At 44.0% G+C, this 287542-nt stretch overlaps 13 protein-coding genes across 14 annotated transcripts in view; 6 read left to right on the plus strand and 7 right to left on the minus strand.

Moving 5' to 3' along the window:
- Positions 1-6591: 6591 nt before the first annotated feature.
- On the minus strand, positions 6592-14447 carry wol (Dolichyl-phosphate beta-glucosyltransferase wollknaeuel). The gene is made up of 9 exons (XM_084601250.1): positions 14296-14447; positions 13785-13962; positions 13621-13667; positions 12645-12806; positions 9625-9735; positions 8678-8737; positions 8435-8586; positions 8254-8339; positions 6592-6843 (listed from the first exon to the last, which is right to left on the minus strand). Exons 1-9 carry the CDS (start codon positions 14365-14367, stop codon positions 6725-6727), a joined length of 987 nt encoding a protein of 328 aa, XP_084457376.1. The 5' UTR covers positions 14368-14447; the 3' UTR covers positions 6592-6724.
- Positions 14448-14848: 401 nt separating this feature from the next.
- Positions 14849-46781, plus strand: l(1)G0020 (RNA cytidine acetyltransferase l(1)G0020). The gene is made up of 19 exons (XM_084601251.1): positions 14849-15047; positions 16057-16148; positions 16959-17081; positions 19101-19272; positions 24728-24904; positions 27588-27911; positions 28411-28649; positions 31460-31557; positions 31859-32003; positions 32233-32446; positions 35873-35974; positions 38274-38348; positions 40323-40576; positions 41181-41229; positions 42450-42642; positions 44612-44784; positions 45185-45409; positions 46134-46285; positions 46657-46781. Exons 1-19 carry the CDS (start codon positions 14940-14942, stop codon positions 46721-46723), a joined length of 2982 nt encoding a protein of 993 aa, XP_084457377.1. The 5' UTR covers positions 14849-14939; the 3' UTR covers positions 46724-46781.
- A 7121-nt stretch (positions 46782-53902) lies between these two features.
- On the plus strand, positions 53903-88977 carry LOC146190863 (transmembrane protease serine 9-like). Its single transcript, XM_084600242.1, has 12 exons — positions 53903-53930; positions 59121-59200; positions 64476-64567; positions 73922-74178; positions 76756-76889; positions 78091-78215; positions 79705-79820; positions 81842-81921; positions 84138-84229; positions 86165-86433; positions 86865-86998; positions 88601-88977. The coding sequence occupies exons 1-12, from the start codon at positions 53903-53905 to the stop codon at positions 88772-88774; spliced, it is 1581 nt and encodes a 526-aa protein (XP_084456368.1). The 3' UTR covers positions 88775-88977.
- Positions 88978-91819: 2842 nt separating this feature from the next.
- On the plus strand, positions 91820-112276 carry LOC146190864 (nuclear receptor-interacting protein 3-like). The gene is made up of 7 exons (XM_084601253.1): positions 91820-91982; positions 94078-94080; positions 97173-97307; positions 99604-99686; positions 100993-101141; positions 102765-102820; positions 111654-112276. The coding sequence occupies exons 1-7, from the start codon at positions 91884-91886 to the stop codon at positions 111780-111782; spliced, it is 654 nt and encodes a 217-aa protein (XP_084457379.1). The 5' UTR covers positions 91820-91883; the 3' UTR covers positions 111783-112276.
- Positions 112277-112431: 155 nt separating this feature from the next.
- On the minus strand, positions 112432-119965 carry Pi4KIIIalpha (phosphatidylinositol 4-kinase III alpha). Its single transcript, XM_084601252.1, has one exon. It carries the CDS (start codon positions 119569-119571, stop codon positions 113296-113298), a length of 6276 nt encoding a protein of 2091 aa, XP_084457378.1. The 5' UTR covers positions 119572-119965; the 3' UTR covers positions 112432-113295.
- A 250-nt stretch (positions 119966-120215) lies between these two features.
- On the plus strand, positions 120216-167227 carry LOC146190866 (C2 domain-containing protein 5). The gene is made up of 31 exons (XM_084601254.1): positions 120216-120383; positions 120726-120797; positions 120915-121020; positions 121177-121263; positions 125937-125977; positions 127299-127429; positions 127700-127795; positions 128021-128176; positions 128591-128651; positions 129103-129228; positions 135549-135691; positions 140427-140512; positions 140942-141050; positions 141418-141532; positions 141945-142121; positions 144189-144293; positions 144845-144934; positions 146140-146197; positions 148273-148326; positions 148494-148568; positions 152752-152826; positions 153112-153228; positions 153372-153488; positions 155428-155514; positions 157391-157480; positions 157631-157712; positions 160396-160476; positions 160981-161027; positions 163790-163915; positions 165779-165925; positions 167085-167227. Exons 3-31 carry the CDS (start codon positions 120931-120933, stop codon positions 167184-167186), a joined length of 2871 nt encoding a protein of 956 aa, XP_084457380.1. The 5' UTR covers positions 120216-120383; positions 120726-120797; positions 120915-120930; the 3' UTR covers positions 167187-167227.
- A 2826-nt stretch (positions 167228-170053) lies between these two features.
- LOC146190867 (uncharacterized) lies at positions 170054-175947 on the plus strand. Its single transcript, XM_084601255.1, has 2 exons — positions 170054-171286; positions 171869-175947. Exons 1-2 carry the CDS (start codon positions 171166-171168, stop codon positions 172075-172077), a joined length of 330 nt encoding a protein of 109 aa, XP_084457381.1. The 5' UTR covers positions 170054-171165; the 3' UTR covers positions 172078-175947.
- Positions 175948-178279: 2332 nt separating this feature from the next.
- On the plus strand, positions 178280-219227 carry LOC146190868 (uncharacterized). Of its 2 annotated transcripts, XM_084601256.1 has the most exons (21): positions 178281-178463; positions 178807-178844; positions 178928-178973; positions 179483-179538; positions 179853-179901; positions 183381-183427; positions 183500-183545; positions 185521-185608; positions 187298-187460; positions 188082-188492; positions 190888-191011; positions 192577-192608; positions 193497-193673; positions 196982-197157; positions 198240-198430; positions 199265-199287; positions 200491-200751; positions 204266-204449; positions 207096-207286; positions 209122-209399; positions 218744-219227. In XM_084601256.1, exons 1-21 carry the CDS (start codon positions 178385-178387, stop codon positions 219063-219065), a joined length of 2982 nt encoding a protein of 993 aa, XP_084457382.1. In that variant the 5' UTR covers positions 178281-178384; the 3' UTR covers positions 219066-219227. The 2 variants fall into 2 exon arrangements, with proteins under 2 accessions (XP_084457383.1, XP_084457382.1); XM_084601257.1 differs by lacking the exon at positions 209122-209399 and having other exon boundaries at positions 178280-178463; positions 218744-218960.
- Positions 219228-225519: 6292 nt separating this feature from the next.
- LOC146190869 (cell adhesion molecule 3-like) lies at positions 225520-237559 on the minus strand. Its single transcript, XM_084601258.1, has 4 exons — positions 237300-237559; positions 235808-236022; positions 232109-232244; positions 225520-227287 (listed from the first exon to the last, which is right to left on the minus strand). The coding sequence occupies exons 1-4, from the start codon at positions 237520-237522 to the stop codon at positions 226851-226853; spliced, it is 1011 nt and encodes a 336-aa protein (XP_084457384.1). The 5' UTR covers positions 237523-237559; the 3' UTR covers positions 225520-226850.
- A 10541-nt stretch (positions 237560-248100) lies between these two features.
- On the minus strand, positions 248101-254000 carry LOC146190870 (uncharacterized). The gene is made up of 6 exons (XM_084599855.1): positions 253775-254000; positions 253000-253217; positions 251747-251882; positions 251086-251279; positions 249383-249518; positions 248101-248684 (listed from the first exon to the last, which is right to left on the minus strand). The coding sequence occupies exons 1-6, from the start codon at positions 253839-253841 to the stop codon at positions 248206-248208; spliced, it is 1230 nt and encodes a 409-aa protein (XP_084455981.1). The 5' UTR covers positions 253842-254000; the 3' UTR covers positions 248101-248205.
- A 2977-nt stretch (positions 254001-256977) lies between these two features.
- On the minus strand, positions 256978-266075 carry LOC146190871 (uncharacterized). Its single transcript, XM_084601259.1, has 6 exons — positions 265958-266075; positions 265195-265415; positions 263825-263960; positions 259930-260123; positions 258335-258470; positions 256978-257563 (listed from the first exon to the last, which is right to left on the minus strand). The coding sequence occupies exons 1-6, from the start codon at positions 266022-266024 to the stop codon at positions 257085-257087; spliced, it is 1233 nt and encodes a 410-aa protein (XP_084457385.1). The 5' UTR covers positions 266025-266075; the 3' UTR covers positions 256978-257084.
- A 4685-nt stretch (positions 266076-270760) lies between these two features.
- Positions 270761-278148, minus strand: LOC146190872 (uncharacterized). Its single transcript, XM_084600243.1, has 4 exons — positions 278118-278148; positions 276893-277086; positions 271263-271323; positions 270761-271173 (listed from the first exon to the last, which is right to left on the minus strand). Exons 1-4 carry the CDS (start codon positions 278146-278148, stop codon positions 270761-270763), a joined length of 699 nt encoding a protein of 232 aa, XP_084456369.1.
- Positions 278149-282527: 4379 nt separating this feature from the next.
- LOC146190873 (cell adhesion molecule DSCAML1-like) overlaps positions 282528-287542 on the minus strand; it is a 16054-nt gene continuing 11039 nt past the window's right edge. The window contains exons 7-10 of the mRNA XM_084600244.1: positions 287130-287420; positions 285515-285708; positions 285158-285293; positions 282528-283952 (exon numbers count right to left, since the gene is read on the minus strand). Of these exons, the coding sequence (XP_084456370.1) occupies positions 283495-283952; positions 285158-285293; positions 285515-285708; positions 287130-287420 (1079 nt within the window). The 3' untranslated portion in view covers positions 282528-283494. The remainder of the gene's footprint in view (positions 283953-285157; positions 285294-285514; positions 285709-287129; positions 287421-287542) is intronic.

Genomic DNA, 287542 nt, shown 5'->3' on the forward strand with positions numbered 1-287542 from the left:
CATTGAGCCCGAATCCTTTTCGGCGCAGTGCAAATTTTGTGGCCAGAAGGCAAACTTATACCATATATGGTACGTATGGGCTTGTCAACAAAATACCAGTATTGATTATAATCAGCCAACGTGGGAGGGCTGGGAGGCGGCCCTGTCCATGTCGGACCTCGAGGAACAACGAGCCCTCGTCGAAAGAACGCGGGCGGCGGCTTTTACCAACGGTGTCCCAGACTATAGGGACCCGACCAGCCATCTCTTAATCTTGCCAATGTCAATAAATGTTTTCATTATCATCATGAACTGATTAGTTAGTTTCAAGCTCGAGCAGACAAAAATTTTTATACATGTATGCCTTCAAATCCTGGGTGGTCGGAAAGCCGGAGTTAAGAGTATTACCGGAGTCTTTTACTGCTGTCGTCTTCCACAGTCTTCGTGCCAGACGCTGACGGCTTCTAGACGCTCGTAGTAATTACTTATACTTTCCTCGTGTGCGCGACAGCACGTCTGTGCATGTGGAAGTCTGAGCTTCTCTTCCACCGCGGTAAAGAAATGCCGGGTAGTTGGCACGCGCGTGGAATGTACGTACACGCGGAGACCTGCTCTCGCTTGAATCGTTTTAGGGCCGAGCGATGAATTCAGGGTCGGATTTATGGGTCGCTCTTTGGAGCGGAGGGTTGAGCAAGCGCATTTTAGAGTTTTGCTTCACTTTGTACGCTTTACCTATCCAGGCCGAGGTCAAACCATGCAAGCACACGTACACCTCCAAGATTATGTACGACTGTGTCACGACCGTGTATGAGGGCGATGATCGAGTCCCTCGCTCATAGTGACTGTGGCGCCAGCTGTTGACGTCGAGCCATCGAAGCGGCGATGTGACAGCGGCAGCTCAACTGAATTTTGTCGTCAAATGGCTGGCCCAAGCTCGGCAGCCGGTATTCTCGCCACCCAGCGCCGGCCCAAAGGTGCAATGTATGGTCCTAGTAATAAAAAAAAAACACACAAAAAAAAACAATTATTGGAGCCAACTGAAATTTCAAGTGGTACCACATGGATTGAATAGGTTCCAGTTGGAATTTTCTTTCCAAATAGGCAGTCTAATTGGATTCTCGAATTTGTTCCAGTAGGAATTCACATTCCATTATAGAACCCATTGGAAAGTCCATTTGGAAGTCACAATACAATTGTGGATAGTCAACTTGGTTCCATTTGGAATTCTCGAATATTTTCCAACTGGTTAGCCCAATTGGTCAAAGGTCAAAGCCATTGCATCCAATGGCCGGGTCTTACCATACTGAGTCCAATTGGTCTGTCCAACTGCACTAAGTGTATTTATGTGAACATTCACATATTTCACAAAGAAGGCACACATATAATATTCGATTAATAATAACAACTATTAGTAGTTTAACCTGCAAAACCAAATTCATTTGCATTATTGCTGTAAACAAAATTAAATGAAATAATGTACTCGAATAGCAAGAGTAACTGGTAGAAGTCATGACGGTAGAATGAGTTATAATATAATTAGCAGAAGCAGAACTCTGCTGGGTGTATGTAATCATGTTGTTACTGTGCAACTTTATATTGTGTTGCTTGTGGGAGATGTATGCTTGCCTGTACTCATCCATTTCCATCAGGCACATAATTATCAGTTTCCACGTGGTAAACATGCAAATTGTCAGCCAGTCTTCCTTTTGTCCCAATTGGTATGACCTATTGGACCCGTCTCACCCATTGGCTGTGATGGGTCAAGTGTCCAAAACACATTGGTTTTAGGTGGAAAATCAAATGGTTCCAATTAGTTCCAATGGTCATTTTTGACTAGGCTGGTTTGCTGCCAACTACGCTCGTAAATAGTTGGCCAAAGACTTTCAGCCAATTATTATAATCAGCAAATAGTAGAAAATTAGTCGGCAATGCTCAGCAACCAAAAATATGGCCAAAAATAGGGCTGTGCTTGAATGCCCAGGTTCACCTTGCAAGTATTTTGATCTAAAGCCTTCCACGACGTTTTCCGCAAAAAGCGCTAGCGAACAATAGAGGGGCTTTACTTTGATCTAGCTACGAGTCACGTGAAATAGGTGAACTGAAATTTGCAACAAAACTACACTAATATGAAGCACCTCACTGGTAAAGCGCATACACTCAATGCTTTTTATACAAGCTCCGTAGCGAGGCGCAGCTGCGAAGCACCTGTGGAAAGGCACAGCTGGTGCCATGGTAGCGGTGCATGCTCGGTGGTGAGATGTCACGCTTCAGCAAAGCGGCCGAACACTCGCTCAGCAGCGCAGCTGGTTGCCATGGTGATGGCGCATGCACTGTTTTGGCTACGGCTGACCACGCGAAACTCTGCTGACTAGCATAGGGTAGCTCTAACTACAAAGCAAGGGCTTGATTGTGCCACACAGTGTAAATTCCCTTCCCTTGGCACGTGAATTCATTGCAGTGCTTTTGCAAGTCTGAGATTAGATGGTATACTACTCCTGTCACGTGGCGCTCCTTGGTGTGCGTTCATTGCAGTGTTGGGATTGACGGTAGAGTCGCATCTGTTGCGTGGCGCTCTCATATATCCATGTAACATTCTTTGCAACTTGACTGCCAAGTGACCTTGCATATCTTTTCATGCAATTTAACTGTCACACAATACTCAAAGTAATGCGACATTTGTGACCCAATATGACTCAGCACTGCTTGTAACCCCACAAGTCATCGCTGACTGATGGCTTTCGTATGACAACAGAAACCCTTAACCTGTCTTTAGTCATGACAAACTACAATGAACCACATGTCATACACATTGACATGATTACTATAATTCCACTTCATGCATTACATTTTGCTTCCACTTTGCAGACATGTTTATGCCAACATAGCCAAGTAAGGCTTTTGCCTTAATCTTTTAAGGTCACTGGCTTTAAAATGGAGGCCTCATGTGGGGATATATATAAGCTCGTTGCTTTTATGCGTGCGGGCAGCACGGTATGTAGCGTTGTTTTGTACCGTTTCCTTGCCGTTTCTTTGATGCTGTTTCTTGCACAATTAACATGTTGGACCTGGTTGGTAGGGAAATATTTGTGTTGGTAGGGAAATACCAAACTGACAAACAGCCTTGGCCATATGCTGGTGCAAAGTTTACAGACACCTTTGTGTAATAGGTCAACAAGGTGCGGCTAAGGCTGAGATGGGTTACTGGCCTCACAAGGACTGAAATTCAGTTCCCGACATAGGGCCAAGGCTAACCTCGCAGACACTGCCCACACATAGAAAGCAAAACGTCTAAAGTGTTGAAAATCAGTTTGTTATAGTGCTAACATCACTTTTTTGATCACCTGGAAGCATACACGACAAGGTCACTGTCCACAAAAAGTTTGTACGATGTTTGGGTAACATATGACATTAGCCTGATGTTTAATTGACAAGAATTAAACAAAATAATGATGATGCTTAATTTGTGTCAACATTGGGTAAGATGCGCACATTCTACATGAAAAATTTGGCGACCCTCAGAAAGATATAAAGGCAACATTTTACTTTGCTCGAGTGGACAGCATGGAGGAAGAAAACATTTTCCATCCGGCCTTAGCTCTATGTCGGCAGCCGAAGGTCACCCGATGTGGGCCAACAATCATTCCCAACCTCGTGAACCTAGTGTGGCCAATGTTAGCCAGGGTGTCGGTGGATGTTGGACGAACATAAGACCAATGTCGATTTTCCATTTGAATTCACAGCATATACTTCTCTGCAAGGGCCCTTCCCCCATCTCCTCTGGAGCACAATGGCACAATTTCCTCTCATCACTAACGAACCTTCATGTGGAGCTAGATTTTTTTTTATCCTTTGTATCAAAATTGTGATGCAACCATTCCTCGTGTTGCAGTGGGTGATGTCACACTTTTTTGTTGCCTAACTGGCATCCGTCTAGTTAGCGATGGCAATTCAAACCGTTGATTTTTATGCCTTCATCCTCAATATGCCATGTAACCAAGAGCAGCAGCTCCTGTGCTTGTATTTTTAATGCAACAGCATTAAAATTCCCATTCCGCAAAAATCCGGCATCGACGTTAGCGAAAAATTATGGGCATAGCTCTGGCAGGTCGTAGTTTGTGGCTGGCATAGCTTGGCACCGGTTGGACGTACAGTGTTGTGTGACATCACATGATTACACGACTAATTTTGCAGCAACTGTCAAATCGGCCTCTCCTTTCAGATAGCAGGAAGATCAGAATTAGCATTGCAGGGCCCTTGTATTCGGAGTCAGATACGCTACGCCTGGGACATGCAGGCACATTCCTCAAAAAGCATCCAACATTAGAATAATGTTACAAGTGTGCAATTCGCTTTAGATTACTTAGCGTTGGTGTGACATAAAAAAAAAAGTATAATATTAAAAATAAAGATCATATTAATGCTGACTCTAGAACCTTATAACATCATGTCTTATGTTGTATTAAAATCATCATTTTAATGTTACAAAGGAACACTGTTTGAATATAATCTACATGTTAAAATAACATCTGAATTGTAATTATGAAACATAGCATAGCATATATATAGTACCAGAGCTCTTGCCCCTTTTTCTTCAAGTAAAAATGTTTTCAATAACCCCTCCTTGGAACTAAACCTTTGAAATGCTGCCTGCCATAGAATGCATGCACAGCCCTATTATTTTGTTAGAAAGTTTTGCTTATTACCCATTTTCCACTATCACTCATGGATATAAAAGCTTGATTTTATGCTGTTTATTTATGTGTATAGAGTTTAATTGTACTGTACTACAAAGCTAAAGTGCCAGCCTAATACTTCTTTGCAAAGCATTCATGTATTTGGTTTGGTTTATGAGATTGCCCCAAAGAAACTCAAGGTTACATGATAGCAATGTGGCCATATGATAGCATTTCGCACCCTTCGTGCTACACATAGAAAATTCTGGACTTTTACATCACACTCGGGTCCTAAACACAGACTAACTGCTGCAGGCCCTCAACACTTTTCTACAAATTTTACAAGCACACTATCTTAAGGTGTTGTGTTAAGAAGGCACTTATAAGTCCGAAAGAGTGGGGAATCCAAGTTCTCTTGAGCTGTAGGATTCTGCATGCTGGCTTCATTTCAATACTTTTTATGTAAAATTTCTAAAAGGAAGTATTTGAGCAATATGTGCAGACAGGATGCATTTGACATGCATATGCTCTCAAGGCTTATCTTTTACAAATAATGGAAGGTATAGCACGGTTACAGCATGGTTATGATATGGTATGGTGTCATTTTATGTGGGGTATATATATATCAATGTAATGTACAACGCTACACGTGGGCTATGGGAGAGATGCAGTAGTGGAGGGTTCAGGATTAATTACAACCAGCTGAGAGTTTTCAATGCACACTGACATCACACAACAGAAGGGTTTTTCAACATTTCTCATCTGTCGCACTATGCAATCATACAAGTAGTAGAGGATAGACTCGAAAAGCTAGCCCATGAGAAACCTTCATGCGAACATATATAGGTATGTGGGATTACAATGATTTCCAAGCCTGAACAAAATAATTGCACCTTACCATTCGGCTCATGAGCCAAAGCAGTGTACTGCCGAAAGCTGTGAAGGTAGCGTCATTTCATATAAGCCACATATCAAGCTGAAATGCAGAAACATCTGCTTGCAGGGACCATAATTTGCAACATTTCGTTTGAACTTGCTTTCCAGTAGTCCTCACTGGCCGCAGCTTTTTGTTGGCGTACAGCAACTAGACAGTGGTGAACAAAAATGACAGAGGAACAGAAAAGTTCCCTACATTTGTTTTCCGAGTGAAAGAAGCCAACAGTCAGTGAGGCATTCAAAATGGAACGAGCCCAGGACAGAAAAACAATTTTTTAAAAGAAAGATGATGAGAAAATTGCATTTTAAGACAATGACAACTGTGGGCCTGGTGCATTCAGGTTAAAAAGAGCTTAGGCACTGAAATAATTTGATTTTTGATATATGTGCTGAATGATGACCGCAAACCACAATATTACTCGCATGAAAGTACTGAGGATCGGTTTTACTGTTCTGTTACTGCAATGGTTCATTTTTTTTTTTCAAGGCATTTGTAAGCTTAATGTGTCTTAAAAGCAAGCATCACTGATTGCTAGAAGCTCAAGTATTGGTTACAAACCTACTACTGCTACTACCCAACTATATTTGCTCCTTACAGAGCAAGAATTTCATGTGTGTGTGACTAATACCTCTGTGACTCTGTCACACAAACGCTTTCGATCCTAATCAGACTCAATCTACATTCAATTCAACGCAGACTGAGGTTCTCCCATGGCAACTTTCAAATGCAATCGAGCCCAAGCCTGCTTGGCTCGAAGCCGCTTCCTCAAGCGCTTTGAGTTTTCAAGCACACTCGAGAGTGGGAGTCGCCACCCTTGACGTCACCTAACGCACACGAAGGAAGCTTCTTAACGGTCATTCAAAAGAGCCGTGAAGCACCAGATGTTTTAATCCTTGAAAACCTCAATGCAGATCGAGTTCAATGAGGATCGAAAGCATTCGTGTGACAGTGGTATAAAGCTGCCCCAGAAAACTTCATGACACATTTGTTATAGTGACAAAGTTCTTATTTCAAAAAGGCGTTTATTTATCAGCGCAGCTCATGTTCCAGCAGGCTGCGCTTCATGAATATACAAGATACCAGCATGTAAAAAAAGAGATGCATAAAAATGAAGCGAATCACAGACTAGAGATGCTCAGTTGAGCTTTTTTGGCTGTGCTGCAATGGACCACGCACCAATCCTGTACCGTAACCAGATGAGGAACAGGTCCCTACCCATCTCCAACCACGTCCAGAAAGGAACGACTTTTGAACCTGCAAGGCAACAGCAGTGTGAACAGTAGTAGCATTGCACCTATATATGCTGCACAGATTGATACATACTGCATAGCATTTATACACACTGCACAGCAATACTAGGCAACTAAAATTCTGAACTAGTAGTCACCGTACTGCGGAAATGGAGCATTGGACAGAAAAGGGAAATAAACATGCATACTGTTGCATGTACTGATTCAATGTGTATGCACTCACTAAGAGTTAGTGCAGCAGACACACACACTTGATAATCCAAAACACGTGATGGTGCTTTGAGACTCTGGAAACAGGGAGTAAGGGAAAGGGCTCAAACTCTTAAAAAACTCTGTTGTCAGAAAAATGGTCGTGTAGAAAGGAGGTTTCATGCATTCTTTTAGTTTTCCTACAGAACTGATATGCACTGCAGACGATGACAGCAGTCATGATTATTATCTACTATTATGTGCAATTGTGTGTATGTGCCTGACTTGTGGACACTAATTACTATTGACGTGGTTTGCAGTGGAGCAATTGCTGGCAGAACCCACAAGGCTGACTTCACCTGTAGCCATCAACAACCTCAACATGCTTCAACAGGGGTGCTAGAACAAACCATTTCTGACTGGTCTTTTTGATCTTCTACGCTTTTCCATCTACTGCCTTTTTTTCCCATGCAGAGTGAGAAGCACTGTCATTAACACCCTTTCATGAACATATAGCAAAGGTAAATAAAAATACACTTTATTGTACATACTTTCACAGAATTACTTGGCATACTGTTTTAAATGCACCTGCCCTCAGGTTTTAGGATCCTATAGTGAGTTTAATAAAACCCAGAAATACTTGCCTATACAGAAATGCCTCTTGGAGCATTAGGCCATGCCTCTAATACCCTTAAGGCATTCCAGTAGTAGAAATATGGAGGAAACACTCCCTTATTTGCAGTACAGAAGTGACTGCTCTGCATCCAATAGCCCTGATATGCACTTCTGAATGTTGATGTCCAAAGCAGTGCAGAAAATTACCTGGTATCATTCAGTAGCAGTTTGTGAAATTCTACTTCTCGGTGCTTCTTGCCAACAGAGACATCACAATTTTTGTTCTTCTCCGAAAGCATGACATCCATGTGAATGGAAAAAACAAATCTGCTACAGGTCAATACTAAGACTCATACTATGACACAGTTACACTGAGATTTTTGGTCCTGAGCCCTATCCTGGTTGCAGACCAGAGTGCACTAGACAGGTAAACCTTTTACATGTTCCCATTTCATCCTGGTTGTTAACAAGTTGGGCTCACACATACTAGGTGGTGCTGTGCACACCCACAAGTTTTTAATATCCTGGGAGCAAATGAGTCTATTAGCAGACTCAAACAAAGGAAGCTAGCAAAGGCAGCAAAGAGAGAAAGATGCCCAGAACAACAAACCTTCTATCTCAGTCCAGTGAACAGCAACTTCAGCAATCGGGAATTTGAGCGCTTGAGCTATGTACAGGATTTCGACATCAAAGGCCCTGAAAAAAATTAAGAATAATTAAATTTGGATGTTCAATTTCAATATGTCATTTAATGCAATAAATTTCTGTTAATGAGCGATGCCATCACTCACCACCTCTCCACATGTAGCGAGGTGAATAGACGTGCTGCTGCTTCTCTACTGAAGAGCTTGAAACCACACTGTGTGTCTGAAATGCCTCTCACAGTAAACAGCCAAACAAGAAAATGGAATCCATGCATTAGGAATGTCCTGAAAAACGACCGCTGTAATGAAGAATAAAAAACTGTGATGAATGCATGTCACCAACAGGATATAGGCTATACTCAATGCAGGCATCGTAAGATTGCAACTAACCTCAGCAATGCTTTCCTTTTCCAAGTGAGAGCGTGAGCCAACCACGACCACTGTAGGGCTCTGGAAATATGAATAATGCTTTCAGGAGAGAGAGGTATGCTTCTGCACTCATACAGAGTACTAAGGATCAAAAGACCTACACAGTTTATTGATGACATTATTTCTTAAATTCCTCCGACTTCTGGAATTGTACAATGCTCAGAGAGAGTTTGATGCTGCCAAATTGATAGCCTGTATTGTTTAGTGCAAGTGAGACACAACTGACATTGTGACCATTTAGACACTCTTTCCGCACATAACTTACGATTTGTTCATTTTCACTGGTTTAGCAGACAAAGCACAACGCCATAGGAGCAGTCTATTTCAGGCAAAGTGCAGTAAAGAATTTATCCTCCTAATAGCTGCTTTCCACACTTTCTAAGGCAACCGTGAGCTCACGGGAGCAGGGAGCTGGTGTGTCACTAAATATATCCTGTCTCATCAGCATGAAAGGCCATCATTAAAATGAGAGAGGTTCAAGAAGCTACATGCAACTGTATTAAAAATGCAGGAAAGATAAAGTTCACTTCAGAGGAGAAGTTAAGTAACTTTCACCGTGGAACTCTGTGATATGCAAAAAAAAAACAAAAACAAAAAACAACAACTTCCCTGCATTATAATTCTTTCGTGTGAGACACTGCTAAAAACAGTGCCTCCACATGTCAGTTCTTTAACTGGACATACAAGCACCTAGATCAATTATGCTTGCAATTTGATTGAAGAACAAAGAGTTGTACAAGAGAATTCCTCTTCAATGTTATTATTTTTTACTACATTTGCACTGGTAATTCCCTCGAACAAGATGTGGTCACCTGTTTAACAGTGAGAATATTTTTACACGGCAACCATAAGAATAAGAGCAGCAAGATTACACACACAGAGTCCTAAAGCAAATGAGAAAAACTTGCCTTCTTGAGCAGCCTGTCTGCTTCTTCTTCTAGCTTATCCAGGTCAGAGAATTTGGTCGCCCCATCAGCATCAGCAAACAGTAGCCACTTTCCTCTCGCACTTAGCATTCCCTGGACAGACACAGAGAGAGAACAGTTGTCTTTTCTGGATAGGGCAATGATTACTGAATGATGATTCTGCTATCCTAAACACAAAAGAAGTCTGCAATATTTGTTATTACATGTTAAGCTAAAAAATGCACCCAATTACTGAGTGAATTAGAGCTTGTTAGACTACCTGGGAACAACCTGTCAGTCTTGATGCTGGTACATTAACAAGGCAGCTGTCAAATGAATGAAATACAAAGCATTTGTGCCAAGTATATACACCAAGCATAAAAATTCAGCGAAGGAGTGTAGTTATGCTGAAATGAGTTTGCACTGAAACACCAGCTTTTCAGAGGAAGAAATAATGAAATAACTTTATCCCAATTTTGAGTGACACTTATTGGGGATAAATGGAAAAGAAGGAAAAAAAAGACACCTGTCACACTATACTTACTTAAATACCTTCTTTTTTTTATATCACACACGAATTTATTGAGCACATGTTTGGTAAGAACATAAGAGATCAGTATACAAATGAGGGTCCCAAAAGCAAGCGACTTACAAAAGCTCAGTAGGTTAATACTAAGTTAAATAAGAAGCAGTAAGATGGACAAGTACTTAAGCAATAATAACAATGGCAATATTCATAAAGAAACTTTACTGATGGTAATGAAACGAGATTATTCGGGCAATAAACAAATGAGCAAATATGCAGAGAAAATAACTAGTTATGATTTGCATTAAAAAACACAAAAAAGAAATACAGCACAGTGAAAACAATCTAAACATGAAGTAAAATGCATCTACACAAGGTACACCTGGCCAATTCTTTACCAGTACCGCACGACCATCGACTGTCCGGTGCAGCGGTGCCGAGGCGAAGCAAAGCAGAAATCGGGAGTGGGAACGAGCGCGGGGAACGAGCATGCAGCTCGAGCAAGTGCCATCTGCTGTTCTGCTCTTTCAGAAGCAACCCTTTGAATCAAATTTCATGTCCCTGTTCCACGAGCACTTGTTATATCCGCTGTGTGCTTGTGGCTTTGAGTGGTGCAAACTCTTAATGCTTCAATTAATACATTGTCCTTGGATTCATTTGCAGATACTGTCTCGAGAAGGTTTCTTTTAAAACAAACGAACGTGCTGACATTTAATGTCAGCACAATTATTTCGACAATTATTTGTACCGAAAGTAACAATTGCAAATAGTTATTGGGCATTGCTTATTGAGAATGCGTGCTCATTATAAATTTTATTCGTACTACAGGCAGCGGAAAAAAAAAACAAGCAGTGGCAGCTTGTTGGGGCGGCGATGAAAGACAGCCGATTATGGAAGGGGATGCTTCGCACTGTCAGCAGATGACGCGCACTGCAGCAGCAGGAATCGTGGGCATACCCTTGTCCTCGCTCTCCATGTCATCTGCTAATTTTTCCGGTGCAGCAGTGCCGGGCATTCGACGGTCGCGCAGTACTGTTAAAGCCAGGTGAGCAAGAATACAATATAAGAATATAAGAGAAGAATTTATGGGTACACTGATTAAGCCATATAATAAAAAAGGCAAAATTTCCTGCAAACAATTAATGATAATGATAAATCAACCCTGTGTATGGCGTAGATAGTCATAGTTGCTTATGCACTACAAAACCCCATATATTTAACTAATTAATGATAAAAATCCCTGTCACTTCTTTATTTTCAAATATTTAGAACTTTTCAGCACATTTTTAACATTTTCATAGTTACCCTAGACACTATTCTGAACTCTGAAAGTTGTTTGAGTTTAGGTGGCATTCTCGTGCTTCCAATGCATTGTCACACAGTGCATAAACAGTGCTGTTCAGTGTTGTGGCTTGTTTAGGCCAAGATTTTACTCTGCTCAGTATGGGTGCATGAAGTTTCACATGCCCCCGCTCTCTCTCTGACATAATATTCCCATCTTTAGCCACACCAGCCCGAACTTCACTTCGACTTCAGGCAACGACATTCAGTTTTTGTTTTCGGTATAAAATGATTCCACAGCTCTTCCTAACTACACCAATGTTTTTTGAGTAGCAAGAGATGCATTTAATACTAAGAAACCAAGATTTAATAATTCTCCCACCAATAAATTCAACGTCGTAGTTTCAAGACCAAAATACGGATGTGAATGGTGGCATGTCGTAACTTCGGGGTTTCACTGGTAAAACTGTCTAGAGATGACCATGGCTACTTTGCGAATACCACCAGCAGCTGCAATACCTGTAAAATGTTTCACCTTTTTGTTTGGTTTAGTTTATGGGTCTTAACGTTTCAAAGTGACAGAGGCATTGAGGGACGACGTAGTGGAGGGATCCGGAAATTTCGACCACCTGGGGTTTTTTAACATGTACAGACAGCAAACAGCACATGGGTGTTTTACTTTTCACCTCCATCCCATAGCCGGGATTCAATCCCATGTCCTCAGGTTCAGTAGTCGATTGCCCTAATCACTGAGCTACAGGACGGGCTTTCTATCATTTCTATTCTATAAGTCTCCGTTCGCTAAGGAAGTGTCTTCTTTGTCCTAATAATGCAGTAATCTATTAATGGTTTGATGCCTTAAAGCGAGCCAGGCTAGGAGGGCGCCGTTGTGGATGATTTTGACCACCTGTGGTTCTCTAACATGCTTTAACATCAAAGGGCACGCAGGTGCCTAACATTTCGATGCAGGTGAAATGCGGATGAGATTGAAACCGGCTCAGTAGATGAGCATACTAACCACTGAGCTGCCGTGACAGGTCAAAGCAGATAAAAAATGTACCCAATTTATGTGGAGATGGAGCAACAGGAGCATTTTAGGGCTGTGGATGTTGACAGAGTGAAAAAATAATTTTGAATAAACCAGTGATTTGAACTAATAAGAATCCACTACACAATACACACGAACCTGTTTCAATATAAAGACACCACTACAAACCATTCGCACGGCACCACCCTTTCCGCGGTTCTTGGCTAGTGTCAGGACTCGAACATTCTCAGTTCCATACTTGAGGCTGTACTGCATGCCAACTGATGTCGTTCGATCCCTGCTCCCATCATCAACAATGATCACTTCATAGGTGAAGTTCGTATCTTTCTTCTGCAAGAAGCAAATCATGAATAGTGTCAAATGTGAGCAAATATTACAGAATTAAGATAATGCGGTATCAAAACAAACAAAGAAAACGTTCAAAGTACTTTTTTTACTTTGAGAGGTCACTACTCACCAAATATCATCCCCGTTTACTATCAGTTTTACAAGCACACTGGGCAATGTCAAATGAATTATGTTTTTTGTACAAGAGAATGTAACACCATGTGGGAACATTTAGCAAGGATGCCAAGGATTACTTTTCTATGAGTTCCAGTTCCAAGGTGTGTATGCAATTCCCAGTTCAAAGAAGCCACCAGTCGCCATGCTTATTGTATACAATTTCACAATTTCACAAACAAAGGGGTGAAGGGCACTGCCATATTGGGCACTGCAGCACAGGAAAAAGTTGACGACTTAGATGGCCTGCACATTAAGCCAATGTAGCAAGTGAATTTAGGGAAGGCTTAAAGTTTATAATGCCTGGGCGACTTCCACACATTTGTAAAAAGAGGTCATGACAGCCTTAGTCTTGTGGTACATTGCTGTGCACATGACCTAAAACAGCAGGTGGCAGAGTTTGTGGCCTTGCTTAGTAAGTAAAAATTCAAAATGCACAACATTAATAGGATATATTAAGATGTAAAGGCAGCATATGTATTAATTAAGCTTGTCAGCCCTCGTATGCAGTCAACGCTGTGAAACTGCTGTGTTCTATTATGACCATCGCCGCCAGCCGAGTGGCAAAGAGGATGGATACACCGCAAATCATGTGCGATTCCTAGGCTGCAAACCAGAGATTGCAATATACAAGTTAGCCTACCTGTTTTGCCTGCAAATATTCCAGGCACTCATCAAGCATAGGGGGAACTGAAAAAGAGGTATCAGCATATATGAAAGAAGTGGCACTGTGTTTCTGCTTGTTCACATGGCCATATATTTCGTGAAAAAGAGTAATATTAATAATAATAAACCAGAAAAACTTACGGCGTTTCTCTTCTTCGTAAGCAGGAACAATGACAGAAAGCTCAATACTTGGCTCATCGTGTAGATGAGGGTACTGGAAGCTCCGGCCGGGTTGGGAAGGATCTTTGAAACTGAATTCTTCTGAGTACCGTACAATCAAGGGAAGTCTCGATGAGGTGGCATAGAGATAGATGCATAGCTAGAAGCACGCGTACACAATATAGTTACGTTCAAGAGTGAAACAAGATAATCTATAAAACTGGTTCTATTATATACAGAGCAGAACTCATCATGGATGACAAACCCCACGCCCAATCTGAATACTTTGCTTAGCATTTAAAAAGCCCATATAAATAGAAGCAAACTCGGGGCGTCAGGGCGCTTTTAAACGAGCAACGCAAGCGGTTCCTAGCAATTGACAGCGAAGTTGTTCGTTCATGCTTGTCATGCGCGCAATTTTTACATAATTAAACTCGGTATAAATGATGAAATCAGGAATAAGAAGAATGCAGAAATCTTCTTTCGTGCTTACCGCTAAAAATGTAAGTACCGCGAACAATACCAAGGACCCAAACGCGGACCACCAGTCCACGTAGTCCCACATTGCACTGCAAATCCCGCACGGTAAACAGGAACTGAGGAAACCGAAAGAAGCCGAAGAAAAAGAAAACGGAAGCTTGCAGTAGACATATGTACAAAGTGAAGTGGTGAAGGGGTGAAGGCACAACTGGATAGGCATAGAGTTAATACAAATGTATTAACTCTATTAGCTCTATGCTCATAGGTAAAGCAGGTAAAGCAGGTAAAGGACTCTAGGCATCTAAGTGTGTTTACATCATAGAGTTAATACAAAGACTTTGTATTAACTCTATGGTTTACATATCCGCCGCATGTCCGCCGTCTGTTAAACTCACAATAATAGTTTATATAATTGAATGTTATAAAATAAACAACGTCTTAAACTTGATTTTGTTACTGTGTAACTTTTTAAATAATTAATTGTGTAAAATTATTTTAAAATTTTTTATAATAATTTGCGCTAAATTTGGGGGCAATGCAAGTGAGTTCGTCACTGGTAACTATCATGGCGCCGTCCATCAGCATGTGTGTTTTGCTGTGCTTGTGTGGTGCACGTGTGGTGTAATGTGTACTTGCGTACTCTAAACATCAACAATCATGACACGCAAGAAAATAGATAACCGGATTCGTGTGCTCATTGAAAATGGAGTTCACACTGGTCATCGGACAATGTTTGTTGTTGTTGGCGAAAAAGGCCGCGATCAGGTAAATGAGCTTACTGCCAGTTGCTGCTTCATTATGTAAGGCAAACAAAAACAGCACTGAACAGTAGCCTAATAATCGAACTGATTCAGTTTCCATGTACTTTTTTTATTATCCTTAAACTGCAAAATGCAACGGATTATGTAATATTCCGCCCTGACGAACGATGTGACTATTGCTGAAGTTCCGTACAAGCGCAGCATACATATACTGGCACTGCAGTTCCGGCCATGTCAAATGTTTCATGATTTGACTAGCTTCAGTACATACCAGCACAGAATTTAATATGGTGCATTTTCGCATGGTTTGTTTTGAAACCCATTGCACCTCGGGCACTTAGGTTTGAATTTAGGCTGACTGTTGGTTTAGTTGCTTTACTGTCACCATCTAGCTAACTAAGGTCCCACTGAAAATGCTTATAGAAGTTTACCCCCCCCCCCCCCCCCCCCCCCCCCCCCCCCCCCCACACACACACACACAGAAAGAGAGCTCGTGGTAACTGTTCACTCTGGGCATGGCCATCAGGCCGGTTCAGATTCTATTATTATTATTATTTTTTCAGAATGCATTGCGTTACACTCAAGTGGAACAATATTACTGCTTATAAACTTTATGTCATAAAGTATGGTTCATAGTGGTTAGGGGCCTTAAGCGACAGTCGCCGTTCTTTGTGGACATAGCAGGAAACAGTTTTTATAATGTCTAAATGAGAGCAGCAGCTGTTTTTCTGTGTGCATGAAAATCTACTCACATTTGAAATGCAAAGGCGTCCATATGCTGAGGTCATCCGAAATTTTGTTTTGAACTTTCAGTGCAGTGTTCATAATTGGTGATGTTTTGCTATGACACTTTGGATGTGGATAATTCCGGCTGCGCCTTAAAATAAGCTTCATAACCTTGCTGTCTGTAAGATTCTAGTGTTGTTTATAAATTGTAGCTATGCATGAAGTGACTGCAAACTGCAGTAGGGATACCATCCTTAAGCTAATTTATGCTGGTCTCTGGTGCATAGGTTGTTATCCTTCACCACATGCTCTCCAAGACGACGGTAAAGGCTCGACCATCAGTGCTGTGGTGCTACAAGAAGGAGCTGGGATTTAGCTCGTAAGTTACCCTGTTTTGGATAAGTCTGGACCCACGCAGTGTGGTGAAAATTTCTGTAAGTTTCAAGTACGGAGATGTGAAATCGAGCTGTGTCTGCTTGAAGGATTATTGGCCGGGATCCTTTTATGCAAATAGTTCAAATTGGACGCCCTCACTTAACACCTCTGTCTACTGCTGTTACAGCCATGAGTACAGTTCCTTATTCTGCCTCTGCTGGCGAGCCACTGTTTTATAGTAATGTTCACCTGCACTTTGAAATCATCATCATCCTTATGTGTGAGGCAACAAGCTGGCAGTATGGCTATGAATCATTTTCACATGCCTTTTATTGCTGAAAGCTTGCCATTACACAAAGTGCCCAAAGCTACAAGATTATGCTGGTTGCATCAGGTGGCATGCAATCCTTCCCTTCTATAAAGCCTAAAAGGCCTATAAGACTGTGTCTATTGCATTCCATAAAAAACTGGGCCCCAAATATAACTGTTCAGTGGATGACGTTTATAACATAAATAACCACTTGAGGGCACCTTTGTTGGCTCTGTAGAAGTAGATCCACACAATGGCCCAAATCACTGTTCCAGTTTGCTGACTTTGCTCATTTAATTTGGTCACTGTAAATTTTATCGTAAGCGGAGACACTGTCATACTATAAGTGGCCAGCTAAAATTAAAAATTAGTAGGCCCGGTCTTTTATATCCAGCACCAGTATTTTCTGCTGTCATTCATATCCAGTCTATGCATAAGCAGTACGATGCTTTTGTAATAACCATGTGGTGACAATCTTATTAACCATTTCCACTTTGTTTGCAGACATAGAAAAAAGCGTATGAAGGTGCTGCAGAAGAAAATCAAGAGTGGCAAGTTGGATGTTAACGAGGAAGACCCATTTGAGTTGTTCATTGCAGCCACAAACATCCGTTACTGTTATTATCAGTAAGTCAGTCACTCATTACTCCTTTTTAATTATTACTAAATGAACATAAACTTGGATTTTAGTGGGCGTGTTTCTATTGCTTTCTTTTCGAGCCTTCATTTTTGTGCCGAAGTGTACTTTAAGCGATTTAAAGTGTGATGAGACTGTTTTGTAAAAAGGAAAAAAAAAAAAAGTGTCTTTTGGATTTCTCAGCTTTCTGGCAGAGCATTTTTTTAGTGTTCAGAAAATATACTGTATTTGACTTTTTCTGACTTTTGAAATGCTTTTCTCGACAATTTTGGTCATATAGAGTGAAAGGATATAATTTCCCTGTTTGAAATTTTTTCACCCCATGAAAAAGATCAGTTTCTAAACTTGAAATTTTCTAGTAGACCATCTTTTTTTATCTTTCAGAAAATTTAATGCACTTGAGTATTCATAACTCCAAAATACTGTTTTTTTCCTTTTTTCGTGGTTTGTGAAGCAGGGAGGTGAAAATTTTCGAAGACTTCATCCTCATTTTTTTCAACACAGCATCTTTAGAGGTTTATGTACCTTTTTCTTGAGAACCACAAAGAGCAAGCAAACAAAATTTTTTACAGATTTCAGTCAATGCATTTTACACAATTGGAACTAGCATCAATAGCCCAAGTCAGTATTTTTATGACTGGGATAAAAAATACATTGAAGTCAGTTTTATAACATCAACAAAAAGAAACATTTTTTTTTTTTTTTCAGGTGCATTATGGCAGTCAAGGTTGCATAGAATAACTGTTTCTGCTCTCATACAATTTGCCAGGGGTCTGCATCCAGTAGATTTTAAGACGAGGGACATTAGTGAAAATAAAAAAATTATGAAATAATCTTATTCCAAGTTTTCTTGTCTAATTGAAGCTGCATTCATTTAGAAAATTGGTAGCAAATTTTATGGCCATAGCTTTTATTATGAAAACTGTGTCCATCTTTTAAAGTCATTTTCATGTCTCATCCCATCTCAACTGTAGAGGTTGCTGCGAATGATCGCACCAATCACATATAAATTGATCCCATCAACATTTCATGCTGCTGTCCGAGTGAAATTTGAACATCAAAACGTTACCATCAATCTGAAATAATGAAACGACCATGTCAGAGGTTCTTGTTACATAACAGTAAATGAAGAAAATTGATATCTGTGCTTTGCGAACATGTTCGCTGCATGCCTTGTAAAGTGCAGCCTGTTTTGGTAACGCCTATAATCATTTTGGGTCATTAGTCTTAGCTTTGAATTAGTTGCATTTACATGCTTCCCTGTGCTCTTTTGCACATATTTAGCATACCGATGAAATAGTTCACGATAGGTGTCTTGAATATGCTGTGTAGATTTGTTTGGTTTCGAGGGTCCACTGCACATGGTGGGAATGAAGGTGCAATTTCTGTTGTTGCTAGCCAACTTCTAAAAAGCTGCAGCCATCTCATGACATTTTTGACTTCTGCAAATTATTCTGATATTTCAGCAGGGATTGAAATTTTTTAAATAAAGGACCTTACTCAGTTTTGGACGGACACTTCGTCCTGAAATGTATGCTTGCTTTGGTGTACGTAAACCAACGTGTGCACAGCTTGGAGTGCAGGTCTATTTTATATTTAATGTGACAAAATGACACTTTGTAACCACATGCATAAAAGTTTGTGAACTCATGTGCGACACGTGGTGGCACTCGCGAATCTTACTGTTGGTTTTACGTCCGGGTAACTGAATTCTCCTTGTGTGTCCATTTGGTAAGGTTTTCTTTAGGTTCAGAGAATGTTGAAATTTCAGACCATGTAGTGTGATTATCTAATGCTTCAATTTTCCACTCTTCACAGTGAAAATGTTGTTTCTTACCCTCCACCCCCTGAAGGTGGCATGTCATTGTATTTGCAACACTTCATTTTTCTATGCACAGTAGGCTGGAGCGCCATCCTAATGTACTTGGGAAATTGTTTAGTGTTAGTAATATGCAAGATGTGTGAAAACTGGTTTGCAATATTTGTTCTTTTTATTATTTTTTTTTCAGTGAGACACACAAAATACTTGGAAATACTTATGGGATGTTGGTCCTTCAAGACTTTGAGGCAATGACCCCCAACATTTTAGCTCGAACAATCGAAACCATCGAAGGAGGTGGCCTGGTTGTACTTCTGCTCCAGTCGATCACATCACTTAGGCAGTTGTACACACTGACTATGGTGAGCCTCTCTTCAATAGCTGCTGGCTTGTGCTAAAGAGGAAAAAGAAAGAGACAGTTGAGAAAGATTTGATGTGGCAAGGAAACTGTGTGCAGCCTCAGCAGAGTTCAATAGAGATAAAGTTCCCACATATATTTATTTGCACAGTGCATGTTGTGCACTAACTATTAGCATTAACTGTGATAGTGAACGTGCATTGCTTGCCGCACTCTTGTCAAGATTTGGTACTGCTCAATCATTTTGTCGATGAAGCAAGTCATCACTAAGCTGTGTATAGTAAACTGTCTTTAATACAGCCTTCAAGGGACTAGAAAAAATGTTCAAATTAACCGAAAGTTTGAAGAATTGAATGGGCCTGAAAAAATTGTCGTTAGCTGTTTGCATCACAGTAATTTTATCTAATGAACACTTGTATGATGCTTGTCTACACTGGAGGTTAAACGAAAGGGAGAACGACCATTTTTCTCAGTACCCTCAAGTGCTTTCCTTTGTGCACACTGTGGAGAATGTTGAAGTGCTCCGAAAATCTGAAAGTCCTCTTTCTATAGGGAACCAAGCTCAAGTTTCGCCGCGCGACGGCAGCGCCGCATTCCTGGCGTGGTGGCGAAATGTGAAATGATGGGGCTTCGCCGGAGCAGACGCTCCGCTAGCTTCCTGTGCACACGCGGCGATCGCGTTGTGCCTGGCGGTTATTTGACGATACAAAAATGCTTCCGCTGATGCGAAACAGATGTACTAAGTAGCATTGTGCCGTGGGAAGCCACAACAGTAGGCGAAGCACCAAAGACGAGGCTCACATGTGAAACTTTGCAGATTCCTTTGGAAGCGTGTCCGCAAGACCTGTTTTTCAACCGCATGACAGCATTCTGAGAAGTCTAGCGTTCTTTGTGGAAAGAATTACCCTTTCCCCTTTCTTTCCCAATTTCCCCTTTCTTCGTAAACTCAGAAATGTTGACAGTTGACAAAGACGGCTTGGAGAGGCATAAAAAAAATACAGTGATTTAACACTATGCATAAAAAGTGAAGACCATGGAAGATTAACCTGCTCTTCGCTCCCCGCGTGTCTAGTTTTGCTGATTTTCTGTGCTCTCTCCCTGCTTTGTGAGTGCTCTGAAAGCAACCAAATCAACAGATGCGACGTTCACAATCGAGACTGATGTGTGAATGTGCCCTAAGTGTCCACAGCTGCCTTTTCATATTTAGATTGACCAAGAAAAGATCTAGGAACGAGGCCGTTTTTTTTTCGGGGATGGGGGCGGCGTTGGAAAACATGCCTTGCTGAGACACTTCTACAGATTTTCGCAAATTGGCCAATAAGTGAACCAAATATTATTATTATTAATAACGGTGATATGTCGGAAGTGCAGTACAAAAGTGATCCTAGCTATGGCTCGACTGACACCACTCGCACGGAGCACCCCATTCATGTCACAGGGTTCGTGAGTGCACACCAAATATTATCATAAATGAAGCACAACCATTTAATAAGAACTGAAATAAAACACTATGTAGTACAAGCTTGGATTTCACCTGCTTTCCGAGCCAGCGAGCCGGTTATGTCGCGTGCAGCGCACGACGCACGCATGTGCTTATGAGATTGCTAGCGTTCTTGTCTTTGAAGAAACACCTCCTTCGGACTATATACTTCTTCTTCTACTACAAGATTTCCTTTGGTAACATTGTAATAATAAAAAACAAATTCGTATATAGATCGCATGTTACAGGCCAAAACGATGGTCAATGAGCGGGCCACTTTATTTCACAGTACTGATGATACTTTAGCATTTTTTAAACATATTATATACGACAATATAGTTACATAGCGGACATACCTCGAGATGCACTTCCTACGTTTTTGCTAACGTGGGATGCATTCGCAATCAATATTTACTCATCCCTGTCTGTTGTCTGCTCTACAGTGCAGACGTGAATAAAAAGTTTCCCACCTATAATTAAGTATACTTCATGAAAATACGCGTCAGGTAGCCCAATCAAGACGGAATGCAGGTGACATGTCGCGGTGCGCCTGCGGGGGCGCTTCAAGGCGCGTGCTTGTGCGAGAGAAAGTGCACGGTGCACGCCGTGAAGGCAGCGAGCTGAGCCGGCGGCGTCCAGCATGTGCTTTTCTGTCCGCGTGAAAGCAGCGCGAGACGTCTGCACGTGCGCGAAAGCGAGTGAGCTAAAAGAGAAAACTTGCACGGGATGCCTAGGTGGTGCCGCCGCGTGTATCCCCAGTTTCTATATTTCTGTCAGAGATGGCGCTCCCTATCAGGAGCAGCAGCGCCGCTCGATGGTGCTTTGGAAGTCTATGCTTCTACATGGTCTTTTCTTTGAGTTTGATTACAGCAGCTACAGTTGGCATCGAATATTATTTCTGTTCCTCATACAGATGCAGCAGAGTACCCATGCCAAATGCTGTTTACCATAACTACTTCTTTGTGAAACGTGTCTTAGTTATAAATGGCAAAAAAAAAAAAAAAGGTTGTATATGGAAGGTAAAATGCATTGCAGTTTCAGTTCACCCTGCTTGCTTTTGCGCGAGTTTATTATAACATTTTTCTACTGTAGCGCAATGTATTTTCATGTGGATAACACGGGATAGGAAATTCGTTTTTTACTGTAGCCTAATTTCATAGACTGCATGCGGTGTACGATTAATGTGCCTCTGATTAGACATGTGCTTAAATTTTTATGCGATAAGACGTGCAAACTATAATTATTTGATATCAAGGTACCTATCAGCAGTTGTAAAAGCAGTCGGCTCTGTAATGGTGACAGAAATGCAGCGCACATATTGCTATAAAAGCATTGTGACAGTGAGAATCGTGTGGTATAAGATGCAAGATAGTATAAGATAAGATGGTAAAGCCTGAAAGGAAGAATATTGCATTTTCCACCTTTAAAGGGCCCGAAAAGTGGAAAGTTTGACTTTTAGACACATTATTTGCACACTGTATCCCTGGAAAGGCTGTATACTTTCAACCATGCTTTGCAGCGGGGTCCACTCAAGCAGTATACTTAACTGAATACCCTACAAGCCTTTGAGAAATCAGCCGGGAAAATTATTTGTAAATGCCTAAACGTCTTCTCGCCTTTTCATTTAATGGTATGCTCATGTCATCATCAGTTGTCCAGGAATAGCTGCCCTTACCAGGGCGTGCCTATCATGAACATTATTTCTTGCCGTCTTTCTTGGGCTCATGTTGAAAGCAGTAACACTAACTTTGTGCAAGCAGCAGTTATTTTTTAAGTAGTTATTCTGGAAAATGAAGTTTTTGCACGTGAATTGCTACTTAAATGATATTGTGCCTTTTTTGATTGGAACATGATAAAAATTTACTGAGTTTTCACTGAAGCAAGTGCATTCATTGTCTTTAGTATTTACACTGGAACACTCATGTGGCACTGTAAGTTCACTCGTAAACCAGTATTTTGAAAACTGATATATTGTGATGCTTTCCTATATCCCAAAGAACACCATTAACCATTAGCAACCGTGTTTCTGCAGAATTTAAGCTATTAGCTGATAACCACAAAGTGCTAATGATTGGCTTTGAGTCAACGTGGAAACAAACTTCAAAATCAGGAGATTAGTCGTAGGTTCATTTTATATAATTTAGCTTGTGTCCACCTAGAGAGAATGATTTTAATTGTCGTAGTCAATATTCATTAGGGCATTATGGCTTAGTAGCGGCAGCATTGCTCACCAGAACTCCTGGCACCTACATTCTTATACCAAAAGGTTATGAAAGTAACTTGTAACATGAACAGAGCATTAAATCTCATTTGTTCTGTTACTTGCTGCATAGAAGCAGTAAACGAGCACAAATGCTGGCTCACTCATGGGTTCCAGTGTATGCTTAGGGCCAAGGAGTGTGCCTGGCCTTCAAAGCATGCCATGCACAGCACGTGCACAAAGCAGGCGAGGAGAAGCAGGCACGAAGGAGAGTTGCTCCTTTCAGCATCGAGGACTTTACCCACCGTGTAAGGCATGGGCAGGGTAACTGTTGCTGCTGAGAAAAATGGAAGAAGACGGAGAGGAAAGGCCCAACGGCGCAAGCTCCTTTGCATTGTGGCTAACAGTATCGTCTGAGCCTCAGCAGCTTCTGCCGCTGTTCTGTTATCATCATGATTATGCGCTCAGTCTCGTGAGCTCATTAGTGCATTCTTCTTTGCAGGTACTCTTCATGGGAGCGAAGGGCATGTTAATAACATGAATAGCAACTTCAAGAACTGCCGAGTCTAGCCAAGCCAGTCAGTCTAAATTAATCTGTTCAATACGGCACCTTTCATGGCAGCAAAGTTGACTAGTTGTCTCAGCGATGCTCACTCAGCTTTTCGTCAAGTTGAAAAATCCAACTTCTGCACTTCACTGAGCCTTGCTGGGGCCTATTTTAATCTGAAAAAAAAGAACTTTTGGACTGGAAAATTTGTCGCAGAACTGTTCAGTTCAGTCCAGTCGTTCAGTCGTGTCCGACTCTTCGTGACCCTATGTACCATGTCACGCCACGCTTTCCGGTCTCTCACTATCTTCCTAACATCACATAACTTCATCTGCAGTGCCTCGAGGATGCCATCTAACCATCGCTTTCGCTGCCTACCCCTTCTCCGGCGACCCTCAGCCTTTCCTGACATCAAATCTTTCTCCAGCGACTCCTCTCTTCTCATCAGATGACCAAAGTAGCTGAGCTTTAACTTTAGAATTTGACCCTCCAATGAGCAGTCAGGGTTTATGGTCGACAATATCGACTGATTTGACCTTCTGGCAGTCCAAGGAACTCTCAAGAGTCTTCATGTACTGTGCATGTTCCTATTGGGTACACGGCAATCCCTCAGTGGAGCTTGGAGTTTCATGAAAGTCTGAATTATTTGAGTCCAAAAAACTGGCCGGGCAGTGTATTGAGAGCTATGCTGCAAATGCAGATGTGTATGAATGTAAGCTTGAACATGAATGCGCGACTACAGGGGTGCAAAATATGGCATTTTGCATAATGTTAGCTTCCCTTAGCGAGTAATAACCTTTTATTTTTTTAAAGCTTAAAAAAACCATCGCTCATGTTATGTTCATACTTGCGTTGTGCATATAGGTGACATTGTCATGCGTGCGTAATACTTATGATGTAGTCAAAAGCATAATGCCCTGTGCATTTAATTGGGCTTCTGCTTGAATTTAGTTCCTGCTTGGTATTTATTTCCTTAATAAATTTGCTGACATCACTGTGCAGGGCGCAGCAGGGCGCAGGACTGCTAAATCCATCAGTAATAATTCTTTGTGAGGAGCGTCAAGGTCGGTGCACAGAAAGAACAAATGTGTAATGGCAAAATTTGATAGCTTGATAACTTTTATTCTCGTCATACTGCGTAGGCCTTGCTCACTGTTTTTATGTGGGCTTTGCTCGGATGATTTAAAATATATGTAAAAAACATTTAATTTGTCTGGTTTCATTTTATGCAGGACGTTCATGCACGATATCGCACAGAAGCACACCAAGACATTGTGGGTCGCTTCAATGAGCGCTTCATTCTCTCATTAAGTTCCTGCAAGTCTTGCCTGGTGGTCGATGATCAGCTCAACATTTTGCCAGTGTCATCATTTGCTGCTAGCATCACTCCAGTGTCTCGAGCAGCTGAGGTAAGCACTTTTTCTGTGTTTTAGAAGGAAGTACCGCCATGGACACTTGTGTTATACTCTACATGTGGTACAAGATACAGTAAACTCTCATTAATTTTGCCTTCAAGGGACTAGGCAAAATGATTGAAATAACTGAAAGTTGGAGTTTTCGAATGAGCGCGAAAAAACTGCTGAACACGATTCGCATCACAGTAAATATTTACCTGATGAACATCTGCATAATAGTTGTCTGCATTTGACGGGAAACCCATGTGAGAATGATGGTTTTTTCTTCAAGTGCTTTGTTTTACGCACACTATGGTAACATTGAAGAATTGCTCTAAAATCCTAAAGGTTATCACTGCCCCTTTTGCAGTGCGATGCAATATCATAAAGCGGCTCCATTGCATTTTGAGGATGTTTCATTGCTCTGTTCGCATGGGGAAGCATTAAGGTGATTGTGCAGTGCAGTGGAACTACACGTGACAGCGCGCAGCTTCAGCCTACTGGAGGTAGTACGGGGATGCACGCAAGGGATTTAGCATGCGTGTGCACCAGAACAGTGTAACACCATCCCAAAATTTTAAAAAATCCCCCCCTCCCCCCCCAAAAAAATGGTGATGCGCCCGGCAGCATACGAAACAGCGTGACCGGACGATGCAACAAAGGTGTTACCGATGCGTGCACCTGGTCGCAGCCGTGAGATGGCAGGTTGAGGAAGGCGAAGCCGAAACTATGTGACGGAGCTTTATTAGTTAAGTAGGGAACTTCCAATGGTTGTCGTGCCTACTATAATGCCAAAAAAATGTGTGTGCCTTGCTGTTTTATGCAGTTCAAGTTCAAGAATGTGTATTTCGGTGGTCGCTGGCTGTGTGGGTCGTGTCTCGACACGATTTTCCATTAAAAAAATACCGGAACAAGGCCATCACGTGTCCAAACAAACGAGTGTCTGAGGCCATAAACTTGCATTGGCGTCGGCCATGGCCACAATCCTAATTATTTGAATTAGCCAAATTTCTGAATTAACAGGGCTTAAATTAATGAGATTTTACTGTACTTTCCTGCAAAGTGCTGCTTTGTGGTGACGTACACTAGCATTAGGAAAGACAGCAAATGTTTGCAAATGAGAATTGAACATTTGCCTTGGACATTGCACATTTTTAAACTTGCTGAGCAGTATGAAACATGCTTTTAGTTACACCTACTACGGTCACACATGAATAAAGGATGGCAGGTGCAGTCTCTAGTTGCGTCCTTTTCCTTGGTGCCGATCGCAGTGAAGTGCCTTGCACATACCTTTAATTATTATTTGTATAACTTGTCAGTAGGGGTGTGCGAATACTCAAAAATTTTCGTATTCATATTCGAAAAGTTGGTATTCGGAATATTGGAAAATTACTGAATACACTGAAAATTTCAGTGCAGTGTTTGCTTCACCGCAATGCTTGATGCTGTGTTAACTATACAGTGAAGCATCCTCAAAGTGCACAAAGCGAAGCACTTTGTCAGAGCCGCTGAAAAAACGTTCCAATTTGGTTTAATCTCAAAATCAGACAACCATCATGCGGGTGTTCATCAGATAGTTATTGTGATGCAGATGGTTTTTCGACAGTTTCTTCAGGTCAGTTCAATGACTCGAAATTTCAGCTAAATCGAACATCTTTTCCTGGCCCCTTAGAAGGCCAAATTCAGGAGAGTTTATTGTATTCAGCAGCGACATGACAGCTCTACCCAGTTTAATGCACATTCTTCCTGTAAAAATAACTGGCATATGGAATCGTGTTTAAGATTTATTCTGAATTTTTCAGTCGGCTGTACACTTCTGTACAATTCTAGTTTAATTCTATTTACAAATACCATGCTATGAATTCTATAATAAACATGAAGAATTTTTGCAATATTTTCGTTTTCAGTTTTTTTTTTATTCGATTTGATATTTGATGGCATCTTTTTCCCCACATTCATATTCGATTCATACTTGAAAATTTTTATATTTGCACACTCCTACTTGGGAGGTCAACGTCATGAAGTGACTACATGGGTTTTGAGGGAACGCCATAATGGGGACCTCCGGATTAACTTGGACCACCTGTAGTTCTTAAAGTATGTTGACATCACGTAGTACTATAGTATAAGTGCCTTTTGCATTTAGCCCTCCTTTGAAATGCGGCAGCCATAGCTGGTTTTAGTTAGCTCGGACCTTTTGTCTCAGTATCTGAGCACCCTTAAACCATAGTGGCGGGTTGTTATTGGGCACAGAATCTATTAACATAAGCTGAAGATGCACATTTTGGTTAAATTTTGTGTTCATTGTTCTTTTACTATCAACGTCCGAAGTTCTTCTTCGGGGTATTGTTTTTGTAATTTTCTTTCCACCCCACTCGTCACCCCAGGGGGGTGGAAAGGAGATGATAAAAACAGGAAGGAAAGGAAAGGAAATCCCGTCCTCGGCAGCCACTTTTCGATACAGGCAAAAAGTTAGGCATTCGTGCGATGTCGGTGCACAAAAACCCCAGGTGGTCAAAATTTCCGGAGCCCTCCGTTACGGCCTCTCTACGGTCATAGCTTGAGTCACTTTGGGGATGTTAAACACCATAAACCGAACCAATAGTTTCCTTTCCTTCACTGTGTGGGAAGGTCACCTTTTAGCCTGAATGGCCTTGCAGCTTGTGAAAAGTGTTCCTTACAACCTCATGTCTTGCAGGACCCAGAGGCACAGGAGCTGTCGGAGCTGAAGACCTCCCTGCAGGACACACAGCCTCTCGGAGTGCTCATTGGCTGCTGCAGCACATGTGATCAGGCCCAGGCAGTGTTGAAGTTTGTCGATGCTATCACTGAGAAAACATTTCGAACCACAGTGGCAGTCACGGCAGCCAGAGGCCGGGGAAAGTCGGCCGCACTGGGCCTAGCCGTGGCGGCAGCTGTGGCCTTTGGCTACTCCAACATCTTTGTCACTGCGCCAAGCCCAGAGAACTTGAAGACGCTCTTCGAATTTGTCCTAAAGGGTTTTGATGCACTCAAGTATGAGGTGAGTTCTGGAAAGCATTCTCAAGGCATGTAGATAATAACTCCTATGAAATAACCTGTAGTACGTCTCACTTCTTCAGGGCTCTTTCTTTCTAAATTTGAACAATTCATTTCCAGCTCTCCAACATACATATGGAGACCTTTTCACATTTTTCGAGCATTGCATTCAGAATATTGTAAATAGCCACAGTTTTTCGTACGAGTGCTTTTTGTGAGGAAAAAAATATTCTTCGCGAATCAAGTCCTCAGAGTGCTATGTACACTCATATTTTTATGTAGATATGTACTACATTGAATTAAACTACTAACCCTTCTGCTTTATTAAATCAGAAAAATTAATAAGATATGGTTTGGATGCAGGCGCTCCTTTTTATTTCTGTACCGGCTGCATATAACACTCCCTGAAAATTACTTCTGGCTTTGCCACTGTCAAGCGTGGTCTTTATTATGCTGAGCTTCTACAACCACTCACTATGTCCGCTGTGTACGTTGTGGCTCAGGAGCACCAAGACTATGAAGTGGTCCAGTCAACTAATCCCGAACTGAACAAGGCAGTGGTGCGTGTGACGGTGTCCCACGAGGACCACCGGCAAGTGGTCCAATATGTGCACCCATCGGATGCACACCTGCTGGGACAAGCTGAGCTTCTGGTGGTCGACGAGGCAGCTGCCATCCCCCTTCCCGTGGTGCAGAAGCTGCTTGGGCCCTACCTGGTTTTCCTGTCGTCAACTATTAATGGGTAGGCTGCTGCATCCAATGTCTTTTTCAGGATCAGAAGTCTTTGTTGGAAGTGGGCATCAGCAGATATTTGACGTTCTTGCACGCTCAAGTACAGGGACTGATGTTTAATGGTTTTTCCTTTTGGTGCGCATATTAACACACTTGCATTGTAATAGCTTCGTTTTGCAAAAAAAAGGGTAGCTGCAAGAAATTAGGACTTTTGTGCCTGTCACTTGCTGTTTTAAAAACTCATGTTCGGAGCTCTGCCCTCTGTTTCTCTTTTGTTGTTGTCGCGGGTTCGTCATTCGGCCAGTTCATCAAATGTTTAAAAACTTCATGAATAGCCTCACATTACCAAGTAAGGCTCCCACAGTATCGAAAACAACTCGTCTAACATAAAACTTATAAAGCAGCCATCACATATAGAAGATGTGGCCATTTCAGTATGACAGGAGGCTGTGTGTGTTTTTCTTTTCGTATTAGTTTTGGATGCTACAGACACACATTGTGGTTTCATTATTTAGAAAGAGGCAGATTATCATGCAAAACTATCAAAATCTCTAGCAATCAATTCCAGGTGTGTTGGATTATTGTTTAAATGAACAGTCAGAAGATCCTCTTGAAAGTAGTAAGGTTGAAAGTTGGGCGAGTTGAATCTGGTTCATTTTGAAGATAGCGAGAAAAACGAGGACCAAGAGTAGAAGGACACAACACGAGCGCTCGTGTTGTGTCCTCGTTTTTCGTGCTACCTTCAAAATGATCCTCTTGAAAGCTCCATTTTAAAATAGCACCGTCCATGTTTTTCGAACTTTGTTCGCTGGCAGATTGAATATTGGCATGGGGGAAAAAATTAGGAAGGGGTGTCACGGAGCATTATTGAAGCCTGGTCATAAAAAATGTAGTGGAAAGATTCGAAGAAATTTGCCATCACATGACACGGAAAGTGGTAGACAGTAGAGTAGCTCTTGTTTGCTTTCATTTTCTCACGCTCCACAACACAGAGTCACTAAAAACACCCGGTATCATGGTAGTTTTTGATTCTGGCAACTATATTGGCTAGTAAATTCCAAAGATTCAGCGCACTCAATGGTCCCAAGAGAGACAAAGCAGCGGCGTGAAAGAAGGCTGGTTTGCGGAGGCTGCGCTTGTGATGACGGGCTCCCTCCTAATTATTTTTCCTCCATGAATATTGGCAATTTTCAAGAACTATAGGTGTCGCTGCAGTCTAGCCAAAATGGCACCCGTAAGAAGGTCATTGTCTGTATTCAGCCTGGGAAGAATAACCAGATTAAAAATCTACAGTTTTTTTTCACCCAAAGTTGCATTCTCTTTGGGCTTCTGGCAGCGCCTTTAGAAAGGCATGCACCAATGCTGCTGAGCTTTATTTTTACCACGATGCTCCCAGGAGAACATTCTAAATTGTTTCTTTAGCAACAACAGCAGCGGAAACTTGCCTTGTCACATTGTGGCATTGATGGCGTGAAAATCACTAATATTTTCGTAGGAAAATTATGACAAAAACATCTGAGTGCACGATAAAGCGCTCATAAAGAAGCCATCAACTGGTTCTTGGAATAGTTTCCTTCTTGGAATAGTTTGTGGCACCACTCTATCTTCGGTGTCGATTTTGTGAAAATTGCCAAGATTGAATATCATGGCGCCCCTTCAAGTGGCACCACTGCTCTTAACGGCAGGAAGGTAGGCTTGGTTTCGTACTCACTTTCCATGGAGCACTGCTGTCATCAGAAAAATGCAGCTTTCGGTGCACACCTTGTCGTGGTGTAGCCATCAAAACTGACAGAAGCCTTGTGGTGGCCTTCGCGTGGCTTGCCTTTCTGCCAAAGGCGGCGCAGAAACCAGCTGTACCTTGCTTCAATGAAAGTTTATTCTATTTATGCCATACTGACAATAGGATTATACATCTTACATTGGCTGTGACTAGTTCTGAAGCACTTCTCCACTGTGGATTGATGCAAAGCAGACTAGGCCCTAGTGACAGCTAGCTAGTTGTGAGTAATTAGCACACTTGCTACGCTGCTTTAGGAAGAACTTCACTAGCGTTTATTTGCGCAGTGCATTCTGGCTTCTAGGTTGCAGATAAGCTTACTGTTGATATTCGCCTATTATCAACATAATTAGTGTGATGTTGTCGCAGCAGGAACTGTGCATTCTTCAGTTCATTATAATGAACTTCTCTGATTGGTCGAGATGGGTCACAGATCTTGTGATGCCACCATGCTCTCAACTAATCAGCGACTAGGTAACCGAGTGACGTGACTTGGGGCGCTGATTTATTTGTGAGATTTGTTACGCCATGAGACCACGTGATGTGATCAAGTTTGCAGGTGCCGAGAGCGGTGGCAGTAGATTGGCTCCATATCCTCCTATCAGGGCTAAAAAAAAGCACGATACAAAAAAGGCAACAGTGATCACATCAACCTGCAATAAAAGAAATCATTAGCAACTACATTGCTGCTATGCCTTTAATGCTATTGCATTCCACTCTTAAGGTGGCTTATGTGTTCCCACAAATTAGCTACATATATATTGCTTTTTTTAATGACTCCCTTTGAGTTCAGTATATCCAGGATAAACTGTTCACACAAGGCAGGTATGTTCTGCAGACAAGCTTCGTAGGACTCAGTTATTTTTGAAACAAAGTACATTCACAACCAACTTTTACTATCTACATTTGCTTTGCAATCAGAACTTGATAGTTGCACACCTCTAATTTTAAAAGGCTTAAAAGGGAGCTGCCTGAAAGATTTGTAGTTGCCTTGTTGCTCTTTGCTTGTTGACCTGATTATTGATTGATATTTTCTTTATCAGGTATGAAGGCACTGGAAGATCCTTGTCCCTGAAGTTAATTCAGCAGCTTCGGCAACAGTCTGCCATTGCATCAGATGAAAAAAGCAAGTCCGTAGGAGGTAAGCACAAGATATCCTGTAATCCCAGATTTTCACTTTTAGACTTTTTTTTTCAGGAAGAAGGCATTAACTGCTGAACTATTTCTGTTGCAAGGACTCCGCTTATTTTTGTTGTAAATGCTTGATGCTGCTGCACTTATATTTTGCATTTTTTCTTTTTATTCAAAGTGCACTACTATTTTTAGGGCATGGAATGAGATGTAACAGTTCTGCAGCAGCATTTGCTTAAAGAAAAAAAAAATGTCATGGAAATGTTATTGCAATTCCAGTGTCATTGAATCTCTGGGAAATGTCACTGCAGGACGAACTCTGCATGAGGTGTCACTCAGTGAGTCAATCAGATACAAGCCTGGGGACCCTGTTGAGAGATGGCTGAACCAACTGCTGTGCCTGGATGCCTCTGTGCCGCCAGCTTCAGGCTGCCCTCCACCACAAGACTGCCAGCTATATCCTTTTCAGCATGTCTTTTCAGCTTTGAGATTTGCATTAACTGCTGAGCACGTTTGCAGCATACATCAAAATCACTTCGCTTGCAACCCAAGAAGCTGTGCTGAGAGAATTTTAGTACTAATGACTGTTATCTGCAATCTTTTCTCTTAGCTTATTTCCTAATTTTGGCGTGGCAGCTCATTCTGATTTCATTGCTGTTCGTTGCTGGCCTTGACTTGTGAGCACGTTCTACGTCAATAGGGACACCCTGTTCAGCTACCACAAGGCCTCCGAGGCCTTCCTGCAGCAGGTGGTGTCGTTGTATGTGGCTTCGCACTACAAGAACTCGCCAAATGATCTGCAGATGCTCTCTGATGCGCCTGCTCACCACCTCTTCGTGCTGCTGGCACCCGTCGACCCAAACTCCAAGGCCCTCCCACAAGTTCTCTGCGTACTGCAGGTACTGCCACTGTTCTGTGGGGTGCACACTGAAACATCTCCCGTCCTGTCTGTGTAACATTGCAGGTCATGTGGATTACAGCCCCATGACAGGTGTGCGCTGCGAGAACGTGGCAGCATGAAATCCTGATGTTATTGACGTGGCTGATGCGAGTTTCAAGGTGTCACCTGTTCCTTAAGTTCACTGGCTGAAATGTGTTTGGTGTGAAGCGTGCAAGATTCCCCTATGCCACTATAAATGACACAGGACGAGAGCTGCAAACTGCTGGCAGTAGCACTGAGTCAAGGCCAAAACAGATTTAGGATTTTAGCAGTAGCAGGCGCCAAGCTCTGACTGGTATAGTCGGGAATAGTGGGATTGCATTAGGATGTCACGTGTTCTACAATGACCACAGCCAGGCTACTACAGTTGAATCCCGCTATAACGAAATTCACGGTGCACGAAAAAAAATTCGTTCTCGCGGAACTTCGTTATGCAAAAATTTGACGTGAAACGCAGAAAGAATTGCCCAAGCAGCAGCAAAGGCGTTTAATGCCAAAAATCTGTAAGCTTGGTTTGCTTACGCTTCACGGCGAGCAACGCCGTCACGCGATTTTCGCACTCGGTCAGCAAACCCATTGCAACATCGTCGTCTCGGACAGCAACGAAATTCCTGATGACATCAAAAGCGTCCATCACCTGTACGGCGGTTGCCGCAGCCGGCGCTTCCTGTACGTCGTCGTCTTCTTCATCGGAAGAGTCCTTATCATTCCGGGCAGCTTTTATGATCTGCTCATCACTCACATCTTCGTGAACAACAACACAAGCGTCAGCGCCGATGTATTCGTCGAGCTGGAGATTAGGCGGCACGGTTCCTATTTCTCCCAGCGTTTTCCAGGCGGCCGCGATCCCTGGAGCCGGTGACGCCTCTTCGTCGTCGTCTGTAACGCCTGGTGTTAGGCCAGCAGAGTGTACGGGTCGACCTTCGGCAAATCCGGCGTGCCTGAAACAGTTCACAATTACTGAGCGCCCCAGTGTGCTCCAGGCAGCAGACATAATCTGCAGTGCCACGTACAAGTCCACCTTCGTGTCTCGGCCGGTTTCAGTGTTAAAAAGCAGCCGCTGAATTAACCTCCCGCGGTAAGCGCGCTTCAGGCTAAGAATCACGCCCTGATCGAGAGGCTGTAAGACAGACGTGCAATTGGGAGGGAAAAACCTCAGCTCCGTGTTAGTGAGCTTGACTTCGTCGGAGTGATGCGCTGAACAATTGTCCAAAAGCAAGCAAACTTTACGGCCCTGCCGCTTCATGTCGCGGTCGAATGCCATCATCCACTCGGTGAAAATAGCGCGGGTCATCCATGACTTGTTGTTCGCCTTGTACTGCACAGGTAGGCTACGAGTTCCCTTAAAACAGCGCGGCTTGGCACTTTTGCCTATGACTAACGGCGGACGCTTGTCCGAGCCATCCATGTTTGTGCAAAGCAGCACTGTGATGCGTTTTTTGCTGTGTTTGCCGCCGTGACAGCGCTGCCCCTTGAAGTCGAGCGTCCTAGCCGGCAACATCTCGTAGAATAGCCCGGTCTCGTCGGCGTTGTAAATGTCTGCAGGCGCGAAGTTGCTTAAAATTCCGGCCATGTTACTCGCCTTCCAAGCAGCTGCTCCGTCCACGTCTGCTGACATTGACTCGCCGCACAACACTTTTCCAACGATGTTATGGCGGGCCTTGAAACGGTTTAGCCAGCCAATGCTGGCTTTAAAATCATCAATGCCAAGTAGGCATGCATAGTTCAAGGCTTTCTGCTGGACGATGCTTCCGGACAGGGGGACGTTGCTGGCTCGTGCTTCCACAAACCACGCATGCACTGCTTTGTCCAACTCTTCATGGAGGGGCCGCGTCACCTTTTTGTGCTTCGAGGATGTGCCTGAAGCAAGTGCCATTCTCACGCTGTCCTTATTGCCTAGAATCGTTGACAGCGAACTTGCAGGAATTCCGAAGTCTTCAGCAATTGCCGCTTTCTTCCTTCCGCTTTCTGCTTGGGCGATTATTTGAGCTTTTTGCTCAAGTGAAACAGTTTTGCGTTTTTTCACTTGCGTTGCCATCGTGTCCTGCGGATGAAAACTCGTCGTTGTCGAAGAGAAAGGCAGCGAGTGAACAACGCGACCACGACACAAAGCCAAAATGGCGGAACTGCAATCACGTGATTTCATGCTTAATGTGGCTTTGGATTTGACTTGGACTTCTCGCCAATAAAACTAGTTTCGGTTTCGATTTTGAACGCGAAAATTTCGTTGAAGCGGAAACGCTCTGCAAAAATGGTTCGTTGTGCAGAGAAATTTAGGCCATTAATTCTTATAGGATACTCGCGGGGAATAAAAAATTATTCGTTGTGGCGGTATTCGTTGTGGCGGGATTCAACTGTAATGGCACACCACCAATGCTGCATTCGCCAGTCTCGTTGTTGCAGCCTTCAGAACTGAGCAGTGAAATTTCTGGGTAGGTGCAAAGTTGTTCAACTTCGCAATTGTTGTGAATGTTTGGAAGTCCATATCATTAACATATTACAGCCTTCAGGATTCCTGTCAGCTGTGAAGAAATTCGTGTGAAGGCAATGTTCGTGCACCAGCTTACAGATTTTGTTATACTTTAAGAAATAAATTTGAGGTTAGATAAATAGGTTTCTTGATGCCGTGAGATTCGTATCGCCAATTTTGTACAGTGGTGACTTATTTCAGAAAATGAGCTATAACTTTCCTATGCAAGTAGGTAGCTGGTCTGTGGATACGAGAAAAGCTTTGATATAGCCTAAAAGTTTGCTTTCGGAAAGCTGGCTACACATAAAGTCAGTTCAACCAGCTTTGTCAGTGTCCTATAGTGGAAGTTGTTAATGAGGCTCAGACTGTGCTTCTTTTGCAGTTTTGCACTCTATGTTTTAACTAGACAACTTCATTTTTCTTTTCTTTTCTCTCAGTACGTATCAAAATGTAGTTTCTTTTATTTGCAGAAATGTGCCAGCTACTTCCCATACCTGAATAACCATGTGGAGTCTTCTCATAGCTGATGTTGCCTTTGTGTGAACTCTGCGATAACATTTCATACCTTGAGGCTCTGTGTGGGGCAGGAACAAGGGGTCAGTGATCTCCGCTTAAAGAAATAACATCACTGCAGACAATTGCCTTCCATTTTTATAACCACTTTGAACCTTATTAACTCGGTATGTTACTATTTGGTTCTGGTTCTATTTCCTCCACTATTGTTGACAGTTGGCCCATTAGTATTCCTCTGCGGCAAGGAATACACCACAGTATATGACAGTGCATACAAATTCTTTAATGAATACAAATAGAAAACCTACAGGATTTGATTAAAGTTCTAAATCTTGAATATTTGCATGTCTGTGCTTACAAGTATGTAGATTTCCTTCTTTGTGTATACTTTTCCCCTACTAGGTTTGCTTTGAAGGTGGCATATCCAAGTCCAGTGTCTCCGACAGCTTTTCTCGTGGAAGGAGGGCTCATGGTGACCTTATCCCTTGGACTGTGTCACAGCAGGTATGTCAGGATGTTATTTTGTGTGTGTGTGCGTGCGTGCATGTACATGCATGTGCGTGAGCATTATGCAGCTGCTTTCATTTGTACTGCATGTTCATTTCCTTTGCCTTTTCACTGTAGTATTGGCTACTTGTAGTACATCACGCTGTAACAGTGATAGTACTACCATTCAGCCAAATGTGTAAAACTGTGTCAAGCCAGATAAACTGTGCCATCCTGATAAAAATGGGGAAAGCTGTGCCAAACTGCTCCAAACTGAATTTTCTAGAGTTTCCTGGCTGGCTGGGTAGGCAGCCTTGGTTGTCACTTTTGTTTTTAAACATACTGCAAAATTCCGAGCAAGTGCCCCCTCTCCTCAAGAGCCGAAATTATAGGAAAACTGGAGGGGCGCGCTTTCCCGGAATGGCACTGAAATTCAAAATGGCGACAGAAAATTTTTTTCCGCCAGGAAAAAAATAAATAAGCATAGTGCATATGGATTTAAAGTTTCATTTTTCTCTGATCGTGTCGAACGGGCGTAGAAGTGTGCACTGGGACATCGGCGAGCTACCACCGAGTGTTCTCGCTACGCTACCGCTGATCTATTCTAGGTACTATAGCCGACGCAAACTCGGAACCCACCTACGTTTCCTCTCGGCGTGCTATTTAAGTATGTTTCTGGTTGTCATTTCTTTCGGTGCCCGCTTCTTTGGTTGCTCGCATCGGATGTCTCCCTCGCGATGGTTATCCAACGTCAGCCGTCAACCTTTGGACATGTGCACATCCAGTGCCGTGCTAGTGACATTTTTGTTTGTGATGTTTCTAAGAGCTGAGGTTGGATTGGATTATTGGACCGGATAGGGTTGGCAGTGTTTCCTGAGTGAGGAGTGGAGTGCGTGCTAAGGGTAGGGAGCGTTAAAAAGGGGGGGGGGGGGGGGGGAGGCTTTCCTGGAACGGCATGGAAATGTGAAATTAGTAGTGAAGTTAGAGAGGGCGCTTGCACGGGTAGGGGTGCATGCTCGGAATTTTACGGTAGATGTTCGTTGGAGCCAACTTATGTAGGGTTGTGTGGATGGTACTTATTCCCAAACTTAATCGAGTACAAATAGCGTACCACCCCTGTCAAATAGAATGCGTATTTAGCTTCCCTACCAAATCAAATACGAGTACAGTTGTGGTAGCTCCTAATCAAATACATATTAAATAAGAATTGAATTGTGAGAACACTGAATCGAAAAAGAATGGAATATCTGGTCTAATACTTGCTACATTTTTGCTAATAATCCTACAAAACGAGCCACAGTGTGGAACATTGAAGCGCTGGTGCCGGGGTCATGGTAGATGCCAACTTGTAGAGTTAAAGCTATAGCTTTTGAAAGATGCAGCACTAATCCCATTTGATGGTTTGCATTGTGAATATAGCACGTTAAATCTATGAGAGTCAAGCTATAGGTGCAGAAAAATGATCTTTAATGATTGATGGTGAAACAATAAACTTGAGCCGCACCTCAATGCATGAGATGGGCAGTAGCACGTATAAGCTATGGCCTAGATTGGGCATCCAAGGCAAGGCTTCTAAACTTGCCTAAGCCTTGTTGCATCGTCTGGCCTTGTATATGATCATTACGAACGTTGCCGCACAAATGCACTGTACTGAACTTTTCATCCCGTGCACACTGGTTGCTGCTGGATGATACGAAGCTTTAGTGTGGGCCCTATTTTCTGAGTAGTCATCCAAGAAAAATAATACCATAGGTCTTATTGGAACCTCGTGCCAATTATTCCATAACATGTTTTTATTCTGTCGGAGTAATTCCCAAAATACGCTATTTGATTCATTCCGATAATTAAGTATGCAGATATTTGCCTGTTAAAATCTCCTAGGCAGCGACAGGCAGCATGGCTGATAGTGAAAATGGCTATAGCTAAGCATGCATACACGCATGGTCATGTTATGCTAATTAGCCGTTGCAGTTGTGCTGGTATTGCTAGTCTTTTTTTCAGCCGTTTGTTGGCTCTACCCTAGAAATGGAGCTTGGTATTATAATAGCAGCTTGTTTGTGGCCGTTTGGTAGTGTAGGTGATAAGCCTATGGCACTAGTGTGAATAGAGTGCCTTGAAATAAGGGGACCACACAGCTAGAGCATTAATTTTCCCTAGATTTCATTTTAATATTTAGTCTAGAACAGAGCGGAGAGTTTGGTCTACTTATCTATAAATGGCTGTAGGCTACTCTTTATGAGAAATTGTAGTCCTAATCTTCCATACCTACTTGTGCAACAGGTTCAAGTGTCATTATTGTTGCATTTCCATTCTGCAGTTTCAAGATGAAGAATTTGCTGGCCTAGCTGGTGCTCGCGTTGTGAGGATCGCAACTCACCCAGAGTACCAAAGGGTGAGTTCTTGCTTTTTGTTTATGCCTACAAGTTTAAGTTACAGCGTATGTGTTCCAGTCATCGAAGCAATGTGAACTATTTTCAGACTTACAGATTGAGAGATTACAAGCAGATAAATCAAGTTTTAGGCGGACGAAAGAGACCTCACCTTTGTTGCAAATATTTGTTAATCAAGCAGTATTCGAAGTATATTGAAAGGCTGTAGAAAAATCTACATTGTGAAGCAAGTCCGTGCTAAATTCTACCTCGTAAACTTATAGTGCAACAAAGACGACACAATAGACGAGAAGAACAGGACAGTACAAGTCTATAAGTCTCCAGTTTTGGTGGTCATTCTATATATTGTACGGCGTTTCGTTCTACTGCAAGTGGCACTCTGCTAACAGGGGTTTTCTGCCACTTTGCTCGCTGAAAAGGCGGGTCGACTGTGCAGCCTTGTTCACCTTCAGATAGTGCTAGTGCTGTGAAGCCACATGATTAGGTGATTGTGTGGTGTGCTTGAGGGTTGCGTTTGGTTTGTTGTGCTTATGCTTTGCGCCACATCGTTGTCGTGCAGTGCAACCTACCACATGTACACAATTGCAAGCCGACTCAAATGAAAGTCGACCCCCTAAAATTACATATCCCGAAAAAAAAAAAAACATACCGGCAGATGCTTTTCACAACGAAAATTATTTCCTGGCTGGACTACGCCTCCACTTCAAATCACATATTTCAGTGACACAGTTGAACCCGGATGTATCGAACCTGGATAATTTGAATTTTGGTTATATCGAACTCACGGAATATCTCCTTAAAAATCCCATGTAAAAGTATAGGAAAGCTGCGTCGTATATTGAACTGCAATTTCACTCGTCGTTCAATATATCGAACTCACACCACACACTGGAAGGTGCGCCTTCCCCAAAGACGATCGCTTCACCCTCGTCTGTTTGCCGCGTGACGCTTTCAAGCCACGCAAATGAAGCTCTATTGAAATTAATCAACATGTCCTCCTTGACATGTCATTTGTTAAGGCTCTTGGGCTGTGTTCTGTGGTATTCATTTTTAAATTACTAGCTGACTTTTATAGTGGAAATAGGGCAGGAAGATGGAATTCTTGGAGAACACCACGCAAAATGAACAAGGGCTGACAGGAAGCCTCAGTGCATTAGCCAGCATTTCGGCAACTTAAAAAACTAAGACGAGTTCTCTTGTCGAAAATGTGGATGGCGCTCCGGCAGTTCCCTTCAACCCTTGTTCACTTTGCTTGGTGAGGTATGCCAGTCTTGCAGGAAAGACGTCGAAGGAGTAGCGGCACTAAAATTTTTAACGCGTGCTTTTTTTTTTTTCTTTGGAATAGTGCATAGTGCGGAAGGCAATAATGTACATGAACCACGGTGCGGAATTCACTGACACCAGCTGAGTAATTTATAATAGAATTTTTCTTCGTGCGGTTTTATAGCCACTGAGCGCCGGGTGTGAAGTCATGGATGCTCTTTGCTCATGGGAGTGATGAAAACAAGATATAATCCTTGTTTGTTCATTTTTCATGATTTTAATTTTTGAGCAGACTTGCATAAGCATTCGTGTGAGTTAAGAACAAAGCAGTGATAAATAATACGGCTTTTGAGTGTCACATGACCTCAGCTTGTCTGTGACATTACAGCCTTTTCTTGGCAGTCGGAACCGAGACTGCTTGGGAGAAAAAAAAATTACATTATAAATTATTTACTCCTTTTTCATGCAATCTACGTGGCTAGTCATGCCTGGTAGCGTGCGGCGCACCGTTTCATAGACAGAATATGCAGCAAAAATTTGGTGTCTGTACTGTTTAAAATTTAAAACCTGTATTTATGACATGCTTATGATGATTGCAAGTGAGTTGTGCCTGCTGCTGTGCCTTTTTTTTTATATGATGTGAACATTATGTGGTTGCTACTAAAAGGGGCTTGGTTTAACGACTGAATGAGTGAGGTTCGGCACACGTGCAGATGGGCTATGGCCTGCGTGCCCTGGAGTTGCTGACTGAGTACTTTCTGGGCCATGTCCCGAGCCTGGAAGAGAAGCCAGAAGCGGAGCTGGGCAATGTTCCCTTGGCCAGTGAGGAGAACGGGGAGGGAGAGGGCACCGAGCGCTTGGAGCCCCGCAGAGCCTTGCCGCCACTACTGCTCAAGCTGAGTGAAAAGCGCCCCGAGCAGCTCGATTACCTAGGCGTGTCATATGGTCTGACGGCAGACCTGCTAAAGTGAGTGCCGCAGCGGCATGGACTGGAGCCTTCCTTTGCACATTCCTCCTTGCTTTCTGAATTATGAGCACTTGCGTAGCCTGTTTCCTCTTTGAATCAGTACTGGTGACACGAAGAACATGTCACCATGTTCAGGCAGTGCATGCGAATTGAAGACGCATGCTATTAACCCGTTTTATTGCCTTTAAGTGTCGGATGTGCAGTGGCATTAATGTGAAAGTGGCTTTTCCTGCTACATAATAGTCTTAGCTTTGCAGTGCAGTGGAGATATTTCGGAAACAATCAAGAATGCTAGGACATTTTTGCTGCGATGGAACCTTCACAGTCGGGGATGGCTGTGTTGGCAAATGTAGAGACAGGCATTTGTTGACAAGATCAACGTTTCAAAAGAAATTCAGACGGGCATTCTGTATTTCTGGTTCTTTTCTTCATATTATGTGAGGTCACAGGTTCTTGCTCTTTCCTCAGCTGTGTTGCTTGTTGATTGAATGGTTGTTGAGTATTTGTTTCAACATTTTGTAGTGCAATGATATCGCACATTACACACTGATGTGGGTGTTGTGGTATGGAAGCACTGATTGTTAGTCTGATCTCCATTTTTCAGGTTTTGGAAAAAAGCAGGGTACATTCCAGTATACCTCAGACAAACCCCTGTAAGTAATGTAAACAAAAGAAAGCATGAATTTGTTTCAGGATTGTGTTGCAAGTAAAATTAATTTTCTTTTTTAGCAATTGTATGCATAGTAGCTTAGAAAGCAGTTGAAATCGGTGTTCAGTGCATTATTATTATCCCAATTCTTTGTCATTTGAGTTTGAGTCTCATGAACCAAATAATACCCGTGTCACACACAAACACTTTCGATCTTCATTGAACTGTATTTGCTTTGAGGTTTTCAAGAAAGATTGAAGCATCCTGTGCTACACGGGCATTTTGAATGGCCATTGAGAAGTTTCCTTCGTGTCCATTAGGTGGCGTCAATCGTGTCAAGATTATAAAACTATCTTAATATATAAACAAACAAAATGCTATAACAATATGCTATGAGTATCATGCCTTTCAATGCATTCCGAGTTAATATTTGAAGTTTTATTGCATTAATTCACCTTTGTTTTACCTTTGTTTTTAGAGCTCGGTGATGAGGGTGTTGACGCTCTCTCTTGAATGTGTTTGAAAACACAAGAGTGCTTAAGGAAGCAGCTTCGAGCCAAACAGGCCTGGGATTGATTGCACTTGAAAGTTGCTGTGTGACAAACTCAATCTGCATTGAGTTAAATGCAAATTGTGTTCAGTGAGGACTGATGTGTTCGCATGACAGATGTATAACTTTCAGATGGAACCAACAGCAGATAATTGACATTATTATTTAACCTTTGTTGCATGTACTACAAAAATGTTTATTATGCTCCTAGAAACAAACACAGAGGGAAATATAGCAACAATTAGCCCTTGCAGTTGTTTTATGTGCCATCATCGAGGACTGAACAATGTCCAGCACTCTGCGAGCCTAACAGTGCCATTATTTATAGATGGAGTACCATCAACGATTATAGTTGTACTAGTTGTATAATTGCTATATATAACCAATAATATATTTATTTTGTATATGAGGTGTTTATATCTCTACCCACCCCTTATGTAATACCCCAAGATTGGGGGTCTTTAAGATAATAAGGTGAAGTGAAGTGGTACATTAAACTTAGGCTTCATGTCCCTTTATCATGTCACCTTGCTGCAGGCTTGGGTTTGGTCTGCGCCCCTTTGTGAACTCATTAAATCTAGTTTCTGGAGGTCAGTATTAATATCAGTGCATGACAGACTATGTCTTTCCCGACTTATTTTTTCTTTGTCTCCCCAACCCACTTTGATGATCAGAATGACCTGACTGGGGAGCACTCATGCATCATGCTCAAGTGTCTCCAAGAGGGCGCCCAGTGGCTGCCTGAGCTCTGGAAGGACTTCAAGCGCCGCTTCCTCTTCCTTCTTGGCTACCAGTTCCGCGAGCTGGCCCCGGCCACTGCTCTGAGTGTGCTGCGGAATCCCATTGATGACAGTATTCAGCCGACTGGTAGGTCTTCTTGCAGTACATCATGGTCTGTGCTTTTCTCGAGATTTAATGAAGTGCCCATCAGGAGTGCTGAAGCTTACGTATAGTAGTTATGTTTATGTGTGTAGTGATGTAGTGAAATGCAGTCCACTTGTCAGAAATGAGAACTTGTTGAAATGAGAACATCCTAGTGATTACTAGAAATGCTCCGAAATGTCAAGAGCCTCTGCAGCATCCTTCACAGTGCAAGGCAGTAGCAGTGGAGCCTCCTAACGAGTGGCTTTGCCATATAGCCTTCTGTTTACTTGTGACAGCACCTGTACACCGCTTATTGTTGTACACAAAGGCTTCAAAGCATTGGCTGCACAGACTGTTGCAGACACATTCATAGTAAAGGGAAGTGACCAATATGGGAAGTACTTTATGCACATGTCTGTAAACTGAAGCCTTGCAAGGCATTGCTATATTTTTTTGTCTAGGAAGTACAGTGAAACTTCATTATAACGAACAGCTAAAAAAATCGGAAAATAGTTCGCTCTATCCATAATTCGTAATATAAATTTTTGTAGAAAATACATGCAAGAGCAGCCAAATTCAATCAGAGAAGGCACAGCAATTCGGAGGGTGCCTACTTGGGTCACGTCCATTTATTCACGCGCAAAGAACTGCGTTATCGCGGCCTGCTTTTTTGTGTTGATCGCGTTCTGTATCATTTCACAGTTTGCAAACACTCAACAAGGGCAAACCCACTGCTCTCAATAGCACTGCAGTGGCGGCGGAGTAAATCCAATGCAGCAAGCGCTTCTTGTGAAGTCGGAATGTTCTCATAGTCTGCAGGGTCAGCCTGAGCTGCGTCTGCGAGATGTTCAGAAGCCTCCACAGCGATTTCGGCGTCTGTCAGCACAGCCGTGGTCGCCGTGATGTCGCCGCTACAAAGTCCTCTACAGTCATTGTTGCGGGCATGTCACCAACATAACGCGAAAAATTGTTCCAGGCTCATCGAGCTCGCGGAGCTCTGCTTCTGCTTCGTTGGGATCGTTCCCATCGTAACTTGATGCACGGGCCTCTGCTGGAACAAAACCTGCGTGCCGAAAGCAGTTGGCAATCGTTTCGCCTTTCACGCTGTCCCATGCTCCCAGCAAGTCGATCTTCAAGTCCTGCTTCATAAGAAACTTCACGAGAAGAGTGTCAGTCTCCTCTTGTAAACTGCCTTGAAGGCCCTGATTTTATCTTGAGCTTGGTCTTTAACGTCAGTGCTGCTCTTTTTTTCACGTTCACCGCCATCACAGCACTATGCACACCCGCGCACCACACTCGACATGACGACCGACGCAGCCTCCACCAAACGCTATGACGGCCATGCCGCGACGCCGCTGCTAACACTAAAACCAAAAAACGCAAAAGACGCAAAAACCAAAAAGGCAAAGGCAGTGGCTATTTCAACACAAAATTTCAACGCAAAAGCAACATTCGATCGCGCTGCAGCCGCTGCTGCTGAAGCGGCGCTGTCAGCGATTGTGAGATGCGAACGATTTCTTATCGCCTTCGAGATCACCTCCGCGCGCACAAACAGGCGCGCGGGGGTGATCTCGGAGGCCATAGATTTCTTTGGCTGTCAACTCCCAATGCCGTCGGGGCATCTGTGGCGCTGTTGCGCCTGCGAGGTAGTCCTGAACGTTTGCTGCGCCGCACAACACACATGTAGTGCAACGAAGCCTGCCTCCTGCTATTAAAGTGAGGTAGTGCTTGGCGTCGCGAAGTTCGTAATATCCGTTTTATGCCGAACTGCACTCGCTATGGGAAGGTAAAAATACATGTGTTTGATAAAAATATTTCGGAAGAGTTCGATATATTCAATAATTCGTTATATGCGTGTTCATTATATCGAGGCTTGACTGTACAATCACGAGCTATCAATTTTTACGTCATCCAAGGAGCTGTATAGGATGGCTTGGGAGTATTCTTTTTTTCTTCGTTTGACCTGCGTTAGCACTCACTCTGGAGGAAGTGGAACGCCTTTTCTCCATCTATGACATCAAACGACTGGAGCTGTATGCCCAGAACTTGGTGGACCACCACCTCATCACGGACCTGCTGCCATCTCTGGCCCAGCAGTACTTCCTCAAGAACCTTGGAGACATGCACCTTTCGGCTGTGCAATCTGTGAGCTCACATTTCCTCCTTCACCACCAATCGGCAGTCATTGCGGGCAGGGCACTTTAATTTTTTTATATTTCTTTCTGTAGCTCGCTCTAACACTTGTCCCTTTGCCGATATGGGGGACATACAGCTAGCTGTAGAAATGTGGTTAGTGGCTACAAGACGTTCTGTGTTTAAAAAAAAACAAAAACATGTTAATTTGTTGATTTTCTGCTGCAGTGTGTGGTTGGCTGGAGAAAATAGTGTGGCGTTCTGGTTGGGAAGTGAAATTTGGGATCCCTCTGTTGGAAGAGAAGGCTGTCTGTCCGAGGAAGTTTCACACAACCAGCTTTACAGTGTCTGTCTGTTTCTAACCTGGTGGCAGCATCTTACCCCTCGTATGCATGCCTATGTCAACTTGCAGGCCATCTTGCTGAGCTTGGGCCTCCAGCACAGCACTGCGGATGCCCTGGCCAAGGTGCTGGACTTGCCGTGCACCCAGCTGCTGGGTCTGTTCAACAGGGTGGTGCGCAAGTGCTCCCAGTTCCTGCGTGGGGTGCTCGAGAAGACGCTCGATGAGGCACTGCCACGGTCCACTGGCGCTGCTGCCAAACTCACTCCTGTGCTGCAGTCACTCAACGAAGAACTTGTGAGTGCTTGCGAGTTGTGGGAAGAGGGATGCGAGTCGAGTGCAGTAGTCCACTGTTTAGATGCTGTGCTTTCAGTAACAGTGTCTTCCTGCTAATGGCCAACTACTACCCATTCCACTGGGCCAAATCTGTCTTCCTTGTAAGATACCAAATGAGAGCTGATGAAAATGTTGCATGTTTGGAGTAGTGCGACAGTTTGAGTGTCCAGGTTAAAAAAATATTTAAAAAAGAAAAAAAGACTAACACTGAAACGACCGGTCCATTTTGGCACTGCATGTGTGGAAGGAAACAAAATTTAGTATATGTGTGCTTCTTGTGAAATTCTCATGTGTGCATGTGTGTGCATGTGTGTGCACGTGGCTCGGGTGTGAGTATTTCTCATTTCATTCTTACAATCCTTTCAGATGTATTACCGTGCTGACATCTTCAGTTTTCATTAAAGAGTGCTTCTTCTGCCCCTTTACCCATTTTGTCCAAAGTAGACTACATGCTTTATCGCTTACTGCAGTCGATTGTGTGAAGTTGAGATATTGAATGGCTTTGGTCTAAATTCATGTAAACTGTTCATGATGCTTTGCCTACTTGCTGGCTCAATATGATATTTCTTTTTCTTGAACGTCGTTCGTCTTAACGCAAAAAAGTTACCATGTGTGTTAATTATTTTAATTTCTTGTTTCAAATGTTTTCACCATTCCGCTTTCCTGTGTCTGTGTTTATTGACAGGCTGGTGCAGCCAGAGAGATAGAGGATAAGCAGAAAAGGGAATTGAAGAAGTTGCAACAGATGGATCTGAGTCAGTACAGCATCAAGGGTTCCGAGTCTGAGTGGAAGAATGCCTTGGAACAGCCTGGCAAGCAGCTTGTCAGCATCAAGACGTGCGTGTTCCCCCGCCTTACAGGCATATTCTTCCTTTTTTGGCTCCTTAGAACCCATCAAGCGATGGTTGTCATGTTTGGTTGTGTGTTGATGTTCCTTGTGTGTCTGGGTTGAGTTTCATGGAATACAACCCTTAGACATAACTATCAGAGAGACTTGGAGAGAGCAGTTGTATTTGAACAGTACATATCTGAGACTTTTTTTATAATAAGAAAAGAGGGTTTTTCATGGCTTTTTCACTCAAAAGTTTTGGATAAAATACAGAACTCGTTGCGTTTATTTCGAGTTTGACTATTTCCTCTTTGTCTCTCATGGTCTTGCATTTGTGTGTTAACAAGGGGAATGATGTCTGGTCTCTCTCACTTTTCAGCATCAACAAGCGTGCCCAAGAAGCAGAAACAACACAAGAAAAGGCGCACAAAAAGAAGAAAAAATGAATGTCATCATTAGAGCTGGTGTATTCAATTCAGTGTACAGTAAAAACACATTAAATCAGCGGTGTGTTCTAGTGCTTGCTGCACTGATTGTATGCTGCATGCCTGCTCACACATGCTAATTTTTACTTATATATTTCTTAATACTGTCAGCCATAAGGCGGTGCAAATGGAGAAGACTACAATTTAATAGCGAAATACAGTCACAACTATATGCACTAAAGTCTTGCTGATACGAATTTTGAAGGTTGCAAAAAATGTTTGTACGATCCAAGATTCATATGTTCCAAAACAGACAAAATACGTATCCAGAAGCACAAGAAAAACATTGACACAAATGTGTATGGCTGACAGGTTTCATTTACAGCTGCGGAGTCACCACTCGTGGTGCATACCATACAACTTATAAAAGCAACATTAGTGACGTGCAAGCCACACTCAGCTGTTTGCTGCTTGTGGTACATACCGTGTGACTGGTGATCGTGACATTGGCAGTGTGCAGGCCATGGGTCATTGCACACTGCTTGCTGTGCGCACTGCATGATCCATGATGGCGGTTCGCACGTTCATATCATTGTAGTGCAGGGGAGAGTGTTTGGGACATCCAGAGTTCTGCATATTGTATGCAGTTCCTTACAGCCAGGGAATTTTATGGATTTGAGTCATCTAAACATTTGTATCATAGAGATTGTGCTGTATACAAACCAATAATAATCTGCTCGAGACTAACAAAGCACCAGAATATAGTTGTCCTGCTCTGTTTTTACAGCCATCAAGTTCGAAACTTTAAGCAGATTTTTACAGGCCAGTATTCATAATATGTTTTGGAATTCAAGCCACTGAAAACCAGCACAACAGGGAAAGGACATTGGGATAACTAAAACCTGAGGAGCATTTCTGTTTGCATAGGAAACGAGGCAAAAAATGTTCAAATTGATGCAGATTTTCTGCTTGTCAAAACGCCTGAGCAAGGAGTTCCAGTTACTTAACGTACCTTAATAGGTATAATAATTGCAGTTTAGTACTGTTGGTATGCTATAAAGTGATCAAACAGAAAACATGTAAATAACAGTGCTTTGCTTGTAGAAAAGCATATTCCCATGCCGTTACTACACTCTCCTTGGGCTGGGACATCGTTGCTATGGTTGCTTAGAGTATGTTCTTTTCATGCACTATGTTGTGACAGCTGTTCAGAAGCATTCAGATGTCAAGATGTAAAAAGTGTCTCTGGACAGTAGTAAACATAGACTGGGATTAGCTCCTGTGCATGTGTTGCTCCTCCTTTAGTGGCTTTAGTACCTTGAGCCTGGAATCTTTTCCTTTCACCTTTACAAATATCTCGCTGTCGTAAGGTAGTCACAATGTGGCTGAGTAGTTTGTTTTCAGTTTTTCTCACCTTGATAACACTCTGCAGACTGGCCGGTAAGTAATGTACTTTTTAACTAAATTTTATTGTGAATTGAGGTGGTGTGCACTACATAATGTATGAAGAGGATTTGAAATATGTGCATCACTAAAGTTTGAGCAACAATGTGTAGCCACATTATACACAGTTGTATGAAAATCAAGTCCTGAAAAGAGATCATGACCATGTCTGTGTTCTGCGTTTGCTTTCACTGAAAATTGAGCCTAGTAAAGGTACACTGGCTATTTTTTCCAGCCAGCCAAGCTACTTCAAGACAGTTTTTTCATGTGTATCAGAGAACCGTTTACTTACTGGGCATTTCTTCGATTTGGTATAGAGAAATTTTTTATAGCTGAAATAGTATCATATTAGTCTGAGACGAAATATTATTTTTCAAACCCTTTTTTCGTGATATGCTCTTTGACTGTCTTTTAATAAAGGGAAGTTGAGAACTAGAAGTTGGCTTGTATTGATAGAATACCTCAGTATAATGACAGAGGGACTATACTTTAATTGAAAACTGGTCCTTTAATGCAGGATCAAATCCTGGCCATGGTGGCTGCTTTTTGATGGAGGCAAAAAGCAAGCTGCCCATGTACTGTGTGATGTCTGTGCACGTTGAAGAATCTCGGGTAGTCGAAATTAATCCGTAGCCTTCTACCACGGCTTTCTTCATAGCCAGAGTCACTTTGGGATGTTAAACCTTGGAAAACAAACCAAGGTAGTAAAGGCAGAACAAATACAAGTGTAGGATGTTTTTGCCAGCCAATGGGGGCACTTCAAGACAGGTTTTTTGCATGCCAATCACTAAGGCACAGTGCTGTTCACTTCCAAATGGTGGTCACATACTCTGTTTTGTTTGGATGCCACTGGGTTTGGGGTGAGTGAAGAAAAATTTAAAAATGAGCAAGAAATGCACCTTTGGCTGCCAGACAAACTTTGGCATAGCCGGAAAACATGCACGGAAGTCAGCGCACCTGTGCAGTCCGGCAGCACATCATCTTGCTGCCAACTATGCAGTCATACACACCCAATTGTGTTCTTCATTTTCTGTCCATCTTAATAGTACTGGCTGTTTAGCCAGAGTTGCCCGAGATTATATGTTTGTCATAGAGCATTTTTGTGCATGTCTGTAGTAACGTAACAAATAAGGCCAACATGCCAATGACAGTGGGTCAGGTGGCCCTACAGTTGTAATTACTGCTAATTGTCAACTGATCATTCGGTCTTTTTAACTGCAGGTGAGAGCTTTGATTTGCATTTTGGTTGCTTATTGGCATGTGCATTACTGTAGTATTTTGCAGCTAAAGTTTTCAACTCCTGGCATGTCTCTCCACCCCCTATAACCATAAGTGTTGCTGAAACTCTTGTGTTATATGAACTTAATACCTTTTGTTTTCAACTCATTTGCATCGATGTGCTCGTTGGCCAGGAGTGGGTCAACTGGGCCAACAGTGACAGTTCACTTCCGGTGATGCAGAACAAGTCTAAAAAGCTGCTTAGTGAAGAGGCGCACATTAAATAATTACAATGGTGTTAATTTTGGTAGGTTGGTTAATATAAGAGCATGCCACTTTTCCTCAGTGACGTGTGAAATAATTTGTGTGTGTGGGGGGGAAGGGGGTTGCAAAGGACAAATGATTTGAGATTGTGAATGCATGCAAAATAATGAGCTGTTCTTGCAGGTTGCATAAAAGAACCGGCATTTCACCAAAACTGCAGTAAGGACATACCTTTTCTTTTACTTTTCCTCATTTGGTATTGTATCGTGTATATGGGATGCGGTTCGTAAAGCACGGGAAGCAGACATTTCAACTATTATTTGCTTTGGAATGGCTAGAGCTAGTTTCGTGAAGTCAGTGATGCTGGCTACATCAGATTCTAGCTGGACAGAATAGAAAGGTATTTGCGGCCCAATGAGAAATTTGCCTTTACAAACACCAAATTTTAGTGCCATTTTTCTTGTTAATGAGGCTTCAGACATTCCTGTATATGGATCACCACACGGTTTTCACCTACAGCCGCTAAATAATTTTTAATTGCATTTTCTTTTTTCACCAGTTTTGGTTTCAGCACATGGGAGATGAAGATGGCTATGACATCACAATCAAGTCTAGGTCACGAAAGATTAAGTAGAACAAGCACGGGTCGGTTGAACAGTCTTAATGGGCAGCCGAAAAAAGCAGCTGACTCAAATTGCGAAATTTCCAATTGGTACCAATTGGAAAATCTCCAGTTGTAAATTAGTGCACAATTGGACCAATTGAAAGTCACCCTTTTCCAGCCATAAGGTTTCTGAAGGTATTAGTACCCAGTAGATGATCACAAGATGTACTTCTACATTAAGGTGTACAAAGCGCTTGATACTAGCGATATTAAGGTGCAAGAAGAAAGCCTGATTGGCGTACATGGACAGCACTCAACCTTACTGTGCCGTTTTACGAAGGAAATCATGCCAACTGCTTGCTTTCACATGAATCAAGACAATCAAACATCACATTCAAAGGACATCAATATCATACACTGCTAACCATTCCCTCCTAGAAACTGATACTAACACATATATTTGCCAAGTATGGCTCTCTTAGTGGTCTGGTCAGAGCAATAAGATTTGAGTGACGACCTGTGCAAACAATGAAGATTCTGTCTACTCCCCTTTACCCCCATCCATGGCCATGAGTCTTCCCATTCAATAAAGGACATTCAATCAATCAACATGAGGAGGAGGAGGAATAACTTTATTTAACTGCTAACACAACACAAAAACATTCAAATATAGCACACATTTCTTGTGGCTGTAGGAAGAAGGAAAAGAAAATGCACGGGCCTGCTACTGGCTCTAGCTGGGCCACCTCCGCTGCCTCGTGCGGACATATATTATGTTGAGGCATGAAAAGGAAAGAAAAATAAAGAGCCTCTGCCCGTGCAGAAGTGAAAATAGAGAAGAAAGGAAAAAGAGAAAGACGCGCGCCGCAACAACAGCCGTCGTCCAGCACCGAAGCAGTGGCGGGTGCAATGACGGCTTACAACAAATAAAATTCGGTGGCTGGCTAGCCTCCGCCGCAAGCGGCGTTGACCTACCGTCCCAGCCCCCTAGGGCCAGGAACTGCCACCCTTCACCACCTCCCATAGCACACATTTGCTCCCACTTATATATACCATATATTTAGCTCTCATTCTGGGACTGGTTATGCCTGTTAGTTCAGCATAGTTATTTCATTTATTTTCAACTGCAGAAATGTGCAAATGATATGTGCACAGTTCTGCAGATTAAGGTCTTGAAAGCTATAAATACTCTACCGAGAAGAGGGTGAGAAAGACTCGCAACAAAGCCGTCGTCCACCACCGAAGCAGTGGCGGGTGCAATGACGGACTGCAACAGATAAAATTCGGTGGCTGGCTGACTACCGTCCCAGCCTCGTAGGGCCAGGAGCTGCCACTCTTCACCACCTCCCATATAGCACACATATAGAACCTCCCGAGTGGCTCTCAAGGCCTTTGTTGTGTACGCGTGAATTTTAGTGTGTCATATGTAAATAGCATTTGAGTGATTTTTGTTGATTTTGTTCCCGTGAAATGCAATGTGTCAAGGCCAGGCAATAAAGGAAAAAAAAGCGCGAGACAAGATGTGATTTCGCATTGAGAGCCCCGCTTTTAGGTTTCCAGTTGCTGAGTTTCCTGACTTACGCTTTTGTGAGCATGCATGTCCCTTTCAAGCTTGCTTCCATACATACTATTCGGACTAGGTTGTTACACCGCAACTGTGGCAACGCGCATTCCCGCATGCTACGTGCGTCGCGAACATAACTTTGCGGAAATGGTTCTAATAGGCCACTATCAAATTAACGGCGATCTTTTCTAATTCAACAGCCCGTGCCGGAGTTTTGACTGCCTACTTTTAGCGCGCGCAGAACACTGACGCCAGACCGGATGTAGCGAGGTCATCGACACTTGGCCGCCACCATGTTCGACGGCTTCAAGCGTGTTGCACTCACTCTGGCACGAAAGGACGCGCCCGCAAGTGCCGTGCCCCAAAGTTAACACATAACATATCGACCCTACAACATTATGGGCAATGATATAGTTTCGTCATGATCGCTGGCGCAGATCTATCGCCATTGTAGTCTGAGCGCGAAAAATACTGCTAAAACGAAACTATACCGTGCCAGACGCCGTACGGCAGTACTGTGCAAGATACAGATGATAAAATTTTACAGTTGCGCGGGTTAGCTTCTAGGCATGTTTGTGTTATCCGAGTTTACCTTCTCGCCCTAATTTTAGAAACGGAGTTTCTAGCACTGAGAAATGTACAGGATAAAAGCTGCTGCCGCGAAAACAGCGCAGAGGCACGCGCGGGTTTCAAATTTTCGCCCGCTCTATGCGGACTCCTAGTAGAAACACTAAATATTAGTTGCGTGTTCTGTCCTTGGAATTACGCAAACAGAATAAAACATGAGCGCCACGTTGACTGCACGAAACGATGAAAAATAATTTGTAATCGATTTTTTCCTCTCTCATAGGCTGCTTCGATTTCAATCCCCGACTTCACAGAGGAGTATAGATTACTCGTGGTTTGGTCGCTGCTTTTTTCATATTAATCAGCACCAGCCGGTTCACACACACACACACACACACACACACACACACACACACACACACACACACACACACACACACACACACACACACACACACACACACACACGCACGCACGCACGCACGCACGCACGCACGCACGCACGCACGCACGCACGCACGCACGCACGCACGCACGCACGCACGCACGCACGCACGCACGCACGCACGCACGCACGCACGCACGCACGCACGCACGCACGCACGCACGCACGCACACACACACACACACACACACACACACACACACACACACACACACACACACACACACACACACACACACACACACACACACACACACACACACACACACACACACACACACACACACACACACACACACACACACACACACACACACACACACACACACACACACACACACACACACACACACACACACACACACACACACACACACACTGAATGAACAGTGATTAGGCTATGTTGTATTCGTTTGGTTTCTGTATTGGCCTGAGTTGTTACTTATTGTCCATCAACCTTGTCAATACGCGACAGTATATAACCGCGGTTCTTGACAATAAACATTGATGTTCACTGCCTACCATCGTTCATGTTGCTGTGCAATTCGCGCTGGCGTTACTACAGTTTACAAGGCAGTTTTTGTGCCTCTCACAACTACGATTTGTCAGGAACATCGCAGCCGTCGTCCGGTGGCGTTGAAACAGTTAAATAACTGCACAAGTTGAAACCGAACCCGCACAAGAAAAAAAAAAATTCTAGAATTTTTGAGGGCGAATTTTACACCGTGACTCAGGCACGATATTGTCCTGCGAACTATTCCAGAAAAACAAACAAACAAAAAAAAAAAAACATTGGTGCCATTTTACAATTGCAATTATAAACAGCAAAAATGGTATCCCTTTTTTCAGACGAGCTTCAAGGCTACTACATTTCCCGGCTAGGTCATTCTTTTTTTTTTTTTTTTTTTTTTAGCGCTAACTTGAAACTGTAACCGCGGGCTTCTACTTAAATATGGATGTCGTGAGCTTTCACTTCTTTTTTATCTGACGCAGGGCACTATATGATAGCTAATTAGTTTTTGTTGCAAGAAGAGCTTCGGATGATAAATAAAACATACATAAAATAGTGTATACGTGCATGTGTTTGATAAACGGATGAGGCTGCGAATTCGCGAGCGTGCAGGTATGTGGCATGAACAAAATTCGTAGCTGTAGCAACCTACCGGATGGTTTCCCTGGAAACCAACCTCAGGTAATGACTACTGCTGCTACTACATGACGCAAAACTAAGGAAATTGTGCGTTAATTGACGACTGTCTTTATACATGGTCACAATATTCATTTTGATAGCCCAGCCATACAAATCCACTACTAGCACTTATAACGATCCTTGGCATAAGTGAAGGTGATCTTAGAATACGGTGAGTGAATTAGAGATGAGAAATGATGCTATGCTGTAAAATGGCAAATAAAGTGGTTATATATGTGATTTTATGCTCAAACAGCCCTTCAATTTAATCGAGGAGGAGGAAGATGAGGAGGAAAGGCAGGGAAGTTAACCCGTAAAAGAGACCGGTTTGCTACCCTGCACTGGGGGAAAGGGGTGAGTGGATATAAAATTTGTTAGAGAGGGATGGGTGAAGTTAGTACAGTCACATCACAGACATGTCACATCACATCACGTCACAGTCATATCACGTAACATAACAGCTAAATAATAGTCTTTCGATTAGGCCTGTGCTTTTCATAAAGCGGAGCAGTGCCTGGGAGGCCTTTACCGCAGACGATCGCCGTGGCCAATTTAATCGAAAATACAACCAAACTATTCGTGCACGAAATGTGCGCTGCAGGTCCTTGTGCTTTTTGCGCCCTGATTTCATATATGCCAAACTGTATGTAATTATGATCACGGCCGGTCTCGAGGGAGAGCGCGTTTCTCTCTTCTCTTACGGCCTCTCCAATGGGGTCTGTTTCCACCGCCCGCCGCGCCTCGGTGGGGTCGCCACCGCCCCACTGCTGCTCCTCCGCTACAGCCGTTCACGCGCTAGGGAAACGCGCGCTCGCTCTTCGCTCCGCCAGCATCGGTTACAACCGGCAGGTCCTGATATTTCACCCCTTATGGCTAATAGGAAGAAGCCGTAATCAGCATCTGATTTATCGTGTATGAGCAATAAAATAGTCAATAATATGCGTGCGCGCGCCTTCTTCAGTGCTGTCGCGCACGGTCGAATGAAGTTTCGGGTGCACTTGCATCAACACTTTTTGCCCCTAAATTTTTCACAAAACTATATGTACCATTTTATGCAGTGTGCCTTTGAAAGCTGTAAGCAGGTATAGCGCGACCTGACGCTAGTGCATGGCAAACTGTTCAGTGGATATTCTGTCAACCGCTGCCGTTTTCGTTTAGAGCAAAAGAGGCGCTGACGAAAATTCATAGCACGTCTCAGATTCAGAGTAAGGAACAAAATTTTACGTATACAGTTAAAATTTCAGTTGTCTAGTGATGTGGACTGTTCTAGCTTCGTTTAAAACAAATCAGTAGGTTGAAAGACAGCAGATGTATACGTAATCTCGCGACTGACGCACACGTAGACAGTCGTAGTCAGATTAATACAGTGATAAAAAAACAACAACATTTAATCAAGGAAATGGGCATAAACAGATATGCATAATTGAAAAGAGCAGCAAGCAATAAAAAAAAAATGTCCTTCAAAGTTAACACATTGCACTCATTCATCAAAACGGTACATCCGGCTAGAAAATTAAAGTCTCAAAATCTTTCTGGACGGTTTGTGCACATAAGGAGCTGGCATTTCGTTCCTGTCTGTCACCTTCTTAGCATAATTGACAAGAAGGATTCTGAGAAATTTCTCACATATTAAAGAAGCGGACCTTATAGCATGGCTATTGTCAATGCCTTCCAGGCAACTCAGCAAAGATGAGTTCTCAAGTGCTGGCTGGATTAAGATTTGAAGGACTTCAAGGACATTTGTGTGTGGTAGGTGCACGACAGCTTTTTCAAAAAAAGACACAACCTTGTCCAAGAGGGCTACAAACTCTAGTTTTGGATAATGCAGTCCGCTAGAATCTTGTCCTCGCAGAATAGTGTACATGGGGCTGCTTCTTTCGCTGGTTTCAAGAAGGATAGCACAAGCGTCACACCCGAATGCCACTGATTAACTTCACAATTAATGTACCCAGCGACGTAAACTAAACCAGAATACGTGACAGTGGGTAATGGGATGACAGGAGATACCATCACTTTTTTCAGTTCCTCGGTTACTGATTGCAGCAGAGCTGAAATGATTTCGTCGGTGTCGACACTAGGTGCCTAGGCGCGCAATACAGCGCGACATACAACTCCTATAGTCACCTCGATCTGAATAAATAGCACAGAGAAAAGCTTTTATATTCATTATTGAGGAGTGTCCCTTGAGTAACAGTGGCGAATGTGTATTAAGAAAAGCATTCTACCAAAATAATGGGGCAGCGATTGCTCTCTAAGGCAGGCATTACTGCACAGATAGTTACAAGGAACTATTAGTTCAAAAACATACTAGAAAAGGAAAGAAAATATTGCTAATTAGGGCTTGAAATAGATTTCCCGTTTTTTCATGAAATAATCATGATATCATGTAAACATTTCATTAAACCAACGTTTATTTGCAAAATTAAAATAATTTTATAATACAACATAAAACATTTGCTGGTCTATAAATTATAGCAAAATTGAAAACAAAACTTAAAAGCGTTTACTCTGACGTTATACTAATACTTTATGTCATGTAAGCATTGTGCAACTTACATTACATTTCTATAAAATTATTTTCATCTTCGCTGTTACCTCGATGGTTTCTCATCTAGCGCTGAAAGACGGTTTTGCCATTGTTGCTGTTATGTTTGCCTTGAATTAAGAAGCTTCGATGCGATCACTGCTCATTCACTTTTTTTATTCATCTTCTTGTACAGGCTTGGGAAAAAATTCAGATTAAAATGAACAAAAGTAGATACCATGCCGCAATACATGTCATATGCTTGTCGAGCGTTTGCTGAGCGACAGTGCTTTTTAATATAAAGACTCCATTCACGTGTGTAGCACGCTGACAGGATGCCGCTGCAGCATCTACCTTCTGTAATCGTTCATTTAGGGGCTGCACTCACCACGAAACCCGCGGGCAACAGCGCGAAACCAGGCAAATGCCACCCGCCGCCACTGAAGCAGATGCGGAGCGAACAGTGAGCAGGTCGCGCCCCTTGCGGCGGCGGAGAGCTTGACTCAAGGAGAAAAGTTCCCATTGTTCACGCGGCGATTGAGAAGGCCGTAAGAAAGAGCGCGCGCTCTCTCCCACGAGACCGGCCGTGTTATGATTCATTCTTTTGATTTCCAGTAAATATATGTTTACAATTATGTCACACCATGAGTATTTAGGCCACGAAACTTTTAGCTCGATAATGTGCCGGAAATTCATTTAGAGCTCGCATACGTTTAACTGCAATATATACAATACGCACTGCAAGAATGGACGTTAATTTTATTGTTGCAGGTATGTACAATTTCGGTAGTAAAATAGATGCCTGTTGGATGTGTCAAATATCCACTGTAAATATTTAACGCTCACGTTTTTATACAAAATTAAATTGAGATACAACTTTTTTATGGTTTGCGGGGCACGTTGGGTGGACCCGGATACGTCGGGAAGATCCAGTCTATAGTGCTCAGTTAGTGCTTTAGCACGAAGTGCTTCGCTAGCAAGACAGCCGTCTTGTCCGGGGATGAAGACTCCGGGGCGCGAATAAACTAAAATAAAATGCTTTTCGGTCGCGAGTGAAATTTGTACCCGTGGTAGCGAGGACAGATCCGCTTCTCTGACCTCTGCATTAGACCAGAGCGCAATAGTCGCAGCCGAACATTCTAGCTTTTTAACCACCAGTATCTCGCTCTTTGCATTTGCATGTTGTCTTTATGAACTTAGACCGATGCGAACCCGAAGTGAAAAACAAAGTGCTTGAGCACCGAATTCGCATCTTAGCCAAGTGTGTCTCGCTAGTGAAAAAAATGGTATGGTTTTAACGCATTTAGAGTAGGACGCGCTTAAGTTTTGGTGCGCAGATATAGGTCGACGGAGACGATGACTTGCAATGAATAGCGCGAGAAAGTGTTGCAATATGCAGGCGGGGCGATCGGCTGCGGCAATAGTTACGACGTTTTGCGCTCACTTCCAACGAGAAATTCCTGGGTTCGAAACTGTTTCAACGGTTTGTCTTTTTACTGTGAAAGCACTGCAAGTAGACACACAAACAAACGTCTAACGATTTTGCTAGGCTCTGTCTGGGATTTAGCAGGGTTAGACGGACGATATCACGCGAAACCATTGTTTGGATTACTCGAACATAACACGTGGACTGTGGAGTCACAGTCTGGCGGGCCAATCAGGAGTGAACCGCAAGCAAGTCGTTGCTCGGCTCTGACAATTGTATGAGCGTCTTGGCACTAAAAACTTTCTTTTCTGGGGATTAAACATCAGAGCAATAGATAGAGACGCCCGTCACCTGCCACGGTTGGCAGGTGGCTAAATCTCCCCTTTCGTCTTTTATGGCAGAGACGAAAGATACGGATATAACAAAAACACGGATGTAACGAAAGTCTTTAGTGTCCTCGCCATTACTACTTAAGCGGAGTCGGAAGGGCGTGTGCTTTCGCATATATTACACACGAATCAAATGAATTGCCGTAAATTTCACCCCGATTTAATCCCGTCGGCACAATGCACAAAGTTAAGCAAATTGATTGCTAGCGTTCTTATGTCTCATTTAGTTTAACGAAGTCCGATGTATCTCGCAAAACTCAGTGGTAAGTTTGGTGTCATAGCTAAGAGATAACGTGGTCCTGGCCAGTACTCATCGCAACTAAGGGCAAGTCAACACGATTGATATACTAACTGAGTGCTTGGCCAAACTTTAAATGCTGCTCTATAAATAGAGTGACCGCTGCAGAAACTACACATATGGAATGCGAAGCACCTTCGCTTAACCTTTGAGGGGCACAGTAAAAATGCTTTGTTTCCGCGGGGGTTAGAGAAGGCGGTATGTTTGGTCAAGTTCTTAATTACTAGTTTTCTATATGACAGATGATCATAAGATCCTTCTTAAATAATAGTTTAATGTAATTCTGAATGTTTAAGTTTGCGTAGTGAAACTTTAGAGTACCATGTTATTCTGATTTGCAAACATGCAGCAATGTAAATTTGTGTTTGAACTTGGGTTACGGTCGTTTTCTCGAGTATCGTGCAGCCCTCGAAAATGCTTCTGAAGCTGTATGCAGGTGGTGATTATAGGCGCCTGTAAAAACAGTCACCCCATTTCTTTCCTCAAGGTTGCGGCGTAGAGAACAGGGTGCAGTCGAGAATACTGGGTGGAGAAGAGACCGCGCCCCCTCATCGCTTTCCCTGGATGGTGAGTGAAGCGGATCAGCTGCGTGAGAAATGGTTCACCTGTCTTCTGTAGCAGAGACTGCTGCCTGCTGCACTCACAATAACTAGCTCCCATTCGTATATATTCACATCACATCCCCTGAAAACATCGCGTAAGAAAAGAAAGACAGACGTTGCATGGTTCGTTCAACAGGGTACAGTTTAACGCGCTTGTGCTTCAGGTTCGGAATTAAGTGCGTATGTTTTAATCTTCGAGACAAAATATTTCGTGAGTCCTCCACTACGGCGTCTCTCATAGCCTGAGTTGCTTTGGAACGTTAAACCGCACAAACCAACCAACCAAATCAAAACAATGTTTTTAATTTTAGTTCCTTAGCAAAACGCGCACTGGCTCGACTGGGCCGTTCAAATGCAGCATGCCTTTCGCTCATTCTTCACCATTCTCCAGGGTATTCGCTGAAGGCTTCGGCTACTGCGACGTCAAAAAGTACTTAAAGCCACGGCGGCTAGGTTTCTGTTGCTGAGAGAAAAGAGGGCGGAACAGTTTGACAACGCACCAGTCTGCTGGCGGCGTTTAATCGTGTCACTCGTGAAGTCTATTCGGAATCTGCTCCCTCTGCACACGCCCATAAATCTACAGAATGACTTTTTGTAATGTTTTGAGCTTTTTCCTATACTAGCACCCTTTGCGCGAAGACACGGCAAACTGTGTGAGTGAAAACTGCATTTGAGAACTCATCACAAATTCATTTGCATTCTTGCTGGTTTCCAAGAACGTCGCACGATTACATCAGTGCTGTAAGGGAACAATTACTGAACAACATTCGCCATGGCGCAGCCATATGAATACAAATATATATATATATATATATATATATATATATATATATATATATATATATATATATATATATATATATATATATATATATATATATATATATATATATATATATATATATATATATATATATATATATATATATATATATATATATATATACTAGAATATTTGTATATAAACAGTTATGGGGGGACACTCAAGCTACGAGGTAGCATTAATGGCTTCCTTTTGCGGTGCCTCGCTCGCGTATATGTAGTCTCTGCTCGCTTTTAATTACGAATCCCTAAACGAACGTCCCTATACCTCTCACATTAGCATACAGTGCTAAGCGACCTCATTATCCAGCTATGTATAATTCCCCGCTTTAACCGAGCCGTACTTACCTACCGGCATGGCCCAGTAGTATTGTGCTCGACTCGGCATAGGAGAGCACTGTAAGGAGTATTTCTATCCGCCCTCCCTCTCACCACATATGGGCACCCCGAGTTGGCAGTTCCTCCAAGCTTTGTGGCAGCATGTGGTATTGTTACGTCACACAACCAATCGAAGAATCTTTGCTCGGCCATGTTACGTATGCCGACTACCAGCTGCCGTAGCCATGCCCGCAATTTTTCGCTCACGACGTCTAAGTGTCGTTGACGCCGAAGCCTGATTTTAACGCTTTCACGTTAAAAGCTAACAAAGATACGCCGATGCGGCCTTCGTTAGTGGTTTGTATAATAATGCGCTTGTACTTCTCAATAATTGAAGAATTAATAAAATGAACTAATTAAACTCTTGTTTTTGGTTTTAGAGGAGTCAGGATATGTTTTATGTAATTGAAGGCTATCAGCATGCTAGGTGAACCCAGCTTTTTTCTTTTTTTTTTTAATTTTCTTAATCGGCAGCTCAATTCGAAATATCGAACGTTCGTATTTGAAAGCTCGATCGTTGATACGGCTTTACCGTGCTTGAAAAATGACGTCACTCACTTTTTATGCATTAATTATTGACTCAATTTGCGTATTTGTTGATGTAGAAGTTTACTTTATTTTGGCGGCAATACCACGCACAGCAACGCCAAATTATAACGATTCCAAGTGGAAAAAAGCCAAGATTCTTTCAAATGCTTATTTTTTGCGTTATATATTGGGTCATATTCCACGCCAAGTGGCTCGAGCTGTGCGCTAAGCAACCTTCGATTCATTAAAAAATTAGCAGGGTTAATTGCGCTACTGTGTAAAATATTCTAACTGGTTCCCTGCGAAACAGTTTTTATTTCCGCGGCCGCCATCTTTTGTTGGCCAAGATAGCAAGACCTAATGTAACAAAATGTATCTGTAAAACTAAAATGTATTTTGTGTAAGTATAAATTTCTTTCCATGTGAATTAAAGGCGTTATGCTTACGTGCGTAATAGTTCGAACTCAATTTTTTATCAGTACAAAACACGGAAAAAAAAAAAAAAACAAAACCATCGTCTTTTGACATTTTTTATCAAATTTTATGTTGTGTTCTCACAATATAACTATCTGGTCAAGTTGTGAGTAAGGCAAATAATATAATACGATAAAATATTTTAACCCTTTGGGGACCGGTAAAAAAATCTGGCGATTGTGAGGGGTCTTTAAAAAAACTTTTTAATAAATGCAGTATTTAAACAACCCTTTAATATGCACCAAACTGTAGCTATTTAAATGCTTTTTCATACGCATGTATAATATTTACCTTATGTTGTACACATTATATGCGAAATTTCGGGAAAAATTTACATAGATGTTTAAAAAGCATGGATATAAATAACAATCGGTCATAAATAATTACAGAATATACAGAATTTGGGAAAATGCCTATCCTTCTTAGTATTGAAAATATGGCTTGCACCTGTTTCAGTTTTTTTGTTTTAGTGCTATTTACCTACCAGGCAACGCTAACGTATCAGAATGTATCAGAAAAAAAAAAAAAATTAACGGCGAGGGAAGTTGCAATTTTACCTTAAATTTAGCTGTCAATTGCGTAATAATATAGTCCTGATAAAGTATAATAGGTAGTAAGTTTAGCAGTTCCGTTCCATGGCATTTATTAAAATGAGTTTGTTCGCAGCACATTTTCTACGCCTATGTACGCTGGAGTCGGCTCCAGCAGTGCTGCACTGAGGTCCAAGTATATGCTCCTGATGTTCAGATAAAGCCCGGTTGGTGTGTTAATCTACGTTTTGATCACTTCAATCTCTCGCGTCCCTGATTACGAAGTAGGTTCAGAATGTACAGTTGAGACAGATGAAGGCTTGATGTGATGAAGCGCCCGTGCTCCGATCAAGGGTAGCGCACTTTCAGACCGCTCGGTGGACTAAACTTCTTTATCTCGATTAAGTTATTTTCACCCTCAGAATTGCGACACGCTGGTAGTATTGTCTGCCGATGTGAATAGATTACAGGCGGTCAGTTTTATCTCTTGTGTGACCCCTTAAGACAGGTTGTTACAACCAATTAGGCGCCTACTTGTTCACAAGATGGCGACGTAGAATGACCATCTCATTCTCCTTCACTTATTTCTGCCATGGACGCTGCACAGTAACGATAAACACGCGATCACACAACATGGCACGATCTCTCTGGGTGGTTTATTATAAACCGCAAACAGCGCTTCCTGACAAAAGGGCAGCTCACTGCTGTTTACGTGGTGGGACACTATAGCAAATCTGCTCGTGTTCTGACTGAAAGCGGCGCCTGCACTTGATAGCACTGCAAAGGGATGAGGAGACATACGTGGGCCGCTGTCGTTATAGTACGTATCTGCAGTTACCACGTGGGGCAATCTGATGCTCCCGCTAGGCGATCGCTTCGTTTTTAGTTTTGTAGCAGTGCCCTTGGGCAGTTTCATGTATTGGGAAAACTGGACTCTCCGTTTTTATTGCGACAACGTACCCTATCGGACTTCTGTATTACCGAAGCTGGCGGCGTCCATACTTACCGTCGCGTTCGGGTATTCGGTTGCTTCAGTGCGCACTCACTTTCACCACTAAATGTAACATCGTCGCAGTAGCTGTGCAAAGAACTTTGAAGGAAAGTAATAAAAACTATTATTTATACCTATTTTCTAAGTGCAATCGCAGCGCTGAATTCTGAAGATTCAATAGAGCCTATAATAAAATATATACCAATACACCATGTAATAGCATGTAATAACAAGTATAGGTAATAGAGATATTTTGCGTCCCTACCTGCGTGGAAATTAACAGGAGTGAGAAAGAGGATGAAAGTGCTGAAAGCGCCTGTAACGCCATTACAACATACATAAACATGCCCTGAAATTATTGCATGAAGCTTAGCAGAGTAAATTGAAAACTAAATAGCAGCCTTCATAGGATAATGAAGTAAACATCCATCCTAGCCTACTTTAGGAGAAAGTGCCTTTGGTGAATAATCATGTTATATTTAAAAGAAGTAAACCTTGTAGACAAACTGCGTTTTTTCTGCACAAAAAGAGATATCCTTGTGCAAGAACAACCTTATGTTTGGCATATAATAACCAATTTTTTAGTTACTTACGCGCCATAAGCCTTAATCTAACACACCGCAGCGCACCGGTGCGCATTGTACCACACTACAGCGCACCACACCACATTACATTTCATCACACCACGCCACATCACCATACCATACCATACCATACCATACCATACCATACCATACCATACCATACCATACCATACCATACCATACCATACCATACCATACCATACCATACCATACCATACCATACCATACCATACCATACCATACCATACCATACCCCCTCCCCCACACCATACCATACCATACCATACCATACCATACCATACCATACCATACCATACCATACCATACCATACCATACCATACCATGCCATGCCATACCATACCATACAATGTCATGCCATGCCATACTACACCGAACCGCACCACGCAACGCCACGCCACGCCACACCACCATGTTTTAAACCATGACAGTGAATCATAATTTGTTAAACGAAATCAAAGATGATTAGTGCAAAGTTTAGGTCGGTTGGTTTGAAATTACCTTACTGTGGAGACTGCCGACTGAGAAAATTTAAATGTGGATTCAACTTTGATGCTGACGGCCTTATATAGATTCATCAATGTAACTTTTCCCTTAAGATGAAAACTTTGATTACAGAATTATTATTGTCTATCACAGAATGTCCGCCTAGCCGTGCGATCCGCCTGCATATAGGCCGCACAAAGTAACTCTCACGGGTTTTGAAATAAACACTTGTAAAGGTTAAAAAATGAACGCCTGGTAAATCTGTTCTGGTCCTTTCTTTTATGGAATTCTTGCAAGCGCTTAAATACAGCACGGGCATGAAAGACTTGGCTGTTGACAGCCAGCACTCGCATTGCCTACTTTGCGTGTTATTTCAGTCATGGGTCACCATGACGGCACTGTTAGTTTTTTTTGTTGTTGCGACGCAGGTGGCCCTCGTGGACGAAGAAGAGAAACTGGTCGGAGGAGGATCCCTCATCGGGAGTCGACATGTTCTCACGGCTGCCCACTGCTGCTCCGAGTGAGGCCTGCGCTCGGTCTTTCAAGCTCCCACGACACCAACAGATTCCTGACAAAAAACCCCACCCCACTCCCCGCGCGCGCGCGCGCGCGCGCACGCACGCACGCACGCACGCACGCACGCACGCACGCACGCACGCACGCACGCACGCACGCACGCACACACACACACACACACACACACACACACACACACACACACACACACACACACACAACGGGAGTTAAATTTATTCCAACCTCTCAAGCTCTATCAAACTGTCTCTCGTATCTCGTCATTCGCATTAATGTCATTGTATGGCACGGATGGAGGCGAGTAGCTTGACCACTTCTATGATTATTTCCCAATCGTCCAAAGGGGAACTTTAACTTCATCTCCTCAAAGTCCAATGGGAAGTCATCTCTGAAACCAAGCAGGTGCAGCCATGTTATTTTTGTTCGTTTGTCTACAGAGAATTTGAGATTGAACATCTGTTGCATTTGTGGGTAACGAGCAAAACTATGTCTAAATACCCAAAGATGAAAAGCTGTGCTTTGATTAGCGTGCAAGAAAGCCCCTCTTTATTTCGTGTGCTTGTCATGTGACATAAGATAAGACAGTAAATAAAGTGAGTAAGTGGTGGAGGCTACGGGACAGCTACCGGCTCTTTGCGCTGTCCGTCAGCCGGCGAGGACAGGTATTCTCTTGCAGTCGTTTGACCAACCCCCTGTAATCATGTTGTTCTTGATGCCTGATTTCTTGGACACTACATGACCCCTATCTGGGGTGATTCCTTATAGACAAGCGTCAGCCCGTGACATCAGTGGAGATGCGGCGGCGCTGGCGACAGCAGTGACTTTCGTGGTGTAGGCAAAAGCGCGAGCCGTCTGCATTGGATGCGCGGCGCTTGCCGTGTTTTCGGGCATAATTCCCAATATTTCTGCAAACTGTGGTGCGGTTTACTGCGCCTCGAGGCACAAAAAATAAAATGGCAATTGTTTTAACATGTTTCTTGCGGTCGGATTAAGATGAGAGCTAAGGGCAGCGGCATTGAGCGCGACAAGTAGACTCTTCGGTGACGGATTGCCTTCGCGGCTAACGTGCGTTGCACTTCTGCACTGAAACTAGATCACTTTGTTTGCAACCCTTAATTGTCATGATTGCTTTTCAGCTGCACGATGAGTAGCGCAAGAACAAACGCCTGCAGCTCGTGCCCGTTTTGATATACTATCAAGTCAAGAAGTTTAGACGCGATATTCCGTGTGCATATATGACCCCGCTGGGAAGCCGCACTGTGAGTTACATTCACCTGCAGTACTGCCCGAGTATATTTTCACACAGAAAAGGACACAAAAGCTGCTGCGAAGGTAATTGCAATTGCAACGATCTTCATCACCGGTTTTATAGTAAACATGTCCCGCAGCGTTATTTCTCATATTTTTTAAATTTATTTTTGGAGGTCATTATAAGATCGTGACAAACGAATTAAATATCCACGTACAACCTAGCTCTGATCGAGTAGAATATTTAAGTATATAGGGTACATGGAGGTTAATGTCCCAAAGTGGAATCGGCTATGGGGTACAAAATCAGTAGAATAAGATGACGCGCATTTGAATAAAACATTTCCAAGTGTATTAAAAAAGCTCAGCAGATCGCGCAAATTTCGATGCAAGCGATCGTGAAGGAACATATTGCATCTGCACTCATGCGTCTCTCCTATAAAGCAAAGAGAACAAAATGAGAGCATTCTTACGGGCATGTACATATTAACCTGTGAACGATCTTGGCTACGTCTGTAAGATGAGACAGACGTCAAACGTCTTTTTTATCGAGCAGGCGAAAACAAGTTGGCAGAGGCGAACATGTTACAAGAACTAAACGATTGAGTTCTTCTTATTAAATGTAAAATTATATTACTTAAGTTGCTGGTAAAGAGAGCTAGAAATGTGATTTCTTTTTCACTATATATATAGTTGCCGATAATTTCTTTAGTGTGAAATTGCTTGAAGCAGCAGAAAGCGAGTCAAAAGAGATGGTCATATAAAAAACACAATTCAGTCATTCATATTGTCGTCCTCCTTGCATGCGCCAGGAATAGGCCCGGGAGTTTAACAGTGTTCACTATTAGTCTCTCTTATACATTGCGCTTTCTCGTTTTTATTTAACTTAATCACTCACAGCAGTCGCCTACGTACCGTAGCTACGCGCTGTTGAGGCCACGGAGAAGGAAGCCAATGCAGCGCTCTTTTCCAAGTAATTCTAGCAGTAATCGACTGATAACGTGCTGAAACACTCTCCAAGCATAAACCAAACTATTTCTACGCACAAGCGAAGCTTACGTTTCAGGATATTCGCACGCGCAAACTGGTTTCGAAGGCAGCGTCGCTTGGCGCAGTGTAGGCACGCTGCGCTTTTGCCTACACCCCTTGTCGCTGCCGATCGCAGCGCCACCTTTGTTTACTAACATGACGCTTGTCTATAGACTATTAAACAACTAAAAAAAACAAACTTTGTAATCATCATCATATGCCAGACTATACCCACTGCAAGGCGAAGGCCTCTCCCATATTTCTGTAATTAACCCGGTCCTGTGCTAGCAGCATCTACTTGACCCCTGCGAACTTAACTTCATCCGCTCACTCAACTTTCTGTCGCCCCCGCTACGCTTTCCTTCCCGTGGAATCTACCCTTGTTGGTTCTCAGCGCGCTAAGACCCACTAACAGATAAAGAAACGTGAAAACAGACAGGACGAACAGAGCGCGAACTCACAACTATTTAATGAAAATGCAACACTTGTTTTTATACATATTTTTTTTTTTCAAGCATGATTTATCATGGGATTATCACAAATAAGCACATGTTGCCGCACCTCTATACTTTCTTGATAAACTCAATTTCGGTTTTTGTCAATGTGATGGAAGTGTCACTCTCTTTCAATTCTCTCGCCTGCATGCCCGATTATTCTTGTTGCAGCATGTGCTTATTTGGCACCGTGAGCCAGTAAAAGAAAGATCGACAGCGCGCGAAACCATTTGGCGGCTACTTTAGTGGAGCATTCAGCCGTTTTCATAATTTCTTTTATGAAAAATTGGGGAGACACACAAGCTCCGCCTATAAGAGTATGACGCGATAGCTTTATTTCTTCCGTCTGCTGCTCCTGCGGCAGATTCTCGTTCGCGTATATCCACTTTGCTGCATGCTTAAACTCTGATTCCTCAGTTTGTGCCTCTACTACCTCGCACATTTTAATTAACTTACAAACGCAATATACCCAGTTATGTTAAAGATCACAAGACATCGATACTTATAAAGCCCCGCTATAAACAAGCTGTCTGAGCGTGACTGCATTAACTGCATGTCCTGAGTGTGGCGCGCCGTACTCATCGCTCAAGGATCCTGTAGGGAGCTTGCTTGAAGTGATGCATGCTGGGTAATCCGCCATGTTGTCGTCGGCAGCAGACGACGCGCCGCGCAGCCTTATCGTTTTCGAAGGTCCACCACGCAAATACATGGGCTGTTCATTGGCTGCCCTTACGTGTCTGCAAGATGTCGGCAGATTCCCGAGGAGCGTATGCGTCGACGCTGTGCCCGGAAGATCGGGCGCGCAATGAAGAAAATGTAAAGCAGTGCGGCGCGGACCTTTTGAAGCTACGCGCGAACGTCTGCACTATGGGTCTGGACTTGTGGCTGCCAGTCGACATCCCAGACATACCCGACATCCCCGAATGCCCGGATTGGCGTCGATCTCGCGTCTGTTGACCAGTGCAAGCCATTCGCGTAGGCGTTGCTCAGAGAGCTTTTTGCCTTCTAGCACTCCTGCAGGCGTATACGTTTTGGAATCTTGAATCCGCCGTCGGCCTGTCCTATCGCGCCAACATCGTCTGCGCGCAGTACGCGACCATGTAAACGGGCTGTGCTGCAGTCCGGTGCTGCATCGTTTGCTGCCAGCGACGACGACACGACGGATTACCTAGCATGCTTCGCTTCATAAAACCTCCCTAAAAGGTTTGATTCCCATCTCAGCCACCTTTCTAAGAGGAGAATCCTGAGTTGATAGATCCTGCCGTATCATATTATCGCGCCCGTAACGTGACCTCTGGCAGGTTTGACAGGCGATCGGTTCACATAGCCAGCGGACAGCGGCATAAGTACCACAAGACAAGGCCCAATGGAACGCACACACGTCGATTTCCTCTTCTTCCTGCCTTTCCCTGGCTCTCTTTCAGACTTATTCATCTCCGTAACAATATGATCTCGTGACGTCGAATACCCGCCGAGAAACCAGTGCCCTCCATGTCAGCTCTAAACGAATACATGGCAGAGCAACGCTCGTGAGTGATTTTTCCCTCACAACATCGACAACGCCGGATATTCTGCACGACGGTACTTTTTACACTATTGGATTGGATTGCATTTGTACTGAGGCTTCCTTTTTTTACCAGGTGGACCATAAAGATCCTAGCTAAATCAATTCCCTACTGTGACGGTGTCTGTCCCGTCGTGGCGCAACGCCATCAGTATCATTTATCTAGTCAGCTTTATCCAGTTCTCAAGGCGTCGTTTGGTTGTCGCCACAGCCACAGCCCTCTTATCCCGCTGTGTAGCATCACTGTCCACTATTGTGTTAAAATATTGGTGATGACGATGATGGTGGTAATGTTGCTCAGATCATTGACGCCACTTAGCGGCCGGCGTCTCGACGGAGAACTCGCAAAACATGCTGCCAGAAGCCCAAGAAGAAGCTAGGTTTGAGAGTTGAAACCACAGACTGAGATTTCAGTCACAATATTGATGGTCGTGCTCTCGCGGAATTTTGAGAGAGACAGCCTTGTCAAGATTCCATGCCATTATAGCTTTGCTCCGTTTTTTTTTTAATCGTGGCTCGAAGATTTAATTGTGGCCTCGATACCACCGTAACTCTCGGAAAAATTGTACCTCGTCTTAACCGAAGCTTTTATTTTCTTCCCTAGCGGTGATAGACTAGCGCACTTGAGAATGTGAGAGCTAGCGGCCTGGAAACAAAATGGCAAAGCAGGTCGACCCAACTTGTCGCTGAAGGGTAGCTCTGTACACTGGACCCCATCGGAAAACTGGCTTCACCCATTCCGCGCCTAGAGATTGTATTAATGGCAAGTGAAAACGGGAAGACAAGTCCGCATTTACTGCTGGCGCCGTTGCACATACAAGGGTTGCGACCCGAGTTCATGTTTCAAAGTACAGACTTGAACTTGCTTGCCTCGAAGATTTTGAGCCGTCTTCTGGAGAGCAAACGAAGCAAAATTTAGCACCAGGTGATGGGCTTACCGGTGTGTGCTCGCGCCGAAGAGATATTGAATAGAAATAAAACGAGAGCAAGGACCGAGCATGCTGCTCTAAACACAGCGCGCTAGAATTCGTTCCGTAGCACATGGCTTCAGAAACCTAAGCAAGTCTGCTCACAAATGTACTACATACATGGACGTTGCTTGCTGTACAGAAGCGGTAGCCATAGGTCAATGGTAATGGAGTTTGGCATCAGCATTGAAATCGAAGCAGATTACACTCGAAAATGAAACATTTGCAAACAGTCGCCATCTTGGCTCCGCTGCTGCGATACCTATAATTATAGAAAATTTCAGATATCACGAAATAATCTGCATGCCTGTTACGTATGCAGGAAAAGCGATAGACAAAAAGCTATTCTGACAAAAAGAAAGTCACAGAGAAAAACATGCGTGGCTTTCCCACATCATGAGACTAAGTGCGGCGATGCAGCCTTTACAGGAGCTAGAAGACCGAGGGAGATAGGGGCGTGAAAATGGGACAGAGAGAGGAGCCCGCCCAGAACAAACAAACAAACAAACAAGCAAAAAGTCAAAACAAGATAAAAATGCTGATTTAGCGTGGTTAAGCCAAATGCGAGTTAGGTGCGTTAGCAGTTCGGGTTTCACATACTCATGAGCATGTAGTCGTAATCTACTATGTACTCTTATGACATAGATATCCGACATAGATAAGTCCCATTTAACCAAGCCGCAATAGCGTGCCTGTATGGCTTAAGAACAGTGTTTCAGACTCGGGATCCAAGGATCCTAGTAGGTTTATACCCATCTCAGAAGTGCCAACCAAGTTAGAAGTTCCTGGCCAATTCGGTCATAGCATGGGGTCTGTTGCGTCAAACAACCCGCTACCAATTCAGTGTTTGCCAATGTCCCCTGCCATTTATCAACTGTCATACGCGTGCTTGTGGGAAAGGGCGAGTAAACAAATATCGGCGAAATGCGGGAGGGGGTTTGCTAGTAACAGTGAACTAAACACAAAAAGAGAAAGACAAACAAACCAACTCAAGTAAAGTAAAAAAAAAGCGAAAAAATACACCGCATTTAGGAATTCGTGAGTACCGGGTCAACATAACAGTTATCCAAGTCTATGCACCGACCACTACTGCTGAAGAAGCTGACGTTGAGAGATTTTATGCGGACCTACAATGCCTTTTAGACCGCACCCCATCATCAGACGTCGTTTTTCTCATAGGAGACTGGAATGCTAAGGTAGGGAGTGAAGAAATATCCGGAATTACAGGCAAGTTCGGTCTTGGTGAGCCAAATGAAGCTGGGCAGAGGCTAGTAGAGTTTTGTCAAGAAAACAACCTGACCATAGCGAATACTCATTTTCAACAGCACAAGAGGCGCCTGTACACATGGACTTCACCGGACGGTCTGTACAGGAATCAGATCGATTATATCATTTGCCGACAGAGATGGAGAAGCGCTATACAAGCAGTAAAAACAAGGCCTGGGGCCGATTGTGGCACCGATCATCAGCTTCTTGTTGCCAAGATTAAGCTTCGATTGAGGAAAACGCAGAAAACTAGAAGGCCTTTCAGGTATAATCTGGATCAAGTTCCATTAGAATATGCTGTGGAAGTGAGGAATCGATTTCAAGAATTAGATCTAGAAGACAAAGAGCCCGAAGAGATGTGGACTGATGCTCGTGATATAATACAAGAAGTTGCTACTAAGGTAGTTCCAAAGCAAAAGAAATGCAAGAAAGCAAACTGGTTATCTGAAGAGGCTTTGCAAATAGCTGAAGAAAGGAGGATGGCAAAATTTATGGGGGAAAGAGAAAGATACAAGGTTCTCAATGAGGATTTTCAGAAAATAGCAAGGAGAGATAAGAATACCTTCCTGAACATACTGTGCCAAGCAGTTGAGGACAACAGCCAATTAAGGAACACAAGAGCTCTGTATAAGACAATCAAAGATATCAAAGGAAGCTTCTGTGCTAAGATGGGCGTGATAAAGGACAAACGAGGCAAGGACCTCACTGAAGCCGCAGAGATAAAGAAGAGGTGGCAGGAATACACAGAAGAACTGTACAAGAAGGACCCGAATGTGCAAACCCAACATAAGACGGTTGTGGTCACTGATCTCGAGCCGGGCATCCTGAAGAGTGAAGTTGAATGGGCCTTAGCCAGCCTTGCTAAGAACAAAGCTAGCGGAATTAATAGCATTCCAGCTGAGCTGCTTTAAAACCTCAACCATGACGCTGTTAACATTCTGCATACATTATGTCAGAAGATTTGGACAACCCTGCAGTGGCCACAGGATTGGAGGAGGTCAGTTTACATCCCCATTCCAAAGAAAGGCAGTGCCAAAGATTGTTCCAACTACCGCACGATCGCGCTTATTTCGCATGCTAGCAAGGTGATGTTGAAAATCCTCCAAGGTAGGCTGCAGCAGTATGTGGATCGGGAGCTTCCGGACGTGCAAGCTGGGTTTCGCAAGGGCAGATGAACTAGAGACCAAGTTGCCAACCTTCGCTGGATCATGGAAAAAGCAAGAGAGTTCCAGAAACCCATCTACTTCTGCTTTATTGATTATGCGAAAGCGTTTGACTGCGTAGATCACAGCAGATTGTGGCAAGCTGTCCAAGAGATGGGAGTTCCGATTCACCTCATCTGTCTCCTCAGGACCCTGTATGAAGGGCAAGAGGCCACAGTCAGAACTGGGCATGGTCTTACTGATTGGTTTCCGATTGAAAAAGGAGTGAGGCAAGGCTGCATACTGTCGCCCTGCCTATTTAACCTATATGCAGAGTGCATCATGAGGAAGGCTGGGCTGGACGAGTCTTCAGCTGGAGTGAAGATTGCTGGAAAACGTATCAACAACCTTAGATATGCGGATGATACCACTTTAATGGCAGAAAGTGAAGCGGAACTCAAGAGACTTCTGATGCGCGTACAAGAAGAGAGTGAGAAGTTTGGGTTTAAACCGAACATTAAAAAGACAAAGATCATGGCGTCTTTCCCTATCAAGTCCTGGAGCATCAAGGGACAAGAAGTGGAAGCTGTGACAGATTTTCTCTTCTTGGGCTCCAAGATTACCTTGGAAGGAGACTGCAGCCATGAAATTAGGAGACGCCTGCTTCTGGGAAAGAGAGCAGTGGTTAGCCTTGACCGCCTAGTAAAGAGCAGAGACATTATTCTGCCAACCAAGATCCGTATAACTCGTGCTATGGTCTTTCCAGTTGTGATGTATGGATGCGAAAGTTGGACTGTGAAAAAGGCTGACCGCCGAAGAATTGACGCGTTTGAATTGTGGTGCTGGCGAAGACTCTTGAGAGTTCCTTGGACTGCCAGAAGATCAAATCAGTCGATATTGTCGACCATAAACCCTGACTGCTCATTGGAGGGTCAAATTCTAAAGTTAAAGCTCAGCTACTTTGGTCATCTGATGAGAAGAGAGGAGTCGCTGGAGAAAGATTTGATGTTGGGAAAGGTTGAGGGTCGCCGGAGAAGGGGTAGGCAGCGAACGCGATGGTTAGATGGCATCCTCGAGGCACTGCAGATGAAGTTTTGTGATGTTAGGAAGATAGTGAGAGACCGGAAAGCGTGGCGTGACATGGTCAATAGGGTCACGAAGAGTCGGACACGACTGAACGACTGAACTGAACTGAACTGAGTACCGGGTGCTGTGATGCGTCTAGGAAATTCCCTGGTACCATATTCATAACATTCTTATTCAGGGCTATAACGAGGGACCACTGATTGGCGACACTTTTGATATAGTCAATGTGTAAAATAGGCGGGTTACTACTGCAGTGAGTAGTGTGTGTTAGGGGTTACAGTGATCTAATTTTTAATACGGCTTGTTGGTAATAAAGGCTTCCTCCAATAACAGTTAACGAGGAAAATTTTTCCCAGATTAGAATCTTGCCCACTGTATCTGCAGTCTTCTCACGGTATCCAACGTTCCAAACGATGATTTGCGCACGAAACTGTTCATATCCGCACACCAACAGCGTTCTGTGGTAACCACAGATCCAGGTTTCTGTAAACACGTTTTCGATTATGACTTGCGTTCGGCTGTCTCTGATCGTGAATGGCGCAGGCGCAAGGAGCAGAAGTTGCGCGTGGTGCTGGGCGGCCACCGCATATCGTCGACGCCGCTGCCGGTGGCAGTGAGCGCGTGCGTGATTCACCCGCATTATCGAGGCGTCGCGTACGTGCACGACATCGCCCTGCTGGTTCTGGCCGAGCCCGTAGTTTTCCACGACTTTGTCTCACCCCTGTGCGTCGAGACGGAGGACACGCCGCTCAAAGACCGACAGCTCTTCACCGTCATCGGCTGGGGACGCGTGGCCGAAGGTACGCGCATAATATATGCACGCGGGTGCCCGATGAGCGAGTTATGTGCGCGCTTAACCTGTGTTAACCGTCGGTGACGTGTATACAAAAGATGGAAAGTATAAATTATGTGATTTTTAGTGTCAAAAATCGGAATCGTGCTTTTACAGCAGCAAGCCAATAAAGGTGCCTTTAGGAGTTTTCTGAAAGCTTTTGCAGCGGCAGACACAAGGTCTTTATATTTCAGTGGCAAGAGAACGGTGCGAATTTAGAACAGAGTTGAAACTATACATGTTTCGTCAATAAAAAAAAAAAAGAAATTCTGGGAAACACAAACGGATGAACAGTTTTAACGGATTTTCTTCAAGGGGAACGTATTGAAAATGCAGTCAGCGGTACCCTTCAGTTTTTGTAAAGCGCAGTTATGTAATGACAAAGAATCTTCGCACAAATGAATGACCACAGCAAGTGTGACTGAGCATTGACAAATTAATGTTGATACCCTCAGAAAACAAAACCAGGTGTAGATTCAAAGATAGGCACAGTTGCTTTTAAACGAAAAAAAAAAAAAAACGAGGAGAAAAAAAGTCGCGAATGATTTATGCGATTCATGAGGCGGTATGCTCAGTAGCATGAAACTAAAGTGAGTTGCAGCGCGAGAACAACACGAACACAGAAATAGCGCTGCGTGTGTCTTAATTGTGTTTGTGTTCGCGTTGTTCTCGCGCTGTAACTTACCTCGGTATGGTCAGACCAATCGCCTGCACCTTTATCCTTGTTTGCATTGCAGTCTGCCTGCTGTTTACGTCTCCTGCACACAGCTTCAGCTGACGAACGATACATTTGCGTCTCTTTATTTGTTTTCACCATGGCTTTGTGATCGGGAGGCCTCTGGTGGCGTTTGAGTCTATTGTTTGAAGTTTGAAGTTTGAAGTTTCGTTTATTGTACTTAAAGGTTAACAAAACACGAATACAGAAGGAGGTCCCAAAGTCAAGGACTGTGGACGGGACCTCCTATAATGATTATTGTAAAAAATATATATTGAGCAGTTGCAAAATTTATACAATATTTCGCATCAGTGGGTTGGGGTGAACGAAACGTGAATTTATTACAAGCACTATTGTTGTAATGAAAACGGTTACACACCTAATCACATAATAAAAACACAAGAAACAATTCTTAAAAAGATATAAAGGATAACATTGGAACAGTTTACCTTGAAAAATACGATTAGTGTGATAACAAAAACTGACGAAGAGCGGATTTGAAAGTATAAATAGTTAATGATTGTTTGATAGTTACTGGTAAATAATTCCAAAGAGTGGTACCAGAGAATCGGACTGTTTGTTTCCCGTAATTAGTGTTTGGTTTAGGCAGCAAGAAGTTATTGTTGTTGGCGAAACGTGTGTCGGTACGACGTGGTATTTGATCATTGGTGGCTAGAGAAAATAAAAGTAGCTCTCTAACAGATTTATACATTAGGATACATAAACTATAGTCGATTATTTTGTTCACAGAAAGAATACTGTGTGATTGGAGCAAACGAAGGGCATTTTCTGAGCGGTGCGTATAGCTTGATTTTGAATAATTTGCAGGGAAGATAAATGCGAAGGGTACGTGTTTCCCTAAGATGAAATACAATGCTGAATGTGAGTGTGGATGAACGAGTAATATAGAGAAATGAGCGTGGGAATTTTACGGGCGAACTTTAATTAGTACTCTAATGCCATAAGCCATTTTGCGAGAAATAGATGTGATGTGAGTCCGAAATTTTCGATGTTTATCAAGTTCCACACCTAAAAATGACACATGATCAGAAGCAATGATAGAGTTTGAGCCGATGTTAACAAACGGGGTTTCGCAGATAATTTTATGAGGTGAGCTGAAAACTATAAAACTAGATTTGGATGCATTAATGGACAGCATATTATCCCGGCACCAGCTGAATACAATGTCTGCATCAGCATTCAGTTTTTCTACCACCTTGTTTATGTGTGATGCCGAGGTTAAGATGGCCGTGTCATCTGCATAAAGAAGACAGAATTATTAAGGCACATAGGGAGGCCCTTTATGTATAATAAAAATAAGAGAGGACCAAGAAGTGAACCTTGTGAGCTGGAGTCTTCTGGAGGTATAGATGGAGATGGGTGGATGATATTGGAGAATGGAGGTAAGTATCCGGGTGATGGAATGCACTCTTACTTGACAGATGCACCTTTTGTATCTTGAGGGTGCCCGATAGGTGGTGACTTCAAGCGTCTATGTCACCGCCGGACGCTTTTTCGATAATGAGTGTTTTAACGCCAACACACTGAAACGGTTGACTTACCCCTTTCAGGTGCAAACTGCTATCCCCAGTGGAGAAAATGTTAAAATTTACATAACAAATACTTCAAAGCGAGAGTTCCCCATCATCCCAGATCTCATTAGATCCCAGCTTTAACTGCGGATTTTTATCGAGACCACTTATGTGCACATCATGACTCAACACTCGCTTCAAGCTCTCAACAAAAAGCATGGCCCACATGGAGAAATTTACAACTGTAGTATGCGATTGAATCGCACCCTGATTGTGCATGTGCCGCTGAGGCGTGCAGTGAGCCAAACGAGCGACGTGCTGAAACTGGCCAAGATTCCGCTCATGAGCCTGGCGCTGTGCAAGGAGAAGCTGGGCGAGGACATCCTTGACACCAACCTGTGCGCCGGCGGAAGCAGAGAGGACACCTGCCAGGTAAGCGCGCCCCTGACTCATCTTCGCATTGACCATCAGTCACTCATCTATTTCTCTCCCTTTCCTGTCACAGAGAAGCATTCAAAGAGCGCTTGTTCCCTATCATTGTCGGATTATTTTGTGAGGATTCCTTTTCTGGAAATCTATTCCTGTGATGTTCATTTCGTCATTGTTCATTAGGTTCGAGAGCCGCTGTGCCGTGGTTATCAATGGGATGGGCCAACCTGAGTAATTCGTGATTTGCGTAGTTAACACGTGAACCATAATAAAAAAAATTAAGAACGATTACGACGCTCCTTAATGAAAAATTTGAGCCTTGTTATTTAAGTGTTTTTGTGATATATTGAGGCACATAATTTTAGAGATGCTTCCCAGTTGAAAAAAAAAAAAATCAACTACAGAACCGTGCCAAAAATACGACAGAATATTCTGTAGTTTTGACGTTTACGACAAATTTTCTGTTAAACATCATAATTTTCTGTACTTCTGTAGTACTCATCACTAGTACTGGATACTTTTTCTGTAGTACGTTTCTGCAGGCTGTAGTTCTGTAGTACTTTTCTATTGTAACTACACAAAATTCTGATGTTACTACGAAAGCGCCAGGCGCAATCTTTGTGGATAGAAAGGTAGCAAGGGCAACAACGCCTTCGAAAACGACAAAAGAGAGCTTTGAATCTCAAAGAGCAACGCAGACAAGAGCGCATTCAGGCTTCAGAAGCAACGAGTGTAAGCGCCTACCTCAGATGTAGACGGTCAACGAAATCTGTATATATTTTTTATGGAAACAGAACATGGGTCAACACGCATGCATTCATGAAGTGGAAAAATCTAGACAATTAGATCTCCATTTTTTTTTCTTTTTGTGAGCGCGCGACTTACAGGTCGTAAAATACATTAGACTCTATCTAACATACTTATTGACGAAAATCGAAAGGCTTTGGTTTTAGGAGGCCTTGTTTTTCTTTTTTCGAATCGAATGCCATCTGCAGGCATCCAGCACAGAAATGCACCCGTTGAGTAGTGGTTACTCATCGAGCGAAGCGAATGTGCATCGAAATGTTTCTGCAGAATCTTCAATGCTTTACAGAAAAAAAAAAAAAAAAAAAAAAAAACTACCGTTGGAATTTTACTGAAGCCGAACTCTGTTCTGAGAACGGCATAGCGACTCTCTTGCGCGTCCTCTGTGCTTGGCCTGCAGGGCGACAGCGGTGGTCCGCTGATGCTGAGGCGGCCTGACGGCCGCTGGCTTCAGGTTGGCGTGGTTTCCTGGGGCATCGGCTGCGGGAGGCCGGGATACCCGGGAATCTACACGCGCGTGTCCAGGTCTGTGACGCTTTTTTTTTTTTTCTTTAGTAGCTCAGCTCGTATTCTTCTGTACATGGGGTAAGCGGCACTTCGTGTATTTACGAGCATAGTTGTATACTGCTCCATAGTCTGTGCATGGCCAGTCGTTATCATATTGCAGCCAGTTCATAGCATGACACGAGTTCAAGGACAAACCACCTAGTGGATCCACCACTGAAGATTTCAGTCTGTTCCAATACAAGAAAAAGATAAGATACATTAACTACACCCTCCCATTAAAAGTAATAGTGGGGCAAGAGCTGGCGTTTTGTAGCGAGGCAGGACAAATCATGCCCTTAATGCCGATCTGGCGATTCTCCGTCTTCTTCTTCAGTCCTCTTCATTCTTTTCTTTTTTACTAACGGTGGTGAGTGCTTCCATATTCACAAGACCGTGGTCTAACACAAGATCATTTTATAACAGGTCCGTTAATGTGCAGTGGCATCGCACAGCGCACGGGCGCCTTGCGTTTCGCTTTCATTATAACGAGTCCATGCGGGCCGGGATCGATCTCGGGTCACCTGGCTCAGCAGTCAAGCGTCCTAAAAACTGAGCCGCCGCGGCGGGGCGGGCAGAAGGAACCCCCCAAAAGGTTTTTGAAATGCGTTTGGGTTGTGAAGGCAGGCCGGAAATTGGGGCTAGTAGGTGGTAATGAAAGAATTCAGTTAGCTGATATGTATAAAAATGCTTATAAGCATATACAAGCGAAATGTTTTATTTCTTCCCTTTGACGTAAAAAACAGTTAATTAACTCCATGAATTTAGTTCCTTCACATTTTTGCTAATAATTCCCACAAGAATATAAGTGGCTGATATTCGTTCACAAAATTACTGATATTCATAACACTTTAAGCACCTGTCTTCTGTCTGCTTCAGTGCGCTGTTGTCCTCGCTGAAATAAGGCCCACTCTCCCTGCAAGATATCGAAGGCATAGCTATCATGACCGGCGGTCGCTCTCCGAGCAATGTGGTTTGCTGTAAACACAAATGAGCATTTCTGTATGGATGCTCTCTACACTTGTTTAGTGCCGCATACGCGGTTCAACACTGACCGCGGTGGCCACGCTTCGATTGTGGGGAAACGCAAAAGTCGCCCATGTGCTGTCGATATCAGTTCCCGTCGAATATCTATAGGTGATCAAAATTATTTCTCGATACCATTTTATCTCATCCCCCCCTCCCTCCCTCCCCCCTTCCCTCCCTCCCTCCCTCCCTCCCTCCCTCCCTCCTCCCCCCCCCCTCTCTCTCTCTCTCTCTCTCTCTTTCACTCTCTGTCAACTTAGTCGCTTTCCTCATCGCTGGGCGACTTCGGTGTACACAGAGAAATGAGACGGTTACGGCGCCCTTTCTTTGTTCACCAAATATTTTCAATTTTTCGTATGCGAGCCTGCTATGAAACGCAACCTGCTAAGTGGTTACTGCTTACGAGCTGAATATGCGCGCGCTTTCCCCGATGCCTACACGACAGGTATACGCACTTCATTCGGAACGTGACCAAGGGCAAGCTCTGCAGTCAAGCGGACGACACCCGCACCATGGAGTTGGACAACGCCATCAGGCCGCTCAAGAAGCCCAACCTCAGCTGTAAGCCTCACTGTTCCGAGCGCTCGGACAAATTTTAATCTGTGCTAATACCACGTGTTTATCAATTGAACAAGAGATAAGTATTTTTTCTTTGCCAACCGCAGCGGCTGCATTACAGTTAGTTTTAAACGCTCCCTTCCCGCAAGCGCACGTAAGAATGCAAAAATATATAATCGAGTACTGCAAAATAAACTCTTCTTGGTGCCCTCCGTGTCGTGCAACGAAATGTGCAGGTATTAAAATATGTCCGCGTGCTCATAAATTCATAGTCTCATGTTCTATGCATTGAGTTGTTTTGTGCACTTAATGCCATTTGGGCTACAGGCTTTCAACCGTAGGAGGTTTTCCTTGGAATGAGGAGCAGCCTCAGAAAAGGTGCGCTTTTTGAGTGCTTTTATTCAGTCTGGCTCCATCGGAGCGGGGTCTCTAGAGATTCGAGCCGAGGTGGACAGAGAAATAGAGGGAGAGAGAAAGCGGCTGCAGGTCTGCCTTGTACGTCGTTCAATACAGCGAAAAATGTCGTTTGCTCAATTTACAGTGCACACACATGAGAAAAATGATTCTCGCGCTATGCCAGTGTGCTCGACTATACATGGCGTAAAGCAACTCACATTGAAAAAAAGTGTCGGAACTTGTAACGTATGTAATATTTTTTCGTGAAACCTCTATTCTTTTTTTTCATTATCTCTATTTTTACAACAGGGACAACAGTAATGTTTTTGAACAGTCCTGACGAGTTGGTAAGACGCGAATGTTGTAAAATAAATTAATGTTTGGGAATGAATGTGCTTTAAATACACATTACTGAAACAGCGTGAGTTCTATGTGATATAAATGCATTCTGCAGAAAAGCGCGAGATTTACTGCACATTAAACATAAAATCACGAAAGTGGGGAAAATATAAACAATAATTATTGATCTGCAGTTGAACGGACCGTAAAAAGGAAATAACAAGAAGAATAAGATTGGGATGGAGCGCATTTGGCAAGCACTCGCAGATTATGACTAGCAGCTTACCGGTATCGCTCAAGAGGAAAGCATACAACAGTTGCATCTTACCTGTACTTACCTATGGGGCTGAAACATGGAGGCTAACCAAGAGAGTTCTACTTAAGTTGAAGACAACACAGAGAGCTATGGAACGAAAAATGGTAGGGGTAACATTAAGAGATAGAAAGCGTGCAGAGTGGGTCAGAGAAATAACTCAAGTTACCGACATTCTAGTGGAAATTAAGAAGAAGAAATGGACATGGGCAGGACATGTAGTGCGAAGAGAGGATAACCGATGGTCGCTGAGGGTAACAAACTGGATTCCAAGGGAAGGAAAGCGTAGCAGGGGGCGGCAGAAAGTTAGGTGGGCGGATGAGGTTAAGAAGTTCGCAGGGGTCATATGGATGCAGCTAGCACAGAACCGGGCTAAGTGGAGAAATTTGGGAGAGGCCTTCGCCCTGCAGTGGGTATAGTCAGGCTGATGATGATGATGATGATGATGATGATGATGATGATGAGTTGAACGAAACGAAAATTAACACCAAATTTCTTAGAACAGCAATGTTGGTCTGTTTGACAGGCGACGAGTGCAGCCTCTCAGTAATATGGCGCGAGCATATCGGCAATTCGCACAGTTAGCGCCAAAAACATGGTGCGAACTGACGAAATTATAGAGACAGCACATGCGTAGAATGCACCAGTTGCAGCCTTTGCGTAGAACGATCGACATATAATTTTTTTTTTCCGTCACGGGTTTCAGAAAATTCAGATTCTTACTAAAACTAAGTAATGATTCTTAGTAAAACTCACTGCGAAATTTTTTGAAACGATAGAGAAAATATGTTCCAACCCCAACTGACAAGAATAAATAATGGTTGCCTGCTTCGTATTGATACAGTCCCTTATACGTTCGAGCACGGGGGGCCTGGACCCCTCTAAAAAACTAGTACGGTAGAGTGGTCTCAGACTTTCCGAGACCACCCTGAAGCCCTGCTTTTATTCCTCGTTTGCTTTTCCTCCGTTCCCGAAGCGTGCGGCGTGGCCGGCCGCTACGGACATGGCCGCGTTGTCGGTGGGTCGCAGGTCTTCGCCCATAAGTTTCCTTGGCTGGTGAGTAAATCTTCACCTGTCTGATTTTCACTGCCAGTGTCGCTCATTGTCACAGAATATTATTAATACGAAGGCATTTCTTGGCCTACAAATGGCTGGGACAGGAATTGTGGACAGAGCTCGTCCACGCGAACTGTCAAGAGAGAGAGAGAGAAAAGAGATTGCCGCGACTGGTATTTAAACCCGTGCCAGAACGAGCAGATCAGCTTGGCTGCCCCTTTTCCTCTAACCTCAGTGCCCTCCCTTCTCCCCCTAGACATTTCAACCGAGAAATGCGCCACATTCAATATTCAGGGGCAGAAGCAGAGCCCGATCATTGCACGGACACTATAGGGGCGCTTCAAGTTCAACGCAAGCACGGACTATGAGATTTTACGTACTGCCTTTATTTGTCCAATACTTTTAGGAGTACGCCAGATATGTTCATATAGAATAGAAGCAACACAACTTCCTTCTCTAATAACAGAGCTAGTTGCCATTTCCGAAGGTTTATCCTGAAACAATTTTTTTTTTATCTAGAAACTTCTACAACATTGACACAACCAAGTAATTAGTTTTACGAGAAATAAGGAATCTACGAAGAAGTCATGATTATATACCACACTCCACAATCACACATTAATGCATACGCCTACTCTTTTTTTTTCCATGGACTATAGCTGAGTGGAATTTTTTACCGGCTGCTATTTCAGAGTCAGACACGTTATCTTCCCGTGAAAATTTAATTAACCTCTGAAATGCATCTTGCAAATGCACTGTGACTTTTATTCATGTTTCTGTTTGTTGCGTTGTTCATTTCTACAAATATTTACTTTTTTTTATGAAAAGTGTATTATCTGCCCCCACCTTGTAACGGTCTTCACCGGTCAATAGTATTGGAAAATAAAAATAAATAAATAGATGCCATACACACATGCCATCTCTGGCCGAGTGCGGCCGAGGTCCGCTAGTGTAGTGTCGGGTGAATCCGCCAGGCGGCATGGGAGAACTCGCCATGCTTTCGTATTTACATCTAAGCAGACTTTAATGCTCCCCTGAAATTTTTGAATACCGAACGGTTGTTTATCGAAGGTTGACCGTCAAGACAGAGTAGAAGGTAGAACCGCTATTTTTGCATGTCGCATCATCATTCCTCCTATTTTCAAGAAGCAGACGAATGATGTTTAGGCCTTCTACCTAGGTGACTAGTTGAGATCCGCTGCTCTGCCACAAGCCGAAATGCAGACATCATCGTCTTATAGTGCGCACTGTAAAGCGGGAGAGCTTTCGCGTTAAAACCCCTAGGTATGGTATGGTACATTCTAAAGCTACTCCAGCTATATGGAACGGAGTAGTGGAGGGTCGCGGCTAATTCTGACCACATAGAGTCGAAATGGATGCGCTCTCAAACAGCGCAGCACGTAGGTGACTTGCTTTTTGCCAACATCGAAACGCGGCTGTAGCGGCTGGGATTGAACCTGCGTCCCCAGGATCAGCAACCGAGCGTTTTAACCACTGAGCCATCGTGCCGGGATGGGGTAAGATCCTGGTTTTTATTCCTCCCTCGGAGGTAAAAGGGCGACATTGTTATAGTAGTACAGCCACTTTAGCCCAACATCTTTCATATTTTTTTTCGTGCCCTGTATTTGGACAACAGCCATTGAATGCGCGTAGCATATTCTCGAGAGTGCACGCTCCTTTCGACAAAATTGGCTACACTTGGCTAGCACGTAAATCCAGTTAAAGGCTTCACGCATTATTATTGGTCTAAAACAGCCGAATGTGAAACAACATCCAGTCGCATGCTGCTGTTAGTAAATAATATTATTTCATCCTCCTTACTCATCTCGATGCTTAATCACTGCGGAAACACCAATTAAAAACAAAGAAAGAGGACGGGGTTGTTCTCATTGCGGCCAAAAATGGGATAAGATGCGACGCGAGGTGTGCGACAGTTAATTTTTGCAACCGGACTTTCGATGCCATCCAGAATGGGGCGTCGGATGGCTCTGCATATGATAGAAGGTTCATCTTGTCTGGCCGCACTGCAGTCTCGACCAAGCGTCAAGATCTTTTCACGCTGAATTTTTCTGGTTTGCACATCCTCTTCATACTATCCATTCTTGCGATTAGACTGTTTGCATAACTGACATGCACACTCGTAAAACAATTTTTTGTTAGTAAGAGCAGCAAGACGTTTTGCTTGCGGTGAGAAATTGATTGCGGCTCTTTTGCAGGCCGCCGTCCGCTTCCGAGGCAACCTGTCCGGATCCGCATTCTACATCGGAAACGGCTACGTCCTGACTGCGGCGGGAGTGATCGGACAAGAGTAAGCGCGATATAAGCACCCTGTTCACATTTGCATTGTTATGCTAGTCTGTGGCGTGTAGTTCACAATGTGCTCATGCGATGCGCGTCGGTAGATCAATAACTGATTAACGAATTGGAAGTTCACTACGCTTCGTTGCTAATTTGCGAGTAGTTTGCAGGAAATTTTAGTGTCTACACTGGATGGCTCACTAACGAATAAGCCGTTATGCGTCGTAGCAGCAACGTCACGAGGTGCACCACGCTAGTGTGTGTGTTGAAACAGAAGTTCAGCGCCGACCGCTTCGCGGTGCTGTCGTCGTTCTTCTGCCGTCTAGGTCGAAAATATAAAATCGAAGTGGACGAGAAAGATGAGGACGACGATTTCGCGCCAGCTGTAGCTAATGGGAGTGAGTTGATTTCAGGCGCGAGCTACAGGTCATCTACAGCCGGTAGAGGGAGAACGTGTGTCGGCCACTCTCTATCAAAAATAAACAAAGCTAAATTAAGCTAGAGAAGTCTAAAAAAGGAAACGTGCTAGCGCACGTAATTCGCACGTAATTCGCATTTCTGGTAAATCGGGAGCCAAGTTTTTCTGTTGCGACGGCCGTTCTTTATTAGGCAGATACAATTTGAAGTTTAAATTGTCTTCTTTTTTTTTTTTTTTCCCCGGCATTCCCAGTCAGCGGCGATACACTTTCGCTTCCGGCGCATTACAGTCTCTGCGTGACAGCCTATCGCTGGGAGAATGAGGCCGGCTATTTTCTCCCTGACACTTTGGATAACCTTGATTTAACATAATCGGGTTTTTGGCGATTTCGCTAGATTAAGGAAAACCCGAAGGGCAAGCAAGCATGCTCTGCGTACGAGTAAAAAGGTCGGCTTGAAATTAGCAGTTCTGTTCTTCGACTTCTGTTCATCGATTCCTTCCAAGCCCATGCTCGTATTCGGTATTTATGTTCAAATTTGACTGAAGATGAAGCGCACGGGAAGACGCATGCGTCTTCCCGTGCGCTTCATCTTCAGTCAAATTACAATGCACCATCTAGCCCAACTTCAAGTTTTGTTAAATTATGTTCAAATGTATGTTAAAATGTGAAATTTTTCAATTTTGTCGCCAAATCAAAAGAATAATCTTACTGAATACCTTTTATACATCACGCGACAATGCCATTTTTTTTTTTTTTTTCACCGTGGTCACAAGGCTGAACTGCAGAGGATCGAACTCTCGCAGTGGCCGCGCTCAGTCAATACGGCGAAAGAAAATTCTGGCCTAATTCGATCTCGATAACCTCCACTTGAATCTGATTCTCGTGTATGCTCGTGATAGATAGGTAAGGTAAGTTGGTAGATGCATGAGTGGGCAGGTAAATTGGTGCACTGTGGGTGGGTGCTTTCAGAATAGCTCGTGGGCTGCAGTGCAAGCGCGTGGCGGAAACGTCTTCGCGACGGTGGCACAACCTTATAAAAGCCGCACGTTGATAACGCAAATCACTGATAGAGAAGAGACGGAGATTAGCGCAAGGACAGAACAGCGGAGATGATTAACCAAGTACGCTGCATTATACTTCGTTATTGCCTTCATATATCAGCTTGTCAAAGTGATCCAGGTGCAATTACAGAGTTACAAACTGCATCATTAGACAGAGATAATTTTACGGAGACATCGTGATTAAAACTAGAGCGAAAAAGGACAAAGCAACTAGCTCAATTTCATGCAAACCAACTATCCCAGCTTCATGTGCTGATAGTGATACCAATTACGCCTTCGTGTGGGGGCAATATGAAGACACTTCTGAAAAAAAAAAAAAAAAAAAGCATGCTCGTAACCTGCGGGCAAGAAACTTCGGCAAGGAGTTGTGCATGTAGCACTGAAAGTGGGGGCGTTTATCGCCGCCGCCGTTTGTCCTTTCGGCAGGGCGCGTGCGTGAAGAGGCTGACTGGTTCGTTTCCCCAGGGCGCTGTCGCACCCCGAGCGGCTGCAGGTTCTGCTGGGCGTTCACGACCTGAGCCGTCCGCAGCAGCACAGCGTGGCGCATAACGTGAGTCGCGTGCTGGTGCACCCGGGATACCGACACCCGTACTACGACGCCGCGCTGCTGCTTCTGAGGGGGCCGCCCCCGACCGACGCCGACCACGTGCGGCCCATCTGCCTGCCGCAGTCGGCCGACCGATACATGCCCGGAACCAAGACGCTCGTCGCCGGATGGGGACGCGTGCATACCTGTGAGTTCCAGACTATGCGTCCGCCTGTGCGCAGAACGGCAGGTTGTCTTCTCTATTCTTTTTATGACCTCCCTGAATAAAAAAAAAAGTAAAAATAAAACAGCTGACGGATGAAGTATATCTCGTGTGAGACACGCTATGACTGGTTTAAACATCAATTTCTGAATTTGAAGTTTTTTATTCTATGGGGATCGGATGCGGCCATTATTTTGGCTCTGGATGGATTTCAGGGATGGGTATGCGCAAAAGTTACTCCAGACAACCTGTGTCGATATAGCTTTATCTGGAAGTAACAATGGAGCTGCAGAGCATGCCGTTGTGGTGCGAATGAACCACAGCGGTTGGTCTAGAAACGGGCCCTTGTTGCGGAATGCGAACTTCTCTCATCTTATTGTTGGTCTCTTTCCCATCCAATCACCCCTTTCCCTCAGATGGGCCGTTCAGTTCGACGCCCAACGAGGTATACCTGAACGTGGTGCGCAACGAGGAGTGCAGTCGCCGCTACAACGGCAGCTCGGTCCAGGGGCTCATCTGTGCCGGCGCCAAAGGCAGGGACATATGCGACGTGAGTTCCACGTACACGTCTGTACACAGCTGCGTCTTGCAGCGCTTTAGAAACGAACAGTCGGGCTTGCTTGCGTCGCCTGTGCGGTTTTCAGGCCGTTGTGAGCGAAAAATCACGAGCATGACATGCAGTCATGTCTCCATGTTGTCATCAAAAACGCATCATTGAAGTTAATTTATGGCGCCTCCGCATCGGACACACACACTTAACACATACCTACATTCTCAAGAAAGAAGACAAACCTCTATGTGAGGGATGCGGAGAGGAATTAACAATAAATCACATATTACTTTCATGCACTAAGCTTGAGAAATTAAGGAAAAATATTTTAAATATTTTTACAATGAACAAATCTCATTTTATCCTAGCCTGCTTTTGGGAGAAGATGCACTGGTAGAAACTTCTCATGTTTTTAAATTCCTAAAAGAGGCAAAGCTCCTAGGCAAACTTTCAAAGTTCTCATATACAAAATACAAACACCTTGCTCTTGGCGCATGATAGCCTGAGTTGCTTATGCGCCAAAAAACCCAACACAACACAGCAAGTCATGCAGTCAAGTTCATACAGATCTTTTAGAGCGAAACTTTACACGTGGGCTGGTAGCCTACACTATATCCCCAATAATTTTTTATGCAGAAATGCATTCTTAGGTAGGCTACATACTGCGCTTCTAGAGACAGAATATGTGGCTCCGGTATATGGGAGGTGACGTTCTAACCATGAGGTCAGCAATATTTATAGACTGCGTCCTCGCATAATCGGACTCACTCTTAGAGTGGCCCTGTACGTAAGTTTCATTCCATATTTCAGCAACAATATGCATGTGCTTCGCAAGATGCAGGATGAATTGCATAAAATTGAGAAAAAGGTGTAAACTTAAGTGCTTTATATAGCTCTTTGTAGGCTTGTGTTTTCTTCTTTTTTTTTTCTTTCCATTCGGAGTCGTCACCGGTTGAGGACAATTCAAGAGAAGTACGACGCGCTCGTCTAGCTGCATCTTGAGCGCGTTGAGCGAGACGCTGTTCCCGTTCTTCATCTGTCTCTGTAGCCCGCTGTCGTTTCCTGCCTTCATCGAGGCGGCGTGACTTTTCTTTCTGTTTACCAAGATGCATAGCAAGTGCTTCAGCTGAGCAAGCGCGAGCATCTATATACCCATCGTTTTCCTCCTCCTCCTCTCAACTGCGAGAGAAGAGGTGACAGCAACTCCTCCACTTGGTAGCAGCGCGGCTCCAGCTGCAGCGCCTACCGCCGCCACCCGACGACTCGACTTGGTAGCCCATCTCTCGCAGCTGGTATGACGTCACAGCCATCTGGGGTCATTAAAGGTCAAACGTGCCTACCGACTGTGGCTACGCGAAGGGCTGAAAATGGGAGTAGTATTGTTTTCGCAATAAAAATTGCAGTTTTACTTCAGCGGTTGCAAATTACGGGATAAAGTACAGACACAAGCCAGTATCAGTAAGGCTTAGTTCACTTTCCTCCCCTCTCCCTTTTTGTTTTGTTTGCTCTACAACCTAATATTAGAGCTGACATGTCTAAGACAAAGGCCGTGAATGGCGAGCTGCTTGCTGTGCGCTGACCTCGTGAACACTCTCCCTGCAGGGCGACGCCGGCGGGCCGCTGATGCAGTTCTACGCGGGACGCTACTACGCGGCGGCTATCGCCGGCTCGGGTCTGGCGGGCGGCTGCGCGCTGGAAGGGGTACCGGCAGTCTTCACGCGCGTCGGAACGCTGCTCCGGTGGATACACAAGACCACGGGCCTGCAGACACTCTGACCGCTGTCAGCCGCATCTGCTATGGCACGAGGACTGAGCTACCCATGTCATTCTGCCCGACTTTAAATTTACGCGCTGACCACGCTCTCAACGAGGTGTTATCCCTTCGATATGCTGTACGATACACACGGGTGCCCGACGCTACGTGAGAAATTCATTCCGTCGGCATTGCTGCTTCTTACTATTTTTTTTTCTGACGGTGAACGGGGGAAAAGAAAAAGGGTGGGAATGGGGGTGGGGAGTGGGGGGGGGAGGGGGGGGGGGGCAGAATGCAAGAATCCTACTTTCCGGGAGAAGAAATACGAAACTTGCAGAGAAGAGAAAAACATCCTGCTATTGTCACAATATTGAAACTGTTGAAATTCATTCTCCTTTCTGTGATGAGTTCTAGATTTCGGAATAAAACGTGCCAGTGCACCTACGTTGCACCTACGTTTTTATTTTTCAATATTTTCTCTTTTTTTTCTATTCACTATATTTTAAAGTGACATGCGCACGCGTGTTAGGCCCATACAGTATAACCTGTAACGGGATTTCAGGCGCACTGTGGTCGTAATTCAGTGCTGACAATTTTCGAAATTTAGTTATTTCATAGCTTATATCGCGTGCGAAAATCCGACAATTCTCAGAGGAGAGCGCGGAATTTATCAGAAATTGTCTACCATTTTTTTACAGTCAAATTTACATCAGTGAAGGCGAGGCGAGCGTACGAGAGTACCTATAAGAGGCATGTAAAGAACGATCTAAGGATGAGTGCAACATCGGGCCAGCACATGGTGTAAAAAAAGAAAGAAAACACGCGTCCGAAATAAGCTACAAGTACTGAACTGCGTATTATTATTATAACGCGTACAGGGAGGATACATCGCAGAAAAGAAAACGCGAAAAGTAGAAGATAAAAAAAGTTATTCCAAAAAGTCCGCTCCGCATTCCCCGGGTGACGAAAATGGGCTTCTTCCTTATACTCAAGACACGTGCAGTGGTGCACGCTTTACAGGACTCTTTTGGAAAGGATGAACGAATGGACAATTCAACGGGCAGACTGGGTGTGTTACGACCGTGTCAAATTGACTGTGGTGGCCATGAATATCGATAAAAAAATACACAACTTGCGGCAGAAATAAATTGACGTGCATAAATATATCTTTATCATTATAATTACACCTTCGTCTACAGCAGGCCATCCCACGTCAGCTGTGATCACCGTTACCCGAAAACTTCGTAGTATTTATTACCTATCCGTCTGATTTCCTGCTGCTCCCCTGCTAGGTTCAAATCTTCCTAGAATTATCTCATCACACAGAGACTATGCGCTCACGCATTCATAAAAAGTATCAATATGAATGCAGCGAATTTTACTTTTGTACGCCAAAGTTGAACTCTAAAGGCAAGGAAATGAGACACAGCCAACACGTTTCACGAAACTGATTTGCTATGGATGAACAGCAACCTCTGAGACAAAGAACATTGATAACTTGGCTCTTTCTTGTACCTTCTCTGAGTTCAAGTTCAAGGGAAATTCATTGTTAAAATCAGTCAGAGTATATTCGTATTTAATGTCTCGCGTAAGTTAATTGCCTCAATTACATAAACATGAGAGAAAATTGACCCGATGGAGCGCAGTGAGGTACGACATAGAATTAGGCCTCGCAAAAAAAAGCTAGATGCATTCAATTATTCATCTCCTTATCCCCCTTCCTTACCGCCCCTTATCCTTATCTCCCATGTAGTAGCAGTAGTGCTAATAACAACATTACTACAACTTCTACTTCCTCTCCTCGTCCTTGTTGTTGTTATAATTGTTATGCGCATTCAGTTGTATTTTTATCCAGAGGGTGATGAAGTAGTCTTTGCATTGTTACCGGGTTTTTTGGCGACACCGAAACAAAAAGGCACTGCAAATAGAACGAAATCGCCTCTGAATATATTATTCGAAGTCAGCCATTCAGTGTCGCGGCAGCGTGCGCCGGCACGAATCGACTGCGTCGCTCTACACCGCCGGTCTTGGCCCGCTTCCATTAGCTGGCCGTCCGGCGCGCCGAATGACACGGCTCGAGAGAGGGATCGAAGAGGACGACTTGCACGGCAGCCACAGCCGGACGTCGGCGCAGCAACAAGCGCGCATGCTGCCAACGCGCGCTGTTTCACGTACGGTCGATCGCGAGTTATGAAAACAAGCACGCGTGATTGCTATCGCCCTGGCGCGTCACCGTGTTTGAGAGACGGCCAGCGCACACGGTCACGACCGCCCTCTTCTCTCTCTCTCTTTCCACTTCTGTTTCTCCACTCTGGTGACGTTCCCTTGACGACCAGCAGAGCGAATCGCCCTCGTCGGCGCCTTGCTCCAAGGAAAGAGAAGCAGGTACGCGTTTTTCTTTATATATCCTTCATGTTTTATGCACCTCTCGTTCCATTCTTCATACTACACCTGCAAACTTGCTGGTCTATGGATCTGAAGGCAGCAAGAAAGCACCTCGAACGGCGTCTATTGCCAACCTACTCACTTCTTTAATGCCGTGTTAACGTATATATTGAGTGCATGAAACATAGATAGGATGTCCGATATGAAAGACCGCTTCTTGACGTTCGTGTTTGGCTTTCAAGAATCATTTTTCTGAGCTACCAGGAGTGTTTGACGACTAAAAGGTGTGCACTCATAGTGCAAGTAGGGCTCGAAGAAAACACAGTGATAACACAGCCGATGCAATCGAATGCATGTGAGTAGCGAACCGTACTTTCTGGCTCCACATGACTGAGATCCCGATCAACAGGTGATGCTGTCCATCAAAATATATCCTAGAAAGAGCCCCGAATGGAGCTTTTGTGTGTTCATTTAAGCGTGCTGCATTTAATGTGGAACAGTAGCTTCGTCTTTCCAGTTATGCTTCAAAACACAGTGTACTAGGACTTTCAGCGTAGCGATAGCTTCGATTGAGCAGCCAGTGCTAATAACTGCGGCTGGCGCGATTAAAGTCAACTGGTTGTCGGTGCCAGCGGATGAAAACGTTCTGATGTTCCTTCTTCTCTGCGCAGCTTTCAATTCGCTCCTCGGATTTTCTCTCTTCTGTACGTGAAATATGGAAAGCATAGCAAAGGATAGCGATGCAGGATGACCAGCGAGGACGATGACTTCGACATATGCCTGGCCGCATACAAACGACAACGCGTTCGCGCTCAACGCAAGGCGTCCGCAGCCTTACAATCTCTGGTTTGTATACCTACAGCTGCCAACTCTTACTTTTTCAGCTTCTGTTATGCTGTCTGCTGGGCTGCTTGTTTCACGCGTTGGCGTTTTACTTGAATATGACCATGCTCTGCCGATTAGGGTTTGTTTTGCTCTCGCGTCCATATTTCGTTTAGCAAATGAAATGAGGCTACTACGAGGCTACTTGCTACGCACTTCAACACGAAACGAACGCAACGTAAAAAACAGTTTTTCGCCGTAACCTTTATTCTCAATATTAAACTGCGCAGGTGGTTTCACAGTGATTTTCGTGGTGGCGGGCAAACAGCACTGAAGAAAACGGAGACAAAGGAGAGACACGTGCATCCTGCTCCTCCCGCGCTGTTTATACTCGTCATGATAGTCATGAACTGTTACCAACACGCCATACCTTTCGTCCTACTTAAGTGTTTACTAATTGAAGTGCCGCGTGCACCAACTAAACTAGCCTTGGGAGCCACCTCGGGGAAGTTTTAATACATAGCTCGGGATGTTGCAAAACGTGGCACAATTTCATATTACTCTTCCCATTCGAATCAAGAGCTGCGCTATAGAAGTTACTGTCGCTAGTGTGCATATAGACCAGTCTTATTATGCTAACTTTATCTTACATAATTCTCTTTCTCCCTCTCTCTCTAAAACACTCAAAGAGTGCATCAATATGTACATATAATAATGTACATATTGGTATGCACATGCCTTTAGGAGTCGTGGTTAAGAGAAGCGTAATTCCATGCACCGTGTTTCATAAATGCATGTCTTACAAAAATGCGTAATGAGTTTCTGAGTTATGTTTCTGACGCATTTGCATATAGGCCGGTCTTAATGTGCTAACATTTCATTACATAATTTCTTTCTCTCTCTCAAATGTTCGAAGAGTGCCTGTTCAACCGTATAATAATGTAAATGTTGATATGTACATTCTTCTAGAAGGTGCCGTTAATAGGAGCGCAGTTCCATGCACTGTGTTTTAAAATAGCAGATCTTACAAAAATGTGCGATGGGTTTCTGAGTTACGTTTCTGACGTATTTCAGGTTAAACTGACCACCATTTTCTGATTAGTACGTAATGTGTGTTTTTCTTGCTGACATAATCATTAGTTTTTCAAGGCGAAAGATTTACTTGGTTCAAGAGGGGCGCGGACAGGAACTGTCCACAGCGAACGGCTCAAAAATCTCCTCGTGTCTCGCTGGTTGCTATAGCAACTGTGGCGCCAGCCGTTGACGAGCTATCGAAGCGCCGAGTGGGACTACGGTATGCGTGTGTCCTAGAGCAGCGGGCGTCTTCAGAGGAGAAGCAGCGGACGCCGCCAGTGCAGCAGAAGGAGTACAGAGGGTATCGCGCTACAGGTCGCGTGGTGGCGCGCCACAGGAGGAAGTCAGGGGTTTTAGGAAGCGTGACATTCAGGCGTCGCAGGAGCGCATTGCGTGAGCGAGCTTTCGCCTTCATATACATACACGGACCTGTCTCTGAAGAATTATTGATGTAAACATGTGAACTTAATGATGCACTTACACAAGGACTTTAATCTGAAACAGTTTCTGGTGAAACAAACGTCGAATGCCAATTTTAACGTCTTTTTCACATCATGAAAAAAAAAGAAGCTGACGTAAGTAATTCTCTCCCAAACGTCAGGTAGATATTCAATAAACAATTGTAAATGCAACTTGTGCTAAAACGTAAAACTGCCTAGGACCTGACCGGCCAGTCATTAGAGAAGACAACCTTCACTCACCCTCTGAAAGGAACAAGTAATAAAATCGAGCACGTGGTATCACTATGCTGGTCAAATACATGCTACGCCGATAAGCTCACCTGATAGCAACTTTATATTTCCCGCTCTGATTCAAAAGGCCTCCCAACAGGTTTTAGTCTAGAAGAAGTGAAAACAGAATTTCCTAAATAATTTTGGTGACATTTCATGTAAATCAAAGTGGGCTACGAAGTGGAGCCTCCTGTCATTTCGGTGTGTGCAGATAAGCCCATGCTGCCTCAATGTGGGTTCTACAATAGAGGCCTACATCGACCTTTGTGGGCTGACGACAACACCCCTATCGGACTAATCTGGAACATATGTAGCAGGTTGCGCCGGCTGCCCAATATCGGCCCGCATTGCCTAGTGTAGGCAGCTCACCGAGATTACCCGTCGGTCCCTCTTCGGATAGTTGTGGGTAGCCCCAGGTGATGAAGTTTTTTTTTTTTTTTTGTTTACCTCATATTACCCCCATCCGCCCGATGCGCGTACTTTATAAGCAGCCCCCGTTCCAGTTGCACCAATGACTGGATTCTCACGGCCCAACAGCATGCACTGTGCCTACACGACGTTTTCTTGTAAGTATTTGGACAATGTGTGAACTGCCCACATTCAGCTCACATTGAGCCTAGGCTATAAGCAAGCGGTAAAGTGGCCAGCATTTACTGCTCCGGATAATTTGGTCATTTTGCGAAACTTACGTGAGTGATCGAGTACGGGCGCTTAAAAATATTATATAAACCTTCTGAATTGTGGCCACGTATGATACAAACTAGTGATCGAACTGAAGGGATTCAGCTCCGCCACGGTGGTGTAGTCGTTAAGATGCCTGACTATACTGTGCCAGAGTACCCGGTTCGATCCCGACCGCCGGCGGCTGCGTTTCAATGGAGGCAAAACGGAGTGACGTCCGTGTGTCGTGCGATGTCAGTGAACGGTAAAGAACCGCCGGTGGTCGAAATTTCCACAGTCCTCCACTACGGCGTCTCTCATAGCCTGAGTCGCTTTGGGACGTTAAACCCTACCAGCCAGCGTAACTGCAGAGTTCTGTTATTTGATGTGCATCATTATTGCGCGAGAAACTGAAAAAAGGAGTGCCTGGGGCAGTGCTAGAAGGCGCTACTGTTCTGACGTGCCCATGCGTGATGACATACATGCTAAAAAGCTGTATTTCTTCACCAGAAAAAGTTAATGCAAACACTAACCGAGAATTTATGTCAGATTGATGCCAAAACGCTATTGCGAAAATTCATGAAGACTTCATGAAGCCACTTTGTTGCAACAAAACTCAAACGGGTTTAACGTGGCTAAACCTAGCATAACGTGCGAAATCACTGGTTTTGCGTAGTTTATCATGGTATGCGGCTGGTGTATTTGACGTTGTCGCTGTCTTCTCGTCATCACCTAACCAGCTGTCCGCTCGTGAGGGTACCATGACGTATGTTGCCCAAGTGCTAGGAACCACATGGATATAAATCCCCGCTTTAAACACACCGTAAGAACGTTCCTGCGTGCCCTGAGGGCAGTATTTTTGACTTGGCATCCAAAGGTTCAGGAAGGCTGGATTCCGAACACACCGTAAGAACGTTCCTGCGTGCCCTGAGGGCAGTATTTTTGACTTGGCATCCAAAGGTTCAGGAAGGCTGGATTCCGTTCACACCCTCCCACCTTAACAGCGAAGCCCGAGTAGGCGCTCTCAACCCGGGCCAGTTTGGCGACGTACGGAATCAGTGATCCGGTTAGACCTCGTGAATGAGTGCTTTCGCACTAAAAGGTTCATGCAAAAACCCACTGAAATTTATGATGTCCCTATGATGTAAGAAAGAAGCCAACTCGACAAGCTGTTGAAATGGTATTTGTGACATTCGTTATTTAGAACTAAATTGCCATTAAAAAAATTAAAACTGGAGTCACATTCGACGTTGGCGGCCTTTAATTCTGTTATAATCTATCACCTAAATTCAAAAATATAAAGTTGATTTGTAAAGTTTGGTTAATTAATCGCTTATTTAGTGAAGTCTATCTGGTATGTAACGTCCAGAGTAGTGTACAATCCAATTACACAAACCGCATTGTCGCATCCTACATAGCTATTTAAAGAAAAACCTGCACTGTTTAATAAAACTATGCCCGTTAAGTCTACTTGCACACCAATTGACGCGATTGCTTGAATGGCTAGAGATTTTGATGTGCAGGTATAGTACGCACTGAGCAGGTAGACTACCCTTTATTTGTCATTAAAAAAAAAAAAAGCAGAAACCGCTGACTGTGCCATGATGTGAATTGGAAAGCAGTTTTCGCGTACTTAGATAAAATGTCATCTAGTAATTTGATATAAACTTAATGCACGCACCACCGCTACGTTCGCAGCAGATGAAATATTTGAAGATTAAGTCCATAGTCGTTATACTAGTATAGGGGCGGTTGCTGTCTGTATTACATGGTGCTTCAGAATTTAATATCACAATGGATTGCCTCTAGATTTGATTTATGAGAGAGATGCAAATTTAGCGCGAAAGATTCTTAGATTGCGGCGGTAGACCTTTCTGTTGGCTAGCATTCCTTCCACATGACCCCACCTTCCACATTACGGCTGTTCCACTTAGCTTTCTGCCTTGATTATAACTTCGCATATGATTTGTATATGTATGTTTCAACCATACGCTGGATACGAATACATTTCTGAACAGTGATATATGCGCATAAAACTGTACCTAATTGCTCATTTGCAATTTTATTTTGTTTGACTTTCCCGGAAGACTTAATTTATTTAGCATTTTTTATCCATGCGCATCCATGCGCCGAAAAGATTCAGGGGCGCACTTAAGTCTGCGTAGGTGCAGTAATGCGAAACATTGCGAGTTCTGTAACGCCGCCTGGTGGATTCGCCCGACACTACGCTAGCGGATCTCGGCCGCACTTGGCAAGATGGCCTATGTGCACGGTGTACTGGGTTAAATGGAGGAGCGGCTTATATAGAACTTAGTGAAGACGGCGGTGTTTACTTCAAGGCGCGAGAGTGTGTTGCAGTTTTGCACGAGGCGTGATCGGCTGCAGCGATAATACAGTGCCCTCGTGCCTGGCCAGGGAAGCTGATCGTTCTGGCGCGGGTTCTACCTGTCAACGCCACTCATGAGACAAGACATTAATAACTTGTGCATCACATAGTATTTTTGCTGTACTGTAGCGTTTTTTTTACATATTATATGCACTTCCTTGACAATCTTTGGGTAGACAAAGGTCATCTGTTTTGTTCAACTTAATCGATCTCAAATGCCTTGCAATCATTTGAAAAAAAAATTGTTACCCCACAGTGCAACATTTCAGAGCACCCATGCAGAGCGCACTATACTCATTACTATACCAAGGCGCTACTCTCTAATGAAAGTGCCTGGTTATCACCATGGCATTCGCTTTCCAGGACAGAGCAGCGAGCGACCTCCGAGGCCAAATCAAAGGTTTTCCCACGAGGTTAATAAACAGCGTCAGTGGACCCTCGCTCGATGAGAGTGCATCCCTCAAGAGGATGCACGTGCCGCCAATGGTGAACTGTGAGGCAAGTCGTTGACGCATAGTTAACACGCTCAGACAACACATTTCAGAATGTAGGAGAAAATGGTGGAGGTGTAAGCATGGCTTGTTGTTGTGTTGGGTTTTTTGGCACATAGGAAACTAAGGCATCATGGCTTGAAGCATGGCTTGAACCTATAGTTATACAAGTTAAAGCTCTTCTAAACACGGTTTTGCTTAGTTTAGCAAAGTTCTACGTGGTTTGAATTAGGGGACGCTCATGCTTCGCCTTGCGAGTAGACGCAATAACGTCTATAACGCAAGCTTTTCGCCCCGCAATTTTTTAACATTTTTGTTGTAAATTTGTTTATAGGAAAGGAAAGGCGCCGTATATGGAACATTTCTGGGTGAACACTCAGACTGCGCCGTAAGGAAAGCGAAGGGGTTTGAGGTCAAATGTATAGGTCGCTTGTGTAACGGCCAACAAACTATGAAGTTTCACCCGAGTAGTACAGCTTTCTGCTCTAATATGAGAGAACGCTGTTGTTGTTTTGTTTTTTTGTTTTTCGAATGCCCGAATCAACTGTGCGCATGCTCTGGGACCGACTTATATTTTCATCTGCAACCTCATTTTGTATCCCATTCGCCATTAAAGAGAGCAAGCGCCCTACCGGTTGTATCGTGCCGATAGAGTGCCGTAAAACGAATAAATGACTGTCTTATTTTTATATGCTCTCATGAAACTGACAAGAATTACCCCGATGGACTTCTCCTGTACGGAAAATAAGTAATAAAGGGAAAGTAATAATGGTAAATGGGAACTTATCCGAAGTAGGAACAAAATATTTCTATAAAACTCTGGGCGGCACCGTTGCACAAATGTAATCTCACCCATTGGGCTTGCGATTGGTAATGACGAATTTAGTTTATTCTTGCGTCCTCTGTCTTATCTCTGCTATTTATGTTCTTGGAGCTCCCATACATGCCAATGTTCTTCAAAGTTAGCTGCTTTTTTTTTTTTTTTTTTACCTAGTCCGCTACTGCTTGTTTTCATTGAGCTTCCTCATTTTCCAAGCTGACCCAGAGCCGCCTCGCGGAACCTCAGCGGTTATGGTGTTCGAATCCTGAGGTAGGGAATCAGGGTTCGATACCGGCGCGGCAGCCGCGTCTAAATGAAGGCGGAACATGAGGGCTTGTGTATACTGTGCGATTCCAGAACCAGCTAGAGGCTTGCACAGGAATTGAAATGAGGTGATGATATAAATTTTTTGGGGCAGGAGCGGGGGCTCTGATGATAGAGGAGAAGCGGCAGCCATTTTGGTAGTCATCACCATTCAAAAATCCGGAGCGAATTAAAGGGATGTCTTAAAAAAAAAAGAACAAGAGGGAAGCTTTACACTTCTTTGGGGGTGTGTAAGGAAATCACTGGTCAGAGCACTTTAAAGAACCGCAGGTGGTTTAAATTATCCTGGTGCTGAGCTCTCCACGCGCAATACGTCGTCGGGCACAGTCTGAGTCAATTTGGGACATTAACTGTTTGCTTAGCGAGCGCATTAAAATCGCTCAGTTTGAACGATGATGCAAAATGCTCATATCCTAGCCATACGGGCCACTTCCACACAGGTGATGCATCTATACAGCAACGCAAAGAGACTGTACTTTAGTTTTAGAGTCGGTTCTCTGGTCGTCTGTATGAGAGAGTGTCTCCGAACTTCGCATGAAGCCTCTCAAGACAGAGCAATCACGGAAAACGTGGCCCACGCCCGTGACGGCGTTCTATAATCTCGCACTGATGATGATCAGCAACGACGGTGTTTTCGCGATTTCTCAGCATCGCCACTTGACTTACTAGGCACAAATTACAGGTTTGAAGGAAACGATTAGGACCACTCGTCTTATTTTATTTCCGACAGAGAACATAGCTCCGCCTAGCCTGAACTATAGAGACAGGCGTCCTATAACTATCATTTACGCCTGAAATTTCCTCCTTTCAAGCGCTAGGTGAAGCGTTAAATCTTGTAAACCATAAATGAAACCAAGCTGACTTAGATATTCACCGGCCGGCGCATTGCGCGTTGCAGTGACGTTACGCACGACGTTAGGGCAGCGGGCCACGCTGAACTGTTATCAAAGTAACCGAGCCCCCTTGTACCCCTGTAGCTGTTATCAATGTGGGCGCCATGTAATGACGCGAAACGTCCCTGAAAATTGTGGCGAACAATTAATATGTCTCAATTGTAAATCCAAAACAGTTGCTTCTTTTTCATTCTGCAGTCGTTCTTTCTATGCACCGTGCACCCTGCTGTCCTGCGTGTCTTACGCAGTGCCCCTGTTGATTGCAGTGTAACGGCATAAGCGTGTGCGCTCTCCTGAACACGTCCTGTGCATTCTCCACGATGTCCGAGCACACGGTGCGCCGCCTGAGGTAAGTACTCCCATCGCAGCTTCTGCCTCTCCCCATGCCTCTCCTGGCACAGTGCGCTGAGGATGCTTACGCAGTGAATGCGCGTAATTTTTCTCCAAGAGGGACTTTAGCGACTAAATTAGTGAAAGGCGAAAGCCTGAGGGCCGCATTCTGCTAAGCAGTTGACACTAATTACTAATAATTGATTAGTTAACCAAAAATTACTTACTTAATAATTGGTCATCAATTAGTTAATTAAAATTACTTGATTAGTTATTCATTAGTAATTGATCATTGATTGCCATATGGCCATATAAGGCACGCATTCGCGCATACTGTGGTGGTGCTGTGTGATTAGTCGAGATCTCTATGACGTCATTCCGCCTCGGCCAATCAGACCCGCAGCAAAAGCGGGACACATTTTGTCCGCGACAGCATGAGCCATTAAAGGCTTTCGCCTTAATAGTAGTCACGGTCCCTGCATTACTGTGTATACTTGGCGTAATTATACTTGATCACAGATATGTGTACGTCATTCCCTTCCGCTTCCACCGCATCGCATATAGCGCCATAGCCTTATGAAAAATTAATGAGCCTGGCCTTTGTTTGCATGTTTGCAAGGATGTTTGTCATGAAATTTGAGCTGCAGAGCACTGTTAAAATCCTACTTTTTCTTTTGCTAGGCTACATTTCTCTTAGTGAGACGTGAAGGCACGATACTTAAGGGACGAAACGCCAGTAAGAAAAATATCTGACCAAACTAGTCTACCATGTTAAGTTGTATACGTTATATTACCTGGATATTGCTGCGTTACTGCAGCCTTCAAGAAGATGTGAATGGGACTTGATCCTTACCTGTTTTGCGCATAGGAATTACAGTCTGGCCGACGCGGAGTTCGTCTGCTGGCACCGTTTGTCTGCGTTGCTGTAGTTTTATCTGTAGTTGTTACGTATGCATCGCGTGCATGATGTCCGGAGATAACCTATGTACGCAGTGCACTAGTGGCAGAATCCACACGTGATCTGAAGCCTGATATATCCCAGCGATAAAGCGATGACAATGATTAATTCGCTGGTGCCCAGCGCGCATTCAGCTATGAGCAGCGCCATGGGTCAATGCCATGCATATATCCTGCAGTAATTGTCATTGCTAATCGCAGCTAGTTTGGGAGCACAGGGCTGTCACGGCAGTCGCAGAATTTCGCGGATTTTTTTTCCAGGCAATCAAAACGTTCATAACTGCGCTGTAGAAGATGTGCGGACGCGCAGACAGCCGCACAGGCCAGCACTGTCTGACCGAGATTACTTTTTGATTATCGCTTCGAAGGCTAAGCGACCAGATCGTGACTTGGAAGCAGGTTCCAGCCGAGTCCGGATATCAGCGCCTGCTCATTCCCAGGGGTTCCATCAGGGGCTGCGTCAAATACGTGGACCTGACATTCGGTTCCTGGAAGCAGGTCTACGAGTTTGCAGTTGGTCAGTGTTACTCTTATACGTCTATTCGTCATTCACTTTACGCTAAGCACTGATAGACAATATTAATAGTCGTACGAAGTGCTTGAACTACATACTTAGCCTACGCGGTCAAAGAGCACTGCGGTTTCTTTACTCATCTCTATCCTTTATTTTATGCACAGAGACAAAATGTCTAACTTATCTCAGCAGGTGTATCTTCCTTTCACTCACAGCGTCTTGCCTTCTTTTTGTTGCCATAGCGACAAAGAATAGGTGAATGAATGTTCTGCACCACGCGAAACGGAACATTTCTGAGAGGTAAAAGTAAAAATGAAATGTCCGCGCAGAAGCCATAGTCTGGTGTAAAAAGTGATATGCTGTTGGAGGGACATGCCATTCATTATTAAGTGTTACGATTACCACGTCATATTGTGGCATTTAAAACAAAGTTCAACCCATCGTTTCTTCCTTAAAGTATTTTTGTATTCGTTTGAAAGGTAGTGTCACTTTAAGCGTTGCACTAAAGTGACATCGCCTATGAAGGGCCTCCATTTGAAGAAGGAGGAGGAGGAAGAAGATGAGGAGGAAAGGCAGGGAGGTTAACCCGTAACAGCAACCGGTTTTCTACCCCCATTTGAAAAGGAGCTCCGGAAATCTCGGTCACATTGGGTTCTTTACCGTGCGTTGATGTCATACACACAACCACTCTTCATCTTGCCCCTAACGGAACGCCACAGCTGCGGCCGGGATCGAACCCGCGTTGTCAGGATGTGCAGTCGAGCGCCCTATAGGGCCGTTTGAAAGAAATGCGTTCTGAAATGCTTAGCTTTCAGAGCAGCTATTTCCCATTCACAGCGCGTGATGCCCGCGCACAGCCATGAAAACTGCATGGTATGAAATTAAATCTGACATCCCAACACCTCACTGCTTCAAATGTGAAGGTGCCAGAAAACCAGCGCAGTAGATTACCGACTGAAGAGCAAGATGTATATGAACTGCCAAGCGAACTCAATATGTTTGTACCAAGCGTAAAAAAAAAAAAAAATGAAAATTGCGTGCCAAACCTTAATTTTTTTTTTTTTTATTTGACAGGGCCGCGTCGATATGCGCCACTTTTTTTTCTGGGGGGGGGGGGGGGGGGGGGGGGGGACGTAGTAAAATGTTATCTTGCGTCCAGAACTTTTTCGCAATCCCAGCTTTTACACGTGACGATTCGCCAGAGAATAGCTCAATATAAATAAACACTATCGTAACACCTGAGAAATGCACTGTCAGCAAAACATTCCGGCCTTCTTTTACTATTGTCATCAATACATTTAATTTCGCGCAAGACCTTACTTAAGGTTTCGCCTCTTAGTTGTTCTGACGGTTTGGTTTGGTTTATGGGGTTTAACGTCTCCAAGCGACTCAGGCTTTGGAGACGCCGTAGTGGGGGCTCCGGAAATTTCGAGCACGTGGGGTTCTATAACGTGCACTAACATCGCACAGCATACGGGCGCCTAGCTTTTCACCTCCTTGGAAAAGCGGCCGCCGTGGTCGGGACTCGATCCGGCTTCCTTGATTTGAGCGCCATAACCACGGCACCACCGCGGCGGGCTGAACATATATCGCGTTTTCATCTTTTCTTTTTTTTTTTTTTTCCAGTGGAGGAATGCTTCCCTGAAGTCAGCCTTGGAATAGATTTCCTCAGGAGATCACAGGTGGGTAAAATGCACAAATATGCCTCGCCTGCGCGCACAATCGACGTGGTGCCGGCGTACACAGTGCCAGTTCTGTACATACTGAGCCGGTCGGTCATAACAATACGGAGCGCGCCTCGTCAATAAAAAAAATACTCTTGTCACGTGTTATGTAGCGAATATTACGGTGTAGTGCATTATACATAATTCAGCACTTGCCCTTGGTGCGCTCGCATATGGACCCTGGCAACCATCACGTCTTCTCTGCGGTATACGTGAGAACATTTCAACCATCATGCAGAAACGTACTCCATTGTTTTAGCCGCAGCTGTAGCTAAAAGCAAGCGTTGGTTGGTTGGTTCATAGGAAGGGAAAGGCGCAGTATCTGTCACACTTGCTCTGTGGACACCTGAACCGCGCCGTAAGGGAAGGGATGAAGGTGGGAGAGAAAGTGGATAGAGAGAAAGGGGAGCCGTAGTGGAGGGCTACGGAGTAATTTCGACCACCTGGGGATCTTTAACGTGCGCTGACATCGCACAGCACACGGACGCCACTTCGTTTCGCCTCCATCGAAACGCAGCCGCCGAGGCCGGGATTCGATCCCGGGAGCTCCGGCACAGTAGTCGGGCGTCTTACCACTGCACCACCCCGGCGGGGCGTCTGATTTTGCGGTTATTAAGAAATAAAAAAATGTCACAATATGCGACCTAAAGGGGAGCGCGTGATAGGGAATTCGGGATAGCTATAAATGTGGTTAGAATTTTAAGGCGAAAGCCTTTAATGGCTCAAACAAAATGTGTCCCGCTTTTGCGGCGGCTCTGATTGGCCGAGGCGGGATGACGTCATAGAGGTCTCGGCCAATCACAGAGCACCCCCACAGTATGCCCGAATGCGTGCCTTATATGGCCATATGTCAATCAATGATGAATTAAATAGTTACTAATTGATGGCTAATTAAGTAATTTATTAAGTCATTATTTAATTATTATTAATAAACCGTCTACTTAATGACTAAATAATTCATTAACTGATGCCTAATTAATTACTAATCAGGCCAGTTGCTTAGCAGAATGCGGCACTCAGGCTTTCGCCTTTCACTACTTCAGTCGCTAAAGTCCCTCGTAATTTTTTTCTTATACTTCCGAGCGTCAGTTTTTAGAAATACGTGGGACAAAACATAAGGGGAAGTTCGTACGTTAATCTTCAAGTGCGACCAGATTTCGAACCGCTCTCAATGGAAACCATCTCAAAGAGCTCCGAGTGCTTCGCTTCTATTGGTCGTCCTATCACCAGTGTAGGATTACCGATTTACCAATAGGAGCAAGCCATTGTGAGTGTTTTGAGGCTGGTTTTGTATTGAGAGCGGTACGTAATCTTGCCCGCGTTTCTCTGAAGAAACCAACAATTTATGCACATCCCCACCACAGTAGGAAGTAATGCGAGAGAAACCATACGCACTAAATAAAAGGTTAATGTGGACGCAATTTATCAGTGAATGATGAAGGCAGGAATTTCGTGACTGATAGGCGATTGGGGTAGAGTATACGAACAGGTCACGGAGCAAAAAGTCTCCATTGGACAGATGCGCTTGGGAAAGAAGCTAAATGAGCGGATATTGACTGACGTTTGCTTATCAGCCAGAATCCGATAAACGATATACTCTATTGCAGCTTGCCGCCGTTCTGTCGAGCAAACTTGTTTGCTTTTTGATCTACTCGTTGTGCACTCAGGAGAGGCGAACGACATTTCACAATGGATATCTCTAACCGGGTGCTTGTTGAAGACAAATAGAAAAAAAATAGAGACAAATGAGAAATGGATGAAGATTGCAGTCAGTTACAACAGTACATGCTGTCTTAAGTTTCTAAACTTTTGTTTTTTTCAACCTGGCTTACTCAAAAAAGCTTGAGCTGCCCTTTATGGCCAGAACCCTGTTGCGAATACACGACAGGCGCCTATATATGCTGCATATTTTATTCTTAATACGTTGAAAATAAAAGCAAACAAAAAATAAGTGATCCTCTGGAAGATATAAGTGCTAAGCGTTTTGTTTGTTCTATTTCTTTATCGTGATTGTCACGCAGGATCTGACCGGAGTGTCCAGGATTTATCATGTTCGTGCGTATAAGCTCCTCTGCGATGTTCAACATTGTCGTCCATACATGAAGCGCCTTATCTCAAAATTTCGCTGCCGTCTTTATGCGATGACCATTGCTGACCTTCCATCTCCGCCGTGGGCACTCGATCGACTCCGCTGACTTGTTCTTTTTTTTTTTCTTTTTATATGTGAGGCACAGTATCGCGCAGCAAATCATCTGGCCTCATATCACCCCATTTTTGTGTCGTCTGCCACCGCGTTTTACGCCGCAGTAGAGGAACCAAAAAAAAAAAAATATGGAGATAATTTTAGCTGAAATGATACTACCTCGTGGAAGCAGTATTTCACTGGTTTTGCTCTTTTGTCACCCAGCTTTGTGTAGTTGGCTGAAATGAGACATACATTTCCCACCAATTAAAATTCCTGCTTTTACAGACTGGCTGCGCGACTGCAGCTTGCGGGATTTGTCGTTGCCTCGGCGACGGCGCTGGCACCGGAGGCGATTTCGGTCTGTCACTGCCAAGACTTGGTCGGACCATGTCTGAACCTGGTCATGACACAGTATCCATGACTATGCTTGGCTAACTGTTCAAGCGTTGCTATGAAGCTTCCCCTTATGCAAGCAAGGAAAAATTTTGCTCGGGAAAGTGGCCTCCGATTAGCACTTTCGTACTAAAAACGCAAGGGTGATGCGATAGCATTGCCTTATGGACATTATGCATTGATGCTAAGTGATGGTCAGCTTATAAAGTTTAACTTCTTCAAAGCAACTGGGGCTATTAGGGACGCCACAGTTCAAGGCTCCGTAACCTCCACTAATACCCATTAGCACACAAACGCCTTGCTTTTCGCCTGCACCTATAAAGCAGCCGCCGGGGTCGTACCTGTCCCCTTGGGATCAGCAGTCGAGAGCCGTAACCACACAGCCACTGCTGCGTGGCTGAGCCACATGCGGTGAGACTCGTTGTCGTCAGCAAAAGTATCACGCTTTTGCGGCGGCTCTGATTGGTCGAGACGGGATGACGTCATGGAGGTCTCGACCAATCACAGAGCACCACCACAGTATGCGCGAATGCGTGCCTTATATGGCCATATGTCAATCAATGATCAATTACTATTTAATAACTAGTTATATAATTACTAATTACTAATTTACGACTAATTATTCATTAATAACTACTTAACTAACAATTACTGATTAGTGACGCTTATGTAATTAATTAATTACTAATTCCGCGCACCTGGTAAAATCAACCACACAGCAATAAACGTAGAACAACTGCGAAGATACAAGGAGCGCGATCTGGTCGCTGCCAAGCAGAATTCACTGAATAAATGCACTCGCAGAATGTGAAAGAGTAGTCGCTCGCTTTACTCGTAGCAGCATTCCTCGCTACATGCGCAACAGTCGCGTAGCAGAATGCAGCACTCAGGCTTTCGTATTTAATCACTCTAGTCGCCAAAATGTCCTTGAATTTTTAGTTGCTGATCAGTATTCCTCTCTAATTAGTTACACTAAGTAGCGATGCTAAGTAGTGGTTCTATTTAAGAAGACTACAATAGCAGTGCTGCTTAGTGGTCTTAATTTCGATTAATTGTTGTAATACAATGTGTTGCTGCTATCTACGGTATAAAGAAGACGCATAAGGCCTCTATACTATAGCAGTGAACGCAAGTTACTCTGTAGTATAGAGGTCACGCCCAGCGCATGCCCTAAAGGACATCGGTTCGATTCCACTTTACTACCGTCTTCTCTCTTCAGGGAAAGCACTTTTTTTTCGGAGGCATTTTGCAATGCTGTTCTGCTGAGGTTGCAACTCTATGCGTGATGTCACAACTCTACAGATCCTCCTTGCAAAGCACCTGCCAATTAAGCCATGTCACCTGGTCTTATGAAGCCGCGCGCACCGCCGACCAACAGCGCTCGGCCAAGTCACCTGCCGATTCCATCGGTTATAAGAAATTCGCTCATTGATTAGAGGTTGCGTAAATCCCAAAGCCACGTGTCCTGACTGAGTGCTGATCAGTCATTGGGACGTTTGATGTCGTCAGAACACGCGATTTTCTCGACCAATCGGGAGTTTCACCCCGCCGTGGTGGTGCAGTGGTTAGGGCGCTTGAACACTGTGCCCAAGGATGCGGGATCGAATCCTGGTCGTGGCGCCCCGCTGTTCAATGGAAGCGAAAAGTAAGGCGCCCGTGTGCTGTGCGATGTCAGTGCGCATTAAAGAACACCAGGTGGTCGAAATGTCCGGAGCCCTCACTACGGCGTCTCTTATAGCCTGACTCGCTTTGGGACGTTAAACCCCACAAACCAAACCATATACCAATCAGGGGTTTCCGCGACAGACGCAGGACGCCACCCGGCCTTTCTGGGGAATTTGGACTGTGAATGCTATCGCATTACTATGCAGGACTTCAATGTGAGGGCTCTCCCCAGGACCATTTTCATCACCACCAGCCTGACTGCATCCACGGAAGGACAAAAACCACTCCCAGGCTTCTCTAAATAATTCGTTCATGTGCCAGCTGCAGTCACCTTATCCTCCCAAGCTTCCTAATATCATCCGTCTACCTAATTTTCTTCCACCGCTACGCCTGTCTTCTTTTGGAATTCAGTCTGTAACCGTTAACAACTCTCCCCTATCTTACATTCATTACATGTTCTGCGCATCCCCATTTGTGTGTGTGTGTGTGCGTGTGTGTGTGTGCGTGTGTGTGTGTGCGTGTGTGTGTGTGTGTGTGTGTGTGTGTGTGTGTGTGTGTGTGTGTGTGTGTGTGTGTGTGTGTGTGTGTGTGTGTGTGTGTGTGTGTGTGTGTGTGTGTGTGTGTGTGTGTGTGTGTGTGAGAGAGAGAGATTTCGGCTAGAATATCATGAAGCCGCGATTTTCTTTGATACACTTTGCTCTCTTTCCGTTTCTTAAAATTACACCTACCATATTTAACACGATAGCGTTAAACGCCGCGTTGTGCTAAGAATCCGGAGTTGTCGGCTTTGCTTTGGCCACGCACACCCATATCGATTGACTTTGTGTAGCCCGTCGGTGCATTCTTCGCCGACAGATAACTGCAGCACTATAGTTCTGCCCGTACTGCCATTTTAAGAGCGCAGTGCGCCCGTTCGGCGGTTAAGCTGCGTCGCCACCGCGGTGCCGTTGCCGGTATAACCGTGCGAAAGAGAATCACGAGCCACCAGAGGGTCACGAACCAAATATAATTTCTGAGAAGAGAAAGGAGAGCCGGGAGCTCAGCTAGAGTGTACTTGTGCCGCCCGCTCATTGGACATCAGCGACAGCCCACCGGTTAGAGTGTGGGCCTCACCGGCCGGTATCAACAGCGCCGCTAGACGCTCTCTCTCTGGGCCCCCGCTACCGCGATCTCCTTTCACGTCCTCACCCTCGCGTCCTCTTTCGTTTTGTGAAAAAAAAAAAAGAAAAAAGCAATAAAACTCCGCTTAAATTTCGCATTAGAATGTTTATAATCTTTTTATCCGATGTTTTTTAATGGGAAAAGGGAAAGGAGGGGGGGGGGGGGGAGGAACAAAACATGGGAGGCTCGCCTTTTGTAATTTAGAAGGCGAGTTCACACCTCTTCTAGTCCACGTATTCCATGCGGCCATAGTTGTTCTTTGAGACGTGCAATTGATGCCAGCACCGCTTACATTCGTAATACGCGAATGTTCGTTATAACTGTGGATATTATATGTGGGCTCGACTCAAGGGCGGATTTTAAAGGTGTGATGGGGCGGAGTAATCAATCCGTTCAACGCTCCCACCCCCAGGCGAGAAATTTTATATAAGGAAATCATACTGTCCCAATTCTTTTACAGAAAAAAAAAATAGCAGTGCATGGTTCAGCTCGGCTAAACCTAGTTATGCAGAGCGGTAGCTCAGTTAAGCAAGGTTATAGACACGTTTGTAGTGCTTGGTTTAGGTTTTATTGCACATCTATGGTTCCGCGAGGCGAGCGAGCGCGCCGCCGGCTCCGTGAGTCGCACCTTGGCACCTGAAGTGCCTGAAGTGGAGAGGCGCACCGAGTCGCGCGTGATGCAACCGCGAGGTGACCAAGCGCAGCAAGCGACACACGTCGCACCAGCAGCGGCCGTGGGCATGGGGAGTCGCAGTGTCGCAGTCGCGTAGTGTGACGTCACGGACACACTTCTGCTGAGCCGCTTGGAAGCCAAATGTTCGGCGCCAGGTGACCTTCAGGTTTGGCATCTGCCGCTCTAAAGGTCTAAAACATGCAAACGCATATTTGAAATCGGACCTCCACTCCTTCCCGGCTCAGCTTCCCCCTACAAGAGTTACTCATAAATCCGGCCCTGGATCGAATGTACAATTCACTTTTTTTATTATTAAATGTATAGCTACGCGCCTGGTTGCAATTAGAGGCATGTAGCTAGCGCTTAGTTATAGCCATTTCAGGTTCTAGAATTTATAAAACTCGATGCACGCCAGGCGCTGTGAATGGGAAGGAATGGAATGGAAAAAATTATAGGACCACACTTCTGCAAGTCTGCTTAAAATGTCGAAAGCCACTTTACAGGACAGCTCTCACTAACTGCGTTGCCATTGCTACTATCATCGTTATAATTGTCACTGATTGCATCGGCGTTGCCATCACTACTATTATGCATTATGCAGCCCGGTGATTTGAGGAATTAGCTGTTTTAGTTTCTCTTCCCCGGAAGTATCCTCATGCAATAAGGGAAAAAAAGAAGAAAAAAAAAAAAAAGCCCGGCGTGGCGTAGTAGTTGTGCGCTCAGCTACGGATGGGAGGGATTCCCGCTGGAGACAGATTACTTTTTTTTTTTTTTTAAATGAACTGTTACGAACATTTCCTGCGGACATTTCTTGCGAACGTTTCCGCAGTGCTTAGAAAGGCTTTCGCCCAAAAGGTTTCCGACAGAAAATGGCTGGTCCCCCCTGACCCTTTGTAGCTCGTAGGCCTACGAGGCAAGGAGGATAGGAAGGGTGCCGCTGCCATTTCAGATGCTGGCCGGGAGGTCTTGTGTCTCGGTGGCCTTTCCCGCCAGTCGGATGGAATTAAGAACTGGAACTCAGGGTCCAAGTTACGCAGCAAGGTCTCCCAGGTTTCTCTACTTGCGCCCCTCGGGAAGTGCGGACATTCTCAAATTATGCATGATCGCACAGTTTTGCTTCTATAGAAGGTCACTGGCCTCACGAAACATGAACGTGGTTCGTCCATAACCGAGTGCCGGTACGTGCAGGTTTTCAATTGTCTGCCTGTTGTTTAGTTTTGCGCCTGGTGGGGAGGGCCAGTCTGCGATTACTGCGTGATTTCTCCATATTTTAGCAAGCGCTCTCCGCTCCCTCGGTCATCAAAGTACCTCTTAGTACTTCGGTAGTAGAGATCTCGTGCCAACTCGTGGAGTCGTGGGCCGCTACGTTCCCACTGACGGCTGCATGCGCCGCGGTGTCCAAATATTCCTGTTCAATTTCCCTTGGCCTAGTATGTTTAGCCGCAGCGGCAGAGATTTTACCTTTGCTAAAATTTGGGATGACAGTTTTGCTGTCGCTTATTATTACTAGTACGTTTTGCTTCCGTTCCACGCAAGCCAATTCTACCGCAAATTCTTCGGCAGCTATACAGATTCTGTACTCCGCTCGCGCAGGGTGGCGGTTGGCACGGTACGTGTTACCTCGGTCCTAGATGACCGCTGCCACCGTGATGCCGCCGCCACCTACCCCGCCTTCCGACATTTTTTTTTTTTTCAGAGCGATCGGCCTTTTTTGCCTTCGATCTTTGTTCCGGATGCGTGTTTTGGCAGGAGTGGAGAGGTGACTCTTCGACATTTTCTCTGACGTCCCTGACGGGTAAAGAATATTGAGGATCCCGTGCGCCATTCGAGAGGTGCGTGGCTGTGAAAAGGTCCAGACAAAAGCCCAATAGTACACGTGCACTCGGCTGCACTTTTATCACCCGATTTACAGCTACAGTGAACTAGAATTATTCTAGTTCTCTGCACTACTGCTCAATGCGCCCCAAAGCCACACACTTTTCGAATGGACGGTTAGGGGCCCCACGCAAAAGGCGCCGTGAAACTACAAATTTCGCCCATCCCGCACGCGCCATTCGAAAAGCGCGCGCTTTTGGGGCGCACGTAGCAGTTGTACGGGTAGGACAAGACCACGTGACAAATATGCGGCCGAGTGCAGCCACGCACCTCTCAAACGGCGCGTGGAACTACCAAAATTAATTCATTGCCCCACAGCGCCTAGCGTTTCAGAAATTCTAAAACCTGACAATGGCAGTTATAACTAGTTAACATGCGAGATCGACTTCTGCATAGCAAGCATCGTCACTGCTCGTGAGCAGAGATATCTCCCGGGCTCGCTCCGACGTCGACCTTCCATTTATTCCATATGCCAGAGACGTCGCTGTGTACAGACGGCGCATACAACCCCGATTCTGATTCGCTCGCCACAGGAGCATCCGATGGAGACTTACGTGCGCCATTACCCTGGGTTAAGAAAAAAATAAGGTGCTATGAGCGCGCCAAGCTGCGTGCAAAAAAATTTTCCTAAGAAATGTGTACGTCCATCTTCCGAATCCGCCTTGAAGGCAGGACAATGGGCATTCCAAATCGTGCCAGGCAAATGTACACACCACTTTATTTTTATTTTTTTCAGCAGATCGAGAGCTTTATAATAAATGCTTCAAACAAAATTAAACCCCTATGTCCAGGTCACTTTGCTTCATTATTTTATTTTATTTTTTTTTCTGGCTGCTCAGTGCCTGATCAACTTTGAAGCTGCAGTGCTGCTGGTTGGAGGCGCCAGGGGCGAGAAAGTGCAACTTCTCAGCGCCAAGGAAATATCTTCTCAAAGCATGGCAGCGTTACCAAGGGCCAGCGCTTTGTAGTGTTCCTGTCCTTGATAGGTTTCTTAATTGCACCTGGCGGTGCCAAGGCTTTAATTTGTAACAAATTCCCTTTTGATGCCATTATTTTTAAATAAACGACTGTCCATCTACAAAATGATTGATGGCAAGTCATGTTCAAATACTGATGTCAATCACCAGTATCTACTGATGTACAGTCATGGAAGGTTACAAGTCACGCTTGCCTCAGGCAAAAATTTGTGTGTTGAAGATTGCATTGGTATATCAGTGGTGAAATAAATATTTTTTTGTCTAGCTGGTGCTCAACTTCGAACTTTTGCAGTGCCTCTCTAGTAGACTTTCAGCATGCATAATGTGTACCGCTGCTCGCTTTTCAGTTTACGGATGTGCATCTCATCAGAATGTTGTCATTTCACTCTTATGGACCACGTACACACCAGGAAGGGTGCCTGAATGTACTGAAGGCTATCAATAAAAATGACACAAATAAAAGAACAGGAAAAGAAGGAAATTTAACTGACAACTGCGCCTTTCACCATATATTTTGAATACACAGAGATCTCCCAACACTAGTCGTAGCCTCATCTGTACTTGCTTTGCAGTCTAATACTTTTCTGGATGTGTCTGGACACAGCAACAACCGACAAGTAGTGAAAATTGAAGCCACGCCTGGAGCTAAGTGAAGGATTTATTTAACATCAAAATATCGATATAACACTCATAACAATGCGGAAAAGAGTGCCACGTTGCAAGCAAGCAGTGGCTGCTAAAAGCCAGAAACGAATTATCACAGCTCTCATATTAATGCCAGGCTGTTAGTATTAAATACAAATGCATACACTTGTTCAATTCAGCAATGTTTCAGAGCATCTTATGCCAAACATCTGCACATTTCCAACTATGACCCTTGGATTCACGACACAGAGGAACACCATAATTGTCACAATAGATAACCTAATACACATTCATAATTCTTGAAACAAAACATGCACTAAGCTATACAACTGTCTGCTTCTCATGCAGAAGGAACTTCAGTGCTTAAAGGTAGCACAGCAATGGAATAATAATTCTGCAGTACATATGACACAAACTATTCCACTGCTATTAGTCATATCTAACTAGAAAAGGTCACGGACTGTACATTGGAGAGTTGGATACCATGCAACTTGCTTTGCCTACTCTTTGTTCATTCATATAGTAGAACCTCGTGAACCCAATCAAAATGGCGTATAATAAAAGCAAACAAATTACGCATATACAAACAAGCACCAAGCATGCATGCACCACATCAAGTGCTGCCAAAACAAAAGTAGTAGTCACATCATTGGTCCTGCAGAACACAGGAAAAAGATGGACATATTGCTTAAAACAACATGAAACTTGCCATGTGCACAGCCCATTACTCAACATCAATGTGCACTGTATGCACCTACGCCAAAAAGTGCTGCCAAGAAACAGTTGTGCAATTAAGCTAAGATGTGTGCTTTTCCCACGGAAAATGTACCTAACGTTCTCTTGCACAATGAACACTATCTCAGTATGGAATTTGGTTCTGATAGTACTGAATCATGTCGTAGGTGCGTGTCCTGAAGTTAAGGAACGAGTCCCTAATAATTTTTTGCATGTACGCTGCTGCTTCCTTCTCAGCAGCAAGTGGTGCAAACCTCGACCTTAAAAGTTTGATCGTCTGCCCTCTAAAGCAAGGCAGACCGGTGTCAAGCATTAGCGAGACTAGAGTGACAATGTCTTCGCGATATGGCCGCACTGCCAAATAAGCCCGCACGCAAAGTTCCATGAACCAGCGGAACGGGGCTGCCTCCATTTTGCCACCCATGATCATGACCATTTCGTCAGTAAGTTTGATGTCCGGCTCAAAGCCAAGATTTCCGCCTGGTGAGCTCTCAAACATAAAGCCAAAGTCAATGTGGATGATGTGGCCATCTGTATCCAGCATAATGTTTCCATTGTGACGATCTTTGATCTGTAGAAGGAATCCAATGACACTGTAGGCAGCCATGCTTTTGATGAAGTTTCGACGGGCCTCCCTGAATGCTGTCGTCGATTCATCACCATACTTTTTGATGAAATACTCGTACATGCCAATGTCCGTTTGTCGGCCCAGCTGATCACGAGATTTTGCATTTGGGACACATTCAATCACTCCGCAGCCAGGAGCTGTGGCAACAACCCTATATGGAAACAGGTACAGGTCTAATCCAACTTGATTAAATATGTTTTTGAACAGACCAATCACCTGAAGGGCTAGCATGTCTTGGCGTACATCGTCGCCAACTTTGAAGATAGCAGCTTGCCAGTACTCATTGCCTGTGCTTAGTTGCTGCATGCCTGACTGCGAAACGCTCATTGCCTTAGACTCCAGCTCCTTGATTCCGCAACGACAAACTTTGAAGCGTGCCAAGAATGGAGCTTTTGCAGCACTCTGCATTGGAGTACCGGACTTGTAGTCGATGTCTATAACAACAGCCTCTGGGTTTGAAGGTAAATAGCAGCCAGGCTGAACAACTATCTTCGAGAGTTCATTGAGGCATGCTTTTTTTCGTTCTGCGCCTTTTGGGAACACTCTTATCTCACCAGATATTGCAGTAATCTTTTGAAAGAAGTCGAATTCCCTCTCATAGAACTGTTTTGCAGGCCCTGAGAGCAGGCTAATAATGTGACGCATAATGTGGTCAAAGTTCTCATACAAGTCTGGATCCTGCTGCATGCCTTCTTCATCCAGATACATGTTTGTCTTCATGTTCCAGATCATCTGGTGTGCCAGAAGCTGAGATTTGTTGGCAGCTGCCTTTATGAACTCGGTAACATACCCCATGGCATCATAGCGAACTGCTTGCATTATCTGAGGTATGTAGAACAGTACTGTATCTGGAGGAAAGGATGACAGTGTACAAACCGCATACTGGGCTGTTATGGGGTGAGGGGGGAACTGCCTTGAAAAGTATGCAAGAGCCTTGATGGGGGAGACTCGTGCCCATGTTAGCATGTGGTTGAGGTCCAGAAGGTCACCAAGCACACTCTCTGGTGTTGTGAGGTATTGCAGTGCTTCGGGAAGATGGCAGACTGCCGTTGGGTTCTGCTGCACGAGGCGGGACACTTCTGCACGAATGGTGTCTGAAGTCTTGAACCGACAAGGGACATAAATGGCCAAGCATGGAGATGTTTCCCAAGACAACCTAGCCACTTCTTTCATGCTTCGATCAATAACAGGTTGGCTTCGCCATGTGGCAATAGCGTCTTCCCCAGTGATGTTTCGTTCCCAAGTGGACAGGGGGTTGTACCATGTGATAAGAAATTCTATTTCAACAGCCAGCAGTCCAAGGATCAGATTTCGTTTTTTCAGGTAGTCTCTGACAAAGATTTCTGTTGATGCATCTTTCATGGCTGAGCCCCTGCCGGCTGATGACCTCCTTGATATTGTTGACATGTTGCTGCTGAGAGGCACGGTGTTAATCCAACCTGTTGGTGTGGATCGAGACTGGAGCACTTCGGTACTTCCACGGAGATCCGGGTTCATGATCACAGAAAGGTTACTCTGTGTGCTTGTCTCCCAAATGTCAGAGATTGTAGTGGCCTTCAGGTACTTCTTGTCAGCGTGAACTGCCAGCCAGAATTTCACAAGAACATTGATGTCATCCCGCAAGTCAGCACCCTGTTGAGTAGGGCACATTTGTGGCCCACAGAAGTAGTCTAGGGCTGCCGAGTAGATACGCTCTCGGAGAACGCTCTTCCCTATACCGTGTGGTAGAACATCACCTTGGAGCAAAGAGAGGCCTGCAGTCAACAATCGGAACTGAGTACCCACTGCGGCAACATGTCGGCAGCAGTGGTTCTTGTCCTGGCCTATATTTACTGAGAAAGAACGGTGCAAAATATGAGCAAAGATTTCAACTTGGTCAAGGCTGCTGTATTTGGCTGTCTCGATGCGTTCAGCGAGGAAACGCACCCAGATAGTGTGTGGTTGCACAAACGGTGGTTTTGGCTCAAGCACAATCCCTTCGTGAGCAGCAGACGGATCTGTCTGGGGTGGGTCTTCTGAAAACAGTCCCATCTTTTTGTCTACGGTCATGTGCCAAGCAGCAGACATCTCTTGAAGGAACTGGAGCTCCAGGTCTGGCCTTGCAGCAAGAAGCCATTGCCAACATGACACTGTGCCTCTCACGGCCTCTTCAGTGAAAAGTTCTACAGGAGACCAACACAGTGCATGAAGCAAGCCTCTGTCTGTACCAGAAAAGTGAATCAGTAATGCACATACCCGAAAGATGCATTCCTTGTGCATGCGCTCATCTTTCTTCTCCCAGCTTTGCTTTAACTGGGACAGAAGTCGTGCGGATAGCTCCTTATGCACTGTTTCAATGTTTTCAGCATCCATGAGCAGGCCTGTGATTTCACCAGCAAATCTGCATCGCAAGCCCATAGAGCAAACAAATTCCGAGCAGTTGTTTTTCACACAGCTAGGCCATTTGTCTAAGGTTGACAAAGGCAATGGTGCTGAGTAGTTGTTCAGTCCCGCAAACTGTAGAACACTTTCAATTGCCAAAGCAACTCCACTATGCTGAGTGAGACCGTCTGCAGTGTACGAATAGCAGGCTAGGTACTCTTCAAGGTGTGATCTTGTTATGATAGGGGCCCACTTGACAGCTTCTTGAACGATGCCTTGGCACCGTGCGGCAAAGTCTTGAACAATGCTTTCTCTAGCTTCTATGGTGTCTGTAAGTGTCAGAACATAAGAAGTGCCTGGGACTGGCAGCTCTGATATCAGTTCGTTTGGATCTAGCTCAAGTGACTTAGCTAGAACATGAAGGATGTTCAGCATTGTCCACAGTACCTTTCCACTCCAAAGCAGATGTGGGAACGTATCTACAAGTGCGGAAAGGTACTTGTCGGCAACACGTCTGATTTGTTTCTGGGGGTGATTGAATTTTAGGAGCAGGAATGTAGCATGTTTCTCCAGCTCTTCGTCTCGCTCTTTTTTTCTGGGCTTGTTAGACATTACATCCAAGAGCACCATAAAAACCTTGTCGGCCACAGCCATGATGCACTGCCACATTCCCGCTTTGTCTTTCTGTATAGTTGAAAACTCCATGTATTTCATCATGTTCTGGAAGCTGTTTTCTCCATGCAGGTTTTGCACTCGTAATGTTTCCAGCCTAAGCACAGAAAGCAAGTACGTACATTGAGAAAAATTCAGCTTGTTCACGACAGTGCTAACATCCTGCGAATGCTCAGTCTTGAGCTGCTTCAAGATTTGGTTTTTCAGCTCTTGCAGTTCACCAAGAGAGACAGTGTCATTACGGATGGCAGAGTTGTACTGCAGTACTGAACGCAGGTGCTCCTTGGAGACCAAAAGAGGAGATTTGGCAGCAATCTCACGAACCCCATCGTACCATTCTCGTGGCCACAAACCTGACTCTGAAGTGAAACCCATCACAACACTGTACAGCCAAAAGTCCCAAAACAATTTGTGAAGCCTAGGTTTGGGATCAATGACGGGGGGAAGGCGCCGAATGAGCACTGCGATCACTGGAATTAGGACTCCTAGGTTTCCAGCACTGCTGGAGGCCTTAAGTGCCGCCTGTTTCTCACTGGCCCTGCGGCCCTCCAACCCCAACTGTACAAACAATTCCAGTAAAGTCCCCAGAAGTTCCAGCTGATCCTCTTCACCTTGCAAACTGGCTGCTACATTGGCCAGAGCATTTATCACTGCCAAGGAGACATGACGATAGCCTTGCTTTCTGTCCTCGACACTACCCACGTTGTACGCAGAGCTGGACTCCACAGTGATCATAGTAAACATTTTCATTATTTCTTCATAGACGGTGTGGTCGACCTTGGCAATCACCATGCAGCCCAACTGATCGATGATGAGAGAGTCGAGAGGCGATGCAGGCTGGCAGAACTTTTGTTGGAAGAACTGAAGAATTGACTTTGTGGTCTTTGGAGTATCCTTTAGTGTTACAGCGACATGACCGAGAGCCAGGATTGTGTTGGTGGCTACGAGACTAGGCTCAAAGTCCTTGCTCTCTGCTTGATACAACCGAATGGACACAGATGCAAGAAAGGCTTGAACACACTCGGAATCTTGCTGCAAGCCCACCCGCAGGGCTCTGCACAAGTTCTCAATGGCTGTGTCCCGAAGCTTCTCATATGCTGCCATAGATGTGGTCAGTGTCCCCGACTTATGGCTGGCTTGCGAAGACTCTGCGATGCCTATGCCGGCGGCTCCTGCTCCCCCAGTTCTGGATGCAGAGTTGCTGCCCTGGAAGTGGAGCTTTGTCAGAATAGGAGATGAGTTGACCAAGAAATCCCGCAATGCAGATATGCTCGTCTGAGCAATATTTGGGAACTTCTCGGCTAGCTTGCCAAATCCCTCCAGACAAACGAGCAATAAGGGCATGTGTCCCAGAGCCAGCTTGACATTGCACGAGGAGTTGATCTTGTCATACAGAAATCCACAAAGGGTCTCGGCACCATTTTCGTCAGTAGTAGCCCACACGAGCAGGTCAACACAAGCTGCATTGGCCTGCACATTTAGCTTGAATCGATTTGCAGTAGCATAGTTAGATTCTCTATCTTCTTTCTCACAGGCATCATGATTCTTGCTTTGCAGTTCTGTTTGGCCATTCAGAAAGAGGACTTTTACAAATTCCTGAACATCTTTAGTGAAGGGGGCTGGATGACCGGTCTGATGGCACAGCAGTTCTTGCAGTAACATCAACATCACCAAGTTCAGTACTTCATTAAATGACTTGTAAGGAAACAGCCTCAACTGTCCCGTACTGTACACCTCCACAGCTTGGTTATCCAAAAACTGCAGAAGGTCTTTGGAGAGGATCTTCTTTGCAAGGCCAAGAATAGTTTGCAGCTTGCTGATGGAAAGCATTAATGGGTTCTGAATCCGCGGCGTACCATGCATTTGCGAGTAGCTGGATCCGTGCTTACTGAAGAAATACGTGGTAGGATCGTAAGCAACAGACGACTGGCTCTGAAGTGACGACCTCCGTGAAAGTTCGTCGTCTGCTTCGTCGCGGCACGACTTGTTTGTGGCGTGAGTCAGCTGACTCAGCTCCGACAATGATCGTGGAATTATGGGCCTGAAGTTATTAAAAGTGCGACGCTTAGGCAGCGTGTTCCCTGCATTGCTGTTACTTCGGTGTCGCGGTGCGTCTTCGCTTGACGGGACTACCTTGGCAGGCGGCGGGAAGATCTCGCAGAATAGCGGTGGCGAGGATGCCTTCGCTCGGCCAAGTGCCCGAGCCGTGCCGATGAGCAGTGGTACAATGGCACGGCATAAGGTTACCTTTCCTGTGCTTCCACGCGGCGTCTGCGCGTCGGCGAAGCTCTTGCAAATGTTCACAAGGACGGCGAGAAAGTCAATCTGCGCCGTAATTATCTCTTCGCGCAGGTCTTCGCAAAGGTAAGCGATATCACTCAGAAGCGTTCCAAGGCAAAACGCGAAACGTTCACAGACAGGGATACGTTCTTGATCACTCAACTTAATTTCATCCAGCCACACAGCTTTGCCAAGGCCGCGAAGCAGCTTGAGGAAGTACGGTACGATTTTGTCCTTGTACTGGAAGCCCGATTCAAGAAAGTAAATACCCGTAGCGATGACAGCTTCCTGTCCCCGCTGATCAATTCGAAATGTTCCCTGCGGTGAGGATTCTTGCGGGCACAGACGCAGCAAATTATCAAGCTTCTCGGGGGGCGTCGGTCTTGTGCGTGCCAGCGATCGCGCTAGGTGCTGAACAGCGGTGAAGAAAAACTTACGGTCGCTGTATGAAACCGCCATCGCTTCTAGCTTGGTGCACAAAGTGCGGCTGCGATTGACTCTGCTCTCTTACGCCGTCGTCACACCATTGTAACGGAATGCCTGTCAACAGGTTCGCTCCTTCTACCAGTACATGAGAAGTTTTGGTCGAAGGTTTCGGTCTTTATCCAAAACGCCGGTTGCAGTGTTTCTCGAAGTCACTGAATGCCTCTTGCCTTCATCGGTTGGCATTTTCACGACGTCAAATGTTTCGTTGCACACAATGCATCGATGAAAGGGTAAAACAAACAGCGAAGAGTTCGTTAGGGCGACACGGAATGATATCAGAAAGCACCGCGGCACACCTACAGAGCCTACAGCTATGGTGGCTACTACAGCTACAGCAGTTGCCGCATATGCGGAAGCGAAGGAAGGGGCGAAGGCTAGCGCAGCAGCGGTGGCCGTGCAAGCGGATATTCGATCGCCGAGACCACTTCCTCTCGCCCCTTTTAAAGTGGCGCACCAATTAAGACTGCAATTTAACGCAATACATATTTACCGTCGAACTGCTGTCGTCAAGAAAAAGCTTTTAATAATGTCGCATAAGGTGAGGTAATACTTTTGAAACACATTCAACTTTTATAACTTTTAAAAGGAAAAAAAAAAAAAAAAAACTCTTGCTTTCGCTTACCTCGCACAACGTTCAGTCGTTCAGTCCAGCCAGATTCTCTGAGAGATTCATGGAGCTGTTTCCCTCGCCTTCGTTCGCATTGTGCTCGCCTTTATACTTACCAAATATGATGCAGATTCAAAGCATACCAGCTTTCAAAGCCTGACATATTATGATATCTAGGGTGAGTCTCGTGCATGTTGTAATAGGTCTCGTGCAACTTGCAAGTCGTGCAGCGCGCGTGCCAATTGCCCTGCCTTGCCTTGAAAATCCGCATGCTGCGAGCGTGCGTCTGGTGGGAGGTGTCCGGCCTGTGAATAAACAGAAACTGCGTACTTCACCCATTTGGGCTTTTACGTAACGATTGCAATGCGATGGTTAAGAATAGCTCAGTCGCATCGCGCGGGAACATCAAATTGCACGACGTATTACGAGCGTTGCCTTGCTGTCAAAACAGTGGTCAGCTGATTGCTTACGCGCAGCCGACTGGCCTCCCGTAATGAGAATGCGTTCCGTTTGCTTTTAGGCCGTCGTGGTGTGAAGAGACATTGAATCCACTACGATGATCTCCATGCCCTGTTGAAGCTGCGTGTATTAAGTACGTACCGTTTTCTCGTCATGTAAGCTTAGGTGGTGCTGCTACCACACGCTTACTGCAGTCTTGCGTAAATCGAGTTATACACAGTACTAATTTGTGCAGTGTTCTTGTTTGCAGATAGTTTAGAGCCAAGATGCCTGGCAAGGTGCGGGTAAAGCTACTGGCTGCTAGGAACCTTCCAATTATGGATAGGGCGAGTGAAGCTTGTGATGCTTTCGGAGAAGTGAGTGCACATGTGCTAACAACCTGATCGGTCGTTATGCTTTTTGCTTGCTACAGAAAGCACTGGGCATAACGACATAGTGAGAATTAATGCAAATGCTGCATTGTTTTTGTCATTTTCTGTAATGACTGGGTGCGGTTTTCTTATGTTTTGTAGGTTAAACTAGGCAATACGTGCTTCAAGACAGAAATATGCAAAAAATCCCTTAACCCTCAGTGGAACTCGGACTGGTTTCGTTTTGAGGTGAGTTCGTGTGTTCGTGCATTCTGTACAAGATCAATAAATATTGGGCTACTGTAACCTGCTCATAATGAAGGCAATAAGTATGCATGCATGGATTAACTAATCAATATTCGGCTTCGACAGTCTGAAAAAATAAATAAATAAATAAAGAGGTATGCATTGAAAATTGCAAATTTGTGAACTCTGTAAAGCAGGAGTTGCCTACTTTTCGGAATATGCTTTCACTAAGACACTGCCATAAGGGTTACTGCATGAAAAATTAGCAGATGTGTCCTCTAGCAGTAATGTGGAGTATGCTTTGATAACACCCTTCAAAGCATTTAAAAAGCAACGCCTCATATAGGACTAATGTAGGATTTTTTGAAAATCTGCCTGATCTTTTCCAATGGTTATTTCACAATGCAAGAATTTCTTTTTTCAATTAATAACATCTTGGAAAAATGAATTATTTACTTTTTCCGGTGATTTATTGTGGAAGTCCTATGGGGTCAGAAGTTGCTTAGTCAATTTCAGCATCTTTTGTCAGCTAGGACGATTTGTTCACAGCAAGCAATCAATATGCAAATAAATGGCAATATTTGGAGGAGTTGTTGTTGTCAAAGAAAAATTTGTATTTTTTAAAAGGCTTTACAAATTAAATGGGACAGATGGCACACAAAAGTAGTAGTGTAAGGTTACTTTCAAAATCTAAATTGTCAGGATGTTGTGTTGTTGCGCTTCATATAGTGAAAAGGCAGGCCAGCTTGTGGTTTGCTTGCTGATATCAGCAGTTGAATTTCTGCTCAGTCGTTGCGCTAGTAGAACACGACGCTTTCTTGTGATTCCCATGCATGGTTTCATGTGAGTGTTCTATGCAGAGCTTATAAACCTACTTAACTACTCTAAGCAGGTAATGTTAGGTGAACAGTGTGTAGTTAGCAGATGGTGAGAAGGTGCTACTTTCCAATCTTCACAGGCATGCAGTGCTATGACTCAAATTGCACAACTACGTTGCTTATTGAACAATACCATTTTCCCATCATGCCTTTGACTTAGTCAATTTTTGAAAATTGACTAAGCAACTTGTACACAACAGCTGGCTAGCTGTGTGTGCATGCCAAGAACACCAACTTTTCTCAGTTAAAACCAAATTACGAAAACTAAATTTGGTATACTTTTATTGTTATTATTATTATTAATTAATTAATTTATTTATTTGGTTTAAACACCAAAGTTCAACCCCCTACATAAGACACATGACAAGCACATTTCTAGTGGTAACCACTTCCCTGTGTCAGTTTCTGTGATTTGACATGCTCATGCATCAGTGTTATAGATTGTTCTTAGCCCCATACTATGTTCTGAAGAACTTTGGAATTTTAATTTTAACTGATTGTGCCCATGGCAAATTGCAGAAAAAGACAAAGTGCCACGAGTGAGCTTGTTCGAGCAAAGTGAATGAAAGCTCAAAGCGGTAACTGCATGAGGCGACAGCCCCTAGCGATCCGTTGCGCGCCGCCGCCAACGCCTGCCGCTGTCGCTGGTGCATACCACACGGAGCGATGGGGCTCAGCGACAGAGAGGCGCGTTTTCAGCGTTGCTCTGTTACCGCCGCCTCGTCATTCGGTCAAGGGGAGTGCAATTATGCTATATCCCATTTCTAACATTAAACTGCATGAAGTACGACAAAACACTGATGAAATTTCTTGTAATGCATCGCATTTTAAAGGGTCACAGCGCAGCAGTGCGCTACTACACTGCAATGCCACTTGTATTGCGAGCAGTGACTTTCTCCTGCTCCTTTCGAAAATTAACGATATCTAGCCACACTAGCCTTTTTTTTTTTCTTTTACTGCCCTTCCATGCTTTTACTGAATTGTCTCGATGCACTTGTATATACACGGATCAGACAAAGTGAGCGTGTGCAGACACCAGGTTCTCCGCCCAAACCGGACTAGGAAAACAAACTTCACATGCAAAAGCAAAACAAAAAAAAAGCCAGAACGGAAGTTGAGCGCGCCAAAGCCTTCTGCGATTGGCTGCCTCGTGAGCCACTTCCGGGTGACACGCAAAGGTTTCTAAAAACCAAGAAACTGAGCAACAGCGACGAGTGGCAATGCTTTGGCGGCCCTCAGCCCGTCGCGCGATGGCGTTGCACAGCATGTCGCCGCGAATTGTCGCCTCATGCGGTTAGCGCTTAACTGAAGGTCATATTAACCTTTGAAAGCAGCAGTTTGTGCTCTGCATTAAATTTTATTATGCAACCAGCAGTGTTATTGTGCTTCCAGCTGGCAGGCCACTTTCAGACAAGTTTTGCTATATTATATCTGGTTGTCAACCCGGGCAATCGGCTTGATTTGTTGATTGAAAGGTAGCTTAAGCGAAGGCACCATGCTTTCTGTTTGCAAAATAGAATCTTTAGCTTCCATGGATGCGGAGTATACTGCTAACATTACCTTTAAAGAGGTGGCATGTTGTTTCCAAGGAAGTTGCTACTAATTGCTGCATTTGGAACTCTGTTAGAATATTATTTCTAGTTGAGCGTTAGAGTGGTCAGGAACTGCTTTATTGACCCACATTATTATGACAGGCAGGTCAAAGATATAAATTGGAACATTGTTATTCCTTAGCACTACTGTTTCTATAAGAAAAAAAAATAGATAAACAACCTGTAAGAATATTTGCTAAATATGGACCTCTCGTACGAGAAATTCTCTAATTGAAAAGTAACCCCACTTGTCATAAGCATGGCACTAGTACAGAGGTTCAAGACGGTGAACAACTGTTTCCTATAATAATGTCTCTACAACTGCTACTGCACTACGCTGCCGTAGAAAGCTTATTTGATGGAGTAACAACGAATAATTGCATCATTTGATTTTGCTGTTCAGAGAGACGTTAAAAGTAATAGTACTAATAAAATAGCAATAGCATTAGTAGCAATGTAATTGAAGTTTTATTTATGAAATAGCACAAATGATGCAGACAAGTAGTTATTGCAAAAAAGTTTCAAATTTGCCAAAAAGATTTGAAGGATTTGTTTATACAATTTGTTTATACTTTTATTTTAATTTTCACACAACTGGCACTTCTGGGTGCGCCCTCTCATGGGAGCTCTCGTTTACATGGGCAGGATGGGGTGTGGTGAGGCATCATCGTGACTGTTTTTTTTTTCTTTTTATTTGTTCTTGTGCACTGGCATAGATTGAGTTGAGGGAGGAGAAAGGGAGCACATTTTCTTATCGCTGATATCTTCAATGCTAGTAAAGCTAGCTTAAATATTTTTGCATTACTGACAGGGTTGATGAAAGGCCGATTGTTTGTGTGCATTTTCTGGTCTTTTCATGGTCTCTCTAAATATTGGAATAGATGTGATACTGCGGAACCTTGAATATACAACTTTTTTGGGACTGCGTAAAACCATCGTGTAATCCTGGCATTCTATGGTGAGGAATCTCGCAAATCTGATGTATTCGTATTATGAATGCACTCAGTACTGTTGCTGCCAACATTAATTGAGATTCATCCCCTGTGTGTTACGAGAGCACCCGTTTTTGTTCTGTGAGAGCTGATGCATTTACTCGTTTATTTTGGGCACTACTTTCTTCAAATTAAGGTGTTTAAAGGAGGGTGCACAAATTACACTATTTCGTAAACACGTCCTAAAACCTCTGCACGTGTCGAAGTGCACAATATATACCATGCATTGCGGCATAGGTGTCGATCCCCAAACTGGTACCCCTTTAGTGAGAAAGTTAGTGAGATAGCTCTGAATACAATCAAAAACAAGCAATTAAGGTTTACTTGTGAAAGCTTTAGCAAAGCCATTTATGGGGAGCTTTATTGAAGGCCTCTTCATAATTCAGAAACAAGGCGTCAAAGGAATGATAAGGTCAGTGCTGAATTTAAGTCTTTGATGCACAGTGTTAATTAAGTGCCACTGGATAAACTGTTTAGGAAACCATATTGACTAGGATAAAAAGAATAGACAGATTCCAGGAATTTCATAATATGAGAAATGATTACTTGCTCCATTAACTTTGAAGGAATGCTAGTGATTTATCTCTGTGGGCCAATAATTATGATGAGAAAGTAAAGAACCGTACAACATCTGATGAAAAAAGATTTTAGTTCCACTTCTGTAGCATAAATTGCCTTTCAGCACAGCTGATTTCAGTGCCATCTTTAAAATCACTTTTGTGAAAATGGCACAGATATGTTGAAAACAAAATTAAACGTAAGTTCTTGTTATCATTGTGTTAATCATCATTTGGGCTTTGTTTCGTTAATGTTGCTTTTATTACATTATTGCTACCAAGCATTTTATTATAACTACTTCTAAATTGTCACCACATCATGGTCAAGTAATGCTAAATATTACTATTTAGAATGCAGTACATATAATTGCCTGCAGTGGTCAGAACACAGAGTTCGTATATGTTCCAAGCGCAAATATGCAATCTTTATTATTACTGCTCTGTCGATACCCTTGTAACTAACCACATTTGATGAGGGATGAGTCATCCCGCAGAAGTACGCTGGATTTTGTTTTTACTGGCTATCATTTCTTGATCGACCAATTTTTTTCAGTTGTCACGCATAAAAAGGATGGAGGAAGAAATCTGTGTGCCAGTTCTTTCATATTTTGTTAACTGGCTTTCTGTTAAGCCACTTTATGCTTTTTGTTTTTGCAGGTTGATGATGAAGAGCTTCAAGATGAACCATTGCAAATACGGTAACTACATATTAAAGCACCATGCTGGTTATATTGAACACTATTTAAATGATTAGAATTTGCATATATCCAGTTTCCCTGGTGTCGTATACTGGGCCTGTTTGATGTACCACCAGTGCCATATTTACTGTGCCCCAGTTTGCTTGTGGAATTTTAGCCTTATCAGAATACTGGAATTTTTGGGTACCTTCTGCAATGGTAGGGTCATTTTAAACAGTCTATACAACATAATGTAAAGTGATTTAAAATTTGTGCTAAATTGTGAATTTTACCAAAAACAATTCATTGTTAAAAGCAAAATGCCACAAATGTCAAATAACCACACTAAACACTGCTTGATAACTGAACTCACTTAATTTTACAATGTAAAACTTGACTTGCTCTGCCTTAGAAAATTACATCAGGAATGACAGCAGTCAGGGTAACAGAAAAAGGCACGTCTTGTAAAAAGATACAGTCACTACTGCCAAGATGAATCTCAGGTGAATTCTCAGATAAAATAAACAGTGTGTGAGACCAATGTTGATCTCTGAAAGATTTAACGTAAAAAAAAAAAAAAAAAATGTTCCGCTTAAGATTTACTGCTTTGTATGCACTTCTGTCAAGATGAACTTTCACATCTACCGCAGACTACGGCGACTGCATGCAATGGCGCTCACGCCGCATGTAAAAAAAAAAATGTAAAATGCTTCTGTACAAGAAATTGCACCTGCGCAACATGGCTTCCACTACATACTTTCGCACAATACGGCAGGAAAGCCGACTTGCAGGAGAGGGCTTTTTTAGGAAGAAGTGGCTGTATGCTGAATGGGCAGCCAGTTGACCTGATGCTCTCACTGAGATGGGACATGCCCAAAGGCCAGAGATCCCACTGTTGTGCTAATGGATAACCAGTGTGTGAAAGGCAATCTTGGCTAACATATGGTTCCAAAAGCTTTACAAAGTGTGCTGTGAACGGTCTGTGCGGATCGGAAGGTAGTGACATCTGACAGCATCGAAAAAGCCTTTGAATACGGCAGTAGCAACTGTAATCAATAAGATGATGCGAGCATTCCAGCGAGTTTCTTAGTTTACTTCCCCAATTTTTTTGTTGTGACAACAAAATGATCATTGTATACGCACTTATAAAGTAGCTAGTCCTGCTTACTTCAGGTAACACTGTGGGCTATGGAGTTTTTTTATTTTTTATTGTGGGGTCAAAATCAGGGGTGCAAGAGTGGGTTGAGCATATGAAAATATAGTATTACAGACAGTTTTCCTATTTTTATGCTTATATTTCTCTTTTGAGCGGCTGACAAGGATGACTCCTTGTTCTCTTTAGGATAATGGATTATGACACTTATAGTGCCAATGATGCCATTGGGAAAGTGTACATTGACTTGAACCCTTTGCTTGGGAAAGATGTTGGATCCACTTTGTCTGGGTGGCTTCCCATTTACGACACTATGCATGGTGAGTAAAACAATCTTTGCTTTGAAGAAATGTGTCAGAGAGGAACGAAAGAAAAACAATAATATGCCCTGTTTTAATTTTAAAAATGTTTTAAATCAGTGAATGGAACAACATATGATATAACAGCTAATCACAAGCTGAATTAATGCTTATGGCCTTATCTTGCTTGTTTCTTAATCAATGGCTGGCATTTTATTTGTTGTTACTTTGACAGCTTTTAACATTTGTGTTTGGCAGCAAGTTTTTTTTTTCCATTGCTCTTTTTTTCAGGTATTCGAGGGGAAGTTAATCTGGTGGTCCGAATTGAGCTGTTCAGCGATTCTAATCGTTATCGGGAGTCATCATGTGGAGTACGCTTCTTCTACAGTGAGTGACATTTCATTGCATAGCTTTGCATTGCAGTGTCATTGTTGGGTCTGTCTTTTCCTTGTCTTCTTCCCAATTGTACACTGCCTGTTTCTTCGGAATGAACCTGCACTAACACGAGCAGCTCTCTTGCTTGGAGAACAGTGTTGATTTACCTGTGCAGAGTGGTTTTTCGCAGCTTGGTGTCATAGCTGAAGCAGTCTTTGACATTGTGCATGTTTGCAGGTAGTGGCATCCCTCAAGGTTACCATGCCCATGCCATCCTGGGCTTTGTGGAGGAGTTGGTCGTCAACGATGATCCCGAGTACAAGTGGATCGACAAGATTCGCACCCCTCGGGCATCCAATGAAGCACGACAAACCCTGTTCTCAAAACTCTCAGGTTTGGTCACATGCACACACCTTCTTAAGTGTATTCGTTATTGCTTCAGAAACTATGTGATGCTGACATATTTTGGCACTAGGGGTGGTGGCCGCTATGAAGATTTTTTTTCCTGTTGACATATGCTTCTTGGCCAGCAGAAGCATGGTCCATTGAAGGGCTCAGTGTAATTTTCATCTCTCTACTGCTCCCTTATCACACAGATGGGCATGTTTCTGTGATGTGTTCATTTCTGTCATCTTAATTTACTGGAAGCAGATCAATCTGTGCTAAAGTGCTTGTTTTCACCTTGATTTCTTTTACTATTAGGCAGCAACACTTTGTTGTTATGTAACGTGTGTACGTATTGATGCCTTATGTTTGGTGCGGTGCAGTGCTAAGGTATAAGTGATTAATGCATTGCTCTCATTTTAGGTGAGGTTCAGCGACGAATTGGGCACAAAGCTTTGGAACTGGGTGGAAATACTGTTGTAGCGTAAGTATTGTCAATCCATACTCGACCTCAACGTTGCATACAGTTGCATGTTTTGCATCTTTTACCAGGTCAGCTTTGCCAAGTAATGCAACTGCCATGATAGTTTTAGTTAGATTACTCTCACATTGCGTATTTCATATTTTGCTGATGTCTGAAGATAAAGAGGAAAAAAACAACTATTTTGGGGAGAGTGCTATTTTTGTGGGTTTCAAACTGCTGCTTCGGTACATACATGTCCAAGAAGATGTGCTGGTTGCAGAAAAAGTTAACGCAGGAGCCATTAAAACGGACAGGCTATCACGAGCCAATGCCATCAGGTTTTGCAGATGGTGTTATCGGAGGCACCTATGACTGCAGGTTGTAGCATTGTGCAAATGACATTTGCACACATTGAGTCTTGTTAATGAAGCACCAGCAGCCCAGCTTCTGTGATCGTGTTTGTTGCACGCAGGTATCGCCAGTGTTTTGACCTGGAAGGGGAATCGGGCGTGGTGGTTCGAGGCATTGGCACTGCCGTCACCCTTGTCAGGATTGGTCATCCGCTCACCTTGTCGCCTCTGAAAGAAGCGCTAAAAGAGTAAGTGCACTGGTGCCTGCTGTTGAGACCAGGGCATCTAAGTTGTGGGAGAAAACCTTCTGGAAGTGTAATGCACTGATCTTTACTTGCTCAATGAGCGCAGGTTTTTGCATTCCAAAACTACAAGCTCAAGGGAAGAGCCAGCTCACGGAGACAGCTTCATGGTTCGATGGTTTTGTGCATTTGTTTCATCCCACCCTTGCTGTAGCTGTTCAAATGTTCAATCATTGTACCAATGAGAAACACTGTTATCATGAATTACTTGTGTAGCTTCATGTTTTGTCATTTACATTTAGTTGCGTAACTCAGAAGGCATTCTCGTCTTGCATTACTACTGCGTTGTCACCCTTCTGCAAAGCAACTCTGTTAGCTGCAAATATAGTTTTAACACCATGATTTGTTTCAGTGTTCTGCCCTGAGAGCATGGTCATGCTTGGTGCGACCTGCAGCTTGCTAATTGGAGTCACAGTCATAGTAATGAGGCTGGGAAGTGTAGTGACTTTTACTCTTGTTTAATGGCAGCGATGGGGGGGGGGGGGCATCTGCAACTACTGTACTTCATGGAAACATTTTTTTTTTTGGCAGTGGAGTGGGAGCGAGAGAGCTAGAATACACTTTTCTTCCTGCACAGCGCACTATAGTCCCCGCTTGCAGTTATTAGTGCTGGAATATTCTTTATTCAAGACATATTTCTAATACAGCTGCCAATTTTCAACACCGAAAGTTAATAAAAAAACAATTTTCTTAATGAGAACAATTTTAAGAAACTTAACAGATGGCACCAGCTGCTCCAGCAATGGACTGACTACTGTGGGGAGAGCAGTGTGGGAGATTACCAGGTGTCCTGACCTGTGGCTGAACTATCTACTGCTAATGGCACAGCTATGGGCACTTCACCCTTGTAGCCCTCCTCTCAGTGCCAAGGAAAATGGTTGCCAAGCACAGTTCACATCACGCTGCTGCAGAGAGGGCAGAACAAATTTGTGTCATGGCACACAGCGCCAGTAAGTGTGCTGGAACTGAGAATGGGAATGTAAAGAACTTTAACTGCTTGGTAAAAAAGGCTGGGGCAGAGGTGGATTATTTTATCAATAAAGAAAGCAGGCTCTGCATCTGTGTAGAAAATAGGAAAGGCAAATCAAGAAGAAATTCAATGATAATTCGAGAGGCTGTTTGATTCTAGAGGCGAATGTGTGAGAATGTGAAGTTGCTAAAAGAAATTTAACCAAATTTATGGCTCATGTGCTGTGAATTGTGAATTTGTAACAATATTTGAACATATTTTACTAGAATGTGGCAGTGTCCATCTAGAAGGAGAGGGATGCTTGAAATGTTGCTTTGGAGCAGAGGCTTGAGAGTTGCTTTTATTTAAGTACCTGGTTATTTTGTGGAGGTGTGTCTCTCTGCTAGATTCTTCCTCTCTGCCAACCCATTCACCACCCTCACACCTGCTTCTGTCTTCCCTTCTTGCACAAATGCTGCTTTTGCTCGTTGCTTGTGTGTGGTTTGTTGTGACGAATAGCATGGCTGCTTGTCCCAAGTGGAGTAGTCCTGTCTGTGTGCAGTGTGTTACATAGAAGCACCTTCCCATTTCTGTTTTTTAATTACATACTTCTGCAGAGGTTAGCTCATGTTTCCCAAATGAAGAAGGGGAGGAATTTTGAGTTTCAGGCAGGATCCAGAAGGGCTTGGACAAAGGTGGAGCCTTCACCTCCTTTTCTTAATGGTTTGTTGTAACAGGATCCTTATATTTCATTGTCAATTTTATGTTTATATTTAGTACTGTTGGGAGCAAAAGTGGGATGTACCGCTTCAGAGCTAGGCAAAAATGCGTTACCGTGCCATGTTCCAGCTGCATCCGGGATCATAACAGGTGACGGGGGCCCATTCTTTATCTTCACACACATCACTTGCCTCATTTCAATGTGCCGTGCTTCCGGTCAGTCCTGTGCCGAATGGTGCCGCAGCAAGAATGAATTTGTGGCACATTTTTTAATTTTATTTGCTATTTTGTTTGTGCAGTTGAGATATGAAGGGAGAGCTGTTGCAGGCAGGACCATTTCGTTGGCAATTTCGTGCAGGTTCTTCTGTCACATCTCAGCGGTGCTGAGAAAAAGGAATGATGGAATTAAAATGGTACCACAGAATCTCCTCCCCCCCCCCCCCCCCCCCTTGCTGTTCAGCATTTGGCACCCAAGTAACATGTCTGTCTCTATCTCAGATGCTACGGGCAATATAGCACGGGGACAATATACTTTGCATTGCTCTGCCAGCCACTCTCTACTTTTGCTCCCAACAATGCATTAAATATGCTTACTTAAAAAAAAAAGAAGTAAAGGGGGAGCTTCAGCACCCCATTGTCCCCTGCTACCTACTGATGCAGAAAGCGTAGAATGCTAGCAGTGGAACAAGGGAGTGGACTGTGAACTGAGTTCTGGTTGTGCACTTGTTTGTGGGTGCTGTTCCTTCACTTGTGCTTGCATTCCTGAAGCCATTAAACACAGTTTGCACACATACACTTTAAGGTCAGCCATCATTTTCACGTGTTAGATACAGTCCGTTACGAGCTGATAGTTTACCTGTTGTAGTTGTATTATAGGATTGTAGGACATGAGAGGTAGTCTCTTGGCTATGAAAGGGGCTTTTCTGGGAGGAAGACAGTTTGTTGGGACAGTGCAAACAGGAAGACTGCATGGGCATGGAAACCTTCCTGGGGAAGGTTCAGTGGTGGTTGAGTCTAGTGAATGTGCTTTCATGCACTCTTCGACTGACAGCCTCCTGTGCCACCACTAGCCAGTACGCAGGGTGTGAATGGGGAACTATACTCAAGAAGAAGGGAATGAACACGTTTCGTAGTGCCACTTGGCTTTTGAGTAGATAAACGTAGAGATGTTAGGGCCTCAATATGACACTCATTTGAAGGAAGTCGACTGTCATTGCGGTCAGGGAAAGCTTAGGGCAATGCTCTGTTCTTAAAATTTGGTGTGTTGGTCAGTGGGAAATGAGTAGTGTAATTTTTACCTGATAGATATTGATTAGAAAGTAGAAGAAAAAAGTAACTTCATGCCACCAGTGAGATCTGAATCCACTGTTCGGTTCCATTGGTAGCATGTTTTTTTCTTCTATTTACTAATCGGTTATGAAAAAAAAATGGTTATGCTGCTTATTTTCCTTGGATCAAGATTACAGATTGAAAAAGAAAAAAAAAATGTAAATACATCCTCTGTTTCATTTGGTTTTGATGACCATTGGCTTTGTTTATTCGCTTTCGAGGTTATCTGTATGCAGGCAGTTAGTTCGCAGTACATAATTATTTGTGTAAGGAAATACAGAAGCAGCATAAAGGAGTGCTATATGCTGCATGGCTTGAGAACAAATAAAATATGTTTTGACGAGTACATGGTTGATCACAAGAAATGCATGTTTCATCCCTTTTGCACGATTTTGTGAAGGTATGGAGGGGAAATTATTGTTTTAGATTGACATTGTGCATCATTAAGAATAGTGCAGATTTTAGCAATGTTTTTTACCAGCATCTTCTATTGGCAGATGTTTAACTTTGATCTGCCATATATCATTAATGTAAAACCAACCTGGTTGAAACGAAATTTTGTTTTGTTATCTTTTTTTGTGTGTGTGGATTGCGTAGAGGAGGGGGGCAGCAGCTTCTTTCTTTCTATGAGGTCTCGATTGGCGTGCTTTTTTTTTGTTATTGTGGTGTTGCCTGGTGTTCCATCACTCACCACACTAATATAAAACTAACTTGGCATTTGATGCTTACTGTGTCTGTATCTCTTTCTCAGTTCTTGTTCTTTAGCTGTGGTTAATGCATCTATCTCAATTTAAGAGTCCATTAAAATTCACTAGTTGTGAGGATGGAACAAGTTCCGACCTTGTTTATGAGCATTAAAATACCAAACTCCACTTGCAGTTCTTGCTGCAATTTATTTTACATCTATTTTAGATTCTTAGACCACTCTTCTACTCTTTGACTTAAAGGTTCACTCAATCACTTTTATCTAAAGTTAAAGGGACTGTCTACTGCCCGAGACAAGTGTAAATATATTGGCATATTCTGCTAGATCGTATCACTTGGTACCACTACTGAGGGAAGAACTCGCAGTAACCAGGAATTTATATATTAAATTGATCAGAAAAGTCTAGTTTTAGCAGATGGCATCGCCATACTGTGTCCTTTCATTGCTACTAACGTCTGTTCGGAGCATCGGAAGTGAATATACTATGTTTTATGACTATGCCGCAGCGTCATATAGACAGTTGTTCGTGTTCATATTAAATTAAGGCAGCCTACTTTTTCTGTTTCAGTAAATTACAGCTACTTTTATTCTTTAATCGTGATTGATTCACTTTTAAAGTGCGTTCAAAACAGAAACCCACTCAACCAAGGACTCCGCCATACTTGTAGTGGCCCTGTCATCGGCAGCATTGCTATAGGCACGAACGGTTGTTGGTATCTGTGGTAGACGTCACCAGGTTTACTTAGTTTATTTATTTCTTTCATTCTGTTTCAAGCTATTTTGGTACTCGCAATTATAGCTTGAACAAAATTTGTGTTGCTGTCGCTGTGTTCCTAGAGCTGCTTAGGGTTACTGTACTAAATGTATATTGTGTCCACAACGTCACTGTTTGCAGACGCAGACTACCAGTGAAGAAAACGAGACTACCATATGGAAAAATTAAGTTTAAAATGATTCTGTCGTGTTTATCAGCTCCACAGGCGGGTATTCATTAATTTGGGGATGGAGCTTTCCAGTGAAGTGAGAAGAAAATTGTTGAAAAAGTTAGTAGACCGCCCCTTTAAAACTGGACTGCACAGAAATGCCTGCAGATATATAGGGTCCGCGGAAGAATCATTTTGGCTGTGTGGACAAATAACGCTCATACTTGACAAGTTGAAATTAGTGGCTGTTTTCTTTGCTTTGAGCTTATATGAAGGTGCTTAGCTGCAAAGAGATATTGTGCATGGATGTTGAGAACTTGCTAAAACAGGTCATTTGGCTCATTTGCGGTTGATGCAACCTTATTCGTATCTGTGGTAGCTTCAAATCTCTGTGGAATGCTTGTAGTGTGCAAGAAGAATTGATGTTGTGTTTACAGACATCCATCACCATTTGGCAAACCAATCTCAGAAAAGATGTCTGTACTTGTTTCTATTTTATTATGTTCACATTTTAATGTAGATTGATTTCTGTGTGGTCTTGTCATAATTTTATGCATATTTTGAAACATTGTAGTATATAATTCACACGTTCAGTTTACAGTATGACTGCATTGCTGAGTGCAACACAGAATCAAAGAAGCATAAAAGACTAATAACAGCTGGGCATTGGCTTTGCCTTGCATGCACTCTGCTAATCGAAGCAATGGTGGTGGTTGTGTTGCTGGCAGTCTAATGCCTGACTGAAGTCGCAATTTGTAAAAGGAAGGTGGTGGCATACATTGGCTATTCCTGCCTGCACCCTGCACAATGCACTGTTGTTTTCAGGGATGCTGTTGTCTAGCACGCTATAAAAATAGCAGTGTTTAAATCATGTAATATGTGACTAAAAGGCAGCTTGGATGACCTGATCATTCCTGATCGTGATACCATTTTGACAAGGTGCAGGAAGCAAGTGCTTTGTACTACCCTGCTGCTCTTGAGCTCCCTTGTCATTGCTTGTACACCTTTGCTCTCAGAGACAATGTTCACAGGCTAGTGCAGTCCGAATTCAAGATGTGCATTTTAACAAATACTTGCCCAAATTGACTATTCAGCGTCAATAAATTGCAGTACTTTCCGTTGCCCTTTAAGTTTTATGTCATTTGCCACACTTTCCTGCAACTCTTGCCACTTCACTGTCTGTTCTTGGCCAACTGTCTGTTCTCTGCACTGCCAGCCAGCACCGAGAAAAGGGATGTGGCAGCAGTTGTATGTACGTGGCATGCTCTCTGTCTGACAGTGTCCTCTGTCTCTACCGCTCTCTCTCTTTCTTTCTCTCTCTCGTCCCCCTTGCTAGAGAGCAGCCCCTGCCCTCTCCGCCCCTGCTCCCTCTGTCCTTGCAGAGGCCCCCCCTTTCCCCCGTCGCTCGCTGTCACACCCGCATGCCCTCTTCCCCTGCTATGTTGTGCACGGCCATGCCACGGGTGCGGGTCAGCCCTGGCTCCCCTCTTGGCGGCGGCCGGCGCGGGACGTCCTCGCGGGGGGGCCTCCTGGCGTCGGCCCAGTGCCTGCTGCTGCAGGGGGCGGCGGCCCTTTTGCCCTCCACCCCTGCGACGCCCCTGCGCAGGAACCGCTCGGACACACTCTGCCCTCCGCCCAGGTCCCCTTCTGAGGAGTCGCCCCCTCACCCCCTTCCCTCACCCCCGAGGATGACTCCAGTTGCCGCGCTTGCCAGCATCCCACTCCAGAGGGCCTCGGACCCTGACCTGCACACGGGAGGAGGACCCGCTGCTACGGCTCTAAGTATGTCCTTGCTCCCAACTTCTGGCCAGGAAGCAAGTAGCTGATTACAGTAACAATGAAAAATAACTGCATAGCACAAATATGCACAGATGAGAGTGAGCTGGTGTGTTGCAGTATACATGTTAGTCATTTCAGCTTTAGTTGTCTTTGGAAGTTTCTTTGGCATTTTTCTCATGTTCACTTGTGATGTGTTAATTTGTGAACGCATCAGTAGTGTCACTGAAGGGTATGTCAGTATACGCACCTGAAGGAAGTGCATTGCTTTAACATATGAACACCTTGCAACCCACCTGGAAGTCAAGCAATACGCTTTGATTCACTGTTGTTTACATTAAACATTAAATCGTGCTGTCATGGTGAAGTGCAAAATTTGAAGTATGGAAAAAGGAGATAGTCAAATGCAGGCAGCGCTGGCTTACATGTGCTGACTGAAAATTTATGCCTTTGACTCTTAGAATGTGCTTTATTATTCGGACTTATTCTAGGCACCTCAACCTACTCCATAGAACTGATGCGTATGAGCACGGGAAAGAAATGCTCCAAAATCATCAGTGGCTTCGTGGCCCCTATCGCTGTGCGACACAGTAGCAGTGGTCCTTTTCACAAATGGTCCCGCCACACTTTGAGGATGCTTCACTGCATGGACTGTGAGGACTGTGCAGTGAAGTGTCTTCAAGATGGAACGATTCAGAGAATTTGCCATGGCAGGTTCTATTTCGCGTCTGCACTTTGTCTAAGCCCATACGTTTGCTCGCCACATGTAGACGCCAGTACAGCTATCGAATGCCAGTTGCCGCCCGCCTTATGGGTAAACACTGCGCAGCGAGTTCGCCAAGCATCAGAATGGGCACAAAACTGCTAAACCCATTTCTCCACTGTGTACCAATCAGAATTATGCTTATGTGAAGTGATTTTACAAAATTTGATTTTTCGGACGTTTTCGCGATCCCTAGAGAGTCCGAAAAATTGGTCGTCGACTATGGGCAAATTGATTTATTGCTGCTAGAAGAAGTGGTCCAGTGTTCTCTGAATACGTTTTCTGAGTGCTGACTTCAGGATTGCGGCCTCCACGTTGTTGAAATGCGAAGCCAAGTTTTGCTCTGAAGTCTCGAGGAAGTAGTAGTATGTGGTTATTTTTATTATATATGCTATCTGATATCTGAAGCACCTGAACTGGGGCGGCGGAAATAAAGAGATAGTGAGGAATCAGTAGACAGGGTAGGACCCGAGGAACATCCTTTCTATTTTTTTTTTATTTATTCATACCTCTAAGGCCCCTGTGTAGGGGTTTTGCATGAGGGTTAAAACCGTAGACCATCAGCTGCTGCGATGGTCAACAGCTAGCGAAACTCGACGTAGCCGAGAAATCAAAGATCAACAGGGGCTGCTAGCCAAGCTATGCAGTGAAGCAACCTTTCGCTTCACGGAAGTGTAGACGACTCTGCACACGCGGCCGTCAGCCAGGTTTCGCTCCTATTTTCGCGCAGAAATTCGTCTGAAAGCTGTAAAAATGTTCCAAAATCTCTTCACTATATTTGCAGATGCATTTGTTTACTTCATTAAAACCATACCAAAATTGTATTGGAAATGCAAAAATGGGACTGGGAAATTGAAATCTCTTTGTTATAACCACTATTTCATCTCAAGTAGCTTTGCTATAACTGGGCTATACTGTAATCGATTAGTAAATAAAGTAATTAGATTACCGATAGCTTTGCACCTTGCAGAAAGCAATCAGTTGATCACAAGGTTAGAAGCAAATGTAATTTGTTACAAGTGATATTGTAATGCACCATGACATGCAATAATGACCTCTTCTCATTGAAAGGGGAGCGTAATGTAGTTGAGCAACTACAGAGCCAACTAGGAGAGCTATTTACATTGATTTCCCTATGACTGTATGTAGAACTAATGGCACCATTTATGCACAGAGTTGCTCAATATGAAAATCAAGTTTGAGCATTCAATAAATAATTACTCTAATTAAGCGCGACTAGCACGCTGTTTTCTAGCTAGCATTCCTCTTGGCTTATAATATCCAAAAGTTGTTTTTTACTTTAGTGGAGATATAACAAGTAAATTTGTCTTTTTGTGCAAACTGTTCGTCCTCTTTCATGTTTAGAACCAGTGTGCAATGTTTGCATTTAGTATATGCTAAGGTCACCACAGCATGATAAAAATTACGAGGGACTGTAGTGACTGAGGTATTGAAAGGCGAAATCCTGAGAAGCCTCATCTTGTTTAGCGTTCCTGCCATCTGCAATCTTCATCTGCAAAAGCCATCTTCTAAGCCATCTTCTAAGCCATCTTCTAAGCCATCTGCTAAGCCATCTGCAACCTGCCATCTGCAAAAGCGAGACACTCTTTGTCCACAACAGTATGAGCCATTAAAGGCTTTCGCCTTAATAAAGAACCTCCTACATGCCTAGGCATCTTCCGACAGTACTACTGCAGCTTCATTTCTGCAAAACTTAATACTTTCTTTTAAGTGCTTAGCTCGCATCATGTTCCAAGCGCTTAAATTCATTTCTTTGGAGAGGTTGGCTGCTACAGGTCATTGGACAATGTGTTAATTTTGCACTTCTGAAAATTTCAGTAAAATTTGCTGAGTATAACCTCAGTTACATGTCTATTTTTGACCCATCCGGCACCTCGTTCTGACATTTGCAGAGCAAAATGCTTTGCCCTTTCTGGTGTGAACACTGAGTACACAAGATGAGTGAGCATTGCTTAGTCACTATGTGTCTGCGATTCCAAGCTGAGTACAGCATGCGGGACATCATGGTTGTAACGATTTTTACACGACCAAAATTATCCACTCATGAGGCAGATTTTTTTTGCTCACATTTTTTTTTTTTTTTAATTACTGGCCGCCAAGTTGGTGTTGCGGCCAGGGTTGTCCCTTGCATAAGTGTATATGGTATCTTCTGATCTTTAACATTTTTCCTACCACACCCACTAAAGCATCGTTAGTTCGCTAACTATAACTTCGCATAATGATTTTGGAGCCTTCTGTATTGCTTATGGACATGCTGTGTCATTTGGCATATAATCAGAGAATAGAACGTTAATTTTCAGTGTAGTTTTCTTGTTTTACGGCACCATTTTCTGAACGAGCCACAAAGGCACAGTGCATGTATTAGCCCGTTAACAGTGACTTCCATGCCTATTTCAGAGCCTTCCGCATTGCTTATGGACACACTGCGATATCTGGCATGTAATCCAACAACCGAAGTTTTGTTTTCAGTGTAGTTTTCTTTTTTCTCAAGGCATGATTTCTTTTTTTAATACATTCCAATAGTGTGGTAGTGTTTAAGCCGAAAACAAGAATGGCCAGCGCATAAACGTTGCAAATCTCGCGACTTCGCCTTGTCTGTGGTTGATTTTATCGACACCCCAAAGAGCAGCGAGTCTGAACATGCTGCCTTTACTCTCAGTATTCAGTTGTGACAGCAGCAACTTAAGAAACCAGGCTGGAGCATCGGCGTCCGTGAACTGCATAGTTTCATTCTCGTTATTGGTCTTGTGTTGCGTGTCCAGTTATCTTGTACCAAGAATGCCATTCAACTTAGAATTTTCATTTCTTTATAGATAGTGGCAAATAGGAAGCCAAACATTTTGGATATTCTAGGAAAATAAAAAAATGTATGTTTTTTTTCTTTTCAAGGACAAATGTATTTTTACTAGTTTTTTTCAATTTTTTTCATAAAATCTTGTTTTTAGCGATAAAATTTTCTGTTGCAAGGCTTATCTTATTGTGCAAACTTAAATGCCTTAAAAGAACTTATATTTAGCTTCCGTTTCATGCGTTACATAAAATATATAATCTAATGGTACACACACAGACACGCACGCGCGCGATTGCCGTAATCTACAAAAAACGGTCCATTTTCCCCACGGTAGGGAAAGAGGGAAAGAGCAAAGATCTGATCAGGGATGACCAACATAAACTACGATTATTTTAGGTGCCTTTCAAAGACTCGAGACATTAAGGCATACATTAAAGCACTTTCCCTCAAAGACAAAACTATAGTAGCCTACACATTCCTTTTATGTCCATTACTTGAGTAAACTAATGTCTTTTGGCATTCACACACTAAAAATTAGATCTGTCATATTGAGGGAATGCAAAAAAAAAAAAAAAAAAAGAAAGAAAAACGGCTCTTGGATTTCTCGAGTCCACAGCTTCAACATCATCACATGACACACTGCTCAAAGATGTTGTTTGATTTAATTTAATTAACAGTACCAGATTAGATTTGAATGCCTGCATGCAGTTTAATACCATGTGACATACTCAAGGAGAGCATAGCAGAACGATTTGAACGTCTCAGTGCAGAAGAAATATGCGCCAACATTATTTCCTTTCTTTCTGAAAACCTATTTTTTAATGGAATGGTCTGCCTTTCTAGCTGGCAAACTCTGCATCCATCAAAACATTTCTGTCTACTTTGCTTTCTTGTTTGTGGTTGCAGTGTACGTGATCTCGCTTTTCAGGTTCGCAAATCTTGGCAGCAATCCTTTATCTCCTTTGGGAGTCGCACAAGAGTTTATAGATGTACCATTCCTTCCAGTGTATATTTTTTGCACTACAGTTTTGTACAGATTGCGCGTGCGCTATTTGCATATGCTCTCAGTACTCCGTTCACACCTGCATTGGTTGTTAAAAGGTGGCTTGTAGTATTTTAAAGTACGGAAATAAAATTTAAATTTCCTGTCACACCTTTCTCAACAGGCGCAAGCTCTGGAAGCAGTGCTGGTGGTGGGCCAAGGCAGTTCATCAACAGGCCGGCACTGGCGCGGGAGAGTCTCGAAATGCTGGTAAGTTCTCCATCTTTGTGCAGGGATTTTTTAAATAAGTGTATTCACGGATGCGTCAGGGTATGGGGCTGCGCTTGAGGACCACATCATAAGGAGGAGAATATGAGTCAAATTATAGATTATGGGGTTTCTAAAAGGTCATTCTACTAACCATTAAGCATATTCAGTCTTGCAAGTCACCCTTAAATGGTGTGAAAACTTTTTTATGTTGTGGTTAAATTTTTTGCAGTATGTTGATATTGTGGTGAAGTTCAGAGTGATTTTCCATGATTGTTTGTTTAGTGCAACAACATATGGGATTGAATGCACAGCGCAAGCTTGTTTACTGGCACCTGCCTCATCTACATGCCTAATGTTGTATTTGTGAGAGCCTTGCTACTCTCGATGCATTTGTGTCTAACTGTCGGATTGTTCGGCATCCGAATGCAGGAGTACCCATTCATCACCATGAAGCAGTTTCCACAGGGATTCATTCAGAGTATTGGAGGTGTGGTGTCTGCAAGATCTGTGAAACTTTTAGACCAAATCAACAATCCAGGTAGGTAGTATTTCTTCCCCTGCTTTATGTCTATCTGTGCCATTATATACTAATTTTCTGGATGAGAATGCTGTCACATTAGAAGTAATCATTTGTGATCACATGTGTGTTTTTATATTACAATCTGTCAGGTTTAACACCGAGAGAAACATATATGTTGGAGGAACACTGATAATCGGAGGTGTGTATAGGGAACATTCTCATGCTGGTTTGCCAATGACACTAGTACTACATAAATCCAGCTGATATTGTCTCTCAGAACGCGCATTGACATACTGACTAAAGCAAGCACTCCTACGCATATTGCTGTTAATCTGTTGTGCATCGCTGACATTCAGTGCTCTCCGCTTGCACCAACCATTGGCAGATGAGCCGGAAACTCGTGATGCCTGGTGGACAGAGCTGAGGAAAGAGATTCGCTCCCACACCCGCTCCCTTGGCTGCAACGTTGTGCTAGGCTACAATGAAACCACAAACATTTGGTGAGAATGGCTTGTCCCTACAGAGTTGATCTGAATGCAGCGGTGATAACATAATCAAGTTTTAAACCTGATTCCGTTTGTGGATTTCACTCGGCACTGTGCTTTTCTTTATGCCAAGGACTGTGGCTTTGTGCATTTCCTTTTCTTTATTGCTCACTACTTGGATCGCGTGACAGCAACCTTGACTTATCCCGAATGAATGATGGCAGTTCTGTATTTTTCAGTGCTAACTCTATACTTTCACGGTTTGTTTGCTTTTCTCATTGTTTCACTTCTGCGCTTTCTTGGTTGTCGTCTATGGATACATGTATGTAGTACTACTAGGTCAGTTTAGTTCTGCGACACTGTGCCGTGTGCGTTTTACGTATTGGCATGCCTTACATGACAAGTGTTCTGTTGTTGCTGCGTGCAGTGATGAGGTGGTGATTTTGTCCGCAAGTGGAACAGCTGTGCTGCTGAACCCGTTAGTGGATCGAGAAATCAGCACTGCTTCAACGGCAAGGCATACCGTTGTTCCGGCGCCTTCGAACACGGATAAAGAAAAGACAGGGCGCTCAACTGAATCAAGCGCAAAAGCTACTGGTGACAGGTGGGCAGCCTTGCTCAACCATTTAAATGAAAAGTTGCTTTTGTTATGCTTCTGTTTATGGAAGTGTCAAGAATGCATCTCTTACCCCAGACTAGGACAAATCCACTTCAGTTGTGAAACCTGCTTTAAAAAGCCAAGCTGATTTCTCTTGTCGCCATTGTTTATTTGGAAAGTAAGTTTGGAAATTTCTGTACTTTGTCGATTCTTGGAAGATTAATAAGCAGCTTACTGCTCATGTCCGGCATATTTTAACATGGGCAATCAGTAAGCACCTTTATTCATCTGTGGGGCCAAATTATGTGAGAATAAACTGAAATTGCTCCGTTTCTATGTTTACTGCTTTATTTTATGCAGGCATAGTAATTTCAATGACATTTGCCACTTGAAAAAACAGTTCGATTGAAATTTATATGCCAGAAAGGTAAATTGTATGATATGAAATTTCTGTCTCTGGTAAGTTAATGAGAAACAGCAAAAGCCACTGAGTGTAGCATTAGTTAAGGCATAATTGTTTGTAGTTTTTCTTGTAGATGAATCACTAGCTGCATTCCTGGAATTCGCTGAGGTTTGTGTGAAGGTTCTGAGCGACTGAGTATAGCACTTAAGTGGAGAAATATATAGCGACACTCTGGCATGGTTATGCTAAGGCTAGTCAAGATTAGCTTAAATTAAAACTAATTAAAATCAACCATGAAAATCATGAATGGGCACTCCTAGTTAAGTGTCTTCGGCTGAGGTGCACTGCCTCCATGCCACTGTGCAGGAAGTGGCGTCAAGTGTCAAATGTGACAGGAGTAGGGCATTCATATGTGACTGAGCCGAACGTGCGAAACATTTGCGCAGTGCTGTCACTCTTTCTGCATCCCATTCTGCGTGGCCTCAGAGACCCTTGAAGATCTCGAAAGCCACCATGTGCTCGTACAAATGGTGTGCAATGAGTAATAACGAGGGGTGTGGGTTTTGGTGAGTGCTTGTGAAACTTTCTAATACAGCTGCGTTGATAGTGTTGTTTGTTTGCGGCATCTGTTAGTAAGCACTGCTTGACAGGATTGCACCACAGTTCACTGTCTGTCCCCACGGTGGCACGGTGCCAAACACTGGTGTCGTGCGCGTCCCAGCTGAATGTGTGGTACTGCACGAGTGGCAGCCAGCCGAACATATGGCAGTACATGAATGTGAAGAAAACTCCATGAGTGCGATCAGCCAAAGACACCATATATACAGTGCATGAGTACTTAATTTAGCTATTGGTTTTTCGGGTGGGTGCACTCAGTGACCAGAACATTCTTGCAGGCTAGTTGGTGCATGGATTTGCTGGAGGCTAAGCGCGGGAAGACAGGACAACAGAAACACTGAAAACAAGAAAGAGCACAGCGCTATTAACAACTGAGATTTTGTTGCAGGAATTACCCGTTTAAATAAAGAAATTTTCCAACAATAGAAAGAAAAAGATATGCCACAAGAAAGCATAGCACCCAGCACCCACTCAGTGAGTGGTTGCATTCAGCAAGCCCCGATGACATCATCGGGAAGGGAGCGAGTAGGAAGGTGTTACCTAACCGGTTTTGGGAGCTCACGACGAGCACTTTTCAAAAATTATTTATAAATTATAGGCTCCACGCACAGCTTCTAAATTTGACTTGAATACTTGCAAAGACCACCTTTCTGGATTTTGTGCATTAGAATATTACCGCAAATACCATTTCAGGGGCCTTTTAATTCTGACCTTTCCCTTGACTTTGCTGTCAGCCTTTTACTGCAGACATGATAATAAACTACGCAATGTTTCTTAACAAGTCTAAGCAACTGTACATTGCTTAATGATACTAAACTGCTTAACTTTACTGTGCAAAACTAATGCTTCTGGATTTCTAACCATGATTAGCTGAGCTAAACCTCCTATCATTCTTTGTATGCCCGTTTTATGTTACTGTTGAAGAGGACAAGCTCTCTCTTGTCTAAGTTGAAGATGTGGTGAAACCCGTGCTACACCTGAAAGCAACATGATGGAAAATCACATTTTTATGTCCTGTGCTGCTGGTTGCCTAGTGTACTCATTTGTTTCAGTGTTGATGACTCGGGAGGCAAGCTGGATTGCAAGCTGTGCCACATTCCTTACAATGAAGCAAGTGTTCCTTTTCAAGCCCAGCTAGTTAAGTGTGGTGTTTGCAGGTAAGCTTATATCTCATTTACTTGAGAACATGCATCAAGCCCAGTTTTGTACTTTATTTATTTTTTTTTTTTTTACCCTGCACTGCACCATGTTCATACAGCATCAGCACTGTGCATGGTTTCTACTCGTCAGTTTGTATCTATATGGCACAGTGAGTAATTGGTTTTTAACAGGCCGGATAGCTTTGTGTACATACTGATTTTTTGGTGCTTGCAAAAGCTGATTTTTTAGTTGTAATTTTTATTATTTGCTTGAATGCTTTCTTGTGCATGTCTTTAAATTAAAGAAAAGGCTTTTATTGAACGAAGGGAGGAAACCAGGATAGGCAATGGAGGCTGTAATACTTCAGCATTGATTCGTCAAACTTACTTTTTCTGACTTCATTTGTGTGTTAATAGCTTTAATTCAGAGATAAAACTGCTTTTGTCCCTAGTGGTTGTTTCAGAGCATTGAATGGAAATCGGAGTGTTTGAAGCTAAGTGTAGTGTGCAGTAGCAGTGCTAGTTTTTATTCTGTTTAATGTAGGCCTTTCTGTTTTCTTTTCGCATAGGCGTGCCAAGGTGCCTGATGTCCTGTTTATGACAATTGAGCCCCCTGCGGGCATGCCCATTGTGGGCAAAAGCTGCCTCATTCAGGCCAGGTAAGTTTTTCTCCCCTGACTGGAGTTGATTAGCAGACTTTGACTTAACTGTCACTAGCAGTTGAAAGCACAAGACAGAGTCCTTATTAACCCTTCGTATGACATTGAAGCATGAGGCTGACAAAAGGACAGCAGTGCACCTGTGTTTGAAATTTTTGCATGTTGAGTGCCACTGAACTGTCAAACAAATTATGTAACATGTTTCTGGATTTTACTACTAGGCCTGTTTGATGTTCTGTATGTTATTACAAGTGAAGGCCATTTGACTAGAAAAATAAAATGAAAAAAAAAAGTTTTCAAGCTTAGAGCCTGTTCTGTCATTAAAGTTCCTCCTGATATTTGAAGCAGTTTTCAATTCGAATGCAAGTTTTCTTGTAGTACATTGATCTGACTGCTGGGTAGATAGATACCTAATGTTGGGTCTTTTTGTGAAATCATTGGTAGAAATTTGCACCCTGTTTTTCTACAAACGCAGGGGTTGAAATGGCTTGCAAATGATGTCGTTGGAATTTATAAAGCCATTCAAAGTGTAATTTTGGCCCTTAGCATGCATGTGAGACTGTACTTGCATCTTGCACTTATAAAGAGTTAAAGGAAATCTTTGCATTGCTTTATTTAGTCTAAAAGTTGCACACATTTATGTGTGTGCGTTGCCTGTTGGGATGGCATTGGGATGATTTGTAAAACCCTCTTAGATGTCATTCGCAATATTTCAAAACGGAAAAGGAATTAATTCTTAGTATAATAATTCTTGGGAAAGTGAACTTTGATTTTTACCTCGGGAATAAAGTGTAAACCTAATTGTGAAAGGTCATTGCAGGTTTACATACTCTGTAATAAAATATCATCAATCCAGCAATACTTATACCATTATTTTACTTTGAAGTACTTGTGCAGCCAGTTAAGGATAGTCCGCCTGTTTACGCATTCTACTATTCAAGTTTGTTAACACCTCCTTTTTGTCTTTGCTGTATGGGTTTGCTACTTTATGCACTAGGTGCGTTGCCCAGAATATACTAGGCACTTATGCTATCACAGAATTGTTTTTGGGAATGTTTTGGTTATACGCTGTGGTTATAGCTGTAGCACTGATCAGGCTTGAAAGGAGCGAGATTCTTGTTCAGTTTCCCTGGTCTTTATTTTACATCCAAGTGTTCCTGTCTTTATTTTTTTTTCTTTTATATGTTCTTGCTTCATAATTGCAGAGTATGCAAGAACAAGAAAGATCTGAAAGGAGAGCAGAATGCCAGAGAGATTAGTGATGTGAGTAGGACATTTCTAGTCCGTGAGTGCAAATAATCTTAGCAGTACTGTCGACGCTAATAATATATATTGCTGCTTACCGTCTGATGCTGCATTTATGCTTTGAACTACCTTTCATGTGGAATTTGCTGTGAAAGCTTAACTATGTCTGCTGAGCCATGACGATATGATCCAAGGGCTCCCACTGTCACCATCGTCTTGCCCGTCGCTGTTCTCATTGTCGAGCATGGTGGTACTCTGCATCATACAATCCGAAATATGCCAGGCTAGCCTCCATGCTAGCCTGAGAAAGCAAGCATGGTCTATTCAGACGTGTGTAGGCAAACCTGTGCAGGCTACACTGTGATGTGGGCTTACTCGAGACAGCTATCAATAGAGCCAGGAAACAGTGTTTGTAGAGCAAACTTGCATTCTAGACGGCAATGTTGTCCTCTTTGTGCGTCACTGTGAGGCCACGTGTCAAAAGACAGCCACACATTCAAAATGAACACCACCCATTCAGATCCTTAATGCAACTTTTGTCAGAGGAGGTGAGGACGACGACATCTGAAGCATGAAAGATTGGCAGGTCAAAAAGTGAATAAATGGCTACCAAGATGGCGCAGTGGTTCAACACAGTGGTCAGTGAGGCTGATGTGTTTGCTTCGGCCTGGATTTGAAACCCACATGGTGCCGAAGAGTTTTTTTTTTTCTTTGGCATTTTAAAAGTGGAAGGTCAAGTCTGCTTCGGACACATCACATCACATCTTCACATCACATCACTTTATTTTCCTTAAAGACCCCTTGCGGGGTGTTACATAAGGGGTGGGTTTTTATGAAGTACAGGTGTTCAATGCAGTCATGAATGTTCCAGGGCAGGTAATGGCAGCGATATCGTGGGGAAGGCCGTTCCAGTCAGCTGCTACTCGGCAAAAAAATGAATTAGAGAAAACAGTGGTACGGGCACGTGGGCGCAAAACTTGAAGAGGGTGACTGATGCGATGGGATCTGCGCAGCGGGGGTGCGCAGATGTAGGGTTCTTGTCTGAGTGGCGAATAAAAAACTTGTGAAATAAGACGAGACTGGCAGTGTGACGGCGAGCAGAAAGATTAGATAGACCTGATTGCAATTTTAGAGATGATATGCTAACGTCGTATGAATATGAGGAATGAATGAATCTGGTGGCCCTGTTCTGCACAGCTTTGAGGGCGTTTGTTAGATATGCTTGGTGAGGGTTCCAGATGGCCGATGCGAATTCCAGTTTAGTTCTGATGAGTGAAATGTATGCTTGTAGTCTTACATGTTGAGTGGCATCCCGCAGGTGACGTTTCAAGAAGCCGAGTGTTTTATTAGCTGATGATATCAGGTTAGTCACATGTAGGACACACACACATGTATGCACTCTTTGCAAGAATTAGGGGTAGAAGTGCAACTGCACAAATAAAAAAAAAAAAAAAAGATGGTGATTGACCTGAGCTAGACAAAGAAAAAGGAATGTGCGTGCATACCTCTTGACTCTAAACTATTAGATCTAACAGTTGCTTATATGTACTTTATATGAATACTAGCTTGTTAAAACTGTTGGACTGGTTTTTGGCATTATTTATCATGCTCTTTTTGTCGAAAGGTCTCATTAAAGAAGTGTTCTTGAGTATAAATTTGTTGCAAATATGAACCCATAATAAAAAGCAGGCGATATAATGTTATTTTCTTTTTTTTTTTTTTACGCTTTGCCAATGTTTTGCATGTCTCTGTCAAATGTATCGTTCCACACTGGATTTTTTTTCTTGTTGTTCATTTGGAAGTTATACTTAATGTCCCTCAAAAACTTGGGCATCTGGTATCATGTTGTTTTGTGGGTTGTGTCATCACGTTGTCACTGCGAAGAGTGGAATATTGAGCCGGAATGGTAGCAGGCATGGTAATCCATGCCAGCCTACATCATGAACAAGAAAAAAGTTTAACAGGAATGTGAAATTTGTGTACAACAGCCATTGCTTAGATTGGGCCTTGATGTGCTTCCTGGTGTATGATGCGTTATTGATGTATGTGATGACACACTATGCTTATGCCACTCTTGTTTCTTTCTTTTCCAGAGTCTTCCATTCCTTGAGATTGAATTGCATCGCCAAATACAAAGTAAGCTTAAGGTGAGTTGGGGCACAGAGGAACATTATATTATCTTGTCGCGCTAGCTGCGCTTGGTCAGTTTGACCTTTTAAAGCATTTTCTTTTTTCTTTGATAGTACCCTGTTACTTTGGTTGTTTGTGGAACTTGTTTAATTAGTTGTGCTAAGTCTGACTTGTGTTCCTGCAGCTCAAGAACATGAATGGCATTTTTGGCCTGAGGGTGCAAGTTTCTATTGGAGAGCACCTGATTGCCGGAATTGCAGTGAGTAGGTTTTCATGTGTTTCGCAGCAACAGTTCTCACTCCATGGTGGGTGCACAAGGAGGCTTTCAGTTTATGTTGTGTGGTGCTTTTGTTTGCACGTAAGAAGAAAGTGAACCTTATTTACTCTGGTGCATCTTAAGTTTGTGATGGTGTGACTGCAGTGTACTTTGATATCTTTGTGGGTAAATGACATCTTTGTGGGTATGGGACTCTCGCACCTTGGAATGCATAACAAAACATTCCAATGCCATCTGAAGCAGACACTAAAGCCTGCAGCAACACGGGCAGCTGAAGCTGCCTTGAGCCAGTAAGCGCCAAAAGTGGAGGCACTGTATGAGGACTTGTGCTTTGGACGCAAAGGTAATATTGCCATGTGCTACTATGGCACGTGGATGACGCTAGGCCATTCTTCCCGTATAGGTGTGGGGGCTGTCATGGAGCTTTTCATAGGATATGAGCTAGACTACGTTGTTCTGTCGAACTTTTTCTTGGGATGCAAAAATGGCCCGAAATCAGACAGTGCTATGCGCAGTGGAAAGACAACCACCAGTGCCCCAAAAACAGTGAATCTAAAGCTGGAAAAATGGAAGTTGAAGCTGGCCTGATTCTCTTCGAAAGGTCACTCCAACGGCATAACATGAGCTACACGACCATTCTGTGTGACGGCAATAGCCGCACATTCAATGCTATACAGGAAGCAAGAGTTTATGGCTTTGTTGAGGTGGAGACGGACTGCGTCAATTAAAGCCCCTCAATAAACTAAACAGCCTCGGGAAGGAACAGCAGTTTACATTAGGTAGCGAAATACTGGAAGTAGTAGGCGAATATGTCTACTTAGGACAGGTAGTAACCGCAGATCCGGACCATGAAAAGGAAATAACAAGAAGAATAAGATTGGGATGGAGCGCATTTGGCAAGCACTCGCAGATTATGACTAGCAGCTTACCGGTATCGCTCAAGAGGAAAGTATACAACAGTTGCATCTTGCCTGTACTCACCTATGGGGCTGAAATGTGGAGGCTAACCAAGAGAGTACTACTTAAGTTGAGGACAACCCAGAGGGCTATGGAACGAAAAATGGTAGGGATAACATTAAGAGATAGAAAGCGTGCAGAGTGGGTCAGAGAAATAACTCAAGTTACCGACATTCTAGTGGAAATTAAGAAGAAGAAATGGACATGGGCAGGACATGTAGTGCGAAGAGAGGATAACCGATGGTCGCTGAGGGTAACTAACTGGATTCCAAGGGAAGGAAAGCGTAGCAGGGGGCGGCAGAAGGTTAGGTGGGCGGATGAGATTAAGAAGTTCGCAGGGGTCAAGTGGATGCAGCTAGCACAGAACCGGGTTAAGTGGAGAAATATGGGAGAGGCCTTCGCCCTGCAGTGGGTATAATCAGGCTGATGATGATGATGATGAATAAACTAAACGTAGCGCCAACTTGTGATAATTTCTGCCCGCCTCCTCTCCGGTGCTCTCCTTTGGTGTTCGGCCTTTCCATTGGCCGAGCGCTGTTACATGTATTCGCGCGCTTTTTTCTTGCTTGTTGTGTTGGCTGCCTTCTTTCCATCGGTGCAAAACGACGCGCGCTCGGCGCATATCGTCGTGTGTTTTGCTACGGCTCGCACCTCTTTCACGCTGTTTTTTAGTTGCGTCGTTCAAAATGCCATGTTGCGCTTTCTGGTGCAGCACGCTTGGGCATGATGATAAATGGTTGTTTATAATGCCGTCCGCGAATCGAGATGTGGCGCGGAGCAAGGTTTCGCTGCACCCAATCGGCCGGGCGGACTCTAACTCAATGTGCTGCGGTCGCGGTTCTCTGAGTTAAGTGAGCAATTGCTCATCCCTAAACTAATATGCCACCACACACTCTGTACGGATTTGCTCATTTTTTTCGCCTTGCCAAGTGCCACATGCCCGCGCGTCATATCTTTTTTTACATTTTTCGCGTTATACATCTAAGTATAGAATAAAGTCCTTGGTTTTTAGCTACTCAGCCATGCTTTCTGAGGTGTCTTTGTCGTGAATGTAAGCTAACGACATGTTTTCAGTGTGTTGACGAATTTAACGAAACAGTGACGGCTCTTAGGCGACCGGATAAACTCGCATATTTCGTGTTTTGCTTTCGTTTTGTGTGCTAGTTCTCGATTTTGCATGCCATGCATGCAAGCGCTGATACATCTGCAGCTGAAGTTGAAAATACATGGATGACAACTGCTTCCACGCTTCTCAAGTTTATGAGCAGCTCGCAAACCAGTCAAAGCTGCAAAGAAATTATACACAGGCTGTTGATAAATTGTTCCCATCAGCCGCCTAGTTACAATTTTTTAAAATCATGCAGCTCACTTTGGCCAACAGGTGATGAACTACGGGTGCACGGAGGAGAAGGCGAGTTGAACCAAAGCCGAAATCGCGTGCATGTGGTGTAAGACACTGACAGCTGGAACTATTTTGGCGGGAAATCCCCATCAACATTCGGTATTGATGTTTCAGCAGTGAGTAATATTTTGACCTAAACACATTGCGACAAAATGGAAGCTGAAATGATGAGACCCGGCGCCAGCGCTTTTACTGGTGCACGGCCGCCTCGATCAACGCGTGCTAGCCGTGTACCGCGTAGGTGAAGCCATGGTCGAAATGCGAGTGGAGGAGCGGCGGCGCCGGAGGAGGAGAGAGGAGATGGCGCTACTTTTAGTTTATTGAGGGGCTTTAACCTCAATCACATTCAGAAAAGAATGGGGACAGCGCTCCGCAATTTAGTTAAAAAATACAAGGTAGACGGAAAACACTGCCTTGGCAGAAAAGGCAGAGCTGCGGAGCTCATCACCCACCTCGGCACATACTATGGCCGTGCCTTGAAGTCGCATGAGAGTGATGTAGATGCCATGCAACAGGCAGTGATGGCAACATACTATCATATAACCTCAACTGATAGCTGCCCAAATAACAACCTTTGTCCGACTGGTGAGAGTTCTTGGTGCCGCCACAATGCTGCCAAGGCAATGGGTAAACCTCAGTCTAAGCGCCTGTACAACTTGCCTGAGGATGTTGGAGAAGCTTTGCTGCCTATCTGTGAACGCCTGGCCAAGAAGAACCTGCTTCAGAGATGCCAACGGTGCAAAACACAAAACTCTAATGAAAGCTTGCACTCAGTGATCTGGAGCTTTGTGTCCAAGGAAAAGCATTCTCCACTGTTTGCAGTGCAAGCAGCTGTTGCTGAAATAGCGCTCAGATTCAGCACCGGCAACGAGTACACCACAACCGCAATTTTGGATGAGCTGGACATGAACACCAGCAGCACTGCCTCAAAAAGAGCTAAAGAGATAGACTTGCGCCGCAGCTCCAGCTCCACCAAGAAGCGAGAGTCATCACTCAGCATCGCCAAGATAGCCAAAAGGCGGCACAGAGGTGCAATGCACCTTGGTTATGCCTATGAGTCTGAAGTTACTCCTTGTGCAAAAAAATGATTTGACATGTTTTTTCGCATTTTCTCAAAATCACAGTTTGGACACATTCGCAGTAGTGCAGGGAAAATATCTTGGGTTCTAGATTGGCTAGCTTTTCTTTTTTGTTAGAAAGATAAACTTTTGGTGTGTGCATTAAGACTAAAAAAAGATCAATCACTATTTAGTACAATTTTAAAACAATACATTTTTTCCGAGCCTTCATATCGACTTTTTTCTTAGTAAAGTTTAACATGCTCTAACTTCCGCTCAAATGGGCCTAAAACGTTCATTTTCGTCTTATTGCATCCCGTGGGAATTTAGGTCATTTCTATGTGCTAAGCTTTACTGTGGCTTTTGTTGTTAATTAAATTACCTGCATGTTTCAAACAATGATTTTGTAATATTGCGAAAATGGCTTGTTTCACAGAAAAAGTAAAAACTTAAATGAAATCACATTTAAATACATAAGCTAGGAAAGTTTCATAAATATCTATCAAGAAATAAAAAGATAGCTCTAAGAGAGGTGTTGCCTCTTAATAAACCAGTAATCACAGATCTGAAACCAGATTTGAAAACAAAGAATTGCATTCTTTCAGCTATGCAGTTTATTTATTGTATTGTATGAAAACGAGGAACGTCTTGTTGAAATCATGCATGCCTGTGCATAGATATTCTATGTGCATGCATATGTTTCTGGATTAGTATTGATTTCAATGTGAACATTTTTTTTGCATTTCAGACTGGAACTGGTGCTTGTCTCATAGCAATACCACTGCCTTCTTTACCCATTCCAAAGCTCCTTAGTCGTCGACAGGTACGTTGTTATCCGTGCAGCCTGACTCCATTCAGAGCTGAGAGTTGGTTTGTAATCTCTGAGCAGAGTTTGCTGTAGCAGTAAAGCTGTTGTGTGTCTGTCCTCATCCTGTGCACATCGCTTTCACTGACATTAAGACATATGGGACTGAAAATGCTAGTGCTCTGATTTGGTGCCATGCCTGATGCCTTTTGTGATGCCTTTCGTGGTGGTTTGTGGTTGTGGTTTTGTGGTTTTATCATTTTATGCTTTAGTGTTCTTCTTACTTGCTCTCTGTTTAACTAGGATCATGCAGCATTGAAGCAGAATGGAAAATCCACGGGCGATTCTGATACTAGTGATGATGAACGAGTTACTAGTGACAGAAGCCGCTGCTCGAAATCTGACGCTTGTGTAGTGGAGGTGAGGATTTTCCCTCCATGGCTGAATTTTTTAGCGTAGGAGTTTTTAAAATTTTTAGTGTAGGACTTTTCACACAGCTGTGTCAGATATGTCAGTAACATGATCCGTTTTTGTACTTACAAGAGTCCTTTGTGCATGCACAGCTGGATGATGCAGAGGACGCTGTGAGCATTCTGAGAGAGCCCCACATGCCCGATGGATTTGCCATGTGCAACACTGATGTCATGCCTGGCATGGATGGCTTCTGCTGTAACTTGCAAGTGAGCACTTTTCCCGAGGGCATCTTTACAGTCTTGACAAAAAGAAACGGCTTTGACTTCTGCATCGTTACTCATCAAGAGTTCAAGTAGTCATTTTCGTCCTTTTTTATTAGCCCTTGCTTCCATATATACAAATGTCATCTGTGGGAGTTTCATCACAGTTTGCAGTTACCTAATTTTGTTTGCACAAAGCGTTTCGGCTCATTGCTAGCATTCCCGGCTGCGATACAAAGTTCAACAAATATTCCACCCAAAAAGAGGAGGAACGACGGGACGTTCGCTACTTGCAACACGTTACTGAATCCAGAAATAGCTAATTATATAGTCAGGAGAGGAGAGTGAAGGAAATAGAGAAGGGAGCAAGTGAATGAGCACATGTAAGATTACAAAAAACAAAGGAAGGAACACAAGGGATTCAAGGAAATCTAGAAACTTGCATTCATTTTTATAAACCATGAGTGATGAGATACTAACGCAGGTGCACCCCATCTGTTCATGCACAACTGTATCATTACTCTTGCTGACAATACTGGCACTTTGAAGCATTGCTTCACGTCTCATATTGATCCTTCCCACACCCCATGCAATGAAGCGGCACTTTTGAGCCTGTTCCTTATTTTAGCAACAGTTTGTTCTCTCGTAACTTTTGTTAATACAATGGCCTGTTTGGCCAGTGTAAATTTTCCCACACGTCAGCAGGATACTGCGTGCAACTCGTATCATAGCAGCTATGCAGCATTCCCAGAATTCCCATATAATAGCAGCTAATCAGCATTCCCAGAATTCCTATAAATAGCAGCTATGCAGTGTTCACAGAATTCCCATATTATTCCCATATCATAGCAGCGGTGCAGCGTTCCCAGGATTCCCATATTCCCATATCAGCAGCTATGCAGCATTCTCAGAATTCCTGTATTAGGGTATTCCCATATCATAGCAGCTATGTGGCATTTTCAGAATTCTCTAATTATTGCCACGCAGCATTCCCAGAATTTCCATATTATTGCCATATCAGCAGCTATGCAGAATTCCCAGAATTCCTATATTATTCTCAAATCATAGCAGCTATGCAGCATTCCCAGGATAACCATATAATAGCAGGTATGCAGCATTACCAGAATTCTCATATTATTCCCATATCATAGCAGGTATGCAGCGTTCTCAGGATTCCCATATTGTTCCCATATCATAGCAGCTATGCAGCATTCCCATCATTCTCTTATTATTCCCATATCATAGCAGCTATGCAGCATTCTCATCATTCTCCGATTATTCCCATATAGCAACTATGAAGCATTCCCAGAGTTCCCTTATTATTTCCATATCATAGCAGTTATGCAGCATTCCCAGAATTCCCTAATTATTGCCATATCAGCTGCAGCATTCCAAGGATTCCCATATTGCCATATCATAGCAGCTATGCAGCATTCCCAGAAATCCCGTATTATTCCCACATCATAGCAGCTATGCAGCATTCCCAGAATTCCCATATTGTTCCCATATCATAGCAGCTATGCAGCATTCCCAGAATTCTCATGTTATTCCCATATAATAGCAGCTATGCAGCCCGCTACGTGTTTTACTGTAGCGCTGCCATCCATAGAACAACTGGTTTTGAGTAAATGCGAAGTTCTTCAATGGTTGATGCTTGTCTAAACATAATGAAATAGGTCTGAGTTGAAAGTTTTAAAAACTTGGAAACTGCAATGTCTTTTGGTGTTTTATCACATCCACATGAGTGCACATATATTAACATATAAGAGGGTTTTCAATATGCTGTAGGGTCAGAGTAAATAATACTATTTACCGTGAACGGTGAAGAGTATTACTTATATTTTCAACACTATTCAAGTACTTGCTTGAACATGTAAATGCATCAACTCATTTTGCTGCAGTATGACAGTGTTGTATAACATCATAATCATTTTTCTTTGTGCAGCTATTTATGCAAATGTATAGAGCTAAGCTGTTTCCTGGTGTTCATCCAAGCCGAATATTGTCCCAGCACTTCGACCACATAATTCAAGTGAGCAACCTGTTTTTTTCAGGAGGGCTTTCTTTCTAATGCTGGGTGTATTTTCTGCCTTGACAAAATGGCAAAATTTAAACAGATTGCTTTCAGTGTGTAAAGTCATGGACGTGTAAATGGCTGATAATTGTTTTTGTACTAATGTGACATTTGTAAGTTTCGCTTCTTTTGTCACTGTAACTTTCCAGTGACAAATGAATGCCTGTTGACACAGAATGTGGCCAGAATAGGCATACACCACAAAAGTAGTCTCTCTCTATCTGGACGTCACATTTATGATCAAAATTGCCTGATAAAGACATTTCCAAAAGCTGACCGTACCTTTTGTATCATTGTGGTTATCATACTTACACTATTGTAAGTCGACTCGAACGGAAATCAATTTCTCCAAGCTACATTCTGCATGACAGGAAGGGGGAAGGGGAGGGAGTGGGCATACTAGTAGGCACATTCCACAACAAAAATTTATTAGTGTCTGAATTTCTCGTTCACACTTGTGCCATTGTCCTTACTAGTGCTGCCATTGTCACCCACTACTAGTGCAAACCCCCAGCACGTTGTTGTTCAGGGGAATTTTTTATCTTCTGTTATGCCTATCACGAATAGTGCACTCATCCTTAGTGATAAAAAACACCAAGTCAAACTGCTGGTCAAATGTGCCAAAATAAAATGGTTTGATTTGGTTTGGTTTGTGGGGTTTAACGTCCCAAAGCGACTCAGGCTATGAGAGACGCCGTAGTGGAGGACTCTGGAAATTCCGACTACCTGAGGTTCTTTAACGTTCACTTACATCGCACAGCACACGGGCGCCTTGCTTTTCGCCTCCATCGAAAAGCGGTCGCAGAGGCCGAGATTCGATCCCGCGTCCTTGGGAGCAGTAGTCGAGCGCCGTAACCACTGCGCCACCCCGGCGGGGCCATTTTCAGGTGTAATGTTCCGTGAGCTAGAGTTGCTCCTGATTGTATGATAGGCTCCATAGCAAAGTATATATCTTTGTGTAAAAAAAAAAATGGGGTCGGCTGTTGTGTCAACTATCAATAATCCCCAGCAGCCAGTGGTGCTTCTTCCATCAACTGTGGACACTCCCGTGAGCACCACTTGTACAGTAAAATTTTAAAAGGAAAGGAAACATCCTTTTGAACAAGTGCGTAGAGTAGCTCAGTGCTACAGGAGAGGCACAGAGCAAGCGTAAAATTGTAACCTTGCCGTAGCATTCCCAGTATCTTGCTTGTCTCGCCTTTATTAGTGGTACCATGCTTTGGTTTTGACTTCGAGGAGACCCCCATTTCAGGTTTTCAAAGGAAAAAAAGAAAGGAAAAGATTGACGTACAGTCATGCAAATACAGTCTTTTATGTTTATGTTCAGCAAGGTACAAAAATAATCTCTGTGACAATTTGTCCTTTCTTATAATGTGGAGTGACATTGAGCACTAGGTGGCTGTTGCAGAAATGCTGCGTGGCATTTTTGCAACAAACATACTCCTCTTTTTCTATTGGATATTTACAGGCATATCACCTAAAGTTGGGCACAACCCAAGTCTGGCCTTGACCACCGCTCAGAATTCCTCTGTGGCAAAAAATAGTCCACTGTTAAACCACTAGAGAAGATTATAAGATGAAGAATTTTGATGCCTCAGGCTTGTTTAATATAGTCAAGCATCACAAATCTGATTTTGTTTACTGTCATAATTTTTTGGCAGGGTGATTACCAACTGTTTTTTTTTCTATTTATTTATTTTTGTTGTATCCAACAGCAGGCTTGCACATGTAATGCTAGGCATAATAAGAAGCTTTCGGAGATTATCCAAACTGATATCTGCTTAAGCTCTGTCGTTGATAGTTAATTTATTATAAGGTTTGGTTTTCTTTCCAGAGTCTTTTTGTAAAGCTTCGCAAATTGGTTCCATGTTGCTTGGCAAGTCTGAGTTTTCATATTGAGCTTCCTGACCAGGATGAACTGCAGGTGAGCTGTGTCTGTGATTTTCCAGTGGCATTGTTCATTCTTTTTTTATCTTTTGATTGAACTGCTGACTGCATATATTGCCCTTATCACATTTTATGCCTGTTTTCGGTGCTCATACATTTGTCTGCTGTGGCCCTGTGTGTCTGTCAGGTCGCTGTTGTGGGGACTGCTGTCAGCTTGGATGACCATGCTATGGAGGCTCAGACTAGCATCAGGCTCAAGCCCATCTCAGGTGTGTGTTCGACACGTGTGTCTGTGCTCATTTTGACAAGCTGAGGCTCAGGCTGGTGGAAGCTGGCACTCATTGCTTGCCCAATTGTCTTGTGCGACAGTGGCGCCGCTAATCTTGTGCAGAAATAACAGCGGCCCTTATGCCTTACTTTTTGTGAGTCCACATTTCATGCAGTGTCCTCATAAGGTCTTTACTTAAAGCAAAAGCTGAGTAGTTGCTTTTAGATGTAGACAGGCTGCAAGGGTATGAATGTATGAAGCTTGAATATACAGATTGAAAGGCCACACCTTTCACAGGATGTGTTGATGAGCAATTGTCTTGCCTGATGAGCTTGTGTAGAACCACAGCTCATACAAAAAATACGCCAGTTTATTCCGGACAGACACAAGCTTCTAAACAGCACAACAGCATGAGACGCAGAGTGGAACAGGGCATCATTCCACCAGAAATTATGATTCTGTGGCCAAGTTGTTGAAGTCCGCGCTTGGGCGATGCCAGAGACATGGCTGGAACCTTGGACAGCACCGGTGTATCAAGAACACAAGCTAAAGTTTGGCTGTGTTACAGCAGCGCCGCATTTCTCGTGTGGTGGTAAACCTTGGAGCACTGGGGAGCCGACGGAGCAGACGCTTGGCTAGCTTCCAGTGCACATGTGACAACGGAGTTGCCTGAGGTTGATTGTTACAATGGTAAAAGTAGTCCTGTAGGAAGTAAATCGAGGTATAAATTGCTTTTGCATCTTGGGCTGCCACAGCAGTACACGAAACAATGAGGGACGAGATTCGCTTGTGCAACTGTACCAATTTCTGCATCATCATCTCCGCAAGGCTGCTAAACAAAAAGTCTCAATTTGTCGCATTCTTTGTAGAAATGGAAAGAGCTAAGTTTCCCCTTCTGCGTAAAATCAGATATGTTGCCAGTTGACAAAGATGGCCTTACAGATGGTGTACAGTGGTTTAATACTTAGCCTAGAAAATGAAAAGGACAGAGGAGTGTCCTGCGCCTCACTCCTCACAGGCTAGTTTTAGTGGATTTGTTACGCTCCCTCCCTGCTTCTTTAGTGGTCTGAAACCAACCTAATCGACTGAAAACCGAGCATGCGATGTCTGCGTCTTGCAACTGTCAGTGTGCCCTAATGGACACCTACCTGACTCTCCATTTTTACAACGACCAAGAAAATGTTGGGGAATAAGACCTCTTGGTTGGGAAACAAGTTGTGCTAATGGGAGGACTTTCTTTTGAAGATACAATTGCCATCTTCTTTCGTGGCTTCTTCGAGGGTACCAATCAAAACACACAACCAGACCGATTAAGCTAGCAACAAATATTTTTATCCACACACATTGACAGGACGAGAGTGCAAGTAGGACTAGGACTGACACAAATTTTCAAAAGAGAGGAGCGGGTGCAGACGCTTCTGGTCGGGTGGACAGAGTCAGCGAGGTATGCAAGGCCACTGGAAGGGGCCCAGTAGAGGCAAGTAGCTGTTCAGCGGCAAATGCGTCAAGCTTCCTGGTGCACTCGAGCCCAGCACGATGCTGAATGCACGTGCCGGCGATGAGCTGCAGTCAGGGAACAAATTGGCCACTCCCAGGTCCAGTCACCTGGGACAGCAATAGGGCTGGGGCAAGAGGCAGCAGGCAGGCCCCATGTCTGGTCATTCGGGTCGTAGGCCTGGTGGAACATGAACTACCCGAGCTCCGCAGACACCCATTCAACAGTCCCGCTGCTCCCTTCTCTTCTGCCCGTGCCTTGCGCCGTTCGATCCGGCCTGCACATTCTCCTGTTCCTTCTTCTCTTTTATGAACATGGCTTTTTCTCTTCTTTCCTGATGGTTCCTTAATTTCTCACACACACACACACACACAGGTGCTTCACAGCTGAGAAGCTTACTTACACATTTCCTCGGATTGGTGAATTACAAAAACATGTCACATGTGCCAATGCTTCTGTTGGAAACTGCACAGGAATTTGAGTGAGGCCTCATTTTTGCTTTGTATTCTGTCACAAAGCTCATCTTTTGTGTGGATGACATTGTCAGGTAACAAGAACTTGTCTCAGAAATGCTGTAAAAGAATCTTGCTTTGTTGTGGATGGCTGCTGTGTACGTCTCCATGTTGTGGCGGAACCTACTAACACTACTGGAGGTATGCGCACGTGAGCAAGGCAGTCTGAAATCGTTCTTTCCTTCTGATAGTCTTCTGTTACGTGAAGGGAATTACAGCTAGATTTCTTTCTGGCGTACCCGCCACATTGGCTTGGCACAGACAAACTTAGCTGCAGCTTATGATTGCTTTACAAAGGTGCCTGAAGCCGGAATAAAGGAAGAGGAAAGATGTGCTTCTTCACTATATGCAAGTGCAGTAGGTGGAAATGCATTTCTGCAGCAATTTCATCGACAGTTTTACGGCTGTATCTTCTTAGAATGTTTTGCTTCATCATGTTGGTTGCTCTACCATGTTGTAACATTATGGGGCACATACTTTCTCCTCTCTCTCTTGCTCGAGCTTGCTTGCTTGTGAAATCAATATTATTAACAGCTGGCACTTTTAAATTTCTGTCGTCACGTGGTCTTTTGAATGCTCAAAAGTTTCTTTAAGGCCAAGGTGTTGGAGGGAGACTGACCACTGCTGACCAAGAAGCATAACTGCACTGTCCCATCTCCACTTTGTTTTGCTGACAGGTGCAGCCTCCACAGAAACAGATCAGGAGCTGATTTTTCGAATGGACGAAGAGAAGCACACTGATCAGGTACCTTCAATTGGTGAGCACCTTTGTACTAATGTATGGATCACTGCGAGCTCATTTTCTAGCCAGTGTGCAGTATACTGTGCAAAGCTATATATGACCTCCTTGGCATGCACAACAACTGTAGGTGTGCACTATGCTGATCGCGTGCTTGTTGCAGAATATTTATCTCGAGAGACCACACTGGGTGGCCAGTACATCTCGGCTATGCTTATTGAAAAAGTGCTGATTCATCGAAGGAGCTTTTTGATATGTATCTACATCTGAGTAACCCTTTCCGTGCACGTGAGATTGCCAGGGAACTTTTCAACGGCTGCATAGTTTTATGACAGTGTGTAGTTGGAACAGTTAATGCAGGTTTGACAACACCGCAGGAAAGCAATTCCATGATGCAGGACGCCACAAGATGTTTCCTGTGTTCTGTGTTTGTTCTAGCGTCCTGTGTCATGGCATGGCTTTCACATGTGTATCTTTCATTTTTATGGATTTGTTGAAATCTGAAAAACGCTTCACTTCACAGGTCAGAAGTTACCAAGGGTTCCCAGGATCCCCAATTTAAAGTATCAGGTGAGAAACTTCGCAAAATTTGACGCTGATGTGGTAACTGGAAAGTAAAGAAAGAGACAGAGAGAGTAAACATTAGAGTTAGTGGTGCTGTCATTTGGAAACGAACGAGAACCATCTTTAGAGTCAATGCAAAAGATCATGGGTCAATCTTCTGCTACCATTGCTACTACTTTTTACACTCTCCCACTGTCCACTTGTTTCATTACAGTCACTTTGTTGATATAGCTAATTCTACTGATTTATTGGCATGCAAGGTCACTGATTGCATTGCATTATTGCATGACCAACGAAGCATCAACTGTACTCTACTTCGGGATGTTTCCTCCCACAAAATTCAAGTTGCATTGTGGTGAGGTGCGCAGTACATTTAGTGGCTAGTAGCCTTTATATGCTGTGAGGGAAACATCTGTCTATCAACTGTGCAGTTTTCACAGCACTTGGGCATGCAGCAAAAAAATTAAATTATGGTGGATACATAAACTCTGCCCTTAAGGGATATGATGCGATAGCATAGGTGACCATCTGATATATATAAAGCCCCGCAACATGCCTGCATAGCCTACGTCTAGCGTGCCTAACTTAGCATCCAAGAACAATAAAAAGTTGATTCTTATTCCGCCTTCCCACCTCAAGTTAACAATCCGAGATGGCAGCTCCTCTCGACTTTCTATTATTATTTGGTCTCAAGTTGCACAAGCCATCAAAGAATCGGTGCTCGGCTATGTCAGCTGCGAGGTACAACCTGCCTGCGCCATGCCCATGATTTTTCACTTACAGCGCCAGTGCCGGATTCTCTGCGTAATGTGCCCTTTAAAGCTGTTGCATTAAAAGACAATGAATACAAAACTATTGTTGCATTAAACTCGTTCAAATTCCCCTGAAACTGGCTCCAGCACACAACTGCAACAGCCAGCCTATACCAGCATTTTTACCATGACTGTCACCATTTTACCATGACTGTGACCATTTCCTCTTGGAATTGTCTATTTCTGTGTTCTCGTCATGAACACATTTGGCACACACAGGTCTTGTGACAGCTCCGTGTAATCAGTGGTGCACAGCACAAATACATTGGCGGCTAAACGATGTCAGCACATGTGACTGCTATGAAACAGACAAGCAGTGGTAGAAAATTAGAGCCAGGGGCCAAGTTATGTAACAATCACAAAAGAAGTCACAAACTGATCCATTAGCTCTGCTCCTATTGGTCGATATGTCCGTCAATCAGGACCTATCAATAGTAATGGGGGCTGATGGATCGGTTTTGCTACTGGTTTTATGATTAGGTCAAGCTGTAGTTCGTAGCAGACAGTTTCGCCGTAATTTGTTGTATTTCCTGGGAAACAAATCTCACCCTATTATGAAAAGTGCTGTCATGTTTGTTTAGCTAAATGTTCGATGTAAAGAGTGCTTTATTTCTGGCTGTTATCCTTACTATGACTCTACTGGGAACTTCAATGGTTAAGTTCGGTGGGTATCATGATGTGTTGCAGCTGAAAGTGCTCACTTTCACTTGCTGGTCATTGAAATTCTTGTTAAGGTGTGCCTTGCAGTTCCTATTCTCATGAGGCAGGAGAGAGACTTCTATGATCATATTCCTGGAGGAGGACAAAAATATACATTTTTTCATGTGTGGCCAATAAAGATAGACAGTATTGTTCAACCTCATAATGATTTCTTTGGGCTTTTATAGGAACTCTTCTGAGCATTTTCCTAAGGGTTGGAGCTTTTTGAATCGATTATATTGGCAATAAATTATAGTTATCAGTTTTCATGCACAGCATTTTCTTTTTACACAAAATCTTGTAAAGAGCAGAAAACCTTGTTTTCTTTATCAAATTTTAAAAGCGCCTTTGCCTTTATGAAGAAATTTTCGGAATATGCATTCCACTCTTTGGAATATGTTCCCTGATATCCTGAACCTATACCGGCTTAGAGAATTTCCTCTCATAGGTCCAGGTTGCATGTGCAGACAGTGCAGTTTAGTACGAGCCAGAACAGGTGGTGGGATGCTGATTGATACAGCAAATTTTTCTCCTTATCTGTCTTTCTAAGAAAATTGTTTCAGGTGGTTTATCGTAAAAGAGCTTTGTATAACTGAGCAAGTGAGTAAGAAAGCTTTTCAAGCATTCTCGAATGGCCAGTATTTCCTGATTTCGCTACGCCATCTACATTAAAATCCATGACATGGTGCCTTTTTGTGTCAAGTTCTTTGCAGTTTCAAGGTGACTATTTTTTTATAGCTGAGCTAATTTTGGCTTGGTTTAATTGCTATTTCTCCTTAAAAAATTGTACTGACCTAAAATTCTGAATTTTTAGGGAACAATAAGCGGCAGCGTTGATCTTGTTTTGAATGAATCATGTTCGGGTTTTAATTTTATCAAGAAGTTTGATTCTCTTTCATCAAGTATATGAAATGAAGATTTTCTTTGTGTGTGGTGTACAAGAGAGAGAGAGAGGAAGGAGGGAGGGAAGTGAACTTTAATTCTCGCTTTTAAAGTGGCTGCTGCTGATACTTGACTATAATGCACTTTACTTATTATAGGCATAAAAGTAGTAGTATTCTTTGTTTTCTTGTTCTTTGATTTTTGTAGTTGCGAAAGGGTGAAAGGTGAACTCGCCAGCTAATTGGCACTAAGTGTGGTAAGAGAACCTAGTAAGAGAGAAGAAACAGTTTCATTTGAAGGTGAAGGAGAAGCATCTTGTTTCAAAACATTGATACTTTTTTTTACTCATTGATTTACGCTCTTACCCTCTGGCAGGAACTCTGTTGTGGGAGGCATGGTGTTGACCTGACATCTCTGGATCACATACCAGGAGGAAAGATTGAGAAGTACCTGGGCAACCTCGATTTTTTTTTCATCCGTGAGGGCACTAGCATACGAGAGGTATGGAGGCAGCTTCAACGAAGGGGCTTACCATCTGCTTCTGCATGATTTGCAGAATTTGCCTTTTATATGCCTTTGTTGGTAACTGCTTTCCTTGCATGTTGTTAGGTGGAAACCAATGTATCCAGTTTTGGTACAGCGACAGCTTGACATAATTGATACCACTGCACTTACTCTAGAACACTTTAAAATATGTTAGCTACTCTTACTAAAAGCAGAGTTAATTCTGAAACTGCATAAGAAACTGCTGGGGGACTTTGGCCGAAAATATTTGTTACAGAAACACACGCATAGAGTGTTTGAAGTATATTCAGTTGTGATAGGAATGTTCGAGGTAGAAAGCTGTGATGCAGCAACTTCATTTTGGTTGTTATTTGCTGACAAATATCTGTATTCCGGTTCACTGTTACACAAGCATGCCTCAGAATTCATCTGCTGTGGCAGCATTTGGTGGCTAGCCATAATTTGATGCATAATTTCCACATCCAGTGCATCACTGTGACATGAGTGCAGTGACATAATGGTTTCCAGGCCATGGAAGTTGCAGTATTGTATTTAGTGGGCTTTAAACCCAAAGAAGTTCATTGCATAGGAAAACAAATGTTGCTGTGGCCTGTAGCAGACCTGGCAATGGGTAGCACTGTCTCAAGATTTTGGAGGAAGCAATTGCTGCACTGGTGCTGAATGCAGAAAGTGTTCTTACTGCACGTCAGGGAACCCTTCATCACATGCAAATTTCCCTGTTTACGAATACTTTTAGCACCTTTTTGGTAAATTTCGCTTTAAGTCCCACTGTGCTGCTGTTGCTTCTGCCACAGCAGGCTATCCTAAATGGTGCAGCTTTTGTAGATACTTAAAAATAAATGGCTGTAGGTGGAAACCCTGATTTTAGAGGTGCAATTAATTTAAAAAGTGGCATGATGATGGTGGTGGGGCAGTGAGGACTGCATGCACTATGTCCGCCCCAGGAAGAATACTATCGGCATCAAATGAAATTCGAACAGCAGGGCACGTGGAAAAAGGTCCAGCTGAGGCAGTCAATGTGTCGTCATCAGAGATAGGTGACTGTTTTGCAAAACAGTCCCAAAGCAGAAGAGTGCACCTGTATCCAATAATAACAGACAGTCTGCCTCAGCTGGACTTTTTTTCAGAGGATTACAATAAAATGGACCCCAGGCCACGAATCGGTGTCTGGAAACGAAGCCGCTCACGCGTTCGCCCGAGATATCTACCACCGGACGAACCTCGAGCAGGTCGACAACCCAGAACCCGAGGAGAGGTTAAACACCTACCACAAGATCTGTAAATACTACAAACTCAACAAAAAAACATTCTCCCCTCCACATAAAGAGCTACACAATGAAGAGGCCAAATGTCTTCGCAGACTACAGGCCGGAAATTACCCCAACTCAGTATGGCTGCACCACTTAAAAATAGAGGACAGGCAACACGAAAACTGTAAACACTGCGGGCAGAGAAGTGCACTAGACCACATAATCTGGCGATGCCCCTTTTCGCCTGGGGCAATGGCCAACGTTCAAGACATGGAAGCTTGAGAGTCCCTTCTACAAAACGAAAACCGTGAGACCCCAAAAAAAAAGTCATCCACCTGGCGGCCGAGGCCGCGAAGAATCAGTGTATTCTTGTGCACTTCTAGTCGCAGAGTCCCAACCCCCTATTCGGGTCTGTGTACTTGAGTGGGGCAGTAAAGGAACCTCCTATATTGGTGGTAGTAAAGTTTTCTGTCAATCAATCCTCGCGCTCCACTCTTAGGATTTCATTTGATGCCGATGGTACATGCACAGCTAGGGTGGTAAATTAGCTGAATAAATATTGCTTCATGTGTGGCTGTTCCACTTGCAGGAAGGCGGCTTGAATGGGTTTGTGCAAGGTTTTATGACCGAAGTGCTGGCCATAGTGCGAGCACATGTGGCTTCATTGGGTGGCAATGCAGTGGTGGCTTTCCAGATGACTCAGTGCATCCTGCTTCACAACCCTCACAAGAATCAGGTCTGCTGTGTTTCATGATGTCTGTGTTGTGCTTATTCTCACCTTGTTATATGGAGCAAATAGCTTCAAGAGTGGCTACATCTAGTAGCTACTCGCACTGAGTTAAATGGTAGGATCTCAGTGATACACCTTGCCGTAGCGGCTCAGTGGTTATGGTGTCTGACTGCTAACCCCAAGGATGCGGGTTAAGTTCCAACCGTGATGGCCAAGTTCCGATGGAGGCGAAACGCAAAGGGCTTGTGTACTGCACAGTGTCCGGACGCATTAAAGAACCCCAGGTGCTGAAAATTAACCAAAGCCCTCCACTACGACACCTTTCTTAGCCATGGGTTGTTGAGCCCTATAAACCAAGCCAAACCAAACAGATCTCTTGTTTCGTCACTAAATAAAAAAAAAACCGTGTCTGAAGCACGAAAAATGCATTTGCACAGCTTTGTTTTACGGTTGACGAAATTTATTTATGGCCGCATGTTACCAGTCTGTGTTTCTGGTGCAAACTACTCGGCTAAAGTTGTGCACCACCACTCGGTGCTTATGGTGCATACCGTGTAACTGGCATTCGGGACGGTGGCATTGTATGAGCAGCGCACAACGCTTACAATTACGGTCATGGTGTTTGCATTTATATGATGCATAGGGGCATTAGGGAGAGTGTTCAGAACGCCCCCTGCACGTTGTGCGTACTGTGCTTTGGCCGGGGAATTTTGCAAATCATGTCATACTGAATACATTCGTATCAGCTGTAATCGTACAATTGAGATTTTACTGCAGTTTGGCGTTTCAGGGAAAACACTTCTGATACGATGCCTTGTTTTTTTCATTCTTTTGCAAAACCGACATTCCACCGTGACCATGTTCTTGCATAGTAAGCAATTACAAGCCAGTATTTATGTTGTTTGTTTATAACACCAAATCTCAAAAACTACTAATTTGTATCGATGGCTTGATGCAAAAATAAACATTAATGAAACAAATTACTCCAAAATTTGTTAAAATGGCTATTTCAGGAGGTATAGTACATCAACCGATGCTGGGAAGAGAGAAAGAATGTCATACTTTAGAGGTTTGCTCTAGGGGTTGAGGTATTTCTACCTGAATGAGCACTGCCATTTTGCTTCATTGTTTTTGTATTGTTGATGCAATTTCCTTTTTCTTGCAGGGACAGTGCTTAATAAATGTGGCTGGTGATGCTGTGCTTATCCACTACCACTCACAACTACCTGATGCAGAGCTGTCTGAAAACTCATTGTCACCTTGTTGAAATAATAAAACATCCAACCAATTCGTTTGTGCATTGTGTTAAGTGCCAATAAGTAGAAGACACTGAGACAAATTTACTGCCTGACCTGGAGTATAAATATGGTAAAATGAGTGTGTGAGAATATATATACTCACTGGTAGATTTTGTTCTCGAGGTCAGTAATGCGTACTGGTGCAACAGCTCACAGGTGGCTACCGGTGTTACTGATAAGGCTGCTTTGGATTGTAGGAACAGGCTAGATTAGACATGTACAAAGGGTTCCACGCTATGGCTCTCACGTTTAAACCACAGCAGCATAGTATCACGTGCAGGTAGCGACATGTTTGAGATGGCCACTTGTGTACAAGAATAAAGATATTAGAGAACTGATGAACGTGGTCAATGTTTGGCAGCCTTGCATATATACCAATACTGCCTGCCCTTTCAGGGTTTGTTGAAAGTAATCGCAACTTATTCAGTTGTTATGTCTTCCATCTGTATACTTGTAAATATTTCATTTTTCTTTGCAGTTATAGTGGGGAGCTGTAAAGAAAACTGGACACAAAAATTGCATATAAGAAAACTTGCGCATAATGCAAAATTGTGTGTAAAGGAATCAGCATGGTATGTTTCAAAAGATGACTGTGTGTGTTTTTATATTTTTTCACACTGTATTGGCAAGTTGAGTGTGCTTGGCAATAATTATAGGAAAGAAGGAAAATTTCAACACACTCGTTTGTTTGTGGAGTTAGTAGTGTTATTGAAAAAATGTTCCAGCATGATTGCTAAATTTTAAAGGGTTGTGTGATTAACATAGAATGACAACCATAGATATGTGGATGATACCACTTTAATGGCAGAAAGTGAAGTGGAACTCGAGACTTCTGATGCCCGTGAAAGAAGAGAGTGAGAAGTTTGGGCTTAAACTGAACATTAAAAAGACAAAGATCATGACGTCTTGCTCTATCAAGGGAACATACACGGACGAGAAGTGGAAGCCGTGACAGATTTTCTCTTCTTGGGCTCCAAGATTACCCCAGAAGGTGACTGCAGCCATGAAATTAGGAGACGCCTGCATCTGAGAAAGAGCCATGACTAGCCTTGACCGCCTAGTAAAGAGCAGAGGCATCAGACTGCCAACCAAGATCCGTATAACTTGTGCTATGGTCTTTCTAGTTGTGATGTATGGATGCGAGAGTTGGACTATGAAGAAGGCTGACCGCTGAAGAATTGATGCTTTTGAATTGTGATGCTGGCGGAGACTCTTGAGAGTTCCTTGGACTGCCAGAAGATCAAATCAGTCGATATTGTCGACCTCAAACCCTGACTGCTCATCAGAAAGTCAAATTCTAAAGTTAAAGCTCAGCTACTTTGGTCATCTGACGAGAAGAGAGGAGTTGCTGGAGAAAAATTTGGTGCTGGGAAAGATTGAGGGTCACAGGAGAAGGGGTAGGCAGCGAATGTAATGGTTGGATGGCATCCTCGAGGCACTGCAGATGAAGCTATGTGATATTAGGAAGACTGGGAGACTGGAAAGCTTGGCGTGATATGGTCCATAGGGTAACGAAGAGTCGGACATGACTGATCAACTGAGCTGAACTGAACTGACAAGCCGGAAGAAATTTAAGAAATGCAGTTAAGCTCAGCTACTTTGGTCATCTGATGAGAAGAGAGGAGTCGCTGGGGAAAGATTTGATGCTGGGAAAGATTGAGGGTCACAGGAGAAGGGGTAAGCAGCGAATGCAATGGTTGGATGGCATCCTCGAGGCGCTGCAGATGACGCTATGTAATATTAGGAAGACTGGGAGACCGGAAAGCTTGGCGTGATATGGTCCATAGGGTAACGAAGAGTCGGACACGACTGAACAACTGAGCTGAACTGAACTGACAAGCCGAAAGAAATTTAAGACAGTCAGTTAATCTAAAAGGGTACCTAAAGAAAAAATAAAGAATATCTGCATACTCTGATGGAATAAACTTTGTGAACCTAAATATATTGATGCAAAAGTTTCTTGTTTCATGAATGGCATCACCAGTGTATGTCGGCAGTGTGTATGAACAGAGCATGTCTGCATGAATTGTCATAATTCATTACATGGAATTAATATAGTAATTAAGCAAATGTGATTAGTAGCAATAATCAAATAATTAAAATGTTTATTTAAATGATTAATTCACTAATTGAAAGGATTACTAGAATTGGTTATTAGACATTCATGGGTCATTCCACCATTCAGGTGAATTGGTTAATATTATTCAGCAAATAATTTTATTTGTTGAATAATTTCATTATTCTTTATTCATACAATACCCGCAGTGCCACTAGGGCATTACAGCGGGGGGCCCAAAACATCATAAAACAAATCCAGTTTTGCGGCAAACTACATCCTCTGGCAATGCGTTCCAATCATTTATGGTACGCGGAAAAAATGAATACTTAAACAAATCAGTACGGCATTGGTATGCTTGAAGCTTCAATTTATGGTCATTTCGAGAAGAAACATAATGTGGTTGCTGTAAATAATTTGAAACAGTGATTCCAATTTTATTGTGAAAAATGCAAATTTTTTTCGCCGTTCATTTAAAGGGCACCAGCCCTTTAAATGAACTGAAATGAAATGAATATAATTAGTCAATACTTTGAAATAATAGGTCATTATTTGGGTAAATTAGATTATTTAGTCAAATTATAAGAGATTGGTTAATAATTGAATTTGTCAATTAGAAATTGATGGGTCATATTATTTAGGTGAATTAGATGATTACTTGTTTAGTAAATTATTAAGCAACATGATTGGCCACAGTAAGAGAAATGCTTTCACATTAATGCACTTTAGTACAACCCTGGGATTTTGGTTGGATAAGCTGGGGCCCGATCCTCGATATTCGCCTTCCCCTGGCGGCGCCATATTGTCTTTCTGATTGGCTCTGAAAAGAGTCACGTGCTTCAAACTTGTGGCGCGAAACCATCAGTTGAGGCAAGCACTTTTAGCGGTTACGTCAAAATGACGTAGCCGTGAAAATTGATTTCAACCGGAGCTATCCTTGTTGCCTGGATGACAAATACGAATGATTTTGGAGTGGAAGCAAAGTTACTGATGGTGGTTTGGAGAACACTTACGCTCGATTAACCAATGTGATGAAAATAATGGCATACTGGGAAGGAGCGGATGCTCAAATTTGATTGGCTGGAGCTATGTCACGTGAAACACGTGATACGCAGGCATATTTAGATTACGTCAAATTGACGCGTCATGACGTAACTGATGTGCCGCCATTACCGAAAATGCTGACGTTTGGCCGCCATAATTTCGCCGAGTGGCGAGGTGCCCGAATTATGCTAATGAGACTATGGCGACAGGCAAGCTGATTTATGCAGCCGTTAGCCTACCGTAGTTTCTTAGCTTGTTATTAAAAGTAAAAGGATAACTTTATATACACCTTGCATGGCTTTTAAACGCAATAGAAAGGCAAATAATGAGCGCGTATGAAATAAAGGACGCTTGAGACAATCTGTAATGGGGGCAGAAGCTTGCGGCCGCGTGACGGCGCTAACTGCTTTCTTATTTCAAACCCTTTCTTCCCATGGTAAGAAATCATTGGTCTGTGCGGTTATGATAACCCAGCAATGGCGGCGGCCATGGAGGGAGGCATGAAGGGAGGTACGCTTTCATTATAGTGAACTAGAATATATATTCTAGTTCACTATAGCTTACATGGAGGAAAGAAAGAACTTGTACGCTTATGAGTGGTCTTCGTGCCGTTCGTCGTCTGCAAGTAGTGATCGAGGATTTGCTGCAGCACAGCAATGCTGTCAAATTGTCTTGAAAGATAGCTCGTCAGTACAGTCAGATCAATCATCTGACGAGGAGTGTAGTGTGGCGGCTTTGCAAGCTCCGAGGCGAGAATTGTCCTGCGCTCGGAATGTTGAACTGTTGAGCTACTGGTGCTTCGGGTGTGATCGCCAGTGGTGAACGCCTCTGATGTTGGATGGCACGAAATGTATTCGTTCGGCCGAGCGACAAGCTCCCGGAATGTGTCGGGCTTCTCGATGGGTGTCGACCAGCAGGGCAACGCAGTCAATCTGCTGGAAATGGTACAGCACGTCGAGCATCACAGAGGTAAGTGCAATAAGAAAACCTGTAAAGGTGACTGTTCATACAGCGTCATTCGCATTCAAGTTGTACGCAGGCGGGAAATGACTGAAGATTAAAGGAATACTCACAGGACGCATGCGGCGAATCCGATATTTTTAATCAGCACTTTGCGTTGCTTTTAGCTGCATATTTCTACGACGCATTATAATTTTCTTCAACTTCTCTACACTGCACGAACTTAAAAAAAAAAAAAAAAAAAAAAAAAAAAAAAAAAAACTGAGTGTGCTTGTAGTTGTCAAGATTTCTTGGTTAATGGTTTCGACGACCGAGGAAGGAAAAACAAGTGAAATCGCCTGATATAAGTCGTTCCCTTAATTGCAAAAAAAGAAAGAAAAAGTTAGCCACAATACAATTTCCGCCACCAAGCCGTCTTTACCTGTTACGGAAATGGTTCACTTAGGTTTAGGTTTTGCACTGACCATTTCTTGCATTCATAGATTACACTTTACCGCAGCCTAGCTTGTAGCTTTGATGATTTTGAATGTTCCTGTGCCATGCGTGTTTGATATTTTATTTGCATATAATTTAGGCACTAAACATTTGCAGGTGATCGTGTGGACCTTGTGCAGCCGTTGCAGCACTTCCAATCCGAGTCATCATGTGGTCGAGAAGTCCTGGGGCCATATTCAACATCATTAACCTCTCTGCTAGGCTTGTATAATCTGGGAGGCCACGCCTTGTCCCTGGACGGCCACATCAGATGTGAAGTGCTATGCAGATGGACAGCTCTTTTTGAAGATCGTTACAGCTTGTAGTGTGTGCAGATCACATGACATTGACGCCACCTGCAAATGGTAATCGCAGCAGGAACATCAACAAGTACAAGGAAGAGGACGTGCAACATTTATATTAACTCGGACAGGAACAACTTGATCACCTGCACTTGAGATTTTCACTCGCTGTCATGATTTTGATATATGCCACAAGTGATCAATGTGCACATTCTTACTGCTTCATGTTCGATAGCATACTGCTGAAAAGCCGTCCAAGTCTTAATTTTTTCTGTGGTTTTGAGATATAACCATCTCTTTGGTGTACATTTTGTTGATAGCATGTGCAAGAACCAAGTTCAGCTTTGGGGTGGCGCAGTGGTTACGGCGCTCGACTATTGTTCCCAAAGACGCGGGATCGAATCCCGGCCTCGGCGGCCGCTTTTCGATGGAGGTGAAAAGCAAGGCGCCCATGTGCTGTGCGATGTTAGTGCACATTAGTGCGATGTTAGAACCCCAGGTGGTCGAAATTTCCGGAGCCCTCCACTACGACGTCTCTCATAGTCTGAGTCGCTTTGGGACGTTAAACCCCACAAACCAAACCAAACCTTTCCTTGGTGCTATAATTTTTTGTCTACCATCTGTAGACATACTGAGTGTATTCTACAAGTGCTGTGGCCCTTGCTGAGAGCTGTCATTCTTTGTTGTATACTTTGCTTTTTTGTGTTCTGCTTAAACTCAGTGTGCATTTTATTAAGTGCTTCATGTCAATGAAACACAGGAAGGTACAAAAACGTTCTCCTTCTACCTCCAGAAGTGCCATTCTGAGTAGGACATGCGGGCAGCAACAGTTCACAATTCACTTTGGTGTTTGTGGCAAGCAGGCAGCCTGCGATGTACTACTTCAGTGAGAATATTTGACATACGTGCACCCTGGTGGATGTGTCTGCAGTCGTTTACCATAGCAGAGTCCATTTCGTTACACCTATCTTGTGTGCTACTAGGGTGAAATGTGAGGTGCCCACTGTGTTTTTCCACAAACTGCAGAGTGAAGCGAGCTGTGCTTCTTTGTATTTGGTTGCCTTTATGCTTGTTTTCTATTGCTTCCTTCATATGCTGAATGTAGATGAACAGCAATCAACTAGTTTTCCCAAGGATAATTTGTGCATCTATTTGGTGGTCATTGTCTTTCATTGTTGTATGCACGGAAAATGAGGCCCCCGCCAACTTGTCAACCCATTTTGGCAATTTTAGATTCCACTTTTGCAAAATTTGCCAGTTTCATTTTGCACTGCAATTACTGATGCTTTGTAGTGATGTTAATCAAGATCCCAGATAACCTGTTTAACCTCTGCATCATTTGTGTGGCTCGGCGATCAATGAACATTTTTGTATTCTTCAGTTTTTTCACAAAGGCAACTATTGACTTCTCTGTTTTGTAACTAGGTGATATTGATGTGCATGTGCACCCACTGGCAAAAGTTCTTGAAGGTGGCTTCGCAGGGGAAAGAATGCATTCATTTGTGTACGGGATAAATTGCTTGACATTTCATGTTTCACTATATAACTCATAGTCACAATAATGATGCACAAGCGCAGGAGTGAAATAAAAACTTTTTGATAAGATTGTCCTTCATAAATTTTTGACTGCAGCTCTACAAAATGCTTTGCTCCTTTTGTGCATTGCTACATATCTTGTTCCATAAAATACCTCCCTCCATGATAGCGCTGTATGTAGTCCTTCCATACCTCTATTATGAGGCTGCTATCTGGGCCATTTGCTTCTTGACACATTCTTGCTGCTGCCACATGCCCTCCGGCACTCACATATGTTAAAAGAGGGTTGGTAAAGCTCACATATTCATGCTCTAAGCCACTGGAGACTGGCTTCATCACTCGAGATGTTTATCGAATGATTGCAGCTGTGTATAACTGCTTCATTACTTTTTTTCTGTTAGTTGCTTTTGTAGCCTTCATTGTTCTTTGTGAGCTTTAAATTGAGAATTTTAAGGAAGGGGCACAAATTTTATGCCAATCACTTTCATTTCATTTATGTAGAAGCACTTTCAAGGAAACTTGTGTTTCATCATCACTTTTCAACATTTTGTACCATTGTGCTAGTACTGAGTTGTATAACTTTTTGCTCTCATAAGTGACAGCTGCGCTAGTTTCACTTACACCTATCCTATTGTCGCATGTGTTTTCTATGTTATCTAGTATCCCTATGCTTTCCTATTATATCAGCTTCAGCAATCCTCTCTGCATTTAACCCTCAGAATGTGCTGCATATTTTGCACGTCTGCTATGTGTACAGCCTAAATTGAACACCACAATATATTCTTAAGATTGCATTCAAAAGATAACTTCCTGAAGGTACAATCCTATTGAACACAGTAGACGTCATACTATCCATAAGTGAGCCATTCTTTTTCGTGATGTATTGAAGAATTTGTGAACAAAGCGATTTCATTTTATCTTGACCACATTCATCTGTTGTTTCTGTGGTACAGCCTCTGCCACAGCTGCATCTATAACTCGGCTGTTGACACTGTGGTCAAATGTCTTGCGAGCCAGCAGAGTCTAATGTAGCGTTGATGTTCAGCTATTGGCTTCTTGCTTTTTTTTTTTTTTGATGCAGCAACGTTAAAGCCTCTTTTCTGCACAAAACGCGACGTTGTGAGTGGAAAATCTTGGGCACATTTCAGACAGGTGACATGGCCGAGTACTCAGTGTGATGTCTCTGGCTTCACCTTTGAGATGAATGTGTGAGGTGATAAACCTTGCAGGATCTTTGGGTAATAAGACAGGCAACCCTTAGGCCATGGAAACGCATCCGTACAGCTTGGTTAGAGTGGGCTTTATAGGTATCTAGACAAGTGGTCTTCCACATAATTGGATAACTTACAGGTATATGCTACTGATATGTATCATAGAATAAATACTAGATGTTAGCAGTAGCAAAGTCGATTCACACGAATGAGAGTCTGCAGACAGGAGCCATAAAAGCTGTTGTGTCATAGGGGTAAATGCTGAGCTTGCGTGTCCCCACAATTGTTTTTAGAGCATGAAGTTTTCAAGTGCTGTGCTGGTTTGCCTGATAGCCGTCACACTGAGTGACTTGCTGAAATAATGCTTAAGGCTTGTCTTCCTGAGCCAAACATTTCTCCTTTTTGGTAGACTGCATAAAGGGAACATTCTAGGTGTGGCAGGCATTTATGCACAGATAAAATCATTCTTACACACACTATAACTACCTTTGCCCTGTCCATAACAGAATCAGGGAATACTTGCTCTGTCCCAGGTGCCGACTACCATTTAAATGACGTTGAGTTCCATAATCTTTGATACTGGTAATACTGCGGAACGCATAGCATCCCTTGACTGCAGTTGCAGCCTAGTGGTTTGAGCATTTGGGGACCAATCCTCAGTGGTGTTGGGTACTCATTGGTAAAACAGTGGGTGCTTGCTTTGCTGGTGCTATCTTGGGCCAAACACTTGGAGAATGGGCTTTTGACCCTATCTTGTGTTCCCTTGCTTTGTATAACTAATTTCTCTTCTTTGGTCTCCAAGGCCGTGCCACCTTTCAGATATGGCGATGAGCTGTACAAGTACAACAATACTGTAATTACTTGAATGTGTGACAGCCTTTCATTTTAGGCTGTGTATTGTAGAGTGTGCAGTGCTGTAAATAAATTTTGTATTGTTTTGTATATTGTAATTTTCAGTTTTCTTATAAGCAAGGCTTCATGTCAGGTGCATGTAAAAAAAAATGCCAAAAAGTACCGAAAGCAAATGATACACCAATTGTTAGTCAACGACGAGCTGTTTAAAGCTACAGGGAATGTGTTACGTGAGTAGCAGGTCTCTTAAAGTGTGCATGTTTTACCAAAATAAAGGACAGAAGCTATACTGCAACCTGTTGGAAGAACCATGCATACAAGACGCACTAGCTGCAAATCATACGCTCATTTAAATCACGTTTAGTTTTCCAATGATATGCAATCAGAATGTCGAAAAAGTAAATTTCATGCTTTATTCCCATATTTATGCCCGTATTCAGGTGAGGTTCATTTGAGCATGTTTTTGAGTCAGAGTGTAGAGAGTGGATGTTAGACAGTTGCACGTTGGACATTATGCATTGCTGGAAGAGCACACAGGGGATGGCACAGCCAATACAAATCATACAGTATTATCACCTGGCATTAATGAACCTTTGCCAAAAAATCCAGAACACCACCCTGATGTGCTGCAGGCCACATTGCTGCAGGCCTTGCAATTCATGCCTCTTTTTGTCGAATATTGTTCCTGTGCATGCTTCTGTTTTTCTTTTTTGTTGCTGTTACTTTTTTACTTACGGTGTCTTTAAAGTCACGCTTGCTTTCCCCTTTGGCTCCCTTGCTTCACTCAGAAACAGGTTCGGGCTTTGTGTATATAGCATGTGCACTGGTTAATGTGTGCATGAATGCTACATTCAATTGACAATTGCTTCAAGAAAATGGTTTCCGTACTGCATCTAGCTCATTGTAATTAGGCATCATATATCATATTCACTCTTCATGTCTGTTCCTTCACTTCCTGATCGTCAAATAGTATATGTGAAGGCATATCTCTAGCCGACCTCATCACCCTTCTCTCCTCTGAGGAATCATGCTGCACTGAAAGAAAGTGCCGGATGCTATTGCAAGTGCAAAACTGGTAAACAGTAGCAAAGGAACTAGGCTGTACCTGACAAATTTTGTTTCTCTTGTGACATTGTGGTGTGATGTGCACCTGCATCAGACGAGCAGTGTTGCTACTTTTATAAAATGTTTTTATGCAACATGCTCAGAAACCAAGCAGAATAATACCGACAGCTTTTTTTTTTTTATTATTATTATTTTAACGAGGCATCTGCCACAACAGAGTGACACACTCTGCATGCGGTGAAATGTGCATACAGCGTGCTATGTCTAATTCAGGGCACATTAAATGCCATCAGCGTGAAAGCTAACCTGTTGCTGCCAGTGGGCATCTGGATACACTTTTCATTGCATTTTCATTGCTGCCAGAAAATCTTATCTGCTTATTTTTGCGGCTGCGTGAAAACGTCCCCGCCTCGATGGCTCAGTAATGATTATAGACGCTCGGCTCTCTGACCCGCAATATGTGCGTAGCCCAGCTACGACGATCGCATTTCGATGGAATTAACACGCTAAAGGTGGTCCGATGTCAGCGCATGCTAAGATCGCCAGATATATGGCCTAATCGAGCTCTCCACTATGCGTGTTTTCACTACGCCGCTCCAGTCGGGCCGATATCCGCACGCTACGCCACAGAAGCCGACACGTATACCCGGCCGTAGCAGACTTGCTAACATGATGGAAACGGTGGGCTGCCGCAGGCAGTTTCCAACGACAGTGATACCCTGAGAAGGCCAGCGTTGTCGTCGGATAGGTGCGTCTCTTCTCTAGAGGCAACTGCAGCCCGAAAATCTGTTGGGCGCTTCCAATTCTCAGTCGTAAACAAATTCTTTAATCCTGATACTCGCCGATTTCTCTGCGCGACTAAGTCCATAAATGAAACACGGACAGCTAGCAACATGCAGGCATCTCAAGTGAGGCATCGCTCACACTTGACGACCGGCTGTTTGTGGGGTTTGCGTCGAGTACCGCCGTTCGCTCAGCCTAGCTGCTGGTGGACGTCCGACAGCGTGTGTACTATGATGCACTGTGGTCGCAACTACCGTTACTATAATAGTACAGTACAGCCGCAATGTATACGTAAGTATCTCACTATCTCCTCAGCCTTGCCCTGCCGCGCGACGCGTGTATGCAGCGTAAACACTGTTCGCACCGACCCTTCAGCTTCTTGGCATCGCAGCGTTGGCATTTTTGTAATCGGCGCCAAGTAGCAGACGACGGCGTTATTTTTTGTAACTTTTTTTCTTGTTTTTTAAATTTCGTCATCAATTTCTGTTTATACGCGTTTTAGCGCCGCCCCAATATTTACGTCACGGGTACGTCACAACATGGCCGAAAAGGCGAATATCGAGGATCGGGCCCCTGGTCGTCCATCATAAAGGAAGAATATATGCAAAACAAGAAGTTTGATGAGAATATCAGAAGAAAATTTTTGCAATTGAATGAGTTGCTAACCTGTGTCTGATCTGCTTACTTTCTTGTTCATGTGTTTTTTTTTTATGCCACTTATTATTTAACGATGCTTGTATTCAGTTCGAAAGAAAAGAGATTAGAGGCGCCCCTCGTGGTTGCTTTGGCAAATGCTACCATCTCGCTTTTGGCGCTCCTCGTTGTGCTCGCATCCGAGCTCGTAGTTGGCCATCGGAAAATGGCTTTAAACAGCTGATGAGAATATGACAGCTAAGATATTCATTGATCTTGCAACGCAACCTTTCGTCGCTGACTTGGTATTCCCAAATGGAATACCCAAAGGTAAATTTTTGGGCCAGCGTACGCACTGTTTGTGGTTGATCCCCGCTCCTGTAGGCCTACTCAGTCCCAAAGTCGTAAGTCGAAACCATTCAGCCACCGTGGTTGAAGCACAGCGCTAACGTCGCTGGGTCGCTGTGATATGCTCCCGACGTTAACACGAGAGGCGCAATTTCCAAAATTCTGTTTGTCTCGACATCTCGTGGTATGTGTTTATGAATGGTTGAGAGCACTGGGGCATAGCTGCGCATTGCTCATGCACTTGCATGAAGTTGCATGCGTTGCTTGTTTTGCAGTGTGCTCGATTAAAGTGTACACGATCACTAAGCAAACAAAATTATTTCAGGTGGTTATGTGACGCTTTTCGTTGGATGCTGCCAAAGGGTGAGGCAATTCATATAATGTTTGGTGCAGCATGAGCTTTAAGAGCAATTTTTATTTTGCACTATATATTCTTTCTGCTGCAGACTCCACAGCCCGGAAACCAAGTTGACTTCGTAGCACTGCAGAAAGGTAACTGCCCGCTCTTTGCTTACGAGCATGCGAAAGTGTATACAAGTGAAGGAGCTGTACCGTCGAGAGTTGTGTTCATATGGGAGGGTGAGATCAGAAGCCATCCTTCCAGGACTTTTTAATTTTGAGTCGGACACTCTATCCCTGTGCCATGCGGGTACGTTCGTACAATGTGGTTGACCGGGGCTTTATATTGATGTTGGGTGGCCTCTCACATAATGTGGTTGCTTACGACTGTATGCTAAAGTGTGTGTGTGAGATATTAGAGGAGCAAATTAAGGAATTAATAATTAGACGAGTAACAAAGACCTTGTACACAAACGAGGAGTCACAAGAAGAGCTAGTTAACAGGGGCCATTTAGTACCTGCCATGGGAATGTCGTCAGCATATCTGTTAACGGAATTCTCATTGAGGTCATGCGTGTTACTTATCGGTCATAGGCTTATTGCTGCAGGTGATTCTTCCGATGAATGTTCACTCGATTGCTGTTTCTCATTTCTCGGTACAGATTCCAGTTCAGCCATACCAGTCGTGAGAAAGACATGTCACAACCAGACCTACACTGTTAGTACATGCACAGCATCTTTTTTGTATGTACGGTATGGTATTGGGATAACAAGCTACCTAAATAAGTAAATAAAAGCTTAAAAATAACTTGGTTTGTTGGTGTTTGTTGAATAGCTTTGGCTTTTACTAGCAAATAACACAAAAGATGATGAGAGTTTTCAGTGGTCAAATTGCTAAATTTAACTTTTGTAGTATGTAGAGCTGTGTCCTGTCAAAACTGTTTTCCTTGTACTTTTTTTTTATTGTAGTTGCCATGTGGAAAATGTTTTGTGTCTGTATGAAAGAGTGCCTTTGCCTCTTGTGTGCTTCAGGAATTCTGTGATGGCAAGATCTATGTGCGAAATGGACCTTCTGGCAATGGTGAGCTATTGATGTTGCTTCACTTATACAGGGGTGGAAATGCTGCTCCATTCTGCTCCAAACTGCTTTCCCTGCTCCATCCTGCTCCAAGAAGCAATATTGCTCCAGAATTGCACCAAACTGGCTGCCTCCATGTGCTGCCATCAAATTTAGCACAACGCGGGAACATTTCACCGCATCGGGGGCAAAGATATCACTCTTCTTGCACTGGGTTTAATAGAAATAAAATTTTTGTAAGCAAGGGGAGCATAGAGCATAATAAATTTTTGTTCGCAAGTAAATTTAGTATGAGCCACAATTGATTGACGGGAATTAATTGCGAAAAAAATGCACTGTGCATGTGGCATATAGCACCACCTCTCAGCCTTTTGAATCGTTGCTGAAGAGAGAAGCAAGAGCAGCAAGCGAAGCAGACAGCGCAATCTACTGTGAGCCATTATGAAACTTGTCCGACTGCAAAAACTGCATGAGTTATTCTAATGCTTTCACTGTGAAAACAAGCAGGTACTTCACCATTGAGCCTCTTTGTCAGTGGCAAGCATGTCAGGCCTGTGGCAGACAAAATCATACTTGAAGCGTAACGGGTTGGTACGCCAAAGGTGTCAGTCACTAGGAAGCTTCCCAAGAGTGTTGGAAAGCCACACAGGGCCTATCACCAAGATGTTAGAAATGAGCTCCAGCATTGCTCATGCAAAATAATGATGAAAGAATGATGGCAGGAGGCACTGACGTAAAGAGGCTGAAGAATGAAAAGGCTACCTTTCAGTGCTATCTATCTTTCCTGAATGCACTACTAACTATTTTCCAGGAATTTATCAGCACAGGATAGTATGAAAAAGGATATGCACGAGATAAGAAATCAGAAATGTGCCCATTAATCTGAACTCCAAATCTGTGGCGCTGCTTGAGGGTATCAAAGTGGTAGACTCGACAGATTTCTCAACATTTAAATTTATCAAGTCAAAATAGGTAAACGGTTTAGGTTAGGTTGCTAGTCTGTTCCAAGTTGTTGCAGGTCAGGCTGTGTTATATTATACATCTTCACATGGTTTGACCGTGTGTCTTGTCACAGGTGAGTGCGAAGATGGAAAAACATCTAACTTGCATAAAAGAATCAGGTGGGGAATTGTGTATGTCAGAAAGAGAAATCCACAATAATCAGGCGTTTGACCTTAGTAATGTGCTCCAAAACATCATTCAAATGCTCAAAAACTCTAGTTTTGTCGCCCCAAAGCTGCTCCAAAAAGGCATTAATACTGCTCCCTGGGCTGCACCAAAATGCCTGAGCCTGCTTCCACCCCTGCTCATAACAGTTAAAGTGAAAAGCCAGCCAAAATGTATAGATCTGAGTCCTTGAACTGCCAAAAATTGTGGAAAAAGCAAGTCTGGAAAGATACACAAAACGTGAAAAAAACTACTTGACAACTGATTCAAGGTAAGTAATCTACTTTTGTTAAGTTAATGGATGCTTCGCTAACACACTTATCCCCTCCTTTCGTGATATGATATGCCTCTATAATTTCTTTTGCGTGTTGATTGCACGATGTGCCAAGCACGACAGTTTTATCAAAAATGGGGTGGCATTTACATTTCGAGCAATGTTTAGGCAAATTGTCTTGTGCTGTTGGGGTTAAAGAATTCCTATGTTCAAAGAGGCGGACATTCAAACAACGGCCAGTCTGCCCTATGTAGTATTTTTTACAAGGAGAATATTGTGAATTACCTGCGTTCTGCACTGTACATACCTAGATTTATGGTTAACATAGCAGCAGTGCTCACTTTTTAACACGTCTGCCTTTCTTCTAACCAAACGCGTTTTGTGTATCTTTCCAGACTTGCTTTTTCCACAATTTTTGTCAATTCACCTCCTTTATTTCCAGTCTTTGATAATTTTTTTGTTTTGCACACTATATATTCTGTTAGCATTTCCAATAAAAAATCCTTGAACTGCATTGCAGTAGCTTATTATTGTTGTGCATGCTGTACAGTGTTCGTCAATCCAAGGCCAACTGTTCACGTGTCAGCCACCATTACTGGCCAGTGTTGCTTTTTAAAGCGATAGCGTGAAGGGCCCCATTTGGTAGGAAATCTGCCGTTGTAGGCATTGTGAGTGAAAAATTGCAGGCATGGCTCTGGCAGGTGACATGGTCGAGCACTGACTCTTCGGCGGGTTGTGTTACTTGACAAGACTACTGGATATCACAAAGTTGTGAGGAGCTGTGAACTTGTGTTCCTCGTTTGAGATGAGAGGATTAGATACAACCTTCCAGGGCTATTGGATGTAGAGTCAACCATGCTACTCCTAAGCCACGCAGGTACATTAGTACAGCTTGATTATAGTGGGGCTTTATACCAATCTCGAGTGGTCACTTATGACTGGAAAGCATGGTAGCTTAGGACTGAATGCTAATAAGAATATGTGAGATGAGAGAAGCACAAGCTAAGGGATTGGTATTAAAGAGAGCAGAGATGTGAGCTAGGAACCGCAAGAATTTTTTTCCTGTTGCTTTTTATATATATATTGATGGTGACCATCCCTATTCAGAGGGATGCTGACGACAAATTCAGGTTTGCTTTATTGCAGTTAGTGACAGAAAAACTGGTAAATTTCATAACCTGTGAAAGGTAAAGAAATAAAATGCAAATAATACCATCAGTTTATTTCACAAGCAAACTGTGGTGATGTCAAGTACTTTTTTGTTTGCAGATCTCAATTCCTATGCCTTTTAATAAGCCTTGCGCTTCTGGTCAGTGATGACAGCAGTAATAAATATTTTGATGTCATCATTCTCCAAATCGACTTCAGTGGCAAGAAAAAAATATTCAATTTTCTGCTGCAGATTTGTCTGTACTAATAGATACTTGTTTTGCTATTAAGTGGGTGTTAACAGACTCATAAAAAGTGAAGCAATTAAATTTGTCATAGGGCAAACATTAGATGCAGTTGTCCTCGATGTCCATTTAATGCACCAGTGACTTTCAGGAAGTGATGTGAGTTTGTAGGGGGAGATGCTACTACACTGTGTGTTAAAGGGGAGAGCTCATAATATCCCAGTGTGCTCCCTGTAGAGTGTGGACCTACTTGCTTGAATTCCATGCACAGTATTGCATGAGCACTGTAAAAGGCTCTACCGCGGTGGTGCAGCGGTCATTTGACTTCTGCGCCCAAGGATGCGGAATCGAATATTGGCCGCAACGGCTGCTTTTCAATGGAGACAAAAAGCAAGGCGCCCGTGTGCTGTGCGATGTCAATGCGTTTTAAAAAAACTCATGTGGTCGAAATTTCTGGTGCCCTCCACTATGGTGTCTTTCATAGCCTGACATTAATTAATACCCCATGCTTTGTGACATTAAACCCCATAAACCAAACCGAACTATTTAAAAGCCTGTTTCTGAGGTTCTTTGTTGTTGTCTGTTGTGTATATATGTGATATGATATGATTCCTACTTCATTTTCCACTATTGCCATTTATTTACAGGTGGTGCTAACTACCCTTGCAATCTTAGGCATTCCTTCGAACCTGGTGTAAGTTAGAACTTTTTGTTTGCTGCCATTTTCTCGAAGAAAAAGAAATTACGGAGAAAACACTGTTTGCAGATACTGACCGAGAAGGAACACAGCAGGCTTCACATTCAGAGAGAAGGTAGGCAGTAAGTTACTGAACACTTTAGTGCTGCATATGGGTTGTCTATAGGTGCCTTGCACACGACATCATGAGTGCTATGATGACAAGCCATGCATAGCTTCCACAGTGCATGTTAGGCATAGGCTTTTCCTTAGCTCTAGGCTCACCATTTGGTGGCAGCTACGATACTGGTGCAAGTCATCTGTCGCTACGTAGTATGCAGAGGACCAAATTTAGTGCCCTTGGACCATTTTTTGTGCTGAAAAAGTGGCTCTACATTGCTGTTATCATTGCATAACCAGTTTTTCAGATAAGCTCTTTTGTATGTTGAAGAGTAAAACAAGAAATTGGTCACAAGCTGACCATCCTGACAGCTGTAGTTGCTTTATGATGAAAACTGTCAGATGTTAATGTAAGTTCTGGGACCAGTTTTGTTATAGCGTTTGTAACTTCTTCGTCTACTTCACTAACAAGTATAATGGCACTTGAAAGTGACTGCGGCGAATTCGTACAGATGCGTCTGTGTTGCTGGACACGGAGAGGAAGGGGCGTACCATATTTGCGTGAATGTAACACGAACTTTTTTTTTTCTTACTTCATCGGTTTCAGAATGCATTTTACGCTGCAATTGCAACCTAGATACGAAATATAGGGAATTTTTTTTTTTTCCGCTGCTCAAGACAGTTACAGTGACCTTCATCTCGGGACTAGAGAGTCACTAGGGGACGACAACTTTTCTATGACATCGGAGTTGCATAGTGCATGAGTGAGTGTACATGCGCAAAGGAGAGGGTGGTTGGAAATATGGAAAAGCTGCACAGTTGTTGAGCAAAGGAAGGCCCTTTGTTAGCGTTGAATGAGTTTAGGTTAGTAGAGAAAGGAAAGAGGGGGGATGTAGTACCAGGATTAGGCAGACAGAACTTGTAGGGGGGGCAGCACAGCAATGATGCAGGTCCCTGCTGTGTGGGAGACTGTGTGCGTTTGTGCTTCTGAGTCTGCTGTTGTCGATGATGTGCACATTTATGAGCTGTTCCCTCTCAAATAATATTGACATATTTGTTGCTTTGATATTTTTGCATACCATGTCTTGTTTTCGTCTGAGCCGTTGGCAGTAGTTGACTTTAACAAGATAGTCTACTTTAACAAGCTTTGACCTTTTTGCAATTGTAATTTGCATGGTTAAACCTGTTGTAACAAAACTGAAAAAAAGTAATTTTTTTTTTATATGCAGTTTTCCTGTGAAAACTCAAAAGGACTATGCAGAATGAAAACCAAAATTAAGGAATTCGTGTAGGCAAAATCACTATGAAAATATGTCTGAGTAAACTCCCAAATCTTGTGAAGTCTTAAATGAGAAGAACAGTTTCGCAATTGCACAGACTGCCACCATTTCCGTCAGTGTTCGCACAATGTGGATATACGCGGGGGAGGCGGGTAAGTCTGGGGCACTGAGCAAGCAGAGTGCATGTGATAATGCCATCACCACTGCCTCTTGAGCTTGACTGGCCACAAAGGCACCCGCGTCTTCACGTTTTCAGTTTGTCCGCCACCGTTGAATAAGAAGGGGCTCGTTGCCTTCTGTCGCCAGCACTTTTCCGTCCCTACTCCTGAATATCGCAAGCAACTGTGCAGCAGTGATGGACGCGCACTGCTTACACCGTGTCTTTTTTTTTTTTATGCTCTATTATTTTTTTGCTCCTTTTGAGCATGAGCTGTTGTAGTACCATAATTTTGTGGCATTCTAAATATGAAAGTAGTACCAGCGATTGCTGCATTTGCCATGTAGATGAACTGATAGTGCTGGAGCATGGTGCGTTGGGCTGCCCGTGGTTGCCCGTTGCGATTGTATATGTTTCTCTCATGCTTGTATTTTATTGTCATGAAATTTTCTTATGGTGTGGCCAAATTTCTGGTAAGAAAGTTTGCTACATCAAGGTCAACTGCCAAAACACATTCATAAGTGCTGTACCATGATTGAAACTGCCTTTTCTAGTTCCTGAACTCTGTGGAGACATTAAACCGATCCTGAAGTCTGAAGGCAGTTGTGACTGCTTTTACTGCGGCTTTGGAGGCTCTTCCAGGTAGGCTCAATTTGCACCAAGAAAGCAATGCTAACATGCTGTAGTTTGATAACTCTGGGCTTTTGCAGGTGCTCAACTTGCATGTGGCTTGGAGGAAGCTTTAGCTTAACCCCACCTTCCATTCTTTTATTTCACTGCATGGTGAATGCAGACATGCTTTCATTGCTTAAGCAGCTTTGATTTGAGTAAAGTCTTTCTCTGAAAAGGACGAAGTCGATGGAGGCGAAATGAAAAGCACCTGTGTTGCAGGGCTATGGCAGTGCCTATTAAAAGAATCCAGGTGATTTGAATTACCTGGATGCCTCCGCTTTGGCGTCCCTCACAGCTCGAGTCACATTGGGACGGTAACATACCCAAAACTAAAAAATTAGTTGTGGTTTAGCTCTGGTTAACCTTAGTTGAATTCCAAAAGCAACGGCGGAAGCTTCTTCTGCCTGCTACATTATTCCCCTATCATGCCCTATCGGTGTAAGATGCTACATTATTGGGGACACTTAAGCTCATCCTTTTAGGGTATGACGCGAGAGCATAAGCTACCAGCCCACTTATAAAGTCACGCTTCGGCCTAGCCGTATGGATGTGCCTGCATGTTGTAGGGGTAACGAGAATGCAAACGGTTCTGGCAGGCTGATTCTGATATCAACCCTCCCATATGAAAGGAGTGACCCGAGTTGGCAGCTCTTGCCCGTGGCATAGGGGTAACGTGAATTCAAATGTCATGGCAAGCTGATCGAGGAGGTCAAGAAGCAGGGGGGCCACGTACCACGCGACTAGCGGTTAGACCTGGCGTAGTATTGCTTTCGCAATAAAATCAAAAGGACAAAATTAGAATTGAATGGCTGATGTGAGCTGAGTATTGGTTGAAAGGTGTTTCATGATAATTGCAGAGGTTGAATGTAATTACTTGCCAGTGTCTGTGCATGATTACTAACTTTTACCAGTATGGACTAGGCCCCTTTTATTTTCCCTTCACCCCCAGTGAGGTTCCTTCAGGGCAAAAATACTTGCATTGCACCTGAGCTTATGAAGTGTGAAAAGTTCATTTGCGATGCATTCGCCTTTGGTACCTCTAGTGACATTGTGGCAGGCTAGGCATAGTGTTTGGGATGGTTTCGGTAATGTGGGAACTGCACGGCATTTTTATTTTGTGCAAGTGACTTTTGATATTAGCTGTCATCTTGAACTCAGTTCAAACTTTATTAAAAAAATTACTACAATGTTGTGCCATCACATACTTTACCTGTACATTGATACCCATTTGTTTCTTGCTTGTCACTCCTGTGTTCTGTGATTTCAGACCTTTTATGAATAGAGCCGTTGCTGCTCCAGCTATTAAAAACATGTATGAAAGATTTTTTTAATAATATGCAGGAAATCATCACTATATGTCATGCGGAACATTGCTTCCAGCCACGTAGTGAAATTTGACTTTTGGCCTGCTCTTGCTTGCTGTTTGTTGTAATTTTTCACTCTGTACTTTGGGATTGATTTGTCATGGTGAAAAGAGAGGATGGTTAGGAATATAATGGGACTGTCAGTTCTATGCTCAGAAAATTTCTTGAATAAGCTTAATCTTCAGAAATTTTTGGGGGGGGGTAGGTGTTTTTGGCACTTTTCTCTTGCTTAGAGGTGTAGCAACCACGGTCATCTCAATCCCTTTTCACCTTTGATGAAACCATTTCTCTGCAGAGATGAGACATTGCGTCATGAAATCTATCATGGAGGACTGGTGCAGTCGTGCATCGTATGCCAGCGTCGCTTCAAAAATGAGAGCACTCTCAGTCAGCACTTGTGCAATCATGTTCGGAATGGATTCCACTGCAGTGTCTGCAGCAAGGCCTTTCTGTCAAAGGTAATCTGGAGCACTTCCTTTTTTTTCTGTTAGCAATGCATGTAGCATGCCGATGTGTTGGCATCATGGATCGACTTCACTTGGCCTTTTTTCGGACCATGTCTGTATACATGTGTGTTCTGGGCTTTATTGGAAAAGAAGGCTAACATGTCATGATATAAAAAGCGATCTAATGTAAAGAAAATTGTGTTCTAGATTTTATTTCGTGCTTCTTAGTTGAATCTTAGTGTTTCAAGTATAAAAGCACGGGCAAAAAGCCACAGTTTCTCTTTAAATGTTTACTAGCGTTACTTGTGTAATTGTGAGACATCAAACTGTGCTTTCTAGGGGTTTGTGTGTGGTCATTACCAGGAGCATTGTGACAAGGATTCTGTTGTGCCCCCGAGACTGTGAACATGATAAAACGAGTAAACCAGCTTTTCTCATTGTTTGAAGCCTGTGTAGGGCTAGCCATGGCAAGAAAGCCTACCGGCTGGCACAGCAGCTGTTTTGGTCACGTATGTAGTGATCTGAAAACATTCAGATAATATGTACAGGAGCAGTATACAGTGTACAGTGCCATCTGCTTTGTGCCTGCCATCTAATACTGCCATTTTTCACTCGCCATTTTTCCGATGCTAGGAGTTGCATGCCAGGCATGTCCGAAGGAATTCTTGTAGCCCGGCTCCCAAGGCAGAACCATTACGACAACTCGAAGTGCCCCCACCTCGCCCGGCAACAGTTGTCGAACCGGTTGTGGTGCCGCCTCCCAAGCCTCCTTGTCGTACAAAAGGTCGTGCACGAGTTCATGCTACCAGTGCTGCGATCCACCGTGACAGTTCTGTGACTCCCACTGTGGCCGACGGCCCTCCCAGTGCGGATGACTGTCCTCCGGATGCGGCTGACTGTTCTGTGGAGGTGGCTGTCAGCCCTGCCAATGTGCCTTCTCCTTCTGCTGCCGTCGGTGTTGCCACTACTGACGACCTGCTGGCAGCCTATAGTCGGCGACCTCGTATGAGCTGTCCCTACTGCCCGCGTTTCTGCTTTTCAACGGTACGTCTTGGTGTTGCACTTCCACTCATCTTCAATGTTTTGAACTCCACCTGGTCAGACAGCTTTCACTTGCCGCAGGTCTTAATAATTGATAGGCACTATGTGTGGTCCACACTACCAGCATGTTGCCATGTCTTTTCGTGCAGTTATTTTTATTTTTCAGCTTAAAAGCCACCTGCAGTGAAATTTTACTTTGTCTGCAGTGCCTCTCAATGTCCTCAGTGTGTCCTAAAACTATTCCTGCGGAGGTTTCATGCTCCTTAGATAAGTATTTATGATGTTGCAAGCATTTTAAAAGCCGTATAACAGAGGACACGGGCACATGGTGGCATGTCGCAGAGTTAGGAAACTTACCAGGAACAGGCACTCAAGAGATGTCCTCCAGCCGGGCCCATTGTGGGTGAATCGACTACAGATGGCATGCAGCTGGAGTCTGAAACTTGGCTTTACACTTCTAGGCCTCAGTGATGCAGTTTCCACTATTTCAGGCATGATTACCATGGCGAAATGCTGTGTGGCTGTCAGGGGCATGAACGCGCACGACGTAGAAGAACGCTGCATGTCACATATTTGCGAAGTATGGAAAACATAAGGGCAGAACAACCTGTAGCCCATATTGCCAGTTGGCTTTCGTTCGTAGTGCTGTAACATACTTGCCAACCCTCCCAATTTGCCGCGGAGACACGATTTTTGACTGAACTTTCTGATTTTGCGATCACTGCCCTAAATCTCCCGATAAGTAGCCTCTGCCTGCTTTAGAATGGTTTTTGCAAAACTGGCACTTACTGCCAGTTACTGCTAAACTTCGAAAACACTTACTGCGAAACTGGTAGCATTACCATCAGTGGCTGCATTAGCACCTTTGTTATCATCAGCTAAGCCGCCAATTAAGGATTAGCTGCGGCCGACTGCATAAAAGAAAGAGGTGTGGGGCATGCCAGTTTTTACTGGCAGTGTCGTTTTCAGTGCAGCTCAGGATATTCAGCGGCGGCGGCCGGGCAGAGTACCTCAACTTTGAATGCAGCCTCTCCCCTTGTTGGCTCGACCAAAAATCTTCCGATATTTTATCCCACCAGGTTAGCAGGTGTGCTGTAACTTCATATGACCGACGTTCGTGTCGGCCACTCTGCACAATTGAATGCATGCCCATTCACTGATTTTGCTACAAGCAGCATTAAGCTGTCGTAATGCCACAACTACAGTTCCCAAGAGTTTGATTGTGCCCATTTCTGTGTCATTTCCAGATATATAGGATGGCTGTCATTTTTTCAGTTTTGGTTTGAAAAATCACAGCTTTTGAGATTGATTTCTGATACACTTGGATCCCTTATGAATGCCTTATTTTGGTTTTAGTGCTCTCTCTTGACACACTATTATTACTATTATAAGAAAAGCTTCGTTCTAAGGAGCAAAATATTTTATTGAAGTTGGCCTTTAATTAAATACCAGTGTGCTTTTTATGCATGTTAAAAGGGCAACTTTGAGGTTTTCTTTTTGAGAATTTTGTGTTTATAATCACATCACATTCCAGACAGTCCCCTTTGCCTGGTACAAAAGAGATGTTTCTCAAAATATTTAGTAGAAGCATTTCAGATGAGCAAAAACAGAAAACCGAATCTGAAAGTAGGTTATGCCCAACCTGTGGTGTTGCAACAGGCTAACCTGTGACATTTCGAACGTGACCACAAAAGCTATCATTTGCACATACATAAGCTAGACTGGCAATCATAAGTTACAAGTTGTAGCTGCAGTCACTACTCCTCTGAAATTACCATAAGCAAGCTCAAACTCCTTTTCTGCAGCAAACGCAGACTGAGTATAGATGGCCTTACATCCAGGGATGTCACATGCTCAGGGCTGCCCATAGAAATTTTCTCGATTTCCGCCATGAAACGGAAATTGTAAAACTCATTTGCGCTGCAACAAAATCTTGAACTGCTGTGAAATTTTATATATATAGCCAGCAAATTGTGAAGAATGTACAGTTTAATCTGAGGAGATTGAAGAAACACCGAAGTTGCCTTTTAACAGCAGGTAGTCTGGACTGATTTGGAGCCCATCACAGCCCATTTGTCGCTTTGGAACTTTAAACACCTCATCATTTACAGTTGGCAAATATTTGTATAATAGATTAAAGGGCTGCAATTTTTGTGTGTCCATAAGTGTTTTAAATATTAAAAATTCAGTCTCTTTGTCTATTCACTAAAATTGTAAATCTTTGCTGCCTCTGTGCTGGATATCTTGAGCACTGCTGAGAAATGTTGCAGGAGTCTACTGTCTGGTGTGAGCCAATATTTGTCAGGGCTGGGTCTTACTGCACTTGATTGTACCTGTGTGCTGTCTTCTGTCATCTTAGACCATGTAGTGAAAAGTAAAATGAGGGCATGAATTACAGGCAGCTCTTCAGGTCCACCTGAGGCGAAAGCACATTGCAAATGCACCACTCAAGTGCCCTCATTGTCCCAGGCGGTTTTTCGTGGACACACTTTTCTACAAACATCGCTCCATCTGCACTCGCAGTAAGTGGTCTCTGTGGCCTCCTTCCTTGGCCAGCTATTTTCTGCAGTTGTGCGAAATTTCATTCCAAGATGACATCTTTTGTAGAGTTTTAATTCTGAATGGTATTGGTGACCTCTGAAGAACGTCCTTTTATCCAAGTTGCACCATGCTGAAAAATTGCAGTGCTTGCTTGTTCGTGTTTTATTTCAGTGTTTGTTAATTAGGTGCTACGGACCTGCTGCAGTATTTGGTGAGGAAGCACCATATAGGTAATTTTTAAACACGGTATGCAAGGCTTATTTAATAACTCCGACTGTGTGTAACAGTTTGAATAATTTCAGCTCATGCTTGTTGTTAGTTGACTACTTGCATCATAGGACTGCCACTGCAAATAATGCAACATTCGTTCTATTAGCTGGCCTGGTATTTTCTGGTCCTAATAAAGGGCTTTAAACTGTTCATTGCAGGTGAAAGTTTATATACTCGGTAGTTTGTGAGGCGCCGTTATGGTGAACACATTACAGCAAGAATTTTGTCAAAAGACTTATAAGAAGCAGATTTGCAACCGTTAAAAGCTAGCAGATTTGCTTCCATCTACTCACCTGTATGCCCTTTCTAGATGGTCTCCTCCACACACCAACCCGCCGCGGTGGTGCAGTGGTTAGGGTGCTTGACTTATGTGCCTGCAGGATCGAATCTCAGCCGCTGCGGCCACTTTTCGATGGAGGCAAAAAACAAGGCGCCTGTGTGCTGTGGTTTGTTAGAGAACCCCAGGTGGTCGAAATTTCCGGAGCCCTCCTCTACAGCATCTCTCACAGCCTTAGTTGCCTCAGGACTTTAAACCCCATAAACCAAACTAAACCATCCTTCACACACTGGTATCTAGCATCTGCAAGCGACACTGTTCCATATAACTTCTCCTTGCAGTAGTGTGTTTCAGAAGATTGTCAGACACCATGCTCTTCAATGTGTTCTTTTTCTTTATTTATTTGTGATGTCTGTTATCTAGTGGCAATTTCGTGTGCTTTGCGCAAGCTAGCCCCTCACTCCAAGTCCAACTTAATTTGTTTCGTTCACATGCTAGCCTGCTACTGGTCTCGACATACATGTATGATTAGAGGGGGACAAGCCTGAGGAATGGCATTGTATGATGTGTGTACATGTATTATTGGGAGTGCTGATGGTTTTAATTTAGTCCATAATACTTAGATTGGTGAGCGCTGGCATTCAGGACCTCAGTTAATTTGCAGATACCACTGTTAAGTTACTGCAGATGGTGCTGACAATTTTACCTATTCAAGCAAGTTTTAGTTTCAAATTACTGGTGTTGCATGCAGTACACATTGCTCTATTGCTTTGCAAAGAGCAGCCCAATATGTGGACTGTGTTTTGTTTATGTATGTGCAGTGCACAAACCTGGCATATGTCTTCGAAAAACCTTTGAGCGGACTAAAGGCAACCGTAATGAGTAGTTTCGCAGTCACTGTCATTGCATCCAATTATTGTCACTGAGAAGACTTCCGGTGTTTTGCAGTATACCTGTGACGGACTTTTTCAGGTCTTGCTTTTTTTTATTCTTTTTCAGAAAGAAAGGATGTCAAAACTCCCATCATAGAGGTATATCTGTTCTACATTATTTTTTGTCACTAGTATGTTAAGGTGATTGCTTGCACGCTATAATGATTTTTGCAGTTTAATCTAGCAATACTTGCATGATGTGGTCAACATTTTTTTGCCATCATGATCATGGCCATAGACATTGATGAAACAAGCATTGGGTACCTTGCTCACTCATTGGCAGTTATGAAGAAAAGCTTGTTCTATATATTTTGTGTTCTATTTTCTCACCTTTTCTTTGATAAGCAATGACCTTGTGTAGCAAACCCTAGTGAACTTGATCACTGTGCATGTGGCATTGAAACTCTCTTCATATTTCTTGCTTTAAATGTAAGCCAATGTTTGAATTTCGTGTTTGAATGTTTGAACATTCACTAAAGGAGGGTGCGCCGTTCTTAAGGTATCCTCACTGAGGTGAGGAGCCTTCTAAAATTTGGCCCTAGGTGTTACACTTTTAGTGTGCTTTTAGTGCACCTTCATATTCAAGCTCTCGCACAATCACAGTTTTGTTCCCTTCGTGCTATAACTACAATTTTAAACAATGGTGCAATATCTTTTCTTCTAAAAAAAAATAAATCTGTTACTGCATTTTATATAGCCCCTTATATACGTGTATTCTGCAATGTCTTGTGTAGCGAAAGTAGAGAGGCCACGCAAAGTATAAAAAGATGGGCCAGACAGAATTGCTGGGGCAAGGTGGCAAATATATTTAGGATGGTACCTATGCATATCTCAGAAGTAACCACTTAATTGTCTGAAAAAACTGGTGGGCAGTTTTCTCGAAGCACTTGGTCTGTCCACTTTTGCTCACGACTGTACATATTTGTTTTATTGTTAGTGAATGGGCTTCCAATAATGGCCTGTACTTTTTTTTTTTTGGTTCTGCAGCCGAAGAAGAATAGATGGACCAGGTTGCACTGCGAGTATTGCGACTTCCGTACCCAAGTTTACGAGCAGTTGACTGACCACTATGCTGAAAATCACAAGGAGCATGCTCTGAACACTTGCCAAACATGCAGTGCTCGCTTCGCCCATCATGCTTACATGCTTGTGCATCAAGTTCAGGTAGGCAATCCTGTTGGTGCTTTTCTACTGAGGAGTAATATATGCATGAGTTGCTTCGTGTTATTGGTCACAGAGATAGTAAAGTAACAATTCAAGTCACTGAAAGACTTGCCATTTTCAGTACTAAAGGCTCGTTCACACTTGCAAGTCATTAAGGGTATGTGATCGCCTAGTATTACTAGCAACCAGTCAGCAGCTCACCGGTTACTTTTCTGTGTTGATAGCATTTGAAACGAGGGTTACCAATATTGACTGTTGCCAGCAACAAGAAGCCGAATATGGCATGAGCTACCATACACTTCTGTGGGGCCCCTGTTTGGTTAGTGGTTTACAACTCGCAATCGCAAAACTAGAAAATCGAGCAGCATGCAACTGGCCTGTTACTGTCACTTAAAGATCAATGCGGCCATTTGCGATAACTTGATCAAAGTGATCCCGCGACCCCTGCTAATCGCAGGTGTGAAGGGGCCTTAAGTGCGAAATGAAATAAGCTGCAATTCTCTGCTCCGGTCTCAAAATCTAGCCAGTTGTAAAAGCTGAAATTCGCAGCTAGTGAAGGTGTACCTTTTGCATGTCCGTTTGGTCATGAACTGTCATTTTTGTTACAGGCCATGCGAGTGCTGCATAGGAAACTGTCCAAGTGCTGTCATATGCTTTGTTAGACCTGATGCCTTTTGATTTGAACTTCAGACCCAGATACACATTATATGGCTGTTTTTTCTTGTAACTTTCACAGTTCTTTTAAGTTTATAGAACTTATTAGCTATGTTAAAGGGCAAGTGCATCACTTTTTGGTACTTTGAGATTCAAGTATTGAAATCCATATAGGTTGTTGGTAAAGCATTCAAAATTATTATTTGGCTGGCATTGAAGTTGATGATGTAATCGATGTCTAAAGCTCAGGCTTCTTCTCATGTCCCATGGCATCAAAAAAGTGCGGAGAAGATCGGTGATGTCACAAATGGTAATAGTTCTAATTTTTGCAGTCTTAGCCCACACCCTACTTTTTGTCATCAAAGGCTGCCGAATAGTGGTTTGAGGGTTTTGCTTTCAGTAACATTTTTTTTTTACTCCTTAAAAGCAAGTGCTTTTACTGCTGGAAATGCATTGGCACCATCCATGACATCGCCATCTGGCCCTGACCATCCGCTGTACGCTGTCTGACTTTCATTCTGAGGAATCATCCTGACCTGAAATCTTAAGCATGATTGAACATTCGAATCAGCATGATACAGTAATCATAATTGATTCAAGGTACTATCTTGAAAGGTCAAGGTACTATCTTGAAAAATCATTCGTAACATTTTCTGCTAGCATCGATGTTAAGAGTATGTGGGGTTGTGTCACATTGTTACAGTCCTAAAATTCTTTGTCTCTGTGAAGCTGGAATGAGGCCTCCTCAAGCTTGTGTATGTGAAGTGCAGTGCTTGGGTGTGAGCTGAATTCATAGCTAGTGGGAAAAATGCAAGAAAATATGACATCTGTCTTGATAGATTTTCATTTTGGTATGATTGTTTGGAATGTTTCTTGAATGCTGTATAGGTATTCTTCTCATGATTGTTTACAGTTATGGTGGAATTTTATTATTTTTAATTTTGGGTAATTTGAACTGACAAATTTCGTGCTATCGAAATTGCATATATAGGACTATTTTATTGAGAGAAAGTAACCAGTGATTTGAACTTGTGAATTTTTGTAATGAGTAACTGAGTAGGCCTTGCTGCCCAATGTGCCCTGACCGGGAAGCATGGTGCTGCAGCTGTGCACCACTCTTCATCTATTCCTTGTTCCAACCACACCCACATTATTTCAAATTGCCTGTTATGTGAGCAGATTATCAATAAGAGAGACCAATATTTTACCGCATATATTCTGTGTATGGCACAATAGCTGGCATAATATAGTTTGCTATAAAAAGGGTCAGTAAAAGATCGCACTTGCATGCAGTGGTTGTAGCGACTTCTAGAGTGGACGTTAGGGCGATTATACAGTAAAATCTCATTAATTCAAACCTCGATAATTTGAATTTTTGAATAATTTGAACTAAACTACTTGGTCCGGCCAAGCTCCCTAGAGATCTGTGTACAAAGCGCCCGGATAATTCTAACTATGTGCCGCCGCGTGTGGGCGGCTTGGCACGCAGCATGTGGCCAAAAAAACACCCCCTTGAAAGAGTGGCATAGTTAGAGGCTGTGCACGTCCAAAACAGGGGCAGAAGATGAAACCAGGTGAAGCCATGGAAGAGTGGGTAAAATCTAAATGGTGCCATGACTGGTGCGGCGGCGCTGGAGGGTAGGGGTTGGCGGCTACAGCGGCGGCTGCCTGCTCTCTCTTCCGCGCAACTTCCGAAACTCGCAAATAAATACTCGTTATTTCAAGCCGTGTTAATTCGAAAATACAGGTAAGTACTGTTAGCACTGTCCCAGACAATGTCAGTGAAAGGCTATGACTTCGGATGGCCGCTATGAATTACGCGGGACAAACCTTTTTTTTTTTTGTGAGAGCCGTCCTTCCCTCCACCCATCAGTCGTCAACGGAAGTATATGCGGTTAGCCGAGATCATGACGTCTGCTTTCAGTATCGTTCGCTTCAGAAGGCCTTTTACTGCTGTTGCGCGTTCCAATGATTGAGGGGCAGTAGACGGCGCCCACCCCAATTGCCTTTGGCATAATAAAGCGAGCATATTGAAAACGAGGTTTGCACAACTGGACAAGTGCTGGCACTCTGCCAAGTTCCCTTCCCCTACTTACTAAAGCTAACGCCAAAACGTAAACACACCCTGAAGTTATCGCTGCGCAGCATCTTGGTGCACTGGCAAGAAATGCGTTGTGGACCATGACGACGTGAAACGGAGAGATGCAGTAACGACTGACACTTTTTTTTCCAAATTCTTGGCAAAAATCGGGGCTTGGTGGGTTCATTATGCGATAGAGCTCATTTTGAGAGTAAATATGGTAAATTTACCGTAATGAAAATGGTTCTTGTCAGTTTTTTCAAGGCCATTTGATAATTCGAACATTAAGTAATTGAAACTTTTTTCCCAGTCTCATGATGTTCGAATTAACGAGCTTTTACTGTACTAACTTTTTTTTCCTAGTCCTGCACTTCTAAGGCTCCAATTTCTGTGCGCACCAGCACTCATAATATATATTTGTGCGTAAATTCCGGTTACATTCTAAAGGCCTGCCTGGCTGTATCATTAGTATGGCTTTTACGCATGCTTTACGTCTGCCTACTGAATTACAATAATCAAAACCTGTGCTTGTCACAAGCTGTGTCATCACTTGGGCGTGTTGCTTGGACAACAGGTTCATCGCCTCTCGGAAGATGATCAGCCACAGACATGCAGCCTTTGTGACCTGTCATTGGACAATATGAATTCACTGAGGGACCACCTCCTGGAGGTTCATGCCCCAGCCCCCATTTATCGGTGCTTTGAATGCCTTGAGCGCTTCTCGACGGCTGCCAGCGCATTAAGCCACAGGCAAGTCCTACTGGGGTTTGTTTTTTGGGGGCTGGGCACAGAGTTTGCTGCATTTTAAAAGTTGCAATTGATAGGATATTTTTTCATGAATGTGTGCACAAAATGTAAAGGTGGACATCTAATGCTGCGAGCTATATTTTAAATGCAAGAATGCATTTAACACCTATGTTTTTTGTTGTCCATGTTCATCTTCCTATCCACTCACAAAAAATTGTTTTGGCTGAGCATTGCGAGGACGAGGTGGTTATTGAAGAGTGAAAGGATGCACTAGCACTTGGGCACTCTAGTTCACTCATGGTTAGCATTGTGGGGAGAGAATGGTTAAAAGAAGGAAAACGTTAAAAGGCCTCTTCGATTTGGCTTGCACTGGCTGCACTAGTTCTGAAAAGCGCTGCAACGGTGCCAAGTGGTCACGTGAGTGTGCAGTGCCAGTTCCGACACTGGCGTGCGATGGCAGCTGCCAAAACAAGTATGCAAGCGTAGGACTCTGCAACCGATCAAGCGCCAACGTGCGTGCAATACATGGCAATGTATCATTTGCCATAACACGATCACTATGGCCAATTTCGAAGCTGTCGTAGACCTACTGCCCTCGGAAAGTGATGACGACTATTGCAATCGTGATGCTGATTACGACCAACTCGCCAATGTACGCACAGCTACAGAATTGTTATATTGGCCTGCAAAGGGGTCATACATGTATCTGGGTATGAGAGAACATAGTAGGCAGTTGCCACGGGTATTACCTTAATTCCAGACTGCCAGCGAGGCATTCCACTAGTTCAGCGGTAATAAACCCGGGGTTCCTGTCTTCGGTTCAAAAACACCACTGCTGAAAAGATGCACATGCCTCATTGCGCGGTGTCACATTGACTCACAAATGTCTGTGTTCTGTGCTCCATGGGCGACAAGTTTGATGTCAGAGAGTCGCTGTGCACGCTTGTGACTCGGGTCTTTCACATCACTCAGTGGCCAAGTCATGCTGGCACGTACGGCAGTGCGGAAATGACTCGATCGCAACTGCTTTCAGTTCGCAGTTGCCCGTCTTCTTAGGTAACTGTGTGTTTTGTTTACTTTCAAAGGGATGAGAAACACAACCCCAATTCTGTCGACTGTCCGGAATGTCCAAAGAAGTTCAAGAACGCCCTTGCCTGTCGCCGGCACATAGTGTACACGCACTACAGTGCGCGCCTGGTTCACTCCTGTAAATTTTGCTACAGACGCTACAAGAACCTTCTCACACTTCGTTATCACCTGGCACTGTCTCACATAAGTAAGTCTCTAAACTTGGTTGCAGTCATGAAAATGATCTGAGTAATGCAATGCGATATTGGAAAGGTATCCTCACAAAAGTGTGTTGCTAGTTTTCGATATACGCTCCCTTCTCTGGCCATGTTTTAGCCATAATGCTGTTTGTTTGCTTTTTTAGAGGCTTCATGTTGTGTGTGTGAGCTAATTGAAGCATATCATCAAATGATATTCTTATTACAATAAACGCTATTTCAGGCGAACTTGAAAGGCCACCGCTTTGGTGGCCTTGTAGAAGAGCATCTGCCTCGCATTCGGGAGGTACCAGGTTCGATCCCTGGTGCTGCCGGGTACCCAGCAGTTTTCAATGGGTACAACTTTCCCCCGGCCTGGTGCAAAGGGGTGATAGGTCCCAAATAGTTGCGCCGTTCGGACAGTGATCCGTTCCGCCAATGGACAACAAGCCAGCCTTGCTTGGCAAAAGCCCATTATATGGCCCTTTTTTTCTACTGGAGAGTCACTAGTTGCCCACAGGTGACGGGAATTTTAGGCATAGACTTTTCTTTCCCAGAAGGTGCACCCCTGAAGAGCCAGGCACTTGGCCGGGGGACCCCTGTACCCATTTGACCGGCTGGGTAGACCGGCGGCAGCAGGAATCGAACCCACAGCCTCCCGCAGCCGAAGCAGGCACTCAAGCGCGAAGCCACGGCGGCCTAGTTTACTTTATGTAGTAGTACCTTATTTCAGTTACTTTTCAAGAAAGGATTTTGTTTTGATATACCGTTTTCACTGCATTCTCAATTGTAATATTTATATTGTGAGTGCTGCAATAATCTGCTGCTTCTTCTCTCCTTTCTAGATGAGCTGACGGAAGAAGAGAGGGTGAGAGCTCACTGGATTTTTAGTATTGTATGCAGAGCTAAGTGGGGCATTTCACTTGGTATCGTGGTTACTGCTCAGAGGCTCCATGATTACCAAGGCTCCAAGACTTATCCAGTGAGGACATGATTGCTGTTAGTGTGTTGCCTGGAGGGTGAGCAAGTATGGCCTAGCTTTTTCTGCTCATTTACAGGGTAATGCACGAATTTCTCAGCTTCCTTTCTTTCTTTGTTTCTTTCTTTTTTTTTTTGTAATGAGAAGGCATAAGCAGTTTGCTGGTACTGTGAGATGAACAGAGACTAAGTGGTGGTAGGCGCATTTTTTCCCAAAGCGGCAAGCATTGATTGTCGCTTTTATAATTTAAGCTCTTTGCGGCAGCGTCATCTGCTGACCTGATTTACTTTCTGCTAAAAAAAAAAAAAAAAGGTAATTCTGCATTTTAAAGCTGCTTGACAAAGTTCTTTTATGAGAAAGGCTTACCAGTCTTGAGAGGTAGCAAAGGACGGGGCGGTTTCACCCTTGCTTATGTGTTTTGCCCACTGAGGGCACGCGGTACCAAGTTCAGAATGGGAAGTTGTAGCGATACTTTGTTCCAAGGGAGCATTTTTGGAAGCTCTTTGTCATGTGATGTAAATCTGAGGAAACAGAACTGAAAACAAGGACATGACAGTGCTTGTGTAGTTTTTTTCGCACCCTTGTTTTTTTCGCCGTTTACCTTGCCTAACCTCCTGCATTGTGCCGTACACTTCAGACCGGCTTTGAGCTCCCTGATCTGCTGTACTGCACTTTTGTCTCCTAGGTGCTGTCTCTTAGCATTGTTGCTTCCAGCTGTTATCCTCTACTTGCACTGACCCAGTCGTGCAGGTCAACTTGTTCTCTGGGTTTGCGCTGGCATATTTTCTCGGAGCGCACATGGTGAAGGCTACCTTTGTAGCGTAAAGCTACCCTACGCGGGTCAGAGCTGAGTTTCGCGTGAGTGTGCGCCACCCGTTATGCGCATGCGCGACCGCCGCATGACGTCATGAGAAGCGCAGGTGTGTCGCCTCCTTGCCAGAGCCGGTGCGCGCTCCTCTCCGACGCGTGACCTTTAGCCAGCGCCGTGTTTACAACAGTTGCACCGGGCGCTATTGCGCATGCTTTACGCTACGTATATCCAGGCAAAGCAGAGCTAAGCCACTGCCAATTTTTTTTCCGTCCGGTTGGCAGGCCTCTTTGGAGCCCCTGAAGAAGCACTGCAAGCAGTGTGACTATGTGACGTTCAACCGGCGCAGCATGGTGGGCCACTTGCGTCGCAAGCACGGGGGCATGCTCCAGTGTCCCCATTGTCCGAGCCAATTTGCCCAGGTGGCCGAGCTCACACGTCACCAGCGGCTGAGGCATGGCACCGTTGGTCGCCAGCAGTGCCCGCACTGCCCGAGGGGCTTCGTCTGTCCCAAGTCTTATGAAATACACCTCAAGATGCACGAGGTACTCTCTTTGGTGCGACTCGGGGGTAGTATAAGCTGTGCAAGGTCATTTAATTGAGACGTTTTACACTTAACCTTTTCAGTGTCGATGTGTACCCATACGCACTTTGCTCTGCGTTCAAATATGCATGCGAAAATGCAACGCTGTTTCCTTTGGGATGGTGCCACCATTTGTAGTACATTTCTAGAAGCTTGTATTATCATCGCTTCGCAGGGTTTGTCATTTGAAAGCTGCGGATTGTAGAGGAACAGCCCTAGCCTCTCTCTTCTGTTCGGGTGCGGTACGAATGGTTTGATGTCCAGTTCGAACTTGGATCCCATATCCCAAATATAAATTATGATGTCTCCGAGAGTTGTAAGCTTTCTTATGGGGTAAAGACTGCAAAGAAGCAGTAAATTATGAAAACTGCTAGGAAAAAAATTAGAATGAACATTTTGTATTCTGCTTCAAATGCTTTTGAAGGTGAGTGCTCCTGTGTAAATAGGTATCAAGGAGGCAGTGTAGAAAAACAATTAAGCTATTATTTAGCTTGTCTAAGCATGAATATACTACACGCCGAAGCATTATTTAGCCCCTGTTTAGCCATGTTTCTGCTTCATTTTGTTTTGCTTTGCCACGTCTTGGTTATTTAGCTGAGTAATTTCATGGGCTCTTTAGGTTCTTAGAAAAGTTTGAATTATCCGATGTTCGAATTATCGAATTGCCTTGATGAAACTGACAAGAACCATTTACATTGCGGTAAATTTACCCATTTACTCGCATAATCAACCCACCCACCCCCAATTTTTGCCTAAGAATTAAAAAAAAAAAAAAAAGGCGTCAGTCATTAGTGCGTCCCTCCGTTTTATGCTGTCACCGTCCACAGCGCATTTCTTGACAGTGCGCCAAGATTCCCAGCGATAATGATGTGTTTACCTTTTGACCTTGGCTCTAGCAAGAAGGGGGTGGGGGGAGCGATTTTGGTAGAGTGCCAGCGCATGTCTGGTTGTGCAAGCCTTGTTTTCAGTATGTTCGCTTTATCATGCCGTGGCCGATCGGGGCCGGCACCGTCTACTGGTCTACTGCCACTGAATTATTAGAACGCGCGATAGCAGCAAATGCCTTTTGAAGTGAACGATGCTAAAAGCTGGCGTCATGATCGCGAGTATAACGAGTATTTAGTTGCGAGTTTCGGAGATTACACGGAAGAGAGAGCAGGCAGTTGCCGCCGCCAACCCCTACCTACCCTCTGGCGGCGCTGCGCCTGTCATGGTGCCATTTAGGCTTTACCGACTTTTTCATGGTCTTACTCAGTTTCATCTGTCCCCGTTTTGGACGTGCGCAGCCTCTAACAATGCCGCTCTTTCGCTGAGGGCATTTTGTTTTTTCTTTTCCCACGTGCTGTGCGCCAAGTCACCGAGACGTGGTGGCACATAATTCGAATTATCTGTGGTGGAACTGACTCGCGTTCGAATTAACAGGCTTTTTTGTACACAGATCTCTATAAAGCTTGGCCAGATCAGGTAGTGTAGTTCAAATTTTCTGAAAACTCTAATTATTCAGCTTGAAATTAACGAGCTTTTACTGTATTTATGGAGGAGGCCTAATTATGGTCTTTAGAGCATTATTGTCAGAGCATATGATGACAATGATATCCGAAGTGCAGCTTGAGGGACGCCTGGGTTCAAAACTTGCTTTTTCGAACAGTTACTCAAAAATGATTTTTGAGCCACTCCAGCGAAATCAAAGAATGCAGTTAGTAACGGTTTTACATTAAAGTAAAAATACTAATCGAACCGTCTTGGCCAAAAGAAGAGAGAAACGGGATAGAAGACAGGATGGAGAGAATCGATGGTACTTTTTAGTTTTATTAAACTCAAAGGTATCAGTTTTCTAGAAAACATTGGTTGCTCCTTTTGTTATGTTACCCCGCCGGGGTGGCGCAGTGGTTACGGCGCTCGACTACTGTTCCCAAGGACGCGGGATCGAATCCCGGCCTCGGCGGCCGCTTTTCGGTGGAGGCGAAAAGCAAGGCGCCCGTGTGCTGTGCGATGTCAGTGCACGTTAAAGAACCCCAGGTGGTCGAAATTTCCGGAGTCCTCCACTACGGCGTCTCTCATAGCCTGAGTTGCTTTGGGACGTTAAACCCCACAAACCAACCAACCAACCTTTTGTTATGTTAGTAGTTACTCCTGCTCTGTTTGCAATGCATATGTGGAACAATAGCAGTGCACAGCTGTGGGCTGCCCTAGCAAAACAGTGATTTCATGCAAGCCTGTTCTGTGTGTGCACAGAGTACATTTGTGATCAGTGGCAACCACTCTCATCGCTCTACTAGTCTAACCAGTTTCATTTTGTCTGATCATATTACTTTGAATTTTTTTAGTCGAATAACTTTCGTTTATACACTGATTTCAGTTAATCTTCTTGCAGTGGTGATTGAAATGGATGAGGATTCTCTTTTAATCGCAATAATTTTGCAGTGAAAAGAATATAGCATTGTTGCAAAATGTTGCAAAGAATGTGGCATGATGCACTGGGAGTTGGGCTCCAAAAATTTCTCCTATTGTGAATGTGCTAAGCTGCCCCAGCATAGGGACTCATTGACTTCAACACACCTCGGTATGCCTTTCAAAAAGTAGCCTTTTGTGGTTTACATATGCTATAGCGGAAATTTTTTTTTCAAGTTTGGTAATTTGGACATGTACGGCAATTCCGGCTTCATTGGGGAACCACCACACACCTTATAGGAACATGTACAGACGTCCAGAGAAGTTTTTGGAAAAAATTACAACAAAGCCTAGTTTCTGTGTAGTGTAAGCACAGAGGCGCGAATTAAGGGCACGCTTGCACATCCCTGTGTGCCCTGCAGAATGCGCCCTTCAGTTCATATCTGCACCTCTAGGAAGTGAGGGAATTGTGGTTTCTCACGATTTCGGTGTTTCGAAAACTTATGGTGGCACCTGTACATATTCACGTCTGATCTTTCTGGTTTGGTAAAGCCTGAAAGTTGATTTGTGAGAGTAAAAGCGTCACAAGCGGGCTTTGCTGCTGCTGCAATACTATTTGCAGGCCGTGCAAATGGTATTGGTAACATCTGATAGGGAAAAAGGTGTGAGGAAAACGAAAAACTTGACCAATGCTATTCTGAACTGGAATAATATGACTTCATTTCATGGCTTCATTGTTGAGTTGACTTCATGCATTCCCACTCTGTGAGTTCATTTTATTTATTGTTTTTTTGTAACACATATCTGGACATACATAGCATGCTCACATATCTTTTTACGGGCACTACTTATAAGAGGTGCAAATTATCTAGCCGTTTAAGGTTGTTCTTAAAAGGAGTTGTCTCTGTGTTCTACCACTGCGATGTCTTAGACAGTATCATGCTTGCCATTCTGAGGCAATAATTAGGGATTTAATTAGGGCAAATGAATAAGAGATTTCAGTGTATCTGTTCCATTGAACATTTTGCCCTTTCTCTGTACTTTCGTGGACTCGTGCAGCTCATACTGTTTGACTTTGTGTGCAGGAAGGACGTGGCCATGAGTGCACTGTTTGCCAACGCCTGTTTGAGAGCGAGGCTATTCTGAGGCACCATGGGGATTCGCACGATGCGCGCAAGAACCGCAACAGCCGTCGCTGCAAGACATGCCTGCGTGTGTTTGCAAGTGTGCACTACCTCTCCAAGCACCAGGAGAGGTACAGGGCAGAAGGTGAGTGTTGCTTGCCTCCCGTTGGGGCCGTGCGTTGGGGCTGTTTTCCTGAATGCTATTCAAGCCTGAATTAGTTTTACGAAAGAGGCTTTCTTTCTTTATGTCATCGCTACTGTTTTTCTTGCTGTGAAAGCTTGAATAATACATTGAAACTAGGTAGAAAAAAAGCAGAAATATGCAGGCGGCACCGTGGGGCTCATCATGCGTTGCGCTGCCGCCTGTGATCAGTCAAGACGTCGCGTGACAATATTCTGAAGGCCGAGAAAGCTGCTGATGCAGCTGCAGTGTTGCGTTGCATGCTGATTGCAGCTTTTCGCGACATTGTGAAAGAGATCATCGCACACTATTTCTACTCTGGTTACCATCAGGGGTTTCGCCGTACGCATCCGTACCAAATGCGTCCACAAACTACTCAGCATCTCTGTTGTGGAGAGCAGAGGTCAACTGTCAACGTGTACCAGCTTCGCTTGAAAACTTGCTGTGGTACAGAGTAGAGCATTTTGAAAAGCATTGCATGCCACTATTAGCAGAAACTACATGGCCGGCCCTGAGCGAAATCTTGGCGCGTATGTTCATGGAAAAGAAAAGCAGCGAACAATGCAAAAGCCGATTACCACTGTCACATGCCTCCTGCCCTGCCCGAGAGATCATTGTTCTGAAAAAAAAGGGCCCAAAGTGAGGTGTACCAAAATCCGCGCTCCTAGTGCTCGGCACTGTACACTGGGGAAACAAAGAATATTATGGAAAGGATGAAGCATTAGAAATCTGCTATCAGATAAATCAGCAGTGAGCAAAGTGCAGTGATGCTGAGAGGGGATCCAAAGTACTCCCGTGCCTCACAGAGGAGGACTTGCATGTGTCACAGGGACAGCATGGCCTGTGCCTGCACCCTGCAGATATTGCGAAACCTCATGCAGCGTGATGAAGTAGCAGTGGTGCCTCCTCACAAAACAGCTCCATTGCGTTTTGAGGAGGCTTCACCTGCGGAGTCAAGAGTACATGCGATGAAGCATTGCGGTGAAGCACACAGTGCAGTAAAATTGTGCGTGACCAGCTCTGCAATTTTATTGTACCACAAGTAGCATGTGGACGCACACGTTAGAAGAGCAGGATGCCGTTCCAAAATAAAAACTGAAAGAGACGTGCCAAACTGCATCTAAACTGGTGCAACTGGCCGATGCGTGCACATGGTCGCAGCCACAGAATGGTGTGAAGTTACGAAAAAAAACTATGCATCTAAGATATATTTCAGGATTGGGGACTTCCAATCTCTGTCGTGCCTGCCATAGCATGCTGAAGTGCATGGGCACCAACGTTCCATGCAGTTGAGGTTTTGGGAGGTCTTATTTTGGCGATAGCTGGTTGTGCAGGTTGTTCAGGGTCATCCACTTAGAGCTGAAACCTGGTCACTGTCTTTAAAGCATCATTGCAGGATGATGCAAACATACAGCAACCTGGCGGGGGTAAATCATCTAGCCTGGCATTTAGCTTGAACGCAACTGCTAGGTCTGACGCTGTGGCGCTTTGGAGACAGCAACTGTGTTTCAGCTAGGAGTGGATGACCCTGTACCTCGAAGTTATCCCTCCTCCGAATCGCACAGGGCAAGCCTGCCTATGTTCAACTTAACAGGCATTCTACATCATAAACCTACTTGAACATTGGCTGGGACTGTGCTCTTAGTTCGAGTTATCTGAATTTCTGAATTAACGAGGGTCAAATTAAAGAGATTTTATTGTGTACCATGTAATCCACTTATAATTGCAGAAATAACAATATATAGCTTATATTGACCAAATTATTTAGATGCATTAGTTTTTTAATTGCCCCTATGTAAAAATAAACTATATCGTAACGATACAATTATTGGTGACATATTGGATGCAAGGATAGAATTTTGACTGTGCAGAAGATTTTTACTACGAAAATTAGCCTGAATGTTTGATAAAAAGTAAAGCACTTTGAAAAGAATGATGCGGAAACTCTGCATAAGTGCTGCAAACAGACCTTCATGAAGAAATCCACAAGGAAGTGTCGTCTGTGGCCATATGAAAGAGGCACCATCATCAGGCAAAAATTGTAGATTTGTACTGCTTTGTAGACAGTGTAAATTTTGAGCTTTAGACAATTTGGCTTGATTTTCTGGGTTTGCCACAGTTTGATTTATGAAAGTCTGCACAATAATCGATGGCTGTCGAATATTGTATCAGAAAATTTTAGGTTATCGACATATCGAATTGAATTTGAGCCAAATAAACACACTATTCACTCCTTATTTGAAGTTTCTTAAGTTTGCATCCAAGTTTGCATCCCTGTAGTATTTGTAGCCTATGACTGAGTCCCTTGTCCTGAATCCATCTGCTATATTTGCTTGCAGATTGTTGCTTCCTAACAAAATCAGCCATAATTAGGCATGGGTAATTCTGCAGTGTATATATGTGGCTTTTACCAACCTCCCCGACGGAATTCGAATAAAGAAAGCAAATGCCATCAAGTAATTAGTTTGACAATGACATTGGATGCTGTCATGCACATTATTTTCTGGGTGCATTGGTGTCCTCATCTCTGCATTTGTACGAGTGACGAAAGTGGTTAGTATGCGTCGTATTGTGGACATGCTGGGATTGAATGCAGACATATTTTTTCAGCTGCTGATGGCTCAGTGGTGTTGACATGCACAGCTGCCAAAGGCGGCCCCGTACGGCAGAGGGACCGGCGATCATTCACACTCACCTGTGACGAGTGCCATCTGCGCTTCAAGTATCAGAGCAGCTTGTCTGCGCACAAGATGGCACTGCACGGAAACAGCTCCAAAGACGGAAAGTCATTCACTTGCGATGTGAGTCTCACAGTGGCCCCAGTTTCCTGTAGAAACAGCTTAGAATAATTTGCCTCGTAATAATTTCCTTCGTGCATGCAACAGTTTTCTTTTTCTAAAATCTGGCACATAAACAGTCCTCTGCACATTATGCACGCTAAGCCTTATATACATTTATGTGAAAGAAGCGCCCTTTTTAAAAAGCTAACTTCGCTTGTGGCGGAATAGTTCTGCTCTGATGCAGTCAGATCTCATTCAACTTGCTTCTTTGGCGAGATCGTAAAGTTCATCTTTTGTTGAGAACACTGTGTTGATTGCCCATTTATAGGACGCACCCACTTTTATTGTTTATGGAAGCAAAATGGTGGAAAATTTATCGCAAAATATGAACATTGATTTCTGTATCTGCATTAGGAGTTTTTAGTCTCGGACAAATCCTTTTCACTGTCTAATACACCAGTACATCATTCTCTGTTCCTTTCATCGCATTTTATTTGCCACATGTCATCTTTGATACCTCACTGGCCCCGCCGTGGTGGTGCAGTGGTTAGGGCGCTCGACTACTGTGCCCGAGGATGCGGGATCGAATCTCAGCCGCGGCGGCCGCCTTTCGACGGAGGCGAAAAGCAAGGCGCCCATGTGTTGTGCGATGTTGGTGCACGTTAAAGAACCCCATGTGGTTGAAATCTCCGGAGCCCTCCACTACGGCATCTCTAATAGTCTCAGTCGCTTTGGGACGTTAAACCCCCAAAACCAAACTCAAACCGATACCTCACTGAACCATGGCGGATGGGACAGCGCCCTTGCACCTTGGCCTACCGTGCCTTTTGCACTGATATATGCGCTTGAGCCTATTGCTTAGTATGGTTGTATGTGAGCCATTAATCGACCTATCGCTGCTAAACATACAAATGCCATCTTTCTTTCCCTCGTTGAGGCGCACTTGCTGCATGGACGTTATGCCACTGGGTATCGCAGCTACATCGATAATGCATACAACAGGCTTTCCTTGGATGCTCTAGCCAAGGTGACAGCAGAACACATTGAATGGATGTTTTTTTTTAGTGTGTGCTTTGTGTTTACTTGAGATGAATGTGTCATTTTCTGGCTTAATTTTTATGAAGAAAGGGTGGGAATTCATACTGAGTAAATGCAACACGTGTTTGCTTTGTTCCATGTCTGGTGCACAACCAAGTTTTGTTGCTTGCTCATTGTCATTCTGCTTTGTTTTTGTATTTTGCTGTTGTATACCATGGAAATAGCAGTTTACGTCTCTATCCGGCATTCTTTTTAGAAACCCAGCACTGGCAGCCAATTGTATAATCTCTAAGACAGGCATAGAGTGACAATGCAGTAAAGAACAATAATATGTGATGAACTATGTTATGGTGTTGACATGATTGTGTTAGTGTTCAACTTTTAGTAAATATTTGATAGGTTGCTGATATTTTTTTTTTTTGTATTCCATGTTTGCATCATAGCACAGCAGCCTTCTTTAGGGCTCTCCACGAAACATATAATAAAAGTTGCATTTGCTAATTTTGCTTTCATTTTGATCGATATGAGATGTCATTGATCATGCTACAGCGACTATTTACGATTAATGATGTTCTAATTTTTTTCGTTATTTGGAGCTATCACTTACATTTGTGTTATTCATGCCGAGGTATTTATTTTCTCTTGAACAGGCTTCTCAGCACTTTCACCTTTCTTGCTGTCACCTATTCATTTGCTACACGGATGCTCTATGTCATTGGTCATCCTCCTGTGTGCTTATGTCTGAGGCTGTAGGTGAACCCAACCTCAAGCAAAGTGGATGGAGAAAAAAAAAAGATTCTCTTCTTCTTTACCGACAGATATGTCAACACAGCTTTGTCTCGGTGCTTGGCCTGTCGTCACACATCCGTACGCACACAGGCGAGCGCCCATTCACTTGCGAAGAATGCGGTGCCAGTTTCAGCCAAGCCAGCACACTGCGTGAGCACAGGGTGCTCAAGCACAGCCGTGCCTTCCGGGAGGTGTGTCCGCTCTGCTCCAAGGGTTGCGTATCCAAGACAAAGCTGCGGAAGCACCTGCAGGCAGCCCACAAGGCGATGATCACGTGTGCACAGCCTGCAGCGCCCAGGCGCCCCTCGTGGGTACTCGTTTTGGTGTTTTTAACACTTCATGCTGAAAGGCACTGAAAGTCTGTTTTCTTTCACTTCTACATTTCAACAACTGGGTACATTGCTGGCACCCCTTACCTCTTTTTGTTTAGTATTAATGATGGTAGGTACGTGGACTAGTGGGTACCCGTGAATTTGCACTTGTTTAATGGACCCTTCTTCTGTCGGCGAGAATTTGTCTTTTCGCATTCCTAGTGAGGCGTTCTAACCCGAAACCACGCAGGCACGTTTGTACGACTTCGTTAGGTGGGGCTTTTTATCTATCTGGTGCAGTCTTTCACATAATGTGGTAGCTTATGTCTGTATATTGAAAAGTTTTTGTGTGCGATAATAGAGGCGCAAATTAAGAGATTGGTGATTAAGCGAATTGCAAAGTGCATATGCTTGAATGAGAACCTGCAAAGGGAGCTGCAGATAGGGGACGTTAATGCTGCTGGTGCATAACTGTCCTTCCAATTTTGTTTTTGCTGTTGTTCGTACCAGGGCAGCTTAATTTTTTGACAGCATCAAATTGTGCACCGTGTGGAGCTAGCTTATTGTGATGATAAAATTATGGCTTTTTTCTTTCATTACTGTGCTTTTTATCTTTGCACCCTCTTTTTCATGCATCCCTCTACAAAATCTGCTCTGTGTCATAAATTACAGTAAACTATATAGCTAACTCGAAGGCGAAAAATGCAGGAAAAGTTTTGCTCAACAGAGTTCTCTGATAAGTACTATCGGGGACAAAAGTCTCCGGACCGCCACGCACAGTAGCCGGAGCAGCGGGGAGCGCATCGCCGCGCGCTCCGCGCATGCGCGTCCTTCCTTACCTGCGAGCATGCCAGTTTACTCGCTCGGAGCTGCCGCCCGTCAGTCGTCGCGGCGCGCCGCTAGGCGCCGTTGCCGCAGTGGCACGCTGCTGACTCATCAGCGCATGAGTCTCCATCGGCGTGGACAGGCGGTTATCACTCGATTGCCCTCGCGCTCACACAAGATTACGATAATGCTCTTCTTCACCACTTTTCAGCGCAGCGCATGAGAAGGCCATGCTAAAAAAAGCAACAACTACAACGCCGGAAAAAAAGAATGATCCAGAATGCCTTTCGCACTATGCGGCCTCTTAACATTCGCGACTCAAACTGTTACCAAAAGTGTAAATGAAGACTAGTCAAACCCGGACATGCACCTCCTGAATCTCTGGGCTCGCCAGGCGGATCATTATGCTTCTCGTCACCCTGACGACTCCTTAGCTCTTCCCCGGGCTACTGCACGTGCGCGGCGCTATGCAAAGAGACTACGTAGCCAACGCTGGGCTGCATGGTGTGGCTGCCTGTTCCCTACGCAGGGTAGTCGACATCATTGGAGATTGTTCCACGCCATGGAGCGTCCTTCTCAGGTTGCAGGTTAGAAAGATAGCATTCGCCTCGCGCTCAATATGGATGAGGACACAGTTGCACAATAATATGCAAGATACATTCGCAATAGCTGGCCGCACAATTAACTAGCCTTGGTACGCCGGGCTGAAGAGCCGTTGAACGCTTAAATTGTCGCCAAATTGCGTTTTCACCTCTTGTTGTTAGTGTCCCCCTCTCTATTTCAGAATCTACTGACTGCCGTCAAGGTAGAATATCTTCCTACTCGCCATGCGAACTCGATGGGTGCTTTGTAGACATTCAGAGTGATTAAAAATAATAATAACAATAATAATTGGGTTTGAAAAAAGGAAATGGCGTGGTAACTGGCTCACGTATTTCGGTGGACACGTAACCGCGACGTAAGGAAGGAATAAAGAAGGGAGCGAAAGAATAAAGGAAAAAAGAGGTGCCGTAGTGGAGGTCGCAGGAATAATTTCCACCACCTGGGGATCTTTAATGTCCACTGACATCGCCCACCACACGGGCGCCTTTTGCGTCGGCCGCCACGGTCGGGTTCGAACCCGTGTACTCCGGCTCGGTAGCTGAACGCCGTAACCCCTGAGCTTCCGCGTCTGGTTTAGATTGACTGCCCTACGGGCACTTTGAGTGCTCAGGAAACTAGACGCAAAATGCATTACAATCTCGCTGGTAGCCTAGAACTCTCCTGTAGCCAAGGTGATGGATGCCAAGTTACACTCGGTGTGTTTGCGTTTTGTCTGGAAGTATAGGTCGCCTCGCTTTTCGCTCCTCGTGCATCCGTAAGAAGGCGTATGGCGTGTTGCGGATCCGCTCGTATGTCTCAGCCACCCATTCAAGATATACACCGTTTTTTACATGGCGGATGGTAGCACTTGTTGCACCTTTCCCTTCTTGGAACGCTTAACTCTCCTATCTGTTATGGTGCTGATCCAGAATGACACAACGAAGACGCTTTTTTTTCCTTATTACTTTAACCTTGGTAATCTTTTCGGAAATGCGAGTCATCGGCCATCGTCTCGCTTGCCGATTGGCTGCTTTTAAGGCTATGTTCTGACCACGTTTACTGGCTGATTGTAGGCATTGAAACAACCCGTTCTCGAGCTCCGACTTCAGTCGGCATCATGGCGCCGAAAGTGCCGCTAGAAGAACGACGGCGCATTGTGCGTTTTTTTTCTAGAAGGTGTCTCCCAAAGGGAAATTTGCCGGTGCACTAATAGGTCAAGAGACACCGTTAACAGGATAATACAAGCCTATAAAAATGATGAAGGGAGGTTAGGTGACGCCCAACGACAGAATATGTGCACAGACTGATTGTCGCTGCGGTAGTTGCCGACCCGTTCCTCAGCGCAAAAGAACTAAAGGACGCTCTTGCTCTCAATGTTTCATGCAAGACAATACGGAGGAGATTGCAGGTCTGCAGAGCTGTGTGGCAGCACAAAAGCCGCACCTCACAGATAAACAGCGCAAAGAAAGGTTGGCCTTTGCACAAGCCGTCGAGCAGTGGTCAGTGGAAGACTGGGGCGAAGTTGTCTTCTCAGACGAATCGACTTTCAGCACTCGCTGGGACCACCAACGGCGTGTGTGGCAACCACTGAACTGCAGGTGAGCACGCTTAAGTCTACTGCACAAAACGTGTGTTTATTTAAAAACGAGGCGTTTTCTGAAAAAACAAAAAGGTGCCTCTCTAAACAAAAGCTAATTTCGAAGGTTAAATCTGCTGCCCTGTTCGCGGCTAAAATTGTAGACACGGTCACTCTTCTCAGCTAATTTTAAGCAAATTTCTAGCAGTGGCACCCTGAAAACTCTGCGAGTAGTTTTTCTATTTTATATCGGTTTTTGTAAGATATATGTAATTAGTTTTCCACTGCGTACCTCCTCGCGCTATATTTTTGCCTTCTTCAGTATGCCATGCCCAAATTATATGCATCTTTAATTAGAGAGACCTCAAACTCGGGTCAAGCTGCGTCTTCGTCCATAAAGTAATAGCGCTCGCCTCCATACGATGTCGAAGCAAACTTATTTTTAATTTCTATTTTAATATTGTTCTTAAGTTTACTTTAAAAGACAAGGATTTGGTAGTATATGCCCACGCCGGTTGCACCCTGCATATCACTTGGAATATGGTAGGCGTCAGGGTATAGGTTCGCCCACCTAGGTTTCTATAACAAGGGCTGGTATTGTAATAACAAGAACCAGAAATTATAAGTTTCGTAGTAGAACCGTGGTGATTTTTTGTGAAGTAGCGGTAATTTTTTTAATTCATTCTATTTTTCGTTTTTTTTTTGTGTGTAATCATGTGAGCATGCTTTTTTGGTAGTGGCAAAATACATTCCCTTCACTACGCCTTAGTAATAGTCAGTCCCTGCATGTGTCGTGTCTAGGTCGTTCCTCCTTGTCTTGTCGAGTGTTTATATTTTCTAATGATCGCGTATGCTATTTCCCTTCTTTGAATGTAACATATATTGCTTACTGAGATAAAACATCTTTCTTCTTATTTCTCTACTTTTAGGTACCTCCCGGAATACACCCAAAGCATTTTTTGCAGTGGGAGGTGCACTGTAAACGTTTGGGGGCGATCAGCAAGGATGGGCTCGGCCCGCTTGTCCGCATCGAAGGGCCATTTACGTCAGAAGAATACTGCAACATTATCACTTGCCATCTCTTGCCATTCGTTCTCGACGGCCCTTTCCCTGATGGTGACTTTCAGTTCCAGCAGGCCAGGAGTCCAGTCCACACCGCCCGTAAAGTGACAGCACTCCTCGACAGCCACGTAGTGCGCCAGCTAAACTGGCCCCCCAAAGGAGCTGACCTCAACCCAATAGAAAATGTTGGGGCCTAATCAAACAGCAACTCAGCACCCGCCGGGATATTCCCACCACGGCCGACTCCTTGTGGGATGCAGTGAAGGAAGAATGGGAGGTGTTACGTGGACGACCGGATGTGATTACATCGCTCTACACCTCAATGCCACGGCGGATAGCGCAAGTGATCGCCTTGCAGGGACATTTCACCAGTCACCAGTTCAATAAAACACTTCGAATCCATATTATTTCTAATTCCTTCAAATTACTGCATATAGCAATCGTAGTCAAACCACATATTTTTCCAGTGTTTTTAAGACACGCCACTAGCGTTAAGGATGATCACCGAGCGCACATCACCTGAAACAATTGGGTAACACGTGTTCGCGCTAGCGATGTCTCATGCACAAATTGATCGTTTGACATCCGACTCAGAAGTGAGTTTCGACCGCGAAGCTTGTTGCCTATATTACTGGATAGCTTGTTCCGCTGGAAATCTGGCGTCGTCGCCGTGTGTCAGTCGGAAAGAATACTGGAAGTTTCAAGCGAAGGAGAAAAAAAATCATCTGGCATGAGGGGTCGATCCTGCTCCGTTTATGACTTTAGTGGTGTTTATGACTTTGTAAGGTACTTTGCAGATGTGCAGTGGTGTTATAGTGATTACCAATTAAAGTTATTAAAGATAAAATGATCCGCGGAATAAAAAAGCTGCCGTTACGGGGCTTCATTGTACTGAAAAAAATCGTGCGCATGTCAGCGAGTAGCGTAATATATCGAAATGTGTAACCAGGATAGTGACTGGCAATTGGTGCTTTGTAATAAATAAACGAGAAAGAAAGATAAAGGAGAAGGCGATATTGCATCTACTCTTAAGGCGCAGTGTAAGCCTCCTAAAATTTTTATCGCCCAGTCCACATTATGCGGATTTATTTTCTTCGTTGCTCATTGCTCGCTCCAAGTTAAAAGCGTCTTGCCTAACCATTCTACCGTAGGCAGGCAGCAGAGCACAACTGACGCTCTAAATGTGCTCTTTGCGACTTTTCAATCGCTTTATTGCTTTATTATGGCCGAAAATTGGCGAACACAGGCGACGAGCGTTATCATAGGCGTATGCAAGCGCATGGGGCAAGCGAGCGACAGGCGCCTGACAGCGCCGATGAGTCAGCAGCGTGCCGCTGCGGCAACGGCGCCTACCGGCGCTCACCGACGACCGACGAGCGGCGGCTCCGAACGAGTAAATAGGCATGCTCGCAGATAAGGAAGGACGCGCATGCGCAGAGCGTCAGTCTCGTCACCAGATACGTCACCGCGAGAGCGCGCGACGATGTGCTCCCCGCTGCTCCGGCTGCTGTGCGTGGCGGTCCGGAGACTTTTGTCCCCGATAGTACATATACTGAAATTTTCAGTGTCCTGATGTGCATTCCAAATCTATCCTGCTTTATTTTTTCTGCTTCTCCTTATCGCCTTATTATCACAAGTACAGAATGGTGCCAAGGGATATACAGCCTTTGTCAAAAGTTTAGGGCCCAGAGGGTTTGCTTTTAAGCCATATATTATAACTTCTTTAACAATCCATGGAAGTGCTAGCCATTGGAGAGGGTAGGACGAAAAATTTTCTTGCCTTCAGCAAGTTTGGAAACATAGAAATGCATTACGAGCCAAATAGTATGGCTCTGGAGTAGACCCCCTGGGCTCTAAACTTTTGACAATTGCAGTGTGTTAGCACAAGCATCTTCATTTATTTGCAATGTTGTTCATGGCACGACATGCAGGCATTGTGCCCCTCCACGATGGCGCTGTGGTTAGGGCGCTCGACTGCTATACCCAAGGATGCGGTAATGAATTTCGGCTGTGGCTGCCGCTTTTCGATGGAGGCAAAAAGCAAGCCGCCTATGCGCTGTGTGGTGTCAGTGCGCGTTAAAGAACTCCAGGGGGCCAAAATTTTTGGAGCCCTCCACTATGCCGTCTCTCATTGCCTTAGTTACATTGGGATAAACTAAGTGTGTGCGAATATTGAAATTTTTGAATCGAATATGAATATGAAAAAAAAAGTCTCTTTGAATATCGAATCAAATATTGCTGTAGGCAACAGTTGAAGAGACTTGTATTTCATTGAAATAAAACTCTTTATTGGATTGACTTGCGCCCGCCAAAGAACTAAGCGATACGGTGATGTCGATAGCAGCACTTATGCTCGGCGGTCATCCAACTACAAATGCCCGTTGCGTTCGGTAGTGCTCAATTTAAACTCGGCGCAGAAACGTCTAGACAAACCAGCCAAGGGATACAGAAAAAGTCCAGAATAGTACAGAAACAGTTGTGTTTGCCTGCAATCATTCCACACTAATCTTGGCACATCTCGCGCTACAAAGAAAACGATAAAGGCTCGTTTCGTGATACCGAGCTTGAACAAACAAAGATCTCAAAATCTGTCCGTGCGCCACAATGACAAGGTTGCATGCCGGCGGCTGTTGAAAAAAAAGAAACAAAAAAAGATTTGAGTGGTTTGCGGCAATATAGGATATCTGATGAGTGAAAAATAAAGAATGAACAAACAACAAATGCTGTTCACCTTGTTTATTTTCAGAATTCACATGGTATTTGCAAATATAATTGACCTACAAAAAATCCACCCTATGAGTTATACAGGATTTTGTATACCAGCTTTTGTACAAGAAGGACCTGAAGGACCCCTTAACCGTTTCGGACGAGCTGCGCTCGTCCTTGCAAAGCCGTCCCCAAACCGTTTTGGACGACTATAGCTCGTCCTCGCTGAATAGGTTCTTCCCTTCAGCGTTTCGAACGAGCAGCGCTCGTTTGTGGCTTAGATGGCATTTTGCTCGACAGATGGCAGCACTGACCTGTTAACTTCGTTTTTTTCTACCACATAAACGCCTTTTACGTATGGCAGCATAATAACCGAAATCAGCACGAAAAAATAAGCAGTTTTGTTAAGAATTTCATTGATATAACAAAACGGTGAAGGGGTTGAACCAGTGGAGCTGTCATTTTGCTGCTGAATGCAGTAATTTTTGTTAATTCGGCCTTCACGGGACCAGAAAAGAATGTCTGAATTAATTGAAAGCTGAATTTAATCAATGGCCCCGAAAACTGCCAAGTTTTGCATCACAGTAGTTTTATTTGATGAACACCTGCACGATGGATGTCTGCATTTGAGATGAAAGCGAAGTAAGAACGACTTCTTTTCCCGGTTGCGTCAAGTGCTTTGCTTTGCGCACACTATCAAGTAGGCCCTCTTCACAAGGAGATCATTCCTCATCGCAAAACAGCCCCTTCATGTTTTGAGGATGCTTCACTGCACAGCCCACATGGTCCAGCATTGCGGTGAAGTGCACAGTGCGAGGGAAATCTGTGGTGAATTTAAGTGGCCGAGGCTGCGCGCGCGAAAGGTGACTGCGTGGCACCATTAGGAGTTAGATATATCGAATGTTTCGCTGAATGAGAGTTCGATATGGGTGAACAGCTTCTATACTTTTGCATGGGACTTTCAAGGGGATAGCCTGCGAGTTCGATATATGCTATACTTTGATTTTTTCATAACAGCTTTGAAAATAGTGACATGCAGTGCCTGTTATCGTTTGTTACACGCAAAAATTTCTACTTGATATTCGGTGTGCGAGTTGAGTTCTTAATCATCATCAGGCTGACTATGCCCAGTGCAGGACAAAGGTCTTTCCCAAATCCCTTTGTGCCAGCTGCTGACACGTTATCCCTGCTTCACTCTCAGGCACCCCAGCTACGCTTACATTCTCTCGGAATCCACTTTGTTGTTTGGCCTTTGTATTGCTTGCCCTGCACTGCCCGTGCCCACTTCTGTTTGATTTTGAGTCATTCATCAAGAAAAATTTGTTTCCTGCACTCTTTTTTTCCCTCTAACATTACGCTTATCATTTCCTGCGTACCTTTCAAGTATGCAAAAAAAAAAAGAATAATGGTTGGATTGTTCATTTTGGGGCTAATTATCAATTACTATGCACTAACATAGTAGTAAGCCTTGGTTTTGATTGTGTTGTTCTGACGTTTCATGGTGTTGCTTGATTTGAACTGGCTTACCTCTCTATACAGATTATATGATGTATGCTGCCCAAGTTTGCAGGAGCAACACAGTTAGAAAGCCCTGCTTTCACCAAGTGTGCGAACGTGCCTGCACGGACTAGAGTAGCATGTCTGATCTGGGACACAAGGGTCCTAGTGGGCTCTCTTCTGGTCTCAAAAGTGCTGCCAAAGTTGGCAGCTCCTTTGACTGTGACATGCGGTCTTGTAACATCCCACAAACCTCTGACACTGACATGAGTGTTGCTGCTGCATGATCCTGGAGGTTTCAGACACTCGAAAACAATGGCTTATCGTCAGACTGAGAGCTCTGGTGACAACGCAGCCACACAAGCATTGCCACTGCACAAACCTGGAGGCTCCAGACAAATACACAAACAGTAGCTTATACTCTAGTTAAGAGCCCTAGTTCTAACGCACTAAAAACCAAGGATGGTACAACAGTTTCGCGGTACACGCCTTTGGAATAAAGGCATTTTCCAGTATACATATGGTACTTGGTGTTTATTTACAGCATTGTTTTGTGATACGTAAAAAAGGAATTCAGGACAAAGGGGTTGAATGTGAGACGTGATCAGATTTTTGCTCCTCAATTTGGCACACATTTTATTTACAGGCTGTCGTGAACTTTATTGGCTGTTACTGTAGCAGTGCATGGTGTGTAAGGTCGTGCCAAGCAAGGGGTTGAATGTGATATGTGATCAGATTTTTGCTCCTCAATTCGGCACACATTCTATTTACAGGCTGTCGTGAACTTTATTGGCTGTTACTGTAGCAGTGCATGGTGTGTAAGGTCGTGCCAAGCAGTGTTGCAGGGAGCTACAACAGGTCATCATGCGACGCTCCTGTGCATTTTGTGACTTATGAAGAGGAATGCTGAGATTACTGGCGTGTTGTCATTTTTGGAGATGCATCTTATACTTGCAGTGCAAAGGCATGTTACACTCATTAAGTTGACCTAGTGTGCATAACCATGCTTGTCAAAGTAGCAAAACAGGTTAGCACAGCTGTAGTAGTTTTGCGGCGTATGTGAAATGTTTTACTGGCAACCTTGGTTTTCAGGTCCAGTGCCTCATCAACTCCTGCAAGACAGCCGTCACAGCCTGCTGCATCCGAAAGTGCACATACCTACGTGTTACCTGACTTGGAGAACCCTGAGGAAAGTTACCAAGCACCGGAAGAAGAGTGCATAGTGCTGCACGAAGAACTGGGCGAAGACATGGTGCCACAGGTGGTGGCAGTGGCCACAGAGCCTGGGAGCACGCATTTAGCCGTGGCAGTGGACAGCATTATCAACCTCATGGTGTGCGACACCTTGATTGAAACTAACTGTATCGAGCTGACCAGTGAGGAACCGCATGGAGGTGAAGAAGTAGTTGGGTGACAGATGCTTGTTTGCTGAGCCAGGATATTGACAAGCATTTGGATGCATATGAAGTTTATTCATTTAGCAACTGCTGTTTGGAGTCCTGGTAATGCTTCCAGGAGCTTCCAGAACCACCAGCCAAGTTGAAGCAGTTAAATAAAGTTTAGCTTTCATTTATAATATTGAAACATGTTCTGTCTAAGAAACAGGCTAGAATTTGAGCAGAGAGTTTTCATTCTCCTGGAGAGCAAAGAGGTATTGATATATAGTATTTCTCTCATTAATGCTGCTATGAAGCTTATTATTTGTGCTCATACTTTGACTTATTGTACAGACATGTACACGCACACTAGTTTTTGCACATGTAGTGAACTGTCGCAGTAATCGTTCCTCATGTGCGAAATGTCCTGCAATTGCCCTCAATCTTCCGGAAAAGTTGTCAGACTGAGGGCTCTTGTAGAAGGGAAGAAGTGTCGAGGAAGTTGTGATTGAAGCTGCAGAACATCTACGCCCCTGGCAGTATTTGTGAATCATAGGGGTTGAGAAAAAAGTGAACAACGCAAGCGAAAGCCTCAGAGACTGCTCGCACTACTGCACTTTGATCACAAAGTACTTCCTGCTCACTCTGCCTTGCCTCGTTTTTGGGTTATATTTCAGTTATGTTTAGCCTGCAATGATGCAAATTAATCAACAGCCACAACAAAATTTCTGCCGCCTTCAAGCGCCCAAAGTGTAGCCATGCTTAGGAGTGCTCCGGAAGCCACTGACACGAATGTTGTCATGTGCTGATAAAAAATTGTAGGGTGCCGCTATGGCCAGCATGCCACCACTGTGCCACACGTGCATGCTAAATGGGCACCTCGGACACCTGCAAACACTGCGGTGCTCACTGAAGTTAATACTGATGTAGGGAAGCCACGTAAAAATGTACATAAAAAAACTTTGAAGATTATCTTTCTTATGAGTGCAATACCCTTGATATACTTAAAAGTCAAAGCTCTTAACTTATAATATTTACAGTAATATTCTAATACAACAAATTTGTATAGGCAGCCTTTGTGAGTATGCAAGTCAAATTTAAAAGCTCTGTGTAAACCTTATAATTTACAAATATTTTTTAAAAACGCGCTTGCTGACCACTCGCCTATGATTAGGGTGACACCTCACCGCATGTTTACAGCCACTTTTTTTCTGATGGCATCAACTGGAACGTCTGAGTGTGCTCTCTTATTTCGCGCTCCCAAGTGGTTTGGGCGGGACTGGCATGGTTGAGTTCCATTGCGGCCGTTTTTTATTTTTATGCATGCTGGCGTGTGATGAGTTGAGGAGGTGCTCGCAGCTTATAGGGTGCTCGGAATCATCCCGGACAGTATCGAGACGCTCCTATGGCCGTGAGGCCGTGCGCGCACCCGTGACAGGACAATGGTGAGCCTCTGTTCGTTCATCGAGCAGGCGGGCTTAAAGTCTCGCTAGCTCTTCGCCAGGTAGTGTGTGCGTGACCCAAACGCTCCATATGTGCTACTGGGCGCCCCACCCCGCCAGCTTGTTCATTGTGTCGTGCGCGCGATATGCCTGCGATAGGACGGCTATGTAATACACTCATGCAACTATATATTGTAAACAATTGTAGTGGCCGCTCGCATGCAGGCATTTGGGGACAGTGCTCGGACTTTGTGCGCGAGCAACGTGAACTCGTTGACCTTTTGTATTTTTTAAATAATGTACAAAGCTCCCCCTGTCCTTTCTTCCTATCGCTCCCCGCTGCACTTCCCCTTGCTATCCTCTCCCTGTCCCCTTTTCTTTCCTGGCGGCCTCCTCTCAGATGCTTCAGGTTATTCAATAGCAGTTGCTGCGGCCGGCCACACTCTTTTTCATTCTTTCTGATTATTTAATAATAAACCACTACCACCACCACACCAATAGAATTGCCCTAAAATTAGTTTTCAGGTACTCATGAGGGTAGTGGTCATCACTGAGCAGTATTAACAGATAAGTACCATAGCTGAGGCGGCGAAACAATCGAACCAAGATGGCGACAATGAAGGGAACTACTGAGACCAGTTTGGGCGTAAGTTTTCTTGATTGTACGGTTAAATCGCGATGTTTCCTTGAAGGCGAGGGCTTAGTTTTAGTTACATGCTTTTAGTCGTAAAACAAAAACGATTATACCCTGAAGGTAGTCGCCATGCGTCTCCAAATGCCCGCAGTGCGAACAAAACCGCGCCCGATCGTAGCCAGTGCTGAGTGTCCCTGCACGGTGGGAAACTCGGGAAAATAGGAGTAGGTCTCAGGTTTTTTGCCTTATGGGTTTTGCCTTATGCAGGTAAGCAAGACATCGCTAAATAATTGCATGACGCGGAAAGCTGAAATGGTTCGCGATTGTTTCACTTTCGAGTGTAGTTCGCTTAGATTTCTATTCAGGAAGCCGAACCCCAGTACTCTTTACGTGTGACCATCACTTCAGTTGAGCACGCAAATGTCCTTGCAATGTACACTCGTGAGCAGACTTCCATCGTGGCTGTAGAGCGTGTGTGCTGCGGAACAAACCCTAGCGCGCAACTGCTGCACTTGAGACTCCCAAACTCGCTTATGTGGACAGCATTGAATAAACTTACGTCTCATGAGTCAGTAGCCGCAAATTAACAAAAACACAACAGAAACAATTATAAATAGAACAAGAAATGAAAAAACAAAACAATTGAATGAATGAATAATCAAAGCGTCTCGTTATCAGACACCCGATTCTGTGTAAAAGCCTAAAGGGTGCCGCTTCAGGATGGCTCTGAGCATAGAGCTTCTCATCGGCAGGGAGTGACAGAGTTTGCTTTCATTGTGTCAGTGCCCATGGCGGAAACAAGCCAATGCGAATGAGGTCGTCAGTCTATGTCTCTGTGTTCAGAACAAGACGACTTCCAATAATTTTTATACATTGTTTTGTTGTTATTTCTCTGTGTTTTGGTTTTGCCACTGATTTTTTAATGTACATGATTTTTTTTCGCCGCACCTGCTTTCGAGTATCGCTGCTTTCTTTAGTTCTTTTAGAAATAACTGAAGATTGCGAGAATATATTGCTTGCGACTTAAGTATACTATGCGCTCTGCAATACTGCAATTCAGTGTATGCTAAAATTTAGAAATTTCGGTGCAGTTTCAAACCGCATATTATTTAATTTTTTTTTTCGCAGAATGTCTGCTCCCTCTATGTTCACTCGTACCAGAATGCTGCCACAGAACAACACAAACAAGCAGGCAGAACATTATAAATGTGGAAGACCTATCTGAAACTGAACAGCGCCTCTTAATCCTCAGGGCTAAGGAGACTGATATATCACAATGATATGTGCCCATCACTGCATTCTGCGGGACTTACTATATCGGCAGTTTCTACCCCCACAGCTGCATTTTTTTTAGGCTGCAGGTAGCGAGAAAACAATGAAATGATATGTCCCAGCTTTCCCACTTGGGGAATTTCGTTGACGTACAAAAAGGCACACAATAGTGCTACTCGAGCGTCTCGCCACAGCGCTCTTGGGAAGGCATCCGAAAGTGCTTGGCAGCAGTGTAACTTTGCCACCCGAGTTCTCCGTCGATGGGACCGCGGTGCGGCCGCAGTGTGGTGAAGAACTACGTCTGAATATGCCGATAAAGCACTCGTAAAGAAGCCGCCAAGCTGTTCCGCGCGCTGTCAACCGTTCTTAGGAATTTGGTGGCGTCGATTTTGTGAAAAGCCATTTAGTACATTGTGGAGCGTCTGATAGCCTCAGGGAGGCTATGGTCTAGTGCTGGAAGCATGGAAGAGAGCTAACTTAAAGGTTTACACCAAAAATACCTTTCAAACGTTCTTCAAGCTATACCAAAATTATTCGTCTATGTCCGAGGCTCAGCGATTACAGTCGATCGTTGCTAACCCAGTCAAAAAAGTTCAATGGGTCCAATTGGGAATTTCCCAATTGAAATTAATTGGTCAAAAACCAATTGTGTTTTGCCACCCATTGGTTGGTTGGTTGGTTGGTTGGGCCTGACCATTTGATATGAATTGGGGCTCCTAATTGGAAAATGGTTCACCAATTGAACTCGAATGGCATACCCATTGAGCCCAAATGGTTTGAACTCACATAGCTGAAAAAAAAAAAGAACGGAGATGCAATTTCAATGTTTTCTGTCCAGAATTATAGGGGAGCCGACTTTACAAGTTGAATGAAATTACAATATTTTACAGAAATCATGAGAGACAAGCAAGCATTACACACATGGAACACAGATTCAATATATATATCTACAGGCTGCAGACTTATATACTCCATTCTTTGAACAGTGCTACTAGGACCAGTGACACATCTTTGTTATTCAGAGTTAACTTATTTAATCATGCCTGCACTTACAGTGAACACTATATAATCAATTAATAAGATTAAGCAGCATATACTTTTTATAAGAACTTAAATTTTTCACTGTTGTCTCTGTATAGAGGTGTGTATATCAGTGCACATCTCAGTCAAAAATATCACTGATGACTTTCCCAATTGAGAATGTTTGCTTAGGACCAATTAGAACCAATGGGAAGCCCAATTCATTTCAAATGGGCATCCCAATTGGGAGCGAAGGAATCCTGAAGTAACCCATTGGGCTTCCTATTAGCCCAATGGGTTTATTCAATCCCAGTTGGGATGCTCCGTTGGCTTCTGCAGCCCCAATTGGGACGCCCAATTGGTTTCTTCATTCCCAGTTGGGAGTCACGAAACCAACTGGGCTTCCCAATTGGGAGTGAAGAAACCAGTTGGCTTGGACAGTACCCATTGGACAAACCATTTGGGATTGGCAGAACCAATTCAATCTGACTGGTCTTCCTAATTGGACCCATTGATTTTTTTTTTGACTGGGAAGAATTTGACAATAAGTACTTCGCTGGCGATACTGGAAAATCTTCTCTGGAGTTAAAATTTTGCTGAGTGCGACTTCGATCGCGCTGTTCTTCGACATGAAGAGTAGGGCGAAAGGGTGATGATAACCCTTTTAAATGGTGATCGAGTTTCTTATGGTGATGAGTGCGACATTTAAGTTCATTGACGAAATATGCATGACTTGTTTTGGTGGATGGTTTAGAAGATTAAGAAGTATAAGCGTATTCTGATTGTGAGAATGCAGTATGTGTCAAAACTTTCGCAACTTTTTGTACAAAATTAGTGCTTCCGGCATGAGCCTCGTAAGCGCCAGGAACCGACCATTGGGCAGCGAATTAAAGAGCATCTGCGAAATGCTTAACAGAACTTAATTTGGGACAGTAGGAGGTTAGAAGCCCTCCCTCTACGTTCAGCTACACGCGCTTCCGTATTGAGCGGCCACGATTTAGCGCCGCAGTGGAGGGCTCCGAAAATTTCGACCTGGGGCTGCTCTGACATCGCACAGCACAAGGACGCCTCGAGTTCTATCTCCATCTAAACGCGGCCGTCGCTGCCGGCATCAAATCGCGTCCTCGGGATCAGTATTCGAACCTCCTAACCACTGAGCCGTCACGGCGGGACTACTCGAAAGTATAGGTATTTGTGCACTAAGACCGCGCTACACGTGGCGCGAGAGTCATGACTAGTGTCTGTGGTCGTCGGGACATCTCCATGCTTCGCTACGCTCAGTATCAAGTTCATTGTCAGGTATGCATGTTGAAAGTGATCCGTAACGTCTTTTTTTTCCATATTAAGCATCCACTTTGTTAAATCCTCCCATGTCTGCAGCCGTGTTCCCCTGTGCCATGACAGAGTTACGCTGCTTGTTCGTTGTCGCAGTTGGGCGGTCACCCATGCCGTAGCTCGACAGCAAAACCGGCCGGCTGCATCTTGCACGCAACACGACTAGCAGATTTTCAAATCTTTTCGATTTCTGCTACTGATGCAAGGCATATTGGGAGAGAAAGCACATGAATAATTGCCCCATTTCCAAAACTGGCGCTGCAGAAGCCTACATTATCACCGATTCTAGTGGGCAGACTGCTGAATCTTTCGCAGGCGCTGTTCTAGTAGAAAGCAAAGCACCTTACTTGGTTCAGTTTGGACGACAAAACTGTCGAGCAAATACTAGTTATTGCGTGTATCCATGATATTAATTTTGAAGGACCGCCCTATATAGGCCCCTCCGACCGGGTTTAAATGACTTTTTTCATGCCCTAATTACACATTTCTCTGATACGAATACAGTATCTAACATTTTCCCATTTATTCTCATGAAACAAAATCGGAAAATGTCAGATATTATTTGTATTCAAAACGTCAAAATGTCAGTTGCAGGCATTCGATCACTTAAGGGATCACTTTTGTTACGCGAGAGAAGTGCTTTCAATGATTGAACAACATACAGTTCGGAAAATTTTTTCCGTGATGTAAATTGCTTCCAGATTTCGTAGCTGCTGTATATTGTGGGAGTATGCAAGTATAACAATATGCCAAATTTATGTGTAGTAAATTTTTATTCACTAAAATACATACAAAGAAGTAACTCTCTATTAACTTTTTATTAAACATGTTCATACAATTGAAGTACGTACAACATTGATATAGTTAATAAGATGTTAATACAGTTGCTAAAGACTGTTGACCATTTTTGTAAGGGCTGACACGCACCCGCGGCACAAATGGCAGATCCAGCGAAATATTTTGCAAATTTGATTGCAGCAACATATGCAGTGCTGCTTGGAATGCACATAATCTGGAATCTGTAGGCTCGCAGCAACACAATGTGCAGCGATTGTTTTAGATTCAGTTGTTACAAGTCGACAGAGAGGTAGAAATTTAGCTAAGCGAATAGACACGGTCGCAGTTTCTTCCGTTCAAAAAGGCGGGTCTGCCATCGGCTCGCCAGCTTGTGAAAAAAATTGAACGTGTTCAAAGACTTCTGCGCTTGAATTTCTTCGCCTGTACCAAAACTTAAGCCGTGCTGTACAAGGCAGACCTCGATATCGGTGAATTCAACGCGAGACAGTGGTTCTGTACTTCGCACATCACGACGGAGTTTCTGCAGTCGCAAATGAGCCGATACTTTGACAAAGTCGAACCTTTTTATCGGGTCCACCCTTTGTCTTTTTTCCACCCAGTTCACGGGTGTATCCACTCAGTCACATGCTTTTGCAAATTGGGCTGAAAGCATCAACGACGAGACGCGAAAGACACCCGCATTTCATGAATGGATCACGAAGAGGTGAATACTGCCGCTGCTTGCTGAGTCCACGGACGTGACCACGGACATGGCGAATACCGCGCCGGCCGCTGGCCTCCTTACGGATGACGTCAAATGAATACCTGCTTCAGACTACATATAGTCAAGGCTTAATTTATTTTGTAGGTCGTGCTTCGGTCAGCTTTTAGAGGTACACATTTTGATACACGAATTTCGGATAGTAAGGATGTTTTCCAAGGTTGGGGGAAATTTCGGTAGCATTGTTTATGCTCTGCTTCTTGACGTCGTTTTCTTTCTAATTTGATTTAACTGCGTACATGCATAAATAAATGTAGTTTTCTGCGCGATTTCGTTAAGACCACTGCTCTTTCTTTGCACCCAACAAAACAGTTATGAACACAGTGTATTCGCCGCTGAAAAAGACCACAAATAACGCTAGCTTCGTTACTGAGTCAATTATAGTTTATTCAGGTTTGCGTTGAAAATAAAGATGAACTAGCAATCCTGGATGAAGGAACTTGGATATACCGACAGCTCTAGGGTAAGTGAAACAACCAAGTCGATAAAAAGAGCACATGTGTTCCACTGTCCACATGTTTTCACGGGAATGCATACGCTGGAGTGTCCGCTTTGTGTCTGGTCAGTCGTCTCCTTCGTTTTCCCTTACCCACAGCCGCGTGATAAAAGAAATGATTTTCGATAGGCAGTCATCATCCAATTCCTTCGTGTCTATGATAACGGCGTCCTGCGCTCTTTCTAGCAACACCTTCTCATCGCTCATCACATACACGTTTGGAACACTGACTTCGCATTTCACTTTGATGTCTTCGTTCCGATCGAAAAGGTCGTCTGTAACTACAAAGCTAAGTTTGCGGGACACCGTTTCGAAGCCGTCGGCGTGCATCACGGTTGTGAGGTCACTTTGATGCTTGGGGTCCGTCACCAAGGCTCCGTTGATAAACCACCGAAGCACTGGCGCCGGTTTGGATTTTCCCGACGTGCAGTTGAGACTGGCCGTTTCTGTAGCCCTGTATCTCCTTCTGGCACCTTCAATGCGCGGTCCATGTCTCGGAAGAGCTGCAGTAAAAATATAAAGTACGCTTTTAACCAGAGTCCAGACTGACAAGCTCTCTTGGCAACAATTAAATGGTCATTCTGTGTTTAGCTGAGGATGAAATTCGTAGCGATACACTCACTCTAAATATATCGTTTATGGTTTTCGTGCCCGCCTTCTCGCATAGTCGCGTCATGTTGTGTGACGAAATAGAACAACATGCACGGTACCCGAAATGACTAACAAAGAATACGGCGCGACGGACGAGGACAAATGAGGCTCACAAACGTCAGGACTAGCGTCTTCTTTGTCCCCGTTCGCCGCGCAGTATTCTTTGCGAATCGCGTACCATCTAGCCAAACAAGAGCCCGAAACGAATGTAAGTGCTCGTTTCGCTGCTAAGGAGACACCTGGCTACGATACGCATTAAACGCTGGAGGCCCAGAACGGATCAGCCTTATTGTTACAGTGATTGGCTATGAATCTGCGGTACAAGCACGCGTGCCTTCAACATAATCACATGATTGGGTCACATGATCATACAGGGAGTCGTCTCGTGAGAGCCCACTTTTTTCCACCATCCTTCAACCAGAGAGTTCTTGCAGTGTTTACGCCGATACAGTTATTCGCCTGCTGCTGCAGGAAAAACTGACGTCACCACTCAGAAATCGGCCATTTTAGCTTGCTTACCAATTAGAATGCGCCGTATATGCTCACGTGACCACGGCCTACGGCCTGTGCACCTCGGGGGAGGTCGGTGGAGCTTAAACATAAAACGCGTACTTATAATTTCGACTACCTAACTCTACATTCGTGCGACGTACCTAATTAATACAGTTCCCGGTAGTTAAAATGAATGACTCGAATTAAGGACATCTAGATACCAAACTCTTTAATGTGTTTGCGCCTCGTGGGACTGGGTGAAAATTTATGGAACTCATTGGGACCCATGTATTTTTCTCGACAATAATGGTCGACGCCGGGAGGCTAGTCATCCCGCTCGCACCATTTGACCAATTAATTCAGCTACAGATACCATTCAGCCTCCCCCGCTGTGATGCTACAATGTTGTGTCACCTGCGGCTAAGAGCGGCGTTTACAAACGCCTATTTCCAGCTCATCGGAATGGCAGACTCTCCAACGCGTGAGCAGTGCGGGTGTGATGAAACGATTGCGCACATACTTTGTGACTGCCCCCAGGTTGAGCGTGAGTGTGCCTTCCTGGCTGCTACACTTCGCCGCTTGGACTCTCGCCCTCTTATAGAAACTAAGATTCTGGGCCCTTGGACGACACCTTCACCAGAAAGGAAATCAGTAGAGGCTCTCCTCAATTTTTTAAAGGACTCGGGGAGACTAAGTTACGCTATCTACCCGATGTTACTATATATCTCTGAGTATGTGACAGACTTATTTCCTTGGCGCTCTTTCTTTCCTTTCTCTCTTCCTTTGTTCCCCTCCCCGCGTGTAGGGTAGCCTACTGGGCATCACCTTGTTAACTTCTATGCTTTTCTATTCTGCTATTTATCTTTCTTCTCAGGTTAATATTAACAGCGATGATAAAATTTTGACCGTTCTAACAGGTACTTTCTTAGTGATAGCCTATTTTTGTTGTAGTTTTGTTCACAAATTGGGCCTAGGTGGCTAGTCGATGAGCCTTACTACCTGCCGTGCTGCATCACTGCATGGTCATGAAGAGAACTCTATCTAGAGCTTGGTTTACACTCAAAAGTGCATACAGCAGGCGGTCGGCCTACTGGGTACAGATATGCACAAATGGTCCGTGGTATGTGAACAGTCAGATGCAGCATCACAATGCGAGACGCCTTGCCGTGTCTCATGGACTAGGTACCTCAAGCTGCGCCTCTTTATTTTGGAGATGATGATGATTAGCACTCGGGGCATCGACGATTTTGTCTAATTTTCTGTGCCTGGTCCACAACTACGCACTGAAATAGATCCTAATTGTATCAGTAATGTTTTTCGCCTTATGGTCTTCGCATTATGGGCTCGCCTGCCACCGGTAGTTGTACTTTTTGTAAGCCGTCATTGCACCCGCCGCCGTTTCGGTGGCGAACGACGGCTTTTATGACGCGCCTTTCTCTCTCCATTTTCTATTTTCTTTCTTTCTCACTTTAAAATCTCCTCTGTCCGCACGAGACAGCGGATGTGGCTCAGCTACAGAGCCAGTAGCAGGCCCGTGAATTTTCTTTTCCTTCTTCCTACAGTCGCAGCAACAATAGCATCGCACAGCACAAGTGATGCAACGGCTATTGAAAATGCATTTTACAAATACTACTGCGGGCTCTTTGCCCATCAGCCTGTAAACGATGATCTGTTTAAGGCAGAATTCTTACCTTTAATGCCGAAGGTGGATAATGATCGAGATGAGAGAAAGTTTGGAACAACAATTTTTAGTTGCCGAAGTTTCGAAACCATAGAGGACCTTAACCCTGGTAAATCACCAGGACCGGACGTATTAACTGCTGCGTTTTATAAAAGCCTAAAAAAACGAAGTAGCGTCCGTTTTAACCAATGTATTTAACGAAGCTTATGATGTGAAAATCCTTTCACCTTCATTTTTGTCCTGCCACACAGTGCTAATACCTAAAACAGATGATCTGATGAAGCTGAAACAAGTTGAATCATATCGGCTGATTTGTCTAACGAATGCGGATTTGTGGATTATAAATTTTTAATGAAAGTATGGGCGAGAAGGCTTCAAAGTGTGATGAGAGATATTGTGGGTAGCCATCAGAATTGTGGTATCAAAGGACGCAGTATTGTTGCTAACATACAGAAGGCGCACAGTGTTCTAGAGGTATGTGATGGTATACTGGGGCACTCGTTTCAATCCTGCAAGTAGACTTGGAAAAAGCGTTTAACCGTGTTCCTCACAATATTATTTTTCTGCTAGAGCTTGTCGATGTTGAGAAGATAATTCACAATGGAGTGAAAATAGCTTACAGTGGTTGCATAACATGCCTTATCTTGAACAAAAAAGTTGGGAACAGAATTTGGGTCGAACGGTCTGTGCGCCAAGGGTTTCCTCTTTCACCGTTGTTGTTCTGCATCTATATTAGACCGTCTTGCTTAAGTATTACAGTATTATAAGTATTACTTATTATAACAATTGTATTACAGGGTTTCGACTGCATAAAGAAGAGGTTCGTGTGTTGGCATACGCTGATGACGTTGCTTTTTTCTGCTCTAATTACCAAATCATTTTGGAAGTGGTTAGGTGCAAGTGGAAGTGCAGTCAGTTGGGGAAAGTGTTAGGGACTTTCGCATGGTGAATGGCATCGGACCCTGGCTATCTTCGTCAATGTAACGTGAACAACTCCACGTAAGTACTTAGGTGTCCCTCTTGAATTTTACGCTGACAGTGAGCCCTATTGCGAGTAAGGCTGCAGATTTAAGTGAAAAAACAACAGGATTTGGTGGAATGAACCTTTCGATGTGTGGACATGCCACAGTTTGCAATATTTTCTTGGTCAGCAAGCTTCGTTACGTGATGCAAGGGCTACACTGTTTCCGTCTAAATGTGCAAAAGTTGCATAGGGTGTTTGCAGTGTTTGTGTGGGGTTCCTCTTGGAAAACAACCAGTCGAACCAACCTATATCAGAGGGTACGCGCTGGAGGCCTTAGTTTATGTCATTTATTTGTGCGACAGTTAGTTAACCGTTTTATTTTCTTTAGGGATACTAAGGACCCCTTTTTACGAGCTGTTATTCAGTTGAGACTGGGCAGAGTTTTGCCTGAATTTATCGTTACATCCCACTGTATTCAAGGAACTATTCGGGGTATTTGAAAGAAATTAATCGGATTATCTCAGTCATGTGACACAGAAGAAACTTAGCAGAGATATATGTGACTTACTGTTCCCTCCACCATTGTATAGGACCATGTATACAGTGCAGGCCCTGGTCAAGATGTTGTTGAAAGAGCTAAAAAAATGGGCATTACTCCTGCAGCCAAACCTTTCTTTTTTCGACTACATAGCGGGAATTCGCCGGTTAAAGCGTGGTTGCAAGAGAAAGGAATTTTTGTTCCATGGGCAGTCGGCTGTTTATTACGTAAAAAGGATGAAACCATAGAGAATGTTTTCTTGGACTGCTGGGATGCAGTTTTCTTCTGGGATGTCCTCAAAGAACTCTTGAAAAGGATTTTCCGCTTGACCCTCACGTAATAAGGTATCTCCCGATTGAAAACGAGGACGGTACTCCATATGATCTAGCAATGGCGTTAGGCCTGCACAGTATATGGAGAAGCAGGTGGCAATACGTCATGCAGATCTTGACGCACGGCCAGTTAGAGAACACTTTAACGAAAGTGTTGCAAGATATTGTGAACTTATACAACTTGTGAATCCAGCCCCTGATTGGCTCCCGCACATTGAAATTTGGAAATCTTTAAAATAATTTTAACCCTGGTACGTCATTCAAGTACGGCTGATGGTTCCTGTGTAAATATTGTATATTTTGAGTACAGTAAGAAAAAAAGTGGCGCAGTAGGTTAAGGCGCTCGGTCGGAGATTCGAGGGATAGAGGTTCGATTGCCGGTGGAGACAGGTTTTTTTTTTTTTTTTTGATGACGTCATCAGGGTGATTGACAAGTGGAATACCGCGGTATTACGCGGAATCTCGCGATAAGTGGGACACTTCTCGCGGACGCAGGGACAGACACGCTGGTGAGTATGAGCCATAAGAGGCCTTAAAAGAGAAGTAAGATATTCGGCCTTACGGGCTTCGTCACGGAAGCTTCACATGTTACCTTGATTCTCTAGCAATCCGATGCGTTATTGGGTTGCATGTGACTGTGAAGAGGGATGGCTGCGATGGACTCACCTATGACGTTTATCTGCTTGACGCCAATGACTGTCTGGAATGATGGTTCCTGCGCCGATATCTCGCAATTGTAGAGACCGGAACTTTGAAGAGTCAAGTTGTGCAGGTAGACTGTCGCCCCGACTGACTCCGACATCTGTGACGCGTGGTAGAGATAGCAAAGAGCAAAAGAAAGCGTACATTGTTAGCGGTATTCATTGCGCCCTATTTGCAGCCTTAAATCAAATCGTTCTTTTATCCCTCCTTAACATAGGCACGTGAGTCGAAAGTAATGTTGAATCAGTTTGCGCGATACCTCTCCTTTAAAATGGGTCATGATTTGATGGGGCATTGATCCCTTTACTGCTCTTGGTGAAAACTGATTCTTTGGTATTTCTGGGGGTGCTGACACGCGTTCGGAAGCAAGCGAATCTTTTATAACTGAGAAAATATGCCTATAAAATGTTTCCGCCACTCGATTAAAGCTATTGACTCCACATCGAAAAGGACGAAATGGCACCGTTCTAATGTGAAGGGCGGGACGGTGCAGCGGGACCTCTGTTATCCGCGGCGCATTCGCTGCCGACGCACGCAGTTCACTTGCCGGTGATGGAGACAGAATTTCCGTCTTTGATAACAGTGGTCTCTTTGTTGTAAGAATGCGCGTGAAGAAAAGCGTGAAGAGAAGCTCGGTATACACACCAAGACCAGGTATTAGTTCGACGGGATAAGGCGTTAAGGCGCCGCCACTGAGAATTTAACAAGGATATACCTTGAGAAGGGTGCTGCATGACCTTCTCTCCCAGCCTCGAACGCCGCGACAGCGAATGGGCGATAACGGGTCAGCAAATGAATCTACGCGCACGGTCTTGGAAAAAGGCGAGGGACACCTCGTGACTCGAATCAGATCTTCGCAATTTCATTTGCTGACACTTCATCGCGGCGCCCATCCGCAGTCGTGGCATAGGTTCTGGGGTGCGCCAACCTTGTCAATATCTCAGTGGTGACGGTTAAGGCTATGGCGGCTGCCCACCGCGTGGTGATAAGGATCACCAAGAGCGGTCGTGACGTTTTGTGGAGATCAACTTTGCGGGGTCCAGAATTTAAAAAAAATCACAAACGTTCAGTGAGATTCATGCAGCACATACTCGTGAGCGCTGATTTTCTACAGCATATGCTACATCGTCGATGTAAATAAATGAGTCAGAGAATGAAATTAATGTGTATTTAACTTATTTGACTTCTGCTTGGTTATGGAACGCGTTATCTATGCAAGTGCTTCGCAGAGTTAAGACAGATTTTTTTTTTGTATTTGAAATACTTTTGTGCCACTTATGCTTCGCCTGTAAATGTGTGCTTTGACAGCATTAAGGATTCCCGTCTACGACCTTCCTTGCGGATCCTGATTCGTATAGATGCTGCTAGCCTAATAGCTACTTCTTTATAATTACTGGAATAAAGTCGCATGGTGTCACATTATGTGAAAGACCACTTGACAAAAATGTCGAGCCCATTAGTAGTGTGTTGGACTTAAGGTGCAATGGTCCCGGCGGGTTCAAGTTCCATCCAGCCCTCTCGTCTCAAAGGAGAAACTCGAGTCGGCAGATCCTGCCAAATCGTCCGTGTCATGCTTTCTCGTGATGTCATACAACCCGTCGACCAGGAAGTGCCCGGCAGGGGAACGATCGTGATTCTTCAAAGCTGCGAGGCTTCAAACGGTCGATGCTGCCGACGGCGCCGGAAAATATTTTTGCCGAAATGGAAGCACTAACGCTCACTTGTTCCCGCTCCTTCCTTGATCCATCTGCAACCGCTTTCTTGGACTACTGACGGATCACGAAAAAATCATCCGATGTCAACTGTGTCTTCTTGGGGCGATAAGCTTTGTGCCTCTAGACGTGAAGGTTCAGTGGATCGTCTAACGAAAGCGGTAGATACTCTTGGTGTGGTCCGGACGCCATCCGTGTAAGAACATGCATCCGTCCAGCAGACAAGGTGATGCGAAGGTGATGCCAACTGTGCCTCCTTGTAGCAAGCGGTTACTGTCGAGGAGGCACGGTGCTTTGACGGAAGCTGTCTTGTTTTGACTGGTATTTATTTCCTATACCGGGTAACTGCACGTGACAGCTTGTCACGTGACAGAGGGTACCAATATATTTTTCTCGAAATCAATTTAGAATCAGCGGCACCTTTTTCTTTTCTTTTCCCTCTGGGAAGGAAAAGGCTGCCTCTAACGGTTTAAAGAAATCAGTAAGCGAAACTGCTCAGGCAAAACTGGCAGGATACAAAGGCAGTACGAGTACAACAGGAATAGATGAGGATTAAGGAAAGGTGATTGAAGTCAAGCCGCGTTTGTTGCAGAATATGAACTTCCTATAGTCACTGCCCCTCTGTAGCGACAGCACGTTTATCACGACGGCAAGGCTTGAACTTTGGGCAATCAACGCTGGCGTCTATCGCTTTGAAGCATTTGTGCACTTAGTCTCCTCGCCTGCTTTCCTTACGCATGAAGACAAAGGGAGGTTTGCTAGGATTTTTGACACAGGGATTATGCCTTGACCCACTGCGTGTCGGTGCATCGGCAAGAAAAGCTCGTTGTAGCTGTTCATTGTTGTGCATTATGTCGCCATTTCTAGCGGGGTTTTTGCAAACCGTCTATACAGGGCAACGTTACTAGATATGACAGTTGGAAAACTGCTGGCGCGCCGCGCTGCGAAGTGGGACCAAACCGTCGGCCGATCCGGCTGCGGTCGCTTTGCGATCAACTCAGGCCAGGTCGGCGACCGTTTTGGCCCACTTCGCACCGCAAAGTTTTCCAACTGTATCTAAGAACGTTGATACAGGGTTTGTTTACACTGGCCTCCTAGCGGTTGAATAAACTAGAGTTCAACAAGGCTGAATGGAAGGAAGGAACAGCTCAAACGGACGGGACGTGTAGGAAGGCGAAACAGACACATGAGCTTCTCGCCTTCCTACACGTCCCGTCCGTTTGAGCTGTTCCTTCCTTCCTTTCATTCAACATGAACCAACCAGCCCGACAAAGCCCTCTTCTTACAACAAGGCGCGTGTACGGAAATTAAAAGCGCCATGTGTAGGAAGTAGCGGTTGGTTTCTCCAAGTGCACACTCTATAGCCTCTTACTCGCTCTAAGTCATTCGAAGTGGATATTCAGCATTTGATGGTTGCCAGACTGCCAGACTGGCGCCTCAGACAAGTTGGGTAGCCATGTGTGCCTAAAAGTTTTCGCTTGATGAGGGCTGAATTTCACAACAGGGAGGCAAGGGCCGCCCATAGAGCAAGCAGTCCAGGGTCGTAGCATCATGAGAGATGGCTGCGACGTCGTGTCGTTTGGAGGACGGTGCAGCTGTTCGCGGTAGCAGCTTTGGCGTTGTAGCTGTCAAGAAGAGCGTCATTAATAACCGTCTAGCGAGGTGGTGGGAAGGAGGGGGGGGGCTGGATCAAAAAGGAGGTCGAGTCTTCAACGACCAGCATTTCTTAATGAAAGCGCGCTGCTCACACTGAAGGTTTACAATTTTTTCCTATGTTACCTTGCTCCAACGTAATAGCGCATAAATGCTAGCTCTGGACATGCGATAAGACGTGCTGTTAAAAGCAGCGCATCAGCACTTGTAGTACTCGGCACCACATCTGGAGCCTGCCTGAACAAAGTTTCCAGTTTCCATAGGCAATGACCGCGGATGCCTTTTAATCGGTACTCACGTTCACGCTGATTCCCGGCACGGGGAAGGTCGTGGCGCCTATGGCGGGCCGGTAGCGGTAGAATTCTTGTCCGTCCTTGAACCACTTGGCAGCGTACAAAGAGTCCGCCTCGAGGTCGTACTGACAGTCCAGCTTGGCTGTGCCGCCGTAAAGTACGGTAGGGGGCGCCTTCACCTTGAGCAGCCGCAGCCCGTGCGAAGGGCAGAATACCAGACCTGCATGAGGACAGTTACCAACACACATCGTCGAACTGGCGGTTTCGGTAGTTGGAAAAAGTAGTGGGCAACAGCGGTGGTCTGGTGGTAGAGCACTCTCCATCCCCCCCCCCCCCCCCTCCTCCGCAAAAAAGAAAAAAAGAATCTGCAGCGGTTTCCAGGAAACCCGGGCGATAGTTTTGGGCTTTGGCAAATGCTTCTTTCCTAGGAGGAGAACCTTCGTGGTCACCCTAGGATGACCGATGTGTTCCCGGCGGTACCGCATGCAGTTCGATCGAGAATGCGCGGTGCCTTCCTATATATATATATATATATATATATCCAAAGAGTGTGGGAGTAAGCTTGTACGTCTGAGCAACACATCTCTCGAGCTAATCAGTTGCTCATCGGTGGTCGCACTCAGCGCAAAGAAACAGGAAGGGAAGACGCAACACAAACGCCGAACCTTCAGCTACAGTTCTTTGCTCTGACCTTGCGGTAAATATACAGACAGCGTCACGAACTGCAAAAACAAACAGATATGTGGGAATTGGAAAATATTAATAAATTGGGAAAAGAAAGGAGCTTTGTGATTCTCTTTCATTTACCCCTCTTGAATTCTTGAATGTGTTGTCTCAGTGGTTAGGGCGCTAAATTACTGAGCAGGATTACTTGGGTTCAAACCCAATCGCGGCGGTCGCGTTGCAATGGAGGTGAGACGCAAGATGTGTGCAAGAGGTGTCCGTGCTGTGGAATGCCAGTAGACGCTAAATATCTCCAGGTGGTTGAAATTATTCAGGAGACCTCCACTACGGCACCTATTCCCCCCCCCCCCCCCCTTCCTTCTCCATCTCCCTCATGACATAGTTTAGTAGTGATGCAGTGGCTGTAAATTTGATTTCCTGAATAACTTGACGAAAGCCTGTTTCAGTTCTTATTATCGATTTAATTCTATATATTTACCAAAATGTCGAATATATAAATAAATAAATATTAGTTGACAGTTCAATGCATGGACCTCATCTTCCCTTCTTTTGTCCGCTGTGTGTTTTTAGTATAGATTATCTTATCCTCTTATTGGCTGATAAACTTATTACAATCTCTAGTAACATTCCAGTAAGCTTATGCTTGTGAGAAACAATGCAGTGCGAAACGTGGGATTTTGACTTCGAAATAAACTACTGAATCGTCAAAGAGAGATACATGTACCAACGCGCAAACGCGTGTAGTGGCGAAAAACGCGGGCGTCCTCGCTCGGAGAACGACATTCAAGCGAGTGAGTCCTCGTGCGTACATACCTCCGATAAAGGCGACCTGCAGCGCTTGGCGCAGGCTGGCCATGCGGACGAGACGCGAGCCTCCCAGCGACGTCATGGGGCCGTGTTCTTCGCGACGCTCTGGATTCGCCGAGACGTCTACGCCCTTTTTTTCAACCATACGCAGGGCGCCCCGGACGCATATAAGAGCGGTCGCGTTGCGAGATCTGAAGTGACGACACCAGACACACCCCCCCAACATCATCACGGCGACGAAACCTGATACGCCATTCGCCTATAGTGAAAAGCAACGACCGCTTATTGTGGAATTCCATTTCCTTTTTGGTGTGTGTGTGTGTGTGTGTGTGTGTGTGTGTGTGTGTGTGTGTGTGTGTGTGTGTGTGTGTGTGTGTGTGTGTGTGTGTGTGTGTGTGTGTGTGTGTGTGTGTGTGTGTGCGCGCGTGCATGCGTGCGTGCGTGTGTGTACAGATTATGGGCGTGTTGCAAGCCACACGACTGTAACGACTGTGGCTGCGTGAACAGTACACTTATCTTCCTATGTGAAGCAACCAGGGGACTTGTTAAGCGCGCTGTCGACCGCCAAACTAGCTGGAAGTTGCTTCTCGCAAGAGCGGAAGTTGACACTTCTTTTGCTGTGCCATCCCGGTTTCGAAACCTGCACAGACGTTAACTTACCATTGCGGAAGAGGTACGGGCTGTAATTACGAAGGGTGTCTGTTTTCTCTAGTTACGACGCCTTATTTCCTCGCTGTTTGGCTGCCCTTGCGTTTCAGAGCCGATTTTTTTTTTTTTTTTTGCTTTCTCTTTGTCCTTACTTGCCGAGGCAACAAGAGCGACAGATTGCAATAGACTATGGTAAGTAGTGTAGATCCAGTCACTACAGGAACCGAGACGTGTATGATAAATTTTTATTCAATACGAATTTACTCAGTATTTTTTTTGAACATCTCAAATTATTTAGATTGCCCACTCCAAAAGGAGCAGTTTCCGCGCTCTCGTTTATGGCCTTTGTGCTAATCATCGCTTTACTTGCAGTGCGAGTACTAGAAGACGCCGTTTCTTGGACATCGTCAAGAGGTCCGAGCAGCTAGATACTAATAATATGCTACGTATAACTAAAACCTGTATATTAATCAGTAACTGTTCTAGCTTTCTTGTTCCATAGTCACGATGGAATGTCCTTGTCACTATGCAGGCGGTAAGCAAGCAAACTACACAAGCATTTCGTAGAGGCGTTTGCATTATTTAAACTACGATATAATTGACTGTACTCAGGAGAAGCGAGAGGTACACGCGGAAGGAAATAGCTCAAACTGCGGTACAATTGCGAAATATATGTGTTACATGAGACCACGATGTAATACATTGTCGGTGCGGCGTCGGCTCGTCTGGCATATAAGCGCTCGAGTGAACTTGAGCACTCCTCGCAGCGGTGTAGTGGTACTATGTCGAGGATTATGTAATAGAAGTGCAGTATCATATGAGAATCAAGAGGCATCTGCTGCTTGGTTGCGTTAGAGGAAGCGAAACTATAACGAAACTGCTCTCGCTGGTGTTCATGGTACTTGGATACGGCTGTCTGCGGCGCTGACTGCTCTTATAAAAATGTCATTTACAGCAAGGCCGGGATCATATTCAGAGCGCGTTCTTCTTTCCGGCTGCCCTTTTTATTTAAGAGCTCAGTGCACTCAATTTGGCTACACTAAACGGCGCTTACATCTGGATCTTGTCTCTGCGCCGCAACAGCCTGGTGCTACGCGCGAAGCCTGCGACAACACTCTGTCTCTGCTCGAGTTGGGGCGCCCTTGAATCCCCGGTTCTCAGCCATTTGCAGCCGGCTGGCATGCGGCTTTCACGTGCCGTACACGCGCTTATGTGACCCCAGAGCACGGCGCAAGCGTACAATGTTCGCGCCAAAATCTGCTTCTATAAACCGGTTGACACGTGTGGCATGCCTTTCAGTACTGAATATTGAGACGCTCGTGCACGTGACCGGAGAAGTATGCTGTCGTCGACTTGCAATGTCTCGCGGATTAGCGAGTTTTGGCAACGCCGGCGCTTCGGAGCGATCGTGTTTCCGAGCTTGTTGGTTGGCCTTCCGGCGTGCCTGTCGTTGGGCGGAGGGGCCCGGGAGAACGACCGACGCTTCGCGCTAAATCTTGCGTGACGAAACCGGCGAGAAACGAAGTTGACAGCTCTCCTCGGTGCCGAAAGCGCGGAGGATGCGACATTGGCTTGACTGGCTCTCGTTTTGGCGGCACAGCAGCTTTTCCCAGGGGTGTCGTTTACGGAACCGTCGCCGTGTTAATTTGACTCGACGAAGGCGCTTGCCACACGTGGACTATGCTCTCGGCTGAAGATGCCGTAGTCCTCGTTTTGAGATGAGAAAACACTCGCTAGAAATCGCGTGCATACTGGCTGCTTTATTCCGTTGATATGTCCTAATAAGCTGTAATGTTCATGTCATAGGTTAACCCAAAAGGAAGGCCCGCCATGCAGAGTCGAGTTTGCATGGTAATCTTTCAGGACGTAACGAGGGATGCGGGCAGATCAATGCTTAGTAACGATCGATATTCCCAACGTGATGATGAAGAACGCAGCATGGGCGCGCGCGCGCGCGCGCGCGCGCGCGCGCACGCACACACACACACACACACACACACACACACACACACACACACACACACACACACACACACACACACACACACACACACACACACACACACACACACACACACACACACACACACACACACACACACACACACACACACACACACACACACACACACACACACACACACACACACACACACACACACACACACACACACACACACACACACACACACACACACACACACACACACACACACACACACACACACACACACACACACACACACACACACACACACACACACACACACACACACACACACACACACACACACACACACACACACACACACACACACACACACACACACACACACACACACACACACACACACACACACACACACACACACACACACACACACACACACACACACACACACACACACACACACACACACACACACACACACACACACACACACACACACACACACACACACACACACACACACACACACACACACACACACACACACACACACACACACACACACACACACACACACACACACACACACACACACACACACACACACACACACACACACACACACACACACACACACACACACACACACACACACACACACACACACACACACACACACACACACACACACACACACACACACACACACACACACACACACACACACACACACATTATTTAGATGGGAATGGTTATTATTATTGTTCCCAACTTGATATCAGAGGAATACGAGCGTTTCGTCTCTTTTAGCGGTGGTTTTAGATGTTCCTTATAATAAAAATGTCATAGGGCTTTTAGCGGTATGACGCGATAACGTTAACCGCTAACTTCTGCGGCTTCCCTTTGCGATTTTTCGTTCGCTTAATTACGCATTCCTTAACAATTGTGCCTCTGATATCTCACGCATTTTTATCAGCACACAGTCCTAAGCTGCAGGTTAACCGGCTGCCAGTCGTAATTAACCATCCGACAAATATATAAAGTCCGGCTTTAACCAAGCTGTATGCACGAGCCGCCTAGAAGTAGCGTGCCTGCCTCGGCATCCAAATAGAGCCCTGGGAAGTTTGTTCCTATCCCATAACCCGAGTTGGCAGCTCCTCCAAACTTTATTATATCTCTTTAAGTCATACAACCCATCGACGAATAATTGGTCGGCCATGACACATATGCCGACTATCACTTGCCGGAGCCGTGCCCGAGATCTTTCACTCACAACGCCGGCAACGCCGAGGCCTACAACGTCAACAGCGGATTTGCTACAGAACGAGATTTTTAACGCTAAACACTGGCCCAGTATCGGTAGTTCGATGGCAACGTGCCGGTCCAACATAGGACCAATGTACTACTAACACGGTACCAATATTGAGCTAATGGTTTGTGCCGCCTGGGAAAGAACGTTCTGCAAAATTTCATTTTCACTTTTATTTTGTTTTCTCGGTTTCCGTAAAGAAATAGTATCAGTCGCAGGCAACGTAGTCAAAAATTAAGGCCATGAAAATAAAAATTCGCCCACACTCTTAGCTTTCGAGAGACTCAATCTTATTCGTCTGCGGCGGACAATGAAAATTGTCTAATCAGTGAAGACACCCAAAGTAATATTCATTAGTGTTTTTCGGGCGTACGATGCAAATAGAGTTTTGATAGAATCGCTACATATATTTGTCAGATAGCATGCCATCGAAACCATAAGCCCAATGATGCAAGTCTATTATGTTCACAAGATCAGTGTTCTTATTACTGGGCCGACGGCAGAGCCGCAAGCCGTCCAGCGATTGCCTGGAACGAAATTCGCACGTTGGTTGACTCCTGCTTCTCTCTCCGGTTGGTTAAAAGGAGAAAAAAAAAGATAGGCGGGAGCCGGAATGTTTTATCTGATCTTAACAGCGAAATCCGCCACACAGGCCAATAATACCAAGTTTATGAGAATGTTCGGAGCGCGTAGATTGAGTTCTATCAACAAAAAGTCTCCTTAAAAAATTAGTTGTGATTTAATTCTGGTTGACCCTAGCTGAATTGCGACAGCAACGGCGGAAGCTTCTTTTGCCTGCTACATATTCCCCTATCACGCCCAATCAGTGTAAGGTGCTACATTATTGGGGACACTTAAGCTCAATACTTTAAGAGCAATATGGAGCGAATGCTTCTTCTTCTTCTTCTTCTTCTTCTTCTTTGTCTTTTTCTTTCTCTTCTTCTTCTTCTTGTTCTTCCTCTTCGGTGCGGCGTGGCTACCGACCGGGTTTACCCGACGGCTTGAAAAGGGGCCACATCATCTTCGGTCGCTCTAAAGGTCAAACGTAGCTACCGGCCGGGATTACACGACGGGCTGAAACCTGGCGTAGTATTGCTTACGCAGTAAAAAAAGGAAAAAACGTCCAGCAGCATCAGCGTCAAGCATTTGAAACAGGTCTCACTTGCTTAAAAGCACAGACATGACTTTGATAGGTGGTAGTTGGTACCCAGTACCTTGTACCTCCATTTCTCTAGTTATGTTTCATATATTAGTAAGTAAGCCTTCTCCTGCTCGATCGGCGTTCTTAAATCTGGAAATTTGTTTTCTGGTTTACTCATAAAAAAGTGTTTAATTTTATCGCGTTTTCAATCGTTGGCAGCTGTCTGTCGAAGTGTTCATATGTATGTTCGGTTATTTTTGAAGTCGTTGCTTTGAAGAGTAAAGTTTCATTAACTATCGTGGGTTACGTCGTGAGGAATGAAGATTTACAACCCACTTAAGAAGCTGTCAGCCGCGGAGGGAAACTCTTTTGTTTGGCCATTCGGGAGTACACGATTTTTTGTTTTTGACTGGTTTGAGGCATCAGGACGGAGATTTATTTTGCCCGCTGTGAAAACGGTGATGTTTTACACAGATTGGCCACGGTTCTTCGTTGCAGAGCTGATTTGGGTATACCAGTGATTAATACAGGCGTGCGTTCAAGGGCTGCGTTCGCACCTTTCTTCGTCCACACATTTCTGTCCAATCGTACATATAAACTATGAAAAACTCAAGAAAATCAATCACATATGTGGAAATATATAGGCCTGAGTGACAGTCCAACCCATGCCTTTAAGGTGCCAGGATGGGCATGCAGGATGACCGAAGAGAGACTCCTTGAAAACGCTGCAGATTTTTGCAGCGACAACCTCAGCTGGGACGACCCCGAAGAGTTGCGGACGGATCGATGCTACGAGGTGCACGCAGGCTGTGCCTCGAGCAGTACTTGTGCTACCTTCATTGTCATCGAGTGGAAATCGCGGTCTATGAGCACCTTCAAACACTCTGAAATGCATTTAACGCGGCCGGCGCTAGATGAAACGCCAGATGAAAGACGCAGTACGTACGGCCTCTCCTGGTCAGACCCGCGGCGGGGTTTGATACCAGTGAGACGAAGCCACAGTACAGAGTCGAAATTTCGGAAACTCCCGTGGACGGCGCCCAAGGCAAGTGCACCGAAACGTGTGCTTAAAACGCTTGTCTACTGAAAAGACTCGGTGCATAATGTTGACAACAATACACGGGCAAGCATGTATATACATATGCATTCCTGTACAGGAGCAATGCATATACACATGCATAGGTCCTGTACTGGAGTAGTCTACAGGTGCATCATGGGCTAGAGTGCAAATCTTACTTTTGTTTTCTGGAATGGAAAACAATAGAGGTAGCGATGATTCTTGATCACGCGTAGCTTTTGACATGTGCACACATTCACCATCCCCATCAGCAAATGCCTGGAGGGTAAAGATATTTCCCATATACTTCCAATTGAACCTGTCCTGTAGTGAGATCCTGAACTCTTCTGCCCTCCCCCTCACCGCTAATTCGTTGATGGGATTTTTTCTTACTTATTTGGTGCGTTCCTTCTTCAGATTTAGGCTAATTCGGGACCTCACCATCCTGTGGTCACTGCATCGCACTTTCCCGATTACCTCTACATCTTGCATAATGGCGGGGGTTGAACACATTATGAAGTCGATTTCATTTTTAGTCTCCCCGTTCGGACTTTTCCATGTCCATTTCCGGTTCTTCCGTTTGCTGAAGAAGGTATTCATGATTCGTAAGTTATTGCGTTCTGCAAACTCAACTAGTAACTCCCCCCTGCTATTCCTAGAACCAATGCCATAGTCACCTACTGCCTTGTCTCCTGCCTGCTTTTTCTCTACCTTGACATTGAAGTCGCCCATTTGTACAGTATACTGCGTCTTTACTTTTCGCATTGCCGATACTACATCTTCGTAGAAGCTTTCAACTGCCTGGTCATCCTAACTACATGTAGGTGCATAGGCCTGTACAACCTTCAGTTTATACCGCTTATTAAGCCTAATAACGATGCCTGCCACCGTCTCATTAATACTATAGAATTCATCTATATTACCCGCTATATGCTTATTGACAAGAAAACCTACTCCTAGTTGTCGCCTCTCTGGTAAACCTCGATAACACAGTACATGCCCATCCTTCAGTACAGTATATGCCTCATTCGGCCTCCTAACCTCACTAAGCCTTATGACATCCCATTTCATACCCTCTAGTTCCTGTAAGCGCACTGCTAAACTAGCTTCACTAGCTAGGGTTCTAGCATTAAACGCTGCCAGGGTCAGTTTCCAATGGCGGCCTGTCCAGCTGTAAGCCATTCAATCCCAGCAAAGTTCCAAATCTCTTCGCCCACGTTTGTGACTTTCTGTCTCCTCTGCTACACTTGCTATCAGTAAATTATCTCTAATGAACATCGGTTATCTGACTTTCTCACTGCCTGACCCACCTATGCCCATTTTTTTTCTTGATTTTGACCGGGATCTCATAACTCGTGTTAGTTCCCTTGACCACTCTACGACCGGCTACACCTATATTGGTTTCCTTTCTATAGCTCTCTGCATTATCCTCAATAAAGTTTAACTCATTTTCATAGTCTGCGGTTTTGCTCCGTAGGTGAGTACCATTAACATTTTTATATTTTGCTTACTTGCCATAAGGCATACGATACGAAACAGTGTAAATAATTTTCTTGCAGGAACTGGTGAAAGCTCCTGCTCTTTTTGTTGTCGGTCAGCCACTTGGAGAAATCCTCTTCCCTTGTCGCCGTTAGTCCTACTTCCTGCGGAGTCTATGTCCTTGATGCCCTTGTCCCTGCACAAGTCCACAGCAGGTGACGTACATCCACTTCTGCAGCTGGTGTGGAACACCCTTGGCAGAGGGCGGGTCCTATGGTTTCTTGAGAGCCCCATCGGCGCATCACTGACGGAAAATGTCATCTCCTATGTTGGAGGAGGTCATGATACCTCCTGCAATCTACAATCTAGTTATAAGGAAGGGGGAAGTGTACAAAGAATTGAGGACACTTGTGCCTTTCCTTAGAGGATGATAAGATATGGGGAGAGTGAAGCGGGCATTTAAAGGGAGGCGGGTAGGTGGGGCATTAGTGTTTGGACCTCGGTGTGTGAGGTAGGCAATTTTTCTATTTTCAGCGTTCTCAACATGTTGTGTCCACTCTATCTGGAAGTGCATCTTTTTCTTATACACTGCATGGATTTCCTGGTGTGCCTGTCCCTTTTCAAGAAAGGCGTGTCAGCATCGAACCTGCTTTAGGTGCTGCCTCATCATCCACCCCGCACTGTAGTTCTTCCTGCTGCTGCCGCTTTTTATTTTCTTTTTCAGGTCACAGGATCACCGGTTCCAGGCTGAGAAATACATACCGAAGAAACATAACATTGTTTCATTGTTTCATCTACTTTCTTCTCACCAAACCTTATTCCCTCCACCCTCCCTAGCTTTTCTTCTTCGGAAGCAAAAGCGTATTTAAACCCCTGCCAGTGATGATCGCGCTGCCTAAACGAAGGTAAGTCCACTTGTAGAAACGTTGGCTAGACTTGCGAACTGAGCCCCCCCCCCCCCCCCCCCCCCCCCTCTACTCTTGCTCACTGCTCTTTCATACCGTGTAGCCATCTTCGTTCTCTCGTCCTACCCTGGACCTCCTGGATTACACATGATGTATTTGTCACTATTTTCACTTGTTTTATGGCGGCTAAGGAGTCTCTATAGATGTGAGCTTCTGTTATGGACTCTATTTTATTTGTGGCATCTATAGTGTAGATAAATGCATAAAGTTCCATCAAAGCGGGTCGGGTGTTTTGATACACATTCATTATGTACATTTAGCTGTCTCTGCTTTGGGCTAGTAGTTGCTGTTCTACCGCCAGCTTCCGTAATCGACGTGCGCGTATATGCAATGCAGGTTCCTAGGATACAGAGATGCCGGCTTCCCTTTACGACGGAGGTTAGTCGCCTTGCTTGTCGTAATAGTTGTGAATTCCCATGAATGAGTACCAGTGACATTATAATATACTTTTTTCTTGAATGATACTGGTAAACTAGCTGCCATTAATGATCTGAGGGCATACCTGTCAAGTGCACCCCAGTCCATTTGGTTTTTCTTGTTATTTATTTCTCGTGGTCCAGATTCGCGGTCGTTACGTGCTCTGCATAGATTTATTATACTGAAGCTTATAACGCTTATCGGCGTATTGCAGACTTGCTGCTCTCTTTCAGGACTGTTGTTAATTACTTTTTAGCAGACAAGCATGCGAAATGGCGTTGCCCAATGCGAGCTTCGCTTATAAGTTTTGTGCGCATAAATTTTTAGACCACGCTTATTTCGCTTGTGGGAGATGCGAACTAAGGATATGGAACTGCTGATATTTCCCTTACTCACAGAAAACAAATTCAAGGTGCCGTATCATCCGATCTTTTTTTTTTTTTTTTTTTTTTTTGCATTCGGGTAGATGTTTGGTCGAGTTGGCTTGTCATGGTGGAAAATGCAGCGCTTCAAATACAGTAACAGACACAGCCTTTAAAAAGGCTTAAGACGAGTTCCGCGACAAAAAAACAAAAAAACAAACAACACATGAACAGTAGTTTCTACGATCAAGTGAAGTGATTGCGCGAAGCCGGCTATATCATTAAACTTTTGATGTCAATAGCAGTATCCAAGTAATGGTCAGGCGGACAACTATAACAGTGTGGCAGTGCTTCTTTATTGTTACAAGATAACAACATATTTCTGAAAAAAAAAAAAAAAAATCGGACGGCGAGCCGAATAGCAAGCAGTGCTCTCAGCCTCTAAGAAATTTGCGGGACTATGCAAGCAGACTAAGCTTTTTGCTGCTAAAATACAGACATGCACAGAAAAACGCAACAACAAACCTCGCAGTGATGGGTGGAAGCGGCTGTGTATTTCCTACCATTGTCTTGCGGTAAGGTATACATAGGTTACACATGGAGGTGCCTAAATGAAAGGCTTAGAGAATATAAAAACTCTGGGAACAAAAAAAGACAACATTACTGAGCTCTGCTTTTATAGTGCAAGCCGGATGGGTGGCATCCAATTTTCAGGCAACAATACTTTCTACAGAAATAAAGAACAGCTAACAGGCGAGATCATAGAGGCCCCCGCCCCCCCCCCCCCCCCCCCCCTCAAAAAAAAAAAAAAAGAACAACAACAACTAAAAAACATGAATTCTTTTATCTTTATCACCCCCAAATGAAGAGAGTGCGTTCTTAGATGTAGTGGCCTGCAGTTGAAATAATTTTTTTTTTCATGTTTCTACAGAGTGTAAAAAAAAAAAAAAAATTACTGTCTGTGCAATGAATAAAATCAGTTGAAACTTATAACGCACGTGGTGTTCACCCTGTCTGTCCCTGTTTTTCAAGCGCTAAATTTTCCATTGTTCGGCATATTTGTACTTATATGTAGAAAATGGCGAGTTTAATTTTTTCTTCCGTTCGACCGAGCCTTGTTCCTCATACGACGCAGATGCGAAGTTGACGGCGCTTGTTGTTTTCACTGTATTTTCATGACGACGTACTAGCTTTATCTAATCCCGAAGCTCGCCTCATGGCCTTGCCGGCATTTTGTGATCGACAAGGCCTTCTAACACCGGGGACAAGGCCTTGTCGACGACCTGTATACATGCTGTGATTGATGACGCTATGCGCCACTTTCCTATTTGCGAGCTTAAATTTCTATTTGTAGACGTCGACGACCTCAGATTGGGACACTACGACAATTTGAAGGCACCGCCTTTCCGAACTGAAACGCTATGCGCACACCTGCTGACTTTTGTCAGACAAAAAAATACCACACAACGCACGCTTTCACGGTATAGTTTATTATGGTCGTAACTTCTGGTCACTAGCATGATCTTTGGTATCTCGCCTGTAAGCCTGCGTATGTAAAATGGAAGCCTTTTTCTCTGGATGTTTCACGGGTACGCGGCCCAGACTTTGGTTAGGATAGCGACAGCCTTGGCCAGACACTCGTCTTGTGACGTCGCCACGTGTGCAGTGTGTGGCGGTCGCTGGTGCTGGTATGGACGCTGCTGCTGACGTTGTTGGGGAGGCGAGTACGTTCCCGCTCGCTGAGCTACAACGGGAACGGATGTCTGGCCCATGGCTTCGTAGAGCTCGGCAAAGCTGGCGTGGCACTTAACGCGGACGGCGCCCGCACGAGCGTGCTGATTGCTGATCGGGAAGCTCGTCTCGAAGTTCGCAGCCTGGAAACCGTCCCTGTGCGTTTCGACCGTGGCGTGTGCCTCCGTTTCGTCCACAACCCGATCGTCGATGTAGAGTGCCAGCTTCGGGGCCGGCCTGGCGCGGCTAGAGGTGCAGTTGAGGCGCACCGTGTCTCCCAGCTGGTACGTCTCTCGGTCGGTGGTGATGTGTGGCCTCATCTCTCGTAGTTCTGGGCGAGGTGTAACGAAAAAAAAAAGAGCAAAGTAATGCTTTAATAGGGTGAACAGTGGAGGTGACCGGTTTATGACCAACATGTGAAAGAGCACTTACGCAGAGCAGAATACAAGAAGGTACACAACCGTTGTGTTGAAGCACTTTCACTCCGTGTTTTGTATGCTCTGTTTTCATTTGTATGCTAACCCCAGAGAACAAAAATGTGTAGATGGTAAAAGGAAGTGATTGACAAGAACTGTGTGAAATTAACGTTTCTACCCTAGCAAGCTCGGCCATGTCATGTGGTATCGCGTGACGTCGCATAATCCATTGGCCGATCAATGCCTCGCCATGTCACCTGCCAGAGGTGTACACCTGATTCTTCGCTCGCCAAGGTCGACGCATAACGGTGCCTTCAACAGTGTCGCATTAATAAAAAACGCAGTCATTGAAGTCAAATGTCGCTAGAGGAGCTCTTGTATATATAATGTGCAATTTGCCCAACCATTTACAAAAGGTTAGTTTAAGGCAACAAACATCTTCTTATACATGCGGCGCTGTGGGTAAAATAAAGAATAAACGTTAGGCTGCAACAAAGGTAGGAATGCATCAAATCCCCCAATGACGTCACCAAATGCATGACAAAATAATGCTCTTGACATGCTCACTGGCAAGAGGAGAGTGCAGTGGCGTGTGGATGTCGCCCGTATTTACCGGAGACAGTGAGCAGTTTCTCGTCTTGCACTGTGAGGAAAGGAGGTGCGTCAGAGCTGGCCTCGCAGCGGTAGGTGCCTGCACTCAGCGCGCTCAGGTTCTTCAGGTAGAGGGAGGAGTAGTTGGACTGCAGCATCTGCGCCGCGGGAGAAAGAAGAGGCACGGCATATCAGCGTACTGCCTTCAGTGTTTGAACACATTACAGTCACGTCTAACAAGATCAGTTTGGAATGGCGGAGGGAAAGGGGGGGGGGGGGGGGAGCGGATTGCGCTCCCAAGAGTTTGGTTTGATTTTCTCGTCGTTCAAATGCTCACGCACACTTACGCTTATACTACTGCTTTTCTTATCGCTTTTGAAAGCGTAACACGGGTCGTGAGTGTGCTCTTTGAAATTGTAAGACGAGTTCATATAGTGAAAATGCTGCCTTTCTGGTGAAGTTGTGATAATGCTTTTGGGGTAAAACTGAGACTGCCAGTTGTTGGGTATCTGCACCTCTTTTTTTTTCTCTGTAACCAACCGCGGAGATTTATAAAATTCACGTATACTTATCCAATTACTACAGAGGCAGCTGAAATTAACATAATTCCACGTCTCTGCGTGAGGATGCGCTGCATGCAAGTATTTAAGGGGCGCTCTCTTTCTCACAAGCGCGTCACGGCTGTAGCGGAATACACCGCTTTTTAAATCCACTTTTACCGAGGAGCAGCAGAATTCCTTATCGTGAGACTCGCTAGTAGGTCCCTTTCGTCGGTTCAGCAAAACTTGTATACGCTTCCCAAAAGTGCGTCAAGCTTTCAGGTCTCGAGCTTTTGCGTGGATTGCAATACAGATATACGCAACTCTCACAAGCAATGGGACTGAACTTAAGGCAGAAATTAGCACATGTTTCGCAAAAACACTTTTTTAAAGTACACATATGAAGCGTGGAAAAGTTACTGAGCGCTCAAAATTTGCGTACCAAAAAATTTGTACATTCGTCAAGAGTCTTTGAACGTAGTTTTTATGTGCTGTTTGACATCACGATAAAACCACTGTATCCGCAGATATTCCTCTGACAGGCTTCTAGTATTTTGTCATTAATTCTCAAAAACGCGCCCCATATCTGTTTTCTGTGACAGTATTAATTACTAGTTGTGAGCACATGACAAACTTTGGAAGCAAACTTTTGTAACGCTTCGGAAGCTTAGAGGATTTCTGTCAATATGGTCATAAATGCATCTCACAATATTCCACAGTTGCCTTACAAATACCTAAAAATGCGGCAGCTGATTGGTTTTCTGTGGAAAGTTTTAATTACCTATTGTGAGTGCAGCGCAAACTTCAGAAAAAATTCGCCACGTATCGTAAGGCTTAAACCATTTCTATGAATATGTTCATAAAAAGTGTCTCACAATGTTTCGAAGTTTTACTCGCAAAGATTTTCAAAAATGTAGTCCACTGGTTTTCTATGCCAGTTTCATCTACTCGTTGGAAAAGTAAGAAAAAATTCAAAAGTAAATTTTTGTCACGCTTCGGAAGCTCAGGTCATTGCCATGAACCTGAGCATAATAATATCTTACAATATCCCACAGTTGTCTAACAATTAAAATGTGTTCCAGAACCCTGGACGGGGTTAATGCTCCCTGCGCACGTGTTTATGGCTCCATTGGACAACAACAAATATTTTGCTAGTGGCCGTTACATTGCAGGGCAATTGACTTACGTCGACGGTGACGCCTTCCACCGTGAACATGTTTCCGGGGGGCCTGTTGCGGGGCACGAACCGGTAGAATTCCTTGTCGTCCTTGTACCACTTGAAGCTGTACAAGGGAACGTCACCGAGGTCGTGTGGACAGCTTAGGCGCACGTCTCCACCAGCGACGCCGATGGGAGGCTGGTCCATCGCCAGCGGTTGTTCTGCAATGTGTTCGTCAGAAAAGAAGAACTCTTTCTCTAAGAATAAATGTATTTGGTATGTGTGCACATATCTGCGCGTTATCTTAAAGGGCATCAAATCGCAGGATGTCTTGGCTCAAATTTAATCTCGGAAAAGAGGATATACTGCCTGACGCGAGTCAGTAATTGTTTCAATGGCTTATACTCCAATCATCCTTCATTATCGCAGTACCATTCCTGACAATAGCAACGCAAGGGATCTGAATACGCGGGGAAGAAAAGGCGCTCTATGCTCACGTTACAATGAAGATCAACTAATTCTTTGAAAATTTACATGACAGTATACGGCAGCGCACATGCGGTACACATAGAAACGTTTTCGGCCCCGTTACGTTGCCTCGTTACACGAGGCCGGCACTGTGCATCTAAATCATATGACCCGCGCACTTTTGTCTCAGACTACGTGAGTGGCATGGAGTGTAGCTTACCTGTAACGCGAAGATCTCCGTCGCCCGACACCAGGGCGAATGACGGTGCGTCGGCCGAGACTTCACACGTGTATCTTCCGGAGGCGCTGTGTTGCACGTTGTTCAGGACTACCGAAGATTCGCTGCTTTCTGCTTGCTGGAAAGTCATTTCGTTGTTTGAAATATGCGCATATATGTGAAGTATATATGCGTGTCTGGATTTGCGAGACGAATCTGAGGTGCATCGAATCTGCTGTCCTGTTTCGTAAACGTTGTATTGCTCTCCAGGTATACTTTCTGTTTCTTTAGTGAGAGCACCGTTATAAAGGTTGCAGTCTCCATATGGGAGTGAACAGGGCTTCATATAATATCGTTACCACGTTAACAGATGTCACTCAAGCGTTGGCTATTGAAATGCGGTAATTTTGTGCTTAGACGGCATTTCGCGATTAATTTCGGGCAGTGGTCTTGGAGAAATTCGCAACTACAAATTTTTGGCCTTATCATTTAGGAAATATTTTTAGCTGACAGTTAACTAAATTATTATTGATCACATATTGTCGTGGAAGCTAACTTTGGTTACAGCATTCAGCTCGTCTCTTCGTCTCCCTTAGTGGGGCTCGGAGACCTTCTCTTCCCTCGTTTTTCCTAGTCATGGTTCAGAGGGCCTGAATAAGTTTCTGGATTAATGTGTTAACTATTTTCATGCCCAAATGGGCAGATTATGGCGCATTTTTTTTCAGCAATGAAATACTCGTTTTATCGCGTTTTGGTGCTGATATGCTAACATTAACTTGTTTACTCTAGCGAGTTGACTTGTTATCAATTTGATGAAATATAATGATGCCAGGCTCAGTGGCTTCTCTCTATCACTTTTGTGATAGAGGGAAGCTTACATTCGTTTTTTGTTGCCGTTTCTGGAAGTGCACAGACAACGCTTCATTTCGCACACGCTGATCTGAAACAAGTAAATTGCATTTTATTAACTGTTCTTGAGTGAAGTTCTTGGCACAAGGCGGAACGCGCGGCGTTTCGTTTTCTCCTCTGCACTGACTCATCTTGTTTAACGGGAAGGTCTATTTTTTTTTTTTTTCATAAGAGAATTAAAATTGTAGCCATAAATCAATTTATTTGTATTGGCGTGTCTTGGGTAACAGTGACTTGTTTTCAGTTCGCGGTTTCTGTCCATATTCGGATCTTCACTTCAGTGATTAAGCTCCTCCCAATAAAGAAACATTCGGCTGTGCACTGCGAATGACGGAAGTTGTACTTGCGTTTACGGTGAGCCCCTTGACTCTAAATATTCTCTTGGTAGGTCTATCCATGGGCACGAAGCGGAAAAATTCCTGCTGGTCTTTATACCACTTGACACTGTACAGGGCATCGCCCTCCAGGTCGTAGATGCACTCCAGCTTCACGGTGGATCCTCGGATGGGCCTCGATGGGACATTCACCTCGATCATCCGCAGGGCTAGCGATGGACCTGTCATGCCTGCAGACAGGGCGATTCCCAAGTTCTCATTTACATTGCATTCATGGGGGTTTTAATCTACACGGAGGGCTATTTCACAGACGGATTGCTTCGGAGATGCGTTCTTGCCACATCTGGCTATGCTGTGTTCTATATATCTAAAGCGAAATTTCAGCTGGCTATGCTGTACTGCTTGAATTACAGAATCAATTAAGAGGTATTAGCCTGGCGAGTTACTATACAAAATAATCAAGGCAAGTCACATACGCTGGGGTAAAATAAATTATTCCAGAGGTTGTATTCAAATACTCCTCGCCAATAGACTTGCTGTTTAATCGTAACTGATTATTTCATTTAGTTAAGATGCAATCAAGGGCAATAAAAGCTCTCTTAACACAAACTTTCGATCCATTTCGAGTTGAAGTATTTTAAAATTGACAGTATTAGCTCATCTTCACAAAACACACCCGGATAAATGCTATTTTACTGGTCGCATACGCCGGGGTAAAGTTAATTATTCCAGAGGTTGTATTCAAATACTGCTTCAATAAACGTATGGAGTAGTTGTACACACGCACATGCCGTGATCCAGAGGAGGAAAACGGCGAAGACGGGACGATGCCATCCTGGTGGAGGTTCAGCCATTTAAACCGAGTAGATGCCTCAGTCTCGGAGTAGAAGATGCGGTCTGCCAGTTTGGCTGCGCGGGCGGCTTTATAACAGAAGCGGCACCCGTCGTTCGTAGGCACAACGACTACGGCTTGGGTGACGCGGCCCCGATGCAATCGTGCGCGCAACGCCGACAATCACTCGGCACCGCTGTGTTTAGACATACTGCGCAGCAGCGAGCGCGTGGGAACGAAGGGTAGTTGCCGCTCAAGGATGATTCGCTGCGTGCGTGATGACTTGGAGCTCGTCTCAATTTTGTTTTCTTTCTTCCATACGGATAGCAGTGCAAGCTCAATTAAACCGTTGCTTGCTGTTGTGTTGGATTTTATAACAGGCTAAGGCGTCGCTTGTGGCGTGCCCCTTGGATTTGCTCAACCGAGCGGACGCATTCGGCGCAGTTCCACTGCATTCTTGAGCGTCACGCTTGTGCAAGAGGATATGATCTTACCCTTGCGTCTGGGGTAACGTGACATAGCCAGTAAACACTGGGTTAGAGAGACCTAAGTGCTGTTTATATAGACCAGTGGTTGTTCGAACTTGGGGTCTTTTACACAGTAAGTTTTACAGTGGAGTTTTCAGCGGACATATGGCATCGTGGAAAGCTCCTACGTTCCCCGTCTGGCGGATGATAGGGTTAGGCGTAGGCGAGGCCAGCAGTGTGGACATAGAATTAGTACTAAATATATTTCGTTTTCGGGCCAGTTTTTTTTTAATAACACTGGTGTAGGATTCAGGCGCTGATAGTTAGGCAGGAAAAGGATCGGCTTTCAACGCTGTTAATGCTCCTAATCGGGTTGAACGTCGTTCCTGTCTTTTCTTCTTTTCTTCTCGAGTTATGCAGCGCCTGAATTTTACTCCTGTATAGTGTCAATACACTGACTTTAAAGGGAAAACTACTCATTCAGCCCATGCATAAAAAAAAAAAAGGACACCGAATGAGCTCGGTCATAGTCAAACTGTTCGCGATTGCCAGATGATAAATTACTGGTAAACCTGGCGGTAAACCTTCGCACTGAGCAACGCGGCATATGGCAGATGGCGGCGTGCTGTATACTGTAAACACCACGTAAATAATTTCAGTGTTGTGTTTGGGACATTTCAGACGGTATGGGGTGCCTATAGAAGACCCATGTCTTCCGTAGCGGAGTTGGCTAATATAATAATTTAGTTACTCTAGTGCTATGATGATAAAATTTTAGAGTAATTTCTGTGCTGATTACAGACCAATAAGTATTATTTTGGTTTATGTTTGCTCGTTTTATAGAGTATATTTTACAGCTTGAAATGTATTCTTCGACGAATTACATGGCTTTAGAGCCGGAAGACTTACTGAAATGATGCTATTGACAATTAAAGAATTCATGTTGGATAGTATTGAAAAAAATTACTTTAAACATGGCCTCTATGGGAATTTCACAAAAGCATTCCATTGTCTAAATCACAACATCCCCACAGCTAAACTCTAGCTGTGTGGAATTTGCGGATCACCTTTTGAACTAATGAAATTGTACTTAATCAAATGGTACATGGGAAGACACTAATCCAGTTTTCGGCCATTTAATAAGGGTGTACTGCAATGAAGCCTCTTAGGGCCATCTCTTGTTTAATCTTTTTATTAATAAAATTGTGCTTATCAGTTGAACAGTAATATTTGTCATGACTGTTCCATATTTAGGATTGGTCCGGATCCTAACATGTTAACTACGCAATGCGACAACTTTCCTAATAATTTATTCTCATCGTCACAATGATGGACAGAAAATAAATCCATTTAAAACTAAAATAATGATTTTCAGAGTGAAAAATAAGTGCTTTAATTCAAATCACGCTAACACCCGAGAAGCACAGAACATTGGAACCGTAGAATCGCATAAAATACTCATAGTCGCATTCAGCAGCACGTTAAGGTGGAACTTGCGTGTTGTTAATGTAAAAAGAAATTATAACCGCAGTAGCTGGGGTGGTCTCGCGTTACTGCCTTTTCCTTTCAGTACGCGTTAAGATCAAAGTATAGCATGTATTATTTGTGCTACTTACCTACTATTGTAATCCTGTCTGGGGTACCACAATCAATACCAATAAATAAAAAAAATACAATCCAAAAAGGAACCATCCGGTACACGAGTTATCAAGAACACCTAGCACATACCGGTGCGTTGTTTGTGACCGCAATGCCACTGCTGTCTTTTCATTATACCACTTTTGGATTTCGCTCACATCATTTTAAAATAATTAAGTTCGCGACTTTTTAATTGCCACCGCCTCGATACAACGCCACGAACGAGCCATCTTAACTTATCTAGAGACCCAGCGGAGGCTGGTAACTCAGGCAAGAGCGGCAGCCCAGGCCACTGGGGTCTTGAAATGAAGACTCCACTCACTGCCCCCCCCCCCCCCTTTTTTTTTTTCCCTTTCTCTTTACTTTTTCTTTTTGAAATAAAGTTTTCTCTCTCTCTCTCTCTTTACTCTCGTTTCCGAACGGTAAGCACCAGTTTTTGAAACTTAAAATCCCCTCACTGCTAAACAAGCATATATTTAATACTAATGCCACAACAAATGTCTTGTAGTAACAATTTCTAAACGCAACGTAAATAAAAAAAGCTAGGGCAGAAATCAGGTAAAGAAAAACGTAAATTAACATGAGCCTAAATGCCTGTCCTTTGATTACGTTGTGCCTTTTTTATATAGTATTGATCTTTATTCTCTGATTATATTTTGTAAGATAGCTCGTACGATGCAGGTGCGAAGTTGACTGCACTCGTAGTTTTTTCTGTATTCTCCTATCAACGTACTAGCTGCACCTAGTTTCGGACCGCGCCTTGTGGCCTTGCCGGCATGTTGTGATCGACAAGGCCTTGTCGACGGCCTGTATACGTGCTGTGATTGATGACGCTATTCGCCGCTTCTCTATTTGGCACTTTAAACATGTATTTGTAGACGTCGATGGCCTCAGATTGGGACACTGACACACTGTACTACAATTTCAAGGCATCGACTTTCCGAGCTGAAATGCTTAAGCACATTATTCCACACGCCTGCTGACTTTATGTCCACAAAAAATAAATAAATAAATAAATAAATAAATAAAAAAATACTACACAACGCATGCTTTCACGGTATAGTTTATTATGTGTCTTAGCTTCTGGTCACTAGTATGATCTTTGGTATCTCGCCTGTAAGCCTGCGTATGTAAAATGGAAGCCTTTCCCTCTGGATGTTTCACGGGTACGCGGCCCAGACTTTGGTTAAGATAGCGACAGCCTTGGCCAGACACTCGTCTTGTGACGTCGCCACGTGTGCAGTGTGTGGCGGTCGCTGGTGCTGATATGGACGCTGCTGCTGACGTTGCTGGGGAGGCGAGTACGTTCCCGCTCGCTGAGCGACAACGGGAACGGATGTCTGGCCCATGGCTTCGTAGAGCCCGGCAAAGCTGGCGTGGCACTTAACGCGGACAGCGCCCGCACGAGCGTGCTGATTGCTGATCGGGAAGCTCGTCTCGAAGTTCGCAGCCTGGAAACCGCCCCTGTGCGTTTCGACCGTGGCGTGTGCCTCCGTTTCGTCCACAAGGCGATCGTCGATGTAGAGTGCAAGCTTCGGGGCCGGCCTGGCGCGGCTAGAGGTGCAGTTGAGGCGCACCGTGTCTCCCAGCTGGTACGTCTCCCGGTCGGTGGTGATGTGTGGCCTCATCTCTCGCAGTTCTGGGAGAGGTTTAACAAAAAAACAACAAAGTGATGCCTTTAACAGCGTGAACAGTGGAGGTGACCGGTCCATGAAATTCACGTGAAAGAGCACTTACGCAGGCTAGAATACAAGAAGGCACACAACATTGTGCTGAGGCGTTTTAACTCCGTTTTTGTTTTGTAAGCGCCATTTTCATTTGTGTGTTAGCCACAGAGGGCACAACTAGTAGATGGTAAAAGCAAAGGGGTTGACCAGGACTGCGCCAAGTTAATTCTCTAGCCGAGACAGCTCGTCCATGTCATGGGGTCTCGCCTCATGTCGCATAATCCATTGGCCGATCAATGCCTCGCCCAAATAACCTGCCAGAGGCATACAACTCATTTTTCGTTCAGAACGTCGACGTCAAGGCCGATGTCAGATTTTCTAAATAACTGGGCCTTCAACAGTGTCGCATTAATAAAAAGCGCAGTCATTAAAGTCAAATATCGCTAGAAGCTCTTTTGTATACATGTGCAACTTGTCCAACTATTTACAGAGAGGGTTAGTTCAACACAGCAAACATCTGCCTTATAACCTACACAACGCTGTTCGTCGAGTGACCGAAATGCCTAGTTGCAAGCGAAATGCTATAAGGCTAACAAAGGGGCGCAGCCTTTGCTTGCATGTGTGGGATGTTAGGCTGCAACGAAGGTAGGGATGCATCAAGTCCCTCCGCATGACAAAAGAATGCTCTCGACATGCACACTGGCGAAAGGAGACTGCAGGGGCGTGTAGAGGCCCGTATTTACCGGAGACAGTGAGCAATTTCTCGTCTTGCACTGTGAGGAAAGGGGGTGCGTCAGAGCTGGCCTCGCAGCGGTAGGTGCCTGCACTCAGCGCGCTCAGGTTCTTCAGGTTCAGGGAGGAATAGTTGGAGTGCAGCATCTGCGCCGCGGGAGAAAGAAGAGGCTCGGCATATCAGCGTGCCGCCTTCGGAATGATGTGAACACATTATAGTCTCGTTTAACAAGGTCAGGTTGGGATGGCGGAGGGAAAGGGAGGGTTGGGGTTAGCGGGATTGCGCTGCCAAGGGTTTGGAGAGATTTTCTTGTCATTCTAGTTAAGTTGTGATAATGCCTTTTGGGGTAAAACTGGAACTGCCAGTTTTTGGGCATCTGGACCATTTTCCTTTTCTCGGTAGTCAGCCGCGGATATTTACAAAATTCTCGTATAATTAAACAATTACTACAAAGGCAGCTGAAACGAACGTAATTTGACGTCTCTGCGTGAGGATGCGCTGCATGCGCGGTATTTACGGGCGCTCTCTTTCTCACAAGTACGGCATGGTTGTAGCGGACTGCGCCGCTTTTAAAATTGACCTTTACCAGGGAACAACAGAATTCCTTTTCGCGAAACTCTCTAGTAGGCCCCTTTCTTCGTTTCAGCAAAAACTTGTACGCTTGCCAAAAGTGCGTCAAGCTTTCAGGTCTCGAGCTTTTGTGTGGATTGCAATACAGATATAAGCAAATCTCACAAGCAATGGGACTGAAGTTAAAGCAAATATTAGCAGATGCTTAGCAATAAACCTCGAATAACACCTTATTAATGTATACGTAGAAGCGCAGAAAATTTATTTGACGTCCAAATATATCCATGCCAAGAAATTTGGACACCCTTCAGGAAAGAGTTTTTGAATGCAGTTTCTAAATGTTGTTTATAACATCACGATAAAATCATTGTATCCGCAGGTATTCCTTCGGCAGGCTTCTAGTATTTTGTCATTAATTCTCAAAGACGCGCTCCATCTGTTTTCTGCGACTGTCTAAATTACTCGTTGTGAGCACAGGACAAACTTCGGAAGCAAACTTTTGTAACGCTTCGGAAGCTTAGAGGGTTTCTGTCAATATGGTCATAAATGTATCTCACAATATTCCACAGTTGCCTTACAATAACTAAAAATGCGGCCGCCGAATGGTTTTCGATGGAAAGTTTTAATTACCTATTGTGAGTGCAGCGCAAACTTCAGAAAAAAATCGCCACGTATCGTAAGGCTTAAACCATTTCTATGAATATGTTCATAAAAAGTGTCTCACAATGTTCCGAAGTTTTACTCGCAAAGATTTTCAAAAATGTAGTCCACTGGTTTTCTATGCCAGTTTCATCTACTCGTTGGAAGAGTAAGAAAAACTTCAAAAGAAAATTTTTCTCACGCATCGGAAGCTCAGGTCATTGCCATGAACTTGTGCATAATGATATCTTACAATATCCCACAGTTGTCTAACAACTAAATTGTGTTCCAGAACCCTGGACGGGGTTAATGCTCCCTGCGCACGTGTTTATGGCTCCATTGGGCAACAACAAATATTTTGCTAGTGGCCGTTACATTGAAGGGCAATTGACTTACGTCGACGGTGACGCCTTCCACCGTGAACATGTTTCCGGGGGGCCTGTTGCGGGGCACGAACCGGTACAGTTCTTTGTCGTCCTTGTACCACTTGAAGCTGTACAGGGGAGCGTCACCGAGGTCGTGTGGGCAGCTTAGGCGCACGTCTCCACCAGCGACGCCGATGGGAGGCTGGACCATCGCCAGCGGCTGTTCTGCAAAGTTTTTGTCAGAAAAAAAAAAAAAATTTCGTCCTTTATGAATAAATGCATCCGGTACGTGTGCGCACACATTATCTGGGCTTTATTTTGAAGGTCGTAAAATCGCAGGATGACTTGGTTCTAATTTAATCTCGAGAAAGAGGATGCCCTCCCTAACGAAAGGCAGTTTCAAGGGCTTGTAATTCAACCATCATTTATTATCGCAGTACCATTCTTGACATTAGTAAGGCAAATGATCCAAATGAGCAGAGAAGAAAAGGCACTCAATGTGCTTGTTACAATGAAAATTAATCAATTGACAATTTACATGGCAGTACGTCACAGCACATGCGCTGTACAGATAGAAACGTTCCTGACCCCGTTGCGTTGGCTCGTTACACGTGGCCGGGCAATGTGAATCTAAACCGTATGGCCCGTGCACTTTTATCTCAGACTACGTAAGTGGCCCCCTTCATGGATCACTGCCTTGTCGTGGCGGAGGGGCTTGCTAAACTCGATGAAGTCGTGAGCTCTGCTGTGTAGGGCCACCCAAGATAGACAGGTCACGGCAGAGAGTTCTGACAAAATGTGATTCACTGGAGAAGGTAATGGCAACCCACTCCAGTATTTCCTGCCAAGAAAACCCTATGACCAGTCACAATACCATTATCGATATGGCGCCGGAAGATGAGCCCCCCAGGTTGGAAGGCGTCCCACATGTTACTGGGGATGAACAAAGGGCGATTCCTAGTAGCTCCAGGACGAATGAAGCGGCTGGGCTAAAGCCAAAAGGACGCTCAGTTGTGGATGTGTCGGGAAGCGACCGGAAAGTCCGATGTTGCAAGGAGGTATATCACATAGCAACATGGAATGTAAGATCTATGACGCAAGGTAAACTGGATGTCGTCAAGCAAGAAGTGGACAGATTGAACATTGATATCTTGGGTATCAGCGAGCTCAAGTGGACCGGAATGGGAGAATTTAACTCCGGCGACCATTATGTTTTTTATTGTGGGCACGAATCCAAGAGAAGGAATGGGGTCGCTCTCATAGTAAACAGAAGAATGGGCAAAGCAGTGCTAGGGTACAACCCCAAAAACGACCGAATGATTTCACTTCGGATCCAAGGTCACCCTTTCAACATAACAGTTATCCAAGTCTATGCACCGACCACTGCTGCTGAAGAAGGTGACGTTGAGAGATTTTATGCGGACCTACAATGCCTTTTAGACCGCACCCCATCATCAGACGTCGTTTTTCTCATAGGAGACTGGAATGCTAAGGTCGGAGTGAAGAAATATCCGGAATTACAGGCAAGTTCGGTCTTGGCGAGCCAAATGAAGCTGGGCAGAGGCTAGTAGAGTTCTGTCAAGAAAACAACCTGACCATAGCGAATACTCATTTTCAACAGCACAAGAGGCGCCTGTACACATTGATTTCACCGGACGGTCTGTACAGGAATCAGATCGATTATATTATTTGCCGGCAGAGATGGAGAAGCGCTATACAAGCAGTAAAAACAAGGCCTGGGGCCGATTGTGGCACCGATCATCAGCTTCTTGTTGCCAAAATTGAGCTTCGATTGAGGAAAACGCAGAAAACTAGAAGGCCTTTCAGGTATGATCTGGATCAGGTTCCATTAGAATATGCTGTGGAAGTGAGGAATCGATTTCAAGAATTAGATCTAGAAGACAAAGAGCCCGAAGAGATGTGGACTGATGTTCGTGATATAATACAAGAAGTTGCTACTAAGGTAGTTCCAAAGCAAAAGAAATGCAAAAAAGCAAACTGGTTATCTGAAGAGGCTTTGCAAATAGCTGAGGAAAGGAGGATGGCAAAAGGTATGGGGGAAAGAGAAAGATACAAGGTTCTCAATGCGGATTTTCAGAAAATAGCAAGGAGAGATAAGAATGCCTTCCTGAACATACAGTGTCAAGCAGTTGAGGACAACAGCCAATTAAGGAACACAAGAGCTCTGTATAAGACAATCAAAGATATCAAAGGAAGCTTCTGTGCTAAGCTGGGCGTGATAAAGGACAAACAAGGCAAGGACCTCACTGAAGCCTCAGAGATAAAGAAGAGGTGGCAGGAATACACAGAAGAACTGTACAAGAAGGACCCGGATGTGCAAACCCAACATAGGACGGTTGTGATTACTGATCTCGAGCCGGGCATCCTGAAGAGTGAAGTTGAATGGGCCTTAGCCTGCCTTGCTAAGAACAAAGCTAGCGGAATTGATGGTATTCCAGCTGAGTTGCTTCAAAACCTCAACCACGACGCTGTTAACACACTGCATACATTATGTCAAAAGATTTGGACAACCCTGCAGTGGCCACAGGATTGGAGGAGGTCAGTTTACATCCCCATTCCAAAGAAAGGCAGTGCCAAAGATTGTTCCAACTACCGCACGATCGCGCTTATTTCGCATGCTAGCAAGGTGATGTTAAAAATCCTGCAAGGTAGGCTGCAGCAGTATGTGGATCGGGAGCTTCCGGACGTGCAAGCTGGGTTTCGCAAGGGCAGAGGAACTAGAGACCAAGTTGCCAACCTTCGCTGGATCATGGAAAAAGCAAGAGAGTTCCAGAAACCCATCTACTTCTGCTTTATTGATTATGCGAAAGCGTTTGACTGCGTAGATCACAGCAGATTGTGGCAAGCTCTCCAAGAGATGGGAGTTCCGATTCACCTCATCTGTCTCCTCAGGACCCTGTATGAAGGGCAAGAGGCCACAGTCAGAACTGGGCATGGTCTTACTGATTGGTTTCCGATTGAAAAAGGAGTGAGGCAAGGCTGCATACTGTCGCCCTGCCTATTTAACCTATATGCAGAGTGCATCATGAGGAAGGCTGGGCTGGACGAGTCTTCAGCTGGAGTGAAGATTGCTGGAAAACGTATCAACAACCTTAGATATGCGGATGATACCACTTTAATGGCAGAAAGTGAAGCGGAACTCAAGAGACTTCTGATGCGCGTGCAAGAAGAGAGTGAGAAGTTTGGGCTTAAACCGAACATTAAAAAGACAAAGATCATGGCGTCTTGCCCTATCAAGTCCTGGAGCATCAAGGGACAAGAAGTGGAAGCTGTGACAGATTTTCTGTTCTTGGGCTCCAAGATTACCTCGGAAGGAGACTGCAGCCATGAAATTAGGAGACGCCTGCTTCTGGGAAAGAGAACAATGGTTAGCTTTGACCGCCTAGTAAAGAGCTGAGACATTAGTCTGCCAACCAAGATCCGTATAACCCGTGCTATGGTCTTTCCAGTTGTGATGTATGGATGCGAGAGTTGGACTGTGAAAAAGGCTGACCGCCGAAGAATTGACGCGTTTGAATTGTGGTGCTGGCGAAGACTCTTAAGAGTTCCTTGGACTGCCAGAAGATCAAATCAGTCGATATTGTCGACCATAAACCCTGACTGCTCATTGGAGGGTCAAATTCTAAAGTTAAAGCTCAGCTACTTTGGTCATCTGATGAGAAGAGAGGAGTCGCTGGAGAAAGATTTGATGTTGGGAAAGGTTGAGGGTCGCCGGAGAAGGGGTAGGCAGCGAACGCGATGGTTAGATGGCATTCTCGAGGCATTGCAGATGAAGCTATGTGATGTTAAGAAGATAGTGAGAGACCGGAAAGCGTGGCGTGACATGGTCCATAGGGTCACGAAGAGTCGGACACGACTGAACGCCTGAACTGAACTGAACGTAAGTGGCACGGAGTGTAGCTTACCTGTAACGCGAAGATCTCCGTCGCCCGACACCAGGGCGAATGACGGTGCGTCGGCCGAGACCTCGCACGTGTACCTTCCGGAGGCGCTGTGTTGTACGTTGTTCAGGACTACCGAAGACTCGCTGCTTTCTGCTTGCTGGAAATACCTTTAGTTGTTTGAAGTATGCGGTGAAATATGTGCATGTTATTGAAGTATGCGCGTCTGGATTTGCGAAACGCATCTGAGGTGCATCGAATTCGCTGTCCTGTTCCGTAAACGTTGTATTGGTCTCCAGGTGGCTTCTATTTTTTTTTTATTGAGACCACCGTTATAAATGTTGCAGTCTCCATATGAGAGTGAACAGGGCTTCATCTGTTATCTTTACAAGGTTAACAAATGCACTCTAGTGTTGGCTACTGAAATGTGTTAATTTTGTGCTTGGACGATACTTTGCGATTTATTCCGGGCAGTGATCTTGGAGAAATTCGCAATTACTGATTTTTGGCCTTATCGTTTGAGAAATATTGTTAGCTGACAGTTAACGAAATTATTATAGACGATATATTGTCGTAAAAATCAAAGTTAATTACAGCGTTTAACCCGCGTCTCCCCGACAGGGCTTAGGGGACGTTCTCTTCCTCTCGTTTCTCGTACAGTTCAGTGTGAACCTAGACTAAACTGTAGGTTTCCGCAGTTCCCACGTCTCCCCCTTATATTCCTCGAAGGGGAAGCCTAGGAAAACGTAGGGACTTAATAAGTTATCGGATTGGCGCGTTAGCTTTTTTGTTACCAAAAGGGGAGATGCTGGGACAATTTTTTTTCAGCGATGAAATTCCTTGTTTCATCGTGTTTTGTTACTGATATACTGAGGTTACATTAATTACTGTTGCGAGCTGGCTTGTTATTAATTTCTGAAAAGTAATAGTGCTAGAGGCTCAGTGGCTTTCCTCTATCACAAAAGTGAAAGAGGGAAGCTTACACTCGCTCTTTGTTGCCATTTCAGCAAGTGCACGCACGACACGCACGACGCTTGATTTTGCACGCGCCTACCTAGAACAGGTAAATTACATTTTATTAAGTTTTCTTGAGTGCCGTTCTTGGGACAAGGCGGGACGCCTGGCGCTTTGTTTTCTCCTCTGCACACTCACCTTATATAATAGGAACGTGCTCTTTCTTTTTTTCTCATCAAAATTTTTAAATGGTAGCCATCTCTCAACTCAGTTACATAAGCTTGTCTTGGGACAGAATAACTTAAGTTTGCGGTTTCTCCTCATGCTCGGAACGTGACATAAGTGATTAAGCCGCACTAAATAACTGCAGACTAATTGTGCTATTAAAAAACAAAGAGACATTGCGACTGTGCCCTACGAAAAACGGACGTTGTGCTTACGTTTACGGTGAGCCCCTCGATTTTGAATATCATCATCTTGTCCGGTCTATCCATTGGCAGAAAGCGGAAGAATTCCTGCAGGTCCTTATACCACTTGACGCTGTACAGGGCGTCGCCCTCCGGATCGTAGAGGCACTCCAGCTTCACGGTGGATCCTCGGGTGACCCTCGATGGCACATTCACCTCGATTATCCTCAGGGCTAGCGCTGGACCCGTCATGCCTGTAGACCTGGCGATTCGCAAGTTCTCGTTTACATCGCATTCATGTGGGCTTTAATCTACACACAGAGGTATTTCATAGATGGCTTGCTTCGGAGACGCGCGGAAGATCTACAGGTGGGTAATGATTCATTCTTGCCACGTTTGGCTAAGCTGTGCTCTATGACGAGAACGAAATTTCAGCTGGCTGCGAATGCTATACTGCTTGAATTACAGAATCAATCAAGAGGTATTGTCCTAGCGTGTTTTTATCCTGAATAATCCAGGTAAGTGGCCTTCGCCAATTGATCTCCTATTTAATCAAAACTGGTTACTTCATCTCGTTAAGATGCAGCTCAAGTTCATTAAACAGCTTCTCTTAACACAAATTTTAGATTCCTTTGAAGTTGGAGTAATCGAAAATTGACTGTATTAGCTCATCTTTAGAAGACAACCGGAAAAACACTATATTACTGGTCGCATACGCTGGGATAAAATTAATCATTCCAAAGGGTGTATTCAAATACTGCTTCAATAAACGTATGGGGTAGTTGTATACAGGCACATGCCGTGATCCAGACGAGGAAAGCAGCGAAGACAGGACGATGCCATCCTGGTGGAGGTTCGGCCATTTCAACCGAGAAGGTGCCTGTCTCGGAGTAGAATATGCGCTCTGCCACTGAGGCTGCGCGGACGGCTTTATAGCAGGAGCGGCACTCGTCGTTCGTAGGCACAACAACGACGGCTTGGGTGACGCGGCCCCGATGCAATCGTGCTCACGACGCCGACAATCACTCGGCACCACAGTGTTTGCAAGTCATACTGCGCAGTAGCGAGCACGTGGGAACGAAGAGTAGTTGCCGCTCAAGGATGATTCGCTGCGTGCGTGATGACTTGGAGCTCGCCTCAATTTTGTTTTCTTTCTTCCATACGGATCGGATCGCAGTGCAACCTCGATTAAGGCGTTGCTTGTTGTTGTGTTGGGTTTTATAACAGGGAAAGGCGCTCCTTGTGGCGTGCCTCTTGGATTTGCTCAACCGAGCGGACGCAGTCGGCTCAGTTCCACTGCATTCTTGAGCGTCACGCTTGTGCAAGAGGATATGATCTTACCCTTGCGTCTGGGGCAACCTGACACAGCTAGTAAACGCTGGGTTAGAGAGAGTTAAGGGCTCTTTATATAGACCAGTGGTTGTTCGAATTTGAAATATTTTACACAGTGTGCTTTACAGTGCAATTTCCGTAGACACATGAAGTCGTGGAAAGCTGTTACGTTCCCCGCCTGGTCGATGAGAGGGTTCCGCGCAGGTGTGGACTTAGACTAAATACCAAATATAGTTTGTGTTCGGGCCAGTTTGTTCGTTAACACTCCAGTAGAATTCAGGCACTGAATGCTAGGAAGAGAAACAGTAAGGATCGACGTCACGGTTAATGCGCCTAATCGTGTTAAACGTCTTTCCCGTCTCCTCTTCTTTTATTTCTGAACTATTCAGCGCCTAAATTTTACTCCTGTAAAGCTTAAATACTCTGACTTTGAAGAGAAAGCTACTCATTCAGCCCAGGCATTAATATAAAATAGGCAACGAATGAGCTCAGCCAGATTCAAAGTGTTCGCTATTGCAAAATGATAAATTACTTGATAAACCTGGTGGTAAAACTTTCCTTAGCATTTGGCAGATGGGTGTGCTGCACACTGTAAACAACATGTAATTAGTTTCAGTGTTGTGTTTGGAGCATTTCAGACGGTACCCAGTCGAAAAAAACTACAGAACCGTGCCAAAAATACGACACAATATTCTGTAGCTCTGTCGTAAACGTCAGATTTTTCTGTAGTTCTGTAGTACTTTTCTGTTGTTCTGTAGTTTTCCTGTAGTATATTTCTGTTGTCTGTAGTTCTGTAGTACTTTTTTGATGTAACTACAGAAATTTCTGATGTTACTACAGAACGTTCTGTTGTCACAACAGGTTTCCCGTCAAAAACCGCACATAAATTCTGTCGTAACAACAGAAAATTTTCTGTAGTTTTTTCCGACTGGGTATGGTCTGCTTATTGAAGGCACATGTCCTTCGTAGTGGAGTCAGCTGATACCTTTTTCATACCGTAGTGCTATGATGAAGAAATTCTGGAGTAATTTCCCCGCTGATTACAGACTAATATGTATTATTTTGGTTTTCTCAACAAGATTAGTAGAAAAATATGCTCACATGTTCGCTCGTGTTATAAAGTATACAGCAAAAAATGTCTTCGACGAATTACATGGTTTTAGAGCTGAATATTTATTGAGACGGCGCTCTTGACAATTAAAGAATTCGTGCTGGATTAGTATTAAAAAAAAAGTTACTTTACACTTGGCCTGTTTGTTGATTTCACAAAAGCATTTCATTGTCTAAGTCGCAACATCCTCAAAAATAAACTACCCCTGTATGGAATTCGCGGAACACTTCTTGAACTAATGAAATCGTACCTAATGAACAGAACACAAATGGTATGTATGGGAAATCACTAATCGAGTTTTCTGCCAGTTAATAAGGGTGTACTGCAAGGAAGCGCCTGTTAGGACACATCTTGTTTAGTGTTTTTGTAATCACATTGTGTTTATCAGCTGGTTAGTAAAGTTTGACATATACGCCGATGGCTGTTCTATATTTAGGACCGGTCCGGATGCAGTCATGTTAATTAGGCAATGTGACGACATTCGTATTAGTTTATCCTTATGGTCACAATCAAACGGAGTCAAGATGAATCCATCTAAAGCTAAAATAATGATTTTCAGAGCGAAAAATAAGTAGTTTCTCTCAAATCATGGTATAACCTGTGAAGCACAGAAAATTTAAATTGTAGAATCATATGAAGTACATGGAGTCACATCACGTTAAGCTGGGACTTGCATGTTAACGCAAAAAAAAAAAAAAAATCACCGCAGTATATGAGGTGGTCTAGAAAACTGCACATTCCATCCAATGCGCATTAAGACCCACATATCTTGTGTGATCCCAAAATCCAAATATCTGTGTCACATATCTACTGTTGTATTTTGTGTGGGGCATCATAACCAATACAGATAAATAAGAATATTACAATAAAAAAAAGGAATTATCTGGTACGCGGGGAATCATGAACACCCAGCACACATCGGTCCGCTGTTCGTGACCATAATGTAATCCCTGTATTTTCATTATAGGACTTCTGTATTTCGCTCACGATTCGTCTTTGCTCGAAATGCGAAAAACTGGCGTATTCCTCATTTCCGAGCTAATAATAAGCACCAGTCTTTGAAACTTAATCTCACCTCACTGCTAAACAAGTAAAAGTTTCACACTAATGTCACAGCAAATGATATGTGGTAACAACTTCTCAATGCATAGCAAAAACAAAAAGTTATGCCTGTTGGAAAAAAACCGCAGAAAAGTTTCTGTAGTTACGACAGCATTTCTGTGCGGTTTTTGACGGGAAAACTGTTGTGACAATTAAGAACGTTCTGTAGTAACATCAGAGATTTCTGCAGTTACAACAAAAAAGTGCTACAGAACTACAGACAACAGAAATATACTACAGAAACACTACAGAACTACAGAAAAATTTGACGCTTACGACAGAGCTACAGAATATTTTGTCGTATTTTTGACACGGTTCTGTAGTTTTTTTCGACGGGGTAGAGCAGAAACCGGGCAAAGAAAAACGAAAATTAACCTGAGCCTAAATGCAGTTGTTCTTTTTTGGTTAAATTGTGCCTCTTTATCAATGTACTGATCTTTGCTGTGTGATTATTTTGTGTAAGATAGTTTATTTTTCTTTTTTTTTGTTGTCTTACTGTTAGACATGTGGAGCATTCATACAGTATAGTGAACATTTGGCCGGTAACATTGTACCAGTGTTCCTTGCATACAGAGTCATTTTTATGTTTTATATTCTAGTTTTTGTATATAATAGTAGTGCTTTGTGTATATATTATTGCATATAATAGTTGTTCTCTTTTTTTTTTTTCATATTCTAATCATTAGCAGCGCTCTACCTTGTTATGGCGTCTTGGGTCTCGTCAAGCTGCCCCGAGGAGCTTTTTGCCCAATAGCTCCAATTATGTATTTGGGGAAATGAATTAAATAATCTGTACAGAGCGGTTACCATGTATCAGTAGAGTTTGCAAGTGTGAAAAGCGTTAAAAACCCTTGAAAGGAGGAGGAGGAGGAGGAAGATGAGGAAAGGCAGGGAGATTAACCAGTAAAAGCAACTGGTTTGCTACCCTGCACTGAGGGAAGGGGATGAGTGGATATAAAAGTGGATATAAAAACCATTGAAACGTTCGCCGTTAGGTGTACGAGATGAGGTAGTTATGTAACGAATACAAAGGCTACCTGATCAATAAAAAAATCTTTCTATGGAGCTTACATTGCGTGCTTTAACAGTAACTTCCTGCTGTTGCCGATGCTTGAAATGCTGTAGAAGCTAGCCTTTATGCATAGTTTATTCCGTATTCGCAAAGGGAGAAAACGGTTATTTTTTACCTGCCCAGGACCAGTCTGCAATATAATATTCTGTTCACTGGCACTTTATTTGTTTTCTTAACTAGGTTCGTTTTCCCATCTATGCTTCAACATGAACCCTTGAAAATCCGCACAGCAGTCCTGAGTGCGGAACCATGGACAACGTTTCGAAACTAAGAGAGAACTCGGAACGTTTAATTCGGTGTGTCGGTTCTGGGGACCCCACGAAGCATGGACACTGCATGCACAGTGCTAGGTTTAAGAACGAAATGAGCGGATTTGTGCCTCGAATGTAGGGGGAGGCAGAAAAGTTTCGCTATTCGCACCACGTACGATTATGAAGTACTTGGAAAGGATCGAATTTCAACACAGACTAAATGGACGTGCTCATACACTTCTGTGGTTGGACGAGGTACCGAAAGAAGCAAGGACCACATTTGCCGCATATTCCATCTCGACTGAAACGTAAAGTATCAAGAGACTGTGATGTCAGATCCACGTGCACATCAACGCCTGCTGCAAATACAGTATGGCTAAGTCTACGTTTTAGCCCATGACCAAAACCGTAATTATGACTTCGCTGCCGCCACCAGCGACGGAGAAGGAAGTAGAAAGGCAGCCGGTTACTGGCACTTCCGCGTCAGTCTATTTACGAAAACAAATAAAGGAAATGCAGCCTGGAGCTATAGTACTATCTCATTCCCTCTTAAGGGAGTGTTAAGTGGCCTCATTGCTTTTTGTCTTCCCCAGCTAGCATAATCAAACTGATCGCAGTCAACAACGAATGGAGGTAAATTTTATTACTGTGATCTTGCAGTAGGTCCGCGTGTTTTGCTTCCGGCACATATTCGGAAACGTTTTCTCTCCCTTTCCCTCCGCTATTGCGCCTTTATTGGAAGAACGCCCAAGCCTTCGCCAGCATTGCCTGTGCTTTGGCTAGGCACTCGTCCTGTGCCGGCTGTGATGGGGTAAGGGCTGCTGGTGCCGCTCGTTTCAGGACGATTATACTGGTTTCGCTCGATGTCGCGTAGCTGTCTCCAAAGCGGGCTTGACACTTGATTCGCACGGGGCCCACGTGGAAGCTCTCCTTTTGCAGCAGCAGGGTGAGCCACAGAGACGCTGACAGGAGGCCGTTGGGGTGATTTTCGATCATGGTCGTTCCATTCATGACGCGGTCGCCGACAAAGAGGGTGAGTTCCGGAGCCGGTTTGGAACGGCGGGATGCACAGCTGAGGTGCACAATGTCACCGACTTGGTAGCTCTCCTTGTCTTTTGTTAGTGCAGGTGTTGTGTCCAACAGCTCTGTGTGAAAAAGAGAAGACAGTATCAGATAATTCAGACACGATTATCGCAAAGTTAATAAATGGCGTTTGAAATGTGTGCTGCTTTACGAGTTGGAAAAGAATAGTCAGTGAGCAAAAGTTCACTGCGCTGGCCTGTGTCTATAACACTCTGCAAATGAGTGCGAGATCCCGGGTTTGATTCCGAGAGCGCGTATTGCGATTTTAGTACTGAAGTTATCAAATGGCTATCATTAATTGGGAGCCCTACATTACGGTGCCATCTTAAAACCTTTTTGTGGATTCGGCTAGTAATAATATCACCAGTTTTTCAGTTAGGAATAAATAATTATTACGACGACGGTAGCACATTGCGCACCAAAGCTCACTATTTATTTCACTCTGGTTATTTGTGTCCTACATGCTTCTCTTTTAGTACTCCTCGAAATTGCGTTCATAACTTCTTGATATCAATTATTGTCCTTGCAGATCTTCACAGCCAAGAAATTTGTGGTAAGTTTCGATATAATTCACCTTATTAATGCAGTTTTTGGCTTTAAATCGGCGGTATGTGTGTACTATGAAAGGTTAGCAGAAGTGTCCATTTCGGCTGAGCGAAAACCGATGACTCCAGGTCATTCTTGAGGGAGGTGGAAATCAGACTCATCTGCTGTTAGGCGTATTCCAAAAATCAGGTGGTCATTGGTAGGCATGACAGGCACAGTCTTGGTCAAAAGTCCTGGAGCCAAAGAATTTCCCTCTCATCTGCAAAAAGAAGCAGTCACGGTGCCATTAAAGACTAAAGGGCCGTGAAATGCTATGAGACAGTATCTTAGTAAGATAAGAAAACATTTCCTAGCATTTTAAACATCCTTCGACCTTTCATGATGGTGTGACGGCTCCATTTTGCTGGTGAGACGAAAATCCATAGGCTTCAGGACTTTTGACCAAGACTATACCCGTGCTCCTAGGTTGCTTTTCGAGCGTTCTTTTCGTTTCCCTTGATATTAAATTACGGTTCATTTTATGCAATTCAATTTGCACGTCTAGTTCTTCACCGTCTTATGCTTTAAAACAGCCTTCCGAAGAAACTAGTGGCTTACGTGCATGCACACAAATGTGCACTTGAAAAAGTTAGCAGGACGCTTAAGCGTGGCCTTAAGGGTAGACACGATACCATGCGCGCTCATGGCCTCATTTGTTCCATCTACCATCCGAGGCGGCAAAAACCATTGGCTCAATACCGATACTGAGTTGGCAACGTCTGGCAAAACGCAGGACCAGTGCATTTTCAACACAGTGCCAATATTTGGCCGGTGGTTTGTGCCGCCTGGGATGCTACTTTGGTCACATCCGCTTTTTTGCCTATTTTTAAACACTGTGCTACATGTACTTGACAATATTATATATGCCCTTCCTGAATAATCGCGGATGGGATTGGCAGTATCTGTAAAATAAATAAATAAATAAATAAATAAATAAATAAATAAATAAATAAATAAATAAATAAATAAATAAATAAATAAATAAATAAATAAATAAATAAATAAATAAATAAATAAATAAATAAATAAATAAATAAATAAATAAATAAATAAATAAACGAGGTTGGAAAAGCTCGGCATCTTTGACTTTAAGGACCGTTTACGATCGTCGGTAGCTTGCTGACGTTCCAGCTCGGTTTCATCCGCACACTTACGGCGCTTAACTTCCGTTTCTGAATTTCGTGCCTCGACATCGTGCCTTCACTTCAACCGTCTAGCTGCTTCGCGTTCTTTTGCGCCTTCTCGGCATCCGCTTTACGGCTTCTCCGTGGTCGTTCGTCGAGTAGCACCATTACGACAAGACACATCAGCAGGAGGCTCACTAATTGTCCCCATTTTCTTGTTTATGCATTACGAAAGCGTCAACGCCCAGTCGAGGAATCAAGAGGAATTTTCGAAGCTCTCGTGATGCATTAGGAAGGCAAAGCCTCAGTGTACCTTCTGTGTAGCTCATACGATAGGTTGCTGGGTTTAGCGATAACTCGTTCATGTCGATTTATTTAATTTCTTCTAGAGATCTTTGCATCACACGCACATGAACTCTTATTTAGTTTAGCAGCCTATCCGCTTGCATGTGATTACTAGCTCTTATATCAGCGCTGGTTGATATTTCACAATCAAGATGTGTACGCGTATGTTTGTGCGAGGGGGTATTCGAACGAATAAAAAAAAAAAGACAAAAGTGACCTGCAAAATACGAGGATACGGCATTGCCAAATTACCGGTTACTGCGAGATTCGCGCTGTACAGGGTACTCGGGAAGAAAACGTGCAGACGCTCTGTGTCGACTTCGCAGCTGTAGACGCGTCCAGTTTTTCGAGGTAGACCTAGGATACGTTCCAAACTGAAAAAAAAGGAAGAAAGGGACATTTCAGCATATCGCTACAGCGCATTTTGCAAGATAAATTCGCTGCATATTGCGGGGAGTGAACTAGTTCGATGGTGCATGGCAATACTTTCCACCTACTATTCATCGCAGTTTGCTGCAGGCTGTTTGAGAATGTTACACACTGGTGCGACTTAGTTCATCCGTTTTTTTTTTTTTTTTCATTTTGAAACTTCTTTTTAGGCCATATGCATTTCTAATGCCTTTCAGTGCAGAGAAATCTCGCCCAATAAATGTCAGGTTTCTTTCGTCCAATGCAAACAACCACACCTTGTTGCAAAAAGGAGCCATATTTATGCGCGCAAAGTATTGTAAAGCGACCAAGCAATCGCAGAAAAAGCTTTCATAACTTGCAAATCTGCCAAGGCATTTTATTACTTGCGCTTAAAGAACTGTGGGTGAACAAGGAGATATTACTTTGGTCTAGCGCTCAGCTTCTTTGAGATGAACTGCTTGGGAATTCGGTCTCTGATTTTTTTATCTCACCTGTGGCAAAAGAAGAAATACCTTGTGCCATGAAGCTCTTTTACCTAAGCTGCCCTTGAACCTTGAAAATTTATCGTCATCATAAACGAATGTTACATTTATTGATTACAAACCGATCACGAGTGTCAATCTGAGGCTGCCAGAAACAAGCTCGGTAGTATTCAGCGCGCAAAAACATGTGGTGCGCAGGTGCATCGTTGATGTTTGGCCGGCACCTGAAGCGAGTGGGACAACGTGTGCCCCATATTAGTCACCCTTATTCCATTTCTTTCTTCGCAGCCAACCAACAATGTTCTTCAAGAAACCGCTTCTGGGAAACGCAGTTAATCGCATTTACTAGCGATCATTTAGCAGCTTTAGATCGCTCCTCGGCCGTTGATGACATATTTTTTGATTTGGCCATATTTTTCGACACCGCGCCGCATCAACCTCTCCTCTTTGAACTAGGTAAGCCAAGGCCATGAGATATTAAATAGATTGACATTTTTTGGGCGCTCGCACTACATTTGCGACTGCTAACTATCAAAATAGTATTCTTTCATCAGTAACATTGGGTGTTTCCCAGGGGTCCCTACTAAAATTTCTCGTTTTTATAAATTACCTGAATGAGCTTCCTGCAGTCATAACACTATCTACTAAGTTGCTCAGTGATGATTGTACTATATATAGGGAGATTTGTAGTAGTTCCGATATTTCATCCTTGAGTGTGAAGTTGATAATATTTATGCATGACGTGACACTAGACTCACCAGGCAGAATGCAACCAAATATAGTGCAATTAAAATAACACACTTTCTCAACAAAGCGAATTCGCATTCATATGATCTGTTGTCTCTCCTAAGCTTTTTTCTTGCATACTAGTATCTCGGACTACACATTGGCTGTAACCTTTCATGGAAAACTCACATCGAACGCATAGCTAGCAATGCCAACTGCTTGCTTGGTTTTCTTTTTCGTCGCCTTTCTCTTTCTCCGGTTGCTTTAAAACTGCTGTTTAGAACGCTCGTTTAATCGAAAATCGAATATGCATTTTCCATATCGGGGCCTGTTATCGAGTAACGTATTAATCGCAGTATAATCTGTTCAGAATCGCTAAGCTCGTTTTCTTTAGAATAAATACTATAGTTCAAATAGTGCTACGCAAGAACTCGACTTGTCACATTTTTTTTTTTTCATGCACGCCACATTTTTCTAGTATTTCTAGTTTCCAAAAGTTCATTAACATTACACAATTAAACAAAAAATGAAACAAAGCCTCATCACTGCTCCAAGTTCCGTGTCATCTAGCACCCTAGCGCCTCGTCTCGTCGTCTACCTTCGTGTTCGTCCTGTTCTACGCGCCTTTAAACATCCAAGTATGTACCCACGTTTATAATCGATTCAACGGGTGCATTCCAAGTTGCAGAGTTACCCATTATTTTTCTTCTTTGCTTTCCAAGATGAGCTTAGACTAAAACCGCTTGCCCACCTTCACTGTCTCCATCCCAAAATCTGACACCTACAGATCTGCGCTATTTCATCAGTTAGATGTAATACTCCCCTTGTACTGTATTTTTGTATAACCGCTCACATCTGTAACGCCTGAACGAACAAACACGCAAACAATCAGGCGAGTAGGAAAAAAAAAAGTTTTTGTTTAGGAAAGCCTTCATTTTAACAATTTTAAGGAAATATTTAGCTGTCACATCGTCACATTCATCTCTCTTATCCCGCTTAACATGCGCATAAATTTGGCTAAGAGAAATAGCATGAAAGAAAAATAAAAATAAAAAGTGCTGGGGTTTAACCCGGCTGAACCCATCGTGTGTCGAGGGATAGCTCGGTTGACATGGTTAGACACTGCTTGCTTGACGACTAAACTTTGTTGCTCAACATGGTCGTTTTTTTCTGCTCTGCAACCACAACAACAGATGGAGACCACCTATTTGTTTCAGCACCGAGCCGAGCCTGCTGTCTCGTTATTTTCCTCTCCAACTCATATTAGTGCTGCTTTCTATCGTAAGGATCGTTTGAAGCAGCCCGGTGTCGGCGATGTACGAATGCGGTCCGTGTCCGGCTCCGCCTTCATGGTTTTCGCAGAAGCTAGGCAGTGCACCGCTTGCATTCACGCCAAACGGCATACACCGTGCGTCGTCACAGATCACGTGGTTCAGTGCAGCTGCAGCTGCGAGGAGAACATACGCTCTCGCCTCAGTCCTCCTTCTACAGTGGTGAGCTGAACAGCTGGCACGTGTCTAGTCACGTGAATAACACGTGCGCTCTTCCTTCTCCTCAAAGGGACGAGGTGAGCAGGTGGCGCATGGTGCGTCACATGGCTAACGTGTTCACTCCTCCAGTTTGAAGGTAAAATTGGCCAGGCAGGTGGACTTCAAGTTCGGGCATGGCAGAATTAGAGCTATCGCTCACCAGGTGCTATCGGTTTGCCTGCGCCCGCTGTAATGGAGGGCCGTGAGCGTGCCTATTCTTCGGCCATGTTCGTTGTCGAAGACAGCGGGTTTCGCCTCTCTGAGATCTTGCCTACTTAACCACTATATATTGTAACTTTATACATAAACACGCATAATCCACTGTTAATTTTTTTTTGTTCCCCTCACGCGTTTTGTGTGTTGCACTTTGATAGCAACAGCTTTCTTTTAGCATTAATTTTTCTGCACATTCAAATCATGCCAAAGCTGCAGAAAACAACTGGCATTACGTGACGAGCTTTACTGCCATTTCTAATATCCTCTGGATAGCTTTAACATCAGTTGGATTGCCTTAGGAAAAACGAACAACAATAAGCGACTTGACAATGATTGAGTAAGTACCGTCGAATGTAGGCTTACGTTCACGCTCACTCCTTCCACTTTGGAGGCGAACGCAGGGGTTGGCAGGCTCGGAAAAAAGCGGTAGAACTCCTGGCCATCTTTGTACCATCTGGTGCCGAACGGGCTTCCATCATCGAAGTCGTAAGGGCAGTCGAGGCGCACTGTTTCGCCCAGGGCTGCGACCGGTGGGACCTCTATCTTCATTGGCGTCTCTAAGGAGAATGATTTTAAAAGAACCTCAGAAATAATTCATGTCTATTACCTTCACCAAGTGCAAAGCAATCTATTCTTTTTTTTTTTTCATTTCTTCGACGGAGGTTGCTTGACAAGCGAGTTAAATTTCAATTAAGAGGCCTCTTTCTAAAAAGATGCACAGCCCTCATTGACGGCTTACGCATGTTCGACTGGGCTTTCCAAACATTGCTTAACTCCAAGCATTGCTAAGCTACGTGTAATACGCTGCGTTAAGGCGATGAGACTATAGTTGACTAAGTTTTTTTTCCACTGGGCCAGATATTAATTTAGGTTAGGCCAGCCTGAAGGATGGAACACAAACGATGTAGAGAAGGCAGGCAGGGCGTATTGCTGACTTCCGACGTATATGAAGACAGCAAAACGAAGCAGAAATATACACGTCGACGACAGTGGCGAAGAGAGATTGCGCGCATGGTAATGCAAGTAAAAGTAATTGGCAAAAGTGAGCAAGAGGCCAAGCTAGATTCAGTCGCGAGAACAAATGCTTTACAAAATAGTACTAAAATATTACTAAGGACATGCCAGATTTGTTTGCAGAGATTTCAGAAACTATAGGTATCATGCTGTGCCACAGCCTGCGTAAAGACGGGCACGTCGCGAAGCATCTTAAGACTAATAGAAAAGTTCACAGTGTGTGTGTGTGTGTGTGTGTGTGTGTGTGTGTGAGAGAGAGAGAGAGAGAGAGAGAGAGAGAGAGAGAGAGAGAGAGAGAGAGAGAGAGAGAGAGAGAGAGAGAGAGAGAGAGAGAGAGAGAGAGCGTGTGCGTGTGTGTGTGGTGGTTGGGGAGCAGCGGAAGGGGGGGGGGGAGGGGTTGGCTTTTTATCAACAGTGATATATCATATCACATTTAGAAAAGAGTTTGTCTGTGGCAAGTGTCTCGGCGCTGAGTACATGGCGTGCTGGAGAGCCTAGAAAGTGCCGATAGCGTCTCCAAACGTGCATAACGGGCATTTTATAGGACCTAAATCATGTAATGAAATACACCCACCATGGGTGATGTCGCCGCATTTTCCGTACATAGTTCTTACCAGGAATAGCGTGCCAATCTCAGAGGAACTTTATTCGCTGCATTATAAAATCACCATTTCCTCAGGCTATTCGCAAGAGCAAATATTCGCGTCAGCTATGCAACTCGCGAAGAACACGAAAATTTGGTACCCACCAAAATTAGGCCAATTTTGGTGGCAACTGCCTGCACGATCATTAAAGAATATAAAATGCGGTCTCCCTCTTTATTAAAAAAACCGAAATTTTCTGGTAAATAAATTCTAGACGTTCTTAAGTGGCGACGTCTAGAAGCGCGAAATCTAAACGTCTGCGTCACTATTTTCTTTGGGTGCCCCTGGCCGCGGCAGCCACGTTACGTTCCGATGGAGACGAAATGTAAGACACCCGTGAAATGGGCGAGTACATATTAAAAGACCCTGAGTATTCGAAATTGGTGGATGCCTTCATTGTGGCGTCCCTCATAGCCTGAGTCGCTTCGGGTCGTTAAACCCGATAAACTCGCAAATAATGCCAACTTCGCTTTAGGCAAGCTTACAAGCAATTTTCAGACCGGTATGGCATATGAGATATTTGGAATGAGTGGATAAATGCACAACCATCTTCATTTAAGACTGCAGTACCTGTCATATGCCCCTCACATCTATAACGAGCAAGACTGATTTGTCCTTTTTGATGGTTGTAAGACCCAAATTTTCGGGTTCCGTTCTCATCGCGCATTGTCTATAATATGTCCGCCTTTGTTCAGCATGAGCCAACGGGCCTTCGTGGTCTATGAGTAGCGTGTAAGCCTTGCAATTCTAATGTACTGGGTGTGATTCCCAACCCGTCCCAAATTAACTAGGTTACAGGAGCCTTTCTGAGAAATTAGTTGTCAGTTCAAGCCTTTCTGCCTTATTCCTGAACTTTATAATTCGGTGAAGATTTTTCACTCACGACCAAATGCGCGGACGGCGACGCCTAATTTTCTGCGACACTTGTACTCTTGACGTCGTCGCGTTAAAATCATTGCCTCTCGTACGCTGCGCGTTCACACGTTGATGTTCCTAGCATTGGGCGTTGCCCGCACCGGCGCTTTTTGCATGTTTGGCGTTGCACAAAAGGTGGAATGCTCCAGCGACCAGCGGCATCAAGTTTCTGGGCGAGCATCCGGAACAGCGTCCATGATCGCATCATAGTGTCAACATCTCTCCACTGCACAGTAGTCCACCTCTCAGGGTCCATTTCTCTCTCTCGCAACTAATAAATTGGTTGGTCTCCCGAAATTTTAGCGCCAACGTGAACCAAAGGGCATGAAATAGCCCGCGTGCGCATCTGCCTAAATTGCGAGAGAGTGCTAAGGATTGCTTCGACAGTACTGGGAAAGATTGACCATCAGTGCAGCACTTAAATTGAAAACAAAAAAAAAAAAAAAGAAAATAAATTTGCTCTTGCCTTAAAAATATACTCAGATAAACCTCCCAACCGGTTACGTCTTATTATGTTTTTAATAGAAACACTTCAGTATGAGGCTTGTGGTCAAATATGAACATCTGCACATTTGCTTGTTGCATGCTCTTTCCAGCCTTTTTACCGAACACTGCATGCCACAAGCAGCCGAAAAAGAAGTTTTTTATTTGCTCAGAAATACCGCGTACGTCTAAAACGAGGCAAATGCGTGCTCGCTAAGATTCAGTAACGTTGATTTGGTTGGGTGTATAAGGTATACCTCCCAAAGTGACCTAGGCTATATGAGAGACGCCGTAATTTAGGGTTCAGGAAATTTCGACCGCCTGGGGTTCTTTAACGGGCATTGACATCGAACAGCACGTGGGCGCCTTGCTTTTCGCCTGCACCGAAAAGCGGCCCCCGCGGCCGGTATTCGATCCCGCATCCTGGAGCATAGCATTTGAACGCCCTAACCACGGCATCACCACGCCGGAGCTATAGTAATGTATTAAAGTAAACGGCAGTAATTTTGTACTGACAATTTTTCGGATTCGATACCGCATCCTTGAACACAGCAGTTGAACGCCCTAACCACGGCCTCACCACTGTGGGGCTATAGTAATGTATTAAAATAAACGGCAGAAAATTTGTACTGACAATTTTTCGCTGCTCGATGCTAAAACATTCTTATAACATGGTGTAAATTCTCATAAAAAACATTTTGAGCGTAAATTGAAGCAGAGTAGTTTTTGTGAATTCTTCAGCCCCAGTTTTCCACTCGTGTGAAAAAAATGAGAGTTGCCACATGATAAGAATTTTTTTCTCCTAAACTCCCATGAGAAGTTAGTTCCGAAAGCTCATTATAGAGACATAAATTTTCGGGAAGCAATCGAGGGAGGTCGAGGGCCAGCTCTGGTGCATTTGACGTGAACGACCCTTCTGTGATTTGCTAGCATAATTCTTAAGTTCATGCAGAGTTAAAATAGCAATAAATTTTCCTTTCAAGCTTTCCCTTTTCACTTGCTGATGCGTACAGCTGGAATGGATGAGATGTATTAAATCTGCGTTAACAGCTCACATGCTGCAAGTAAGGGGACGAATATCTTTAGCGCAGACTGCCGCTTGGGAGTGTGGAGCCCAGCCATCTTGGTGACGGTCTTCAGATCGTCAGAAAGCCTGTCGGCGTGTCTTAGAAGTGGGCTGAAGTAGTCTTCCACTTTCTACGAAATACATAAACACGAGAAAGATTCGCTGGTGTTTCTGCAATTTTTGTTTTCGCTGCAGATTAGCAGAGGTCAACTGTCACTCCGGTTTGTCACGCGATACAGGAAGCCCGTGCACGGTGAAGTAAATTATCGGTAGTGATTAATTTTCTGTATGTTTCTATGTGGCTTTTAATTTTTGTTCCACAGTTCGGGAGCTTTAATTTCTAACGCGCGTCCTACCCGAACGATGTTTGAGGAGCTTGTCACATGTGTTGTTTCAGAGCTCACCTTGAAAACGAGCAGCGATCTCTGAGAGAGAGAGAGAGAGAGAGAGAGAGAGAGAGAGAGAGAGAGAGAGAGAGAGAGAGAGAGAGAGAGAGAGAGAGAGAGGTGGACTGCGAGACATGCAACTTGCCGGAGATCTCAGAGGCCCTTGCAAAACATGCGGGGCAGTATAAACAGGGTTGGAGTAACATTTAAATGATAATCATTTGAAGGACAATGGAAGGTCTTCTGATGGCGATTGCTCCAAAACTAAGCCACGCAAGTGCCGCCAAAATCGAAGTGCTCAGTCGAATTAAAAGTTTATTCGTACTGCCGGTTAACATAATAAAATGAAGCCGCGTCACATGCAAAGACGTCTTATGCACAGGAGGTCGCTTATGTAATGTAATCTGCAATGAACTCATTTATGAACGATTTAAATGTTGGGGCTGTTGTGTGCGTGCATGTGTCACTGTTTCTGTTCGGTTTTTCAGCAGGTATTTTTCAGTTATTCTTTCGTTGCAGCGTTTTTAAACACGGTTTTATGAAATCCATTCCTTCCGACTGCCAATCGTCTGCAGTTAACCGTCAATTTTGAAGGGAGGATAGCGAATAGAATGTAAGAACGAGCTAGAGAAAAAAAAATAATAATCGGTGATCAGGGGATGTGATGCAACAAATAATCGCTAGCAGTATATATTGGTTGTACTTTTCGCCTTTACACTGATGGCCTTCTCACTGCGTTTTTGAATATGATTTCGCGGTCGCTTTTTCGTTCTGATGTTTCGTGGGCTCCTGGTGGGTGGAGAATTCCGGAGGGTGGAGAAGGATGGATGGGGGGCGCGCGGTGCCTACTAGCCGCGTGATGCATTCTTATTCACCTCTTTCCCCCAGTGCAGGGTAGCAAATCGGTTTCTTTTACCTGTTAATCTCCCTGCCTTTCCTCCTCACCTTCCTCCTCCTCCTTCTTATCGGAGGGTGCCTGTAGGCGTATCTTCTACGCTAAGACGGTAAAATAGGAAAGACCTGCCTGTTGTTTTACACATAACCACATGTTAGCTCTGACTGTAATGAAAAGCATCAGGTGAATGGAAATTTCACGTGCAATCATCTAAAGAAAGGAAGGTGGGAGAGAGGGGGAGGGTCGGAGGGAAGCAGTATGCAAGCATGCGGATAGCGATGACCTCACGAAATCAGCGAAACAAAGTGGTTTGTCTACACTTTTGCTCAGCAGACATTACCGCACAAAGAAATGGAAATAAACGTTCATGCTTGCCAATGGTTCTTGACTGGTCGTATACCCATGTTCTGTCTCTTTACCATTTGCACCATTAAAAACAATGTGCCAACTTGGGCCATGGTATCGCAGGAACATTCGAAATATTTCTTGAAACCTAATGTGGAAATTTAATTTGCGGCCTAATTTCGCTTGGTTTTGACGAGCTTTGTACCCAGACATTTTGGACAAATTCTAGGAGACAGTTTTAGATCACAATTTTATTTTCACATACTGTAAACTGCACCACAGCAATCAATATATCCGCAGATTCTGCCTCGTCAGGCTTGAGTTTTGTTGCTATTTGTTTTCAAGGACGCACCCCATTGGAGTTAAATGGCAATCATAATCACTCGTTGTGTGTGGAGGATAAATCACAGAAGTAACAATTTGCTACGCATAGGAGGCTTCAATATTTTCCATCAGTATGCTCAAAAAAGTATTTTTCAATATTTCACAGTTGAAGTTGACTCATAATTACTTAAAAATGCAGCACAATATTTAGTTTTTATGGTAGTCTTGATTATTTGCTGCAGACTGAGCGTAGGACAAACTTCAGAAGCAAAACTTTGCTACTTAGGGAAGGTTAGATGATTTATTTCAGTATGTTTATAAAAAGTGTCTTACAATATTCCGCAGTTGCACCAAAAGTGTTTTCAAAAATGCAGGCCATTGGTTTTATATGGCATTTTTAACTACTCGTAACGAGCGGTAGAAAAATTTTAAAAGCCCATTTTTGCTACAGATCGGAAGCTTATACGATTCTCATCAACACGTGCACAACAGCACGTCATTGCCTCATAATTAAAATGTGTCCCACAAAGCTGGACTTGCATATTCTGCTGAGCTCACGAGGACTTCCGTTTTATATATATTTTTTTGGTCAGCAGATGCAAGCTGCTTAAACAGCAGTGCGACGTTTCGGTGGTGAAGAACGCGGGATTATAATGCCCAATATGCATTGATTGTTCTTCAATAATGAAAATGGAAATGTCACAATGTTTGCGCAGTTTGGTGCATCAAGCGAGTGACTTGGTTTAGAGAATGGCGACGATCTGCTGTGCCCAATCTCTCATTCATATTTTTGGCAAACGTATTGTGCCTTTTTGTGTTATTACTGCAAGACGCCGATGTTCTGTTGCGGAGGCGCCATTCTGCTCGATACTGTTTCAAGGGGTCGCACACATTTACATGTCTTCGCGCATTTTTTGTTTCACGGAATCACTTCGAGCGTGCCCTTCGGAAAAAGCTACCCAGGCCTTTTCAATGATTGCCAGTGCCTTGGCCAGGCACTCGTCCTTCTGATAATATTCATTCGAGGGCTGTCGCTGTTGCGACTGCACTTTGATCTCCACTTCCACTGTCTCGAAAATGCGCCGTGAGGCAGTCGTGCACTTGACTCGAATGCTGCCGTCTTCCGATTTTTTCTGTTCAGGCAGGAAGCTCATGCGCACGGTAAGAGTCTGGAGACCGTGTGGGTCGGTGTCCAGACTGGCCTTGAGGTCATCCACGGGCTTGTCGTTAATGAACAAGAAAAGCCCCAGAGGGGGCTTGGAACCAACTGCGGTGCATGTGAGGTGCGCAGTGTCCCCTAACTGGTAGACTTCTTTGTCGGTCGACAAGCGAGGCGTTGCTGGCAGACGTTCTGCGCATGCAGAAAAAAAAAAAAGAAAAGAAAAATAAAGGCACGCGCTACAACATGAGATGCACATGTTAGAAAATATCCACTCAGAAGCAGCATTTGGTCAGGCCTATAATGCCAGAAAACAGATCCTTCCACAGGAATGTCAACACGACAATCAGCGGCTATTTTTTTACTGGCAAAAGAAACGCTTCTTTATAAACCCTAGCTGTACGTACCAATTGAGCTGGTATGTACAGTTGCCAACCTGGTAAACGCTTAATTTGCTCCTAAATATAGAATTAAACTACTATTGCTTAGAATCTGAATTCCCTTCGGAGGCCTTCACACATCAATTTCATTCACGTTGAATTTAATGTCACCTAATAAATTCTTAAGTGGCTGGCTAGCATGCCTGCAGCCTTTCGCACCAACTGACGGAAGTGTATGGTGGCCTAAGCACTTTCAGCTATTACTTTCTTCTCCGTTGGATGAAACTGTTTGATGAGATATCTCAGTGAACTACGGCTTTGCGTATGCGCAAATAACCTCATGTGTGGTAGAAACTGCTTGCGATACTTATTTATTAAAAAAATATACAGAGTATGTGCATGGTCAGTTAGCTCTAGGGGTCGACATGCAGCAAACGTGCCGAGTTGTTGCGCACAGAAAAGATTAAAAAAAGAAACTAAGGCAAGCGATAACTTGAACATGGGACATGTCATATTGCTAAGATGTAGATGTTCATGGCATGTAATTGTGAGAAAAAGGAGTCTCTAGGGCACCTCAGGCTGATATGTAGCTTGTGGTAGTGTATACTTCTTAGCAAAATATCGTGACGAATGAAGGTACCATTGAACATCTTAGTGCGAACCGAATTTCAAGGTCTGTGAAACACTTACAATCTCGACATGCAGATGCACAGTACCACTAACTTTGCACATGCTCTGTATATGGCTTCAAGTTCATTTCGAAATGTACCATTATCATAAAAGATAGCAATTTCATCAAGTGCCTAAAACTCTGCTAAAGTTCGCAGGCAAAATTCGCAGTTTGGACTTCTAATTTTGATAAATTACTGTTGTCCTGCATGCAACCAAAACTGGCCTCTATAGAACAAAGTGCGAAATAGCGTTAACATATAGGATAACCAATAAACAGAGACAAGAGGACATCTTCAGTATTGGAGCTTGTCAACTGTGTAAGCTTGCAGCATTCAAATGGTTTACCAGCAATGACCAGGTCCATCTCGTCCACCGCTGTGCGGTACAGAGGAGGCCCGGAGCTGATCTCGCAGCGGTACGTTCCACCGGTGGACGCAGAGAGTTGCTCGAGGTGGACCGAGGAAGCATTCGAGTGCAGTTCCTTCAAGACGCATAAGAATACCGTTAACAGAGGCCTGTACTTTCTCCCCTGGCGGGGCGAAATTCCCTCTTAGCCTGATGTGTCGAAATTCATTCGAGAATTGCCCATAAAAAAATCAAAATTCAAAATATCGTGTTCAATCCTCGCAGCGTCTTATTTGTGCCTGGTATGCATTGTGACAAAGGTAATTGTTCCTGTATACTAGAGTGCAGCCAACTTACGTTCACGATCACGCCTTCCACTTTGGAGGCTCTTGCAGGTGGCACCATACTCGGCACAAAGCGGTAGAACTCTTGGTTGTCCTTGAACCACTTGACGCTGTGTAGCGGCACTCCTTCGAAGTCGTGCGAGCAGAAGAGGCTCACTTCTTCACCCAACACTCCGGCTAGAGGGACATCCATATTTGCGAGTTTTTCTGGAATGCAAAATTACAGATCCGTTAAAAACGTAGCACCTGTGTGGCGTTTAATATGAGGCCAAACTCGTGCTCGTCTTATATCTGAACTACTTTGAAAATAATGGGTGGAGATAAAAGCCTTGAGAAAATATCCAGAAGGAAGCAACTGTACCGAAAACGGGGAGGGGCGCTTAAGGTACCTAACAGTGCTTTTATACGCGTCAGCGTTCTTTGTGACATAAATGCTCCTTGCCTGGCTTGCGTGCCCAGGAACAGAGGTTCGATTTAAGTATTTGAGTAGCCTATTTTTCTTTTCAGCAACATTGTTTGGTTCTGACGTGACACCCCTCACAACTAATCAGTATTTTCTTGACATAGCACCGACGCCACATTTTTTGCCGAATGGGGGCCTTCAACGCTGTGCCGGGGGCCTGTAACCTCTCCATACATACGCCAAAATAGTGCGGGAATCCTAGATACGAGACCTTTATTGCGCGAAGCAAATCAATATGCGAAACTCGTGATGTGTGGAAATGTCAAAACACGCTTATGTTTTTATGTTCTCTGGCAACATACAGCGGCATTTGTTTTCCTTTTTTTTGCCATTTAGCATACTGAACGTTCTATTCTGTCTTATCTTCATTTCAGTGCTGCCTGCCTTCAGTTCTTGAAAATAATCATGTCATGCTGATCAGGCAAAGTACGCCTTCGGAGTCTTGGCTGATTCCCTATCTTGGGTAGGTGCAGCTGAACGCGAGCAAAACAAAATCAGTGCGGGCACGACACCCACAGGACTGTTAAAAACTCCGGGGAGTCACACTTCGTTTTTTGACAAGACACTTCCTTCCCAGCTACTGGCATATGTGTAACAGCAAAACACGAAAGACCTTGTCGTCCGCAGTAGATTGGCGGCCCTCTGATATCACCCTGTTCTTTGTGCTGAAAGAAATTTATCTTATAATCAAGGAATGATGTATTTTATGCGTGTTTGTATAATATCAGTCGACAGTAATCACTCATGCCTTCAGTTTTAACAATGCTACGGGAAAACCAAACGCGTTCTTGGTGTCTCACAGAATTTTTAGACAGTCCATAGACTTTCTATAAACTTTTGCCAAGAAGGTCTGAAAACAATAGATCTATGGCCGCACACTAGCTTTATTTTCGTCTATATACTGTCCATAGACAGATTTAACATGATCTATGACAGTATATAGACAATTATAGAGGAAATAAATGAACGTTCTCATGGACTTCAGTTTATAGATAACATATGTATTGTTTATGGACCAAAAAATGTGAGAAGACTGAAGCCTCTACTCCACAGGTATTCCGTAGATGGTCTATAGACAAAAAGCAATAGATCTGAAGGTGGCTACATAGCCTATAAAGAGTTCACAAAATGCCTGTAGACCATTTTCATAAGGGGTGTACAGCACCTCTGGGCACGGGGAGCGTGGTGAACTCGTATTCCGCGTCGGTGGCGCCTACGTCGTTGTGAGCCGTCACCAAGAGCAAGTACGCAGTGTCCGGCGAGAGGTCAGATATGGTGATCTGGGAGTCACGCGAGGGCACCGTGCCCAGTACAGTCCACTCTTTGTCCAGAAGGCGCCTGTACTGGACCCTGAACAGGTGGATGGGGCAGCCGCCATCGTGCCATGCGCCAAGCGTCACCGCCACCGAACTGACCTGGGGCTGCAGCAGCGACTGCCGGTCGGGCGCCACGGGAGCTGCGCAGGCGGCAAGCACGGCATCCTGTTGAAGCTCCCATTGCGCCGTCAAAAGAAAAGGTCATATCATTTGCGTCCGCCCTGGAAGCTGTTGAAATCGCGCCATCGATTGCCGACTACTT

Source organism: Amblyomma maculatum, chromosome 4 (genome assembly GCF_055883805.1).
Source record: "Amblyomma maculatum isolate TAMU_Amacu chromosome 4, ASM5588380v1, whole genome shotgun sequence".
Classification (NCBI taxonomy): Eukaryota; Metazoa; Arthropoda; class Arachnida; order Ixodida; family Ixodidae; genus Amblyomma; species Amblyomma maculatum.

Excerpts from the sequence above, each read along its gene's own strand:
- wol (XM_084601250.1), bottom strand. The coding sequence starts at position 14,367 with ATGTGGGACTACGTGGACTGGTGGTCCGCGTTTGGGTCCTTGGTATTG. Across the intron at positions 13,668-13,784 it reads TTACGAAGAAGAGAAACGCC|TTCCCCCTATGCTTGATGAG; the intron begins GTAAGTTTTTCT and ends CCTCTTTTTCAG. Across the intron at positions 12,807-13,620 it reads AATATTTGCAGGCAAAACAG|AAGAAAGATACGAACTTCAC; the intron begins GTAGGCTAACTT and ends TGCTTCTTGCAG.
- LOC146190872 (XM_084600243.1), bottom strand. The coding sequence starts at position 278,148 with ATGTACGGAAAATGCGGCGACATCACCCATG. Across the intron at positions 271,324-276,892 it reads TGGAAGGAGTGAGCGTGAAC|AGTGTTATAGACACAGGCCA; the intron begins GTAAGCCTACAT and ends ACTCATTTGCAG. Across the intron at positions 271,174-271,262 it reads TGACTATTCTTTTCCAACTC|AGCTGTTGGACACAACACCT; the intron begins GTAAAGCAGCAC and ends TTTTTCACACAG.
- Pi4KIIIalpha (XM_084601252.1), bottom strand. The coding sequence starts at position 119,571 with ATGGCGGTTTCATACAGCGACCGTAAGTTTTTCTTCACCGCTGTTCAG.
- LOC146190864 (XM_084601253.1), top strand. The coding sequence starts at position 91,884 with ATGACCAGCGAGGACGATGACTTCGACATATGCCTGGCCGCATACAAA. Across the intron at positions 97,308-99,603 it reads CGCCAATGGTGAACTGTGAG|TGTAACGGCATAAGCGTGTG; the intron begins GCAAGTCGTTGA and ends TGTTGATTGCAG. Across the intron at positions 99,687-100,992 it reads CACACGGTGCGCCGCCTGAG|GCTAAGCGACCAGATCGTGA; the intron begins GTAAGTACTCCC and ends ATCGCTTCGAAG.
- LOC146190869 (XM_084601258.1), bottom strand. The coding sequence starts at position 237,522 with ATGATGTTGGGGGGGTGTGTCTGGTGTCGTCACTTCAGATCTCGCAAC. Across the intron at positions 236,023-237,299 it reads GCAGGTCGCCTTTATCGGAG|GTCTGGTATTCTGCCCTTCG; the intron begins GTATGTACGCAC and ends GTCCTCATGCAG. Across the intron at positions 232,245-235,807 it reads TGCCGGGAATCAGCGTGAAC|ATGTCGGAGTCAGTCGGGGC; the intron begins GTGAGTACCGAT and ends CACGCGTCACAG.
- LOC146190868 (XM_084601256.1), top strand. The coding sequence starts at position 178,385 with ATGACAGCTAAGATATTCATTGATCTTGCAACGCAACCTTTCGTCGCT. Across the intron at positions 183,546-185,520 it reads GCTTCACATTCAGAGAGAAG|TTCCTGAACTCTGTGGAGAC; the intron begins GTAGGCAGTAAG and ends TGCCTTTTCTAG. Across the intron at positions 207,287-209,121 it reads GAAAGTCATTCACTTGCGAT|ATATGTCAACACAGCTTTGT; the intron begins GTGAGTCTCACA and ends CTTTACCGACAG.
- LOC146190870 (XM_084599855.1), bottom strand. The coding sequence starts at position 253,841 with ATGGCTGAACCTCCACCAGGATGGCATCGTCCCGTCTTCGCCGTTTTC. Across the intron at positions 251,280-251,746 it reads CGGAGATCTTCGCGTTACAG|AACAACCGCTGGCGATGGAC; the intron begins GTAAGCTACACT and ends AACACATTGCAG. Across the intron at positions 248,685-249,382 it reads GAAACTGCTCACTGTCTCCG|AACTACGAGAGATGAGGCCA; the intron begins GTAAATACGGGC and ends CACCTCGCCCAG.
- LOC146190863 (XM_084600242.1), top strand. The coding sequence starts at position 53,903 with ATGAGGCTGCGAATTCGCGAGCGTGCAG. Across the intron at positions 76,890-78,090 it reads GCAGAGAGGACACCTGCCAG|GGCGACAGCGGTGGTCCGCT; the intron begins GTAAGCGCGCCC and ends CTTGGCCTGCAG. Across the intron at positions 86,999-88,600 it reads AAGGCAGGGACATATGCGAC|GGCGACGCCGGCGGGCCGCT; the intron begins GTGAGTTCCACG and ends CTCTCCCTGCAG.
- LOC146190866 (XM_084601254.1), top strand. The coding sequence starts at position 120,931 with ATGCCTGGCAAGGTGCGGGTAAAGCTACTGGCTGCTAGGAACCTTCCA. Across the intron at positions 144,294-144,844 it reads GTTAAGTGTGGTGTTTGCAG|GCGTGCCAAGGTGCCTGATG; the intron begins GTAAGCTTATAT and ends CTTTTCGCATAG. Across the intron at positions 155,515-157,390 it reads ACTTCGACCACATAATTCAA|AGTCTTTTTGTAAAGCTTCG; the intron begins GTGAGCAACCTG and ends TTTTCTTTCCAG.
- LOC146190867 (XM_084601255.1), top strand. The coding sequence starts at position 171,166 with ATGTATTCGTTCGGCCGAGCGACAAGCTCCCGGAATGTGTCGGGCTTC. Across the intron at positions 171,287-171,868 it reads GCACGTCGAGCATCACAGAG|GTGATCGTGTGGACCTTGTG; the intron begins GTAAGTGCAATA and ends AAACATTTGCAG.
- LOC146190871 (XM_084601259.1), bottom strand. The coding sequence starts at position 266,024 with ATGGCCGAACCTCCACCAGGATGGCATCGTCCTGTCTTCGCTGCTTTC. Across the intron at positions 260,124-263,824 it reads CGGAGATCTTCGCGTTACAG|AACAGCCGCTGGCGATGGTC; the intron begins GTAAGCTACACT and ends AAAACTTTGCAG. Across the intron at positions 257,564-258,334 it reads GAAATTGCTCACTGTCTCCG|AACTGCGAGAGATGAGGCCA; the intron begins GTAAATACGGGC and ends AACCTCTCCCAG.